We start from the raw sequence: 288,358 nt of genomic DNA, 5'->3' as shown, positions 1-288,358 counted from the left end.
TAGAGCTAGCCCAAGGTATGTAACCTGGGGTAGAGACAGCTGTACTTTGGCAGGGAATACTCTGTATCCCATGTCTGCCAGGAAATTAAGAAGGGATGTGGTGTCTAGGACCGAGGCCTCCTTTGAGGGGCTGCAAAGTAAAAGATCATCCACGTATTGGAGGAGAGTACTCTCACCCGTTGAGTGTTGTGAGAGATCCTCCACTAGAGCCTGTCCAAAAAGATGGGGGCTATCTCCAAGACCTTGAGGTAGAACTGTCCAGGTCAGTTGTCTAGACCGACGGGTGTCAGGGTCTTCCCACGTGAAGGCAAATAGCGGCTGCGAGTCTGAGTGGAGAGGTATAGTGAAAAAGGCATCTTTAAGGTCCAGTATAGTAAAATGAGAGGTACCGGAAGGGACTTGAGACAGAAGAGTATATGGGTTAGGCACCACTGGGTGTAAGGGAATAACAGCCTCATTAATTATTCGTAGGTCTTGACCGAGGCAATATGCTCCAGAAGGCTTTTATACCAGCAAGATGGGAGTATTGAAAGGAGAGTTAGCCAGCACTAAAAGCCCCTGCGAGAGCAGACAATTAACAATAGGCTGTAGTCCCCTTTGGTGAGCCTGTGAAATAGGAAATTGAGGCTGAGAAGGGAAGCAGGATGGGTCTTTAAGGCATATTAAAACCAGGGTGTGGTGGGTTGCTACCACAGGGGTGGAGATGTCCCACACGACCAGATTGACAGCAGTCTAGGAAGTCGGAAGACTCAGGTTACGGTCATCTAACTCTTCTTCACTGACCAAAGCAATGAGGGAGACTCAGGCGTCCTGTAAGCATTTAAAAGGTGGGAGGGAAATAGAGGCTCCTAACTTATAGAGCAAATCTCGTCCTAACAGAGGGGTAGGACAGGAAGGCATGACCAGAAAGGAATGGGTAAACAGGATGCTTTGAAAGGCGCAGGACACTGGACCCGTCTCTAAAGGCTTGGAGAGGGTTCCCATGACCCCAACTATGGAGAGCTTGGCAGGGTTTAAAGGCCTTTTAAAGGAGGGGAGAACAGAGTAGGTAGCCCCGTGTCCACCAAGAAGGAGATGGGCTTACCCGCTGCCCACAGCTTGGCCCTGGACTCAGCGAAGGTGATCGGGGTGTCCGAGTCCAGGCGTCTTCAATTTTTGAGGATTCCCAGCAGGTCTGAAAGGCAGTCCTTCGAGGGTTTCTGCCCCCCACAGAGCTCTGCCACTGGAGGAGGACCACCCCCTAGTGGACAATCTACTTTCCAATGACCTCGCTTACTGCAGTTGGGGCAGGGTCTGGTCGGTCTATGTGGTTGGTTGGGGCACTTCAGTGCCCAGTGCTCTTCTTTGCCACACTAAAAGCAAGGGCCCGGAGGTTCGAGTCGATCTTCAGGGACACCCCAACGATCTCCATGAGCCAGCCGCAGAGCAACTGTTATGGCGCGGGTCTGTTCTGTTATTCGGGCAGCTGACCTCCTCTCTCTCTCGTCCTTTTGGGAATGAAAAACTTTGAATGCCATATCTACTAGGTCTGGGGACCATCTTCAGCCTTTATAAGCTTGTGCCTGATGTCAGGAGCTGACTGAGTTATAAAATGCATGGCCAGAAGAGAGGGACCTAATGCTGAGGCCGGGTCAGTCTTAGTAAAAGCTCCTAGAGTTTCTTTTAGGTGCTTGAGGAATTCTGATGGGTTTTCGTCAGGCTTCTGGGTAATTTCTCTAAGCTTATCATAATTGATAGCCTTTTGGGCGGTTGAGTTCATACCTGCCAATAAGTAGCAAACCATGAGATCTCGGCATGCTTCACCCTCAGTAGAATTATAATCCCACAGGGGTTCTTGTAGAGGAATAGCTTCTCTGCCCATAGGTTCCCACTCATCTGTGGTGTGGACCTCATTGGCACAGTGCTGTGCCACTGCCATGACATGGTCATATTCTTCCATGGTTAGAGTGGATTGGAGGACTACATGTACATCGTGCCAGGTGAGCTTGTAAGCTCGAGTGAGATATTTAAACTGTTTAGCAAACATTATGGGGTTGGAGGAGAAGGACCCCCAATCGCTGTTCTACTTGGGACAACTCTGCCAGGGAAAAGGGAACATGAACCTGCACGAACCCTTCAGCTCCCGCTACCTCCTTCAGAGGAGCCATTGCCTGAGCTTGAGACCGCTGTGACTTAGAGTGGGTTATGGGAGGGCTAGACCATTTGGGCACTAGCTACGGTGAGGAAGATGGCGGTGGGTTTGAAGGAGGGGACAGAGGCGGTGACCTTGTTAGTGGCAGATACAACCTGGGAATTGATGCAGAACTTGAAGGCAGGGGACTAGGATATGGGGGAGTTTTATCTGTTTTATCCAAAGTGGAGTCAGCACCTGTGGAGCAAGATGGCGGTGTGACTGGAAGTGAAGGGGAACAAGATGGTGGAGAGACAGGAAGAGAAGGGGAACAAGATGGAGGAGAGACCGGAAGAGAAGGGGAACAAGATGGAGGACATGAACATTGAGGAAGGGAGCCAGCCCCCATGGTGGGCCTGGAGGAGTGGGAAGGGGGGTAGCCGAGATCCTCTGCTGAGTCCATCAGAAAATAGCCTCCCAGTAATAGAAGGGGTAGAGATAGGCAGTCCTAGGTGGAGGCCTGGGCTAACAAAACTTGGGAAGGAGTACAATTAACACAGAAATCTGGGCAGGTGCACAGAGTCCAAAAAGCCTGCACATATGGGATTTCACTCCACTTTCTACTCCGGAGGCAATAATTAGTTAAGTTGGTGAGGAGACCAAAATCAAAAGTTCCCTCAGGGGGCCAGTGAAATTGATTGTCCAAGGGATACTGAGGCCAGGCCTGAGAGCAAAGGAAGACTAGCTTCCATTTGCAAACTTCCCAGGACAAATATAGAGTAACAAGGGGTCTGGGCCTCTGCTTTTGAGGGCTGGTTCCCCATGTCTGCATCACTCCCCATCTAATCCCACTGAGAGGAGCGCCCAGCTTCCCAAGCGCACCAAGTCAGAGGAGACGGCCTGGGAACCTGGGTGAGGAACATCTCCTCCACCACAGAGCCAGGGGTGGACCGGATGGCCGCAGATGTCCTGGGGCCTGGGGTAGAGACATCTCCCACACCGCAGGGCCAGGGGCATGCTGGATGCCCACAGACATCCTATGGCCTGGGTTAGGGATGTCTCCCACACTGCAGTGCCAGGGGTGGGCTGGATGCCCACAGAGGGTGGGCCAGATGCCCAGGGGCCGGATGCCCCAATCTGGACATAGCTATGATTTCTAATGGACCAGGCGAAATGGAGTGAGGAAGGGAAACAGACCTGGGGAAACTGAGGGACTCACCAGAAAATAGTCCACGCAGCAGAGAGCAGGCTGAGGTCCCGGGTTGGGAAAGGAGGGGGCAGGGCCACTGGTGGCCAGTCGGGGCCCCATGCTCATGCTCCTTCTTGGGTTTCAGCACCAAATGTAAGATAAATTCCAACCGAAATAAGCAAGCAAAGAGAGGCAACAAAGGGCCAGGTAGTTAATTTGAACGCAATTCCCGGGCAAGGTTCACCAGTCTATGGAAATGGAGGCTTGGGAAGTCGCTCCCAGCAGGGCAGACAGCAAGTTTTTAAAGAAGGCAGGGGGAGGCAGAGCAAAGGTATACAGTGACGTGAGGATTGGCTTGCCTAGGGTATGTGGGGGTCTCTCATTGGCCTTTAGCCAGGTACTGGAAAGTTACCAGTACTCTTCTAGCTTGGGGGAGGGCTCTAGTTAGGAACTCCTGAAATGTTGTCCGATCAGACTCTGGAATATTTTTAGACCAGAACCTGATGGTCTCTTCACCTTGTTTGGTGAGGCCTGAGATTGTCCAGCAGGCTTACCCCTTCCCCTGGTGCCTCTAACATTACATTCATCATACAGAGAATTCTATATATATCATGAAGTCAGTTTGGTTTAATGTCACTTAAGGCAAATGTTTCTTTATTGGTTTTCTGTCTGAATGATTTATTCATTGACATAAGTGGGGTGCTAAAATCCCCTATTATTGTATTGTTGTCAGTTGTTCACTTTAGGTCTGTTAATATTTTCTGTATGTATTTAGGTGCTCCCATGTTGGGTGAATAAATATTTACAACTGTTATATACTTTTATTGGGATGACCTGTTTATCATTATGTAATGCTTGTCTTTGCCTTTTAATACAGTTTTTATTTTCAAGTTAATTTTTTCTGACATAAGGATAGCTACACCAGCTTTCTTTCACTTTGCATGGAATATCTTTTAGTACTTTGAATATATCGTAACACTCCCATCTGAATGAAAAATTTCTGCTGATAAAATCAGCAGATAGTCTTATGGGGCTATACTATATATAGCAAGTTTTTTGTCTTGCTGCATTTAAGATTCCCTATTTTAACTTCTGACATTTTAATTATTGTATGTATTGGTACACAATTTTTGGGTTAGTTTTATTTGGAACTACTGTGCGACCTAGACCTGCATGTCTATTTCTTTCAATAGTTGGGGAAGATTTCAGCCACTATTTCTTCAAATGATTTTTCTGCTACATACACTATCTTCTCTTTCTGGGACCTCTATAATGTGAATTTTATTCTTTTCAATGTGCTAAAGGACCCATATGTAATTTTCACTTTTTAAATTTTTTTTACTTTGGTATCATTAATATACAATTACATGAGTGACATTCTGGTTACTACATTCCCCCATTATCAATTCCCTACCACATATCCCATTACAGTCACTGACAACAAGTGTAGTAAGATGCTATAGAATCACTACTTGTCTTTGTGGTAAACTGCCTTCCCTGTGCCCCCACCCCCATGTTATGTGTGCTAATTGTAATGCCCCTTATTCCCCTTATTCCTACCTTCCCGCCCATCCTCCCCAGTCCCTTCCCCTTTGGTAACTGTTAGTCCATTCTTGGGTTCTGTGAGGCTGCTGCTGTTTTGTTCCTTCAGTTTTCCTTTGTTCTTATACTCCACAGATGAGTGAAATCATTTGGTGCCTCTCTTTCTCTGCCTGGCTTATTTCACTGAGCATAATACCCTCTAGCTCCATCCATGTTGTTACAAATGGTAGGATTTGTTTTCTTCTTGTAGCTGAAAAATATTCTATTGTGTATATGTACCACATCTTCTTTATCCATTCATCTACTGATGGACACTTAGGTTGCTTCCATATCTTGGCTATTGTAAATAGGGCGGTGATAAACATAGGGGTTGTATATGCCTTTATGAAACTGGGATCCTGCATTCTCAGGGTAAATTCGAAGGAGTGGAATTCCTGGGTCAAATGGTATTTCTATTTTTAGTTTTTTGAGAAACCTCCATACTGCTTTTCACGATGGTTAAACTAATTTACATTCCCACCAGCAGTGTAGGAGGGTGCCCCTTTCTGCACATCCTTGCCAACATTTGTTGTTGTTTGTCTTTTGGATGTTGGCCATCCTATCTGGTGTGAGGTGATATCTCATTGTCATTTTAGTTTGCATTTCTCTGATGACAAGTGATGTGGAGCATCTTTTCATATACCTGCTGGCCCTCTGAATTTATTTGGAAAAGTGTCTGTTCAAATCCTTTGCCCATTTTTCATTGGCTTATTTGCTTTTTGTTTGTTGAGGTGCATGAGAATTTTGTATATTTTGGATGTCAACCCCTTATTGGACATGTCATTTATAGATACATTCTCCCATACTGTAGGATGACTTTTTGATCTACTGATGGTGTTCTTTGCTGTATGGAAGCTTTTTAGTTTGATATAGCCCAACTTGTTCATTTTTGCTTTTGTTTTCCTTGCCTGGGGAGATATGTTCATGAAGAAGTTGCTCACGTTCCTATTCAAGAGCTTTGCCTATGTTTTCTTCTAAGTTTTATGGTTTCATGACTTCATTCAGGTCTTTGACCCATTTCAAGTTTACTTTTGTCTTTGGAGTTATACAGTAATCCAGTTTCATTCTCTTACATATAGCTGTTCAGTTTTGCCAACACCAGTTGTTGAAGAAGCTGTCATTTCTCCATTGTATATCCATGGCTCCTTTATCATATATTAATTGACCATATATGCTTGGGTTAATATCTGGACTCTCTATTCTGTTCCCCTGGTCTTTGGGTCTCTTCTTGTGCCAGTATCAAATTGTCTTGATTACTGTGGCTTTGTAGTAGAGTTTGAAGGTGGGGAGCAAGATACCCCCTATTTTATTCTTCCTTCTCAGGATTGTTTTGTCTATTCGGGGTCTTTGGTGGTTCCATATGAATTTTAGAACTATTTGTTCCAGTTCATTGAAGAATGCTGTTGGTAGTTTGATAGGGATTGCATTGAATCTGTAGATTGCTTTAGGCTTGATGGCCATTTTGACAATACTAATTCTTCCTACACAAGAGCATGTGATGAAGTTCCATTTATTAGTGTCCTCTTTAATTTTTCTTAAGAGTATCTTGTAATTTTCAGAGTATAGGTGTTCCACTTCCTTGCTTAGGTTTATTCCTAGGTATTTTATTCTTTTTGATGCAACTGTGAATGGAATTGTTTTCCTGATTTCTCTTTCAGATAGTTCATTGTTAGTGTATAGGAATGCCACAAATTTTTGTGTATTAATTTTGTATCTTGTAACGTTGCTGAATTCAGATATTAGATCTAATTGTTTAGAGTGGATTCTTTAGGGTTTTTTATATACATCATGTCATCTGCCAACAGGGTCAGTTTAACTTCTTCCTTGCCTATCTGGATGCCTTTATTTCTTTGTGTTGTCTGATTGCCTTAGGTAGGACCTCCAGTACTGCATTGAACAGAAGTGGGGAGAGTGGGCATCCTTGTCTTGTGTCCAATCTTAAAGGATTTCAGTTTCTCATTGTTAAGTATAACGTTCGCTATGGGTTTCTCATATATGGCCTTTATTATGTTGAGGTACTTTCCCTCTATACCCATTTTGTTGAGAGTTTTTATCATGAATGGATGTTGAATTTTGTCAAATGCTTTTTCATCTATGAAGATGATAATCCGGTTTTTGTCCTTCTTTTTATTGATGTGGTGGATGACGTAGGTGGGTTTTCGAATGTTGTACCATCCTTGCATCCCTGGAATAAATCCTACTTGATCATGATGGATGACCTTTTTCCTGTATTTTTGAATTCGGTTTGCTAATATTTTGTTGAGTATTTTTGCATTGATGTTCATCAGGGATTGTGGTCTGCAATTTTCTGTTTTTGTGTTGTGTTTGCCTGGTTTGGGTATTAGAGTGATGTTGGCCTCATAGAATGAGTTTGGAAGTATTACTTCTTCTTCTACTCTTTGGAAAACTTTAAGGAGGATGGGTATTACGTCTTCACTAAATGTTTGATAAAATTCAGTGGTGAAGCCATGTAATCCAGTGTTTTAGTTCTTAGGTAGTTTTTTGATTACCAGGTCAATTTCATTGCTGGTAGTTGGTCTATTCAAATTTTTTGTTTCTTTCTGAGTCAGCATTGGAAGGTTGTATCTTTCTAGAAAGTTGTCCATTTCTTCTAGGTTTTTCAGTTTGTTAGCATATAATTTTTCATTGTATTCTCTAACAATTCTTTGTATTTCTGTGGTGTCTGTAGTGGTTTTTCCTCTCATTTCTGATTCTGTTTATGTGAGTAGATTCTCTTTTATTCTTCATAAGTGCAACTAGGTGTTAATCTATTTTCTCAAAGAACCAGCTCTTGCTTTCATTAATTATTTCTATTGTTTTATTCTTCTTGATTTTATTTATTTCTGCTCTAATCTTCATTATTTCTGTCTTTCTATAGACTTTGGGACTCATTTGTTCTTCTTTTTCTTGTTTTATTAATTGTGAGCTTAGACTGTTCTTGTGGGATTGTTCTTCTTTCCTGAGGTAGCCCTGTATTGCAATACACTTTTCTCTTAGCATGGCCTTCGCTGTGTCCCACAGATTTTGCAGTGTTGAAATTGTTGTTGTCATTTGCCTCAATATACTGCTTGATCTCTGTTTTTATTTGGTCATTGATCCATTTGTTATTTAGGAGCATGTTTTGAAGCCTCCATGTGTTTGTGGGATTTTTCATTTTCTTTGCATAATTTATTTCTAGTTTCATACCTTTGTGGTCTGAGAAACCGGTTGGTACAATTCCAATCTTTTTGAATTTACAGTAGCTCTTTCTGTGGCCTAGTGTATGATCTGTTCTTGAAAATGTTCCATATGCACTTGAGAAGAATGTGCATTCTGCTGCTTTTGGGTGTAGAGTTCTGTAGATGTCTCTTATTTCCATCTGTTCTAATGTGCTGTTCAGTGCCTCTGTGTCCTTACTTATTTTCTGTCTGGTTGATCTGTCCTTCAGTGTGAGTGGAGTGTTTAATCTCCTAAAATGAATGCATTGCATTCTATTTCCCCTTTTAATTCTTTTAGGATTTGTTTTACACATGTAGGTGCTCCTGTGTTGAGTGCATAAATATTTATAATGGTTATATATTTTTGCTGAATTGACCCTTTTATCATTAGATAATGTCCTTCTTTGTCTCCTGTGACTTTATTTGTTTTGATGTGTAGTTTGTCTCATACAAGTACTGCAACTCCTGCTTTTCTCTCCCTATTAGTTGCATGAAATATATTTTTTCATCCCTTCACTTTTAGTCTGTGTATGTCTTTGGGTTTAAAATGAGTCTCTTGTAGGCAGCATATAGGTAGGTCTTGTTTTTTTATCTATTCAGTGACTCTTTGACTTTGGTGCCTTCAGTACATTTTCATTTAGGGTGATTATCGATAGGTACTTCCTTATTGCTATTGCAGGCTTTAGATTTGTGGTTACCAAAGGTTCTAGGTTAACTTTCTTACTATCTAAGTGTCTAATTTAACTCACTAAATATGCTATTACAAACACAATCTAGAGGTTCTTTTTTTTTCTCCTCCTTTTTCTTCTTCCTTCATTCTTTACATATTAGGTACCATATTCTGTACTCTTTGCCTATCCCTTGATTGACTTTGCAGATAGTTAATTTAATTTTGTGTTTGGTTAGTAATTAGCTGTTCTACTTTCTTCACTGTGGTTTTATTACCCTGGTGACAGCTATTAAACATCAGAAATACTTCCATCTATAGCAGTCCCTCTGAAATACAGTGTAGAGACAGTTTGTGGGAGGTAAATACTCTCAGCTTTTGTTTATCTGGAGATTGTACAATCCCTCCTTCAAATGTAAATGATAATCTTGCTAGATAAAGTAATCTTGGTTCAAGGCCCTTCTGCTTCATTGCATTAAATACCTCATGCCACTCCCTTCTGGCCTGTAAGGTTTCTGCAGAGAAGTTTAATGGTAGCCTGATGGGCTTTCTTTTGTATGTGATCTTATTTGTCTTTCTGGCTGCTTTTAATAGGCTGTCCTTATCCTTGATCTTTGCCATTTTAATTACTATATGTCTTGGTGTTGTCTTCTTTGGGTCCCTTGTGTTGTGAGATCAGTTCACTTCCATGGCCTGAGAGACTATCTCCTTCCCCAGATTGGGGAAGTTTTCAGCATTTACCTCCTTAAAGACACTTTTTATCTCTTTTATCTCTTCTTCTTCTTCTGGTACCCATATAATGTGAATATTGTTTCATTTGGATTGGCCACACAGTTCTCTCAATATTCTTTCATTCTTAGACATCCTTTTTTCTCTCTGTGCTTCAGATTCTTTGTATTCCTCTTCACTACTTTCTGTTTCATTTATCATCTCCTCCACCATATCTAATCTATGTTTAATACACTCCATTGTGCTCTTCAATGGTTGAATCTCTGACCAGAATTGATTCCTCTGTTCTTGCATATCTTTTGGTACCTTCATGAACATGTTAATGATTTCTATTTTGAACTCCCTTTCAGGAAGATTCATGAGGTCAATGCCATTTAAATCTTTCTCTGGAGTTGGAGTCATAATTTTACTTTGAACCAGATTCCTTTGGCATTTCATATTTGTATATGGCACCCTCTAGTGCCCAGCAGCTCTACTCTCTGGAGCTGCTCAGCCCCTAAAGCAATGTTGGGTATTGCAGGGGAGTGGTAATGGTGCCTGGGGGTAGGATGGAGCTGTTTCCTGCTTCGTGGCTACTATGCCTGTCTCCACTGACTGAACCAGTGGGCTGAGCACACAAGTATAAGCCTCTATGCTTTGCATTTGTAGTTGCTGTAGACAGTTGTTCCCTTTGGCTGGCCTAACACCTGGGAAGGGTTTGCCAGTTGCGAGCCAGGAGGGGCTGGCCTGGAGAAAGGTGCTGTAGGCTGCGTATCACAGAGGGTGTCCTTTGAGCTGTCTAGCTGGAGAGGGAGCTGGAGCACCTGAAGATTGTGAAAGCTCCCAACCTGCTGGGAAGAGTGTACCCAGACAATATTGTCTACCTGTCCTTTCACGTGGGCAGTAAGCTCTGTGCAGTCATTGCCCCTTTAGCATCCCTCTTGCTCTTAGGAAGTCTCTCAGACTGCCTGCCTTTCTTTTGTCCCAGAGCAGCCAGATATGGATCCCTGCTTTACACAAGTGGTTGAAATCTCAATCCTTCCAGTAATTCTGCCTGTCTTAGCTATGCAACCCCCTAATCACAACAGTACCATGCAAGCATCATGAAATGTAGGTTTGTGCTCTCAGAGCTGATCTCTTGAGCTTGGTATTCAGCAGTCCCAGGCCTCCACTCTCTCCCCACTCTATTTCTCTTCCTCTTGCCCTTGAGCTGGGGTGGGGGAAGGGCTTGGGTCCCACGAGGCCATGGCTTTGGTACATTACCCTGTTCCATGAAGTTTATTCTTTTCCCCAGGTGTATGCAGTTTGGGACCATCTTCCTTCCTGTTGCTCTTTCACAACTTCTTGTGTTTATTATATTTTTCTATTATATGCAGTTTTAGGAGGAAGCCTCTGACTCACCTCTCACACTGCCATCTTTAATTCTATATCTCAGGATACACATTCTTAAGTGCACATGGAATACTTTCAACAACAGATCATATACTAGGCCACAAAAAGAGCCAGAGTAATATCAGAAATATTGAAATTGTGCCAACCAGCTTTTCAGAACACAAAGGTATGAAACTAGAAATAAATTATGCAAAGAAAAGAAACCCCAGAAACACATGGAAGCTTAACAACATGACCCTAAATAGTCAATGGATCAATGACCAAATTAAAACATACATCGAGCAATACATGGAGACAAAGGAAAACAGCAATCCAACAACCCAAACCTTTGGGATGCAGTAAAGGCAGTGTTAAGAGAAGAACAATCCAAAATGTTAAACTCTAAAAGCCTAAACTCACAATTATTGAAACTTGGAAAAGAAAAACAAATGAGGCCCAAAGTCAGTAGAAGGAAGGACATAATAAAGTCAGAGCAGAAATAAATAAAATTGAGAAGATTAAAACAGCAGCAAGAATCAATGAAAACAGGAGATTGTCCTTCAAAAAAATAAACAGAATACATAAATCCCTAGTCAGACTTAACAAGAAAAAAAGAGAGTCTACACACATAAACAGAATCAAAGATGAGAAAGGAAAGATCACTATAGATACCATAAAAATACAAAGAATTATGAGAATACAATGAAAAATTATATGCTAACAAACTGGATAACCTAGAAGAAATGGAAAACTTTATAGAAAAATACAACCTTCCAAAGATGATCCACGAAGAAACAGAAAATCTGAACAGACCAGTTACCAGCAATGAAATGGAATTGGTAATAAAAAAACCAGCTAAGAGCAAAATCCCTGGACCACATGGTTATAAAGATATCAATAAATGGAAAAACATCCCGTGCTCATGAATAGGGAGAATATTGTCAAAATGGCATCCTGCCGAAAGCAATCTACAGAATCAATGAAATTCCCATCAAGATAACAACAGCATTCTTCAATGAACTAGAGAAAATCATTCTAAAATTCATATGGAACCTCCAAAGACCCTGAATAGCCAAAGCAATCTGAGAAGGAAGAATAAAGCTGGGGGATTTTGCTACCCAACTTCAAGCACTACTACAAAGCCACAGTAATCAAGACAGTTTGGTACTGGCACAAGAACAGAGCCACAGACCTGTGGAACAGAATAGAGAACCCAGGTATTAACCCAAACATTTATGGTCAATTAATATATGATAAAGGAGCCATGGACATACAATGGGGAAATGACAGCCTCTTCAACAGCTGGTGTTGGCAAAACTGGACAGCTACATGCAAGAGAATGAAACTGGATTATTGTTTAACCCCATACACAACTGTAAACTAGAAATGGATCAAAGGCCTGAATATAAGTCATGAAACCAAAAAGCTCTTAGAAGACAAGATAGGCAAAAATGTCCTGAATATAAGCATGAGCAACTTCTTCCTGAATGCATCTCCTCAAACAAGGGAAACAAAAGAAAAAATGAACTCATGGGAATACGTCAAACTAAAAAGTTACTTTACAGTAAAAGACACCATCAACAGAACAAGACACCCTACAATATGGGAGAATATATTTGCAAATGACATATCCGACATGGGGTTAACATCCAAAATATATAAAGAACTCACATGCTTCAACACCCAAAAAGCAAATAACCAGATTAAAAAATGGGCAGAGGAAATGAAGAGGCAACTGTCCAAAGAAGAAAATCAGATGGCCAACAGACACATGAAAAGATGCTCCTCAACACTAATCATCAGGGAAATGCAAATTAAAACCATAATGAAATATCACCTCACACCAGTAAGGATGGCCAGCATCGAAAAGACTAAGAACATCAAATACTGGCAAGCATGAGGAGAAAGGGGAACCCTCCTACACTGCTGGTGGGAATGTAAAATATTTCAACCACTGTGGAAAACAATATGGAGGTTCCTCAAAAACCTAAAAATAGAAATTGCATTTGATCCCATAATCCTACCCAAAATTTTACCCAAAGAATACAACTTCTAGGAGGGGAGCCAAGATGGCAGCATGAATAGAGCAGCAGAAATCTCCTCCCAAAACCACATATATCTATGAAAATATAACAAAGACAACTCTTCTTAGAATAAAGACCAGAGGACACAGGACAACATCCAGACCACATCCACACCAGTGAGAACCCAGTGCCTCGTAAAGGGGGAAAGATACAAGACCCGGCCCTGTGGGAACCAAGCACCCCTCCCGCCAGCTCCCGGCAGGAGAAGAGTAGGCAGAGCTGGAGGGAGAGGGAGCCCAGGACTGCTGAATACCCAGCCCCAGCCATCAGGACAAGAGCGCAGACACAGTGCGTGCACGGGACCCTGGATACTAGGGAAACAAGGCAGCAAGAACGGTGAGAGGGTACCGGAGGCCTGGCGCCAGAGGACATAAGAAAAGCCAGCGGACATTTTTTTTTTTCTGTTTTGTTTTGGCGAGCGCTTTTTTGAAGTCTTATAGGGATAGGCAACCCAATACTAGGGAAACAGGGCAGCAAGACCGGTGAGCAGATGCCTGAGGCTGGCGCCGGAGAATAAAGAAAAATGAGTGACCATCTTTTATTTATTTATTATTTTTTTTAATTAAAAAAATTTTTTTTTTTTGTGGTGTTTGTTTTGTTTTGGCGGGTGCTTTTTGGAAGTCTTAAAGGGGCAGGGTGGGACACGTAATCCAGAGGTAGGGAATCCGGGGATCACTGAGCACCCTAATCCCCTCGGCTGCAGGGAGCAGGGAGGCCCCTTACAGAGATAAATAGCCTCCCGGCCGCTCCCCCTCCAACGCGACTCCACCACTTTGGAGCAGCAGCCCAAGCCAGGCCACGCCCACAGCAACAGCGGAGATAAACTCCATAGCAACCAGGCAGGAAGCAGAAGCCCTGTCTGCACGCAGCTACCCAGCACAAGCCACTAGAGGTCGCTGTTCTCCCAGGAGACGAAGGCCACAAACCAACAAGAAGGGAAGTTCTTCCAGCCGTCACTCGTTCCAGCTCTGCAAACTATTCCTGTCACCAAGAAAAGGCAAAGCTACAGGCAGACAAAGATCACAGAGATAACACCAGAGAAGGAGACAGACTTAACCAGTCTTCCTGACAAAGAATTCAAAATAAAAATCATAAACATGCTGACAGAGATGCAGAGAAATATGCAAGAGATATGGGAAGAAGTCCAGAGGGAGATCAGAGATACCAGAAAGGAGATTACAGAAAAGAAACAAACTCTGGAAGGGTTTATAAGCAGAATGGAAAGGATGCAAAAGGCCATTGATGGAATTGAAACCAGAGAACAGGAACGCATAGAAGCTGACATAGAGAGAGATAAAAGGATCTCCAGGAATGAAACAATATTAAGAGAACTGTGTGACCAATCCAAAAGTAACAATATCCGTATTATAGGGGTACCAGAAGAAGAAGAGAGAGGAAAAGGGATGGAAAGTATCTTGGAAGAAATAATTGCTGAAAACATCCCCAAACTGGGGGAGGAAATAATCGAACAGACCATGGAAATACACAGAACCCCCAACAGAAAGGATACAACGAGGACAACACCAAGACACATAATAATTAAAATAGCAAAGATCAAGGACAAGGAAAGAGTTTTAAAGGCAGCTAGAGAGAAAAAGATCACCTATAAAGGAAAACCCATCAGGCTAACATCAGACTTCTCAACAGAAACCCTACAGGCCACAACAGAATGGCATGATATATTTAATGCAATGAAACAGAAGGGCCTTGAACCAAGGATACTGTATCCAGCACGACTATCATTTAAATATGATGGCAGGATTAAACAATTCCCAGACAAACAAAAGCAGAGGGAATTTGCTTCTCACAAACCACCTCTACAGGACATCTTACAGGGACTGCTCTAGATGGGAGCACTCCTAGAAAGAGCATAGAACAAAACACCCAACATATGAAGAATTGAGGAGGAGGAATAAGAAGGGAGAGAAGATAAGAATCTCCAGACAGTGTATATAACAGCACAATAAGCGAGCTAAGTTAGGAAGTAAGATACTAAAGAGGCTAAAATTGAACCTTTGGTAACCAAGAATTTAAAGCCTGCAATGGCAATAAGTACATATCTTTCAATAGTCACCCTAAATGTTAATGGACTGAATGCACCAATCAAAAGACAAAGAGTAATAGAATGGATAAAAAAGCAAGACCCATCTATATGCTGCTTACAAGAAACTCACCTCAAACCCAAAGACATGTACAGACTAAAAGTCAAGGGATGGAAAAACATATTTCAGGCAAACAACAGTGAGAAGAAAGCAGGGGTTGCAGTACTAATATCAGAGAAAATACACTTCAAAACAAAGAAAGTAACAAGAGATAAAGAAGGACACTAGATAATGATAAAGGGCTCAGTACAACAAGAGGATATAACCATTCTAAATATACATGCACTGAACACAGGAGCCCCAGTATATATGAAACAAATACCAACAGAACTAAAGGGGGAAATAGACTGCAATGCAATCATTCTAGGAGACTTCAACACACCACTCACCCCAAAGGATAGATCCACCGAGCAGAAAATAAGTAAGGACACGGAAGCACTGAACAACACAGTAGAGCAGATGGACCTAATAGACATCTACAGAACTCTACATCCAAAAGGAACAGGATACATATTCTCCTCAAGTGCACATGGAACATTCTCCAGAATAGACCAAATACTGGCCACAAAAAGAGCCTCAGTAAATTCCAAAAGATTGAAATCCTACCAACCAACTTTTCAGACCACAGAGGCATAAAACTAGAAATAAACTGTACAAAGAAAGGAAAAAGGCTCACAAAAACAGCGAGGCTTAACAACATGCTCCTAAATAATCAAAGGATCAATGACCAAATTAAAATGGAGATCCAGCAATATAGGGAAACAAATGACAACAACAACACTAAGCCCCAACTTCTGTGGGACACAGCAAAAGCAGTCTTAAGAGGAAAGTATATAGCAATCCAAGCATATTTAAAAAAGGAAGAACAATCCTAAATGAATGCTCTAATGTCACAATTATCGAAATTGTGAAAAGAAGAACAAATGAGGCCTAAAGTCAGCAGAAGGAGGGACATAATAAAGATCAGAGAAGAAATAAATAAAATTGAGAAGAATAAAACAACAGCAAAAATCAACGAAACCAAGAGCTGGTACTTCGAGAAAATAAACAAAATAGATAAGCCTCTAGCCAGACTTATTAAGAGGAAAAGAGAGTCAACACAAATCAACAGTATCAGAAACGAGAAAGGAAAAATCACAACGGACCCCACAGAAATACAAAGAATTATTAGGGAATACTATGAAAACCTATATGCTAACAAGCTGGGATACCTAGGAGAAATGGACAACTTCCTAGAAAAATACAACCTTCCAAGACTGACCCAGAAAGAAACAGAAAATCTAAACAGACCAATTACCAGCAACTAAATTGAAGCAATAATTAAAAAACTACCAAAGAACAAAACCCCTAGGCAAGATGGATTTACCTAAGAATTCTACCCGACATACAGGGAAAACAGAATACCCATTCTCCTTAAAGTTTTTCAAAAAATACAGGAGGAGGAGATACTCCCAAATTCATTCTATGAAGCTAACATCACCCTAATACCAAAACCAGGCAAAGACCCCACCAAAAAAGAAAACTACAGTCCAATATCCCTGATGAACGTAGACGCAAAAATACTCAACAAAATATTAGCAAACCGAATTCAAAAATACATCAAAAGGATCATACACCATGACCAAGAGGGATTCATCCTAGGGAAGCAAGGATGGTACAACATTCGAAAGTCTGTCAACGTCATCCACCATATCAACGAAAAGAAAGACAAAAACCACATGATCATCTCCATAGATACTGAAAAAGCATTTGACAAAGTTCAACATCCATTCATGATAAAAACTCTCAGCAAAATGGGAATAGAGGGCAAGTACCTCAACATAATAAAGGCCATCTATGATAAACCCACAGCCAACATTATATTGAACAGCAAGAAGCTGAAAGCATTTCCTCTGAGATCGTGAACTAGACAGGGATGCCCACTCTCCCCACTGTTATTTAACATAGTACAGGAGGTCCTAGCCACGGCAATCAGACAAAACAAAAAAATTCAAGGAAACCAGATTGGTAAAGAAGAAGTTAAACTGTCACTATTTGCAGATGACATGATACTGTACATAAAAAACCCTAAAGACGCCACCCCAAAACTACTAGAGCTGATATCGGAATACAGCAAAGTTGCAGGATACAAAATCAACACACAGAAATCTGTGGATTTCCTATACACTAACAATGAACCAATAGAAAGAGAAATCAGGAAAACAACTCCATTCACAATTGCATCAAAAAAAATAAAATATCTAGGAATAAACCTAACCAAAGAAGTGAAAGACTTATACTCTGAAAACTACAAGTCACTCTTAAGAGAAATTAAAGGGGACACTAACAGATGGAAACTCATCCTATGCTCGTGGCTAGGAAGAATTAATATCGTCAAAATGGCCATCCTGCCCAAAGCAATATACAGATTTGATGCAATCCCTATGAAACTAACAGCAACATTCTTCAATGAACTGGAACAAATAATTCAAAAATTCATGTGGAAACACCAAAGACCCCAAATAGGCAAAGCAATCCTGAGAAGGAAGAATAAAGTAGGGGGGATCTCACTCCCCAAATTCAAGCTCTACTATAAAGCCATAGTAATCAAGACAATTTGGTAATGGCACAAGAACAGAGCCACAGACTAGTGGAACAGAATAGAGACTCCAGATATTAACCCAAACACATATGGTCAATTAATATATGATAAAGGAGCCATGGACACACAATGGCGAAATGACAGTCTCTTCAACAGATGGTGCTGGCAAAACTGGACAGCTACATGTAGGACAATGAAACTGGACCATTGTCTAACCCCATATACAAAAGTAAACTCAAAATGGATCAAAGACCTGAATGTAAGTCACGATACCATTTAACTCTTGGAAAAAAACATAGGCAAAAACCTCTTACACATAAACATGAGTGACCTCTTCTTGAAAATATCTCCCCGGGCAAGGAAAACAACAGCAAAAATGAACAAGTGGGACTATATTAAGCTGAATAGCTTCTGTACAGCAAAAGACACCATCAATAGAATAAAAAGGAACCCTACAGTATCGGAGAATATATTAGAAAATGACAGATCCGATAAAGGCTTGACGTCCAGAATATATAAAGAGCTCACATGCCTCAACAAACAAAAAACAAATAACCCAATTAAAAAATGGGCAGAGGAACTGAACAGACGGTTCTCCAAAAAAGAAATACAGATGGCCAACAGACACATGAAAAGATGCTCCACATCGCTAATTATCAGAGAAATGCAAATTAAAACTACAATGAGGTATCACCTCACACCAGTAAGGATGGCTGCCATCCAAAAGTCAAACAACAACAAATGTTGGCGAGGCTGTGGAGAAAGGGGAGCTCTCCTACACTGCTGGTGGGAATGTAAATTAGTTCAACCATTGTGGAAAGCAGTATGGAGGTACATCAAAATGCTCAAAACAGACTTTCCATTTGACCCAGGAATTGCACTCCTAGGAATTTGCCCTAAGAATGCAGCAATCAAGTTTGAGAAAGACCAATGCACCCCTATGTTTATCGCAGCACTATTTACAATAGCCAAGAATTGGAAGCAACCTAAATGTCCATCTATAGATGAATGGATAAAGAAGATGTGGTACATATACACAATGAAATACTACTCAGCCATAAGGAAAGGGCAAATCCTACCATTTGCAGCAACATGGATGGAGTTGGAGGGTATTATGCTCAGTGAAACAAGCCAAGCAAAGAAAGAGAAATACCAAATGATTTCACTCATCTGTGGAATATAAGAACAAAGGAAAAACTGAAGGAACAAAACAGCAGCAGTATCACAGAACTCAAGAATGGACTAACAGTTACCAAAGGGAAAGGTACTGGGGAGGATGGTTGGGTAGGGAGGGATAAGTGGGGGGAGGAATAAGGGGTATGAAGATTAGCATGCATGGGGGGGTAGGAGAAAAGGGAGGGCTGTACAACACAGAATGCAAGTAGTGATTCTACAACATTTTGCTATGCTGATGGACAGTGACTGTAAAGGGGTTTACAGGGGGGGACCTGGTATAGGGGAGAGCCTAGTAAACATAATATTCGTCATGTAAGTGTAGATTAATGATACCAAAAAAAATAAAAGGCAGTTCCTGTGTGGTGACCTCCAATGAGTTCTACACAAGAGTATGAAGGGCATTTAAAAGTGTAGGCAAAGGGTCTGTTTGTGTTTATACAGAGGATCAAAGCCTAATTTGGCTACTCCGAAAATGAACTAGAATACAATATGAAAAAGAACTTCCAACATCAGCACTCTCGGGAAGTCTCATACCAGAACATGATCATCAAAAAACCCCAACAAAAATCCACGCACTGCTACAGGTGTAGATGCACTCATCCCACCAGTTCCTGGACTTGCCATGGGTATGAAGAAGGAGATATCTAAGCTGGCCTGTACATACAGTAAAGCAACAAATTTGACTGGATCTATACTGTTGGAACTCAACCAAGAATTAGGAGAAGTGTAAATTGTAGCGCTCCAAAATCATACAACTACACAGTATTTACTGTTAAAAGAACATATGGGATGAGAACAGTCCCCAAGAATGTGTTGTTTTAATTTGTCTGATTTCTCTCAGACTATTCAAGTTCAGTTGTACAATATCATCCATATCATAGATAAATTTTCACAAATGCCTATGGTGCCTAACTGGTTTTCTTGGTTTCACTGGAGATGGACAGTAATTACAGGTATGCTTTGGTTATGTAACTATACTCCTATTATGTTAATGTGTGTGCGCAATTTAATTAGTAGTTTAAAACCTATACATGCTGAAGTTACTCTACAAGAAGATATGTCAAAGAAATAATCAATCTTCCCATGTTTTCTTCCGCCTGCTACTTCTATAGCTTTTCTTCTTCCTTCCTAATTACAACCCTTAAGTAGAATTCGTGCCTCATATCCAATTTACCGAGTATCATAATTCTTCCAAGTGGTAAAGATACCTCAAGACAAATGCTGGCCATAGAAGCCACAGGGCATAAATCTGCAAAGAAGTAAAAAGCTTACCTTTTCGAACAATAAGTCTTCTCTCTCACTTACCAACTTTACGTTTCCCTGTATGGCTCCGGAAGATGACTAGTTAGCCAGAGATGGGTAAGATTCCTCAAGGGAAGAACAACCTAAGACAGGCACAGTCGCAGGGGGGTCATCAGGTGAGAAATTGGGGATCAACAGAGGTGAGGCTTAGAACCTCACCCCCCTGTTCTGTGAGAAATCTTCTGCATACGTGGATGTTTTATTGCCCTTGTCTAGCTTGGATTAACACATAGTCTACAGGCACACACCTGATCATCTACATTTGCTCTCTTACAACACTCAACTATGTTTTCTACCTCTATCTTGTATCTATCTACCACTTCAGCATTTTATTAAAAACAATAATTATAAAGAGAGAAATGTGGTATCCACATATAAATTCATGTATAAAAGTCAAATGAGTATTCATATTTGAACTGACTGTTTATAGTTCATAATGCATGAGCAAAACCGTAAGTTTCTGTGATGACTGCCCTTGTACTGTTCACCATGTAACTTATTCACTATGTAAGAATTTGTTCTCCATGTAAGAACTTGTTCGTTATGCTTTGGAAGATTGGAGACTGACGAAAATTAGGCTTGGGGTGGATTAATGATTGTGCATTGAGCATTGACTCCCCTATACAGAATTTTGTTGTTGTTAACAACCATTTGATCAATAAATATGAGAGATGCCCTCACAAAAAAAAAAAAAAAAAAGAATACTTCTCAGATTTTAAAAGACATATGTACCCCTATGTATTTACAATAGCCATGATATATAAGTAACCTAAGTGTCCATCAGTAGATAAATGGTTAAGGAAGAGGTGGTACATATAGACAATTGAATACTATTCATCCATAAGAAAGAAATAAATGCTACCATTTGCAACAGCTTGGATGGAGCTAGAGGATATTATGCTCAGTGAGATAAACCAGGCAGAGAAAGACAAGTGGCAAATGATTTCCCTCATTTGTGGAGTGTAACAATGAAGCAAAACTGAAGAAACAAAATAGCAGCAGACTCATAGACTCCAAGTCAGGACTGGTGCTTACCAAAGAGGAGGGGTTTGGAAGGGCGGGTAGGGAGGAAGGGAGCAGGGGATTGAGGGGTATTACGTTTAGTACACATGATGTGGGGGATCACAGGGAAAACAATGTTGCACAGGGAAGGCAAATAGTGAATGTGTGGCATCTTACTACACTGATGGACAGTGGCTACATTGGGGTATGGGTCGGGACTTGATAATATGGGTAAGTGTAGTAACCACAGTGTTTTTTCTTGTGAAACCTTCATAAGAATGCATATCAGTAATGCCTTAATAAAAAAAAAGAATGTGTATCCTGTTGCTTTTGGATGATGTTTTCTGCAGATGTCCCTTAGGTCCATCTGCTCTAATACATTGTTTAGTGCTCTGTCTTTTTATTTATTTTGTCTGGTTGATCTGTGTTTTGGAGTGAGTGGTATGTTGAAGTTTCCTAAAATGAATGCATTACATCCTATTTCCCTCCTTTAATTCTGTTAGCATTTGTTTCACATATGTAGGTGATCCTGTGTGGGTGCATAGATATTTATATTAGCTATATACTCTTGCTGAACTGACCCTTTTATCTTTATGTAATGTCCTTCTTTGTCTCTTGTTACTTTCTTTGTTTTGAAGACTATTTTGTCTGGTACAAGTAGTGCAACTCCTGCTTTTTTCTCCCTATTAGTTGCATGAAATATCTTTTTCCATCCCTTTACTTCAATCTTTGTATGTCTTTGGGTTTGAAATGAGTCTCTTGTAGGCAGTATATAGATGGGTCTTGTTTTTTTATCCATTCAGTGACTCTATGTCTTTTGATTGGTGTGTTCAGACCATTTACATTTTTGGTGATTATCGAGGTATGCACTTATTGCCAAGTAGGCTTGGGATTCATGGTTACCAAAGGTTCAAGGGTAATACCCTAACTATTTAACAGTGTAATTAACTCACTTCATATGCTATTACAAACACAACCTAAAGGTTCTTTTCTTTCCTCCTTTTTCATCCTCCTCCATTCTTTTTATGTTAGGTATCATATTCTGTATGCTTCATCTATCCCTTGATTGACTTTGGGGGTAGTTGATTTAATTTTGCACCTGCTTAGTAATTAATTATTCTACTTTGCTGTGGTTTTATTGCCTCTTGTGATATCTATTTAGCCTTAGGAATACTTCCATCTATAGTAGTCCCTCCAAAATTCAGAGGTGGTTTTTGGGAGGTAAATTCTCTCAGCTTTTGCTTATCTGAAAATTGTTTAATCCCACCTACATATTTAAATGATAATCTTGCTGGGTAGTGTATTGCTGGTTTGAGGCCTTTCTGCTTCATTGCATTAAGTATATCATGCCATTCCCTTCTGGCCTGTAAGGTTTCTGTTGAGAAATCTGATGGTAGCCTGATGTGTTTTTCTTTGTATATGATCTTTTTTCTCTCTCTAGCTGCTTTAAAAGTCTGTCTTTATCCATGTTCTTTGCCATTTTAATTGTCATATGTCTTGATGTTGTCTTCCTTGGGTCCCTTGTGTTGGGAGATTGCTGGGAGCCATGCTACTCAAACTGTGTAGCAAAGCTCAGGCTGGAGGAAGAACCCCACAAATCAGGGGCCTTCGCAGCTGGTTCCCTCTATTACCCACCTTGATTTTGTTATATTCCATTATACTATTGGCTTTTTTTTATTTGCATTGCTGCCAAAGACTAAACTAACCTTTGCTAAGCAGCACGGAAAAGATGAGAACATAAACTTCCCAGGAGCTTTTCAGGACAGTGCTCCTGAAGAATAGAACATGCAGGTGCCAAATGGCGATCTTAGCATAAAGTACTGAAACCTGCTATTAGTCAAATATTGACCACCCCATTTCCACTGAGAATGCCCCCCTTGTTTGCAATGCTAGTGAAACTAGTGATGGAACGTTTTATAGAAATAGAGTCATGAGAAAATATTGAATAGAATAACCCTGTTGACACTTAATTAATCATTTCATGTTTTCTTCCCTCTACTACTTCTATAGTTCTTCTTCTTTCCTAATCATAGCCCTTTACTAGAATTTGTTCCTCATACGTGAAATTACCAAGTACCATAATTTTCCAGGAAGTGAAGATACCTCAAAACAAGTGCTGGGCATAGAAGCCATGGAGCATAAATCTGCAAAGAAGTGAAAAACTAACCTTTTCAAAGAATATTACTTCTCTCTCACTTACCAGCTTTACATCTCCCTGTATGGCTCCATAAGATGGCTGGTTAGCCAGAGACGGGTAAGATTCCTCAAGGGAGGAACAACCTAAGACAGGCACAGTCACAGGGGGGCCATCAGGTGAGAAAAAGGGGGCCAACAGAGGTGAGGCTTAGAACCTCACCCCCCCAGTTTTGAGAGAAATCTTCTACACCTGTGGATGTTTTGTTGCCCTTGTTCATCTTGGATTAAGACCTGGTCTGTAGGTACATACCTGATCATCTACATCTGCCTTCTTAGAGTTCTAAATCATGCTTTCTATCTATATCTTGCATTTACCTCCTACATGAACATTTTTATTAGATTCACATATAAAGTATAAAAATCAAATGAATAATCATACATTATATTTGATGTGATTGTTTATAGTTTAAAGTTTGTAGTTAAAACAGAAACAGTTTCTATGATATGAATGCCCTTGCATTGTTCACCATGTAAGAACTTGTTTAGTCCCTGCAGTAGTGGAGTCTTGGAGACCTGTGTAGCATATGTCAAGGAGATTTTGGTATCCACATAGAAGAAAGAGAAATGTAGATAAAAAGGGGAAATTTAGTTTGCTGCCTACTGTGCCCTATAAAGGAGTATAAGATGAAGATATGAGTTTATGATTTTAGATTGATTATAAATTTATTAAAGCCTCTAAGAATATTTTTGTGGGAAAGAATCCTAGCTAACTGTGGCACTAGGTGACCTTATTTCACCCTGAGCTAATAGACTCCATAGTCACTGCTACATACTGCACGCTCCTACGGTCACATGCACTAGTAGAAACTGCGTTGCATAGAAACGTAAAACACAATAGAGTACATGTTAATAAGAAAAGTTTCAGTCAAAGAACAGAAAAACAATCACCTGTCTAATGCTTGACCAACCATGAATAGATTAGAAAGGAAAAGAAAGAAAAAAGCTTGCCTATACTTATTAACCAACTGCCTATACTAATGAATCATCAGAACAATAAAAAATAATCATATCCTTGTGCAAAATGGTATAAATAAAGCTGTCATCGACACTTTGTCGAGAGACCACCTCCATCTGACTCCGTGTCCTGTCTCTCCATACGCCGACAGCGTCCTGCACCTTCGGGCATCCCACCCCTAGGCTGGAGCTGGATTCCCGCAGGAGATCTGTGCATCTCCATTACTTGAGAGCCTATCTCCTTCCCCCAGATTGGGGAAGTTTTCAGCAATTACCTCCTCAATAACACTTTCTATCCCTTTTTATCTCTCTTCTCTTCTGGTACCCCTGTAATGTGAATATTGTTCCATTTGGATTGGTCACACAGTTCTCTCAATATTCTTTCATACTTAGAGATCATTTTTCTCTCTGTGCCTCAGCTTCTTCATATTCCTCTCTCTAATTTCTATTCTGTTTACTGTCTATTCTACTACATCTAATCTGCTTTTAAATCCGTCCATTGTATGTTTCATTTCAGATATGGAATTTCTTAATGATTGTATCTCCATCTTAAATTCGTCCCTGAGTTCTAGAATATTTTTCTGTACCTCCATGAGTATGTTTATGATTTTTATTTTAGTCTCTCAGGAAGATTGGTGAGTTCTGTTTCATTTGGCCTTTTTTCTGGGGTTTGTGAGATTTTGGTCTGAACCCAGCTCCTTAGTCATTTCATAATTCTATGTGGTGCCCCCTAGTGCCTAGAAGCTCCAGTCTCTGGAGCTGCTCAGCCCCTAGAGTGAGGTTAGGCATTGTAGGGGAGAACGGTGCTGGTGCCTGGGGGGAGGAAAGATCTGTTTCCTGATTCCCAGCTTCAGTGCCTGTGTCCAGAATCAGAGCCAGAGGTGTAAGCCTCTGTGATTGGCATCTCTAGCTTTTGTAGGTGGGGCTTCCCCCTGGATGGCCTGATGCCAGGGCAGGGACTACCGGTTTGCAAGCTGGTGCTGTCAGGCCCGGAGGAAGGCTCAGCAGGCTGTGTATCACAGTGGGCGATGCCTTGGAGCTGAGTAGGCAGCCAGGGGGATGGAGCGCCTGAAGCTCCTCAAAATTCCCAACCTGCTGGGCAGTGCATACCCTGACAACCTTGTCCAGCTCTCCCTTCTCTTGTGCAGCAATCTCCATACAAACCCCACCCCTTCAGCAGCCCTCTCGCTGCTAGGAAGCCTCTCAGACTGCCTGCCTTTCCGTTGTCCCAGAGCTGCCAGACATTGTTCTCCTTCCTTCACAAGTGGCCAGAATCTCAGTCTCTAAAGCACTCTGCCTGTCCCAGCTCACCAACCCCACCAATTTCCAGAGCACCACACAATGTAGGTTTGTGCTCCAAAGCAGACCACCAGGGCTGGGTGTTCAGCAGTTTAAGGCCTCTACCTCTTCCCTGCTCTGTTTCTCTTCCTCCCGCTGGTAAACTGAGGTGGGGGAAGGGCTTGGGTCCCTCCAGATGAAGGCTTTAGTACATTACCCTGTTTCATGAGGTCTGCTCTGTTCATGAAGTCTTCATGCAGTCTGGTGCAGCCTTCTTTCCTGTTGCTATTTTAGGGCTTGTATTAACTATATTTTCACACTATATGTGGTTTTCTGAGGAATTCTCTGTCTCACCTCTCACGCTGCCATCTTGAATCTGTCTCTCAGTAAAATCTTAATTCATCCCATTGTCCTAACTGGATCAACTTAGCCCACCAGGAACAAACCTGTTCACAGCCCACCTAGCAAAGTCAGATTGGTTGACACTTTGCAACACGGGAGACCAGAGGAAACATGGGGTGTCATCTTGATGTATTTTTAAATTCAGTTTGCTATTATTTTGTTTAGTATTTTTCCATCTATGTTCATTAGGGATATTTATCTGTAGTTTTCTTTTTTTGTGGTGTCTTTGCCTAGTTTTGATAGTAGAGTGATGCTGGTTTCATAGAATGAGTTTGGGAGTATTCCATCCTCTTCTATTTTTTGGAAAACTTTAAGGAGAATGGGTATTATGCCTTCTCTAAATGTCTGATGAAATTCAGGGGTGAATCCATCTGATACAGGAGTTTTGTTCTTGGGTAGTTTTTGATTACCATTTCAATATCATTGCTGGTGATTGGTCTGTTTCTTCCTTGGTCAGTCTTGGAAGATCATATTTTTCTAGAAAGTTGTCCATTTCTACTAGGTTGTCCAGTTTGTTAGCAAATAGTTTTCATGTATTCTCTAATAATTGTTTGTATTTCTGTGGTGTCTATAGTGATTTTTCCTTTCTCATTTATGATTCTGTTTATGTGTGTAGACCCTCTTCTTTTCTTGATAAGTCTGGCTAGGGGTTTATCTATTTTGTTTATTTTCTCAAAGAACCAGCTCTTGGTTTCATTGACTTTTTCTATTGTTTTATTCTTCTCAATTTTATTTATTTCTTCTCTGATCTTTATTATGTCCCTTCTTCTGCTGACTTTAGGCCTCATTTGTTCTTCTTTTTCCAATTTCAATAATTGTGAATTTAGACTATTCATTTGGGATTGTTCTTCCTTCTTGAAATAGGCCTGGATTGCTATATACTTTCCTCTTAGAACTGTCTTTGCTATGTCCCACAGAAGTTGGGGCACTGTGCTGTTTTTTTCATTTGTCTCCATATATTGCTTCATCTCTGTTTTAATTTGGTCATTGATCCATTGATTATTTAGGAACATTTTGTTAAGCCTCCATGTGTTTGTCATCATTTTTGTTTTCTTTGTACAATTTATTTCTAGTTTCATACCTTTGTGATCTGAGAAGTTGGTTGGCTCAATTTCAATCTTTTTGAAGTTACTGAGGCTCTTTTTGTGGCCTAGTATGTGGTCTATTCTGGAAAATGTTCCATGTGAACTTGAGAAGAATGTGTTGTCTGCTGCTTTTGTGTGGAATGTTCTATAGATGTCTGTTAGGTCCATCTGTTCTAATGTATTGTTCAGTGCCTCTGTCTCCTCACTTTTTTTCTGTCTGGGTGATCTGTCCTTTGGAGTGAGTGGTGTGTTGAAGTCTCCTAAAATGAATGCATTGCATTCTATTTCCTCCTTTAATTCCATTAGTATTTGTTTCACACATGTTGGTGCTCCTTTTTTGGGTGTATAGATATTTGTAATGGTTATATCTTCTTGTTAGACTGAAACTTTTATCATTATGTAGTGTTGTTCTTTTTCTCTTGTGACTTTATTTGTTTTGAAGTCTATTTTGTCTGATACAAGTACTGCTACACCTGCTTTTTTCTCCCTATTAATTGCCTGAATTATCTTTTTTCCATCCCTTTCTTTTTAGTCTGTGTATATCTTTGGGTTTGAAGTGAGTCTCTTGTAGACAGCAAATAATGTGTCTTGGTTTTTTACCCATTCTATGACTCTGTGTCTTTTGATGGGTGCATTCAGTCCATTTACATTTAGGGTCCATTTACATTTATTTTTCCTCCTTCTTTTTCTTCCTTGTACCATGTAGAGATGGTTTGTGGGAGGTCAATTCCCTCTACTTTTGCTTCTCTGGGAATTGTTTAATCCCTCCTTCAAATTTAAATCATAATCTTGCTGGATAGATTCTTGGTTCAAGGCCCTTCTGTTTCATTGCATTGAATATATCTTGCCATTCCCTTCTGGTCTGTAAGGTTTCTGCTGAGAAGTCTGATGATAGCCTGACAGTTTTCCTTTGTAGATAATCTTTTTTCGTTCGCTGGCTGATTTTAATTGTCTGTCCTTGTCCTTTTTCTTTGCGATTTTTATTATTATATGTCTTGGTGTTGTCCTCCTTGGGTCCCTTGTATTGGGAGATCTGGGACTTCCATGGCCTGAGAGACTATTTCCTCCCCCAGATTGGAGAGGTTTTCAGCAATTATTTCTTCAAAGACACTTTCTATCCCTTTTTCTCTCTCTTTTCCTTCTGGTACCCCTATAATGCAAATAGTGTTCTGTTTGGATTGGTCCAACAGTTCTCTTAATATTCTTTCATTCCTAGAGATCCTTTTATCTCTCTCTACGTCAGCTTCTCTGTATTCCTGTCTTCTGATTTTTATGCCATTAGCAGTCTCTTCCACCTCTTCCAGTCTGCTCTTAAATCTTCCCATTGTTTTTTTTCATTTCTTTTATCTCCCTCTGGAATTAAATCCCTTAACTCTTGACTATTTCTCTTAGCTCCATCAGCATGCTTATGGCTTTTATTTTGAATTCTTTTTTCAGGAAGATTGGTGATTTTAGTCTCACCAAGCCCTCTCTCTGGTGTTTGAGGGATTTGGGATTGAACAAGGTTCTCCTGCCTTTCATGGTGATGGGAGTGTTTGTGAGCAAATGGCATGTATGTCAGCTGGGTGGGCAAAGTCCCTTCCTGCTTGCCAGTCTCCTTGCCTGTTTCTGCTGTCTCTGCCAGTTAACTGCACACAGGGAGCAGCCTCTGGGTTAATCCCCCAGGCTGCCATGCATTCAGTGGTGCTCTGGATGGCCTAGGGCACTGGCAGGGGTTGCAGGCCATCACTGCTTATGTCTGCCACAAAGTCAAGACCCCTTCATGCCTCCTGGTCTCTGCACCCATCTTCTCTGTCTGTACCAGTCAAGTCAACCATGTGCTGGGAGCAACCTCTGGGTTAATCCCCTAAACTGCCATGGGCCGAGTGGCCTTCAAGATGGCTTAGGGTAATGGCCAGGGTTAAAGTCATGCCCCTCGTGTTCTGCCATGAAAGCAAAGCCCCTTTGTGCCTCCCAGTCTCTGTGCCCATCTTCACTGTCTGTGCCAGTCAACCACATACAGGGAGCATCCTCTGAGTTAATCCTCCAAGCTTCCATGGGCAGGGCAGCCCTCGGGTTCGTCTATGGCACTGGCAGGGGTTGCAGGCGAGCAATGCATATTCTGTCATGAGAACAAGGTCACTTTGTGCCTCCTGGTCTCTGTGCCTCTCTCTGCTGTCTGTGCCAGTCAACCACATGTAGGGAGTAGCCTCTGTATTAATCCCGTGAGTTGCTGTGGGCAGGACTGCCCTTGGGATGGCCTCGGGTAGTGGTGGGGGTCGCAGGTGAGCGGCATGTGTTCTGCCATCAGAACAAAGCCTCTTCATGACTCTCAGTCTCTGTGCCTGTGTCCACTCTCTACTCCAATCAACCGTATGCAGGGAGCAGCCTCTGGGTCTGGGCCAGTTAGTCACGTGCAGGGAGAAGCCTCTGTGTTAAGCTGTGCAGTTGCCGTAGGTGGGGCTGCTCTCTGGCTGGTCTGCAGCAATGGCAGGGGCAGCAGTTTGCTTGCAGTTGCTGGTGGGGTGGAAGGAATGGCAGGCTGCTTATCACCGTGTGGGGTCTCAGAGCTGCATTGCCAACCAGGGGGTTAGGGTTCCTGAATTTCCTTAAAGTTCCCAGCCTGCTGGGCTGAGTGTGCCAGGACAATTTTGTCCACCTGTTAATCCCTTGTCCCTTTAAGACTTTTAAAGCACCTGATTTTCTTTTGTCCTGGGGCAGCTGCTGTGGGGACCTGTTTGCAGTCTTAGTCTTCGATATTGCTTTTCTGCTCCTCTAATATCCAGAGCACTATGCAATGTGTGTCTGTGTTCCTGGGGCAGGTTACTAGGGTTGGTTATTTAGCAGTCCTGTGCTACCACTCCCTCCCCACTCTGATTCTTTTCCTCCTGCTGATGAGCTGGGGTGGGGGGAGTGCTCAGGTCCCTCCAAGTCATGGCTTTGTATCTTACCCTTTTCCAAGAGATGTTGGATTCTTGCAGATGTAGCCTGGCGTCTGTACTGTATCTTCTGGTCACTCTTTCAGGAATAGTTGCATTTACTCTATTTTCAAAATATATATGGTTTTGGGGGGAAATTTCTGCCATCCTACTCAAGCCGCCATCTTTTCCTCTCTCATGTTATTTTCACTTTAAAAAGTCTTTTTGCTTCTCTGTTTGGGTGATTTCTTCTACCCTGTTTAGATCACTGATTCATTCTCCTATTTTACTCAGTCTGAAGGTGAACTCTTTTTTCAGGTAGATAACTTATCTCCATTTCATTAAAGACTTTTTCTGAGCTTTTATATTGTTCTTTCACTTGGAACATATTTGTCTGTTTCTTCATTTTGCTTGAGTCCCTGTATTTGTTTCTACATTTTAGGAGAAAACTTGATCTTGTCTAGTCTTGAAGCAGTGGCTTCTTCATGTATAGGAGATGAATCTTCTCATTCATCTTTGCACAGTTTTTTATTTTCTCTTGAAATTTGTGATTATTTAAGCAGCCTGATTTATTACTGACAGATCTTAGTTGTCGAGAGTGTGCTATACCCTTTTAGTGTTACAAACAGAGGAATGTATGCACCAAGTTTTAGTCTCAGTGGAAGTCAGATGCTCAGGCAGCAGCTTTTAAGGTATGCTAATATATTGAGACATGTAATTGTAAACTCTGCTGGCATACAGATAGAATTTGTCCACTGGTAACAACTGAAAAAATCAGGGCTCAAAACAATTATATAAGTTCCTTTTGGTGTACCCATGAGTTGTAGGGAGGGCAAGGGAAGGTGCAAAGATGGTGTCTCCCTGACACCATCTCTACAGCATCTTTGGGAGACAGCAGACTTTGAGATCTGAGCTCGTGACTTTTTGTGTTCTGTGCTCTAAATTTTCTGGTGTCTAAGTTAATAAAACTGAGAATATGAAACGGCATACTCTGTGTGTTTGTCTATCATTAAGAAAAATCTTTAGCTCTTATGGTGTTGTGTGTGAAATATTTTCCTACTTCTAGATAATATTAATAGGTTAAAAAGTAGATTATAATACCTCTTATGCTAAAAAATCTGTTTGTTTAGTTTACAGAGATACATAAGCAGTTAAATAAATATAATATTATTTTTTATCTTCTAGAAAATTAAGAGATATAATTTTCCTATTTAAAAAATATAGTTTCTCAAAGAAATTGCTACCTTAGGAACAATTGTATACATTACTCCAAATTTATAGGATTAAGTTGAATCCTTGGACTAATCATAATGGCCTAATAATTTTAGTTTAAAAAGTAAAGCTTTAATGTTACCAGTATGGACAATTATGCCAGTTTGTCTTTTTAAATATATGTATGATATTTGGGCTTATTTCTTCATTAAGATAATAATTTGAACTTCTTAACATCTTATATTTTTACTGATTAGATAATCTAATTTTACTCTCAAGATGAAGCATAGCAAAATACAAAACTTTGCTCAAATTAATGGAAGTACTATTCCCCAATTTTCATATCAATGGTCATTACTTTTTTGAAGTCTATTAACTTAAACATAATTTCATAATCTTTATTAATTTAAAAAATTGGACTAATTCTAGAGTTAATCAACATAAATAATTCTGATGGAAGATATAACACCATAGCCTTGGTATAAGTGCAGAATGAAAAAATTATACCATGTGTGAAGGTATAAAATAGTGTTAATTTATCTGCTGTTATGCTTTAAGTATAATATAGGCTTCTCATCTTTCTACCTCTCTGTTCTCTTTGTGAAGGGAAGACATTTTGGTTAAAGTTATAATTAAAAAGCACAGTTACAATTATACTAGAATATGTCAGATTGTATATGGGAATAGAATGTATATTTGTTTTTGATAGATAAGGTATTTTTGTAAAGATTCAAAATATGAAGCCATAGTGAAGAAAAAAACTTGAATAGTTTTAGCAAGTTGTAAAATGTTTTGAACAAGTGACATTTATTTTTCTTTTAATTATAGTAGCAGTAAACGATGACTGAAAGATAAAATGAAATGTGTTATAATGCGGCTAAAATTGGCTCAAATTTAATGGCTTTATTATTTAAAAAAAATTCTTTAGTGCCAGATATTATATTAAAGTAAGACAAGAGTTTGGATTTTTCTCTCAGGCTATTTAAATGACTAATCTGTATATATTCATTCTTTGAAAAGTAGTAATAAAAGATCATTACTTACCATTTGAATTCTTTCTATGGGACATTCCATATTTTAACATTCTTGGAATAGTCTAAGCTATTCATTTTGAAGGGGATAAGTTTCCTTAAAATTATGCTATCTTCTTCTATGCTTATTTTAAAATATTATGTTGTCACTTTGATTATTAATCTGCTACCGTTAGATTCTCAGAATTTATACTCTTTTCTTCATAAAGTGACCAAATTTCACCAGATAACATTTGATTTTTGCTTCACCAAAATAATAGCCCATATTCACAAAAATGAAATTTCTAGGAAAAAAAAAATGTATCTTTCAGATTTCCTGAAGGACTCCAGGAAAAGTCATGGATTTTCATGTTATAAAATGAGAGATACTAAAGGAAATCAAGTTTTTTTCTTTATTAGCTTCATACATCTGTATGAGTTGCATGAACAGAGTTGTCAAATCTAAAAAGCTCAGCCTTTACTTGTTAATTTTATGTTGGTGAATATTAATATAAATGTTTCACAGATTATGTGCATGATGGATTGGAGATTGTCACAGTCATGATATCTTCATGCCCTCAGGTGAAACACTGACCATGTCTTTATGAAATAAGGAAGTGTTACACCTTAATGCAGAACTTTACTCTCCTTTTTTTTTGATATTCGTGGTTACTGTAATAAAGTAACTACATCCATTTGGTCTCATCTCTAGGTGATTTTGCTTTCCTCTAATACTTCCTTGAAGGTTCTGCTATAAGGTAGTGACCACATCAGTTACTTTGAAATATTGTTATTTCAAGGGTTTATCTTTTTGGTTCAGAAGCAGATGACTTTGTGAAAGCAAAGGACTGACTACAATCCAGGGGAACAAATATTAATTGTACAGACTTGAAAGAATTTATGAGCAAAATTCAATTGCGGAAATTGTTTAGAATAGCAAGGTTGTTTTAATGTTTTATTTTCTTATGGACATTTAATAGCCCTCTCTTTTTCTAATTCATCTCTTGTCCTCTTAACTGAAATACATCACTTAAACAGTATCCGATTTTCATTTTTCTCTGAGAATTCAGAGCAATATATTTTTACTTAGTTGCCTACTTTTTATGGTAACATATTATTTATATAGTTTCATAAAGAATCTATATGTTTCTCCTGGGATTTAATTGGACATCCAAGGTTATACATCTTTATTGGGGGTGAAAAATCCACTATCAACAAATAAGGGTTGCACTTGATCCAATGCCTACCAAGTCTTCCCAGGCAAAGGCTGATACCTATCTGCAGTTCTAGGCTCCCAAGTGATAAGGAAGTCATGTCTACAAGGCTAAAAGCATACTCGAGAAACGTGAGGAGGGAAGATTTCACCCACAAGTTTAATTATTTATTTTTACACCTACATAAATAATCAGGGCTAAACATAATAAGACCAATTTACTTTTTTTGGATCAAGAATAACACTGGAATATTTTAATGATCAAAGTAAAGTGGAGACCAGTACCAGGAATTAGTTACTAATTAGTGTTAACCAAAATAATTTTGTAATAGGCTTTTAAATAAAATTAATTTAAACATGATATAAAATATGTAGTTTGGTGTTATATCGAGGTATTATTTAACAGACCCAACAAAGGATTACTAAATTCTCTTTTGACTTGACTATGTGCTATTTGATTCCATCTTAGATACTATGAAATTCATGTCAACTTCAGATTTTATACTAGTAGAAAAAGAGAATTCCAGAGCTTATCACCCTGAGGGATATGAATCAGGTGTTTTTCCACAACTAATAGCAGCTTGTTGACATTCAGAAAAGTTGCTCTTTAATATATTTTACCATACATATCATTATAAAAGTTACTGCATTATACCAACTTTCCAATTCCTTTTTTTCTAAGAAAATTTTGCATTTATATTCAACCATCTCAAATATGACACAGTTGGGAAGGTTCCTTTTTTTCTTTTTTTAGTATGGTAAAATATACATGTGGTGTGTGGTATACATGTTATGTGGTACCATAAACCTTACAATTTTAACCATTTTCAAGTTTACTTCAGTGGTATTATGTACATTCACAATATTGTATAACAACTACCACTATTTCCAGAAATTCTTCATCTCAAATAGAAATTCTGTACCCATTAAACAATGACTTACTTATTTCCACAGTCTCTGGTAACCCCTCTTGTATTTTCTGTCTGTGATTTTGCTTATTCTAAGTATATTGTACATTATGTGTCCTTTTATGTCTGGGTTTTTCACTTAGCATAATGCTTTCAAGTTTTATCTATGTCATATCAGAATGTCATTTTAAGGCTGAATAATATTCCACTAAACTAATAAAATTTTAAAAAATCTATTCATCTGTTGATGGACATTTGAGTGCTTCTTCCTTTTAACTATTATAAATAATGCATATGATATAAAGTGAGTATACAGCTTCATTTTTTTTGGCAGATAGCCAGCTTTCTAAGTACATTTTTTGAAAGATCTTAAAGTTTTGACTCTAACCTAGCTCTTTCTAACATTCTTGTTTTTGAGAAAAAAATGTCTGTAGACTTTTTCTTTTTCACTTGTTCTTGGAATCAGATTTCCCACCTCATTGGTTCCCTCACGAATGGGTAAAATAAATTTTGAAACATCCATTTTATTTGTATGAAAGTTCCATTATAAAGCTTTTGGAAAATTACACTCTGTCTGTGTAAATATCCACACCCATTTAACTGCAGAACCAGATTTCTTCTCTTGCTGTAAAGAGGATTTATGGGATTTGAAATCCCACACAGGGCTGTTAGGATCAGATAACCATGGTCCATTGAATGGTAGGGGCAGTATACGTTTTAAGACAAAAAACAACAAAAACAATCCTGTTGACAGAGAATGTGTGCCTAGCTTCTTCTTCTCTCCTCTCCTAAGTTATAGAGTTATGCTCAATTTTTATTCTGAGACTTCTCTAAAGGGGTCTTCCCACCTAAAGGGTACATTCTATTTATACTGTGAGGGATAACTTGATCAATCTCAAGGCGGTTTAAAAACTAAAATAGTGCAATATGAAATACTACTTATTCTCTGTAAGCATTTCAGTAGGGTTTATTTATTATTCAGTAGGTGGTATTTGCAGAACAGTTTCATGCAATGATTTAAAGCGCTTTCAGATCATGGGACAAGCTTAAAACCAATCTTCGTAAACAGTGGATACAAATCAGTATTAACCAGAGGGATATTATATAATGTGTTGGCTTCTAAGACATATATGTGCTAGCACAAGACCTGCAAGCTCATTTCTACTCTCAGGGAAAAGGCTTAATGTGGACACCTATGAAATCCCCAGTTATCATAACTTGGAGTTATCCTCTGAAAAGGACATCACAGCCAGTAGAGCAACATTCAACTTCTTGGCACAGATCAGCAATTGAAAACAAAACAAAACAAAAAACCCACAGGTCCAGGCATGAATAAATGTCTCCCTTAAAAACATGTTTACCATTTAAATAAAAGTACAGTTTTTAAAGGAAGAGGTATGCAAAGAATAGAACCACTAATACAAGAAGGACAGTAACATAACACAAAGGCATGTAAAGAGATTAGACCAAGTATCAGATTTGTAGGTGGTTAGTTAGTTATCTATTTCATCTGGTAGAAAAGACAGATCCATGATAAAAGGAGCAACTTCTGTCTCTTTGGAAAAGTGATTTGATGATATGCTGACTGCCAATAACTTTGAAGATGGAATTTGTGCACTCTATATGTGTAAATATTGTAAGGCTCTTGTTCATAAAAATTTTTTTAATCTTATTGCTTGAAATGGGTTTCTTAAATAAGATAAGGGCCACCCCTTTGAAGATGTGTGTATATATGTGTGTGTGTGTATACATGTACATACATACGTATTTACATGTTCATAATATCAGTATTGATAAAAAACAAATTGCAAATTGATTTGCTCTCTTCCTCCAACCCAAACTCTAGCTCCAAATGCAAAAGTGACATTTGGAACTAGGAGTAAATTAACTTGGAAATAGAAATAATTATTAGTAACTAATGAAAAAAAGAGTATTAATTTATCCTCTTGTTTAAGGCAGAATATTATGTTTGTACCTAACATACAGAAAAACTATTCTTTAAATTGCCTTTAATTTTATTCTTTCACAAGATTCCATGTGGAATTACATGCAGAAATCCAAACTAAGAAGAACACCATTCTCTTACATAACTGAGGTCTTTAAAAATATATCGATAAAGGTATTTACCTCAAGCAAAATTAAGTGTCCAGACACCTACTAACTGCTCACGCTCCATAGGAAGTAAGCTAAATTCATATTTACCTCAAGCACTTTTCAAAACCCTAAATGTAAACCCATTTTACAACACAAGTAGTGGTTAACATTCTCTTTTGCATGTCTTCTTTGCCTTTTCTAGCTATATCCTTAGCCAGACGGGCCTGTATTCAACAAAGATCAAAGACTTACCAAACTAAAGAAAAACTGCGATATTTCATCCTAAGACTCAGCCAAGGCATGGTAAGACAGATAATTTAGAGCAAGCTTTGATATCAATGTTTTTCTGATCTGAAAGGAACATTGGCACACTCAGGCTGTTTCCTAATGATTAAAGAATAGTGCTATTTCAATTTAAAATTTGCTTTAAGGAATTGTTGCAAAGAAATTCTGGATTTTTAATATATCATTTTGCTCCTTTGTTGTTTTAATTTCACAGTATGCTGAGTCAACATGAGAACATGAAGCAAAAGTTTATAAATGTGATCATTTTGTCCTCAAACCAAGGAAAAGTTGATAATCTTGGGCTTAAAATTGTTCACTGTAATTTCCTCTGCTTTTAGTCACAGCAGTATCTAGGATTTTTTCCTCCCTTGATGTGCCATTTTAAATGTTACTCATAATCAGCATAAGTATTTCATGGTGGTTTCCATTGTTTTGTTTTGGAAAATGTGACTCTTCTAAATGAAATCAGTTTTCTTCCAGAAATTATAATCTACCAAGGCAAGAACATTTCTAGAGAAAAATACTTGAAAAAGAAAATTGATAGGTGAATTCACTGATTAATTTTATTCAAAATTAATTTAGCAAATTATATGTGTACAGTACTTTGTGAAACAGCAGGGAATATCAACATTGAAAAGAAATTACTCTTCTAAAACAGGATAGACAGAACAGAAGCCATTTAATAAATGAAAAATAAGGCTAAGTAAGGTAAGTACAAAATTAGTACATATACAAATGCTTGGGGAGTCACAGGAGATGTCAGTTTGTTTTTCAAAAAGCTTAAAGACATGATCATGGAAGACACACTAATAAATTTTCTGAGCTAAGTTTCATAGGGAGTTTTAGGAAATTCCAAATGCTCAGATGGTTTAAGTAAATGCATAGTAGTTAGAAGCACAAAACAATGAATTCTATATGACTGACATTGGGCACTGCTGTGAACATGGAAAGGAAGGCTGGGAGTGAAGGAGAGGTGCATGGAATGGTAATTTGTATCTACAGCATGCCAAACATTGTAATTTTATTTTCTAGGCCATAGAGAGACTTTAAAAGTTTTTGAGTAGACAAGTGACATAATCAGATACAAATTTACAAAAGTTAATTATAGCAAAATGTAAGAAATATTGCAAGAGAGAGGAAATACTCTATGGTAAACTTAGAAATATTATAAAAATAGAATAAAATAAGAGCTTAAACTAGGAAATTATCTTTCTAAGAGAAAGGATGGAACACATTTATAGAGGGGAATTTGTGAGAATCAGTGATCAATTAAAAGAGGTAAGGAAATAAAGTAATTTAATATAATTCTGAGGTTTTGAATATGGGTTATTGATGCCTTTTGCAGAGATGGGAAATGTTGATAATGAAGTAGAATTTGAGGACAAGTAATTTTATATTTGATTTTATTTTTAAAAATTTATTTTTTAGTACTTTTATTGAAGGTTTAATTTACAAGTAGTAAAATGTACACACCTTAAGTACATGGACTGATTAATTTTTATTTGCACTTGCATGTGTTACTTGTGGCTACATACCCATATTTCCAACCCTTCTCAGAAAATTCCTTACTGCACCTGATTTGTCAATAACACACCCTCTCAGGTAACCATTACTCCAATTTCTCTTTTCATATACTAGTTTGCTTATTTTTGAAATTCATGGAATTGCACAAAACATTTTACGGCTAGCGTTTTTCACTCAACATATTGTATTGAAATTAATCCATGTTGATCTGAATAATGATATATTCTTCCTTTTATGTTATTGTATAATACTGCATTGTATGAATATATCACAATAAGTTTATCATCTCCTGTTGATGGACATCCACATTTTTTCCAGTATTGCACTATTGTAAACAGCTGTTCTGAACCATTTACTTACAGATAATTTTATTCATTTATTTAGAGCATATGTACTAGTTCTCCTTAGGAATGGAACTTATAAGAATATGTTCCATTATAATATCATCTGTTAAGCAGTTTTGGAATGAAATTGTACCATTTTGCACTCCCACAACCAGTGTACAAAAGTTTAGGTTGCTTCGTATACTTCACAGCAGTTCTGTCCATCTTTGTGATTGTGGCCTTTCTAATGGACAGGCAGCAGTGGCTCACTGTGGTTCTCATTTACATTTCCCTTGTGTCGGACCAGTTTTCTCATGGTGTGCATGTGATTCTCCATCTTTTGACTTCCAGTCTGTGTTCTTATTTTTTAGGTGAATGTCTTTTAAATAGTATTAAATTAGGTCTCATTTTTTATAATTAAAAAAATCATAGTTGGAAAATTTAGTCCATATTTAATATAATTAGTGATTTGTCTGGAATTAAGTCTGCTATTTTATTACTTGTTTACCCATCCAGTCTTTGTTCATTTTATCTACCTTCTTTTATGCTATCATTATTACAGGTTATTTTAAGTTTTTATTATTCCATTTTATCTCTTGTTTGCTTTTTTTATTATAAATTTTATGGTATGTTTCTAGTGGTTAGTGATTTACAGATTCATGAATAATGTAATAATCTTAAAATATTATGATTTTGTGTACCCTCAATCCCTTTTGTTAACACTACATACATTATAAGCCCTTTAATATATTGCTATTACTAGTTGCTTTAAACAATCAATGATCTTTTGTTTTTTAAATTTGCATTTCTACTCTATGGAGAACCAATATGTGGAAAGGGAACTAACTCTGCACATAGGAAATTCTACAGATTCCAAGCCCATAAGTGATCTTTCTCAACACAAGTAAAAATTTTCCACCTATGAAAGGCTTGTTTCTTCTTCAGCAAGTGCTGTCTTGGCAACACTTCCAGCTGCCCCACATTACTCACATCGCTTATTTCTCCCTAGAATTTATTTTCTTTAGATTTTTTTTGCACTCAAAGGTCTTCCATCTGTTGAAAAATATATATGATGTTTTCAGTCTTTTTTTTAATTGAGGTGTTGATATACAATCTTATGTTGGTTTCAAATATACAACACAGTGGTTCAACAGTTACCCATATTATTAAATTCTCTCCCCCTCTAGTGCAGTTTTATTCTATTTTTAATTCTATTTTGTACAGTTTAAACAAAGTAACAAGATGTAGAAATTGCTAGTGTTTTATATAAAATATTTATATTCTTATGATTTTTATGCAAAATATTCAATAATATTGTTTTGTCAAAATATGATAGTTATTAGTTACTATGAGAATACTGGGTAACTTCATAAAAAATGCCCTAGGTTTAGTTATAGAGACAATATATACAAAATATAGTAATTTATCATAATGTTCATATTATTACCATAAAGAATAAATGTTATATGTCCACTAATTTCTCAAAATTCTTTAGGATAGAATATAACATATGTAAAACTCTTTGAAAATTATACAAACTATATGCAAATGATTATTATAGTGATCTATAATAAAATGCTAATTACTTTTGGAAGTGAAAACAAGTATGACATGAGTTCTTCATAGGACTGGATATTATACATACATACATAAATATATAGACAGAGAGAGAGACACAGACAGAGAGATGGAGATGGAGAGAGAAAACTTACTGTGTTTCAGGCTTAAATTATGCTTTTTACATAAAATAATTTATTAACCTTCACCACAATCTGATCTCAGAGAAGGGTACCATTATTTTCCCCATCTTACAAATGAAAAAAATGAACACTGATAATTTATGTAAGTTGTCTAATATCATATAACTAGAAAGGGAAAAAAAGGATTTAAGCTAACAATACAGCTATGAATCATTAGGGTATACTTTCTAAATTCTTTCTAGCTCTGAGATTCAATGATTTCATGGTAAAAAACAAAATAAACTAACATGAAATCCAAAACAATTTTAATTAAGTATAGAAGGTGAAAGATAAACAGAGAGGAAAAAATAGTAGTATTTCCCATTAACTTTTGACACTAAGTGTACACTTACACACACACATAAACACGGGAACTGACATCCCAAGACATTGTCAAAGTGAAATTTTCCTTTCAGCTGAATCCTTCCATTTATAGCTTAAAATATCACTGGAAACTACATCTGAGAACAACACTAACCAAAAGGTGGTGCATACACAAATATGCACTTTGTGCATATACAAGGTGTACTTTTTAAAAATTAAAATAGAGACATAAAATTAAAAGAACACAAAGTGGGGTCCTCTTGAGGATCTTGAGCTGATATGTAAGATTCAAGTCATGAACAGAGCTTTGAAAAATTAAAAATGAGCAATTAAAAAGCATAGAAGCATTAAACCTTCTAAAATAAACAATTTTAGAAATCAGAGTACGTTTGTTTTGGGTAGCATATAAAATATAGAATCTGTTGCTATAATCAAGACAATTACAGTTAGACAGTCTAGTTATTCTTCATCTCTTATGAAGAATATGGCATGATGAATGTTTAGTTCAGGTTTCAGGATGGTTTATTTAACTCTAGAGAATGTTACCAAGAAATTTGTGAATTTATATACAGCTGTCCTTCTTGATTCATAAATAAACATGAATGAATAATGGAAGTTCAGCTTTGAGTGAGTTATCAGAGACCATAGATGAGATAATTAGAGATGGATAAATATTGAAAATAGCATAAGTGCATGCTAAATTATTATCTTTGAATTATAAATCTAAAATCATCTTAACTCACATGACCTGATGATTACAAACATAGTAACTTAAATTATTAAAGATGATTATTTTTTCTGAGGTAGCAGCTCAGTGTTTTGCTTGAAAAATGAAAACACTCATTATTGCATAAAATTCTACTCCTTTGTAAAGTTACTACATTCACTCAGAATAGTGTCAATCAATCTTGGCCACTACTCACCCTAACTGCACCTGGCATCTCTCTGTTCCTGAGCAACTTGCGTTTCTTCGCCTCAGTTCTCTGACAGGTAAAGCCACCCACCTCCACTCCCATTATACCTAAGCACCATTAATTCAAGGCTGTTATGTGATGGTGGAAGAATTACATCAAACCAGGGTAGCAAAATACACATACACATATACATATATACATATTCTGACACCATTGTACTGAATTTCCTTGTTCATTTCTATCAGACGGGATTTCTGATCCTGGAAGACTGAAGAAAGTAAAGGCTACCTGACTGAGTTTAATTGTTTGTTTTGTTGGAGCTTTCCCTAAATATACAAGCACGATTATTTTAGGAAGAACATCCTTTCTCTCATGCCTGAACCCCTTACAAATATATTGATATTCTAAGATCGAATTCATGAGGAATATAGAATCTGTGCTACTGGTTGGCTTTGTAGAGAGCACTTCTGCTACCCACAGGAATGAAAACCTGTGCACTTCTCCCTCCCTGCATCGGGTGGTTATGTGTGTAGGAGGTATAATTTAATTCTTGAATAAAGGGAAAGCATAGGGATAAGAATAAGAAAATTATGGTTTTAATGGCCAGTTAAATTCAATTTTGTAAACACACATTTTGATAGGGTTACAATCTCATCTGTAGTATAAAGAATATCTTAAATTTGCTTAGAATTTATAAGACGACTTTATAGGCATATTCAATTTGACCATCACAATAACCCTGGCAGAGACATGGATTCACCAGAATAGGGACATTACCTCATTGTATGGATACAAAACAATATCTGGGAAGTTAAGAGATTTGACCTGATGTTATAGCTAATATGGAGTAGGGGCAGGAAGGCTTAGATTCTTCTCCCAGGTTTTCTGACTGAAAGTCCACTTTGGTTTATGCATTGCCCAATTATTCTGCACTCTAAAATTTACCTAGTGCTATCACATGGTACTTCTATCACAAGAAGTGCTTCTAGCAAGTTCTTTTAATTAAATAGGTAATTTCATTGAAGAGTTCTAACATTAATTGAAGGTTTTATATTTCCATTCACGTCATCATTCATTCCATAAAAATAATTATATTAAAAACATTCCAGGTTTTCATAGCATTATTTTAATCTACTTTTTGTTTCTTATCACCTGCCACTTACCTACCGTGACATGACTACCCTAAAAATCTATCTACATACTATTTTCTGTGGGTATTTCCTGCATGTACTGTGCTTTCCATCACAAAAAGTCTTCTCTAGTGTTCAGGTGAATTCTTATCCATCCAAAACCGACCTCAATTTCAAGCCCTCCAGAATCCTTTCTGACTTCAATGACTCCTGATAAAGTCAACTTTCCCTCCTCTAATTTATCTTCAATCAAATTCTATTCTTGACCTTAATACACGGTGCCTTATTGGTCTGTAGGTCTGGTTTTGTGAACAGGGACTGTAATGTATCCTCAAACCTAGAGCAGTGCATTAGGGAAGAACTCCTGCCGGTAGTTCTTTTGAATTGAATTGAAATGCTCCAGATTTTAGCATGAAACTTAAAACTCCCATATTCTTGCAATATTCAGATAATAACTTTTATTGAGTCAGCAACATTTAACATCACCAAGATAACAACAAAATGATGTTATGAGTTAAAACTGAATTACAAATTTACCTCCAATTTAGAAAGTATCTGTAAATTGTCCCCACATCTACAGATCAATCTGAAATTGGTCCTAGTTATATATGTATAAAATAAAATATATATTCATACAAAAAACATGACCTCATATATCTTAGTGAGGAAATTTTCATCTTTTCTGATTATGTGACAGAGTTATTTTACAAAATTCAGGGAGTCCACCCTAGTCCCAGTGAGTAGAATGTTTTGGATGAATGGTATGGAGTTTAGAACACTTTTACCTCTTCAACTTGCCATGTGGGTGTTTGTCAAACAGCGCTTAGTGCTGAAGATGACAAGTTTAAGCAGAGGACAGAGCAAAGCTGGGCTATGCTCTGGCTCTGTAGGTCCATGTACCCACCTCTCAACAATTCTCATGGGATGGAAGAAACAGTCCCAAAGCACTACTCTGTGTGGACTCCTTTAGCTCTCCAAACAGCACATTGAAGGAGCCCCTTCTCTTTTGTGTCCCTTCCTTATTTTATTCTTCAGCTCAAATTTTCTAATTACAATTATTCAGGGAAATTATAAGATTTTTGTAGACTAGGAGTAAAAGTCTTACAGGCATGAGAAAATACAGCTGAAACAACCTATATTCAAATAGATTATAATAGGAGGGTCTTATTGCAGTAAAAATGATGCTTATAGAGCCAAACATTGATTTTAAGGAACTCTTTCAACCCGGGACTAGGGAAAGATGTGGTGTTTGTGAGATTATTACCATGATTCTGTCCAGGCATCCCTAATGTGTTACACAGCCAAGATGGGAGCTTCAGTCCCATCCCATTCACAGAAACAACTCATTACTCAGTGGTATATATATAAATAAATAGACATACATGTGTACATTTCATTTGGTAGAGAGAATGCACACACACATATATCTTACATATGAAAATTAAAATATCCCTTTAAAAATAAAATTGGGAGATGCTTGTCAAGTAAATCATCTTAAATGTGACATCTATCCATCTCAAAACCAAAGGGTTAATGTTTTTTCCCATTTTGTTAAGAAATAATCGACATACATCACTGTATAAATTTAAGGCATAAAGCATGATGGCTTGATATACATATATGTTGAAATAATTACCACAATAGGTTCAGCTAACATCCATCTTCTCAAATAGATACAATAAAAAGAAAAGAAGAAGGAAAAAATTTTTATTTGTGATGAGAACTCTTAGGATTTACTCTCTTAATAACTTTCCTGTATATCATACAACAGTGGTAACTATAGTCACCATGCTGTACATTACATCCCTTCTACTTATTTATCTTATAAATGGAAGTTTGTACCTTTTGACCAACTTCCTCCAACTCCTCCACCTTCCCCCTCTGCCTCTGGTAACCACAAGTCTGACCTCTTTTCCTATGAGTATTTTTTTTTTTTAAGATTCTACATACAAATGAGATTACACAGTATTGGTCTTTCTCCACCTGAATTATTTCACATAGCGTAATACTCCCAAGGCCCATCCGTGTTGTCACAAATGGTAGGATTTCATCTTTTTTATGGCTGAATAATATCCCATTGTGTGTGTGTGTGTGTATGTATATATTTAACATCCTTTTTATCCATTCATCCATCACTAGACACTTAGGTAATTTCCGAGTCTTGGCTATTGTAAAAAATGCTGCTATGAACAGGGGGTACAGATATCTTTTGATTTAGTGTTTTTATTTCCTTTTGATATATCCCCACAAGTGGAATTGCTGGGTTATAAGGTTTTTATACTTTTTTGGGTTCCATCATACTCTTTTCCACGGTGGTTGTATCAATTTATAATTCCACCAACAAGGATTCCCTTTTCTCCAAATCCACACCAGCATTTATTATCTCTTGTCTTTTTGATGATGGTTGTTCTAACAGGGATGAAGTGATATCTCATTGTGATTTTAATTTGTATTTCTCTAATGACTTGTAATGTTGAACATCTTTTCAGGTACCTGTTGGCCTTTCATATATCTTATTCATAGAAATGTCTATTCAAGCCCTTTGCCCATATTAAATTGTGTTGCTTTTAGCTATGGATTTATAGGCTTTACAGTTTGCAAACAAATATTTTTTCCCAATCTGTAGGTTGTTTTTCACTTTGCTGATGATTTCTTTTTCTGTGCAGAAGCTTTATAGTTTGATGTAGTCCCATCATTCATTTTTTTATTTGGTTGCTTGTGCTTTAAGTGTCAACCAAAACTGTCTTTACCAAAACCAGTGTCAAGGAGCATTATTCTTATGTTTTCTTCTAGGAATTTCATGGTTTCCTGTCATACATTTAAGTCTTTAACCCATTTTGAGTTAATTTTTTTGAGTGTTATAAAGTATGGGTCTAGTTTCATTCATTTATATGTAAATATCATTATCTTAGCACCATTTATTGATGAGACTGTCTTTTCTTGATTGACTATTCTTGGCTCCCTTGTCAAATATTAGTTGACCATATATGCTTAGATTTATTTCTGGCCCTTGAATCTGTTCCATTGGTCTACTTGTCTGTTTTAGTTTCAGTACCATACTCCTTGATGACTATCGCTGTATAGTATAGCAAATTGGGAAGTGTCAAGTCTCCTGCTTTGTTGGTCTTTCTCAGTATTTCTTCAGCTATCCTGAGTTTTCTGTTGCTCCATATAAATTTTAGAGTGTTTTTCTACTTTTGTAAAAACTTTCATTGGGATTTTAGTAAGGATTGCATTGAACCTATACATGGCTTTTTGCAGTACTGACACTTTAACAGATTTAATTATTTCAATTCATGAACATGGTATACCTTTCTATTTATTTCTATTTTCTTCATTTCTTTAATCAGTGTCTTGTTGTTTTCAGAATAGCGATCTTTCACTCGATAGGTAAATTCATTCCTAAATATTTTATTGTTTTTTATGCTATTGTAAATGGGATCAATTTCATTTCTCTTTCAAAAAATTCATTGTTAATGTAAAGAAATGCTATGGATTTTTGTACATTAATTTTATATCCTGCAACGTTACTGAATTCATTGATTGGAATGAACAGATTTTTGGTTGTCTTTAGGATTTTCTATATTTAAAATTATCTGTAAATACAGACAACTGTGATAACTTCCTTTTCCTTGCCTTGTTGTTCTAGGTAGGACTTCCAGTACTATGTTGAGCAGGATTGGTAAGAGTGGACGCCCTTGTCTAGCTCCTGATCTTTAAGGAAAAGCCTTCAACTTTTCACCACTGAATATGATGTTAGCAGTGGGCTTCTATATTGCCTTTATTATGTTGAGATATATTCCTTCTGTGCCTAATTTGTTAAGAGTTTTTATCATGAATAAATGTTGAATTTTGTCAAAAGAACTTTCTGGGTCTGTTGAGATGATCAGATGATTGTTTTCTTTCATCAGTTGATATATTACATCAACCGATTTGCATATGTTGAACCATCCTTACATGCCAGGAATAAATCTCCCTGGACCATGGTGAATGACCCCTTAATTGTGCTGCTGAATTGGATTTGCTACTATTTTACTGAGAATTTCTGCATCTATATTCATCAGGGATATTGGTCTGCAGTTTCTTTCCTAGGAGTGTCCTTTTCTGGTTTTGGTATCAGGATAATACTGGTCAGGTAAAATGTATTTGGAAATGTTCATTCCTCTTGGAATTTTGAGAGTTTGAGAAGGATTAGTCTGAAGTATTCTTTAAATGTTTGGCAAATGTTAGCAGTGCCAAACATTTGGTCTGTCTGGACCAGGACTGTCTGGTCGTGGAATTTTCTTCTTTGAGTGATACTGACCCAATCTCCTTACTAGTAATTGATTTATTCATGTTTTCTTTCTGATTCAGCCTTGGTAAATTGTAGCATTCTAAGTTTTTTTTCTGTTTCATCTAGGTTGCCCAGGCTCTTAGTGTGCAGTTGTTCATAGTAGCCTCTTGTGATCCAAGTTGTAATGTCTCCTTTTTCATTTATAATTTTGTCAATTTGGGTCCTTTCCCTTTTTCCCTTGGCTCACCTAGCTATTGCCAATTTTGTTTATCTTTTCAGAGAAGCTTCTCTTCATTCGGTTAATCATTTCTATAGTATTTCTATTCTCTATTTTATTTTTTCCTCTTCTAATCTTTATTATTTCCTTTCATCTGCTGTCTTTGGGCTGTTTGTTCTTCTTTTTTTAGTTCATTAAGGCATAGAGCTAGGTTGTTTACCTGGGGGTCTTTCTTGCTTCTTAATATACGTGTTTATTACTATGAACTTCTCTCTTGGCAGGACAGCAGGAACAGACCAGAGTCTACATAGCTTGTTGTTTCCTGACCTGAATCAGTTTAAAGTGCACATTGAATTCTCTGGTCAGGAGAGTCTGCAAGCTTTTCTCTGCAGACAGGGGAAGCCAGGAATTGTGCTCTCTGTTCAAGGGTCACCTAAGCAGAGCTGCTGAATGGGCTATGCACCTTCTCGTGTGCTCTGTTAGTTTCCTTGGTCAGATAGGCTGAAGGTTCTATTTAGCAATGAGTGGAGCTTACAAATTATATTCTTTGACCAGGTGCAGCAGAAGAAACTGCTCTAAAGCCAGTAAAGTTCTTCCATGTTTTAACTTGGGCATCCCACGTTTCCTGACTGAACAGGGACACTGGTTTTGGTTTACAAACTATCAGCTCTGCCTTCATCTGAGCTCAAGTGCCACTGGGCTGCAAACCTTCCAGGAGTTGTGTCCAACATTTCTGTTTAGATGGGGCTGGATGACACTCTTCACAGCAGGTGGGGCTGTGATTTAGCTCCTTGCCTGGGCACGGGCAAATCAGGCTCTAGAGCTGAAAAACTCCTTGTTTGAGAGTCTGACTCAGGCAAATCTGCATCCTGGTGAGTTCCCTGGTCAGAATGTGCCCCTGATTTGGTTTTGCAGATGAGCAAAGCCTCTGGTTGGGATTACCACTTAGGCACTGCAGGTGTGAACTTGGGTTGCTAAGACCTGTGGGCTGCTTGTTGCAAGCCCCACCCCCTTCCCCATCACAATCCAGTTCCTAGTGGTTGTGCCCCACATATTCCTCTGCAATCCCCACGCAGTGAGATCAGAGTAGGGGCTCCTACAAAGTGACTCCAATGCTAGAGGGCAGTTGGTTGTCTTCACTGAGATCCCTTTTTCACTGAAGGAACTGGGCTCAGGGCAGACCTGTCTGTGTGGTGCTGAGCTGGCCTGGAAGAGGGACAAGGCAGTCAGGGTATTACTGCTTCTTTTTCCTTTAATGCTGTTTGTCTTGGTATCTGTGGTGCCTCAACCTCAACCTCACATCATATTTGAGGATCCTTTCAGTGGTGTCTTATTCTTGGATAGTTGTTAGTCCTTTTTGTGAGAGGAGAAAAGTCAGGAGCAACCTACGTTGCCATCTTGGTGATATCATTCCTAAAAGGGCTAAATTCAGAAATAACATAAGCAATTGTCAATAAGAAAAAATATATAGCTAGACCTAATGTCTGAATTCAGTGAAATTTCAGGATACAAAATAATACACAGAAATCTGTTGCATTCCTATACACTAATGATGAGAGAGAAATTTGGAAAACAATTCCATTCACAATTGAATCAAAAAGAATAAAATACCTAGGAATAAACCTAAGCAAGGAAGTGAAAGACCTATACTTGGAAAACTATAAGACACTCATGAGAGAAATGAAATAAGATACCAATAAATGGAAACACATCCCATGCTCATGGACAGGAAGAATTAATGCTGTCAAAATGGCCATCCTGCCTAAAGCAATCTACAGATTCAGTGCAATCCCTATCAAACTACCAACAGCATCCTTCAACAAACAAGAGCAAATAGTTCTAAAATTCACATGGAACCACAAAAGACCCCAAATAGCCAAAGCAATCCTGAGAAGGAAGAATAAAGCTGGGGTGATTATGCTCCCCGACTTCAAGCTCTACTACAAAGCCACAGTAATCAAGACAATTTGGTACTGGCACAAGAACAGAACAATAGACAAATGGAACAGACTAAAGAGCCCAGATGTAAACCCAAGCATATATGGTCAATTAATATATGATAAAGGAGCCATGGACAAACAATAGGGAAATGACAGCCTCTTCAACAACTGGTGTTGGCAAAACTGGACAGCTACATGCAATAGAATGAAACTGGATTATTGCCTAACCCCATACACAAAAATAAATTCAAAATGGATCAAAGACCTGAATGTAAGTCATGAAACCATAAAAGTCTTAGAAGAAAACATGGGCAAAAATCTCTTAAATATAAACATGAGCAAATTTTTCCTGAATGCATCTCCTCAGGCATGGGAAACAAAAAATGAACAAATGGGACTAACATCATGCTAAAAAGCTTCTGTACAGCAAAGGACACCATCAGCAGAACAGAAAGGCATCCTACAGTATGGAAGAATATATTTGAAAGTAACATATCCAACAAGCGGTTCACATCTAAAATATATAAAAACCTCACACACCTCAACATCCTAAAAGCAAATAGCCCTATTAAAATTGCATGGATGATATGAACAGCCACTTCTCCAAAGAAGAAATTCAGATGGCCAATAGGCACATGAAAAGAGGCTCCACATCACTAATTATCAGGGAAATGCAAATTAAAACCACAATGAGATATCACCTCATACCAGTTAGGATGGCCAACATCTGAAAGATTAGGAACAACAAATTCTGGCAAGGATATGCTAATAAAGGGGCACCCTCCTACACTGCTGGTGGGAATGTAGAATAGTTCAACCATTGTGGAAAGCAGTATGGAGGTTCCTCAAAAAACTAAAAATAGTAATACCATTTGATCCAGGAATTCCACTCCTAGGAATTTACCCTAAGAATGCAGGAGCCCAATTTGCTAAAGACATATGCACCCCTATGTTTATTGCAACACTATTTACAATAGCCAAGAAATGGAATCAACCTAAGTGTCCATCAGTAGATAAATGGATAAAGAAGATGTGGTACATATCCACAATGGAATATTATTCAGCCATAAGAAGAAAACAAATCATACCATTTGCAACAGCATGGACAGAGCTAGGGGGTATTATGCTCAGTGAAATAAGCCAGGTGGAGAAGGACAGGTACCAAAAATTTCACTCATCTGTGGAGCATAAAAACAAAGCAAAAACTGAAGGAACAAAACAGCAGCAGATTCAAAGAACCCAAGAATGGACTAACAATTACCAAAGGGAAAGGGACTGGGGAGGGTGGGTGGTAAGTGAGAGAAAAGGGGAATACAGGGCATTGCGACTAGCACATATAACTTGGGGTTCCACTGGGAAGGAAGTATAGCACAGAGAAGACAAGTAGTGACTCTATAGCATCTTACTACGCTGACAGACAGTGACTGTAATGGGGTATGTGGTGGGGACTTGATAATGGGGGGAGTCTAGTAACCAAAATGTTACTCATGTGATTGTATATTAATGATACCAAATAAAGAAAAGTTTAAAAAAAGATAGCAGTGTCTGTAAATCTAGTAGCATCTGAACATTAACTGAGGGAAAAAAGGGAAAATACGTTTTGAACATGTATTTACTGTTCTCTGGTACTCATGAGGTTGTTCAATTTCTGACGTGAAAGACTAGACCTAATTACAGATAGGCCACTAAAACTGTCCATTTTGGCCAAGAAACTGTATTGTATGTCATACATAATAAGAATTTGATGTTAGTTTTTATTATAATTTTGTTTATATAATTAATCTCATATTAGTCTACATGCCCCCCAAAGTAAATATATTAGCCTAATTCTATATATGACTCAGACATATATTTGTGTGTCACTGTGGCATAACTCATTAAAGTATAACTAAATGTAGCTCTTAATTATTCACACACACTGAATGTGCAATACTGTTAAACTTTCTGTTTTCTTGATCAGACATTGGTGAAACCTGGTATTATTATCAACAGACCAAAGGGCATTGTTTTGCCAATATTCATCAATTTAAAGAAAATTATGGATCAATAAATGTCTTTGATGCAAATATTCACACCTAATTAAGTACTCAGAGTTGCACAGAGTATATCAAAATCATATTTCTTTTGCTGTTTGTTTACCTGAGATCTTTTTTTCTTATCTCCATTTTAGCAAGGTTGAAAATTATAGTCCCACACTCTTCAGCTAAGGATTTCTCTGTATTATCTTGAATTTCCTTCAATGCTTCATGACATTGCCAATGAAAGCTTTTACGTAATTCTGATGACAAGAATTAAAGCAGGCAGCCAAGACATTTATTTTGAAGAAAGGAGAACAGAACTTAGTAAACCTGCTTCCTAGGAAGCAATTATTAAAGGCAACATTTTTTTTCCTTCCAATTCTCCAATTTGCTAAGAGCAGCTGTTGAAGATGTTTGTTTGTCCCAGAACATTACAGGAATAATTACATTAAACTTATTTAAACTAAAAATAACCAGTTCCATAATAGATTCAAATTTTGATCAGAGATATTACCATTCAGCTAACTTAATATATTTCTATGCCTTAGTTTGTATTTCTTCTGCTGCAAGTATTTCCTATGTGCCTGAGGAAGAGCATCTCTTTTGATTCATGCTCACTCCGAACATGTACGTAATTGGTAATTAGTTTTATACTTTGTATTTTATATTTGTCGCAAAAAAATGCCTTGATTATTCTACTAGAAGCCAGACATGGCTCAATTAACAGCAAAAGAAAATGACTATATAATTCTAAAATATTGGGAGTTTTAGGATTATACCAGTTAGGTTTCATTTATTTCCTCTGTAGATTTTCATTAGGAAACTAGTAATGACAATGTCAGAATTCAGGAGTTAAAGACATCAGATTAACACCCTGCTGATTACAATATGGAATTATAAAGTAATCTAATACCTGTAACCTAGCTACCTAGCTAAAAAAGTTCACATCAATTAAAATGGCATTCTATATAAAAGCAAAGGTCGGTTCTGCCAAATACATCTGGCCTATTGATTCACACTAGAAAACTGTGGTTGCCTAAGCAGTATTGCTCTGGACTTGCAAGGGCCTCCCAATCCAGTTAAGGTGACAGGAAAAAAGAAAAAAAGAGCAATCTTCAGCAGGGAGCATAGTCATCAGAAAGCTGAGACTGCATTTAGCCAATCGCAGGTTAAACCAATTTGATTTATTACAATGAAAGAACTTTTTGCTTATACTTGAGTTACAGCAATCCCTTTGTGGACATCCATACAATAGAAAGCCAGGCCAGGTGATATTTAATAGAACAAAGCATTAATGCAAAGCAAAGGAAATTCTGCACTTAGATGAAATTTTATCGGCTTATTTAATTAAAAGGTTGGTAGGTACGGGTAAGTAAGAAAACCATATCCAGGAGGTTGTATTTGGTGATATTTATCAGATATCTTTGGATAATTTTGATTTGGCTCTTTGTTTTTCAACTATAAGAGGCAGAGACTTTATTCACTGTTTAGAGCATTTCCTATAGTTTGGCTTGAGCAGGTAAAATGTGAAAACGTCGTGCTGGTTTGTTCTTTTTCACCCTGCAAAGTATTATAATGTGACTTTGGAAAATATTTCACCATTTTTCTTCAGTTTTAGGAATGATGTCTGAGAAAGTGCCTATGTAAATACAGGGGCATTTCATATTTCTTGTATATGTGTCTTTTCAGGAAGCTTTACACTCATGCCTGTAAACCACAATCTTTGGTGATGCATCGATAGCTGGCTATTTTATGAATGCTCTTAAAAGGAAATGTTGAGCCTTCACATGTCTCTTCTTAAGTAATTAAAAGTTAAAAGTGCCTTCTCTGCATATTATGGTGCTTTAATATGAAGGGAAGCAAGGTTGGCAAAGTAACCGGGCTCATCAGTTCAGTTCAGTTTTTAAACTCAGTGACATACTGAGGAAAAAAGAAAAAAAGAGCAATCTTCAGCAGGGAGCACAGTGATAATCACACACAAGCACACCTATGATAATCACACAAGGTGGATGAAGATTCATTTGAGAAGAATGCCCCTAAAAATGCTTTGAAAATTGTTAAACCTCATTCTAATAAAGAGCATATTTATCAAATTTGATTTGAAACAATACCTTTTTATTGGGGGTAAATTATATTGCATATAGAGCCCCTTGGAATAGGCAATACATATGTCATCTACATCATCAAAGAGGAAATGAACAAGTCACCTCAGTGATTATAGTAAGGAATTCATCCAGTTAAGGAATTAAAAATCAGACAGGCCAGTTCAGAAAGCTTCCAGCACATGTCTGATAGGAGTTCCAAAAGAGGGAAAACAGAAAGAATGAAGGAGAAGCTATATTTAAGGAGAATACACTTTATTCAACAAATATTTACTAAGGCATAACTTTGGTAAGTTTCTGTTCTAATCAAAGGGAATATTTAAGGAAGAAAAAATCAGAGATGTCTTCAGAAATTTTATACTTTACATTTTGCTTCAAAATTTCCAAAACTGAATATACTTGAAACTTCTGAAAGTACAAAATGACTGCTAAACAGAATAAAGAGGAACAAAATAAAAATTAAATAAAATGAGCCTAAACACATCGATTACACTAATTTTTATTGTTTATAAAAGTCCTTTATATTAGTTTAATTTGCATTAAGAAGCTTTATATCTTCCCTTTCATTGTTTTTCCTATATGTTTTCTTTCATTCCTCTTGATTATTCTAGTTTGAAATTTTTGAGACTTTTTAAAGCACTTAATCGATTTTTATTTTTCTAAACCAAAAATTTTCCTTTTCCTTTATTAATTTACACCTCTTAGATATGTTTTCTGATCTTTCATTCAGTTCTTGTGATGAACGATTTAACTATTCTGTTTTACTTAAAAATTATGAAAGCTTTGAAATTTTTATGTCGTAAGGCTTGGCACCACCGTGTGTGTGTGTGTGTGTGTGTGCGTGTGTGTGTGTGTGTTTCTCGTTATCACTTTTCTTAATCGTATAATATTTTAAAGATATAAAAAATTTTAAAAATGCTATATTATTTACAAGTTGGATATTAAATTATTAAATTCTAGTTTTATTTCCTTATAGTAAATTCTGCCCTGGAGGGCAAATTTCTAAAAATTGAAGTATAATAATATTTTGTTGACTTTTTAGAAGGAAGTGTATGTTAAATTTGGAAGGAACAGAATTAGAATTTTTATTCAAATAACATAATGACATTAGACCCTCTACAAAATCTGTTAAAAAACAGAAATATTTATTTTGGCCTGTTTCCAAATTTTTATTTCTTACTTCAATAGAGATTTTTAATTAAAAAACACCATTATTTATTTTTATTTAATTACAGGTTGCACATTTACTCAAAACTTTCTTGTTCTTATTTATTTATTTTTTGACATTTAGGTTGTTTTTATTTTTCACTATTATATATAACACAGCAGTGTGCAATTTTATACATAAATGGGGTTTTCTAATTTATTTATTTATTTATTTTTAATAATTATTTTTTATTGAAGGGTAGTTGACACACAGTATTACATTACATGAGTTTCAAGTGTACAACACAGTGGTAGAACATTTATATACATAATTCTAGGTTCCAGCTATCACCCTACCAGGCTGTTACAATATCTTGACTATATTCCTTATGCTATACATTACATCCCGGTTACTAATTTATTTTACCATTGGAAGTCTGTCCTTTTTTTTTTTTTTTTTTTTTTTTGTGAGGGCATCTCTCATATTTATTGATCAAATTGTTGTTAACGACAATAAAATTCTGTATAGGGGAGTCAATGCTCAATGCACAAGCATTAATCCACCCCAAGCCTAATTTTTGTCAGTCTCCAATCTTCTGAGGCATAACAAACAAGTTTTTACATGTAGAACAAATTCTTACATAATGAATAAGTTACATAGTGAACAGTACAAGGGCAGTCATCACAGAAACTTTCGGTTTTGCTCATGCATTATGAACTATAAACAGTCAGTTCAAATATGAATACTCATTTGGTTTTTATACTTGATTTATATGTGGATACCACATTTCTCTCTTTATTATTATTATGTTTAATAAAATGCTGAAGTGGTAGGTAGATACAAGATAAAGGTAGAAAACATAGTTTAGTGTTGTAAGAGAGCACATGTAGATGATCAGGTGTGTGCCTGTAGACTATGTGTTAATCCAAGCTAGACCAGGGCAATAAAACATCCACGTATGCAGAAGATTTCTCTCAGAACGGGGGGGTGAGGTTCTAAGCCTCACCTCTGTTGATCCCCAATTTCTCACCTGATGGCCCCCCTGCGACTGTGCCTGTCTTAGGTTGTTCCTCCCTTGAGGAATCTTACCCGTCTCTGGCTAACCAGTCATCTTCCGGGGCCATACAGGGAAATGTGAAGTTGGTAAGTGAGAGAGAAGCCTTATTGTTTGAAAAAGTTAGCTTTTTACTTCTTTGCATATTTATGCCCTGTGGCTTCTATGCCCAGCATTTGTCTTGAGGTATCTTTACCACTTGGAAGAATTATGATACTCGGTAAATTTGATATGAGGCACGAATTCTATTTAAGGGTTGTAATTAGGAAGGAAGAAGAAAAGCTATAGAAGTAGCAGGCGGAAGAAAACATGGGAAGATTGATTATTTCTTTGATATATCTTCTTGTAGAGTAACTTCAGCATGTATAGGTTTTAAGCTACTACTTAAATTGCACACACACATTAACATAATAGGAGTATAGTTACATAACCAAAGCATACCTGTAATTACCAGCCATCTCCAGTGAAACCAAGAAAACCAGTTAGGCACCTTAGGCATTTGTGAAAACTTATCTATGATATGGTGGATATTGTCCAACTGAACTTGAACAGTCTGAGAGAAATCAGACAAATTAAAACAACCCATTCCTGGGGACTGTTTACATGCCATATGTTCTTTTAACAGTAAATAGTTTGTAGTTGTAAGACTTTGGAGCGCTACAATTTGCACTTCTCCAAATTCTTGGTTGAGTTCCAACAGTACAGATCCAGTCAAATTTGTTGTTTTACTGTATGCACAGGCCAGCTTAGATGTCTCCTTCCTCATTCCCATGGCAAGTCCAGGAACTGGTGGGATGAGTGCATCTACAGCTGTAGCAGTGCGTGGATCTTTGTTGGGGTTTTTTGATGATCATCTTCTGGCATGAGTCTTCCAGAGAGTGCAGATGTTGGAAGTTCTTTTTCATATCGTATCTTAGTTCATTTTCGGGGTAGCCCAATTAGGCTTTGATCCTCTGTATAAACACAAACAGACCCTTTGCCTACACTTTTATATGCCCTTTATACCCTTGTGTAGAACTCGTTGGAGGTTACCACACAGGAACTGCCTTTTTTTTTTTTTTTTTTTTTGCTATCACTAATCTACACTTACATGATGAATATTATGTTTACTAGGCTCTCCCCTATACCAGGTCTCCCCTATAAACACCTTTACAGTTACTGTCCGTCAGCATAGCAAAATGTTGTAGAATCACTACTTGCCTTCTCTGTGTTGTACAGCCCTCCCTTTTCTCCTACCCCCCCATGCATGTTAATCTTAATACCCCCCTACTTCTCCCCCCCTTATCCCTCCCTACCCACCCATCCTCCCCAGTCCCTTTCCCTTTGGTACCTGTTAGTCCATTCTTGAGTTCTGTGATTCTGCTGCTGTTTTGTTCCTTCAGTTTTTCCTTTGTTCTTATATTCCACAGATAAGTGAAATCATTTGGTATTTGTCTTTCTCCGCTTGGCTTGTTTCACTGAGCATAATACCCTCCAGCTCCATCCATGTTGCTGCAAATGATTGGATTTGCCCTTTTCTTATGGCTGAGTAGCATTCCATTGTGTATATGTACCACATCTTCTTTATCCATTCATCTATTGATGGACATTTAGGTTGCTTCCAATTCTTGGCTATTGTAAATAGTGCTGCAATAAACATAGGGGTGCATCTGTCTTTCTCAAACTTGATTGCTGCGTTCTTAGGGTAAATTCCTAGGAGTGCAATTCCTGGGTCAAATGGTAAGTCTGTTTTGAGCATTTTGATGTACCTCCATACTGCTTTCCACAATGGTTGAACTAACTTACATTCCCACCAGCAGTGTAGGAGGGTTCCCCTTTCTCCACAGCCTCGCCAACATTTGTTGTTGTTTGTCTTTTGGATGGCAGCCATCCTTACTGGTGTGAGGTGATACCTCATTGTAGTTTTAATTTGCATTTCTCTGATAATTAGTGATGTGGAGCATCTTTTCATGTGTCTGTTGGCCATCTGTATTTCTTTTTTGGAGAACTGTCTGTTCAGTTCCTCTGTCCATTTTTTATTGGGTTATTTGTTTTTTGTTTGTTGAGGCGTGAGAGCTCCTTATATATTCTGGACGTCAAGCCTTTATCGGATGTGTCATTTTCAAATATATTCTCCCATACTGTAGGGATCCTTCTTGTTCTATTGATGGTGTCTTTTGCTGTACAGAAGCTTTTCAGCTTAATATAGTCCCACTTACTCATTTTTGCTGTTGTTTTCCTTGCCCCGGGGAGATATGTTCAAGAAGAGGTCACTCATGTTTATGTCTAAGAGGTTTTTGCCTATGTTTTCTTCCAAGAGTTTAATGGTTTCATGCCTTACATTCAGGTCTTTGATCCATTTTGAGTTTACTTTTGTATATGGGGTTAGACAATGGTCCAGTTTCATTCTCCTACATTTAGCTGTCCAGTTTTGCCAGCACCACCTGTTGAAGAGACTGTCATTTCGCCATTGTATGTCCATGGCTCCTTTATCAAATATTAATTGACCATATATGTCTGGGTTAATGTCTGGATTCTCTAGTCTGTTCCATTGGTCTGTGGCTCTGCTCTTGTGCCAGTACCAAATTGTCTTGATTACTATGGCTTTATAGTAGAGCTTGAAGTTGGGGAGTGAGATCCCCCCTACTTTATTCTTCTTTCTCAGGATTGCTTTGGCTATTCGGGGTCTTTTGTGTTTCCATATGAATTTTTGAATTATTTGTTCGAGTTCATTGAAGAATGTTGCTGGTAGTTTCATGGGGATTGCATCAAATCTGTATATTGCTTTGGGCAGGATGGCCATTTTGACGATATTAATTCTTCCTAGCCACGAGCATGGGATGAGTTTCCATCTGTTAGTGTCCCCTTTAATTTCTCTTAAGAGTGACTTGTAGTTTTCAGGGTATAAGTCTTTCACTTCTTTGGTTTGGTTTATTCCTAGGTATTTTATTTTTTTTGAGGCAATTGTGAATGGAGTTGTTTTCCTGATTTCTCTTTCTGTTGGTTCATTGTTAGTATATAGGAAAGCCACAGATTTCTGTGTGTTGATTTTGTATCCTGCAAATTTGCTGTATTCCGATATCAGTTCTAGTAATTTTGGGGTGGAGTCTTTAGGGTTTTTTATGTACAGTATCATGTCATCTGCAAATAGTGACAGTTTAACTTCTTCTTTACCAATCTGGATTCCTTGTATTTCTTTATTTTGTCTGATTGCCGTGGCTAGGACCTCCAGTACTATGTTAAATAACAGTGGAGAGAGTGGGCATCCCTGTCTAGTTCCCAATCTCAGAGGAAATGCTTTCAGCTTCTCACTGTTCAATATAATGTTGGCTGTGGGTTTATCACAGATGGCCTTTATTATGTTGAGGTTCTTGCCCTCTATTCCCATTTTGCTGAGAGTTTTTAACATGAATGGATGTTGAACTTTGTCAAATGCTTTTTCAGCATCTATGGAGATGATCATGTGGTTTTTGTCTTTCTTTTTGTTGATGTGGTGGATGATGTTGATGGACTTTCGAATGTTGTACCATCCTTGCATCCCTGGGATGAATCCCACTTGGTCATGGTGTATGATCCTTTTGATGTATTTTTGAATTCGGTTTGCTAATATTTTGTTGAGTATTTTTGCATCTACGTTCATCAGGGATATTGGTCTGTAGTTTTCTTTTTTGGTGGGGTCTTTGCCTGGTTTTGGTATTAGGGTGATGTTAGCTTCATAGAATGAGTTTGGGAGTATCCCCTCCTCCTCTATTTTTTGGAAAACTTTAAAGAGAATGGGTATTATGTCTTCCCTGTATGTCTGATAAAATTCCGAGGTAAATCCATCTTGCCCGGGGGTTTTGTTCTTTGGTAGTTTTTTGATTACCTCTTCAATTTCATTGCTGGTAATTGGTCTGTTTAGATTTTCTGTTTCTTCCTGGGTCAATCTTGGAAGGTTATATTTTTCTAGGAAGTTGTCCATTTCTCCTAGGTTTCCCAGCTTGTTAGCATATAGGTTTTCATAGTATTCTCCAATAATTCTTTGCATTTCCGTGGGGTCCGTCGTGATTTCTCCTTTCTCGTTTCTGATACTGTTGATTTGTGTTGACTCTCTTTTCTTCTTAATAAGTCTGGCTAGAGGCTTATCTATTTTGTTTATTTTCTCAAAGAACCAGCTCTTGGTTTCATTGATTTTTGCTATTGTTTTATTCTTCTTAATTTTATTTATTTCTTCTCTGATCTTTATTATGTCCCTCCTTCTGCTGACCTTAGGCCTCATCTGTTCTTCTTTTTCCAATTTCGATAATTGTGACATTAGACCATTCATTTGGGATTGCTCTTCCTTTTTTAAATATGCTTGGATTGCTATATACTTTCCTCTTAAGACCGCTTTTGCTGCGTCCCACAGAAGTTGGGGCTTAGTGTTGTTGTTGTCATTTGTTTCCATATATTGCTGGATCTCCATTTTGATTTGGTGATTGATCCATTGATTATTTAGGAGCGTGTTGTTAAGCCTCCATGTGTTTGTGAGCCTCTTTGCTTTCTTTGTACAGTTTATTTCTAGTTTTATGCCTTTGTGGTCTGAAAAGTTGGTTGGTAGGATTTCAATCTTTTGGAATTTTCTGAGGCTCTTTTTGTGGCCTAGTATGTGGTCTATTCTGGAGAATGTTCCATGTGCACTTGAGAAGAATGTATATCCTGTTGCTTTTGGATGTAGAGTTCTATAGATGTCTATTAGGTCCATCTGCTCTACTGTGTTGTTCAGTGCTTCCGTGTCCTTACTTATTTTCTGCCCAGTGGATCTATCCTTTGGGGTGAGTGGTGTGTTGAAGTCTCCTAGAATGAATGCATTGCAGTCTATATCCCTCTTTAGTTCTGTTAGTATTTGTTTCACATATGCTGGTGCTCCTGTGTTGGTTGCATATATATTTAGAATGATTATATCCTCTTGTGTGACTGAGCCCTTTATCATTATGTAGTGTCCTTCTTTATCTCTTGTTACTTTCTTTGTTTTGAAGTCTATTTTGTCTGATATTAGTACTGCAACCCCTGCTTTCTTCTCACTGTTGTTTGCTTGAAATATGTTTTTCCATCCCTTGACTTTTAGTCTGTACATGTCTTTGGGTTTGAGGTGAGTTTCTTGTAAGCAGCATATAGATGGGTCTTGCTTTTTTATCCATTCTGTTACTCTGTGTCTTTTGATTGGTGCATTCAACCCATTAACATTTAGGGTGACTATTGAAAGATATGTACTTATTGCCATTGCAGGCTTTAAATTCGTGGTTACCAAAGGTTCAAGTTTAGCCTCTTTAGTATCTTACTGCCTAACTTGGCTCGCTTATTGAGCTGTTATATACACTGTCTGGAGATTCTTTTCTTCTCTCCCTTCTTGTTCCTCCTCCTCGATTCTTCATATGTTGGGTGTTTTGTGCTGTGCTCCTTCTAGGAGTGCTCCCATCTAGAGCAGTCCATGTAAGATGTTCTGTAGAGGTGGTTTGTGGAAAGCAAATTCCCTCAGCTTTTGTTTGGGAATTGTTTAATCCCACCGTCATATTTGAATGATAGTCGTGCTGGATACAGTATCCTTGGTTCAAGGCCCTTCTGTTTCATTGTATTAAATATATCATGCCATTCTCTTCTGGCCTGTAGGGTTTCTGTTGAGAAATCTGACGTTAGCCTGATGGGTTTCCCTTTATAGGTGACCTTTTCCTCTCTAGCTGCCTTTAACACTCTTTCCTTGTCCTTGATCTTTGCCATTTTAATTATTATGTGTCTTGGTGTTGCCCTTCTTGGATCCTTTCTGTTGGGGGTTCTGTGTATTTCCGTGGTCTGTTTGATTACTTCCTCCCCCAGTGTGGGGAAGTTTTCAGCAATTATTTCTTCTAAGATACTTTCCATCTCTTTGCCTCTCTCTTCTTCTTCTGGGACCCCTATAATACGGATATTGTTCCTTTTAGATTGGTCACACAGTTCTCTTAATATTGTTTCATTCCTGGAGATCCTTTTGTCTCTCTCTATGTCAGCTTCTATGCGTTCCTGTTCTCTGATTTCAATTCCATCAATGGCCTCTTGCATTCTATCCATTCTGCTTATAAACCCTTCCAGAGTTTGTTTCATTTCTGCGATCTCCTTTCTGGCATCTGTGATCTCTTTCCGGACTTCATCCCATTTTTCTTGCGTATTTCTCTGCATCTCTGTCAGCATGTTTATGATTCTTATTTTGAATTCTTTGTCAGGAAGACTGGTTAGGTCTGTCTCCTTCTCTGGTGTTGTCTCTGTGATCTTTGTCTGCCTGTAGCTTTGCCTTTTCATGGTGATAGGAATAGTCTGCAGAACTGGGACGAGTGACGGCTGGAAGGACTTCCTTTCTTGTTGGTTTGTGGCCCTCCTCTCCTGGGAGAACAGCGGCGTCTAGTGGCTTGTGCTGCGCAGCTGCGCGCAGACAGGGTTTCTGCTTCCTGCCCGGCTGCTATGGAGTTAATCTCCGCTGTTGCTGTGGGCGTGGCCTGGCTCGGGCAGCTACTCCAAAATGGTGGAGTCGCGTTGGAGCAGGAGCGGCTGGGAGGCTATTTATCTCCGTAAGGGGCCTCCCTGCTCCCTGCAGCCCAGGGGTTAGGGTGCCCAGAGATCCCGGATTCCCTACCTCTGGATTAAGTGACCCGCCCTGCCCCTTTAAGACTTCCAAAAAGCACCCGCCAAAACAAAACAACGACCACAAAAAAAAAAGAAAAAAAATTTTTTTAATTAAAAAAAAAAAAAAATTTTTAATTAAAAAAAAAAAGGTGGTCGTTCGTTTTTCTTTATTCTCCGGTGCCAGTCTCAGGCCTCTGCTCACCGGTCTTTCTGCCCTGTTTCCCTAGTATTGGGGTCCCTGTCCCTTTAAGACTTCCAAAAAGCGCTCGCCAAAACAAAGCAGCAAAAAAGCAAAAAAAAAAAAAAAAATGGTCGCGCGCTTTTCTTATGTCCTCTGTCGCCCAGCCTCCAGTGCCTGCTCACTGTTCTTGCTGCCCTGTTTTCCCAGTATCGAGGGCCCTGCACTCTGGCCCGGATGGCTGGGGCTGGGTGTTCGGCAGCCCTGGGCTCCGTCTCCCTCCCGCTCTGCCTGCTCTTCTCCCGCCAGGAGCTGGGGGGAGGGGCGCTCGGCTCCCGCGGGGCCGGAGCTTGTATCTTACCCCCTTCGCGAGGCGCTGGGTTCTCTCAGGTGCGGATGTGGTCTGGATATTGTCCTGTGTCCTCTGGTCTTTATTCTAGGAAGGGTTGTCTTTGTTATATTTTCATAGATATATGTTGTTTTGGGAGGAGATTTCCGCTGCTCTACTCACGCCGCCATCTTCCGCCCCTCCATCCGTTTCTTTTTTAATATCCTTTATTCTCGGTTTTCTAATTTATTTAGAGTAATTTTCTTAACTTTGATTTCCCAGGAATGAAGTTTTTTTTTTTTCTTTGAGAGGGCATCTCTCATATTTATTGATCAAATGGTTGTTAACAACAATAAAATTCTGTATAGGGGAGTCAATGCTCAATGCACAATCATTAATCCACCCCAAGCCTAATTCTCTTCAGTCTCCAATCTTCTGAAGCATAACGAACAAGTTCTTACATGGTGAACAAATTCTTACATAGTGAATAAGTTCTTACATGGTGAACAGTACAAGGGCAGTCATCACAGAAGCTTTCGGTTTTGATCACGCATTATGAACTATAAACAATCAGGTCAAATATGAATATTCGTTTGATTTTTATACTTGATTTATATGTGGATACCACATTTCTCCCTTTATTATTATTGTTATTTTTAATAAAATGCTGAAGTGGTAGGTAGATGCAAGATAAAGGTAGAAAACATAGTTTAGTGTTGTAAGAGAGCAAATGTAGATGATCAGGTGTGTGCCTGTAGACTATGTGTTAATCCAAGCTAGACAAGGGTGATAAAACATCCACGGATGCAGAAGATTTCTCTCAAAACAGGGGGGTGAGGTTCTAAGCCTCACCTCTGTTGATCCCCAATTTCTCATCTGATGGCCCCCCTGCGACTGTGCCTGTCTTAGGTTGTTCCTCTCTTGAGGAATCTTACCCGTCTCTGGCTAACCAGTCATCTTCCAGGGCCATACAGGGAAATGTAAAGTTGGTAAGTGAGAGAGAAGCCATATTGGTTTTTTGTTGTTGTTGTTGTTGTTTTTTGAGAGGGCATCTCTCATATTTATTGATCGAATGGTTGTTAACAACAATAAAATTCTGTATAGGGGAGTCAATGCTCAATGTACAATCATTAATTCAACCCCAAGTCTAATTTTCATCAGTCTCCAATCTTCTGAAGCATAATGAACAAGTTCTTACATGGTGAACAAATTCTTTCATAGTGAATAAGTTCTTACATGGTGAACAGTACAAGGGCAGTCATCACAGAAGCTTTCGGTTTTGATCACGCATTATGAACTATAAACAATCAGGTGAAATATGAATATTTGTTTGATTTTTATACTTGATTTATATGTGGATACCACATTTCTCCCTTTATTATTATTATTATTATTATTATTTTAATAAAATGCTGAGGTGGTAGGTAGATGCAAGATAAAGGTAGAAAACATAGTTTAGTGTTGTAAGAGAGCAAATGTAGATGATCAGGTGTGTGCCTGTAGACTAAGTGTTAATCCAAGCTAGACAAGGGCAATAAAACATCCACGGATGTAGAAGATTTCTCTCATGACAGGGCGGGTGAGGTTCTAAGCCTCACCTCTGTTGATCCCCAATTTCTCACCTGATGGCCCCCCTGCGACTGTGCCTGTCTTAGGTTGTTCCTCCCTTGAGGAATCTTACCCGTCTCTGGCTAACCAGTCATCTTCCGGGGCCATACAGGGAAATGTAAATTTGGTAAGTCATAGAGAAGCCACATTGTTTGAAAAGGTTAGCTTTTTACTTATTTGCATATTTATGTCCTGTGTCTTCTATGCCCAGCATTTGTCTTGAGGTATCTTTACCACTTGGAGGAATTATGATACTCGGTAAATTCGATACGAGGCACGAATTCTATTTAAGGGTTGTAATTAGGACGGAAGAAGAAAAGCTATAGAAGTAGCAGGCGGAAGAAAACATGGGAAGATTGATTATTTCTTTGACATATCTTCTTGTAGAGTAACTTCAGCATGTATACGTTTTAAACTACTAATTAAATTGCGCACACACATTAACATAATAGGAATACAGTTACATAACCAAAGCAGATCTATAATTACCATCCATCTCCAGTGAAACCAAGAAAACCAGTTAGGCATCTCTTGTTCTTATTTTTTATTATCATTTACCTAGTTTATATACCTATAATCACAGCTGTTTATTATTCAAGTTAATCTTTTTGCATATGCTGAGGGTATCTCATTTACAATATAACATATAAAATATTTGAGCAACCTAAGAGTCATTGTTTTTAATAGAGAATACATTTTATTTTTTCCTATTTTGTTTAAGATGCTTTATTTTAGAATTTTTAATTTACTACACTTCCTCTTATTTTGCCTTTTTGTTGACTGATTTTAATGAAGACATTATTTATCATGTAAGTTAAATTTTATAAAATAAAAAGGGTAGATTTTCAATCAATGCCAAGAATAGAATGAAATACATAAGACCATAAAAGTTTACAAATTAAATAAACTTTTATTTTACCCTTTTTCCAACCTTTTATTTCCAACATCTGACTTGACTCTGAATTTACACTGTTTTTCATTCTTAAATTATAATATTTTTATTATATATATTTCCTCTTCTGATAATTATTCTGATAATTTTTGAATCCCCAGATTGGCAGGCATCACCCAGCACTGAGTAGGGTGATTTTGGTGGGAGGGGTTACAGGCCTCATCTTGGTAAGGCTCGGTTGTGCTTTTTCTTTTTTTCAGGAAACTATTTAAGCGTATTCTCAGTAGAATTACTTGATGTCAGGAAATTACTTCTGAATTTAAGAAGTTTACAACTGAACATTAGCAGAAACTTTTTTTATCTGCCAGACAGTGTGCCAAACACTGCCTGAAAATGATCATTTCAAAACTATACACTGATAAACAAATGCAAAAACAATATGAAATGCAAAAGAAGTAGTATTCCCTTTAAATATATATGATTTCCATTCATTCTACTATCTTTACCCCTGGCACACCTCCTTTAAATACAGGCATTTTACTAAATGTTCTGTACATTTATTTAATTTGGCTTAGAGTTTTTATTCATTAGTAGTACTTTTGTCTTTATGTAAATATTGTATAAAACACTGCTTTAATCTAATAAGATGTTTACCAGTTATTCTTTCTGCATTTAAAATTTTTAACATTTAAAGCCCTATAAAATGCCTCATGAAAGGAATATTATTTTTACTTTAAGAAGTATTAATGTAAAATAAAAATTTGAAACTCATAAAGCTATATTTCATTTTGACCCTGTTATTTTTCCTAAATTGGCATTTAACTATTTTAAGATTAATATTTTGAAAAGTTCACGAATTTTAATTTGAAGTTTAAAAAAACAAAAACCGAAATCCAATTCGAATTCCATTTACTTGAATATCCATAATTCTCACTGGGTACAATTTTATTTATAGGGGTGCAATGTTTATCTTCAACAAAGAAACACAACATCATTGCTATGTTGGGTTAAGACATACTTAAAAACCAATGAAAACTTATTCTACCTGCATATATATACATATATATATATATATGTGTGTGTGTGTGTGTGTGTACACCTACACAAACATGCCAACATATATGTATACATAGGCACATATGTATGGATACACACACACTGGGATACCATTGGAACCTGTCATTTCAATACACATTGCATAAAGACCAGACCAGAAAGGATACCTAAAAACAAGCTTAAAAGCCTTTAGATGAATTGTTTCTGACATTCTTACAGAATATGGAGAAATTTAAATCTTGCTTAATCATGTTTCTTTGTTATTAATAGGAGACCCTTATAAGCAAAACAAATGAGGATATTCTGTCACTGAAACTTTTTGTCAATAGTGAAGTTTATAATGTAAGGGTGATTCTAATGGCAAATTAAATGTTAAATATGAAGGGCTTTTACATCCCATTCTTATTTTTAATCAACCACAACCACCCCACACCTGCTAAAACAGCAGCTAAAGAGGCAGGTGAAGGGAAAGAATGTTCTAGACCAAAATGTAGATGTCAGGTCTGTTAAAGGGTTTGCCATACAGCCCATGCACGCAGAGATTTCAACAGAAAGTGACTTAATGCTTTAGGAAATTGGTTCTAACATCCAATTCCTTAGCTGTTTATTCTCTTCTTTTATACAAAATACAGCAAACATAATAACACAATATCCTCCTCTGTTTATTTTTAAGTTAAAAGAAGAGATTTGTATATTTTAATAAAATATCTGGAAAGTAAGCTGAAACTCTTACATTTGTTAATTTCTGAGTTTAAAACTTCTGTTACAAAAGCCAGGGGAGGGACTGAATAATTTTTGTGTTGTGCTGTGTTCAGTAGAAGCAAAGAGCCACATCTACATTCAGAGGACAAAAACCAAAGGGTTTACTAAAACAAAACAAACAAAAAAGCCCATGGTATTTAATTTCTCTAAATAGTTATTAAGTTCTGAATGCTAGGTGATAACTTACATATGAATTTTTTCAGTAAAGAAATTAAATATAATTCAATGTATTTTTAATTTTATGAAATTCTTCACATATTAATTTTGAAAAACCTATTCGCATTAGGTGTAATAAATTCAAATATGATGATGGAAATAAAGGGAAACTGGTTTTCTTTAAATTCTGTCAATTTTTTCCTCATAATAGTTAAAATCAATTATTTTACTAATGATGTACATTGATGTCGAATTCTCTCACTTTTACTGAGAGATAGCTCATGATTACATGTTCTATGTAATAGACCAATTAACACTCCTATATAATAGATGTCCAACTATTCTCAGAAAAGTTATAATCATGTACTTTACACAATGGCAATTTGTTTATACCTAATTGATATTAATCCTTTTATGATATCACTGTTTTACAGTTGTGTATTTACTGTTTTCCAGTTGTGTATAGTAAGTGCTACAATACAGGAAACTACATGGTAGTCTTGGAATTTAAAAAAGAGATAAAAATCATCTTGGCCTTTTAATGAGACACATAAGAAAGTATTTTAATTGGAACTTGAGGCATAAATAAAAATGGACAGAATTAGACAAGAACAGTCAAAGAAGATGGAGTAGAAAAGCAGTTGAAGAGTTATATGAAAGAGTGTATAACTTTGAAGAGGTGCAATGAGTTCTGTGTGTGACTAGTGTGGATAAAAATGGTGGAAACTGAGAAGAATGACCATGGATATAAATGAGTTAGTATTTTACCTTCAGATGATAGGAAATACATAAAAGATTTTTCTAAGAGTACTATGTGCTTGTGTGTTCTAGTTAGATGCCTTTGGGATCCAGTTAGAAAAAGGAGACAAAAGAGCCCATCCCAGACCATCCCAATAGTATAGGGATCTGCATTCTTCACCAGCACTCCAGCTTATTGTCACACAGATGACTTTGGGACCACACTTTGAGAAACACTAACAGAGACTAATCTGCAGGTTTATTCAAGGAAAAGGTTTAGGGGATGACTAGGAAATCATTGATTTCCCCAAAGAAGAATTAGGAAGTATAGTTTCCTAGGGCTGCTATGATGAAGTACTACAGTGGCTTAAAACAGAAATTTTTTCTCTCATTCAGTTTTGGAAGAAGTCCCAAATCAAGATGTCAACAGCATCATGCCTTCCCTGAAGGCTGTAGGGGAAGGAATCCTTTCTTGCTTCTTCTAGTGTCTGGTGACTGAGTGCAATCCTTGGCATTCTTTGATTTGCAGATACATTATTCTGATCTGTGCCTCCTTCCTCAAATGGCCTTCTCCCTCCATGTGTCTATGTGTCTTTTCTTCTGAGGATACAAGTGATATTGGATAATGGTCCATGCTAATCCAGTATGAGTTTATCTAAATTATATTTTAATTATATCTGCAAAGACCTCATTTCCAAATAAGTTGTATTTATGAGTACTAGAAGCTAAGACTTCAACATATCTTTTTTGAGGACTCAATTCAATCCACAACAGTATGGAACAAATTAAGACAGGATGATAAATAATTCTAGTAAGATAATATCCTTTAAAAAAGCAGTTCAATATGTACAAATGTCAGATGACTGATAAGATAAATGTCATCCATGAGATAAACAATTATTGTCTTCTTGTTGTTATTTACCTAAGACTGAACCTTACAGCAAAGCACATCCTTTTCAGTGGTTGTAGGCTTCAGTGGTTGCATTTACCCAGCACACAGATATAATAACCTCACCCATAGCTCTTCACCAATCTGCCTGATTTCTGATCATGTTCTGCCAAGTCTCCCACTATCCCACCAAATCCTCAGGCCTCACATGAGATTATTTTTATAGAAAATGATAAAAGAAAAGTGTCCATCAATGGATGAATGGATAAAGAAAAGCTGGTACATATATACAGTGTAATATTATTCAACCATAAAAAATGAAAGAAATCCTGCCATTTATGACAACACAGATGGACCTAGAGGGTATTATGTTAAGTGGAATAAGCCAGGCAGAGACAAATACCACATGATTTCACTTATACATGGAATCTGAAAAAAAATCAAAAGAACAAAACAGGAATAGACTTAAAGACACTGAGAAGACATGGTGATTACTGTGGGGGAGGGTAGGAGGTAGGTGGGTGAAATAGGTGAACAGGATAAATAGGCACAAAATCTATCACCTATATGTCAATACAAAAAGAAAATGGTAAAGGAAATCTACCTACTTGAAGGATTTCTCTTCTCATCTGTGCAGAGGTGTTACTCTTGAGTAGGGATGTATAGCATTGAGTAGCATTATAAAGATGCACTTCCAATGACTGTAATCCACACTTTTTTTCCTTTTCAATCATCCAGTCACAGACAACTGTCTGAGTCACTGGGGTGCACTGAAGGAAGGATGCCGTGTGTCAGGAGCAGCATGGTACAAATGAGAGGGACCTGCTTATTAAATCATGCCTTGGGAATGCTCAGGCACAGCACTGTGTGCACTATTTCCAGGTGGTAATGGGAGGCTACTTTGTAGCAATGGGATCATATAACGCTCAGGTTGTGATGGGTCACCTTGATCAGGCATTCTTTCTTCTCAGTGCCCATGTCAAACTGTTTCTCAAAAAGAAAGTAACTTTTGCAAAAGGGCATTCACTTCAAAATTGAGTGGCTTTCACTGTATTTCTCCTCTGAGGATTTGTCACAGATTCCATAGAGCAATTCTATGTACTGAAGATACCTGGAACATCAGTTCCTCTAAAACCAATGAAAGATCTGCTTTGTTGCAGTCTCTGTAGCTCAAAACTTGTCTCTTTCTCTGGGTCCCACTCATAGCTAACATCTTTCTAGGCACCTAAATGTGAATTGGGACACAAATCCAAATACATCACATGGTGCCTCTAACAAAGAGCCCACTAGTGGTGTTCCTCTTAGTGCCTGAATGCCCCAGACTGTTGGATTCTTAGACTTCATTAAGGTGGAAAACCTCATTTTTGGAGTGTATATTTTCAAAATATTTAAGGAAGCCTTTCGTTCTCTCCAGAGCTGTAGAGCTCATTAACCTATATACACCATGGGGTTGATGGCCCAGTTATTACACAGAGAAGGAGAGATATACCTTTAAAGCTGGATAGTGAAGATGTCTCCTTAATGAACATAATTTGCCAGATTAGAGTAAATAATTCCATATATTTTCCATCTCTGGAACTACAGAATAATAATTTGCCTAGCTGCATAGGAGTTACCAGGAGCAAAATGTATTTTCTACAACAAGGAGATTACATCTGGATTTAAAATCTCCATTTCATTACATTTATCACTTTCTAAAATCCAACCTGTGTGCACACCAGCCAAACTGGAGGCTTACATGGAATATGGGAGAAGTTGTCACATTTGTATTTTTCAAATAGTTGATGAAGATATTCTCTGTAAATTCCTCAGAGATGATAGTGATGATGATGAAGGTGACAAAAGACACTGAGCACTGACTATGTAACAGCCACCAATCTAAGCATTTTATATGCAATATCTCCAGTAGCATTGCCATTGACTAACATCTCAAGTGACCATTATTGAGCACTTTCTACAATTACATTATTTCCCACATGGATTGGAATCAGTGTGGGGGATTCTTCCAGTTCCTGAAGAAAGCTTGTCTGGTTGTATAGTCCAAAGATGGATAAAAAACCACTGATGGGGGGACATATTCACCAAAATCCATTGTGAGGCAAACTTTGGTTATCACTATTCAACTCTTAATCCTTGCTGTTGGTAATGTCTGGGTAATTACGTGTTTGGATTGCCAGAAACTCTACCACCTACCTAACAAATTTCCTTCATTAAAATCACCCTGTGACTAATGTTTCCAGTGATTTCTGTTTTCCTTCTTAGACTATGACTGATAAAGGACCAAATGATCAGTTATATCTTGCCAAGTCTTTCTGCAGATGAGACAATATTTATTTTGATGCTGGTCCTTAAACCATTATGTTAACCACACTTAATATGGTTCTATTGGTCTCTGCCATCTACTCACCCATAGCCATAAAGTGGATACACTCTTCATTAGCATCTTCAGAAAACAGCGACTGAGGCCCTTTACCAATCTATTTCTTAAGACCTTAATGAAGGAATTATATTCCAGAGCCACATTGTCAGTATAGACAGTGTGTGGATAAGATTACACATGATACATTCATTCCAATATCTCTGTCTCCCCAAGATTTTGGATGCCTTTTTCTACATTATACCAAGAAAATGTGAGCAACTCAATTTCATTCATAGCAAGTCACTAATGCACTCAAATTTTTATTAACTAACCATGCAAATAATGAGAATCACTCATATTTGCTTACGTAGAAAAATAACGAGATACATTATTCCTTACCTCCCATGCCATGGAGAGATTCATAACAGTTTTTATAATAAAGGGATTTATATTTTTTTCTAGTTGTTAACTATTCCACTTGGAGGCATATGCCAAATAGCTTGTTCTACTGAATTTAGAATCACTTGAAAGATGGACCATATCAACATATTTAGCCAAATCTAAAAGATAATCTCTCTGGCCTACCATCCATAGGATCCATCCCACAGTTTTCAGAAATTTGTCAATATAAATTGTCAAAACATTGCAGTTTGTGTGGAGAATCAATTTTCTATTCCAAAGTTTGCAAAGAGCTGGCAGTAGTTATAAATCTGGGAATAGGAAGAAATTTAAAAAATGATGCAGAAGGAAACTGGCTTCCTCTTGTAAAATAATTCCTTGAAGTAAGTTTACTGCATAGCCTTCAAGCTATACAGGGACATTAAATAATAGGGTGACTTACCTGCTTCAGATGGTGAGACAGCCTTAACAGGGTCAGGGTTTCATAGGACCCTGAGTCATCCAAATCCTCTACAACTTCCTCCTCCAAATTCTTCATGTTAAACATTTGCCTAATTGTGCCAAAACTTTCCACAGTTGATTTTGGAAGGTCTTAAATTTAATTAAATTGATATTTTTACAGTAAACATATACTGTATTTTCATTTGGCCCTTGGCAAGCCCATCCTAGTCAACAAGACAAAAAGCACAAAGACACAGTTCTGGAATGTCTCCGATATATTAATCCACATTTTGAACTGAGAATTAATGGAATTTAAGCTAGTCATTTTCATTTGTAGTGTTATAAAGAATTGCATTTCAGGCAGGACATCCTTAGAGAAATAGAAGGAATCTCAAATTAGTTTCTTGACCAACTCAGGGCTATTACTCAGAGATGAGATTTTGCCAGCCCATGGTTTGGAGTCATGAATGTTGGTCATGACATCATTAATAGACATCAGTCATGAAATGCCCACTGATGGAAGGATGAAGGGCCAAATGGCAAGAGGAAGTCATGGACAATAGAAGAAGAAAATGACCAGCTCAAATTCCATAAAGCACTTAGGGGTCCTGGGCAAGTAGAAACAGTGCACAATATTATAAAGACAAGTGCTCCATAGTGACATCATGAATCTTAGGAGAGAAAGTTATGTCAGAGATCAAGACCGATTCAGAAAGGGGAACTTTCCCAATATTGGTGATGCTTAAAGTTTCATAATTCAGTTAAAAGCTTCAAATGAATTAATACTGAATTTCTATTTGATCTTGGCAAGTGATATGTCTAAATCAGATATGAATAGAAATAGAAAAATAAATATGCTTTTCCTTATCCCCAGTGTAGTGGAGAAATTCATAACAGTTTTTTGTAACAGAGGAATTCATTTTTTCTTTTAGTTGTTAATTATTGGACACATGCCAGATAGATCATTCTACTTCTGAAATTTCGTTTTAGTTTTCTTCTAAAAAAAAAAGGATTTCAGACTAGCACAAAGTCAGGAGTACCTTATTTGACTGTAAATAAAATGTTTCAGGCTGCTTTTATATTTATAAACATGTTTTGGTTTTACCTGTATTACTCCGGGAGGGGAGGGGGCAATTTGTCTCCCAACCCAGAGAAAATACTTTTGAAATCAAAATCACTCAAAGGGAGAAACAAAGTGGGAGAAACCTATTTATTGCTTACAAGCAGTCATCCACTTCTGATCGCCCATGTCTCTTGAGACCTGGCTGCAAAAACGGGCCCCACCCAACCTCTCCAGTCCAGATATGCACTCATTCCCCCTTGTAATAACCTACTGATATGGAGACGGACTACTTCTCTCCACCTCTTGGAAACACTTATTGATACGGAGATGCACTAAAGCTAGGCAACAGATTCTGGAAATATTGCAATTTTACCCACAACCTGTCACAACTCCATCTTACTCCTGGTTTTGTAAAGCACATAAATAAGGAAGAAAGCAGTATTTTCTGAGTTCTATATCATAAGTCAGGAAAAGACATGTCCCATCTACACCAACTGAAGACCATCTCTGAAGGGAATGTGAAAACTGAAGCAGGACCAGTTATATTCTGTGTTCACCACATTGCTGTGCACAGATGAAATTGGATTAAATGAGCTGTTTATAGCAATGTTATTTATGAAACTAAGTAGTTGGAAATAATCTAAGTGCTTCACAATGAGCAAGCATTTAAGATTTAATATTATTCACACATTAAACTTATGTTTTAGGAAAATGGTTTATTGACACAGATATAAAAGGCTAGAAATATAACTAAACCATTCTAAAATGCACTTTAAAAGAAAATTTAAAATATACTATTGGTGCTGATTTTTGGATGATGCAATTATTGCTAAACTTTTATACATTCTCTTCTTAACATTTTGGTACTTTTCTAAATCTTTTATAACAAGATTTGTGTATTAAAAACATCAAGGCAAATCTGGCAATCAGATAAAGCCATACTATCAAAAGGGAACTGAATGGATGAATTTGGAGATCTCTGAGGTTTAGTTAAGGATCAGTAAGAAAACAACAAAACTGCCACAGCAACAAATATCCTATTCCTTTCTGATACAGCTTAGAGAAACTTTGAAGAACTTCCAAACTCAAAAGCTATAAATTTCAAGTCAGCCAAATCATATTTTTCAAGGAAAATAGTAGTTTTCATTTCCTTTGAAAGGCTTATTAAAGAAAAACAGCCTATGAACATTAAAAGAGGAATGTGGTGAGAGAAAGCATGGAATCATGAAGTGTTGTAGTCACAGAAAGGGGAAAAATGCCATTTCCTTGCTTCATGTTGGGTTAGTTTAAAATAAGAGTTTAGATTTTCTTAGCTGGTATGGTACAATTTTGCTCAAATAGAGTATTGATTTGGTACCTATAATTTATTCTGAGATAAATACAAAGATATTTATAGGAAGATTAAATGATTTTTCAAATGTGTAAATTGTGAAGATTATAAATCTTTCCATTAAATTAGTGGGAAAGGAACTCAAAACCCAGCTGGAAGGTATATTATTTTAATGACTTCCTGCTTTACTGCACAACCCCTGTCTTCATCTGGTGTTGACAGTTTGGGTCCCTGTTAAGGATTTAGGCTTACAATGAAGCTTCTATAAATTTCTGGATCTTTGTCATGCTGGCACACAGGTCATTCTCCTTTAGGAATGATGAGAAGGTCAGGAAGGTGTCCCCAGGGAAAGAGAAGTTTTTCAAACTTGAGCTGTTCAAACATCATTGGGAAAGAGAGTGGGTTGCTGACTCAGGGTCTGATGGAGGTAGAGCAGAACAGAAGCAAATCTACAAACCCTTCTGTCACTCCTGTCCCAGAAGGTGTCACTAAAAGGCAATCCTGTGTAGCTGTGCCAATGAGGGAATGAGGGCATGGAGGGGGAAGGAACAGTGACCTAGTGCTTCACTCAAAGAGACACTGGGCTTTTCTCTGCATATTTCCTCCCTCCCTTCCACTTCTAGATTTCCAGTAACATACTGATTTAGATTTATATTATCAAGCCAAAATGATCATAAACAGGCAGTTCTTCCCTTTCACACATGATACATTGGCTTTATATTTAGATTCCTAGCCCAACAATGTCTGAAGATATACTTGAATTGACAAAAATCACAGCTGATCATCATCTGACCACAAATCTGTTGCAAGAAAAACTTGGAGATAATTGAAAGAGGAGTCTTGGCAAATACAGAAAGGATCAAGGATTTGAGATGAACATACATGTTAATTAAGTGGTAACATGAGAAGCAGGGCAAGAAGAATCCTTCAATCAGAAATCTCACAAGAAAAATGAAGTTTCCTGGTCATTCAAAGAAAGACCTGTGGTCCACTGAATGCACAGTCTTGTACAACCTGGAAGCCTGTTTCCTTTCTCTGCTATGGAGATAACAGCAGCCACCTCACAAAGGTGATGCCGGGGTCCTTGTTTGCGGAGTCAAAGAATAAACTTAGCAAACAGTCAAGGTAGGAGAGCCAGGGAGACTTTTGTTGAGGACAGACAGAGCTCCTGGCGTGAGCCAGGAGGGGACAAGAGAGCCCTTGGTGATGCATTGTCTAGGGGTTTTAGAGGCAGTTGAGGATATTTGGGAAAGTGAAAAAAAAGCTTAGGGGTGTGGACTTGTTAAGTGGCCCCTGAATATTAAAAATTAACTTAACATAAGGAATTTCCTGCCTTGATTTCTCTTTGGGATAATGGCATCTAGGTCTGGAAGCATATCAAAAGGCTGCCTGCCCAGCCTCCAAGGTGGGCTGAGGTATTGTCTGTTTGCTAAAGAGTAAGTTAAGAATCTTACTTGTTAAACATCCTGGGTGTTAAAATGCAATCTTATCTTTAAGATGGGATTCTTTCTGCCTTTTACCATGCTGTCTACAGCTGGGTCTACATGCTAAGTTAGTTGCTCAGTTTGCAAAACCACCTTGTCAGATCTGAAGGAGGAAAGATAGCACATAGGCCTGGGCCTTTTAGTATGCTAAAGTGAATCTTACACATGGTCACAAACGATTAGCATAATAAAACTTGTGCTACTCTTCTTTATCTGTGGAACATTAACTGATCTCACTGAAGAATGATTCTAGAGCTCAATGTTTAACATAGAGAGTTTTAGCAGGGGGGGTTTCCTTGCATGTAGTTACATTGTTCTGACTGCAAATATTCCGCCCTGCCCCCTCCGGAGGCCCTCACCCTGCTCTGACTACATCCACGGTCCCTGTCTCATTTCCCCCTCTACAGATAGAGACCCTAGCTGCTGCTAGGGAAAGGGGGTGATGACCGCTCTGGCTGCTTCATGCTGAGAGGGGACGCAGTAAGGGGTGCAGCTAGGTCTCCATCAGTGGACGGTTGAGAGGGCTTCTGAAGATGGGCACTTCTATTCCAGGTTCCATTTCTATTACTATTTGCAGTTTTGTGGCTTCTAGGAAAGATAGAACAAATCATGTTATTAAGTTAAGTAGCAATATCTGGAGTTGGATTTTCCATTCTGGAAGGACAAACTTGATGAGATTAAGAATGCATGGTTGATACCACTTCAGCATTTTATTAAAAATAATAATAATAATAATAATAAGGGAGAAATGTGGGATTCACATATAAATCAAGTATATAAATCAAACGAATATTCATATTTGACCTGATTGTTTATAGTTCATAATGCATGATCAAAACTGAAAGTTTCTGTGATGACTGCCCTTGTATTGTTCACCATGTAAGAATTTATTTACTATGTAAGAACTTGTTCGTTATGCTTCAGAAGATTGGAGACTGATGAGAATTAGGCTTGGGGTGGATTAATGAATGTGCATTGAGTCCCCTATACAGAATTTTATTGTTGTTAATAACAACAAAAAAGAATGAATGGTTGAATATGAGAACTAGAAATAGTAAAACTTTAATTAAAATGATAGGAAAAAATGAAAACCTCTGGGAAATCATAGCCAGATATTTTAAAGAAGCTAGAATTCTGGATCTAGTTTATGTCTCAATGACTAGTACTAGGATTTAGTATGGACAAGGCTGCATTATTGAAACAATACTTTTCTCCAAAACCACCCTCATTTTTATTAGAAGTAACCAGATTAAGAAAATAATTAACACTTGTCTTTATTATTTGCATAAGTGCTGCAAGAAGAGCAATTGATTACATAGGCTCTTATAAATGTGCCTTGCTGGAACTTTTTGTAAGGAACTTCAGATTGAACTTTTAAAGGCCTCTCAAGGCCAGAAAGCCAAGTAAGACTTGCCATCAGGTTTTGTCTGCAGTACCTATAGATTTGGTGAATTCCTCTTCTCAAGGTCCCCAAGACGTCCTGAGCTTCCTGCACCTGCCAGGAAGTGACCTTCTTTACTCACCTGGTAAGGCTGCTGGGAACCCTGTAAACATGGTACCAAACCAGTTCTTCCAAGGGGATTTGTTGGCTATATAAAGTCAACTTTAGTTCCTTAAAGCTGTTCATATTTGAGCTTTATGCACATGTCTCTCAGGTATGACACTCCAGTCAAAGCCTTGGTAGTATAATCTGTGTTTTTAATTGGTCTTCTTACAAGGAAAGCAGGTTCTTATTGAACTTATGCAAATAAACATACTGCCATGAAATATAAAAATAGTCAATGAAAGTTTTTAAATTCTGGAGGGATCAGGTAGAAAGGTAAGTTTCAATTCTGCTTATAAAGATTAGTCATTTACTAAACTGATGTCAGCTTAAGAGAAACAGCTTAAAACACTTTATCAGCAACATTTGAAACAAAAAGCCACAAAATCATCTTTTAGTTTACTTAATATTATGTAACCAATACCTGTTCTGCTGAAATCTAGTTCTTTACTAGTTTAGGAATAAAAAAACAGTGAGTATAAATGACAAAAGACTTACAAATGACAATGGTTAAAGATTTGATGAGAGCTTACTGTAAGACAGTTGACATAAAGAAATTCTGATATTTCTGTAACACAAAACATTCAGTAACAAAGTTTAGCATCATTCCCTTTGACAGTGCTTTCCAGGTAATTAAGCAGGTAATTATATATCAGATAAATAAGACAAATTAGCCAAATACATTCTCCATTAAGAATAATTTCCTCTGACATGTTCCAGGGGCCCTCTGGAAAATATCAGAGTTAACTATTTAGAACTTAAAACTATTAGGTACCTTAATGTTTAGTAAACACTGAGAAGCAGGCTATTGTAAACTGTTACACTAGCATTCTTTAGATTATAAATTTCTGTAACCATGAGTTTTACAACACAATTTCTCACTAAACACAAAGTATATCTTCTTAACTTAGCAAAACTTTAAGGTTTTAGGTTACCACAAAGATTCTCAGGCTGCAGGTAGGTATACACACTGTAACACACAATTGTTATTAAGAAGTTCACTTGCTATGTTTAGTTTACTCATTCTTAACAACTATGCTAGACTACTTACAAAACCTTTACTGAACATTAGACAAAGTCAAGCCTGTAAGCATTTTATTCTTGAAAGATTTAATAGATAACATCAACTTAAATGACTTTAGGTAAACTTAGGCAGCTGATAACCATAAGGACATATCCATTTCAGTTCAACTTAAATTAGCATTAATGCTTAATATTTTCTATTAGAATTTTCTGGAAATTTTAGAATGCCCAATTTTCACAAGCGCTTGTCTTTAAATAAATTCCATTAATACCATCCAGAGATAGAAAAAATTTTCATCTACATGCTTAGACACACAAAAATACAGACTGAGACATAATGACTACAGTTAGCAACACTCTTCATAAAAAGAACATATACACAGACAAACTGACAGAGACTTGAGTTACTGATATCCAATTGCCTTTCCTTTTAGCTTATTTGACTAAAAAGTATCTCAGTTTTCAAGAATACACTCTACAGGCAAGCAGTTTATATAACTGGGTTAAGGTTTAGATGGCCCCAGACTAACAGGGCTGATGAAGGCTCTGAACTGATAGGGACTGTGTGTCTCCATGTGGCTGGAAATGAAATGCAAGCACAATTCTAGCTCCAGTCATTTAAAACCAAGCTATATTGCAGAAGATACATTTCTTCTGTTTCAGGGAGTCTAGTTTAAAAACCTCTCAAGTTTTGAAGATAATGAACCCAATAAGTAGAATAGATTTCCACCAAAATAACTTAGAAAACCAGTTCCATATTGTAGGCTATGGGACTTCTGACTATTTTCCTTCTTTGCATTAAAATAAATTTAGCTGCATAACCTTATTATATTGTATACTTCTCTCAGGGGCCAAGCCTCTCCATTAGAGAGTTTGTATTGAGGCCAAGCTTGTGTGCAGAAGATAAGACATTTCTTCTTTTTCAGGGTCTGGGGATCAAAATTGCTCCCAGTTCCTCAGAATGCATGCCAGAGGCGTTTCTGGCTTTAACCTTGAAGAGGATATTCCCATCTGAAAGAGAGAGAGAGAGATGGGTGTCCAGCACTTGATCAGCCTTTCTCTCTGTGAGGGTGTCCCCTCGCCTTGGAGCTTAGGTGATAGTGGTCAATCACCCCCTCTGCCAGACCTACTTGATTTAACCACTTCTTACCAGCGTGGCCTGCACCTTGCCTTGATTCCCCTCTTGCCTTCCCACTGAGCAAGAGTCACCTCGGAGCTCTGGATTTAGTGGGACCTTACCAGTGTGCTCCTACTCATATGCCTTTTGGGAGTTTCCCTAGTTTTCTCTCCACGAGCTTTCCTTGAGTGCTCCCTGCTTGTCTGATAAGTGCAGGAACTGTGTGACTTCTTGCTGCCAGAGCCCTGATCTAAGTCACAAGCCTGTCTTGCTTTCCTTGGGATGCAGAAAGGGAAATGCCTAGCCCCAGGAAGACTGCCTCTAAGGAAAGGAGATCAACAGAATAGAGCCATTTACATGTTGGTCTCAGGTTTCAGCTTGAATACTTTACAGACATCATTTACATTACACAGGAGAAAGTGCCACAGGCCTAAGAGGATTGCTTTGAATGGGGAGCAAGGGAGCTTTTTGCTAAGGCCAGAAATAAAATTCAGGGGCTGCCATGGACATTTATGTGGGGGGGGTCTATACTCTCAAACACCAGTTTCTGCCCCTGCCTGGAAATTATCCCACTAGTCACCCACTGTAAGAAATCTGGTCTAAGAGACAACAGGTCGGGGGTCATCTGCGACTCTCCCATAGGCAGGAGCCTTGCCTGAGGTTCACTCAGCGCCATCGGAACAATCAGCTGGAGCCAAGATCCAAGGAACACTGTCTACTAGTCTGGTCTGCCCTCAGAGTCCACAGATTAGGATAGGAAAGTAGGAAATCAGCTCAGCCACTCCCCGACATTCCCATCCATCTGGAGGCGGGGGATCAAGGAGCGGCAGACACCGGGAAACCTTTCACCCGAGACTTAAGACTGGTAGCCGACGCTAATCATTTTTTAAGTGGCTAATGGGTACCCAGACACATTTTTATGGGACAAAAAGTACAGCATTTAGTCAGGAATAAGAGCAAAGCGTAGGTCTCCTACCTTGCGGCGGCGAGCATCAGGTTTCACGAGATTGATGAAGTTAGGAGAGACTTAGGGATGCTCCCTGCCTCACTCAGAGCCAGGGTGGCCTGAAGAAGCAGGCTGGAAGTCAGAGGCAGAGATGTTGGATTCTCTCAGAGGAGGACGCCGCCTCAAATCACTCACGGAAGGTGTCTCTTGATGCAACAAGCAAGACGAATTTATTCAGAGGCTAGCTAGCTGGGGTCTATGTGTTAGCCCGACGCAGCGGGTCTCAACACGGACCCTGAACACACAAAGCCAGAAGTTTTTATAGCATTTTCAAAGGGGCAGTATTTTCTACAGTCACAATACAGTGTTTTTTTTTTCATAGACACATAAATTTTCAGCTGACGCCTCATCCTGGGGATCTGGTTAGATAAAATCACTTTCGGAATGTTTAGGGTGGTTCTAGCAAGATAAGCTTAACTGATTGAGGTTGGCTAACTAAAGGTTACTACAATTAACACTGGCTGACTAACTTGTTTTTCAAAGTTCTAGTAATTTTTCTCCTTCTAGGATAGAAAATGGTGTTTGAGCCTTTAAGATGGCTGTGCTTATGCTAACTTTTGATTCTTCAGGTTCTACATTTCCCCACTTCTCTTTAAGGGCATTCTAATCATGGAATGTTTGTATCTTCTTGTTGGGTGAGTGAATGATATTGTTGCTGCAACATTAGTACATGAACGGCACTCACTCTTTCTCTAACAAAAGTTATCAGCCGATTTAATATGCAGGGTCTTAAAGTGAGGAGCAACACAAAGATGAGTAAGGGCCCAGCCAGAGTGGATATCAAGGTCGTAAACTATGGGGACTTAGTGAACTAAGATTCAAATAGCTCTTGGCCGGCTTCTCGTTCTCTCTTTCTCTGGTCTAGCTTTTTTCTAAGCTTTGACATTGAATCTTTTACTACTCTGGAATGGTCTGCATAAAAGCAGCATTCTTCTTTTAAAGCTGCACACAATCTTTTTTCTTTTAGAAACAGCAGATCTAGCCCTCGTCTGTTCTGCAAGACTACTTTAGAGAGGGAAGTCAGAGATTTTTCAAGTTTAGTAATGGATTGCTCTATGGTTTTTAGGTCTTTATTAATAGCTGTCTTTAGTCTCTCATAATGTTGGTTCTCTTGGATAATAGCGGCTGTCCCTGTTCTTACTCCGGCTGCGACTCTTATTCTTAACAACACAGCTAAGGTCAGCGAGACTGGCTCCCTCCTATATCTATGCCTAGGTTCAATTTCAGCTATGAATGAGAGGTCATCATGATACATTAACCTGGGCACTAGCTGAACTATGATACAGAAATCACGGGAGGAGTTGAAGGCAGAAGTAGAGACACATGGGGTCACTCTAGTGTTACAAGCCCACTACTCTTCAGGAGGAGGGACTAGATACTCATTTTCACTTGAGGAGGTCACAGCTATGGTTTTATTACACAAAGCTTTATGGGTGGGGGGGACTGAACTTAAACATTTTCCTCTTCCAGTTACTTCAGTCAGAGTTAGCTTCTTGTGGCTTCTTCAGCTACAGATTTCATGACGGGTTGTCCTGTTAAAACTGCCTAACAATTTCAATCTTTCATAATAAGGCGGCCCAGAAGAGAAACACAACTAACAGGATTCAGTAGTGTTAGGGTTGGTGGTATTTAAGACCTGAAAATCCCCTTCAAGGAGGTTGAGAAGGCGTTGTCCGGTGCCAGGAAAGGAGGTGGCTCGGCCAAGAGTGGAGGCGGAGGGAGTGGTGGCAGAGTGTATAGGTGGGGCTAGGGCCTGTTTGGGGGCTGGGGCTGGGAGACGCGGTTGATCCCGCAAGACAGCGTTGGGTCTTACTGGGGCAGCTGGAAGGGTCTCAACTTTGAGCCTGATAGTAAATATGAGGCTTTTATCATATCCAGATTTATAGTATCTGAGCCCCCACTGTCGTCTAGTGACTCATCTTTAATACTGGCGCCACTTATCACTGAATGTGATATTTAAGGGGTTGCATAGCCCTGTCTGCTCACAGTTGGGGGATGTGTGGTTCAGGACTACTTTAAGGAGGTCTCAGCTGGACACGGGGTTCTAATAAACATTACCCGTAGTTTCACAGCCCCAAGAGCTACAATAAAAGGATTCTAAGCCCCCACACTGTCGGGCTTCTTGGTGGGTTCGTCCGTCATGGGGGCAGACATAGAAGGTAGTGGTTTTTATCTTATTGCGTGCTCGAGGATAACTACACCCGCTGTCTCTATAGGAAACCTGGCTCTGGGCTGCAGAATAATCGCGGTCTGGTGGTCGAATTAGGTGGGCCTGTCTCTAAGGTATATTAGGTATGTCTCAGGTATCTAATCCAGCAACTAGGGCACAAACATCAGGGTGCAGGGACGGCCACCAGGTCTTAAGGGGGGCAGTCTTAGAAACAGACTACACTGCCTCTCCGGTCTGAGAGAAAACCTGCCATGTCAGCAACCTGGACTCATGGGGGTTAGGGTTCTGGAAGGTGGGAAGTAACTGGGTCATTAGGATTAGAATTGTGAGTGACACAATTATTTTTACACAAGCGAAATTTAAGAGGGTTATCAGTTCGAATTACTCACCAGTTCGGGTCTGGTTGAGGCGCTTTCTTCAGATGTGAAGCATGTATCCAGGAAGAGATGCCATCTACTTTCACAGTTCTAGGTGTGGTCAAAAGGACGATGAAGGGTCTTTTCTACCGAGGCTCAAGATTTTCCGTTCAATGTCGCCTTACGTAGACAGAGTCTCCCACTTGGAACGGGTGAGGTACTGAAATGTCCTCTGGCCGATAGGCTTCTCGGATAGAGGCTCACACTTCTTTCTGCACAACTTCTAGAGCCCGTAACTTTTCAAGCAGAAACTTATTAGTCACAGATTCAGGGGATACGTGGAGGTGAGCTGCATTTAGTGGAGCCGGGGCTCCAAAGATTATTTCAAAGGGTTTTAGTCTAAAACGGCTGGGGGTGTTTTTAACTCGGAATAAGGCGAAGGGAAGGAGGACCAACTAATCATATAAACCAGTCTCTATGGATAATTTAGTCAGGGTCTCTTTTAGAGTTCTATTCATCCTTTCTACCTGTCCTGAGCTCTGGGGCCTGTATGCACAATGTAATTTTAAATCTGTCCTCAAAATCTTGGCCAATCCCTGACTTACTTGGGCAACAAAGGCAGGGCCGTTGTCGGAGCCGATTACCTTTGGGATTCCAAACCTGGGAAATATTTCTTCAAGGATCTTTTTAGACACCGTCTGAGCTGTCTCAGTTTTGGTGGGGAACGCCTCTCTCTATCCTGAAAATGTGTTTAGGAAAACTAGAAGGTACTTATATCTATACTTAGCAGGCTTGATCTCAGTGAAGTCAACTTCCCAGTAAGCTCCTGGGCGATCTCCTCGAAGTCTTTTCTCGGATGTTACTGGATTTTTACTCACATTTACTAATTGGCAGGGAACACAATTTCTTACAACCTCGTCAGCCAGTTTTCTTAATCTAATAACATGATAAGGGGTGTCTTGAACCAAGGTCTTTAGGTTTTTTGCTCTCAAATGTGTCAACTGATGCAATTGCCTTAAGTATTCTTCTGCCTCTCTCTGGGGCAGGACAACTCTCCCTTTTTCAGACTTGTATATCTCGTGGGGTGAGGAATTTTTAAACTCTAATTTGTTTATACAAGCGAGGTCTTCGGGTGTATACTGGAAGCTCTTAATACAAGTGGCCTCCGGGTACACTTGGAGGGGTAAGATATTCATTCTCTGGGCTGCTTGTTTTGCAGCTTGGTCCGCCTTTCTGTTTCTTTGAGCTATTAGAGAGTCGCTTTTTTGATGCCCAGGGCAATGTATTATTGTCACTTCTCTAGGTCTATGGATGGCTTCTAACAAATTTAAAATTTCTTGTTTGTTTTTAACATCTCTCCCGGCAGGAGTCAATAACCCTCTCTGTCTATAAATAGACCCGTGTATGTGAGCGGTGGCAAAAGCGTATCGGCTGTCGGTATAGACGTTAAGTCTCTTACTTTCTGCCATCTTTAGAGCCTGAGTCAGAGCAACGAGCTCTGCTCGCTGTGCAGAAGTGCCCGTTGGAAGTCCACTGGCTCACACGATTCGGTTATCATCCACTACTGCAGCTCCTGCCATTCTCTTACCATTTATAATGTAACTGCTCCCGTCTGTATACCAAGTCAGGAGTCCTGGTTTTACTAAAGGCTGATCTTCTAAGTCCTGGCGGGTCCCCGTCTCCTCAGCCAGGATTTCCTGGCAGGTATGAAGTACTTCTTTTCTTAAATCGGGGAGCAGAGTAGCTGGGTTTAGGATGGCGGGTGGGGCAAATTCTACATGATCACGATTCAGGATTAAGGTCTGGTAGTGATTCATTCTGGCATTTGACATCTATCTTTCGGGTGGTTGCCGGATTATTCTCTTTAACGCATGTGAAGCAACTACAGTGAGTTTTTGTCCCAGCGTTAGTTTGTCAGAATCTTTAACTAGGAGGGCCACAGCTGCTACTACTCTCAGGCAGGCAGGCCACCCACTACTCACGGGGTCTAATTTTTTTGACAGATAGGCGACAGGTCTCTTTCAAGGTCCCCATTGTTGGGTCAACACTCCTCGAGCTACTCCGCTCTGTTCGTCCACAAAAAGGACAAATGGGTTAGTTACGTCTGGCAATGCTAGAGTGGGTGCTGAGAGGAGGGCTTTCTTGATATCATCAAAGGCCTGTTGTTGCTCAGATCTCCAAACAAATGGGGCTGTTCCCTTGGTAAGGGGGTACAGAGGGGCGGCCAAGGAAGCATATCTGGTTATCTACAATTTACAAAACCGTGCTGTCCCCAGAAACTCGCGAACCTGGTGTGCTGTAGTGGGGACTGGAATCTGCGTCACAGTCTGCTTCCGGGCTTCAGTAAGCCACCTTTTCCCTTTTCTCAGGGAATATCCCAAATAAATCACTTGTTGTTGGCAGATCTGTGCCTTCTTAGCAGATGCTCTATACCCTAATTTGGCAAGTTCAGTCAAAAGGGCTTCAGTGGCCTCTTGGCAGGTCTCCCGGGTGGGAGCGGCTATCAATAAGTCATCAACATATTGCAGCAAAGTTACCTGTGGGTTTGAAGCTCGGTAGAAAGCCAAGTCCTGATGTAAAGCCTCATCAAAGAGGGTGGGCGAGTTCTTGAATCCTTGTGGCAAACAAGTCCAGGTCAATTGCCCAGTAGTTCCTGTGGTGGGATCTTTCTACTCAAAGGCAAACAGCGGTTGGCTGTTCTGGTGCAAGCGCAGACAAAAGAAAGCATCTTTTAGATCTAAAACTGAATACCAGTTGTTTTTTGGGGCCAGGGAGCTTAGTAAGTTATAGGGATTTGGCACGGTGGGGTGAAAGTCTTGTGTCTTTTTGTTAACTTCTCTTAAATCTTGTACTGGTCGGTAATCTCTCGTTCCTGCCTTTTTTACAGGCAGCAAGGGGGTGTTCCATGGGGATTGACATTTTACTAATATTCCCTGTTTGTAAGCTTCTGGATATGTTTCCTAATTCTATCTTTGGCTTCTTTACTCATTGGGTATTGCCTCACAGTCACTGGCAAGGCTGAAGCTTTTAGTTCTATGATTACAGGGGGCTGGTTCTTGGCGAGCCCCATGCCCGCCGTCTCCGCCCAGACTCCTGGGAATCGGTCGAGCCACTCCTGACTAATTCGGGAGGGCTCTGGCTCTATAAAAAGACAGTATTCGTCTTCTAATCTTATGGTCAGAATACCCAAGTCCAAAGGCTTATTTTCCTGATTAGTCACCAGAGGTTTCTCAGCTTGAAAAGATATTTGGGCTCTTACTTTGGTTAAGATGTCCCTTCCTAACAGGGGCGTAGGGCATTCCGGTATAATGAGGAACGAGTGACTTACTCGTCCTACTCCTAAGTCTACTGCTCTTCGGGTGGTCCATGCATATTGTTTCTGGCCTGTAGCTCTAATCACTCAAGACTTTTTGCCAGAGAGAGGGCCCTTGTCTTTAGTTAATACAGAATGTTGAGCACCAGTGTCTACTAGGAACTCAACGGGTTGCCCCTCTACTTTCAGAGTTACTCTGGGCTCGGGGAGGGGTTCCAAGCCCCGTCTTCCCTAATCTTCATCTTCCAGCAGAGACAACACCTTTTTTGGAGGCTTCTGCAGTGGCTTTTTAGGGCATTCTTTCACCCAATGTCCTTTCTCTTTGCAGTATGCACATTGATCTTTATCTAAAGGAGGCCGGTTGCCCAGGTACCCTGCCTTACTAGTTCTACTACTAGAGGGCGGGCGTCCCTTACCTTCTACTACTGCGGCCAAGATTTTTGTTAAATTTCTCTCATGCTTCTTATCCCTCCTTTCCTCTTTACTTTCTTTTTCTTTTTCTTTCTTTAATTCTTTCTCTTCTTCAATCTCTCTCTTATGATAAACTTTCTCAGCTTCTTTCATCAAATCTCTCAATGACAAATCCTGTAAGCCTTCTAGTCTCTGAAGCTTCTTTCTAATATCAGGCGCTGATTGCCTAATAAAGGCAAGAGCCACTGAAGCACTGTGTTCCTCAGAAATGGGGTCAAAAAGAGTATACCGCCTGAAGGCTTCTATCAGGCATTCTAAGAACACTGCGGGTGCTTCAGCGGCTCTCTGACTTACCTCTCTTACCTTGGCTAAATTGGTGGGGCGCCTTGCAGCCCTGCGAAGACCTGCCACCAGAGCCTGGCGATAGATGGTTAGTCGCTCTCTACCTTCTGGAGAATTAAAGTCCCAGTTGGGTCTGGTCAGTGGGAACCCCCTTTCTATATCATGAGGGAGTTGCGACGGTCGTCCATCAGCTCCAGGCACGTTCTTTCGCGCTTCCAGGAGGATCTTTTCTCTTTCTTCCGTTGTGAAGAGTACCTGTAAGAGCTGCTGACAATCATCTCAAGTGGGCTGGTGAGAGAACATCAGGGACTCTATCAGTCTCATTAGTCTCTGCGGTTCCTCTGAAAAAGGAGGGTGGTTAGCTTTCCAATTTTATAAATCAGCAGAGGAGAATGGCCAGTATTGCAGAGGTTGGAAAGGCGGGTCTCTTTCTTCCCCGAGAATGGGGGCCCCATAAGACCTGAGGGGAAAAATACCTGATGGGTCCAATGCGGCCCCTCGGCGCCACTGAGTTCCCTGGGCCGGTCCCGGAGCTTACCCCGATGCCTTGGCACCAGAGGCTAGAGGCATCGGAGGTGCCGGGGCCGGAGGCACTGGGGCCTCGGGCGCCGGGGCCTCGGGCGCCGGGGCAGAGGCAGGAGGGTAAGGAGGGGGATCATCAACTATGAGCAAGTCTTGAGTGTCAGGGTGTATTTTGGTGGTCTCTTTCCCTTTTCCATGAGGTTGAGCCTGAGCCAATAAGACTCGAGAGTTTGCTTTCTTTCGCACCCAGGGCTTTACCCAGGGCAGTGGATTTTCTACTAATTCTTGCCAGACCACAATGTAGGGCTGCTGATCCAGATGTCCCCGAGTTGAATTCTGGAAAACAACAGCTTTTACTGCAAACAGAGTGGAGAGGTCAAAAGTCCCCTCCGGGGGCCATCCAACGTTGAAAGTGGGACACTCGGAGGTACAGAAAGTCTGCCACAGCCCTTTTTTAACTTCTACTGACAAGTCATGCGCCCTTGCTCTCACTTCTGTCCAATGACCTAACGTCAGGCTAAGGGGGGTCATCACTGTCTGTCCCATTGCCAGTATAACAATTATTAGACACGTAAAGGACACATAAAACAGAGACACAAAGAGATTAGACACACAGCGGCCGCTTTTTGTCTTCCTCAGATTTATGACCAAGAACCGGAAGGAATCAGTGGGCTGATACTCTCGGCGCCCAAAAACCAACCTTATCTCATCCGGTTCACTTTTGCGGAAAAACAGGTGGGAGGCCACCAGGCGTCCATGGCCCTCCAAACTCCCCGGGGCATCCCCCAGGGTTGCAGCCTGCGGTGCTCCAAGTACGTCTACCGACCGCAGTCGCGACCCTTTATGGGACCGAGACGGCTGCCAGACAGAGGGTACCCTTTTCAGAACTCCGACCGTTCTCACTGAAAAACAGAACATAGAACACAGACAACTCAAGGCACCACTAATCTTACCTCTTCCTCCAAGAACGGCTTCAGGAGTGAAGCGGGGTGAGCGCACGATCCCGGACGAGCCCCCAAATGTTGGATTCTCCCAGAGGAGGACGCCGCCCCAAATCACTCACGGAAGGCGTCTCTTGATGCAACAAGCAAGAGGAATTTATTCGGAGGCCAGCTAGCTGGGGTCCATGTGTTAGCCCGACGCAGCGGGTCTCAACAAGGACCCCCAACACACAAAGCCAGAAGTTTTTATAGCATTTTCAAAGGGGCAGTATTTTCTACAGTCACAATACAGTGTTTTTTTTTCCATAGACACATAAATTTTCGGCTGAAGCCTCATCCTGGAGATCTGGTTAGATAAAATCACTTTCGGAATGTTTAAAGTTGTTCTAGCAAGATAAGCTTAACTGATTGAAGTTGGCTAACTAAAGGTCACTACAATTAACACTGGCTGACTAACTTGTTTTTCAAAGTTCTAGTAATTTTTCTCCTTCTAGGTTAGAAAATAGTGTTTGAGCCTTTAAGATGGCTGTGCTTATGCTAACTTTTGATTCTTCAGGTTCTACAGAGACAGAGAGGTGCTCCTCACGGTATCCAGTTGGGCTGTCGGTGTCTGATACCAGACACGCGGGCCTTTGAGAAGCCGCTGAAGTGTAGCCTCAACCTAGACTCTCGCAGTTGCCCACGGCTTTCCTCAGTCCATCGCATCCAAGGAGATGCCTCTGAAAGGGAATGCTGGCCTCCACTCAGGTGACTTTCCCTGGGACTTTCCCAGGTGACAGCTCCCAAGGGAGATGGGGGATCCACTGAGGGAGACGCAGGGGAACCTGGCACTCGAGACTTTGAGATCAGCAGCCGGGCTAGTCCCATTTAAGTGGCTGACGAGCGCCCAATGTTGTGTGCCATAGACAGCTTCCTTCTATAAGGACAGCAAAAGAAAAGACAGGCTTGGATGCTGATATTCACCTCTGAAGTTATCCCAGATGCGCCCCCAAAGGTGATGCCAGGGTTCTTGTTTGTGGAGCCGAAGAATGAGGTTCACAGTCAAGGTAGGAGGGCAAGGTAGGCTTTTATTTAGAGATAAAGTGAAAGGACAGAGCTCCCAGCTCATGCAAGGAGGGGACAAAAGAATCCGTAGTGGTGCGTTGTCTAGGGGGTTTTAAAGGCAGTTGAGGATTTTTTGAGAACATGAAAAAACTTAGGGGTGGGGACTTGTTAAGTGGTTCCTGAATATTAAAAATTAACTTAACTGTAAGGAATTTCTTGCCTTGATTTCTCTCTGGGACACTGGCACCTTGATCTGGGAGCATATCAAAAGGCTGCCTGCCCAGCCCCCAAGGTGGGCTAAGGTATTGTCTACTTGCTAAAGAATCCTGCCTCTTGAACTTCCTGGGTGTTAATATGCAATCTTATCTTTAAGATGGAATTCTTCCTGCCTTTTACCATGTCGTCTACAGCTGGGTCTACATGCCAAGTTAGTTGCTAAGTTTGCAAAATCACCTCATCAGATCTGAAGGAGGAAAGACAGCACATAGGCCTGGCCTTTTAGTATGCTAAAGCGAATCTTAAACATGGCTACAAATGATTAGCATAATAAAACATGTGCTACTCTTCTTTATCTGGGGAACATTAACTGATCTCACTGAAGAATGATTCTAGAGCTCAATGTTTAACATAGAGTTTTAGTAGAGGGTTTTCCCTGCATGTAGTTACATTGCTCTGACTGCAAATATCCCACCCTGCCCCCTCCGGAGGCCCTCACCCTACTCTGACTTCATCCATGGTCCCTGTCTCACATACATGATCTGTATTAATCAGCAGGCCTTATTTAACATTTAAAAAGTACCATGCTCCTCTATTCATTGACATTTCATTACCTGCCTAGACACTGAGAACATATGCATTTATTATAGCTGATTTAAATTATGTTGGGTAACCAAAATTAAATATTTACTTTGCCTCTGCTGTGACAGACAAGCAATAAGATACTAGTATATTTTCTTTCTTGCCCAGGTTTTGTTTTTCTTGACGTTTTCCTAATGTTTATTTTTATTTTGCATTTTGCTTCTTTAAAATTTACCTGTTTCTCTTTTTTTTTTTTTCCAAATTCTCCTTCCCTAAATTTTTCTCCTTGAACTTCATTCCTTCCCAGGATCTGTTGTTCAAATAAATTTTGCTTTCTTAATCTGTTCTACAGCTGTAATACTGGAACTTCCCTCTTCTTTCGTATTAAGTTCACTCTTCTCTTGGTTCCTCATCTTCCTTCTTGGTCAAATAACTCATTTTTCTGGATTATTTACACACAAAAAATTCCTAAGAAATGTTGCCAGGGAAACAAACTTTTGGGGTTCTTGTAATAAGTTAAAATGCTTTTATTTGTCCTTCACCATTGGTGATATTTGACCAAGTATATAATCTTAAGTGAAAAAAATGTACAGAATTTGGAAGCAATGCTTTATTGCATTCTAATATCTAGCACTGCTGATGCTTGGTGCCAATTTGATCTTTATGTCTGAATATGTATGAGATCTGCTTTTTATGTTTAGTGTTTTTGAATTTCATAGCTATGTTCTGAGTGTGGATATTTTCACTTCTTGATGGTCATTGCTTTGGTCTTTCAGTCTGAGAGACTGGAGTCCTTTGTGGAAAATTCGAACCTTTGTATTTCTTTTATGATTTCCTTGTCATCATCTTTTGTATTTTTTCTTTATGGAGTTTCCATTAGATGAATGATCGAATTTCTAGAGAAATTACCTATATAACTTACTTCTTCTCTAATGACTTTATGTATTTAGATTTTTTTTCTCTAATAAGAGATTCTTTAAATTTATCTTTCAACAATTTAGTGTATTTATTTTGACAGTCATAATCCCTTGACTTTGGCAAGCAAATTTCCTATTTGCTGTTTCTTCTTTAGCTCATTAGTCTTTTATTTTGTGCTTGTAGTATTTCTTCAAATATCTCTGGTAACAATTTCATTTATTTATTTTTAACTTCCCTGCATTATGTTAGTTATTTCTGGGGCCATTTTGCTATTCATTTATCTTTGTTTTTCTTTTTCATGGCATACATTCTCTTTTCAAATTTTCAGTAGCTGCTTGCTGTCCAATTCCATGTAAAACGCTAGCAGTACTGACTGTGAGCCCAGATGGGCCTGTCCACGCAGGCACTGCTTGACCATGGCAGTTGAGAAAGCTGTTTGTTTTGAGAAAACAAATTTGAGAACAGGTTTGGGTCTGGAGTACTTGCACCTACTCTGCTCTAGACCTCTCCAAAGTCACCATGACATCCTCTTGGACAAGAACCCTTGGTTGCTAGTTTGGGAAGTAGAGAGACAACTCTGGCCTTTGCATTTGCAACCAACTCTGTCCTGCTTCGGTAGTCACTTCTTTTCATCTGCTTTTGGTCTTCCAAAAATTTTTTGAAAGCTCTCTTCTCCAGTGACTGCCATCATTAGTATGACTTTCTACTTTTGTTATTTCTTCTTCCCATCTGAATGTATCTTAGAAAAGATCAAAGAAGAAGATATGTATTATTATAGTATAGTAATTAGAGTTGCTTTTGAATGTACAATATTGTATATAACCTCATTCTTGGACACTTATTTTGCTTTTTGGCTTTTTTTTTTTTTGGTATGATAAGAATTCCATAGATAAACATCTTTGTGTTTGTATATATTTTTTATTTAAATTGTATTTTCTTTAGGAATGCTTCACAAACTTGGAATATCTGTGTTTCAGGCCAGACAGATATTCCTAGAGTAACTTTTAAAAACATTTAAAAGATAACTTGTCTAGGAGTCAATTAAAATAATATTTACTTCAATATTGTTGGTATTTTAACATGAAAAACACACTTGGTTAAAATGGCATCTTATTTTTTTAGTAGCAGAACTTTTTAAATTCCATAAATCCATCATTTTCTCTTGTCCTTCACTTTCACAGGTAGGGAAATCTACTCAAAGTTACATCTTCACTCTTAATTTGAACTTTCTCACAGCTTATTTTTTAGAGCCATTGTTATGGGTTTTCATCAGGCTTTTACTTTTCAATTTATCTGTTGTATTTCCTTATCTTAGAAATCTCCATTTTTATCCCAGCCAGCATTTCGGGATTCTGGATTTGCATTTCAACTTCAAATCTCCCCCATTAACTCATGTTTGATATTTATTTTGATACTTTTATGTTATATACAGAATTATTCTGAGCATGGGACAAATTTTTAAAATATTTTCACTCTTCTTTCTCTGTAAATATCTCTATAGAAATGCTATTTTTATAGTAGTGGGTCCTGTTCTTCAGCTAAGAAAGAATATAAACTCATGGGACTTACCCTTTACTTATCAGTGAGTGCCAAGAATCCTCCTATCTCTCGGATTAGCTACACACAGCTTTTATGTCTTGTTTGTGCACTCTGGGTGGGTCTTGAACAAGTCCCATTACAATCATAAAGCTAGATGCTGTATAGAACTGATTTGCCCCTAACCCAGTTGCCCGTTCAGGAGGGATTCATCTAGTGCGCCTTTGGTGGATGGATCCTAAGTTTTCTACTGAGCTCATTTCTTGCTTCCTGATATTTGATGAGACAGATTTATTCTAAAAATTATAATTGCCCATAGGAACTGCTTTACAGGATCTTCCTTCCTGCAGCCTTTTATTTAGGCTTTTATCTATGAGCTTTCACCTTCCATGATGAAAGTCTTTTTCTATGTCTTCTGATTGGGTTAGGACTCAGCATGGAATAGAGGTATTAACAAAACTGGAAGTATAATGGGACTTCTGTTGTTTATTTTGTCTGGCACTGGCATTATCGATTTTGAAACCCAAGTTACCCTTCATAGTGGATATTATTACATCCTTGTGTTGCAGGTGACAAAACTTGAGCTTAGAGAGGTTAAGTGTCTAGTTTAAAGACACATTGCTACTAAGTGACAGAACAAGGAAAGAAACTCAGGTCTGTTTGACACTTCATTTCCCTATATCTCTAGAGGGCTGGCTGCCTAGTTTCTATCATTATATTTTATACCTCATAGCAGAAGTGTGGGGGTGAGCTCCAAGAATCTCCTCCTACTTTAGGGAGAGAAGTGGGCAAATCATGCAGCATCCATTCTAACAGTGTGTGTCAGTTCAGAGCTATAAGTCTTGGAGATAGTGAAAAATACTCCTAAGCTTTGACAATGCTTTGAAATTTATCCTTAGTTTTCAAAGTTGTTTGGGTTTTTATCTTTTTCAGTATCTGCTCTACTTGAGTAGAATGTTGCATTTGGGTCAAGGAGGGACTTCTAAATTAATGGCATTTTTAACGTGGAAATTAACTCAAGGCTGATGTACATTTTACAAAAAGAATGAAATGGCATTATCTGAGTCACTGGCAAGATAATTCTCCTTTGAGACCTGATTTTCTTTGAAACAAGTTTGATGAGATAGCCTGGTTTAGAAACTAAGCCTCTAGGATATCTGTGTAGAGAGGTGGTAGGGTGCAGAAAGAATGAGAAGGTTCTCTAAATAATAGAAGACAGAGTAAATGTAACATGTGCAGAGAATTCTGAATGTGAGTAAAGGAAAAGAAGAGAAAAGTGTTGGAGGGAAGAATTTATAGATGACCCTTCTCCACTGACTCAGAAGTCATCTAGTCTTTCCAGAAATTGTAAAATACTTGGCATAATTGTATTGAAGAAGAAAGCTGGTGAAGAGACTAAGTTTTACAACTAAGGGAAGATGAGGTAGAGCAGACAGTTTCCACTCAGAGGCTGCTGCATAGAGATGACCCTCTGGAGGCTACAGCAGCCCATGCAGATTATGTGCATCATTGTAGGTCTTTTTGTCAAAATATATGGCACTGATTTTCCTGAAAGTAGAGAAAATTGGACACTCTGGATGGCAGTACCACTTTTGCTTGGTTGTCAGTTTAGCACTAAGTCAGACACTGTCCCTGGATTTCTCTGGCTCTCCTCGAAAGGAGGGGCAGTGGCCAACTCATGCTTTGATCTCCAAGAGCCCGTGGAAGAGCTGAGTGCATCCTTCCTTACGAAACTCTCTTGAGGCTATATCATACATACTCTATTCACGGTCACACCTCACTGCACTTTTTACATTTATTGTTTCCATTTACTCAGCACTCACCAAACAACAAGCTTGCTACTAAATCATGAAGTGCTTTGTAAACATGGAGGAGAATTTAGTTACACTCCTTAAAAACACACTTTTTTTTTTACAATTTAAAAGTGTGCCAAAATATATAATGCATTTCTTTTTCTTTTTCATGGGCATCATTACTATACACTGGCCTTCTTTATCTCAACAAATTTATTTTAAGAAGAGGTTGGAGAAATTATACGTGAATTTTTGTGAGATTATAGGAACTTTTTCTATTGAAATATATAGGTGTGTGTACATGCATGTAAGTGGAATAATAATTGTATGTCTTGATCAATTCTCAGAAATGAATAACACCCATGTAATCAGCATCAAGATCAAGAAATAGAACATTACCAGACTTTGAAATCTGTCCATCCAGGTAATTTATTCTTCCTCCACAGTTTACTGTCCAGACTTCTAAAAGTTTAGATTAGTCATGTCTGTCTTTGAACTATATGTAAATAGAATCAAATGTAAAACACTGCTTTCTGTCTGGTGTTTTAATCAAAATTGCCTTTAAGAAGAATATCTGCTGTTGTATGCAGCAAAAGTTGTTGACTCTTACAGAATCCCATTGTATGAATATGCTTCAATATTCTAATCTTTATGAACATTGTGTGGTTTCCGGTTTGAGAGTGTTGCTGCTATGAACAGTTTTGTACATGTCTTCTGGAAAATATTTTTGGCAGATATATGCCTAATATTGGAATTACTGGGCTATAAGGTATTGAGATGTTCAGCTTTAGTGGGTTATGGTCAGAGTTTTTAAAAAACATTATGTTAGTAAACACTCTCACAAGTAATGTAGGAGAATTCTTGTTGTTCTGTGTCTTTGTAAAACACTTGGTATTGTGTGCTTTCTCATTTTAGCCATCATAAGGAATGTATAGTGATAGTATATTGTGATCTTCTTTTGCCTTTTACTGAGGGCTGTTAAATATGAACATTTTTCATATGTTTATTATATTCTTAATGTCATATTTTGTTAATACTTATTCAAGTCTTTTGGCTATTTTCAAAATTAAGTTGTCTTTCTTTATCTTATTAATATGTATATTATCAATATTCTGCATATAGGCTTTAAGCTGATACAAGACACTGTTGCCTGCTTTTGCACTATGCCAGTAGAATGTTTTGATAAACAAAAATCTTAGTGCTAATACAGTTTATCATTTTTTCGCCTTATGGTTAGTACCTTTGCAATCTTAAGAACTCATTTCCTACTCTAAATTCATGAATATGGTATTTAATGTTTTCTTTTCAGTCTTTATTGTTTTTTACTTTTACACTGAGATCTGAAATGCATTTGATACTGATTTTTTGTTTTAGCTGTTTTGCTTTAAAATTGAGGTACAGTTATGTATTTTTCCCCATGCAGATAACCTGACTAGAATCATTTACCAAAATGACCACTCTTTGTCCATTGTTGTAGAAGGTCACCTTTGACATGAAACATGTGCCATATATATGTGGTCTGTTTGGGGGTTATTATTTTACATTAGCCTATTTATTTTTCTTTCATCCCTTCATTGCTTGTTTCTTTTCATTTCTTGCCAGCATTACTCTATCACTTTACTTATTTGCTGTAGCTTGTCATGCATCTTGATGTCAAGAAGTGTAGCTCTTCCATTTTTGTTCTTTTTCTCAATATTATTTTGGTTATTCCTAATCTGTTTTAAATTTTAGAATTAGCTTCTCAACTTCCACTATTAAATCTCCTGTCCCATTATTTGGAATTGCACTGAGTTTATGTAGTACTTTCGAACAGTATGAAGTCTTTATAATATTTATTCTTGTGATACATGAACATGTTTTGTTTCATTTTCCTCAATTATGTTGTGCGCTTTTGGGTGTAGAGTATGTAGTACTCCGGGCTTTCTCCTGGGGGCCTGTTGAGTCATTTAACTGGAGCATCAAGATACTGTAAGAAATTTTACTCTCAGAGTTTGTCTTTTGTAATTTTTAACTTTGTACTTTTGCACCATAGAGTGCCAGAATTTGGCAAATGTCTTGACAGAAAATTCATCATTTGATTGAGGTCCTCTAGGTCTCCACTTTTGACTACTGGACACTCTGTGTTGCTGAAATTTCTGCTGCTTTGTCTTTTCCCAATAAGCCCCATCTTCTGAGGGTTAATCCCAGATTCCAAACCTCTAGTTATTTAAAATCCCAGATTTTGAGCCTCCAGTTACTTCCACCAAGTGGCCCCTGGAGGAAACAACTTCAGATCATGATACTGGATCATAGTCCTCTTCAGGCCTTTCAATTTTGTCTGTGCATCCTTAGCTGACCCTCCACTTAGTGAATCGTTGCTTCACACTGCTCATCTTTAGGCTTTGATAAATTACACTTTGATTTACAGAGGTTTTGTCTTAACTCTTTATCCTCTAGCCCCTCAAGCTTCAGACTTCAGTAAGTGTTGAGAGGGGAAAGTCAGCTAGATGCTGAGGACCTTGAATCTCCAGAGTTTTACTTACAACCCCCATAGCCACCAACAGCTCTGCTTGTTCTTCAGCAGCAGCCTCTGCTTGGACCAAGCCCAGAACAATGACCCAGAATTACAAGTGGACCCAAAGAAAAAAGCAACCCCTGCCCATCTTGATAGTTCTGTCATCCATTTTTTTTCCCTTCCAAATGGTTGGATTGATGAGTCTGTGATGAATTTCCTCCCTTTTGTAAGCAGCTCCCTATGACAATTATCATCTTCTTGCCCTATACCAGAAATTGGCAAATGCCTAAAGAATTTTAAAAATCACATATTGAATATCAACTCATTTTTCTTCAGTTCTCTTTTTCCCTGCTTTCAAATCCTGGCTGCCTCTGAAATAGATTTCAATAATGTCTGCAGTATCTGAACTTCATTGAAAGGATCAACTGTGTATCTATGAAGCCCTGAAAAATGAAAATGAGGAACCCCTTGTTCAAAAATTATGAACACCAGAAGAGATGGTGCAGAGGCCTTCTAAGTGCTGGGCGCTGTGCAGTGATGGCATAGGACAAACACCTTGCCCCTGATCTTGGTCACTGGATTTAGGAAGTACTGAGAAGCAGACCAAATAAACCTATTTCAGCTCTCCTTCTTCTCACTGTTTTTAAATTGAACACCTTGAAGAGGTACAAGATATCTGATATGTGTGCAAAGACATAATTATTTCTTTTTCTTTTTAATACCAGTGTATACCTGTAATTCAACTTTATCTTTTGTGAGCATGGAGCTACTGATTTAAGTGAGAAAGGATATATTTTTAATACAATGTTTCAAATGATTTATATGTGGTACTGCCATCTCTACCTGTTGACTGGGGAAATATTAAAAGCATTAGTCCCTGAAAGAATGGAATAAAATCTTCAAAATATCAGAATGTACAGCTATAAAATTATATGCATGTGAGGGAGCATCAGAGACACCTGTGTCTCATCAAATCTTTGCCTTACTCTGGCAGGATCTCCTTAGTAATTTCTATAATTTACGGTTACAGTTGTCCACATTTTCTAGGCTGCTAATGTCAGCATTCTGACTATAGATGCCTCATGCTTTTAACAACTCTGACAGAGATTTTCACTGCTCAAACACTGAATTACACTAATCTGTGAGATAATAAAATGTGCTAAATGGCACACAGCATGATATATTTACATAATTCTTTGAAATGCTTCATGTCTCTTAAAAATCTTAACAGAAAACTTCTCATGTGTCCTTATTAGGATTTTCATTTTATTTGCATTAAGGATGGGAACTGTAGCTCTCTAAAAAGATATTCAGGACCCATTTTCAACAATCATGTGCCATTTAAGAAAACACTATAACAAAGACCTTTGTGACATAAAAATAACAATAGTGACAAAGGACTTAAGACTAATCCTCCTCCTATGATTTCAACATTATAGTTTAGTAGTCCCTGAACTTATGACACTGAATTAAATATGAGTGAGACTGTTTATCTCTAATAAGACCACATGCCTAAAAGACCCTGTGTTTATTACCACAAGTAAAAATTGGTGCTTAACTGTTTTAAGTTAAATAGCACAATTACCTTTAAGCTACAAAACCCAGGCCTCTTGCAAAAACCAAAATAAAAAGAGAGTAAAAGAAGGCAATGACACCTCAACTGTGGACCTAGAATAATGGTTGTTTCTGTGTAGTGTGGATTGTCAAGAGCACAGCAGAGAATTTCCTTGGATTCATCTTCAAAGGCAAATTTCTATTATAAAAAATCATGGTAGGGGAGGGAAAGATGGCAGTGTGAGAAGTGAGGCAGAAACCTCTTCCCAAAACCACACATAACACAAAAATACGGCAAATACAACTAATTCTGAAAGAGCGGCCTAAAGACTGCAGAAAAGACTGCAACATCTGGGTAAAAGGGAAGACCTCACAGAAAGGGTAAAGTAGCAAAGCTGTGATCTGGTGGGAACCAAGCCCTTCTCCACCCCAGCTCACTGGTGGGAGGAAGAGAAATGGAGTAGGTTGGGAGTAGAAGTCCAGGACTGCTAAACACCCACCCCTGGAGATCTGATTTGGAAGCACAAACCTACATTACATGGTGCTCTGGAGATTAGTGGGGTTGGAAAGCAAAGAAAGGCAGAATACTCAGAGACTCTGAGTCCAGCTGCTTGTGGAGAACAGGTACCAACAACAGGACACTCTGGGATAAAAGAAAGGTGGGAACTTTGAAAGACTTCCCAACAATGAGAAGGGTATTAATGGGGCAAGGATTACACAGAGTTTGCTTCTCAGAGGAAAGGATAGGTGGAAAAAATCGTCCTGGTGTACTCAGCCCAGCAGGTTGGGAACTTTCAGGAGCTTCAGGCACTCCAGCACCCTGAATGGCAATGCAGCACCAAGGCCTCCAAATGTAATACACAACCTGAGGTTGGCACACTGGCTGCCCCCATCATCATGCCAGAGCAGCCTGAGGGCGGCCCCACCTATGGAAGCTAAAGGGGCATAACACAGAGGGTCCTCCCTGTATGCTCAGCCCACTGGACCTGGCAATGGAGGAAGGCACCACAGCTAGGAAGTAGGAAAGAGATCTTTCCTCCCTACAGGTGACAGTGCCATGTGCCTAATGACCTCCGCCATTGCTCCAGGTGCTGGGCAACTCCAGTTAGTATAGCTTCTGGGCACTAGAGGGCACCACCTACACAAGTTTATTATTCCATAGTAATCAATAGAGATATGAAATGGCAAAAAAAAAATTGTACAAACAAGAAACATCAGAAAGAGGACTAAGTGAAACTCAAATAAAAATTTTTATTGATAAAGATTTCAAAATAAAAATCATAAACATACCCACAGAGCTACAGAAAAATATTCACAATCTCAGAGAGAACTTCAAAAAAAAAAGATAGAAACTTTGAAAAACATTATTTGAAATGAAAAATACAATGAAGGGATCTAAAAGTAGATCAGATGAGGTAGAGGAGATGGTAAATGAAATATAAATTAAAGAACAGGAAAACAAAGAAGCTGAGGCACAGAGAGAATAAAGGATCTCTAGGAATGAAAGAATAATAAGAGAAATGTGTGACCAATACAAATGGAGCAATATTCTCACTATAGGGGTACCAGAAGAAGAGGGATAAAAAGTCTCTCTGAGAAATTATTGCTAAAAACTTCCCCAGTGTGGGGAAGGAAATAGTCTCTCAGGCCTTCAAAGTGCACATATGTCCCAACACAAGGGACTGATGCTAGACAACACCAAGACATATAATAATTAAAATGGCAAAGACCAATGACAAGAGCAGAGTATTAAAAACAACCAGAGAGAAAAAGGGTCATATATAAAGGAAAGCCCATCAGGCTATCAGATTTCTCAGCAGAAACCTTACAGGCCAAAAGGGAGTGGCATGATATATAGAAGAAATAAAACAGAAGGGCCTTGAACCAAGAATACTCTACCTGGAAAGATTATCATTTAAATTTGAAGTAGAGATTAAACAATTTCAAGATAAGCAAAAGTTGAGGAAATTTACTGCCCACAAACCACCTCTACAGTATATTTTAAAGGCACTGCTCTAGATGGAAGTGCTCCTAAGGCTAAAACAGCTGTCACAAGAGAAAATAAACCACAGTAAAGGAAGTAGACCAATTAATTACTAAGCAAATGCAAAATTAATGAACTACTCACAAAGTCAGTCAAGGAATATACAAAGAATACAGAATATGACACCTAACTTATAAAAAGTGGAGGAGGAAGAAAAAGGAGGAGAGAAAAAAAACCTTTAGGTTGTGTTTGAAATAGCATAAGGGAGTTGAGTTAGACCCTTAGAAAATAAAAAAGCTGCCCTTGAACATTTGCTAACCATCAAACTAAAGCCCGCAATGGCAATAAATATATATCTATTGATAATCACCCTAACTGTAAATGGACTGAATTTACCAATCAAAAGACATAGAGTTACAGAATGGATAAAAAACAAAACCCATCTATATGCTGCCTACAAGAGACTCACTTCAGACCCAAAGACATACACAGCCTGAAAGTAAAGGTATGGAAAAAGATATTTCATGCTATTAATAGGGAGAAAAAAGCAGGTGTTGCAGTACTTGGTCCACACAAAACAGATCTCAAAACAAAGAAAGGAACAAGAGACAAAGACAGACATTGCATTATGATAAAGGGGTCAGTCCAACAAGAGGATATAACCATTATCACAGGAGCACCAACATATGTGAAACAAGTACTAACAGAATTAATGGAGGAAATAGAATGCAATGCATTCATTTTAGGAGACTTTAACATACCACATCCTCCAAAGGAGAGATTAAGCAGACAGAAAATAAGTAAGGAGACAGAGGCACTGAACAACACATTAGAAAGGATGGACCTAATGGACATCTAAAGAACACTCCACTCAAAAGCAGCAGGATAAACACATTCTTATCAAGTGCACAAGGAACATTTTCCAGAAGAGATCTCATCCTAGGCCAGAAAAAGAGCTGCAGTAAATTCAGGAAGATTGAAATTGTGCCAACCAGCTTCTCAGGCCACAAAGGTATGAAACTAGAAATAAATTATGCAAAGAAAAGAAAGCCCAGAAACACATGGAAGCTTAACAACATGTTTCTAAACAATCAAGGGATCAATGACCAAATAAAAACAGAGTTCAAGTAATATATGGAGATAAATGAAAACAGCAATCCAACAACCCAAACCTGTGGGATTCAGTGAAGGCAGTGCTAAGAGGGAAGTATACTGCAACACATGCTTAGCTCAAGAAAGAAGAACAATCCCAAATGTTAAACTCTGAAAATCTAAACTCAGAATTAATGAAACTTGAAAAAGAAAAACAAATGAGACCCAAAGTCAGTAGAAGGAAGGACATAATAAAGTCAGAGCAGAAATAAATAAAATTGAGAAGAATAAAAACCACAGAAAGAATCAATGAAACCAGGAGCTGGCCCTTCAAGAAATTAAACAAAATACATAACCTCTAGTCAGACTTATCAAAAAAAATAGAGAGTCTACACACATAAACAGAATCAGAAGTGAGAAAGGAAAGATCACTATAGATACCATAAAAATACAAGGAATTATGAGAATACTATGAAAAAATATATGCTAACAAACTGGATAAGCTAGAAGAAATGGACAACTTTCTAGAAAAATACAATCCTCCAAGGCTTACCAAGGAAGAAATAGAAAATTTGAATAGACAAATTACCAGCAATGAAATGGAACTGGTAATCAAAACACTACTTAAGAATAAAACACCTGGACCAAATGGCTTCACCACTGAATTCTATCAAACATTTAGAGAAGACCCATCCTCCTTAAACTTTTCCAAAAAGTGGAAGAGGAAGGAATACTTACAATCTCATTCTATGAGGCCAGCATCACTCTAATACAAAAATGAGACAAAGACACCACAAAAAAAGAAAAGTACAGACCAATGTTCTTGACGAACATAGATGCAAAAATAGTCAACAAAATATTAGCAAACTGAATTAAAAATACATAAAAAATATCATCCATAATGATCAAGGGGATTTATTCCACAGATGCAAGGATTAGAAAATCCATCAACATCATACACCACATTAACAAAAAGGACAAAAATCACTTGATCATCTCAATAGATGCTGAAAAAGCATTTGACACAATAAAATATCCATTCATGATAAAAACTCAACAAATTGGGTACAGAAGGCAAGTAGCTCAACATAATAAAGGCCATACACCACAAAAAAACAGGAAGATTATACTTAACAGTGAAAAGCTGAAAGATTTTCCTCTAAGTTCCTCAGGGACAAGACAGGATGCCCACTCTCCCTACTTTTAATCAACATAGTACTGGAGCTACAGCCATCAAACAACACAAAGAAATAAAAGGCATCCATATTGGTAAGGGAAAAGTTACACTTTCACTGTTTGCCGATGACATGATACTGCACATAAAAAACCCTACAGAATCTGCTCCAAAACTACTAGAACTAGTACCTGAATTCAGAAAAGTTGCAGGATACAAAAATAATGCACAGAGATCTGTTGCATTCCTATATACTAATGATGAACTAACAGAAAGAGAAATCAGGAAAACAACTACATTTACAATTGCATCAAAAAGAATAAAATACTTAGGAATAAACCTAACCAAAGAGATGAGAGACCTATACCCTGAAAAGTTCAAGACACTACTGAGATAAATTAAGGAAGACACCAACAAATGCAAATACATCCCATGCTCATGGATAGGAGAATTAATATTGTCAAAATGGTCATCTTGCCTAAAGCAATTTACAGATTCAATCCAATCACGTTCAACATACCGACAGCATTCTTCAATGAACTAGAACAAATAGTTCTAAAATTCATATGGGAGGAGGAATTAAAGACAGTGTCATGAGAGTTGAGACAGAGGCCTCCTCCTAAAAGCACATATAATACAAAACTAGAATTAATACAACTAATCCTGAAAGAGCAACAGGAAAGAAGGCTGCATTAGGCTGCATATGACTAGAGAAAAGAACAGACTCATGGAACAGGGTAGCACACCAAAGCCATGATTTGGCAGCTTACCAGCAGAAAGAAGAGAAATGGAGCAGGGAGGGAGTGGCAGCCTGGGACTGCTGAACACTTAGTCCTGGAGATCTGCTCTGAGAGCACAAACCTACATAGCATGGTGCTCTGGAGATTAGTGGAGCTGGAAAGCTAAGATAGGTGGAATACTTGGAGAGACTGAGATTCCAGCCACTTATGGAAAACAGGGATCCACATCTGGCTGCTCTGGTACAAAAGAAAAAGGGGCAGTCTGAGAGACTTCCTAATAGCAAGAGGGCTACTAAAGGGGCAAGGATTACACAGGGCTTACTGCTAAGGAGAAAGGACAGGTAGGCAAAATTGTCTGGGTTCATTCTGCCCAGCAGGTTGGGAACTTTCAGGAGCTACAGGCACTCCATATCCCTGGCTGGATATGCAGCTCCAAGGATCCGCAACGTGATATGCAGCCTGTTGCACTTTCCTCCAATGCAGCCAAAACCTGGTTCATAAACCGGCAGCACCTGCCCTGCCATGAGGACAGCCAGAGGGAAGCATCACCTACAGCAGCTACAAACACAAAGCATAGATGCTTACACCTGTGTATTCAGCCCTCTGGTTCTTGCAGTGGAGACAGGCATAGCAGCAGGGAAGCAGGAAACAGCTTTTTGCTCCACCAAGGCACCAGCAACACCCCTCTGAGACCCCTGACATCACTCCAGGGGCCAAGCATGTCCAGAGAGTAGAGCTTCTGGGCACTAGAGGGGGCACCACATTCAAACATCAAAGGAACCTGGTTCAAACAAAAATCCCTCAAACACCTGCAAAAGAATCAAGTGAAACTGACTTTGTCAATCTTCCTGAAATAGATTTCAAAACAAAAATCATAAACATGTTCATGGAAGTACAGAAAATTTTTCAAGAACCCAGGAACTAATTCTGTCAGAATCTAATCATTATGAAATAAATTGGAAGCTTTAAAAACAGATCAGGTATGGTGAAGGAGACAATAAATGACACAGAAATTAGAGGAATACAAAGAAGCTGAGGCACAGTGAAAAAAAAAGGATCTCTAGGAATGAAAGAATATTGAGAGAACTGTATGACCAATCCAAATGGAACAATATTCACATTATAGGGGTACCAGTAAAAGAAGGGAGATAAAAAGGGATAGAAAGTGTCTTTGAGGAGGTAATTGCTGAAAACTTCCCCAATCTGGGGAAGGAGATAGTCTCTCAGGCCATGGAAGTGCACAGATTTCCTAACACAAGGGACCCAAGGAAGACAACAAGATATATAATAATTAAAATGGCAAAGATCAAGAATAAGGAAAGACTTTTAAAAGCAGCTAGAGAGAGAAAAAATATCACATACAAAGGAAAACCCATCAGGCTATTATCAAATTTCTCAAAAGAAACCTTACAGGCCAGAAGGGAGTGGCATGATATGTTTAATGCAATGATGCAGAAGGACCTTGAACCAAGAATAATTTATCTGCAAGGTTATATTTAAATTTGAAGAAGGGACTAAATAATTTTTAGATAAGCAAAAGCTGAGAGAATTTAATTCCCACAAACCATTTCTACAGTGTATTTTGGAGTTACTGCTATAGACGGAGGGTTCCTAAGGCTAAATAGCTGTCACCAGAGGTAATAAAACCACAGTAAAGAAAGTGGAACAGTTAATTACTAAGCAAATCCAAAATTAAATCAATTACCCCCAAAGTCAGTTAAGAGATCAACAAAGAGTAGAGAATATGAAACCTAATATACAAAGAAAGAGGAGGAAGTAAAAGGAGGAAAGAAAAAGAAAAGAGAACCTTTACATTGTGTTTGTAGTAGCATACTAAGAGAGTTAAGTTAGACTCTTAGATAGTAAGAAAGTTACCCTCCAACCTTTGGTAACAACGAATCTAAAGCCTGCAATGACAACAAGTACATACCTACCGATAATCACCCTAAATGTAAAGGGTCTGAAAGTACCAATCAAAAGACATAGAGTCACTGAATGGATTAAAAAAACAAGACTCATCAATATGCTGCCTACAAGAGACTCACTTCAAACCAAAAGACATACACAGCCTGAAAGTAAAGGGATGGAAAACGATATTTCATGCAACTAACAGGGAGAAAAAAGGAGGAGTTGCTGTACTTGTACCACACAAAATAGACTTCAAAACAAAGAAAGTAACAAGAGACAAAGAGGGACATTACATAATGATAAAGGAGTCAGTCCAACAAGAGGATATAACCATTATAAATACCTATGCACCCAACATAGGAGCACCTACATATGTGAAACAAATACTAACAGAATTAAAGGGAGAAATAGAATGCAATGCATTCATTTTAGGACACTTCAACACACCACTCACTGCAAAAGACAGATCAACTGGACAGAAAATTAGTAAGGACCCAGAGGCACTTAACAATACATTAGAACAGATGGACCTAACAGATACCTACAGAACACTCCATTCAAAAGCAACAGGATGCACATTCTTCTCAAGTACACATGGAACTTTTTCAAGAATAGATCATATTCTAAGACACAAAAACAGCCTCAGTAAATTCAGAAAGATTGAAATTGTACCAACCAGCTTCTCAGACCACAAAGGTATGAAACTAGAAATAAATTATGCAAAGAAAACAAAAAACCCCACAAACATGGTGGCTTAACAATATGCTGCTAAACAACCAATGGATCAATGACCAAATAAAAACACAGATCAAGCAATGTATGGAGATAAATGAAAACAATAATAAAACACCACAAAATTTGTGGGATACAGTGAAAACCATGCTAAGAGGAAAGTATATTGCAATACAGGCCTACCACAGGAAAGAAGAACAATCCCAAATGAACAGTCTAAACTCACAATTAACAAAACTAGTAAAAGAAGAACAAATGAGGCTCAAAGTCAGAAGAAGGAGGGACATAGTAAAGATTAGAGCAGAAATAAATAAAATTGAGAAGAATAAAGCAATGGAATCAATGAAAGCAGGAGCTGTTTCTTCAAGAAAATGAACAAAATAGATTAACCCCTAGATTAACAAAATAGATTAGTACCTCAACACACATAAACAGAATCAGAAATGAGAAAGGAAAAATCACTATGGACACCACAGAAATACAAAGAATTATGAGAGAATACTATGAAAAATTATATGGTAACAAGCTGGATAACCTAGAAGAAATGGACAAATTTCTAGAAAAATGCAACCTTCCAAGGCTGACCCAGAAAGAAACAAAATCTGAAAGCAATTCAGGAACAAGATTGAATTGGTAATCAAAAAACTATGTAAGAACAAAACCTCTGTACCAGATGGCTTCACCTCTGAATTTTATCAAATATTTAGTCAAGACCTAATACCCGTTCTCCTTAAAGTTTTCCAAAATGTATAAGAGGGAATACTTCCAAACTCATTCTACAACACCAGCATCACTCTAATACCAAAAGCAGGCAAAGACACCACAAAAAAAGAAAATTACAGACCAATATCCCTGATGAACATGGATGTAAAAATAGTCAAAAAATATTTGCAAACCAAATTCAAAAATACATAAAAAGATCATTCATCATGATCAAATAGTATTTATTCCAGGGATGCAATGATAGTAAATATTAGGAAATGCATCAACATCATCCACTACATCAACAAAAAGGACAAAAACCACATTTTCATCTCCATAGGTGCCAAAAAAGCATTCAACAACATTCAACATCCATTCATGATAAAAACTCTCAACAAAATGGGTTTAAGAGGGCACGTACCTCAACATAATAAAGGCCATATATGACAAACCCACAGCCAACATCATACTTAACACTGACAAGTTGAAAGCCTTTCCTTTAAGATTAGAAACAAGACAGGATTGCCTACTCTCCTCACTTTTATTCAACATAGATGTGGAGGTTCTTGCCATGGAAATCAGACAAAACAAATAAATAAAAGGCATCCAGATCGATAAAAAATAACTTAAACTCTCCCTCTTGGCAGATGACATGATATTGTACATAAAAGAAACCCTAAAGAATCTACTCCAAAACTACTAGATCTAATATCTGAATTCAGCAAAGTTGTAGGACACAAAATTAATACACAGAAATCTGTTGCATTCCTATACACTAATGATGAACTAGCAGAAAGAGAAATCAAGAAAACAATTCCATTCACAATTGCATCAAAAAGAATAAAATATATAGGAATAAACCTAACTAAAGAAGTGAAAGACCTATTCTCTGAAAACTAAAAGACACTCATGAGAGAAATTAAAGAAGATACCAATAAGTGAAAACATATCCCATGCTCGTGGATAGGAATAATTAATATTGTAAAAATGGCCATACTGCCTAAAACAATCTACAGATTCAATGCAATCCCTATGAGAATACCAACAGCATTCTTCAATGAACTGGAACAAATAGTTCTAAAATTCATATGGAAACACAGAAGACCCTGAATAGCCAAAGCTATCCTTAGAAGGAAGAATAAAACTGGGGTATTATGCTCCCCAACTTCAAGCTCTACTACAAAGCTGCAGTAATCAAGACAATTTGCTACTGGCTCAAGAAGAGACCCATAGACCAAAGAAACAGACTAGAGAGCCCAGGTATAAACCCAAGCATATATTGTCAATTAATATATGATAAAGAAGCCATGGACATACTATGGGGAAATGACAGCATGTTCAACAGCTGGTGTTGGGAAAACTGGACAGCTACATGCAAGAGAATGAAACTAGATTCTGGTCTAACCCCAAACACAAAAGTAAACTAGAAATGGATCAAATACCTGAATGTAAGTCATGAAACCATAAAACTTGTAGGAGACAACATAGGCAAATATCTCCTGAATACAAACATGAGCAACTTTTTCCTGAACACGTCTCCTTGGACAAGGGAAACAAAAGCAAAAATGAACACATGGGATTACATCAAACTAAGAAGCTTCTGTATAGCAAAGGACAACATCAACAGAATAAAAAGGCATCCTACAATATGGGAGAATACATTTGTAAATGACATATCCGACAAGGGGATAACTTCCAAAATATATAAAGAACTCAAACACCTTAACAACCAAAAAGCAAATAACCTGATTAAAAAATGGGTGGAGGATATGAACAGACACTTCTCCAAAGAAGAAATTCAGATGGCCAACAGGCACATGGAAAGATTGTTCACATCACTAATTATCAGGGAAATGCAAATAAAAACTCCAATGAGATAGCACCTCACACCAGTTAGGATGGACATTATCAAAAAGACCAAGAACAACAAATGGTGGTGAGGATGAGGAGAAAGGGGAACCCTCCTACACTGCTGGTGGGAAGGGAAGCTAGTTCAACCATTTTGGAAAGCTATATGGAGGTTCCTCAAAAAAATAAAAAAAGAAATACTATTAGGAATTTACCCAAAGAATATAATTTCTCAGATTCAGAAAGATATATGCACTCCTATGTTTATTGCAGCCCTATTTACAATAGCTAAGATATGGAAGCAACTTAAGTGTCCATCAATAGATGAATGAATAAAGAAGAGGTGGGACATATACACAGTGGAATACTATTCAGCCATAAGAAAGAAACAAATCCTACCATTTGCAACAACATGGATAGAGCTGGAAGATATTATGCTCAGTGAAATAAGCCATGTGGAGAAATGCAAGTACCAAATGCTCTCCCCCATTTGTGGAGTATAACAGTGAAGGAAAACTGGAAGACCAAACAGCAGCAGACTGACAGACTCCAAGAAGGGAGTAGCAGTTACCAAAGGGGAGGGGTGGGGGATGGCCGGTGGGGAGTGAGGGAGAAGGAGATTGAGGGATATTATGATTGTCACACATGGTGTGGGGGAGATCATGGGGAAGGCAGTGTAGCACAGAGAAGAGAAGTAGCGACTCTGTGGCATCTTACTACACTGATAGACAGTGACTTCAGTTTGGTGGGGGGGGACTTGATAATGTGGGTGAGTGTTGCAACCACAGTATTGGTCATGTGAAGTCTTCATAAGATTGTATATCAATGATACCTTAATAAAATATATAAATAAATGAAAATCATTATATCTTCTTACCATGAATATCTCCAACTGACCAAAACCCAATCATCTTAGCACGTGAGATCTAAAAATGTGAGAGAAATGTTTTCTGCTATGCACTGATATGTAAGTAAACAAAGATCAGGAATTTAACGTCTTTTTTTAGCTTCATTCAGTATTTAAAAATTCTTTGATGGGAAGAGAGGAGTAGTTAGCATATATCTGCAGACATTTGCACTAATACACACAGAAGTATATTTTATAAACTAAAGGAAAATGATGTTCTGAAACATATTCTCCCTATATTGATTTTAGTTCATGATAAGAGGTACACTGTGTAAACTTAGCCAATTTACAAATCATTTCTATCTTTGGGTAATAATTTCAATAGCAGCAGAATTAATCATAATAGCAGCTATTCTGCCTTATGGGAAATATCTTTTTTTTTGTTGCCTCAAACCTATCATCAGTTTTATAAGCAAAAAGGAGGAGATCATTTCTTAGCCATCCTTCAACCCCACAAACTGCTCTGGGCATTACTTGTTGACTTGGTTGGGATTAGATGACTAAAATACCATTTAGTATTCTGAGTGCTTAAATATGAAGAGCAGATAGTGCTACAGCAAAGATCAGTGTTCATCAAATAAACTGTAGATGGAGGAGTTGTTATTAGTGAACAGGGTGCTGTTTTAATAATAAAGGTTTAATTGCTGATGATGCAGTTTAAATGTTTTGATTATTTTTTTCCTAAAGGGTATTATTATACATTTACTTTATTATTGAAAGGGTTTTGTATTTAGTATCTTTCTATGTCTTTACTTTTGTATTACAGTTTGTTAAAAGCTTATTTGTCAAAACAGAGTATTGTGAAAACAATATAAAAACCACTTAAATTTCATAGTGTCCAATATAATTGATTTAATGATCAACTAGCATATTTTAAAGATTAAATTATCTATCCTTATAAATAGTTATACTTTACTAAAAAATTGATATATCTATTTAGATTTAAAAGGGTAAAATTTCATTAACATTTACACATTTACTGCAAGTATACTCACTTTAAAATTTTTATTTAAAATCATGATTCTAACATATCAGAGTCTCTTAAATTGTTTAACATCTTAAAAACAGACAAATCATAAAATGTAATTATAAAACAGATTGTATTATTGACCATAACATAGTCTAAAAATATTATTTATAAGTGCAATTTATAAATGCCACTTATTTAAATTTATATCTTCATCACCATTTTTATTCCTTTCCAAGTTATCTTCCTACAGTCTTAAAAATCCTACTGGAATAAAATGAAAAATAAATGTTGTTTAGACAAGTCAGTATCTCAAGATCTGGGTTATTAATCAATTATTTCTTTTCTAGGCACATGTCCTGGTAAGCATGTCAAAGTTGAAATACACATCACTGCTCATTATGCTGAACTTCGAATTTATTGTTAAACCTAAATTGTTCCAAATGAATATTTAACATCTTTCATTTTAGCTTTGGTTTTATGCAACCCATGGTTCACCGCTAAATTATATACTTTTATCATTACTGATTTTCTTATAATTGTATTGACATGTTCTCTTGCCACTGTTAAAGTTATATATATTTTTCTTTTCATTATAATTATTAGATCTGGCTTGAGGATTTTTTTTCTAGGAGATGAAGCCATCTCTGCATTTTAATTTGGCCATTGTTTTCTTAGAAATTATTAAATGCTCTTTCTACTTATTTATTATATGTGTGATTGCAGATGTTAACACTTGAATATTCTTTGTACCTAATTAGTACATGTGTCAAAACCATTGCTGATCAGTCATCCTTCAGTTAGGGTGAGGCTTAGCAAATAATTGCAGACTCACCAGCTGTTTTAATTATTAAAGTTTTATTGAAATATAGTCACACTCATTGATTTAGGGTATTGTTTATGGATGTTTTGCACTTCAACAGTAGAATAGTTGCAACAGAGACCATATGACCTATAAATATTAACTATATCATCCTTGACTGAAAAATTTTGCCAAATTCTGCTTTACAGAGCAGTACTTATGTTTCTGGAATAACTTAGGTTGCTCAGAAGTCCCTGTTCTGTTTTTGATTTTGTTTTTTTTGTCTCTGTTTTTCTTGCATACTGCAGTAGAAACACAGTACTTTGTTAGAGTAGAGCTTGACTAATCAGTCAAAGACAATTTCTATTCTCTTCTTGGGCACAAAGTTAAACTATAGTTCTCATCTTTCTCATAGTTATTTGTGGTCATGTGACTGAATTCCAGTTAATGGCTTGTGAGTAGAACTGAGATTTGAACTGTGAAATGAGAAAGAAAAACTTTATTAAAATGTTGAGTCCAGGAGTTGTTAATAGTGAGTAATGCCTTTATAAACATTTATGTAGTTTATAGAATAAATAAAATCCCTACATTAATGAATGACACAATTCACATTTCTATTAGATCTACTCTTCTTTTATATTACAACTCTGTGCAATATTTATGTTAACATTCTATTTCTTTTGAACATGATATGAGCACATAAAAATTAAACTTTTCTAATTGAATTTAATTATCATATCAATAAAACAGAATAGAACTATTATTGTTCATAATTTTATTTTCAGGCTGTTACAGATTGACTAGGAGGATAGTCTTTGACATATTTCCAAACTTCCCCTAAAATTTGCAAAGTACCTTTGATGTTTTGTAACAAAATGTTTCAGATTCATGGTGATTATTTTTCCATTTAAAACCATGGAATTAACTAGAGTCAAGAAATCTGGGTTCCTTGTATCAGAGTGTAATATTAGAATTGATATCAGAGTGTTAGTATTGCACACTGAATTTGAGTTCTGGGTGAGAACAGGATAATTACCTTTGTTTCTTAAATGTATCTGTTTAACTCTTAGACTGTGATCTGTACTCTGCTTTATTTTCCTTAATATATATTCTGGATATAATTTCAGAAGTGTTTACATTCTTAGAGTTTCAAAATATAAAATGAAATGTCTTTATTTGAATTGATATTGACATAATATAAAATTTATCCCTTTTATTTTCCTCTTTTCTGAAAATTTACTGCCTGAAAGGGTGTTTGAGAAACATTAAGCTTTAAAAGTGTTCATGGATCTTAATGAAAATAAAATTATATTAAAATTTCAAATATTTTATGTCCTCTCAATTTTCCCCCTTCTCTTCAATTTTTCTTTTTTTTTTCCCCCTAAATTTCTCCTTTGCATTCATTTCCATCTTCATGGAATACCTATAAGTTAACAGAAACTAAACAGGTGGTCAAAACAAATGTTAAGTTTTTTTGGAAGGTTTAAAAAATACAAAAGAGGAAGAAAATAGTTGTATTCCAAAGCATGTCTTATACTGAGATAAGCAGTAAGTTCTTGGATATGCCCTACTGTAATAAAGTATTTAAGAGAGTCTGAGGCATTATTGGTATAAAAAACTGAAATAATATTCTTAAAAACAGAAAAATTTTCAGAGGAAAGCAGTAAGGAAAAATTGTTTCCATGTCTTGTACTCACCTTTTTTTGAACACACACACACACACACACACACACACACACACACACACGACCATACTTTTATGACAGCACTACAAAGGAAAAGCAATGTATATGAAATATGGAAATAAGAATCTGGAAAATAATTGCATTTTTTTTTTGTCATAGATTTGGATGACTATATATTTATTTATTCAGGTGTTTCTCTTGTGAGTGCTAGATTTATGAGTCCAATATTTGGACTACGACGCTCAACCAGTTGGATTAACGTTCATTCTTTATGAAGAGCTAACTTCACAGATGCAGAGATGTACTTTGCACATTTCAGAGGTCACAGTAAAAAAAAAAATCAGAAGTAAGTCACAAGAGTTAGTATGACATTACAATCTCAACCAAAATAAAATTCCAAAGAGAGAGATTGGGAAATATTCCACTGGTCTTTCAAAATATAATGTGTAGGTATTTTTATCTTATATCCAACCACTTCACGGTAAAAAATCATTTTTCTATTGCATAGACAGAAATAATGCATCTTGAAATCTAAATACCAGCTTGAGGCCTCTAAAATACACTTTAAGATACTGCTTCTAGATGACAGTATTTTATTGAAATACTCATGTCTTTAAATCTTTCTCATAATAATTTTGTTAACATTCATTTTACATCAACAATGATTTTTTGTCAGCATTGATTTTTCCCTAATTTTAAAATTAGCTAAAATCTGTTTTTGCTTTAAAATATACATTTCAAATTTAATTCCATATAAAATACCAATTCTAGTTTTCATTTTTCCTTAGCAATCAAATACCCTAACCTCATAATTATCTGCCAAGCCTTGGCCTCAAAATGTCTTTAAAAAGCAAATAAAGAACACAAACTTGTTCAAACGCAGAATGTTTGAGCCTGCAACTCTGGGAAATCCTTTATCTAAAACCAAAGAACTTTTCAGGGCTGTTGAGAAATGACCAGAGGGGCCAATTAGCTGCTGCACAATTGGAATCTTCTTGACGTTTTGTCAATAATTCATAAAATGGAGAGGGCAGAGGGGTCACTGTCACTGAGGGGAAGTTAAAATTAAAATGTTTCTCTTACATACTGTGCTCTAGAAAGCAAGAGTGTACTTTCTTTTTCCAGAGGAAATCCATTTTATTGTAAAACAAAATAAATTGTGCTTTACTGAAGCTAACAGTTGTGCTGTAGCCTTAATCTGTTTTTACATACTGTCTTTCTTATGTGCTTTAGATTTCAAACCACTGGTAGATAATGCAAATACACTGGTTTAATTTTTTTTTCTCTATTGCTATTCCTACACATGTCTGGAATCCTAAGAATTCCCATTGCTTCATTTCCTGAAAGAGAAGTGTAATCAATCCTTCCTTTTCTTTCTTCACTCATTAATATGCAGAAGCTCAGTAGACAAAAATGTTTCTCATTTACCTTTGGGTATCTAGCTTCAAATTTTATATTAGTCACAAAGAAGTCAGTGTGGATACCTCATTCCATTCAGAGAGAATGGATATCCTAAAACTGAGATTACCATTATCACCAGTACAACATTCAATTCCATTTTCAAATTTTGTGTTGCTATGAGAATTATATGAGGCTTTCATTTAGTAAGTTCATTAAAAGGTGTGATAAAAGTGGTTGTTACTAAAGAATGTAAACTGAGCTGAGAGTAAATGCATGAAAACAAGACAAAGTTTTGCAAATGTTTGGGATTTAGGGAGTTTTAATAGATTACAGTTTAGAGTCAGGAGAAATTCTGAGTTAATTAAAAATAGACCTTAATAAAAAGGTAGGGTATGGCAAATGAAAACAGAGATAAAGCTAAACATTATTCAAGTCACACTGATAACTCCATTTGTTTAATCTTCAACAAGAATGCTTCACCATTCACAATGTATGCATACATCAATCATTATGTATGTATACTTGAAGTATCTTACAATTTTGTCAATTTTACCTCAATCAACATCAAAAAAGATAATAAAATTTAAAAAAGAAAAAATGCTTTAGCAAACAAAATGGCGTCAGAAAATCCAAATGAACATAAAATCCTTAGGTGAAAATAAATTTACTATATTAGCATCCAGAAGAAAAAAAGTATTTTCTCTAGTTTTTAAACAGAATTAACATTAATGGTTTCTTTCTATACTCTTTAAGTTTAGCTAAAGTCTTTTTCTCTTCCATGGGGATGAGGGGAGATAAGGAAAGGAAAGAAGTGGTAGCACATACTAAATAACAAAAGCTTATCAGATATAAGCCAAGGATACAGATCAATACATTTAGACATGTAGAAAATAACATAACTCATAAACTTTGTCAAGTAGATCATTTTCATGTCCTGCTGAGTTGTACCCAAGTTATCCCCACATACAGAAATTTTGGGCACTAAGGAGTATGCTCCTGTATCTTCATTTGGGGAAGGAAGTTGCTCCATTCATGCCATGCTCTTCTACATCTTTTTTTAACCTAGCTACCCATGAGTCTTCCTTGCTTTCTTTTCTCACTTTTACCCCCAAATTCTTTGGGCAGTCCCATCCTACTTCCTTGGCTTCAATTACCACTTGCCATAAGGACCCTGAAACTTCTACCAGTGACTCCAACCCATTAAGGTTGACTCACTTATTCAACTTTTTCTATATCAAATTATGCTTAAGTATGTCCTCCTCAATCATGAACTCTGAGAAATACCTGCAGAGATGGAGCTTCAGTGATGCCAATATTCCTCCCAGGTCAGTTCCTTACCCTCAGCACAGACTTCTCCTACCATACCTTCTAACTTCTTCCCTGAACTCTATTCAGAGTAACAAACTGTTGAACATCTGCCTGGCTTAGTTGACAATTCATGAAATTGTCATAGATAGATCTTGGCTTACCTTATGTCTGCCACCGTTAAGGGGTGCTATAGCAAATGAGTGGATTCTGGCTTTGGGGATAAAACTAACAGGAAAAGAGAAAGGACCCAAATTAACAAAATTATAAATGAAAAAGGAGACATTACAACTAATTCCACAGAAATTCAAGCTATCATAAAGGCTACTATAAACAACTACATGCCAACAAATGGCAATATAGATAAAATGGAAAATTTCTTAGAAACAGGAAGCAGAAAATCTGAGTATACCAATTAGTAGTAAAGTGATGAATCAATAATCAAAAATCTCTCAAAAATGGAAAGCTCAGGAAAAGATGGCTTCACTGGTGGATTTCACCCAACATTTAAAGAAGAATTAACATTAATCCTTCTCAAATTCTTCAAAAAATTTAAAGAGAATGGAACACTCCCAAACTAATGTTATAGGTCCAGCATTATCACAATAGAAAAACCAGAAAAGGATACTACTAGAAAAGAAAACTACAGCCAATATCCCTGATAAATATAGATGCAAAAATTCTCAATAAACAACTAGCACACCAAACTAGGAAGCTCATTAAAGGGATCATTCACCATGATCAATTGGGATTTATCCTTGGGCTGCAAAGATAGTGAAACATATGCAAATTAATCAATGTAATACTTCACATTAACAGAATAAAAGAAAGAATCATGTAATCATCTCAATAGACAGAAAAAACAACATTTGACAAAGTTCAACAATTTCTTTTTGTGCTGTGTTTGCCCTTGTCATTCTTTGCCTTGATAAAGATTGCATTGAATCTATAGATTTTGCCCTTACCATCATTGTAAGACACTCTTCAGCAGTGACCATGAGAAAACATTGAAAAAACTAATGTTTCATTACTTACAAGACCTAGAAATTACACAGCATACCTGGGGCCCACACATATCCGGGGCACACAGAGAGAGAGAACATGGACTGAGTTTCTGCTTTTAGTAGGGTTGAGGGTGGGGTTTTGTAAGCTTGCTCATTTTTGGTGAATTTAAAATATAAGAATGGGAATTTCAAGTACAAGAAAAGAAAAGGCAAGAGGCCGAAATGGCAATTATAAAAATCAACTAAAATCTTTAAAACAAAGGAGCCAGAGTAGAAGAAGGTAGCCTGGCTTTTTAGTTTTGTAGCTTGCAATGTGTGTATTCAAGATAGGTATCTTTGAAGTGGATGTGTTTGAAATGCATGCCTTGGCAATCAAAGCTTAAGTCAGGCACTTGCATTATGAAAAGAAAAAACCTGTCAGGTCTTACATTACAAACATCCACTGATGATAAAAACTCTTAAAAAATTGGATAAAGTAACAAATCTTAACATAATGTAGATGATGTATGACAAACCCACAATTAACATCATACTTTACGGTGAAAGGCTGAAAGTTTCCTCTAATATCAGGAACAAGACAAAGATGCCCACTCCTACCATTCCTATTCAACATAGTACTGGAAGTCTTAGCTAAAACAATCAGGAAAGAAAAATAAAAGTTGTCAGAACTGGAAAGGAAAGAGTAAAATTTTCTTTATTTGCAGATGGCATGATTTTATATATGGAAAACATAGACTCGACTTAAAAACTTGTATCTTAATCAATGAATTCCATAAAATTGTAGGATACAAAATTAAAACTCAGCAGCATATCCTTGCACAAAAACAAATTTTCTGAAAGAGAAAAAGAAATCAATCCCATTTATAACAGCATAAAAAACAATAAAATACTTAGGAATAAATGTAAGAAGGTGTCTACCTTGAAAACTATAAGACACTGATGAAAGAAATCAAAGAAGACACAAATAAATGGAAAGGCATCCTATGTTTATGGATTGGAAGAATTAATATCGTTTAAATGTCACTATTACAAAAAGCCATCTATAGATTCAATGCAATCTTTATCAAGATTCCAATTGCATTTTGGACAGAGAAGGTAAAAACCTTACTAAAATGTGTAGGGGACCACAAAAGACCCTGAATAGCCAAAGAAGTCCTAAGAAAGAAGAACAAAGAGGAGGTATCACATTTCCTGATTTTAAGCTGTGGTCATCAAAAAAGTATGGTAATGGCATAAAACAGACAAACATACCTACAGAACACAATTGAGATGCAAGAAAGAAACTCAAGCATATATGGTCAACTAATATTTGATAAGGGAACCAAGAATATTCAGTGGAGAAAAGACAGTCTCTTCCATCAATAGTGCTGGGATAATTGGGTATTTACATGAAAATGAATGAAACTGGATCCATATATTACACTATTCACAAAAGTTAACTCAAAATGTATTTCAGACTTAAATGTAATATTTAAAACATGAAAATCCTAGAAGAAAACATAGGAACAAGTCACCTTGATGTGAAACAATGATTTTTTGAATATGGCATCTAAAACCTTAGCAACAAAATCCAAGTGGGGCTATCTGAGACTAAAAGATTCTTAACAAAGCAAAATAAATCACCAACAATGTAAAAAGACAACCTACAGTATGGGAAAAAATATTTGCTAGCTGTATAACTGATTAGGAGTTAATATCTAAAATATATAAACAACTCCTACAATTCAATAGCAAAAAAACAAAAACAAATAACCCAATTTAAAAATGAGCAGAGTACATGAATAGACAATTCTCCAAAGAAGATATGTGAAAGACCAACAAATATATGAAAAGATGCTCAGCATCACTTGTCATATGGACATGCAAATTAAAAACACAATAATGAGATATCACCTCACACCTGATAGAATGGCTTGTTAGAATCATCAAAAAGACAACAGAGAACAAGTACTGGTTTGGGTGTGGAGAAAGGGAGCCAACCTTGCTGGTGGGATTGCAAATTGGTACAGTCACTATGGAAAACAGTATGGGTGATCTTCAAAAAATTAAAAACAGAACTATCATATAACCTAGAAAATCCACTTTGGGGAGTATATCCAAAGAAAATGGGAAAACCAATTCAAAAGATATCTGCACCTCATATCCATAGCAGCATTATTTACAATAGACAAGATATGAAAACAACCTGTCTGTTAATAGATAGATGGGTAAAGAAAGTGTGATAAACATAATTAATGGAATATTATTCAGCCATAAAAAATGAGGAAATTCTATCATTTGTACTAACATAGATGGAATTTCAAGATACTAAACTGAGGAAGTAAGTCAGACCAAGAAAGAAAAATACTGTATGGGGTCACAAACATGTAGAATATTTTTTTTGTTATCATTAATCTACAATTACATGAAGAACATTATGTTTAGTAGGCTCTCCCCTTCACCAAGTCCCCCACCCCCAAATCCCATTAAAGTCACAGTCCATCAGCATAGTAAGATGTTGGAGAATCACTACTTGTCTTCTCTGTGTTGCACAGCCCTCCCCTTTCCCCCACTCCCCACATTATACATGCTAATCATAATTCCCCCTTTTTTCTTCCCCACCCTTATGCCTCCCCACCCTCCCATTCTTCCAAGTCCCTTTCCCTTTGGTAACTGTTAGTCCCTTCTTGGGTTCTGTAATTCTGCTGCTGTTTTGTTCCTTCAGTTTTTCTTTGTTCTTATACTCCACAGATGAGTGAAATCATTTGGTACTTGTCTTTCTCCACCTGGGTTATTTTACTGAGCATAATACCCTCTAGCTCCATCCATGTTGTTGCAAATGGTAGGATTTGTTTTCTTCTTATGGCTGAATAATATTCCATTGTGTATATGTACCACATCTTCTTTATCCATTCATCTATTGATGGGCACTTAGGTTGCTTCCAATTCTTGGCTATTGTAAATAGTGCTGCAATAAACATAGAGGTGCATCTGTCTTTTTCAAACTGGAGTGCTGCATTGTTAGGGTAAATTCCAAGGAGTGGAAGTCCTGGGTCAAATGGTAAGTCTATTTTGAGCATTTTGAGGAACCTCCATACTGCTTTCCACAATGGTTGAACTAATTTACATTTCCACCAGCAGTGTAGGAGGGTTCCCCTTTCTCCACAACCTTGCCAATATTTCTTGTTGTTTGTCCTTTGGATAGTAGCCATCCTTACTGGTGTGAGGTGATAACTCATTGTGGTTTTTATTTGCATTTCTCTGATAACTAGTGATGTGGAGCATCTTTTCATGTGTCTGTTGGCCATCTGAATATCTTCTTTGGAGAACTGTCTGTTCAGCTCCTGTGGCCATTTTTTAATTGAATTATTCACTTTTTGATTGTTGAGGTGCATGAGCCCTTATATATGTTGGATGTCAACCCTTTATTGGATCTGTCATTTATGAATATATTCTCCCATACTGTAGGAGAACTTTTTGTTCTATTGATGGTGTCCTTTGCTGTACAGAAGCTTTTCAGCTTGATGTAGTCCACTTGTTCGTTTTTGCTTTTTTTTTTCCCTTGCCCGGGGAGATATGTTCATAAAGAAGTTGCTAATGTGTATGTCCAAGAGATTTTTGTCTATGTTTTTTTCTAAGAGTTTTATGGTTTCACAACTTACATTCAGGTCTTTGATCCTTTTTGAACTTACTTTTGTGTATGGGGTTAGACAGTGATCCAGTTTCATTCTCTTACAGGTAGCTGTCCAGTTCTGCCAGCACCATCTGTTGATGAGACTGTCATTTCCCCATTGTATGTCCATGGCTCCTTTATCATATATTAATTGACCATATGTGTTTGGGTTAATATCTGGAGTCTCTATTCTGTTCCACTAGTCTGTGGATCTGTTATTGTGCCAGTACCAAATTGTCTTGATTCCTGTGGCTTTGTAGTAGAGCTTGAAGTTGGGCAGTGAGATCCCCACCACTTTATTCTTCTTTCTCAGGATTGCTTTGGCTATTCGGGGTCTTTGCTGTTTCCATATGAATTTTTGAAATATTTGTTCCAGTTTGTTGAAGAATGTTGTTGGTAATTTGATAGGGATTGCATCAAATCTGTATATTGCTTTGGGCAGGATGGCCATTTTTTTTACTATATTAATTCTTCCTAGCCAAGAGCATGGGATGAGTTTCCATTTGTTAGTGACCTCTTTAATTTCTCTTAAGAGTGTCTTATAGTTTTCATGGTATAGGTCTTTCACTTCTTTGGTTAGGTTTATTCCTAGGTATTTTATTCTTTTTGATGCAATTGTGAAAGGAATTGTTTTCCTGATTTCTCTTTCTATTGGTTCATTGTTAGTGTATAGGAAAGCCACAGATTTCTGTGTGTTAATTTTGTATCCTGCAACTTTGTTGTATTCCGACATCAGTTCTAGTAGTTTTGGAGTGGAGTCTTTAGGGTTTTTTATGTACAATGTCATGTCATCTGCAAATTGTGAGAGTTTCACTTCTTCTTTACCGATCTGGATTCCTCGTATTTTTTTGTTTTGTCTAATTGCCATGGCCAGGACCTCAAGTATTATGTTAAATAACAGTGGGGAGAGTGGGCATCCCTGTCTTGTTCCTAATCTGAGAGGAAAAGCTTTCAGCTTCTCACTGTTCAGTATGATGTTAGCTCTGGGTTCATCATATATGGCCTTTATTATGTTGAGGTACTTGCCCTCTATACCCAATTTGCTGAGAGATTTATCATGAATGGATGTTGAATTTTTTCAAATGCTTTTTCAGCATCTATGGAGATGATCATGTGGTTTTTGTCCTTTTCGTTGATGTGGTGGATGATGTTGATGGATTTTCGAATGTTGTACCATCCTTGCACCCCTGGGATGAATCCCACTTGGTCATGGTGTATGATCCTTTTGATATATTTTTGAATTTGGTTTGCTAATATTTTATTGAATATTTTTGCATCTATGTTCATCAGGGATATTGTTCTGTAATTTTTTTTTTTGGTGGGGTCTTTGGTTTTGGTATTAGGGTGATGTTGGCTTTATAGAATGAGTTTGGGAGTATTCCCTCCTCTTCTATTTCTTGGAAAACTTTAGGGAGAATGGGTATTATGTCTTTGTATGTCTGATAAAATTATGAGGTAAATTCATCTGGCCTGGGGGTTTTGTTCTTGGGTAGTTTTTGATTACCGATTCAATTTCTTTGCTGGTAATTGGTTTGTTTAGATTTTCTGTTTCTTTCTAGGTCAGTCTTGGAAGGTTGTATTTTTCTAGGAAGTTGTCCATTTCTTCGAGGTTTTCCAGCTTGTTAGCATCTACAATTTCATAGTAGTCTTTAATAATTCTTTGTATTTCTGTGGAGTCTATCGTGATTTTTCCTTTCTCATTTCTGATTCTGTTGATATATGTTGATTCTCTTTTTCTCTTAATAAGTTTGGCTAGAGACTTATCTATTTTGTTTATTTTCTCAAAGAACCAGCTCTTGGTTTCATTGATTTTTTCTATTGTTTTATTCGTCTCAATTTTGTTTATTTCTTCTCTGGTCTTTATTATGTCCCTCCTTCTGGTGACTTTAGGCCTCATTTGTTCTTTTTTTTCCAGTTTCAATAATTGTGATGTTAGACTATTCATTTGGGATTGTTCTTGCTTCTTTAAGCATGCCTGGATTGCTATATACTTTCCTTTTAAGACTGCTTTTGCTGCATCCCACAGAAGTTGGGGCTTAGTGTCGTTGTTGTCATTTGTTTCCATATATTTCTTGATCTCTATTTTAATTTGTTCGTTGATCCATTGAGTATTTAGGAGCATGTTGTTAAGCCTCCATGTGTTTCTGGGCCTTTTTGTTTTCTTTGTACAGTTTATTTCTAGTTTTATACCTTTGTGGTCTGAAAAGTTGGTTGGTAGAATTTCAGTCTTTTGGAATTTACTGAGGCTCTTTTTGTGACCTAGTATTTGGTCTATTCTGGAGGATGTTCCATGTGCACTTGAGAAGAATGTGTATCCTGTTGTTTTTGGATGTAGAGTTCTATAGATCTCTATTAGGTCCATCTGTTCTAGTGTGTTGTTCAGTGCCTCGATGTCCTTACTTATTTTCTGTCCAGTGGATCTATCCTTTAGAGTGAGTGGCATGTTAAAGTCTCCTAAAATGAATGCATTGTATTTTATTTCCTCCTTTAGTTCTGTTAGTATTTGTTTCACATATGCTGGTGCTCCTGTGTTGGGTGCATATATATTTAGAATGGTTATATCCTCTTGTTGGACTTAGCCCTTTATCATTATGTAATGTCCTTCTTTATCTCTTGTTACTTTCTTTGTTTTGAAGTCTATTTTGTCTGATACTAGTACTGCAACACCTGCTTTCTTCTCCCTGTTTTTTGCATGAAATATCTTTTTACATCCCTTGACTTTTAGTCTGTGCATATCTTTGGGTTTGAGGTGAGTTTCTTGTAAGCAGTATGTAGATGGGTCTTGCTTTCTTATGCATTCTATTACTCTGTGTCTTTTGATTGGTGCATTCAGTCCATTTACAGTTAGGATGACTATTGAAAGATATGTACTTATTGCCATTGCCGGCTGTAGATTCGTGGTTACCAAAGGTTCAAGGTTAGCCTCTTTAGTATCTTACTGTCTAACTTAACTCGCTTTTTGAGCTTTTATAAACACTCTCTGGTGATACTTTATTTCTCTCCCTTCTTATTCCTCCTCCTCCATTCTTTATATGTTGTTTGTTTTATTCTGTGCTCTTTTGTGTTTCCTTTAACTGCTTTTGTGGGTAGTTGATTTTATATTTTGCCTTTAGTTAGCATTTGGTTGGTCTGCTTTCTTTGCTGTGATTTTATTTTCTCTGGTGACATCTATTTCGTCTTAGGAGTGCTCCTGTCTTGAACAGTCCCTCTAAAGTACCCTGTGGAGGTGGTTTGTGGGAAGCAAATTCCCTCAACTTTTTCTCGTCTGGGAATTGTTTAATCCCTCCTTCATATTTAAATGATAATTGTGCTGGATACAGTATTCTTGCTTCATGTTCCTTCTGTTTCATTGCATTAAATATGTCATGCCATTCTCTTCTGGCCTCTAAGGTTTCTGTTGAGAAGTCTGATGATAGCCTGATGGGTTTTCCTTTGTAGGTGACCTTTTTCCTCTTTCTAGCTGCCTTTAAAACCCTGTCCTCATCCTTGATCTTTGCCATTTTAATTATTATGTGTCTTGGTGTTTTCCTCCTTGGGTTCCTTCTGTTGGGAGTTCTGTGTACTTCCATTGTCTGATTGATTATTTCCTCCCCCAGTTTGGGGAAGTTTTCAGCAATTATTTCTTCAAAGACACTTTCTATCCATTTTTCTCTCTCTTCTTCTTCTAGTACCCCTATAATTCAGATATTGTATTTTTGGATTGGTCACACAGTTCTCTTAATATTGTTTCATTCCTGGAGATCCTTTTACCTCTCTCTTTGTGAGCTTCTATGTGTTCCTGTTCTCTGTTTTCTATTCCATCAATGGCCTCTTGCATTTTATCCATTCTGCTTTTAAATCCTTCCAGAGATTGTTTCATTTCTATAATCTCCCTCCGGACATCATCCCTTAGCTCTTGTATATTTCTCTGCAGCTCCATCAGCATGTTTATGACCTTTATTTTGAATTCTTTTTCAGAAAGACTGTTTAGGTCTATCTCCTTCTCAGGGGTTGACTCTGTGATTTTGGTCTGTATCAATTTCTTCTGCCTTTTCATGGCAATAGAGATAGTTTGCAGAGCTGGCGTGTGTGACGCCTGGGAGAACGGGATCCCTTCTTGCTTGTTTGTGGCCTTCTTCTCCTGGGAGAACAGCCACCTCTACCGCCTTGTGCTGGGAAGCTGCACGCAGATGGGGCTTCTGATTCTTGCCTGGCCGCTATGGAGTTTAGCTTCACAGTTGCTGTGGGTGTGGCCTGCCTCAGGCTGCTGCTCTGATATGGCATATCTGCATCTGATGGGAAATGGCCAGGAGGCTGTTTATCTCCGTTATGGGCCTCCGAGCGTGCTACTGCCCAGGTTAGGGTGCCCGAAGTTCCCCAGGATTTCCATCTGCTGGGCTCAGTGTCCCAGGATTGTTCTGTCCAGCTGTGGGGTCACTGTCCCTTTAAGGCTTTCAGAAAGCACTCGCTTTTCTTTGTCCCAGGGTTGCTGGCTGCAGGGACCTGCTCACAGGTCTTACTGTCCTGTTTCCCTAGTTTCCAGCACCCCATGCATGCACTGTGTATCTGCGCTCTGGTGCGGATGGCTAGGGCTGGCTATTTAGCAGTCCTGGGATCCCTCTTCCTCCCCACTCCAAGTCCTCTCCTCCCACCGGGAGCTGGGTTGAGGGACGCCCAGGTCCCACTGGGCTACGGCTTGTACCCCCTTCGTGAGGTGCTGGGTTCTCACAGGTGTGGAAATAGTATGGCTGTTGTCCTGTGTCTTCTGGTCTTTCTTTGGGGAAGAGTTGTATTTGTTGTATTTTCAAAAATATATATGGTTTTGGGAGATTTCCACTGCTCTACACATACCGCCATCTTGGCTCGACCTCCATGTAGAATATTTTTAGAAATCGTAGCAAAATATATCAGAGTTGTGGTTACTAGAAGCAGAGAATAGGGAAAGGGTGCATTGGAAGAAGGTGGTCAAAAGGTACAAACTTCCAGTTAAGAGATAAACAAGTGCTAGAGATGTAATATACAATATGGTGACTATAGCTTCTAGTGCTGTAGGTAAGATATATAGGAAAGTTAAAGAGTAAATCCTAAGAATTATCATCACAAGGAAAAACGATTTTCCTTTTTTGTTTCTTCTTTATTTTCTATTGTATCTGTATAAGACTATGAATATTAGTTGAACCCGTTGTGGTATCATTTCACAATGCATGTAAATCAATTCATCATGCTGTATGCCTTAAACTTATACAGTGACATCTCACTATTACTTTTCCATAAAACTGGAAAAAAATAGTGGTATACCCATACCATGGAATATTATTCACCCATAAAAGTGAATTAAGTATTGATATATGCTACAACATAGATGAAATTTGATTATGCTGACTGAAGATAATCACAAAAGACCATGTATCTTATGATTTACCTGAAATGTTCAGAATAAGAAATTTGTAGAGATAAAAAGTAAGTTAGTGTTTCCCAAAGGTTAGATTACCCCACATTTAGGGGTGCTGGCTAATGAATGCAGATTTTTGAGGGGTAGTGAAAATGTTCTAAAATTGTGGTCATAGATGCACACTGTTGTAAATGTACTGACAGACACTGAACTGTACAGTTTAAATGGGTGAATTGTATGGTATGTGAATTATACCTCAAAAAAGCTGTTAAAATTTTTTTAAAAGAATGTCTTATAAATGAATGGTGCATTATATAAACTTTTGTGCTTGGCATTTTTCAGACAGTGTATTCTCTGGGAATTAATTCAGGTTGTAGCATGTTTGAAGTTAGAAGTTTTATTGCTGAGTGGTGTCCTATTCCATGATATGGATCTACCACAGTTTGATTAACCATTTGCTCATTGAAGAACATCTGCATTGATTCCAGTTTTGGGCTATTATACATAAAGTTGGTGAATAATATTGGTGTATAGGTTTTTATGTGAGCATAAGTCTTATTTCTCTGGGATAATGCTCAGGAGTATAATTTCTGAGTCCCAGGTAAGTTGTATATTTACTTTCTTTCTTTTACAATTTTTTAAATCAATTACCAAATTATTTTCCAGAACAGTTTTAAAATTTTACATTCTACATCAGAAAAAGAAAAGTGATCCATGTTCTCCACATCCTTGTCAGTATATGGTATTATTACCATTTAAAAAGATTAGCCATTCTGACAGGTATTGTAGTTTCAATTTGTATTTCCCTTGTGGTAAATGAAGATTTCCTTGTGTGCTTGTTTGCTTTATCTCTGTCTTTGATGAAATGTCTCTTCATGTTGCCTATGTTCAACTTGTTTTTTCACAATTGATCTGTGAGGACTTTTTATTTATCTAAATACTAGTTCTGTGTCAGATATATGATTTCCAAATAATTTCTCCCATTCCATAGCTTGTCTTTTCATCCTCTTCACTGAGCAAAAGTTTAACTTTGTGAAGGTCAATTATTTTTTTTTCTTTTATGAAACATATTTTTGGTGTCAAGTCTAGGGACTCATTGCTTAGTGCAAGATCCTAAAGATTTTATTCTGTATGTTATTTTGTATAAGGCTTAGAATGAGGTTCATCTTTTGGCCTACTCCAACATCTCCTGTTGAAAAGACTTTCCTCTATTGAATTGCTTTTACAAACTGTCAAAAATCATTTGGACATATTCACAGAAGAGTCTATTTCTGAACTCTTTATTCTTTTCCATTGATCTATGTGTCTATTTTCCCACCAATTTCAGTGTCATGATTACTGTAGATATTCATAGAATAAGTCTTGAAATCATGTAAACTGGTTCCTAGCATTTTGGTCTTCTTTTCTAAAATTATATTTTTATTTTTATTCATATTTCCCTTGAGGCTTCTTATTTCACAAAGAGATTGTTAATGTGATTTTTAGTTTCCAGGTGTCAGAATTTTTTTCTGCTTTGATTTCAAGTTTGATTTCATTGTGATCACAGAGTACACTTTGCATTAATTTTAATTATTTTCAATTTGTTGGGGTTTGTTTTATGGCTCAGACATGGTTGTAGTATATATACCATGGGTACTGCTGTTGTAATTGATGTGTTCCATAAATATTGATTAGAACCTATTTGTTGATGATGCTGTTGAGTTTTGCTATATTCTTGCTTATTTTCTGTCTAGCTGTTTTAGCAATTGTTGCAAGAGGGATACTGAAGCCTCAAAATATAATTGTAGATTGGATTAAAGATGGCAGCATGAGAGGAGAGACAGAGGATTCCTCCTAAAACTGGATACAATTAGAAAATATAGTCGGCGCAACTAATCCTGAGAGAGCAAGAGGAAAGAGGACGGCATCAGACTGCACACACCTGGAGAAAAGAGCAGACCTCAGCAAACGGGGTAACTTACCAGAGCTGTGGCTACATGGGACCCGAGCCCTTCCCCCAACCCAGCTCACCAGTGGGAGGAAGAGAAATGGAGTAGGGAGGGACTGAAAGGCTTGGGACTGCTGAATACCTAGCTTCGGAGACCTGCTCTGGGAGCACAAACCTACATTTCATGGTGCTTTCATGAGACTCACATGACTATCGGGTTGGAAAGTTAATACAGGCAGAGTTCCTGGGGAGACTGGGATTCCGGCCGCTTGTGGAAAGCAGGGATCCATAGTCGGCTGCTCTGGGACAAAAACTTATACCTGTGTGCTCCGCCCACTGGTTCAGGCAGTGGAGACAGGCACAGCAGCCGGGAGGTGGGGAACAGCTCTTTCCTCCCCCAAAGCACCAGTACCGCACCACTGTGACCCCCGACATTGCTTCAGGGGCTGAGCAGCTCCAGAATAGGGCTTCTGGACACTAGACGGCGCCATATACAAACATGAAACGCCAAAGGAACCTTGTCCAGAGTAAAATTATTAATACAACTCCCAAGAAAGATTTAAATGATATGGATCTTGTGACTCTTCCTGAAAGGGAGCTCAAAATAAAAATCATCAATATTCTAATGGAGGTATGGAAAGACATCCAAGAACTCAGGAATGAATTCAGGTCGGAGATCCAATCGTTGAAGAACACGATGGAGGGTATTAAAAGCAGGTTGGATATGGTGGAGGAGACAATAAATGAAATAGAAACTAGAGAAGAGGAATACAAAGAAGCTGAGGCACAGAGAGAAAAAAGAACCTCTAAGAATGAAAGAATTTTGGGAGAACTGTGTGACCAAACCATGCAGAACAATATTTGCATTATAGGGATAGCAGAAGAAGAAGAGAGAAAGGGATAGAAAGTGTCTTTGAGGAGGTAGTTGCTGAAAACTTCCCCAATCTGGGGAAGGACATAGTCTCTCAGGCCATGGAGATCCACAGGTCTCCCAACCAAGGGACCCCAGGAGGACAACACCAAGACACATAGTAATTAAAATGGGAAAGATCAAGGATAAGGACAGACTGCTAAAAGCAGCCAGAGAGAGAAATAAGACCACATACAAAGGAAAGCTCATCAGGCTAACATCAGACTTCTCAGCAGAAGGGAGTGGCATGATGTATTTAATATCATGAAGCAGAAGGGCCTGGAACGGAGATTACTTTATCTGACAAGATTATCATTTAAATTTGAAGGAGGGATTAAACAATTTCTAGATAAGCAAAAGCTGAGAGAATTTACTTCCCACAAATTATCTCTACAGTCTATTTTGGAGGGACTGCTATAGATGGAAGTGTTCCTATGATTAAATAGCTGTAACCAGAGCTAATAAAACCAAAGTAAAGAAAGTAGAACAGAGAGGTGGAGCCAAGATGGTGGCGTGAGTAGAGCAGTGGAAATCTCCTCCCAAAACTACATATATCTATGAAAATATAACAAAGACAACTCTTCCTAGAATAAAGACCAGAGGACACAGGACAACATCCAGATCGCATCCACACCAGCGAGAACCCAGTGCCTCGTAAAGGGGGTAAGATACAAGCCCCGGCGCGGCGGGACCCAAGCGCCTCTCCCACCAGCTCTCGGAGGGAGAAGAGTAGGCAGAGCAGGAGGGAGAGGGAGCCCAGGACTGCTGAACACCCAGCCGCAGACATCCGGACCAGAGCGCAGACACGGTGCATGAGCGGGGCTGTGGATACTAGGGAAATAGGGCAGCAAAAATGGTAAGAGTGTACCGGAGGCCTGGCGCTAAAGACAAGAAAAGCAAGCGGCCATTTTTTTTTTTCCTGGGGTGGTTGTTTGTTTTGGTGGGTGCTTTTTGGAAGTCTTAAAGGGGGCAGGGCAGGACACTTAATCTAGAGGTAGGGAATCCGGGGATGTCTGGGCACCCTAAACCCTGGCTGCAGGGAGCAGGGAGGGCCCTTACAGAGACAAATACCCTTCCTGCCACTCCTACTAAAACACAACTCCACCACATTGGAGCAGCGGCCCGATCCAGGCCACGCCCACAGCAAGAGCAGAGATAAACTCCATAGCAGCCAGGCAGGAAGCAGAAGCCCTGTCTGCCCGCAGCTACCCAGCACAAGCCACTAGAGGTCACTGTTCTCCCAGGAGAGGAAGGAAACAAACCAACAAGAAGGGAAGTTCTTCCAGCCATCACTCGTTCCAGCTCTGCAAACTATTCCTGTCACCATGAAAAGGCAAAACTACAGGCAGACGAAGATCACAGAGACAACACCAGAGAAGGAGACAGACCTAACCAGTCTTCCTGACAAAGAATTCAAAATAAAAATCCTAAACATGCTGACAGAGATGCAGAGAAATACGCAAGAGATATGGGATGAAATCCGGAGGGAGACCACAGAAGCCAGAAAGGAGATTCCAGAAATGAAACAAACTCTGGAAGGGTTTATAAGCAGAATGGAAAGGATGCAAGAGGCCATTGATGGAATCGAAACCAGAGAACAGGAACACATAGAAGCTGACATAGAGAGAGATAAAAGGATCTCCAGGAATGAAACAATATTAAGAGAACTGTGTGACCAATCCGAAAGGAACAATACTTGTATTATAGGGGTACCAGAAGAAGAAGAGAGAGGAAAAGGGATGGAAAGTATCTTGGAAGAAATAATTGCTGAAAAGTTCCCCAAACTGGGGAAGGAAATAATTGAACAGACCACGGAAATACACAGAACCCCCAACAGAAAGGATACAAGGAGGACAACACCAAGACACGTAATAATTAAAATGCAAAGATCAAGGACAAGGAAAGAGTTTTAAAGGCAGCCAGAGAGAAAAAGGTCACCTATAAAGGAAAACCCATCAGGCTAACATCAGACTTCTCAACAGAAACCCTACAGGTCAGAAAAGAATGGCATGATATATTTAAAGCAATGAAACAGAAGGACCTTGAACCAAGGATACTGTATCCAGCACGACTATCATTTAAATATGATGGTGGGATTAAACAATTCCCAGACAAACAAAAGCTGAGGGAAATTTGCTTCCCACAAACCACCGCTACAGGACATCTTACAGGGACTGCTCTAGATAGGAGCACTCCTAGAAAGAGCACAGAACAAAACACCCAACATATGAAGAATGGAGGAGGAGGAATAAGAAGGGAGAGAAGAAAAGAATCTCCAGACAGTGTATATAACAGCTCAATAAGCGAGCTAAGATAGGCAGTAAGATACTAAAGAGGCTAACCTTGAACGTTTGGTAACCACGAATTTAAAGCCTGCAATGGCAATAAGTACATATCTTTCAATAGACACCCTAAATGTTAATGAACTGAACACACCAATCAAAAGACACAGAGTAATAGAATGGATAAAAAAGCAAGACCCATCTATATGCTGCTTACAAGAAACTCACCTCAAACCCAAAGACATGTACAGACTAAAAGACAAGGGATGGAAAAACATATTTCAGGCAAACAACAGCGAGAAGAAAGCAGGGGTTGCAGTACTAATATCAGACAAAAAGGACTTCAAAACAAAGAAAGTAACAAGAGATAAAGAAGGACACTACCTAATGATAAAGGAGTCAATCAAACAAGAGGATATAACCATTCTAAATATATATGCACCAAACACAATAGCACCAGCATATGTGAAACAAATACTAACAGAACTAAAGGGGGAAATAGACTGCAATGCATTCATTCTAGGAGACTTCAGCACACCACTCACCCCAAAGGATAGATCCACCGGGAAGAAAATAAGTAAGGACACGGAAGCACTGAACAACACAGTAGAGCAAATGGACCTAATAGACATCTACAGAACTCTACATCCAAAAGCAACAGGATACACATTCTTCTCAAGTGCACATGGAATATTCTCCAGAATAGACCACATACTAGGCCACAAAAAGAGCCTCAGTAAATTAAAAAACATTGAAATTCTACCAATCACCTTTTCAGACCACAAAGGTATAAAATAAGAAATAAATTGTAGAAAGAAAGCAAAAAGGCTCACAAACACATGGAGGCTTAACAACACGCTCCTAAATAGTCAATGGATCAATGACCAAATCAAAGTGGAGATCCAGCAATATATGGAAACAAATGACAACAGCAACACTAAGCCCCAACTTCTGAGGGACGCAGCAAAAGCAGTCTTAAGAGGAAAGTATATAGCAATCCAATCATATTTTAAAAAGGAAGAACAATCCCAAATGAATGGTCTAATGGCACAATTATCGAAATTGGAAAAAGAAGAACAAATGAGGCCTAAGGTCAGAAGAAGGAGGGTCATAATAAAGATCAGAGAAGAAATAAATAAAATTGAGAAGAATAAAACAATAGCAAAAATCAATGAAATCAAGAGCTGGTTCTTTGAGAAAATGAACAAAATAGATAAGCCTCTAGCCAGACTTATTAAGAGGAAAAGAGAGTCAACACAAATCAACAGTATCAGAAATGAGAAAGGAAAAATCACAACGGACCCCACAGAAATACAAAGAATTATTAGAGAATACTATGAAAACCTATATGCTAACAAGCTGTGATACCTAGGAGAAATGGACAACTTCCTAGAAAAATACAGCCTTACAAGACTGACCCAGAAAGAAACAGAAAGTCTAAACAGACCAATTACCAGCAACGAAATTGACGCAGTAATAAAAAAACTACCCAAGAACAAAACCCCGGGCCAGATGGATTTACCTAAGAATTTTATCAGACATACAGGGAAGACATAATACCCATTCTCCTTAAAGTTTTCCAAAAATAGAAGAGGAGGGGATACTCCCAAATTCATTCTAGGAAGCTAACATCACCCTAATACCAAAACCAGGCAAAGACACCACCAAAAAAGAAAACTACAGACCAATATCCCTGATGAAAGTAGATGCAAAAATACTCAACAAAATATTAGCAAACCGAATTCAAAAATACATCGAGAGGATCATACACCATGACCAAGTGGGATTCATCCCAGGGATGCAAGGATGGTACAATATTCGAAAGTCCATCAACATCATCCACCACATCAACAAAAAGAAAGACAAAAACTACATGATCATCTCTATAGATGCTGAAAAGTATTGGACAAAGTTCAACATCCATTCATGATAAAAACTCTCAGCAAAATGGGAATAGAGGGCAAGTACCTCAACATAATAAAGGCCATCTATGATAAACGCACAGCCAACATTATATTGAACAGCGAGAAGCTGAAAGCATTTCCTCTTAGATCGGGAACTAGACAGGGATGCCCACTCTCCCCACTGTTATTCAACATAATACTGGAGGTCCTAGCCACAGCAATCAGACAAAACAAAAAAATACAAGGAATCCAGATTGGTAAAGAAGAACTTAAACTGTCATTATTTGCAGATGACATGATACTGTACATAAAAAACCCTAAGGACTCCACCCCAAAACTACTAGAACTGATATCGGAATACAGCAAAGTTGCAGGATACAAAATCAACACACAGAAATCTGTGGCTTTCCTTTACATTAATATGAACCAAAAGAAAGAGAAATCAGGAAAACAACTCCATTCACAATTGCACCAAAAAAAATTAAATACCTAGGAATAAACCTAACCAAAGAAGTAAAAGACTTATACTCTGAAAACTACAAGTCACTCTTCAGAGAAATTAAAGGGGACACTAACAGATGGAAACTCATCCCATGCTCGTGGCTAGGAAGAATTAATATCGTCAAAATGGCCATACTGCCCAAAGCAATATACAGATTTGATGCAATCCCTATGAAACTACCAGCAACATTCTTCAATGAACTGGAACAAATAAATCAAAAATTCATATGGAAACACCAAAGAACTGGAATAGCCAAAGCAATCTTAAGAAAGAAGAATAAAGTAGGGGGGATCTCACTCCCCAACTTCAAGCTCTACTATAAAGACATAGTAATCAAGATAATTTGATACTGGCACAAGAACAGAGCCACAGACCAATGGAACAGACTAGAGAATCCAGACATTAACCCAGACATATATAGTCAATTAATATTTGATAAAGGAGCCAGGGACATAGAATGGCGAAATGACAGTCTCTTCAACAGATGGTGCTTGCAAAACTGGACAGCTACATGTAGAAGAATGAAACTGGACCATTGTCTAACCCCATATACAAAAGTAAACTCAAAATGGATCAAAGACCTGAATGTAAGTCATGAAACCATTAAAGTCTTGGAAGAAAACATAGGCAAAAACCTCTTAGACATAAACATGAGTGACCTCTTCTTGAACATATCTCCCCGGGCAAGGAAAACAACAGCAAGAATGAACAAGTGGGACTATATTAAGCTGAAAACCTTCTGTACAGCAAAAGACACCATCAATAGAACAAAAAGGTACCCTACAGTATGGGAGAATATATTTGAAAATGACAGATCCGATAAAGGCTTGACGTCCAGAATATATAAAGAGCTCACATGCCTCAACAAACAAAAAACAAATAACCCAATTAAAAAATGGGCAGAGGAACTGAACAGACGGTTCTCCAAAAAAGAAATACACATGGCCAACAGACACATGAAAACATGCTCCACATCGCTAATTATCAGAGAAATGCAAATTAAAACTACAATGAGGTATCACCTCACACCAGTAAGGATGGCTGCCATCCAAAAGACAAACAACAACAAATGTTGGCGAGGCTGTGGAGAAAGGGGAACCCTCCTACACTGCTGGTGGGAATGTAAATTAGTTCAACCATTGTGGAAAGCAGTATGGAGGTTCCTCAAAATGCTCAAAACAGACTTACCATTTGACCCAGGAATTGCACTCCTAGGAATTTGCCCTAAGAATGCAGCAATCAAGTTTGAGAAAGACCAATGTACCCCTATGTTTATTGCAGCACTATTTACAATAGCCAAGAATTGGAAGCATCCTAAATGTCCATTGATAGATTAATGGATACAGAAGATGTGGTACATATACACAATGGAATACTACTCAGCCATAAGAAAAGGGCAAATCCTACCATTTGCAGCAACATGGATGGAGCTGGAGCATATTATGCTCAGTGAAACAAGCCAAGCGGAGAAAGAGAAATACCAAATGATTTTACTAATCTGTGGAATATAAGAACAAAGGTAAAACTGAAGGAACAAAACAGCAGCAGAATCAAAGAACTCAAGAATGGACTAACAGGCACCAAAGGGAATGGGACTGGGGGGAATGGGTGGGTTGGGAGAGATAAGGGTGGGGAAGAAGAAGGGGGGTATTAAGATTAGCATGCATGGGGGTGTGGGAGAAAGGGGAGGGCTGTACAACACAGAGAAGGCAAGTAGTGATTCTACAACATTTTGCTATGCTGATGGACAGTGACTGTAAAGGGGTTTATAGCGGGGACCTGGTATAGGGGAGAGCCTAGTAAACATAATATTCATCATGTAAGTGTAGATTAATGATAGCAAAAAAAAAAAAAGGCAGTTCCCATGTGGTGACCTCCAATGAATTCTACACAAGTGTATAAAGGGCATATATAAGTGTAGGCCAAGGGCCTGTTTGTGTTTATACAGAGGATCAAAGCCTAATTTGGCTACCCTGAAAATCAACTAAGATACGATATGAAAAAGAACTTCCAACATCAGCACTCTCTGCAAGACTCATGCCAGAAGTTGATCATCAAAAAACCCCAGCAAAGTTCCACGCACTGCTACAGGTGTAGATGCACTCATCCCACCAGTTCCTGGACTTGCCATGGGAATGAAGAAGGAGATATCTAAGCTGGCCTGTGCATACAGTAAAACAACAAATTTGACTGGATCTGTACTGTTGGAACTCAACCAAGAATTAGGAGAAGTGCAAATGGTAGCGCTCCAAAATCGTACAACTACAGACTATTTACTGTTAAAAGAACATATGGGATGAGAACAGTCCCCAGGAATGTGTTGTTTTAATTTGTCTGATTTCTCTCAGACTGTTCAAGTTCAGTTGTACAATATCATCCATATCTTAGATAAGTTTTCTCAAATGCCTAAGGTGCCTAACTGGTTTTCTTGGTTTCACTGGAGGTGGATGGTAATTACAGCTATACTTTGGTTATGTAACTATACTCCTATTATGTTAATGTGTGTGCGCAATTTAATTAGTAGCTTAAAACCTATACATGCTAAAGTTACTCTACAGGAAGATATGTCAAAGAAATAATCAATCTTCCCATGTTTTCTTCTGCCTGCTACTTCTATAGCTTTTCTTCTTCCTTCCTAATTACAACCCTTAAATAGAATTCATGCCTCATATCAAATTTACCGAGTATCATAATTCTTCCAAGTGGTAAAGATACCTCAAGACAAATGCTGGGCATAGAAGCCACAGGGCATAAATATGCAAAGAAGTAAAAAGCTAACCTTTTCAAACAATAAGGCTTATCTCTCACTTACCAACTTTACATTTCCCTGTATGGCTCCGGAAGATGACTGGTTAGCCAGAGATGGGTAAGATTCCTCAAGGGAGGAAAAACCTAAGACAAGCACAGTCGCAGGGGGCCATCAGGTGAGAAACTGGGGATCAACAGAGGTGAGGCTTAGAATCTCACCCCCCCCTGTTCTGAGAGAAATCTTCTGCATACGTGGATGTTTTATTGCCCTTGTCTAGCGTGGATTATCACATAGTCTACAGGCACACACCTGATCATCTACATGTGCTCTCTTACAACACTAAACTATGTTTTCTACGTTTATCTTGTATCTACCTACCACTTCAGCATTTTATTAAAAATAATAGTAATAAAGAGAGAAATGTGGTATCGACATGTAAATCAAGTATAAAAATCAAATGAGTATTCATATTTGAACTGTTTATAGTTCATAATGCATGAGCAAAAACGAAAGTTTCTGTGATGACTGCCCTTGCACTGTTCACCACGTAACTTATTCACTATGTAAGAATTTGTTCTCCATGTAAGAACTTGTTCGTTATGCTTCAGAAGATTGGAGACTGACGAAAATTAGGCTTGGGGTCCATTGATGATTGTGCATTGAGCATTGACTCCCCTATATAGAATTTTATTGTTGTTAACAACCATTTGATCAATAAATATGAGAGATGCCCTCACAAAAAAGAAAAAATAGTACACACTTCCAATTGTAAAATAAATAAGGAACTGGGATTTAATATATAGCATAAGGAATATAGTCAAAATATTGTAACAACTTGGTATGGTGATAGCTGGTACCTAGATTTATCATGTATATAAATGTTGAATCACTGTGTTGTACACCTGAAACTAATGTAATACTGTTTGTCAACTACCGTTCAATAAAAAGTAATTATCTAAAAAAAAAAAAAAAAGAAAGTAGAACAGCAAGATTAAATTAACTATCCTCAAAGTCATTCAACAGATAGACAAAAAGTACAGAATTTGATATCTAATATATGAAGGTTGAAGGAGGAAGGAAAAGGAGGGGAAATAGAAAAGAACCTTCAGATTGTGTTTGTAACAGCATACTAAGTGAGTTAAGTTAGACTCTTAGATAGTAAGGAAAGTAACCTGGAACCTTTGGTAACCACAAATATAAAGCCTGAAATGGCAATAAGTACGTATCTATTGATAATCACCCTAAATGTAAATGGACTGAATGCACCAATCAAAAGACATAGAGTCATTGAATGGATAAAAAACAAGACCCATCTATATGCTGCTTACAAGAGACTCACCTTAAACCCAAAGACATGCACAGACTAAAAGTCAAGGGATGGAAAAAGATATTTCATGCAAACAATAGGGAGGAAAAAGCAGGTGTTGCAGTACTAGTATCGACAAAATAGACTTCAATACAAAGAAAGTAACAAGAGATAAAGAAGGATATTACATAATGATAAAGGGCTCAGTCCAAGAAGAGGATATAACCATTATAAATATATATGCAACCAACACAGGAGAACCAGCATATGTGAAACAAATACTAACGGAACTAAAGGGGGAAATAGAATGCAATGCATTCATTTTGGGAGACTTCAACACACCATTCTCTCCAAAGGACAGATGCACCAGACAGAAAATAAGTAAGGACAAAGAGGCACTGAACAACACAATGGAACATATGGACCTAATAGACATCTATAGAAGTCTACATGCAAAGCAACAGTATACACATTCTTCACAAGTGCACATGGAGCATTCTCCAGAATTGACCACATACTAGGCCACAAAAAGAGCCTCAGTAAATTAAAAAACATTGAAATTCTACCAATCACCTTTTCAGACCACAAAGGTATAAAATAAGAAATAAATTGTAGAAAGAAAGCAAAAAGACTCACAAACACATGGAGGCTTAACAACACGCTCCTAAATAGTCAATGGATCAATGACCAAATTAAAATGGAGATCCAGCAATATATGGAAATAAATGACAACAACAACACAAAGCCCCAACTTCTGTGGGATGCAGCAATTCAGTATTAAGAGGAAAGTATATAGCAATCCAGGCATATTTAAAGAAGGAAGAACAAACCTAAATCAATAGTCTAATGTCATAATTATCTGAATTGGAAAAAGAAGAACAAATGAGGCCTAAGGTCAGCAGAAGGAGGGACATAATAAAGATCAGAGAAGAAATAAACAAAATTGAGACGAATAAAACAATAGAAAAAATAAATGAAACCAAGAGCTGGTTCTTTGAGAAAATAAACAAAATAGATAAGCCTCTAGCCAGACTTTTTAAAAGAAAAAGAGTATCAACACACATCAACAAAATCAGAAACGAGAAAGAAAACGTCACAACGGACCCAACAGAAATACAAAGAATTATTAAAAACTACTATGAAAACCTATATGCTTAGAAGCTGGAAAACCTAGAAGAAACGGACAACTTCCTAGAAAAATACAACCTTCCAAGACTGACCAAGGAAGAAACACAATAGCTAAACAATCCAATTACCAGCAAAGAAATTGAAGCAGTAATCAAAAACTACCCAAGAACAAAACCCCCAGGCCAGATGGATTTATCTTGGAATTTTATCAGACATACAGAGAAGATATAATTCCCAGTCTCCTTAAAGTTTTCCAAAAAATAGTAGAGGAGGGAATACTCCCAAACTCATTCTATAAAGCCAACATCACCCTAATACCAAAACCAGGCAAAGACCCCACCAAAAAAGAAAATTACAGACCAATATCCCTGATGAACGTAGATGCAAAAATACTCAACAAAATATTAACAAACTGAATTCAAAAATATATCAAAAGGATCATACACATGACTAAGTGGGATTCATCCCAGGAGTGCAAGGATGGTACAACATCCGAAAATCCATCAACATCATCCACCACATCAACAAAAAGAAGAACAAAACCACATGATCATCTCCATAGATGCTGAAAAAGCATTTGAAAAAATTCAACATCCATTCATGATAAAAACTCTCAACAAAATGGGTATAGAGGGCAGGTACCTCAACCTAATATAGGCCATACATGATAAACCCACAGCCAACATCATACTGAACAGTGAAAAGCTGAAAGCTTTTCCTCTGAGATCGGGAACAAGACAGGGATGCCCACTCACCCCACTATTATTCAACATAGTACTGGAGGTCCTAGCCACAGCAATCAGACAAAACAAAGAAATACAAGGAATCCAGATTGTTGAAGAAGATGTCAATCTGTCCCTATTTGCTGATGACATGATATTGTACATAGAAAGCAATAAGGACTCCACTCCAAAACTACTAGAACTGATATTGGAGCACAGCAAAGTTGCAGGATACAAACTTACCCCAGAGAAAACTGTGACTTTCCTATACACTAACACCTAATGAACTATAAACTAATAGAAAGGGAAATCAGGAAAACAGTACCATTCACAATTGCATCAAAAAGAATAAAATACTTAGGAATAAACCTTACCAACGAAGTGAAAGACCTATACCTGGAAAACTGTAAGATCCTCTTAAGAGAAATTAAAGAGGACACTAACAAATGGAAACTCATCCCATGCTCTTGGCTTGGAAGAATTAATATCGTCAAAATGGCCATTCTGCCCAAAGCAATATACAGATTTGATGCAATCCCTATCAAATTACCAAGAATATTCTTCAACGAACTAGAATAAATATTTCAAAAATTTATGTGGAAACACCAAAGACCCCGAATAGCCAAAGCAATCCTGAGAAGGAAGAATAAAGTGTTGGGAATCTCGCTCCCCAACTTCAAGCTCTACTACAAAGCCACAGTAATCAAGACAATTTGGTACTGGCACAAGAACAGAGCCACAGACCAGTGGAACAGAATAGAGACCCCAAAAATTAATCCAAACATTTATGGTCAATTAATATATGATAAAGGAATCTTGGACATACAATGGGGAAATCGTCTCTTCAACAGATGGTGCTGGCAAAACTGGACAGCTACATGTAAGAGAATGAAACTGGATGACTGTCTAACCCCATACACAAAAGTAAATTCATAATGGATCAAAGACCTGAATGTAAGTCATGAAACCATAAAACTCTTAGAAAAAAAATAGGCAAAAATCTCTTGGACATAAACATTAGCGACTTCTTCATGAACATTTCTCCCCTGGCAAGAGTAACAAAAGCAAAATGAACAAGTGGGACTATATCAAGCTGAAAAGCTCTGTACAGCAAAGGACACCATCAATAGAACAAAAAGGTATCCTACAGTATGGGAGAATATATTCATAAATGACAGATCCGATAAAGGGTTGACATCCAAAATATATAAAGACCTTATGCACCCCAACAAACAAAAAGCAAATAATCCAATTAAAAAATTGGCAGAGGAGCTGAACAGACAGTTCTCCAAAGAAGATATTCAGATGGCCAACAGACACCTGAAAAGATGCTCCACATCGCTAGTCATCAGAGAAATGCCAATTAAAACCACAATGAGATATCACCTCACACCAGTAAGGATGGCCACCATCCAAAAGACAAACAACAACAAATGTTGGCGAGGTTGTGGAGAAAGGGGAACACCCTACACTGAAAGACTTACATTCAAGTCTTTGATCCATTATGATTTTACTTTTGTGTATGGGGTTAGACAGTCATCCAGTTTCATTCTCTTACATGTAGCTGTCCAGTTTTGCCAGCACCATCTGTTGAAGAGACGATTTCCCCATGTAAATTAGTTCAACCATTGTGGAAAGCAGTATGGAGGTTCCTCAAAAAGCTCAAAACAGAAATACCATTTGACCCAGGAATACCACTTCTAGAAATTTACCCTAAGAATGCAGTACTCCAGTTTCAAAAAGAGAGGTGCAGCCGTATGTTTATTGCAGCACTATTTACAATAGCCAAGAAATGGAAGCAACCTAAATGTCCATCAGTAGATGAATGTATAAAGAAGTTGTGGTATATATACACAATAGAATATTACTCAGCCATAAGAAAAAAACAGATCCTACCATTTGCAACAACTTGGATGGAGCTAGAGGGTATTATGCTCAGTGAAATAAGCCAGGTGGAGAAAAACAAGTACCAAATGATTTCACTCTTCTGTGGAGTATAAGAACAAAGGAAAACTGAAGGAACAAAACAGCAGCAAAATCACAGAACCCAAAAATGGACTAACGGTTACCAAAGGGAAAGGGACTCTGCAGGATGGGTGGTTAGGGAGGGATAAGGGCAGGGAAAAAGAAAGGGGGCCTTACGATTACCATGTATAATGTGTGGGGGTCACAGAGAGGGATGTGCAACAGAGAGAAGACAAGTAGTGAGTCTTCAGCATCTTACTACGCTGGTGAACAGTGAGTGTAATGGGGTTTGTGGGGGGACTTGGTGAAGTGGGGAATCTAGTAAACATAATGTTCTTCTTGTAATTGTAGATTAATGATAATAAAATGAATAAAAAATAGAAAAAAATATGTAATTGTGGATTTGTCTCTTTTTCCTTTCTGTCCTTTCAATTTTTGCTTCATATATTTTTATAGCTTTTATGTTTGATGCAAACATATTTAAAATTGCTATGTCTTCCTTGCAGATTGACTTTTATCTTTATTTAATATCTTTCTCGGTCTGTGGTGACTATTTTCTATAATCTTATCTGACATTAAATATGACTATTTTTCTTTCTTTGGATTAATTCTTTTGTAATATGTTCTTTTCCATCCTTTTACTTTTTATCTTCCTTTATCATTACATGTGAATTGAGTTTCTTTTAGGTGATAAAGCATTCAGTCATTTTTATCTTATGGTGACATCAGTTACGTTTTTAATGTACACTGACCCATTCTATCTTTCAGTTGCTATATTTAGACCATTTTCATTTAATGTGATTATTATTTTAGTGCTCAAGTTTTCCATTTTATTTTTTTGTTTTCTGTTTGTTCTGTTCTTGTTTTTTTGAATCTTTTTGCTGCCTTCCTCTGAATTATTTGTATGTTTTTTAGAATTCAGTTTTGATTTATCTATATTGATTTTGAATGTGTCTCTTTGTAGAGCTTTTTAAACTGGTAGCTTTGGGTACACTTATTTCACATATGCTGTCAGTATTTCCTTTTTTTTTGTTCCTTCGCATTAAAAGAAATTGTGCTTACTTTTTTACTTATTTTTATTTTTTTATTTTGGTATCATTAATATACAATCACATGAACAACATTGTGGTTACCCCCCTTTACCAAGTCCCCCCACAAACCCCATTACAGTCACTGTCCATCAGCATAGTAAGATGCTATAGAGTCACTACTTGTCTTCTCTATGCTATACTGTCAGTGTTTTCATTTTACCAGTTCAAGTAAAATATAGAAACCTTACATCTCTTTGCCTTTCCCTGTATATAATAGTCTTAAATATTTCCTCATATTCATTTAGAAACACATCAAACAATGTTAGAATTTTTGCTTCCACTAAAATAATTTAGAAAATTAGAGAAAGGAAAGACCGTCTATAATATTTGTCAGGAACTCAACTGAGCAGGAGAGAGCTAAGCTGTCAGGTGTCAGAGTAGCTGATCAAAGTAACAAGACAAAAATGAAAGTCACAGTGAAGTGTTTAGTTGCTTATGGTGGTGGTATAAGCAAGAGTCTAAAACAGAGAAAACACCAGTTCCTCCTGTTCTATGTGTCCCCATGCAGTGGTACACTGGTTGAGGGTCAGGTGGACCAGCATAGATATAATAGGATTGTCTCAAACACAAGGCTAATGCAATTTTATGGACCCTGGGACTGGGTGAGGTCAAGGAGAAGAGGAAGGCCTGGCTTGGGAAAGAACTGAGTACTGCGTCAGAATGGGGAACATTGTCTTCAAGGCTTCCCTCCTCCCTCTAATAAGAAGACCTCACAGAAGCACCTGACAAAGACTTCTGCCCCAGGTTCAGATGAAGAGAACTGGGAATGAGGATACCCAGGCTAGGAGAGCAACTGTGCATGATAGCATGGCCACTGTGGGGCCGAGTCCATGGTCTCAGCTCACTTTAGAGGCTGATGCGCATTGGTTGCTCACCTAGGCTGACTGGTTTGGTGGTGGGTAGCCTCTCCTTTGAGGCCTGTCTGGTAATTACCTGAAAAATATAGGACTGGAAGGACTATAAATAAGGACTGAAAAGTCACATATAGATTAACCCAGATCCAGAATCCTTAGTGTTTATGCATATTTTTGCTTACTGTGTTTTTACTTCCTCTCTGACTTTCCAAGGTTATTTATTTTCAATTTATTTTTATTTTTTTGAATTTTAGAGGGTTTCTTTTAGCCATACTTTTTGGGTAAAAATTCTAGTGAAAAATTGTCTTAGTGTTTCTTCATCTGAGAAAGCTCTCTGTTCTTCATTCATGAATAGTTTGTTCAATGCACATTGAATCCTGGATAACGTCTTTTTTTAGCACTTGGAAAAATTGGGCTACTTCCTTCTATCATCCATACAAAATCTGATGTTTTTTCTCCATAGGTAAGATGAAATTCTTCTTTTGCTGTTTTCTGTATCTTTAATGTTCAGTTTAATTATGATGTGTCTGGATATGGATTTTTGGGGGCTTTCTCTATTTGGTGTTCACTTAGCTTCTTTTACCTGTAAGTTTATATCTTTAGCCAAATTTGGGAAGTTTTTGCTATTATTACTTTAAGCACTTTCTTCAGCTTTACCCTCTCTTTCTCTTCTCTCTTTTGGAACTTCAATAGTATTAATTTTAGATCTTTCCTTATAGTCTCATAGATTCTTGAGACTGTGAAATTTTTAAAAATTGTGTTTTCTTCCCATTGTTCATGTTCGGTAACATATTTTTCTCTTTTCCAGGTCATTGATTCTTTCCTGTATTTCCTCTATTCTGACACAGACCCCACTCACTGAGCTTTTAAATTAAGTAATTGTATTTTTTAATTCTAAAATTTCCATTTGGTTCTTCTTTATATCTTCTATTTCTTTGCTGAGGCTTTCTAATTATCCATTTCTTTAGGTGCATTTGTAATTGCCCAGTGAAGTATTCTTATTACTGCTTCCAATCTGTCAGATAGTCCATTATGTCTGTAATACTGATGATGACATCAGTTGACTAACTTTTTTCATTCAGTTTGACACTTTTCTGATTCTTGGTATCATGAGTAATTTAATATTGAAGACTGGATTTGTCTTATAAGACTGTATTTTATTAAACCTCCTGTTTTAACTGGATTTTTTCAAAACCAGTCTAGTAGGAGAGGGAGCCATCACTTTGTAACTTCCAGGTGGAGGAAGAAGTCCAGGTTCACCTCAGACAGCATGACACCAGAGGTGGGGTCTTTGCTACATGACTTTACAGGTGGTATGAGAGTTCCAGCCACTCGTGTGGTCCCCACTGTCACTATGGGTTATCAGAGGAAGTGGCTTTGCTATCACTGTACAAGGGTGAACATCCTGATTCTCCAATGGTCCTTCCCATACAGTAATACCTAAAAAAGTGTAAGAATTGTGCAGTTACTGCTGGGCAAGAGTACAAGTCCATGCTCTCTATGTGGTCTCCATAAACACCATGAGCTGCAAGCGCTCATTACTAGCAGGTGGGGAAGCATGTCCTGACTCCCTAGTCGGTCTTCTCTGATGCCATAGACGCAGAGATGTGGGAGCGCTTCATCCCAGCCCAGTGAGGCTGAGGTCTAGGCTCTCCTCTTAGCTTTGTTTGTGTTGAGGGCAGAGGATGGGTGTTTTTTCAGCTGTGTTTGTGTGGAATAGAGGAGTATTGTCTCATAGTTTCTTGTCCTGCTATGCCATCCCTTTTGTGGTGCTCTGGCTGGGAGAACAGGCTTTTGTTGTCTGAACCCCTTGGCACTTCCAGATTGCTAACTAGCTTCTTCAAGTCCAAGGTCTGGCTATAATGCAAAAAAAGACCAAGCCCAGTAGCTCAACACCATGTTCCCTGTGTCCCGGCTTCACTACCTGATCGTCTCCTTCTTTTCACAGTATTCTTATATTAGTTTTATAAACAGTTTTCAGAGTTTTTAGATGTGTTTAGAAGGAGGAATAGGGGAAAATATGTCTCCTGCATATTCACAGAAACAGAAGTCCTGTGGTTTTGTTTTTTGGCTGTCTGGTTGGTTAGTTGTTTTGTTGTTTTTCTCTTAGGTGATACAGGAAGACTGGAGGGGGCCAGAATAGGAAGAATTCCCTTCCCCCAAATGGACTAAAGCTCTAGCAAAGTTCTTTCCGTTAGAGGGGATTACTCTTCCCCTCCCCATGCCAGAACCAACGGGATCTTTTCTTCCTCCTCAGGAGAATTTGATGAGGAGCGTGGAGTAAATGTAAAAGCCAGTTTAAAGCTGCAGCTCCACAGGTTTTTCTCTTTCCCAGTAGTCCACACAGCCTCCACTAGCTGTTCAAGTGGCCTTTCAAGTATTCTTACCAGTTTATGGCTTCAGTGGCTTCTGCTCCAGGTGAATGGATCTCAGGTTTGACTTTTGGGATGCTCCTGTTTTTTTGAATTGCAGGGTGGCTGCTTTTCTGATGGGTCCAAGAAAAGTGTTGATAATTCATCTCTTTTCTTGTTATATAAAAGGAATGGTGGCTTTCCATCTTGTTTAGATGTTAGAGCCAAAACATCTAAGGTCCCCTAGACCTTCCTTACCCTTCATCTCATGTCATCTCCCTTTGTATTCTTTGAAATGCAACAAAGGATATTTTGAGTTATTAATTGAAGCACTCCTCCCAATAGTTGCTTATCTCCCATGACTTTATACTCCAAGACTTTTCAACTGTCTGACCTACAGAAGGAAGAGAAAGAGAAGAAGAAATAAAAATATCTTAAATCTTAAATTATAATAGCTATGGAGCATACTTAAAAACAAAACCTTCAGATAAATATGGCAGTTTTTCCAACTTTCCAGTAATCTCTCTCTCATGCCCCATCTGCTCAGTCTTAGCTTGGTGTGGCAGCAAAAATGAGTGAGAAAAGAGGTAACTTAAATGCTGGTAGTTCCCTGAGCTTGAGTCGTATTGTGTTCTCTAGAGTTGAGTCACACTAAGTCTGTGTGTGTGTAGGCATGTGGGGAGGGTGTATGGAGAAATAACAGAAGCATCAGGCCCATCTTCCTGGCTGTGCAATGGCACAGGTTCCTGCTCTGAGGACAGCTCCACACTTGTTTTAAAGATTTGCTGTTGTTATCTTGAAATTTCTAATAATTTTAAACACGGAACTCTCAATGTTCATTTTGTTCTGGGCCTCTACAAATTATTGCTGGGTCTCATAATTATGCAGTTGGTTCTAGAAAATATAAGAGCTGAGGATCCTGATTACTGGGCTGGGCTCTGCGTGGAGGTCAGCTTCACAGAGTTCTAGCAACCTTATAACATCTGAGAGTCGTGGTGCAGAAGGGCCTACAGCCAGTGTCCAGGCAGAAAGGCCCAGGGGAGTGTCACAGCATTGATTGGGAGGGGTCAGATGTTGATGCATAGTAAAGAGGCATATAAAAGTTATTGAGCAGAATGGAGAGAGGGGTAGGAGAGAGACACAGAAGGAGAAAGAGAGAGAAAGAGGCAGAGAGACAGAGAAAGGAAGGAAGGCAACAAGACTAGAGAGAGTTTATGAGGAAAAGAATGAAGAATGAGGCACAGGGACTGCCCCCTGGGGCCATGATAAGAATAGGGAAATCCCAAAGATGTCTGGAGAGATGATCCTTACATGCTCCCTCTTTAATGCCTTGGTACTGTTAGTGCTTGGAATTTAGACCCAGCATAGAGCAAGAGGCAGTGTATCTAATGCGTTAGCAGAGATTACCCAAAATTGATTGGAATTAATATCCTACTGTTTTGTAGAATTGGGATATAAGATAAAGTCAAACTCAGTGTTATGAGTTGAATACTTGTGTCCCCCCAAATTTATACATTGAAATCCTACCCTGCAATGTTGTGGTATTTGGAGAGCGGCCCTTTGGGAGGTGAATCAGGTTAGATGACATCATGAACACTGGGCCTTGGGCTCAGGGAATTAGTTCCTTTATAAGACGATACACCACAGAACTTGTTCTCTCTCTCTCTCTTCCCAACCTGAGGACACAGTGAAAAGACCACTGCTTACAAGCCAGAAAGACAGTTCTTGTCAGAGCTTTCCAGCTTCTGAACTGTGAGAGATAAATTTCTGTTGTTAAAGCCACACAGTCTGTGGTGTCCTGTTATGGCAGCCCTAGGTGACAAAGACATCAGAGAAAAATAAAATCATACTTGATGTCCATTTTAACACCAGTTATCTATGCCCATTATAAACTCTACATTTCAGCCCAATGAAGGGTTTGACATTTTTCCAAACGTGGTATTTTTTATTTACTTCTGAGTCTCTGTATATAGTCTGTCACATTAGACTAGGTTTTGACTCTGTGTGTATGTGTATTTATCTATTTGGCCATACCAAGGAGAAGGTCTTTGCTGACACCAGCCTGAGCCACACATTTTTGCCTCTATTTATTGGTGGGAAGCCCTTCCTTAGAACCCCAATTTCACGGAGTAAAATTGACCTTGAAGCATATGTGAGGCATACTCAAAGTTATTCACTCCAGTGAAAAATGAATTCTAGGTTATTTTTTCCTGTTTCTAGATCCACAGTACAGTAAATCTGTCTCTTTAGACTGTACTTATTGCTATACTTTTCTATTCCATTTCTAGTCCACAGAGATGCTTATATAATTTTTGAGCAAAGCTATATACTTAAAATATAGTTTTGGTGTTTCTAAGTAAAGATAAGAAATACCAATGGTGAATAAAATACAGAAATAGAAAACCAACAGGACGTAGCCACACTCAATTATAAGGCAAATATCTCATTGCAAAGAAGTGGGTCCAAAGCATAAAAATTGGCCAAATAGTTGAAGTTTCTCCTTTGCTTGTCTGGAGCCAGAAACCGGCAGTAACAGTATAATTTTTAAAATTTCTCGAAGATTGCTGCTCAATGTATGTTATTACAATGCCTCAGTGAACTTTTTTACACCCGTGTACAGGTGCATATGGGCATGAATTTTTCTAGGGGATACAGCTAGCAGAGAAATTGCTCGGTCGTGGGGGCAAGGCCCTATTGAACTTTTCTAGGTTAAAGGTGTTTCCAAATTACAGCAATTTACCTTCCTACTTCCAGAGTTATGACAATTTCTATTTCTCCATGTCTTCCCAACATCAGTTATTATCAGACACTGCCACCTCTGCCTCCACAGTGAGGGGGCATGCCTAATGGAAGTAGTACAGTATTTCATTGTTTTCATTTGTGTATCCTTGGTTACTGAGGTTGTAACCATGTTTCATTTTTCAACAAGTATTTTGGGTTTCATTTTCTATATACTCTCCTATTTCTAACCATGCCCATTTTTCTATTGGTTTCTTTCATATTTTAGTTCCCTATGTATTCAACCTAGCTACAATCTAAGTTCCCTTCAGAGTACTGTACTAAACCTGCTTGTTAAGGTTACCTCTATATTTGCAAACCCCACATACATTTGATCCAACACAATGTCTCCACATCACTAATGGAGCCGACCACTCTTCTCCTTGCCCATTTCCTTTCTCTTGGCTTTTGCCTCTCACTTTCATGGTTTTCCTTGGAGATTATATGTTTTCATTTATGAATCACCAGTATCAGGAACATTGCCCAGCATATATCAGATATTTCATAATTAAATTTATGTGTATAGTTTCTGAGCCTGGCTCTCTGTCATCAACTAGCAGAGGCACTGTGCACATGTCTGGATTCACATCTAGTGTAAACCTTTTATTACTCTTTGTTCCTTCCTTTCCTCTAAAATATATTCATTAGATGTTGCAATAAGTAGTCTTTTTAAATGAACTTGATTCTGACACTTGTTCACATTTATTCGAACAAGCTGGGGTGCAGACACCAACAATTGTGTTAGATTATGAAGCAGGTGTGTGACGAGTTAAATAATTATCTAGAAGAGGTAATCACACTTGCTTTCTGCAGTGACTAATAGTGAATGTAAGCCAGATAGCCAGTGGCAAAAAGGGATTCTGCTACCTACTGAGCTATTTCATATTCTGGAACTAGAAAATAAAATAAAACAGAAAAAAAAAGTTAAGACTTCTACTATGCATAAAATATTTTAGAGGACTAAACTCTTTTTTAATCTAAAATATCAAAATATTAGAAAGTATGAGAAAATATATCCCAAATTTTATCAATTAAATGACTATGATTCAACAATAATAGAAATTTAAAAATTAATATTAAGGAAATTGAAAATCCTAGATTGATCTTTCATGACCATGAATTATTAAAAGGTATTATTCTTTTCTAAAATATGAATATGGCAAATAAATGTGGCTTAAAAGAAATTAAATGTACATATCTATTATGATGAAAAGAAAAATCAATACTGCTTCTTTATTTAGAATGCAACTTGATTTTAGTTACTTAAACTAATTATATTTTAAACATGAAGTCAAACATATCATACAGGAAAATAATAGACAGGGATATGAACCCTCTATTTCCAATCTTCCTTCTCCTATCTTCTACAACCCACTCAAAGAAACATTGAATACAGAGTTTTCTTCTTTAGTATATTGAAAATTATTACATGTATTAAGGGTTAAAATAAATTCTTTGGATGAACTCCATATTTGAAAAACAAAGACATTTTGACATTTAATGAAACATTAATTTCCATGAAAAAGTTAATTGTGGAAAGTATGGTGATGAAATAGCAGGAAAAGGGGCAGCTATATATATATATATAGTGAGAATGGTTGGAAACTCTAAACTCTGCTAGTTTATGTCCTATCAAAAAATATAAGGTTTTTAGAGGTGATGTTGACAGTGGAGGAATAAAACCAAATTCACATTTTATATTTTACTTTTAATGACAAATAAGAACGGAGAAAAATAATGAAGAACCAGTGGGACCCAGCCCTGCACACAGGGAGCACGTGGGCATTGACCTGAATGTCTGGAAGTCTCCCCACAATTCTCCCTGGTGAATGGGTGACATGTAAGCCACTTCTTCCTACCCACTGCCCTCCAACACCTGCAGCAGCACAAGCAAAGCCATGTCAACCCAGACGTGACCACATGCTTGTATGTGGGGTGCAAAAAGGGAGGAACTTTGGATTTTAGTTACTGAAGAGCCAGCACCTTGGTATCATTTGCTGCTTTGAAGAAACAGAAGGTCCAGAAGACACTCCAAGCAAGTGGGAAGAGCTGGAGAAGGCAAGTATATATGGAGTTAAATGAAAGTGAAGTCTTAGTGGCTTCTAGGAAAATCTCTGGCCCACTCACACTGTTTTATGTTTATCAGTTGTATGTATATCATTCTTTGAAAAAAGCTCTGGAATTTGCATCTATATCAGGGAACTCCCACACTGAAAATGAAGGGTGATAAACAGGAATGTACCTAGGTTTTCAACAAATGTAGTGGAATTAACACATTCAAGTGAAATTTTTCCCTTGAAATTAATCACCTAGAGAAGTTTTGCATTTATAGTAATACTACTACTACTTGAAATATTTCCAGAATTATTTTTTGCAGTTTCTCAAGAAAAAATTATCATACTTGAAATTTCTCATTCTTTTGGGATAATTTTATTTTTAAAACTGCAAAATCTGGCTCGGGGGCGGAAGATGGCGGCGTGAGAAGAGCAGCGGAAATCTCCTCCCAAAACAACATATATCTATGAAAATATAACAAAGACAACCCTTCCTAGAATAAAGACCAGAGGACACAGGACAATATCCAGACCACATCCACACCTGAGAGAACCCAGCGCCTCGCGAACGGGGTAAGATACAAGCCCCGGCCCCGCGGGAGCCGAGCGCCCCTCCCCCCAGCTCCCGGCGGGAGAAGAGCAGGCAGAGCGGGAGGGAGACGGAGCCCAGGGCTGCCGAACACCCAGCCCCAGCCATCCGGGCCAGAGTGCAGGGCCCTCGATACTGGGAAAACAGGGCAGCAAGAACGGTGAGCAGGCACTGGAGGCTGGGCGACAGAGGACATAAGAACAGCGCGCGACCATTTTTTTTTTTGCTTTTTTGCTGCTTTGTTTTGGCGAGCGCTTTTTGGAAGTCTTAAAGGGACAGGGACCCCAATATTAGGGAAACAGGGCAGAAAGACCGGTGAGCAGAGGCCTGAGGCTGGCACCGGAGAATAAAGAAAAACGAACGACCACCTTTTTTTTTTTTAATTAACAATTTTTTTTTTTTTAATTAAAAAAAATTTTTTTTCTTGTTTTTTTTTGTGGTCGTTGTTTTGTTTTGGCGGGTGCTTTTTGGAAGTCTTAAAGGGGCAGGGCGGGCCACTTAATCCAGAGGTAGGGAATCTGGGACCTCTGGGCACCCTAACCCCTGGGCTGCAGGGAGCAGGGAGGCCCCTTACGGAGATAAATAGCCTCCCAGCAGCTCCTGCTCCAACGCGACTCCACCATTTTGGAGTAGCTGCCCGAGCCAGGCCACGCCCACAGCAACAGCGGAGATTAACTCCATAGCAGCTGGGCAGGAAGCAGAAGCCCTGTCTGCGCGCAGCTGCGCAGCACAAGCCACTAGAGGCTGCTGTTCTCCCAGGAGAGGAGGGCCACAAACCAACAAGAAAGGAAGTCCTTCCAGCCGTCACTCGTCCCAGTTCTGCAGACTATTCCTATCACCATGAAAAGGCAAAGCTACAGGCAGACAAAGATCACAGAGACAACACCAGAGAAGGAGACAGACCTAACCAGTCTTCCTGACAAAGAATTCAAAATAAGAATCATAAACATGCTGACAGAGATGCAGAGAAATACGCAAGAAAAATGGGATGAAGTCCGGAAGGAGATCACAGATGCCAGAAAGGAGATCGCAGAAATGAAACAAACTCTGGAAGGGTTTATAAGCAGAATGGATAGAATGCAAGAGGCCATTGATGGAATTGAAATCAGAGAACAGGAATGCATGGAAGCTGACATCAGAGAGAGACAAAAGGATCTCCAGGAATGAAACAATATTAAGAGAACTGTGTGACCAATCTAAAAGGAGCAATATCCGTATTATAGGGGTCCCAGAAGAAGAAGAGAGAGGCAAAGAGATGGAAAGTATCTTAGAAGAAATAATTGCTGAAAACTTCCCCACACTGGGGGAGGAAGTAATCAAACAGACCACGGAAATACACAGAACCCCCAACAGAAAGGATCCAAGAAGGGCAACACCAAGACACATAATAATTAAAATGGCAAAGATCAAGGACAAGGAAAGAGTGTTAAAGGCAGCTAGAGAGGAAAAGGTCACCTATAAAGGGAAACCCATCAGGCTAACGTCAGATTTCTCAACAGAAACCCTACAGGCCAGAAGAGAATGGCATGATATATTTAATACAATGAAACAGAAGGGCCTTGAACCAAGGATACTGTATCCAGCACGACTATCATTCAAATATGACGGTGGGATTAAACAATTCCCAGACAAACAAAAGCTGAGGGAATTTGCTTTCCACAAACCACCTCTACAGAACATCTTACAGGGACTGCTCTAGATGGGAGCACTCCTAGAAAGAGCACAGCACAAAACACCCAACATATGAAGAATCGAGGAGGAGGAACAAGAAGGGAGAGAAGAAAAGAATCTCCAGACAGTGTATATAACAGCTCAAATAGCGAGCTAAGTTAGGCAGTAAGATACTAAAGAGGCTAACCTTGAACCTTTGGTAACCACGAATTTAAAGCCTGCAATGGCAATAAGTACATATCTTTCAATAGTCACCCTAAATGTTAATGGGTTGAATGCACCAATCAAAAGACACAGAGTAACAGAATGGATAAAAAAGCAAGACCCATCTATATGCTGCTTACAAGAAACTCACCTCAAACCCAAAGACATGTACAGACTAAAAGTCAAGGGATGGAAAAACATATTTCAAGCAAACAACAGTGAGAAGAAAGCAGGGGTTGCAGTACTAATATCAGACAAAATAGACTTCAAAACAAAGAAAGTAACAAGAGATAAAGAAGGACACTACATAATGATAAAGGGCTCAGTCAAACAAGAGGATATAACCATTCTAAATATATATGCACCCAACACAGGAGCACCAGCATATGTGAAACAAATACTAACAGAACTAAAGGGGGATATAGACTGCAATGCATTCATTCTAGGAGACTTCAACACACCACTCACCCCAAAGGATAGATCCACTGGGCAGAAAATAAGTAAGGACACGGAAGCACTGAACAACACAGTAGAGCAGATGGACCTAATAGACATCTATAGAACTCTACATCCAAAAGCAGCGGGATATACATTCTTCTCAAGTGCACATGGAACATTCTCCAGAATAGACCACATACTAGGCCACAAAAAGAGCCTCAGAAAATTCCAAAAGATTGAAATCCTACCAACCAACTTTTCAGACCACAAAGGCATAAAACTAGAAATAAACTGTACAAAGAAAGCAAAGAGGCTCACGAACACATGGAGGCTTAACAACACGCTCCTAAATAATCAATGGATCAATGACCAAATCAAAATGGAGATCCAGCAATATATGGAAACAAATGACAACAACAACACTAAGCCCCAACTTCTGTGGGACACAGCAAAAGCAGTCTTAAGAGGAAAGTATATAGCAATCCAAGCATATTTAAAAAAGGAAGAGCAATCCCAAATGAATGGTCTAATGTCACAATTATCGAAATTGGAAAAAGAAGAACAGATGAGGCCTAAGGTCAGCAGAAGGAGGGACATAATAAAGATCAGAGAAGAAATAAATAAAATTGAGAAGAATAAAACAATAGCAAAAATCAATGAAACCAAGAGCTGGTTCTTCGAGAAAATAAACAAAATAGATAAGCCTCTAGCCAGACTTATTAAGAAGAAAAGAGAGTCAACACAAATCAACAGTATCAGAAACGAGAAAGGAAAAATCACGACGGACCCCACGGAAATGCAAAGAATTATTGGAGAATACTATGAAAACCTATATGCTAACAAGCTGGGAAACCTAGGAGAAATGGACAATTTCCTAGAAAAATATAACCTTCCAAGATTGACCCAGGAAGAAACAGAAAATCTAAACAGACCAATTACCAGCAACGAAATTGAAGAGGTAATCAAAAAACTACCAAAGAACAAAACCCCCGGGCCAGATGGATTTACCTCGGAATTTTATCAGACATACAGGGAAGACATAATACCCATTCTCCTTAAAGTTTTCCAAAAAATAGAGGAGGAGGGGATACTCCCAAACTCATTCTATGAAGCTAACATCACCCTAATACCAAAACCAGGCAAAGACCCCACCAAAAAAGAAAACTACAGACCAATATCCCTGATGAACGTAGATGCAAAAATACTCAACAAAATATTAGCAAACCGAATTCAAAAATACATCAAAAGGATCATACACCATGACCAAGTGGGATTCATTCCAGGGATGCAAGGATGGTACAACATTCGAAAGTCCATCAACATCATCCACCACATCAACAAAAAGAAAGACAAAAACCACATGATCATCTCCATAGATGCTGAAAAAGCAATTGACAAAGTTCAACATCCATTCATGTTAAAAACTCTCAGCAAAATGGGAATAGAGGGCAAGTACCTCAACATAATAAAGGCCATCTATGATAAACCCACAGCCAACATTATATTGAACAGCGAGAAGCTGAAAGCATTTCCTCTGAGATCGGGAACTAGACAGGGATGCCCACTCTCTCCACTGTTATTTAACATAGTACTGGAGGTCCTAGCCACGGCAATCAGACAAAATAAAGAAATACAAGGAATCCAGATTGGTAAAGAAGAAGTTAAACTGTCACTATTTGCAGATGACATGATACTGTACATAAAAAACCCTAAAGACTCCACCCCAAAACTACTAGAACTGATATCGGAATACAGCAAAGTTGCAGGATACAAAATCAACACACAGAAATCTGTGGCTTTCCTATATACTAACAATGAACCAACAGAGAGAGAAATCAGGAAAACAACTCCATTCACAATTGCATCAAAAAAAATAAAATACCTAGGAATAAACCTAACCAAAGAAGTGAAAGACTTATACTCTGAAAACTACAAGTCACTCTTAAGAGAAATTAAAGGGGACACTAACAGATGGAAACTCATCCCATGCTCGTGGCTAGGAAGAATTAATATCATTAAAATGGCCATCCTGCCCAAAGCAATATACAGATTTGATGCAATCCCTATGAAACTACCAGCAACATTCTTCAATGAACTGGAACAAATAATTCAAAAATTCATATGGAAACACCAAAGACCCCGAATAGCCAAAGCAATCCTGAGAAAGAAGAATAAAGTAGGGGGGATCTCACTCCCCAACTTCAAGCTCTACTATAAAGCCATAGTAATCAAGACAATTTGGTACTGGCACAAGAGCAGAGCCACAGACCAATGGAACAGACTAGAGAATCCAGACATTAACCCAGACATATATGGTCAATTAATATTTGATAAAGGAGCCATGGACATACAATGGCGAAATGACAGTCTCTTCAACAGGTGGTGCTGGCAAAACTGGACAGCTACATGTAGGAGAATGAAACTGGACCATTGTCTAACCCCATATACAAAAGTAAACTCAAAATGGATCAAAGACCTGAATGTAAGCCATGAAACCATTAAACTCTTGGAAGAAAACGTAGGCAAAAACCTCTTAGACATAAACATGAGTGACCTCTTCTTGAACATATCTCCCCGGGCAAGGAAAACAACAGCAAAAATGAGTAAGTGGGACTATATTAAGCTGAAAAGCTTCTGTACAGCAAAAGACACCATCAATAGAACAAGAAGGATCCCTACAGTATGGGAGAATATATTTGAAAATGACACATCCGATAAAGGCTTGACGTCCAGAATATATAAGGAGCTCTCACGCCTCAACAAACAAAAAACAAATAACCCAATTAAAAAATGGGCAGAGGAACTGAACAGACAGTTCTCCAAAAAAGAAATACAGATGGCCAACAGACACATGAAAAGATGCTCCACATCGCTAATTATCAGAGAAATGCAAATTAAAACTACAATGAGGTATCACCTCACACCAGTAAGGATGGCTGCCATCCAAAAGACAAACAACAACAAATGTTGGCGAGGCTGTGGAGAAAGGGGAACCCTCCTACACTGCTGGTGGGAATGTAAGTTAGTTCAACCATTGTGGAAAGCAGTATGGAGGTACATCAAAATGCTCAAAACAGACTTACCATTTGACCCAGGAATTCCACTCCTAGGAATTTACCCTAAGAATGCAGCAATCAAGTTTGAGAAAGACAGATGCACCCCTATGTTTATTGCAGCACTATTTACAATAGCCAAGAATTGGAAGCAACCTAAATGTCCATCAATAGATGAATGGATAAAGAAGATGTGGTACATATACACAATGGAATACTACTCAGCTATAAGAAAAGGGCAAATCCAATCATTTGCAGCAACATGGATGGAGCTGGAGGGTATTATGCTCAGTGAAACAAGCCAAGCGGAGAAAGAGAAATACCAAATGATTTCACTTATCTGTGGAATATAAGAACAAAGGAAAAACTGAAGGAACAAAACAGCAGCAGAATCACAGAACTCAAGAATGGACTAACAGGTACCAAAGGGAAAGGGACTGGGGAGGATGGGTGGGTAGGGAGGGATAAGGGGGGGAGAAGTAGGGGGATATTAAGATTAACATGCATGGGGGGGTAGGAGAAAAGGGAGGGCTGTACAACACAGAGAAGGCAAGTAGTGATTCTACAACATTTTGCTATGCTGATGGACAGTGACTGTAAAGGGGTTTATAGGGGAGACCTGGTATAGGGGAGAGCCTAGTAAACATAATATTCATCATGTAAGTGTAGATTAGTGATAGCAAAAAAAAAAAGGGCAGTTCCTGTGTGGTAACCTCCAACGAGTTCTACACAAGGGTATAAAGGGCATATAAAAGTGTAGGCAAAGGGTCTGTTTGTGTTTATACAGAGGATCAAAGCCTAATTGGGCTACCCCGAAAATGAACTAAGATACGATATGAAAAAGAACTTCCAACATCTGCACCCTCTGGAAGACTCATGCCAGAAGATGATCATCAAAAAACCCCAACAAAGATCCACGCACTGCTACAGCTGTAGATGCACTCATCCCACCAGTTCCTGGACCTGCCATGGGAATGAGGAAGGAGATATCTAAGCTGGCCTGTGCATACAGTAAAACAACAAAATTGGACTGGATCTATACTGTTGGAACTCAACCAAGAATTTGGAGAAGTGCAAATTGTAGCGCTCCAAAGTCTTACAACTACAAACTATTTATTGTTAAAAGAACATATGGCATGTGAACAGTCCCCAGGAATGGGTTGTTTTAATTTGTCTGATTTCTCTCAGACTGTTCAAGTTCATTTGGACAATATCCACCATATCATAGATAAGTTTTCACAAATGCCTAAGGTGCCTAACTGGTTTTCTTGGTTTCACTGGAGATGGCTGGTAATTACAGATATGCTTTGGTTATGTAACTATACTCCTATTATGTTAATGTGTGTGTGCAATTTAAGTAGTAGCTTAAAACCTATACATGCTGAAGTTACTCTACAAGAAGATATATCAAAGAAATAATCAATCTTCCCATGTTTTCTTCCGCCTGCTACTTCTATAGCTTTTCTTCTTCCTTCCTAATTACAACCCTTAAATAGAATTCGTGCCTCATATCAAATTTACCGAGTATCATAATTCTTCCAAGTGGTAAAGATACCTCAAGACAAATGCTGGGCACAGAAGCCACAGGGCATAAATATGCAAAGAAGTAAAAAGCTAACTTTTTCAAACAATAAGGCTTCTCTCTCACTTACCAACTTCACATTTCCCTGTATGGCCCCGGAAGATGACTGGTTAGCCAGAGACGGGTAAGATTCCTCAAGGGAGGAACAACCTAAGACAGGCACAGTCGCAGGGGGGCCATCAGGTGAGAAATTGGGGATCAACAGAGGTGAGGCTTAGAACCTCACCCCCCCATTCCGAGAGAAATCTTCTGCATACGTGGATGTTTTATTGCCCTTGTCTAGCTTGGATTAACACACAGTCTACAGGCACACACCTGATCATCTACATGTGCTCTCTTACAACACTAAACTATGTTTTCTACCTTTATCTTGTATCTACCTACCACTTCAGCATTTTATTAAAAATAATAATAATAAAGAGAGAAATGTGGTATCCACATATAAATCAAGTATAAAAACCAAATCAGTATTCATATTTGAACTGACTGTTTATAGTTCATAATGCATGAGCAAAACCGAAAGTTTCTGTGATGACTGCCCTTGTACTGTTCACTATGTAACTTATTCATTATGTAAGAATTTGTTCTACATGTAAAAACTTGTTTGTTATGCCTCAGAAGATTGGAGACTGACAAAAATTAGGCTTGGGGTGGAATAATGATTGTGCATTGAGCATTGACTCCCCTATACAGAATTTTATTGTCGTTAACAACCATTTGATCAATAAATATGAGAGATGCCCTCACAAAAAAAAAAAAAAAAAAAAAAAGGACAGACTTCCAATGGTAAAATAAATTAGTAACCGGGATGTAATGTATAGCATAAGGAATATAGTCAAGATATTGTAACAGCCTGGTAGGGTGATAGCTGGAACCTAGAATTATGTATATAAATGTTCTACCACTGTGTTGTACACTTGAAACTCATGTAATGTAATACTGTGTGTCAACTACCCTTCAATAAAAAATAATTATTATAAAAAATAAAAAAATAAAAAAAAATAAAAAAAAAAAAACTGCAAAATCTAAATTTTAAGTAACACCTAATGTGTATTTTTAGGCAATGTGATTTAATATTAATTTAATATTATTTTTATTATTTAAAGCAATATATTTTAAAATATTTTTATCATTTTATGTTATTATCATTTCATAATTTAAGAATTACGTAGCTTATATAAAATGATAATAAAAATAATTACCACTACAATTTGATCAAGGTACAGTATTGAAATTAGCCAACAGCATCAGAAGGTGAATACACAGAGGTCCAATATTTACTTGAATGCACAGATACATATTTTAAAAATGGAGTCACTTCATTTTAGTATCACAATTCAAAACAAAGTTAATTCATTCATGTGATATTTCCTGAAAGTTCTGAAGATGGTGAAAAAAATGAAGACACAATATACTATCTGCAGTTCTCTTCCTTATAAGTTAAATTAAAAATGTGACACAAAAAACCCTCTGTTTTGTTTGAACTCTTAGCATGTTCCATTTCTTCTACATCTACAGCTGAAAAAACATTATCTTAGGAGCTTTCAAAACACCTCCCAATAAACACTTTGAGGCTAAGGTTACCACAAACTGGTTGTTTTACACACAAAATTGATGATGCTGACCCTCTTGTCAATAAGGTCTCATCTCTGAGTTGTTTTTCCAACACTGGTGATGGATTTATCCCAGTCCCTTCAAACTATCTGGCCTATCCTTTAGAACCTACAGCATATAGTTGCCAGACAGCTGCCTGGAGTTTGAAGAGTATGTGTTATAATTGAACTTATGCACAACAAGTTGAACTACATGGTATCATGAACAGTTTGGCATCAAATTTCTATAAGAACATCCATGATGCCTATTTGGAAACAAAGTGCAGCACTCCTCAGTAAGATCACATGTGGAGCTTGCCCTCCTCAGATACCACTCTGGAACCCAAATAAGAGAGCTGGAGAAGATGATTCTATTGTCTTTTAAATGAAGGATATCCAGGGTTATCTTGTAGATAATGAGTTCATTAATTAATGTAAATCATGTAATCATGAATTATTACCTTATCATTTATAAAAGGATAAGAAAATTCCTTGGTAGTGTCTATTCTTATAGTTAGCAATTTATAGATGAAATTCAAACACTATGAGAAATACAATGACAAAGAGATTAATATCTAATAAACATCTTAGCTATTATATCATGTGTCACTGGACATTTCCCCAATTTGTCCTTTGGGTAACCCCTGATGATAATTTTTGGTAGAAGCATTTGAGTGCTTTCCCATAAAATTTGAAATTTAATGTAAAATGTCATTTTACTTTTTCTTTAGATTTTTAAAAATCCTGTGGTGGCACAAAACTTCACCATTTGAGAAATAATCTCGATGACTGCTGCACCATGAAATGGCGATTGTATAGCTGTAACCACCCCATTTGGAGAGAAGAAAACAATATGCCAAATTGCCTTAACTATAGATCCTTCAGGCAAAATGCATTCTTCTTCTGGCACTCTCAAGAACTTGAATAAATCAGAGATAAGTGGATTAAAATGTCAGCGCCCACTGAGGCTGAGAGAAACCTACTACTTTTCTACAATTCAGTAAAATATTAACCATAGTGTTCCCAGTTCTTTGTGTGTTAATGTGGGGAAGAAAATACCTTCCAAATCACTGAATTTGTCAAATTGCTAGGAGAATAGCACTATTGTCATAGGAGATTAAACTGGGTGTTATGAATGATCTTGCTGAAAGGTTTTAAGTCTCTGTTTATTTATAGAAATGGTCCTTTACTCTCTGTTTCATCAATCACTGTTTCTAAAATCAACCATTTGGGTGTCAATTTAGGTTACTACTGCTTCTTAAAATAGTTTGATATTTTAAATCATCAAAATGTGATCTGGTGAATTTTGGCAAAAAATCATTTCCTAAGATCTGTAAGTAAACGTGTTATAACTAGGAAACTTGCTAAACCCAGTAAAATAGGCCAGGGCCAAAGACACTTGCTAATCAACAGTGACAGCAAATAGTGACCTCACACCAACAAAATGTAAACTTCCAAACTCATTGATAGCATTCCTGACTTGGGGTTAGAATTTATGTTCTCTCTCTATAAACTGTTTGACTTAGATGATGAATGGTTAAGGTAACAGAGCAGCATAGCTCTGGTGAAAATGCAATTGGGTTTAGGTTAGTTTAAGTTTGGCTTTCTTTGAAGATCAGTGTAAATGTCTTAATATACTATAAAAGAAAAGTTATTAGAATTGCCTTGCCTTTCTTATTTTAGGAAGGAAAATTCATTTTACCAATGCAATTTTTCCTTCTGAATCATTTAATGAAAATTATTTTTAGCTTCCACTTTTGCTTCCACTCTTTCATTTGATAAAGTTTAGATTTTAACCACCCACAGTTTTCCTATACATTCTAATTAATAAAACTGAGTTTAGCCACTATTCATGCAGAGGCTTAAGAAGATTAATTTATTAGAATACTTTTACTAGTTGTACTCTTTTTTTGGATATAGAATGGATCTTTCCAAATTGGAGGGTCTTCTAAAATTTTTCAAGTATATAGCCAATTAAAAAAAAATTCTATTGTGTCAAAAGTCTCTCTCTTATTTATTCATTTTTAATTTTCCTAAGAACACATGAGTTCTTGCATCCTATTATCTGCTTTGCCTATGTATCCTTTTACATGATGCATTATGGTAAAGATGGGAAAATAAGGCAAGATTCATAAAAATACTAAAAAGTAAAAATAATGGTATGTATATTTTCATAAAATTCTATTATTTATTGAGCAACTTGTAGCAATATACAATGCTTTTTACTAATGTTAGAACGTAACACCTCTGCAAGGCTGGATGTTCTATAGGTCCATGTCAGGTCTTCTGCTTCCTTAAAGATAAGGAAACTGAGGCTAGAGTTTAGCCTCTGAAAGGTTCAAGCACAGTAAGGTGCACATACATTCAAACAGAGGCCATGGGAAAGTCAGAAAGAAATAAACATAAGTTTACATACTAGATGATTTAGAGATCAGCAAAACAGACATTATGATTAAAGTGACCATCAAAATCTTAATGCAGCAGTGGAATTTAGACTTAGGCACCAAAGATTGGATGTGCCTGGCAAGATGGAGAGAAGGGAGAAGTGGATGTAACCACTGCATCTTTCAGATACAGATCTTTCAGAGATTAAAATGTTCCTAAAAGAATAGAATACTGTCTTTGAAGGTCCTGAAACACCTCTTAATTGAAAACATACTTTCATCCTATCTCACATGTTGACTTCCACCCCTGAGAGAATAGCTGTGTTTTATAATGAGAAGATGAAATAACTCTTCTGGCACCTAGGGCACAAGGCCTGGAAGTTGGCCTCCTGTGTGTTCCTGGAATAACAACAGAGTGGCTCCCAAAGATCCTGGTAGTGTACCAAAAATGGCCAGAAGTTAAGATAATTTTACGAGGGAGGTTTGTTTTTTATTTTTATGGCCAGTGCACCTACCTCCAGTAACACTTATACCTAGACCTCTTGCTAATTCCCACAGGAAGAGCGGTAAAGGTATGGTATACTGGACTCAGATGGGACCCTTCCTGCCATGACCCTATTATGGGACCACTCTATTGCATGCATCCTAACTGATGGACAAGATTCGCCTATGTTGTTGTCACTAAAACATGTGTCATATCATCCTTAAGTTTAATTTCCTCTAATGTCTTTGTGGATCAGGCACATACCCTAGCAAAAACTTCTGCCTGCTGGGTTTGTACTGAACTCCCTATGAGTTCCACTACTGGTCTCCCATGAAACGTGCAAGTCATGAACTCATCTGAGTAGAATGGGCTTGAATATAGCTGGAATAACCACTTGGTGGCAATTAATCTCTTTGGGTTTGAAGACGACTGTTATGTTGTTACCACCTCTGTTGCTGTTATGGAATCTGGTTACAATGTCCCAGTTTTTTTACACAGGGATTATTATGGAAGATTGAGTATGTTTAGATTGTGAGGCGAGAATCCTGGAAGGGTAAAGTGTAAAGAAAATGGAAGTTATCATAGGCAGGATCCTTACCTGACCCTAATCTACTTGCCTACTGTGCACGTTCAATGCTTACAGGTGCATGCTTTCACACATGTTGCTATTTTTTGCTATTATTGACTGTGTTGCTATATAAGGAGGTCCAACCCAGTGCTCTGTGTGGCTGGCAGAGGTAAAGGCAGCTGGTGGTGATGGATTGCAGACTTGCCAGATGTGGACATGATTCTAGCACTCAATCTACTGCTTCTAGAATAAAGCTTGGTATAAGACCTTTTACCCACAATGTTCTGTTGTAATTATTTGGTCTCAGCAAATCCAGAGTGAACTTCCCTGGAGCTGAGAAGCTCCAGTGAAACAGATAGATAGAAAGATGCACATATAATTCATACATGAAATACATGCAAACATATTTATATATAATAATTATACATATTATTATGTAAATAATTTCTTTGCCCAGTGCATCCCACCTCCATTATCAGAGTGTAAGCTTAACAAGAACAGATTTTGTGTTGTTCTCTTTTGGGTCACCTGGCTCCTGGAACAATGCCTAGCACAGAGTGAGTAAAGAAAAAAAAACTCTCTTCAATGAATTAATGGGTAAGTCAATAAATGAATTGGTTTATATGAACAAGTGAAAGCCACAAATGGGTCTAAGCATAGAAATTCAAAAATTATTTAAAATTTTCAGATGCTGTTGTAAGATTTAAAACAAAACTAAAGACATGTGGAAGGAAGTCTCAATTTAGATGCTGGATTAAGTTAGAAACAGTGGTGTGTTAGGTGTCATTGAATACGGTTTGAGATAGGCTTTAGCTTTTGTAAAGCTGCCCATTTTAATTCAAGGTAATTGCTTTTAAAAATGTTCCAAGAAAGCATATTATAAAATGGTTGATTTGACTTAAATACATTTAATCAAAATTCCAAAAGGGAAGGGACGTTTTCTTACAGATTGAGAGTTTTAATAAGGAGACTTCATTCCTTTGTTTCTAACCTCTATGATTGGTAGGGAGGCAAATGACTGAGTTATTTCCTTGAAAATATGGGAGTGTTTTGAATTATGTAATCAATCTGGAGGATGGTATTATAGATAGCTAAAGAGAAATCCAAAGAACTCAAGTGACTTGCCATATTCATATAGGGAGTGGGAAGTAGACAGAGCATGGTTGAGTCCACTGCCTTTCTGATCACAACACCACGTTTTCTCTTTGGTGGAACACAGGCTACTACTCACTGTTTTTACAAAATGTTCAATAAAAACTCTAGAAGCTGAGCCACAGACTTCAGCTGGTCCATCCCATCTGTGACACTTGGGGAAGTAAACAAAGATGGTATGCAACAAGTAGGAGACCCTTTTCCAAGGCCACCCTTCCCATCCCATATGTTTACCATTCTGACACTAACAGCCAGGAGAGTGCCAAGAGCTGTTTCACCTCACTATGGTTTATGTCTTGCTTTAACATTCATAAAAAAATCTAAATGGAATCTTTATTGTCTGTTTTACTTCCAGGCTATGCAGTAAAAACTACTGTTCTTGCACAGGTCAGCACAGATGCTTCATGAGCAATCTCTATCAATGGTATCATCTTTCAAACTGAAACAGAGCAACATATATCTGCCTGGGATTTTTCAAGAGCTGTCCTTTCCTTTTCTCACTTCTCTCTCTCTCTCCCACCCCCACCCCCACCCCCACCCCCACCCCCACACACCATTCTGTACTCAGTAGCACTTGGAAATAGAAAGGTTAAATTAACCCTCATTAGGCTTTATCATAAGAAGGGCATACTTGGCAGCAATAGATCTTCCTAATCTGTTTTAATTTCTCAGAAATCACATACTGGCCAACTATGAACGCTTTGCCCCCTGTAGCAGGAAGGAGCGCTTTTTGGCATTGTAATTAAAAGGCTATTTATATCACATGTGCAATTATGTGCTCTCTATTACTAGCTCTTAAAGGTGCCTAGGTGGACGCATCCCCTAAATTACTTGCACATGTGAATGATTTTGCTACAATATTACCTGCAGCTGCTGAAGATAGCCAAGTTTATCATTCTGTTAACTCCACAATTAACCCTCTTTACATGGCCTGCTGTGGATAAAATTAGTTCCTGTGGCCAAGATTCTCACCTGGCCCTGGTTGACTAGCTCACTGCACACCTGTGGGCAATACATGGCTGTTGACTCTATAAAAAGAGCTCTGCCCAGTGCTCTGGGTGCACGACACAGTGGCAGGAGAGCAGAGCAGAGGCTGGAGTGGTGACAATGTTGAGGACACAGGCCCAGAGGATGGCTGTGCAGCAGACGGGCCCAGAGGCAGAGACAGGCTTGCTGCATGCAGATTCACTCTAAGTGAATGGGATTCTAGTGACTGACCTGCCACTGTGAGAATAAAGTTGGGTATAACCCTTTCACCCCAAGAACATTTTGCTGTCAATTTATTTGGTCACATTGAATCCATAGTCAACTTGCCTGGGGCTGAAACCCATTGGCAAGACACCTGATCACTGCAGGTGCAACCGCGGAATCTGTTCAGTTTGTTAATGACCAATCCCTTTACACAAGCAGATATTACCATGGCTGTAGAGGACATGCCTATCACATATGCTTTCTGTTTAGAGAAAGGGTGGTTGCTTAATTCAGTAGAACATAATGTCTTCAGCAGTAGAAAATAAACAGAGGTGCTCTATATGCAATTGATGTGATTTCCAGCTTCCCTGCTTTCAACTGTAATGCACTGACTCTTACAGCTGCCACCACGTAACTGCTGTGCCCACAGAAGGCCAAGTCAGACTTCACCCCACCCCGAAATCACAGCACTAGACAGAAAGAACAGAGATGTCCTGCGTGAGTCAGGTTAGCAATGTAACTGGTTTTATAGTGACCTTTTAGCTCCTTTTGCTAAATGCCTTCAAATACTGTCTTCATTGTCCAATGTTAGCTCTCAAAATTATAAAATTATTGTCTTTTTATGAGAAATATTTTCTTTGTTTTGAAGATTAGATTTAGTGGTGGTGTTGGCATTATAAAAGCTGAGCACAGTGCTCCTCTTATTCCATTTGATTTTTTGCTGTTGTTGTTTGTTCTTGCAGAAACGTACATATGTTGATCTGACCCATTGTCTTGCCAATGGGTTTCAGCCCCGGGCAAGTTCACTATGGATTCAGAGTGACCAAAGAAATGACAGTAGAATGTTCTTGGGGTGAAAGGGTTATAACCAACTTTATTTTCATGGTGGCAGATCAGTCACTAAAATCCCATCCACTCAGAACCAGTGGGCATGCAGCAAGAACCGGTCTCTGCCTCTGGCCCTCTGTCCTTGGTGCTGCCATTACTCCAGCCTCTGCTCTGCTCTCCTGCAGCCTTGCAGCCCTGCCACCGTGCATTGGGTGGAGCTCTTTATGTAGAGTCAACAGCCACGCATTGCCCACAGGTGTGCAGTGAGCTAATCAACCAGGGCCAGGTGAGAATCCTGGACATAGGAACTCTCATTTAATCCACACCCATCTATGAAATTAGGACAAATAAAAGTTTCTTAACTTGATACCCAGTGTGTAAGTAAGATTAAGTGCATCCCACAGTCTGACATTTAAAAAAAAATTGATTTTGTTTTTTGTTTTTAGATGAGTTTTCCCTTCAGCCCCATTTTCCTGCTATATTGGATTTGCCTCTCTTGCATGTGGAGGGTGAGGCACATTCCCAGCTACACCGCATCCATGCCCATCACCCCAGAAGGCCAATTGAGACTGACAGGGTATGACACTGGATCTCCTGACTTGCTGAGAAATGGGCCCACTGAGCCTGAAAGAAGATATTCCCCACAAGAAGGAAGCAGATGTGGTGGCCAGTGAGTTATATTTTGACTTACCAGTATCCCTTTCACCTACACCAACTTTGTTGGAGTGTATTTGTGAGTGAGTGCAAAGTGTTCCTTCTTTGTTATTTTAGACTTACTGGCTTCAGTCAATGAAAAACAGCAATTTTCACACTGTTGGCTTTTATGTCGCCAGTGGACTTCATTGCCCAGTGTTCCTACAGAGCGGTGAGTTGAGCTATGTGGTTAAAGTTTACATCTCCCAAGTTATTTCCAATTAGCAAGGCTACGCCTTACATTGCTGAATCTATATATATGAAGTAGAGATGTAATGAAAAGCATACTGCATCAAGATGCAGAAAATCTGGTTCTGCTAACTCACAAAACTGTGGCCTTTATCAAGTCAACTAACCCTATGGGCTTCAGTTTTCTCATCTGACAAATGAGGGGAGTGGACTGGATCCATTCCATAGAAAAAATAGATAATTGTGGATAAAATGAAGGTTCCTGTGACCAGGATTCTCACCTGGACCTGGTTGGCTAGCTCACTACACACGTGTAGGCAATGATCTGGGTGACACAGTGGCAGGGCTGCAAGGCTACAGGAAAGCAGAGCAGAGGCTGGAGTGGTGGCAGCACTAAGGACAGAGACTGCACAGCTGTGCAGGCAGAGAGGCCCAGAGGATGGCTATGCAGGCAGAGAGGCCTGGAGGCAGAAACGGGCTTGCTGCATGCAGACTTGCTTCAAGTGAATGAGATTTTAGTGACTGACCTGCCAACATGGAAATGTAGTTGGGTATAACCCTTTCACCCCAAGAACATTCTACTGTCATTTTTTGGTCACATTGAATCCATAGTGAACTTGCCAGGGGCTGAAACCCATTGGCAAGAGAATAATAGATAGATGGAAAAATAGATAGATGATAAATAGGTGCTAGATACATAAATACGTTATATAGAGAGATAGATTAGATAGATGGTAGCTAAGTCGATCTATCATAACCTATGTGGCAATATACAATAGTGAACAAAACAGGAATGGACTATGTTACTAATACAAACAAGTTGAAAAAATCCATGCATGATAAGAGATGTTTTACATATTGTGATACCTTTAGGGGCTATGAGAAAAGATAACAGTCAGAGGGGAGCTCTCTCTAAGGAGGTGATGTGTAAGCAGAAATATGAAGAGGAAAATTTGTGCTCAGAGAGTAGTGAGAGAAGAGAGCAATGCAGAGACAAACAAACCAACCTAAATGCTAGAGAGGAGACCAGGGTGATTTCCTGCAAAGATTATGATATGGGTAAAAATGTTTGAAATAATCAGCACAGCACAGTGCAATGGAAGGGTTTGAAGTGGGGGAGTGTACTGATCTAAATACTTTTAAAAATAGAAGAGGAATCAGAGAAGGACTCCATGGAAGTCAGGCTGGAAAGGGAACAAAGGTAATTATTGGAAAGAAAATGAGTTACAGAAACACTCATACAAAAGAGCAATGAGAATTTACAGAGAGACAGACAAATCAGGGGGAAGATGTAGTAACTGTAGAGTGATGTTCATTCTTTCAACAGTGAGAATAAAGAAGCCAGTGAAATGACAGTGTCAGGAAAATTGTGAAAAAGCTTCTACCAGTTGTGCTGACAATGAGGTCCCACACTTTAATAATGATGGTAAAAATAAAAAAATAAGAGGAAGTAAAGCTCATGAAGGAAGAGCAATTAAGAATAGAGCTGCATATATTCTGGTTAGTTTCCCCTTAGGAAAAGTGTGTGCCTCAAAAGATGATTTTATGAGGGGAAGAACTCATATTTTAAATAAAAGGTTAAATTGAGTCTGCTGGTTCAAAGACTTCTGGTGGCACTGCAGACCTGCTGTTTCCTCACACTGGTTTATTCTTAACCAGTTTCAGTAAGTGCAGGGGTTGTAACCACCTCCCCCGCACCCCAGCCCCACTCCTAGCAAACTGCCATAATATATGTTTAAAATCACCCTGCTGTTGTACAGAGGTCTTCCTAGAGACGCGACAATGTAGATTCTAGGTCTGCAATGTCTGAAGTGAGGTCTGAGATTCTGCATTTCTTAACAGCTCCTGGGTGACATTGATTCTTGCCCAGAGACCAATGTCCAGTCTGAATGGCAGAGTGAGGGTGGGGGAGGAGAGAAATTGAGGAGAACATTAAATAGCTGCAAGAGGAGTTCAGACTGGGGATGCTCGTGTTGCCTTTGATGAAGGCACTGCCCGATGAAGATATATACAGATTGGAAAACATTCTGTAGTTCATATTAGCAAAATTCGTGATAGATAATGTGGAGGAGAGCAAAACAAGGGAAAGAGCTTTAAGTTTCTAACTTAAATAAGTGAGTGTGTAGTTACTGGAAGAGGTCATGTTAAATGAGTCTATGGTCACCCACTGCTGGCTCTAAAATCTGGAATTCTAGGCCACTGTGAGGACTCAGTATTTTCATAGACAGAGTGCTATGCACTGTGGGATGCCATGCACTCATTCCCAACCTGAATTCGAAGTCAACAGATTTGGGTTTTTATTTAGAATTCCCAAGTGATAGCCCCTCTGAGACTCACTTTCTTTGTCTTGGAGACATCATCATATCTATATATAAGGTCACTACAAGGACAGACTGAGAAAAGGTAGACACAGCTTTGTCTACTGGTCAGCATACAAACATTATCATCATTGTCATTATATAACAGTTATTTAATTTGCTTTCTCTAAGAACAAAAAAATCTAGTTTGAAAGTACACTTTTTTAGAAAATGCAAAGTAAATTTAAATATGTTAAATATGAAGAAATGACTCTAAGATACATTTTTTAAAAGGCAGGCACATAGCAGATTATCCTTAGCTTGATGTCTCCATTAAATGAATGAATTGAAATTACTCATCTTTTTCCCTTTTACTTCATTACCACCTGTAAAATAAATGGGATCAACAAAGATATTTTCTCCCCTGCATGTTATGGCAGGGCATTACATCTCTTTCTCTAAACTTCTCCCTCCCTCCTTTACTTCCTCCTTCCCCCATCTTTTATTACAAGGGTGTAATTAACCTCTGTGCAGTAAATATATTTCTGTTACCAGGCCTGTCATGACAACTGGCTCTTAAGAAGTTCTCAGTAAATGCTTTGAAATGAGTGAATCAATACATGACTATTAAACAGGACAAGATGAAACCCCTCATTTAGGCAAAAGACAGTTTTCAGCTCTTTAGTCTCAACTTTCTAGGTGGTAAGGACACGACTCCAGCAGACCTGGGGGTCAGTGGTACAGTCCTAGATGATGCCTGTGGTACCACCCAATGTAATTTAATGAACCCTGGCATCACAGAGGTTCTCCCAACTGCATATGTAAGAAACGTCTTCAATATGTTGTAAGCCTGTAACCTGGTAGGATGTAACTAAGCCAACATGCTAATTAGAGCTTTGCTTTTTAAGGATGTTATATATGCTGTTTCTATTGATATATTTGGGTAAAGATATTACTTTTATAGATCAGATCTACATTCAATTACATCTACAATAACCGCAATTCCATATTCAAAGGTGCTATGTAGTTCTGTGAATCATTCTCTTGACTATAAAAAACTTCTGATAGCAGCATTTACTATCAGTATGATTTACAAACTGAACTCTGGAAACTAGTAAATGTGACATACTGCAAATGAGTAAGATGAAATGATTTTGACAGGTCACTGTGTTTTCCATTCTGTCTCTATTGTTCATCCATTGAAATAACAGACATTTAAACAATCCTGTCTTGCAAGACAATGCTTGAGAAAGTATCTGCTGTGCAAAATGGACATCCACTGCCAAGGTCACTTCCTGTGGAAACACACAGAGGTCAAATGAGTTGGTTACTCATGTCCATCATGGTTGAAACTAATGTTTGCTAACTAAAAATGTTTCTTAATTCATTTTTGTGATGTTTCATTTTACAATCAAATTATAGCCTGACATAGTTTGGGTTGTGGCAGAATTTATCAGCTCAGAAGCCTCTACTATAAATCTTTTGGTGAAGTAACTGAGTATAAACAATGTGCAGCCTTCCAGAGAGTTTTCCTATCACATGGAACATTTTATATTTTTAGAGTAGTTATTTAACCAAAGGAAACACATGGAAAATGAGAGGAAATGGACATCAATCTGTGTTTTTGCTTAACTTCCCCCACAAAATCTTTTGGATTACATAGTTTAAAAATACAATTTAAAAAATCTTGTAGGGAATTCCAGTTAAATATAGTAAAAAATAGTTAAGATCCACCCTGGTTTTGTTTGGAAGTAAAATTCAATAAAATGGTGTCTTATTCTAGACAAAATGTATTTGAATTTTACTCTTTTGTGTGTCCAGAAAAGGAAAGGAGTTAGAACTCACTGTTTTGTTTTGTTAAGTTTTCAATACAGGAAGATCATCATACATGCATGCATTTTAACAAAGATTGCAGCTCATTTAGTTGTAAGGGCCTTGTGTTTCATGCTAGCAATACATTATATAAGACTGTCCATTTTCATGGCATAAGGGAGTTCTCTTACAGAAGCCAGAATGTGGTAGTACATTTATTTTTTTAAGATGGAAAAAATGATCTGGTTTTCTTTTCCCATGTCTGATGGAAAAGATGATCTGGTTTTCTTTTCCCATGTCTGGCTGCGCAGAGCTCCCTCTGAGTTTGCCTGTCCATCTTAGTCCTGGAAAGTCACCAGAACCAGAGCGAGAAGGCCGGGCTTTACCATGAGTTGCAGAGACTAGGCAAAGAAGTGGAGCCCATAAGAGAGGATCTATGCTGGAGAGACTGGGGGTTTCCTCCAGTAGTGACAGTCTGCATTCCCTGATTTCCCTCTGTAAACAAAATGCTGTTTTTCCCAGAGCCGACCAGAGGCATTAAATTCACTTTTGACAACATGAAGAGAGTCAGTTAAACAGAAATATATCAAGTTTAATTCCCTGAATTAATAATTTGGGAAAATTAACACCTTAAAAGGTTAACTGACTTTTCTGACTGTGCTCACCCTTTCTGAGGCTGACTTAGACTGGGCACTAGAGGTTGGAGTTCTAGCTCCAGCCTGTGAGAGGGAAGTGGCAAAGGAGAGGGTCAGCTTCAATGGGTCAGTAAGAAATCTGGTGGAAGACCAAGCCTCGAACCCCAACAAATTTCACTCTATTATGGTATTTCCCTCTGCTCCTCATTCTTTCCTACTCACATATGGGTAAGAATTAGAACAATTCCTGTAGCAAATATGAAAATGTCAGATAATAGGATATAGAGCCATTTTAGCAAGGATCGTGAATAGAGCCTAAAGAACATACCTACCTTGTATGAAAAGATATCAGTTTTTATTATTAAAAGGAAAACTAAAGGGCCAACAGTTTCAGTTGCAAAAAATCTCTAAACTACCTTGGTGGAAGCAGTAAATGTTAGGGAAAAAATTCAATTGAACAGTCTAACATCTCAATTCTAATTCATTATCAAATTGTGTTAGCTTAACCCTCAAAAAAATCAAGACTACTACCATTTATATCAGCCCACTACTCCCACTCTGGTTCCGCCCACCACCACCTCCTGCCTGGATTGGGTAATGCATCCCAGATTTGCCCTTGCACTCTATGAGCAGAGCAATGGAGTGATCTGTTAAAACCACAAGCAGATCATGTCATTCCTCTGTTAAAAAACTTGATGGGGTAAATAAACAGAGGTACATCCAGATAATGGAATATTATTCAGGGCTAAAAGGAAATGAGCTATCAAGCCATGAAAGGACATGGACAACACTTAGATGGGTACTACTGTGTGAGAGAAGACAATCTGAAAAGGCTACATATGTATTGTATTATTACAACTATGTGATATTCTGGAAAAGATGAAAATATGGAGTCAGTAAAAAAAAAAATCAGTGGTGACCAGGGCTTTGAGGGGAAGGTGGAATGAATAGGAATAGCACAGAGGATTTTCTTTTTTGATTATTCGTTTGATTTTTATACTTGATTTATATGTGAATCCCACATTTCTCCCTTATTATTATTATTATATTTTTAATAAAATGCTGAAGTGGTAGGTAGATGCAAGATAAAGGTGGAAAACATAATTTAGTGCTGTAAGAGGGCAAATGTAGATGATCAGGTCTGTGCCTACAGACTAAGTATTAATCCAAGCTAGATAAGGGCAACAAAACATCCACGGATGCAGAAGATTTCTCTCAAAACAGGGGGGGTGAGGTTCTAAGCCTCACCTCTGTTGATCCCCAATTTCTCACCTGATGGCCCCCCTGCGACTGTGCCTGTCTTAGGTTGTTCCTCCCTTGAGGAATCTTACCCGTCTCTGGCTAACCAGTCATCTTCCAGGGCCATACAGGGAAATGTAAAGTTGGTAAATGAGAGAGAAGCAATATTGTTTCAAAAGGTTAGCTTTTTACTTCTTTGCAGATTTATGCCCTGTGACTTCTATGCCCAGCATTTGTCTTGAGGTATCTTTACCACTTGGAAGAATTATGATTCTTGGTAATTTTCGATATGAGACACAAATTCTACTAACGGGTTGTAATTAGGAAGGAAGAAGAAAAGCTATAGAAGTAGCAGAAGGAAGAAAACATGGGAAGATTATTTCTTTGACATACCTTCTTGTAGAGTAACATAAGCATGTATAGGTTTTAAACTACTAATTAAATTGCATACACACATTAATATAATAGGAATACAGCTACATAACAAAAGCAGACCTACAATTACCAGTCATATCCAGTGAAACCAAGAAAACCAGTTAGGTACCCCAGTCTTTTGTGAAAACTTATCAATGATATGATGGATATTGTCTAACTGAATCTGACTAGTTTGAGAAAAATCAGATGAATTAAAACAACACATTCCTGGGAACTGTTCACATCCCATATGTTCTTTTAACAATAGATAGTCTATAATTTCACAACTTTGGAGCACTGCAACTTGCACTTCTCCTAATTCTTGGTTGAGTTCCGACAGTATAGATCCAGTCAAATTTGTTGTTTTACTGTATGCACAGGCCAGCTTAGATATCTCCTTCTTCATTCCAATGGCAAGTCCAGGAACCTGTGGGATGAATGCAGCTACAACTGCAACAGTGCCAGGATCTTTGTTGACGTCTTTTGATGATCATCTTCTGGAATGACTCTTCCAGAGGATGTTGATGTTGGAAGTTCTTCTTCATATCGTATCTTAATTCGTTCTCTGGGTAGCCAAATTAGGCTTTGATCCTCTGTATAAACACAAACAAACCCTTTGCCCACACTGTGATATGCCCTTTATACCATTGTGAAGAACCTGCTGGAGATCACCACACAGGAACTGTTTTTTTTTTTTTAAGAGAAAGGAATATTATCAGAAAAATGTACGTCCATAGCTGATCATCTGACACCCTTTAAAGATCAAAATTAAGGATATGTGAGGCATGCATTAATCATTGATTTGCAGTTAGTTTTATCCTATTAGAGAGTAATCTCCCTTTCCTTTTTCTTTTTTTTTTGTTATCATTAATCTACAATTACATGAAGTATATTATGTTTCCTAGGCTTTCCCCTATACCAAGTCCCCCCACAAACCCCATTACAGTCACTGTCCATCAGCATAGCAAAATATTGTAGAATCACTACTTGTCTTCTCTGTGTTGCATAGCCCTCCCCTTTCTCCCACCCCCACATTATGCATGCTAGTCATAATACCCCATTTCTTCTACCCCCCTTATCCCTCCCTATCTACCCATCTTTCCAGACCCTTTCCCTTTGGTACCTGTTAGTTCATTCTTGGGTTCTGTGATTCTGCTGCTGTTTTGTTTCTTCAGTTTTTCCTTTGTTCTTATACTCCACAGATGAGTGAAATCATTTGGTATTTCTCTTTCTCTGCTTGGCTTATTTCACTGAGCATAATACCCTCTAGCTCCATCCATGTTGTTGCAAATGGTAGGATTTTTTTTCTTCTTATGGCTGAATAATATTCCATTGTGTATATGTACTACTCTTCTTTATCCATTCATCTACTGATGGATGCTTAGGTTGCTTCCAATTCTTGGCTATTGTAAATAGTGCCGTGATAAACATAGGGGTGCATCTGTCTTTTTCAAACTGGAGTGCTGCATTCTTAGGGTAAATTCTTAGGAGTGGAATTCCTGCGTCAAATGGTAAGTCTGTTTTGAGCATTTTGAGGAACCTCCATACTGCTTTCCACAATGGTTGAACTAATTTACATTCCCACCAGCAGTGTAGGAGGGTTCCCCTTTCTCCACAACCTCGCCAACATTTCTTGTTGTTTGCCTTTTGGATGGTAGCCATCCTTACTGGTGTGAGGTGACATCTCATTGTGGTTTTAATTTGCGTTTCTCTGATAATTAGTGATGTGGAGCATCTTTTCATGTGTCTGTTGGCCATCTGAATTTCTTCTTTGGAGAACTGTCTGTTCAGTTCCTCTGCCAATTTTTTAATTGGATTATTTGTTTTTTGCTTGTTGAGGTGGGTGAACTCTTTATATATTTTGGATGTCAACCTTTATCAGATCTATCATTTACAAATATATCCGCCCATACTGCAGGGTACCTTTTTGTTCTACTGATGGTGTCTTTTGCTGTACAGAAGCTTTTCAGCTTAATATAGTCCCACTTGTTCATTTTTGCTTTTGTTTTCCTTGCCCAGGGAGATATGTTCAAGAAGAAGTCACTCAAGTTTATGTCTAAGAGGTTTTTGCCTATGTTTTTTTCTAAGAGTTTTATGGTTTCATGACTTACATTCAGGTCTTTGATCCATTTAGAATCTACTTCTGTGTATGGGGTTAGACAGTGACCCAATTTCATTCCCTTACATGTAGCTGTCCAGTTTTGCCAGCACCATCTGTTGAAGAGACTGTCATTTCGCCATTGTATGTCCATGGCTCCTTTATCAAATATTAATTGACCATATATGTTTGAGTTAATGTCTGGAGTCTCTAATCTGTTCCACTGGTCTGTGGCTCTGTTCTTGTGCCAGTACCAAATTGTCTTGATTATTATGGCTTTGTAGTAGAGCTTGAAGTTGAGGAGTGAGATCCCCCCCCCGCCACTTTATTCTTCTTTCTCAGGATTGCTCTGGCTATTCGGGATATTTGGTGTTTTCATACGAATTTTTGAAATATTTGTTCCAGTTTGTTGAAGAATGTTGCTGGTTATTCAATAGGGAATGAATCAAATCTGTATATTGCTTTGGGCAGGATGTCCATTTTTACTATATTAATTCTTCCTAGCCACGAGCATGGGATAAGTTTCCAGTTCTTAGTGTCCCCATTAATTTCTCTTAAGTGTGTCTTGTAGTTTTGAGGGTATAGCTCTTTCACTTTTTCGGTTAGGTTTATTCCTAGGTATTTTATTCTTTTTGATGCAATTGTGAATGGAGTTGTTTTCCTGATTTCTCTTTCTATTGGTTCATTGTTAGTGTATAGAAAAGCCATAGATTTCTGTGTGTTAATTTTGTATCCTGCCACTTTGCTGTATCTGATACCAGTTCTAGTAGTTTTGGAGTGGAGTCTTTAGGATTTTTTATGTACAATATCATGTCATCTGCAAATAGTGACAGTTTAACTTCTTCTTTACCATTCTGGATTCCTTGTATTTCTTTGCTTTGTCTAATTGCCATGGCTAGGACCTCCAGTACTATGTTGAATAACAGTGGGGAGAGTGGGCATCCCTGACTTGTTCATGATATCAGAGGAAAAGCTTTCAGCTTCTCACTGTTCAGTATGATGTTGGCTGTGGGTTTATCATATATGGCCTTTATTATGTTGAGGTACTTGTCCTCTGTTCCCATTTTGCTGAGAGTTTTTATCATGAATGGATGTTGAATTTTTCCAAATACTTTTTCAGCATCTATGGAGATGATCATGTGGTTTTTGTCCTTTTTGTTGATGTGGTGGATGATGTTGATGGATTTTCAAATGTTGTACCATCATTGCATCCCTGGGATGAATCCCACTTGGTCATGGTGTATGATCCTTTTGATATAATTTGAATTCAGTTTGCTAATATTTTGTTGAGTATTTTTGCATCTATGTTCATCAGAGATATTGGTCTGTAGTTTTCTTTTTTGGTGGGGTCTTCACCTGGTTTTGGTATTGGGGTGATGTTGGCTTCATAGAATGAGTTTGGGAGTACTCCCTCCTCTTCTATTTTTTAGAAAACTTTAAGGAGAATGGGTATTATGTCTTCTCTGTGTGTCTGATAAAATTCCTAGATAAATATGTCTGGCCCGGGTGTTTTGTTCTTGGGTAGTTTTTTGATTACCGTTTCAGTTTCTTTGCTCGTAATTCGTTTGTTTAACTTTTGTGTTTCTTCCTTGGTCAGTCTTGGAAGGTTGTATTTTTCTAGGAAGTTGTCCATTTCTTCTAGGTTTTCCAGCTTGTTAGCATATAAGTTTTCTTAGTAGTCTTTAATAAATCTTTGTATTTCTGTGGAGTCTGTCGTGATTTTTCCATTCTCATTTCTGATTCTGTTGATGTGTGTTAATTCTCTTTTTCTCTTAATAAGTTTGGCTAGAGTCTTGTCTATTTTGTTTATTTTCTCAAAGAACCAGCTCTTGGTTTCATTGATTTTTTCTATTGTTTTATCCTTCTCAATTTTGTTTATTTCTTCTCTGATCTTTATTATGTCCCTCCTTCTGCTGACTTTAGGCCTCATTTGTTCATCTTTTTCCAGTTTTGATAATTGTGATGTTAGACTGTTCATTTGGGATTGTTCTTCCTTCTTTAAGTGTGCCTGGATCACTATATATTTTCCTCTTAAGACTGCTTTCACTGCGTCCCACAGAAGTTGGGGCTTTGTGTTGTTGTTGTCATTTGTTTCCATATATTCCTTGATCTCTATTTTAATTTGTTCGTTGATCCATTGATTATTTAGGAGCATGTTGTTAAGCCTACATGTGTTTGTGAGTCTTTTTGTTTTCTTTGTACAATTTATTTCTATTTTTATACTTTTGTGGTCTGAAAAGTTATTTGGTAGAATTTCAATCTTTTGGAATTTACTGAGGCTCTTTTTGTGAGCTAGTATGTGGTCTATTGTGGAGAATGTTCCATGTGCACTTGAGAAGAATGTATATCCTGTTGCTTCTGGATGTAGAGTTCTATAGATATATATTAGGTCCATCTGTTCTAGTGTGTTTTTCATTTCCTCCATGTCCTTACCTATTTTCTGCCCAGTGGATCTATCCTTTTGGCTGAGTGGCATGTTGAAGTCTCTTAAAATGAATGCATTCCATTCTATTTCCCCTTTTTGTTCTGTTAGTATTTGTTTCACATATGCTCGTGCTCCTGTGTTGTGTGCATATATAATTAGACTGGTTATATCCTTTGTTGGACTGAGCCCTTTATCATTATGTAATGTCCTTCTTTATCTCTTGTTACTTTCTTTGTTTTGAAGTCTTTTTTGTCTGATACTAGTACTGCAACCCCTGCTTTCTTCTCTCTGTTGTTTGTATGAAATATGTTTTTCCATCCCTTGACTTTTAGTCTGTGAATGTCTTTGGGTTTGAGGTGAGTTTCTTGTAAGCAGCATATAGATGGGTCTTGCTTTTTTATCCATTCTGTTACTCTGTGTCTTTTGATTGGTGCATTCAGTCCATTTTCATTTAGGGTGACTATTGAAAGATATGTACTTATTGCCATTGCAGGCTGTAGATTCGTGGTTACCAAAGGTTCAAGGTTAGCTTCTTTAGTATCTTACTGCCTAACTTAGCTCTCTTATTGAGCTGTTATACACACTGCCTGGAGATTCTTTTCTTCTCTCCCTTCTTATTCCTCCTCCTCCATTCTTTATATATTGGTTGTTTTATTCTGTGCTCTTTCGTGTTTCCTTTAACTGCTTTTAGTGAGTAGTTCGTTTTATTTTTTGCCTTTATTTAGTATTTGGTTGGTCTGCTTTCTTTGCTGTGATTTTATTTTCTCTGGTGACATCTGTTTAGTCTTAGGAGTGCTCCCGTCTAGAGCAGTCCCTCTAAGATACCCTGTAGAGGTGGTTTGTGGGAGGCAAATTTCCTCAACTTTTCCTTGTCTGGGAATTATATAATCTCTCCTTCATATTTAAATGATAATTGTTCTGGATACAGTATCTTTGATCCAAGGCTCTTCTGTTTCATTGCATTAAATATATCATGCCATTCTCTTCTGGCCTGTAAGGTTTCTGTTGAGAAGTCTGATGATAGCCTGATGGGTTTTCCTTTTAGGTGACCTTTTCCTCTCTAGCTGCCTTTAAAACTCTTTCCTTGTCCTTGTTCTTTGCCATTTTAATTATTATGTGTCTTGTTGTTGTCCTCCTTGGGTCCTTTCTGTTGGGAGTTTTGTGTATTTCTGTGGTCCATTTATTTCCTCCCACAGTTTGGGGAAGTTTTCAGTAATTATTTCTTCAAAGACACTTCCTATCCCTTTTTCTCTCTCTCTTCTTCTTCTGGTACCCCTATAATATGGATATTGTTCCTTTTGGATTGGTCACACAGTTCTCTTAATATTGTCTCATTCCTGGAGATCATTTTATCTCTCTCTGTTTCAGCCTGTATGCATTCCTGTTCTCTGGTTTCTATTCCATCAATGGCCTTTTGCATCTTATCCATTCTCCTTATAAATCCTTCCAGAGTTTGTTTCACTTCTGTAATCTCCTTCTGCACGTCTGTAATCTCCCTCCGGACATCTGTAATCTCCCTCCGGACTTCATTCCTTAGCTCTTGTATATTTCTCTGCATCTCTGTCAGCATGTTTATGATTTTTATTTTGAATTCTTTTTCAGGAAGACTGGTTAGGGCTGTCTCCTTCTCAGGTATTGTCTCTGTTATCTTGGTCTGCCTGAAATTTTGCCTTTTCTTGGTTATAGGGATAGTTTGCAGAGCTGGCATGAGTGACGGCTGGAAGAACTTCCCTTCTTGTTGTTTTGTGGCCTTCCTCTCCTGGGAGAACAGCGACCTCTAGTGGCTTGTGCTGGGCAGCTGTGCGCAGACGGGGCTTCTGATTTTGTCTGGCCGCTATGGAGTTTATCACCGGTGTTGCTGTGGGCGTGGCCTGCCTCGGGCTACCGCTCCGATTGGCGGAGCAGCTTTGGAGGGGGAATGGCATGGAGGTTATTTATCTCCATGAGGGGCCTCCAGCATAGAGGATTTTTAAGTGAAACTGTTCTGATGATACTATTATGATGGATACATGTTATTGAACATTTGTCCAAGCCCATGGAATGTATACCTACAGTGAATCCTAATGTAAACTACAGATTTTTGGTGATAATGATGTGTCAGCGTAGGTTCAAAAATGGTAACAAATGATCCTTTCTGGTGGGGTATGTTAATAACAGGGAGGCTATACGTCTATGGGGTAGGGGGTATGTGGGATATCTCTGTAACTATCTATCAATTTTTCTGTGAACTTAAAACTACTCCAAAAGTAGTCTATTAAAAAATTTTGAATTGAGACAGGTTTGGTTGTGAAACATTGTAAATTCACTAAATGCCACTTAATTGTACACTTTGATATTGGTAAGGTATTTTACAATAAACAATCACTTGTGGAGAGAAAACTCTTCCAAAGGTGTTGAGTAGAAAAAGTCTACACTCCTTCTGTATATTTCTCTCCACTTTCAAACTACTACCAGACTTATTTTCTCCCCACTAAGCAATTCTCTGTAACCCCAGTTATGTGTCCTACAATTCAATTCAATTTAGTCCTGACACTAATGGCATTAGCACAGACCCCACAGATAAGGGCTCAGCCCTACATCAGATGCCAGTCACAAATAACAGGTCAACAATGTCCAACTTGGCTACATATCAGGGGTTCCCAATGACCTCTCCAACTTGGGATTCGATTTTCTGGAACAGGTCACAGAACCCAGGGAAACACTGATGTTTACCAGTTTGTTATATAATGAAGGATATGATAAAGGGTACAGATGAACAGCCAGATTAAGAGGTGCATAAGGTGAGGTCTGGGAGGGTCCCAAGTGCAGGAACTTCTGTCCAAGGAGCTGGGGGTGTGCCATCATCCTGGTACTTGGATATGTTTATCAACCTGGAAGCTCTCCAAATTCCACACTATTGTAATTTTTATGGAGGCTTTGTCACATAGGCATGACAAATTATCAACTTCATTTCTAGAGTCTCTGTCCTCTTTGGAGAATGGAAGGTGAGACTGAAAATTTCAAGCTTCTAATCATGTCTTGGTCTTCCTGGTGACCATCCCATCTAGGAGCCCACCCAGCATTGCCTCATGACAAAAACATGCATTCCTATCCCCCAGGAAATTCTGAGGGATTCAGGAGCCTCATGTCAGCAATCAGGATCAAAGGCCAATAGTAGAACAAAAGATGCTCCTTGTCTTCATATCACTTTAGAAAATTTAGTAAACAAGGGTTTTAGGAGCCCTGTGTCAGGAACTGGGGGGCAAAGATCAATATATTTATATTTATATAACATAAAAATATAAATAATATATAAATATTATATATACTATGATATATAAATATATTTTATATATTATAATTTTATATATTTATATAAAATATATAAACATATAAATCATATATGCATATTCATTAGTATTTCGCAGGTTTTTTCTCACACCTTCAGTAGAAGCTCTCATTCTTAGGAAAGCCTGCAGGGTTCTGTATGGCATACTGTCCTCCATGACTCTCTGACTTTTTATGCCAATATACTACTTTCGTGTGACATTGGTTTGCTTGCTGTCCTGTGACAATGCCAGGTAGTTCCCAGAGTCAACATCAGTGCTGTCCCCTCTTCCTACAGGTCTTTATTAAGATGCCACCTTCTCAATGGACCTTCCCTGAGTATTCTATCAAAATCCCAATATCTTCCTTTGCATGTGCTATGCCTGTACCCTGTCTTATTTCTTCCTAGCATTACTGTCTACCGCACCATGATTCTAGTCAGAGGGCAAACAGACATTCATGAGGGCAGGATTTTTGTTTACTTTCTTCATTGCTGTATCCCCAATCATGTCATAGGTTCTCAAAACTTGCTGAATCAAGAAATTCTCTAGTAAACAAGAGTATATACTCCTGACCCAAAAGAGAAGGCATCTCAAATCTCTGAGGAAGAATTTGGCCAGGAAGACAGGGATTAGTCAAAACATACATTCTTTGCTTGTTTCAGATTTTAGGTTAAGAAATATGTGTGATATAACAGAGAATGATGTCCCTTAAATGTCCCCTGGCTTACCACACAAGCTTTCTATGTCCTTTAACAGAGGAAAGCCTCAACACCAGGTTGCAGATGGAAATTTCCCATCACTTGAGAAATGCTACCCTCTAGCATGAATCTCACTGGGGACAGCAAGAGCCTTGGAAGTAAGAATAGCAAATGTAAACATAACCCATCCATTTAGAAGTACTGAAAACCTGTCTCATGCCTATCCAATTTCCAAAATAATGAAAGTGAAGCCTGGCACTGGATTGGCATCTTCACCCAACTAAAGGGCAGAGAAAGGATCAGATCACTTGTCTAACCTGATAATGGCAAGAGACTGGCTGGGGCTTCCTTGGACACTCAAAAGACCAACAGGTCATAGTCTCCCCCTTAAATTCTATCTAGAAACTTCTGGCCTACATTCCACAGGCCTCTCAGTAATAATACCTAATCTGAAGTTCCAGCCATTGCACTGGAGCCCTGATATTTGCCTATCTTGTAGCCTTCTTACTCCTTGGGGATCTAGACATGCACCCCCAGCCATTGGCTAGGGCCATGATTCAGACTAGACAGACCTCCTTGGAATGAATTGTATCCTAGCACCACTCTCTGTGTCATTCCTGATCACTGACTCTAGCTCTTCTTGGGCCTGAATTTTCTACATCCCCTTTTCCTGATTTGCATTTTATTGAAAGAGGTGTAAGGAGGAGACTCAGCTGAGTGGAACTAGCATGGGGGTGGACTTCCTGCTAATTGTGATGGATCATCTCCTACATGGAGATCCAGAGTGCTGAGCCAGGTAAAGAGATCTTAGGAAAAGATATGATGATATACAAGTACTAAAATTAAGCGTTGTGGGTATGGGCAAAATAGGTGAAGGGGATAAGTGGTACAAATTTCCAATTATAAAGTGTATAAGCCATGGGGATGAAAAGTAGAGCATAAGGAATAGTTAATAATATTATAATAGCTATATTTTGATAGATAGTAACAAATTTATTGTGGTGAGCATTTCCTAATGTATTGTTCCTAATAATTGTTGTATCACTATGTTATACTCTTGAAACTAATAAAATATTGTGTCAACTATACTTCACTTAAAAAAAGTTATTGTCAAGGTAACAGGAAGAACATAAAATAAGAAAAGTAAAATTAAGTCCTGCTGTGGAATGCATTGTGTGCCCCCAAAATTTATATGTTTGAGCCTTAATTCCCAGGTGGCTGTATTTAGGAACAGGGTCTTTGAGAAGTGAAGTTACAGAAATTAATTAATTAAGCTTACTTTAAGAGTAAGTAAGTAGTTGAAGGTACAAATTCCAGTTATAAAATACGTCATGAGAATGTAATGTACAGCATGGTGATTATTACTAATACTGTATTGCATCTTTGAAAATAGCTAAGAGTGTAGCTAAAGTAGCTAAGGATCTGGAAAGTTCTCATCACAAGAAAAAATTTATAACTATATATGGTAATGGATATTAACTGGATTTATTGTGGTGATCATTTTGCAATATATACAAGTATATTAAATCATTATGTGTACACCTGAAATTAATATAATGTTATATCAATTAGACCTTAATAAAAATAAAACAAAGTAATACTAAAAAATAGTCTAAAAGAACTAATGAAAGTTGAATGAGGTCATAAGGGTGGGGCCCTAATCTGATAGGACTGGTCGCCTTGTAAGGAAAGCAAGATTTTTCTCTCTTTTTCTCCCCATGTTCATGCAATGAGGAAAGGCCATGTGGAGATCCAATGAGCAGGCAGCCTTCTGCGAGCTAGGAAGAGAGCTCCCACCAGACACTGACCATTCTGGCACTTTGATCTCTGATTTCTAGCTTCCAGATCTGTGAGAAAATTAGTGTCTGTTGTTTCAGCTACTCAATTTGAGATATTTCATTATGGCAGCCTGAGCTAATACAAGCCCAAAGCATGTAGGTACAAAAGTTCAGAATCAGGTGAAGGGTCAGCGGAAATCAGGTCAGAGTAAACAAGGAGCCTGGGAAATGGCCTCATGCAACTCCGGGCTTTCTGTGACTCTTTTCTGTTGACTAGGGATTTTAGGAAATGTTGATGGGAAGCTGGCTTAAAGGGGCCAGAGGCAATCCAACAGTCTGCAGTGGTATGATTCAGATGCTACGCACAGTGCTTTTGTTATCACCATTATCACTTAGTTCTTATCAGAGTCCTTGTTGAGCACTACCTTCCCCTAAACTGACTGAATATGAGATTCCAGAGTATGTTAAATCAAAGTCTAAGGTGGCCCTGACAGACAGCAGGCCCTGGCAGGTGGAGCAAATCAGTGGGCTAGCCTGCGTTGGGGTTCTCTTCCCTAGGGACAGCCACATTACTGAGTGCCTGACATGGAATGAAACCCGTAAGACCCATCCACGAATGACTTCATGCTCTTTCTTCTTCCACACGTAGATATGTTTACCCAGGAAAACCTCACATACAGGTCCTCAAGATGGCAGAGCCTCCATTTGCCTAGGTGCTTATTATATGCCCACATGGGACATTTCTAGTCTTCCAGCAATATCTTGTAGCCTGTAAGACTGGAAGAAAAGTATCCAAGATGCCTCACCATTTCCATTTTCCCCTTTGGAGAAGGAGAATATTGTACTCTTGCCACCTCTTGTTTGCGTGCAGAACTCCGTGCTGTCCTAGGCCTGTTGACTGGGGAATTTCACACAGCTAGTTTTTCTCAATGCTTCTGATTTCACTTTTCACTTCAGGAATCAGGCTAGACTGGAGTCTTGGTGTCCAGAAAGAAATGTAGAAGCCCTTTTAATTCTTACCTGGGCTTTTATTATTACCTTGCACCAGTAGGTTGGACCTTGGAGAAGGAAGGGGAAGATGCAGCCCCCTTTCCAAGATTACACATCACTTTCCTTTTATTCTTAATTTGTTGAGAGATTTAACTTGAATGACTATTGATTCCTTTCAAATGCTTTTCTAAACTGATTGGTCTAATCATATGGTTTTCTTTTGTAGTCTGTCAATGTGGCAAATCATAGCGATCAGTTTTCAAATGTTGAAATTCTTTACATTCTTTGGATAAACCCTGCCTGGCTGCAATATATGGTGCTTTTTACATACTGCTAGATTTGAATTAATAATATTTTGTGAAGGATTTTTGCAATAGTGTTCATGAGGGCTATCAGTTTGCAGTTTGCTTATTTTTTTCCCTTTTAGTATGTTTGCCTGTTTCTGGTATAAAGAAAGGTGATGATTATTAACTCATAAAATGAGTTGGAAGTATTCCCTCTTCTTCTGCCTCCTCAAGAGATCATATATCACTGATATTATATTTTTCCATTTTAAATATCTACAAGAATTGACCATTGAAATCATCTGGGTCTGCAGATACCTTTGCTGGAATGTTTTTATCTACAAATTCATTGAATTTACTAGGTAAAGATCTGTTAAGGTTGTCTATTTCTTCTTGAATGAGTTCTGCTGGTTTGTAGTTTTTCAGGGAATTTGTGCATTTCATTTAAGTTGTTGAATTTATGGGGACAAAGTTATACATAGTATCCTCTTAATTTCTTTGTGGTATGTAATAATGTTCCTTCCTTCTTTTCTTTTCTAATATTGTTTGTGTCCTCTCTCATTTTATTTTTCCCCAGTTAGTTTGACTAGAGTTTTATCGGTTTCATTGATTTTTTTCTGAGAATCAAATGTTTTTCATTGAATTTTTCTTTTATCTTTTTCAGTTTAATTGATTGATGATCATATTTCTGTCCTCTGCTTGTTGTTTTAATTTGCTCTTCCTTTACTAGTTGCTTTAAATAACAACTTTCTTTACTCATTGAAGACTTTATATTGCATAATAAAAGACACAGTAATGATACATGTCTCCAATAAACACTACTTTTCCTGCATAACATAAATTTTCACTGTCACTCAGAACAAAGTAGAGTTTTAAAACAAATTTTTTGAGGCATCCTATTGCCATCATGGGTTATGTAGAAATATGTTGACTTCTAAATATTAAAGAATATGTATTTTTTGTTTTCTATTTCTAGGTTAATTCCATTATGATCAGAGAATATTCTTAGTATGATTAAGACATTCAATTATCTTTCAGAGTAACTAGAAATAAGAAATTTAAAAAAATTTCCCTGTATTTATTCTTTACTATAATTTTGTTTATATCTAAATTTCTGCCTAGTAAAATATTTCTTCTCCTGAACAAATTCCTGTTTTATTTTGTATACTATAGTTCTGTTGGCAATGAATTCTCTTAGATTTTATTTATATTGGAAAAATTAGTATTTATTTTCCATTTTTTTGTAATTACATTTAATTTTAATAGAATTGTAGAATCACATGCAGTTCTAGGAAATAATACAAAAGACCCCTTTACCCAGTCCCCCAATGGTAATTTCTTACTCAACTGTACTGTGGTATCACAACCAGGATATTGACACTGATATAGACAAAATAGAAAATATTTCCATCACCAGCAGAATTAGTAATGTTGCACTTCCACAGTAGCACCACACTCCTCATACCTCCATGACCTTCATAACCTGTGGCAACCACTGATTTGTTCTCCATTTCTATGGATTTTGAGAAATCTGGACTGCAGCATAAATGGAATCATGCTGCATGTAACCTTCTTGGATTGTCTTTTTTCACTCATCACAATATCTTGGAGATTCATCCAGGTTTATCAATATTTCATTCATTTTTATTGCTCAATAGATATGAACCATGATGTGGTTCTACTGTAGTTGATTTAACTATTCATTTACTGGATTGTTCCCAGGTTTGGGCTATTATGAATAAAACTGTTATAATTATCGTTGCACACATTTTTGTGTGAGCATAAATGCTGATTTCTTTGAGATAAGTGTCCAGGAGTGCAATTCTGGGTTATATGATATTTGCATCTTTTTCTTTTTTACAGACAGGCCATATTGTGTTCCCAAGTGGTTATGTAATTTTAGATTCCCACCAGAAATGTATGAGTTATCCAGGTTCTCTATAATCTCACCAGCATTTAATGTTGGCACTGTTTTTTGTCTTAATCATTCAGATAGGTATGCAATGATAGCTCATTGTAAGTTTAATTTGCATTTCCTCTATGACTAATGATGTTGAACACCTTTTCATGTGCTTATTGCTATTTGTATATCCTCATTAATGAAATATCTTTTTACACTTTTGCTTATGTTCTAATTGAATTTTTTTTTACTGTTGAGTATTGAGAATTCTTTATATTTTCTAAATAACAGCTGCTTGCCAAATATGTGATTGGTAGATATATTCTTTCTGAGCTTGCCTATCCATTCTTTTCATATGCTCTTTCTCAGAAAAAAAAATTTTAATTTTGATGAAATCCAGGTTATCAGTTTTTTTAAATGAATTTTGTTTTTGGTTTCAAGTGTAAAAACTCTTTGGCCATGTATATACCAAAGATTTCTCCTGTTTTTGTCTAAATGTTTTACAATTTTACTTTTATATTTTAAATTAATTTTTGTATAAGATGTGAAATTTAGGTCAAGTTCTTTTAAAAAAAAATTGCCTATGCATGTTTAAATGTTCCAGGACTGTTTGCTCAAAAGTCTATCCTTTTATTCTTTTCTTTTTATTCTGAACAGCTTCTGTACTTTGAAAATCAAAATAATTGGTCATTCAGGTGGTTCTATTTTATGATTCTCTTCTCTATTCTTGTACACTGATCTATAAGACAGTCACTCAGTCAATATCACAGTATGATTGAATAAGTCTTGAAATTGGGTAGACTGATCTTCATACCTTATTCTTCTTTATCAGAATTGTTTCAGCTATCCTAGATCTTTTGCCTTTCCATATAATATGGCTGACTATATCTAAAATAAAATCTTTCTAGGATTTTGATAGGAATTGTTTTAAATCTATGTATCAATTTTGAGAGAATTGATATCTTAACTATGTTGATTATAAAATCTATAAACACAGTATATCTCTTCATTTATTTGTACCATCTGTAATTCTCTACATCAGTGTTTTGTAGCTTTCAGTATATAAGTGCTATGAATGTTTTGTTAGATTTACTCTTAAGTCAACCTTTTTTTTGTAAAGTTGTGAGTTGTATTCTCAATTTCAGTGTCCACCACTAGTAAATAGAAATAAAATTTATTTATCTAAGTTTATCTTGTATACTGTGACCTTGTTGAATTCACTTCTTTAAGCTTTTCTGCAGTCTTTGAAGCTTTCTATGGAGACAATAATGTCTTCAGTAAATGGAGACACTGTCTGTAAATATGTATGGTGTTATCTCTCCCTTTCCTTCTGTATGTCTCTTATGTTCTTTTCATTCCCTATTGCATTTGCTAGAGCTTCCATCATTAATTTGAATATGAGTGGTAAAGGTACACATTGTTTTGTTCCTAATATTAGTGGAAAAGCATTTAGTTTTTCACCATTAAATGTTATGTAAGCTATAGTTTTTTTGCTGTAGACTTTGTCAAGTTAAATTTCCTTCTATTCCTATCTCAGAGTTTTATCATAAATGGATTTCAAATTATGTCAGACTCTATCTGCAATAATTGATGTGATCATGATTTTTCTTCTTCACCCTGTTGTTATGGTAAAGTGTATTGATTTTTCAAATATTAGACCAATCTTGCATTCCTGGAATAAACAATCTTTGATCATGGTATATAATTAGTTTTTTATATTGCTGTAATCTATTTGATAATATTTTGTTAAGGATTTTTACATCTTATTCACAAGTGATGTCCATATTTTTACTTTTATTGTGCTGTCTTTGATTTAGGTATCAGGGTAATGCTACTTTCATAAAATGCTTTAGGAAATGTTTCTTTCTTTTCTATTTTCAGTAAGACAGATTGTGTTTAATTGGTATTAATTCTTATTTAAAAGGCTGACAGAATTCTCCAGTGAAATTATTTATCCTAGAGGTTTACTTTTTGGGAGTTTTTAAATTAAAATCAATGTTCTTTATAGTTACAGGACTACCCAAAATATCTACTATAAATATCTATATACATAAGATGAGTTGTAGTTGTTTGTGTTTTTTAAGGAACTGACCTATTTCATCTAAGTTGTCAAAGGATATGTGTAGACTTGTTCGTAGGATCCCTTTACTATCCTTCTGATGTCTGCAATATCTCTAGTGATGTGCCCTTTTATTCCTGATATAAGGAATTTGTGTCTTCTCTCTTTTCTTCTTTGCCAGTCATACAGATTTAAAAAAATTTATTGATATACTTAAGGAGCCAACTCTTTGTTTCATTAATTTCCTGTATTGTTTTTGCTTTCTATTTACTGACTGTTTGCTCAAAAGTCAATGTATGCTCACATCTTTATTATTTCCTTTATTCTGCTTCCTTTGATTTTATTTTGTTTTCTTTTCAAGGTCCTTGGAGTGAGAGCTTAGATTATTGATTTGAGAATTTTTCTCTTTTCAATGTATGCATCTATTGTTTTATATTTAGGTCTCAGCACTGGTTTAGCTGTGTCCCACATGTTATGATACATTGTATTTTCCTTTTCATTTAGTTCAGTGGATTTTAAACTTTTCTTTGTGAGTTCTTTCCCAATGGATTATATAGAGGTGCCTAGTGTTTGGGTATTTTCTTGTTATCTTTCTGTTATTAATTTCTAGTTTGATGCAACTGTGGTCAAAGAACACACTCTGTATGATTTCAGTTCTTTTAAAATTTCAAAGGTTGGTTTTATGGCCCAGGATATGATCTGTCTTGGTTTATGTTTCTTGGTACTTGAGGACGTATTCTGCTATTGGTTAGAAATGTCCTATAACTATCTATCAGATCCTGTTGATGGATGACATTATTGAGTTCTTCTACATTCTTGATATTTTCCTCTAGTTGAGCCATCAGTTGTTGAGAGGAGTGTTGAAGTATCCAAAAATAATTGTGGATTTGTCTCTTCAGATTTTTGGCTAATATTCAGTTCAGTCAGCTCTGCGTCATGTAATTCTGCATCTCTATTGTTTAATGCATATGCATTTTTGACTGATATGTTTTCTTGGTGGATTGACATTTTTATCAGCAGGTAATATTCCTCTTTTTCACTGTTAGTTTTCTTTGCACTAGTCTACTTTAGCTGGTGTTAATATAGCTATTCCTGCTTTGTTTACATTAATGTTTCCATGATATATATTTTTTCCATTCATTTCCTTGCTGTTTGCCTGTTACATTTGAAGTATTTTTCGTATAGATAGTATATAGTTGGGTTATGTTTTAAAGTGAACTCTGCCAATTTCTGTCTGTTAATGTATTAAAACCATTTACTTTCAATGTTATTATTGTTATGTAAGGGCTTAAGCCTTCCAATTCACTTAATAATTTAACTTTTTATTTATTTTTCTTTCTTTTCTGATTTAAAGCTTTATTTTTTAGAGCAGTTTTGGGATCACAGCAAAATTGATGAGAAGGTACACATTTCTCATATACCCCCTGCATGAAGACATGCACAGCCTCCTTTATTATCTACATCTTCCTCCAGAGTGGTGCATTTGTTACAATTGATGCATCTACATTGACACACATCATAAGCATGCAAAGTGTATAGCTTACATTATGGCTCATTCTTGGTGCTGCCCATCCTATGAATTTGGAAAAGTGAATAATGACTTGTTTCCACCATTATCATATCATACAGAGTATTTTCACTGCCCTCAGTTTTCTCTGTGCAGCATCTATTCATGCCTTGTCCCCTTCTAGCAATCATGGATCTTCTTACCATCCTTATAGTTTTGTCTTTTCCAGAATGTCACATAGTTGGAGTCATTTGGTATTCAGCCTTCTTAGACAGCTTCTTTCATTTGGATATATGCATTTAAGTTTCCTCCATTTTTTTCATGGCTTGATAGCTCACTTCTTTTTATCCCTGAGTAGTATTGTATGTACCACAGTTAGTTTATTAATTCATCTAAGGGCATCTTGGTTGCTTCTAAGTTTTGACCACTATGAACAAAACTACTATAAACATCCATATACAGGTTTCTGTGTGGACATAAGTGTTCAACTTCTTTAGGTAAATACCAAGGGGCTTTATTTCAACATTCTGTGGTAAAAGTGTTTAGTTTTTAAGAAACCACCAAGCTATCTTCCAACGTGACTATACCATTCATTCCCACCAACAATGTATCAGAGTTCTTGCTACTCCATATCCTGACCATCACTGGTCTACATTTGGGTTATTCTAGTGGATGTGTAGTGGTATTGCACTGTTGTTTAATTCACATTTGCTGGATGACTTTGGTGATGTTTCTTTTAAGGTCTTTGGCCCACTTTTTAATTGGGTTGTTTATTTTTTTACTGTTGAGTTTTAAGAGTTCTTCATATAGTTTGGATAAGAGACCTTTATCAGATGCATCTTTTGCAAATATCTTGTCTCAGGTTTATTTTCTCATTCTCTCAACATATTTTTTGACAAAGCAGTTTTTGTTTTTAATGATGTCAGGATATTGACAATAGTGTTATTTTCTTTTTACTCCTCTGATTGGATAATATTGATTGATCTGTCTTCTGGATTACTAAATTTTTATTTGCTTGATTAGATCTATTATTGAAGCTCTGTTGAATTCTTCAGTTCAGTCAGTGTATCTTTTGCTCCAAAATTTCCATTTGGTTCTCTTTCATGTTTTCTATATGTTTGTTGAAATTTTATTTTGTTCTTATATTGTCTTCCTGATAGTCTATGTTCTCTTATAGTTCTCTGAGCATCTGGAAAACAACTATTTTGAATTGTCTGTTGGGCAATTCGTGTGTCTCCATTTCCTGGGGTCAGTCACTGGAATTTTACTGTGTTCCTTTTGTGGTGTCATGTGTCCTTGATTGTTCATGAACTCTGTAGCCCTTTGGAAGTCTGCATATTTGAGGTAGCAATCACTTCTTCTAGACTTTTATGGACAGACTTCAGTAAGGAAAGACGTTTATCCAGTTGTTGGGACAAGCTGGAGCATGCTTGACTCCAGGTCAAGTGGTTCAGGATGCCGAGTATAGGGGCATATGATAACTCCAGGTGCAAAGGCATGTGATTCCCACTCAGGTCTGGCATCTGCAGCATTGAAACTGCATGATCCTTTGCATCATTTGGGGGGTTTGCAAAGGCTGAAAAGGCTTCAGCATCCTCAGCAGTGCCTCTAGACCTAGAAGCTATGGGCCAGGGCACGCAGTGGTGGGTTCCAGAGCTAGTGGTGTGCACACACCGGGCTGCAGAGTCTAGCTGCATTTGTCTGTGTGATGTTAGGAGCTGGTTGCAGACACACACACAGGGCCAAAACAGGACCTACAACAGGCCCTGGTGGCCTTGGCTGTTGGTGTGCAGTCCTGTTGCAGCAGGGTTTCACTGTGAGTGTACAGAAATAGGATCCAGTGATGGAGCTGGCTGGGGGCCTACAGGTGCACAGTTGGAGGGGCCAGCTGTATGCACGTGAGCCCAGTGATTCATACTAGTGACGAGACAGAGCAGAATCTGAACCCACAAGCAGTTGTGGGGTTTGTGGCTGTTGGAATGTACTTATGTTCTGTCTTTATGTGTAAATATGCCTATTATAGACAACACATAGTTTGGTCTTGTTTATCTACTTTGACAGTCTTTTTAAATTAATGTCCTTAGGTAACTTACATTTAAAATGATTAACACTGTAGTATTTCACAGATAATGCAAGTACCTTTTAACAAAGTATTCCAAATTCCTTCTTCGTATCCCTTATAACATTGCTGTCATTTATTTTATTTATCTATAACTTCTAATTACCAGAGGCATTGTTACTATAATTATTTTAAACAAATTGTTATCTGTTAGGACAATTAAGAAAAATAAAATATTTTATTTTACCTTCTTTTTTCTTTTCTAATGCTCTTCTTTTCTTTATGTACATCCAAGTTTTTGACTTACTATATTTTCTTTCTGAGTAATTTCTATTAATATTTCTTGCAAGGCAGATCCACTGGTGATAAATTATCTTGAATTTTTTTTTGTCTGAAAAACTCTTATTTTTCCCTCACTTTTGATATATAGTTTCACTGGATGCAGAATAATTTTGGTAGATTTTTTCACTCAATATTTTCTATGTTTCACTTCATTACTTTTTGCTTGCATGGCTTCTGAAGAGAAGTCCAACATAATTATTACACATGCTTCTTCATAGGTAAAGTGCACTGGTTATTCTGTCTTTATTTGGTATTTTCTCTTTGTCTTTGATTTTACTGCTATATAAATATGATATGTGTGAATCTAGACTTTTCAGTATTAATCCTCCTTTGTATTCTCTTAGTTTCCTGGATTTTTGGTTTGATATCCATCATTAATCTTGAGAAGTCTTAGTCATTGTTGTTTCAAATATTTCTTGTTTTCTTCTCTCTTTCTTCTGCTACTGATATTCTTATTACATGTATGTGACACCTTTTGTAATTTTCCTACAGTTCTTTGAAATGATGTTCTGTCCTTTTCATCCTTTTTTCCCTTTGCATTTCAGTTTGGGAAATTTCTATTCCCATTTCTTTAAAGCCATCTGAGTGTCTCTTTGTACATACACTGAATCCATTGAAAAGCTCATCAAGGCATTTTTTATTTCTGTTTCTTGATTTCTAACATTTCTTTTTTTATTCTTGGGATTTCCATCTCCTTACATTACCTGTGTTCCTTCATGCTATCCACCTTTTCTATTAGAACTGTTAACTTATCACAGCTTTAAATTCCAAGTCTGATCATTTCAACATTACTGCCATATCTGACACTGAGTCTGATATTTACTCCATTTCTTCAAATTGTGCTTTTTTTGTCTTTTAATTTGCTTCATAATTTTTTATTGAGAGCTGTATGTGATGTACAGGGTAGAAGGATTTTGGTTAAATAGGCCTTTCATGTGAAGGTTTGTTTATCTGGCTAGTGTTGGGCTATGTTTACTTTTCCTTGTAACTGTAGGTATTAAAGGCTAAAATTCCCTGTGGAAAGCTCTTTTTTTCCTCTATTGTCTTTGGAGTTACCCAGAGGTTTCTTCAAAAAGGTCTGAGAAGTGTAATTCTTTCTGCTGCATTCCTGTTTTAACAAATGTCCTATTGATGTAGCAGTTAGGTTTGCAGGAGGAAGCATTCCACAGGCCTGTGATTAGATCTCAAAGATTTAGTGAGCCTGTGCCTCTGGGCTGTTACCTTCACAAGCTCTTCTCAGTGCCCTCCCAACCCCTACACCTTCAAGTGAGACAGAAGACTAGAGCAGGCTGAAGTTGTATACTTCCATTCCCCCAGGTCAGTTAGATTCTGGTAAAATTGTTTCTTTTGAGAATAAGCCTTGCTAGGAAGACCAGAATACTCTGGATGTATTTCAAAATAGCTACTTTCCCCCTTCCCCTGCAAGAAACACAATGGATTTTTCTCTAATCTCCACTTGTGAGACCCTAGTAGGACTCCTGAAAATAAAACTAAAGCCTGGGCTTCTTTGGCATTTTTATTTCTCAAAGTGGTCTGCACTGAGCTTCACACCTTGACTTTACTGGTTTTCTTACCATATAACTGACTCCTCTAGGGATTTCTACTGATGAATTTCTGTTCTCATTCATTGTGATGTTCTGTATTCACCCCTCTCTAATTTTGGGCACAGTGGTTTGCCCTGTAACTTCAGTCTTTTGATGAATCTAAGAAGAGTTATTGATTTTTAGTTTGTTCAGCTTTTTTTTACTTGTGTGGAGGAATGAAGGTGATGATTTCCAAACTCCTTCCATGCCAACTCAGAAACCAGAAGTTTCCACCAAATTTTTAATTTTGCTTACTGTATTTTTTACTTCTAAGATTTCTTTTTGTTTCTACTTTATATCTTTTATTTATGTTCTGAGACTTCCTGTCTTTCCAAAATTTAAGCATTTTGTAATGCTTGTTGAAGAATTTTTATCATGCTGCCTTAAAGTATTTGTCAGATCTAACATCTGTGTCATCTTGATGTTGGTATCTCTCTCTTTTTTTTCATTCCATTTGGATCATCCTGGTTCTTAATGTTACAAGTAATTTTCAGTTAAAACCTTGACATTTGGGACATTATTCTATAAGACTTTTGATTTTGTTTACACATGCTGTTTTAGCTGGTTTCCTTTGACACTGTTCTGGTGAAGAAGAGGGCACCACCATCACTTTACAACTAGGTAAGATAAAAGTCTAGATTTCCTGCTCAGCCTTGTTGACACTTGAGGAGGGCATTCTAAGTCACTGTCAGGCAAGGGTGGGCATTCTGGCTCCCCAGTGGGATCTGCATGATTCCTTCATTGCTGGGAGAGTTCAAAGTGCCTAATTACTGCTCTTCCTTGGGCTCTGCTGACCTCAAAGTGGGCAATGACTGGCTATACCAAGCAGTGGTGAAACCCTGACTGTCCATTAGTTTTCCTCTGTCATTACTGAGCAGGGATTGTTAGGGTATGCCACTCATGGCATCCACTGACACCATAAAAAAGGAGAGAACTTTTTATTGCCTCATGTGGATAGTCTTCCTACTCAGCTTTCATTGACACCCAGCCTGCAAGTGGGCATGGAGATGAGTGAAGTGTGCTAGGATGCCCCATTACACCTTAGAAAGAGCAGAAGTCTAGTTTCCCCACACAGTCTTTCCTTAGGTGGTTGGAGATAAGGCCACAGTTTATATTTTTGTGTTTGGCTGAAGTAGAGTGGTTGTTTAAAAATTTTGCATCTTGCTTAGATGCCTCTTTCCTGGTCTTTTGGATATAGAGAACCCTCTTTTTTAGGGACTTGTTTTGTTTGGAATCACAGGTTTTTTCATGTTGCTAGCTTCTTTAGTTTTAAGTCTGGCAAAAGGAAAATCTGGGGAACTCAACACCATGTTGTTCCTTGGATCCTGAGTTCCCTAAGCAGTCTGCCATCTTCTCTCTGCCTTTTAAAGTCTTATGTTTTATACATAATGTACAGGATTTTAGTATTTAATGGGAGAGATGGGGGAAGTCATATTTCCAGAAGAAGTGTATCTCACTCCCAGTTGTTAAAGTTATTTTCTCTAGGTGTCAAATTCTTTTCTTTCCTCTTTCTCATATCACTAAAGATGTTAATCCATTGATTTTTGACTTGCTTGTTTCTGACAAAAAGGTTTCTGAAGTTCTCTTTTTCTTTTGCTTTCTTTTTTTAAAACTTTCTACATATACCTCAATTTTAGTATGTCTTGGAGATTTATCTTTCATGTGCCTAGGTATATGTCTGTGTGTGTGTGTGTGTGTGTGTGTGTGTGTGTGTGTGTGTCTATATATTTACCTCACTTAGTGTTCTCTGCAATTCCTGGATGCATGGCTTAATATGTACCACCAATTTTTGAAATAATAACTATTACTTCTTCAATTTTTTTTCTGTTTATTCTCTCCATCTTCTTATTCTATAACACCAGAATACATGTTAGATTGTTTACTTTGTCCCACAGATCTTGAACTATCTATTCTTTATTGATTAATATAATTTGTGGATATAATTCATATTACTCAGTTTATTTAACAATGTATATAACTATAATTTATATAATTATGTATCTTCAAGTTTATTGATTCTTTTTTAGGCTCTTTTGATTCTACTTAAGCCCACCAAAGGCATTTCTATTGGTATGCTTTCAAATCTATTATTTCCATCAAAACTCTCTTATAATTTCCATCTCTTTTTATAATTACCACTTTCATCTTGTATGTTGTTTATATTTTTCTGAGTCTTCCCAATATTAATCAGAAGTAATTTAAATTCTTTGTCTGCTGTCAAAATCTGTGTCATATCTGATTCCCTGTTGATTGCTTTGTCTCTTGGCAAAATGTTTTTTCTTAATCGCTTCTTTCTATGATAGAGAATTTTAGTTAAGGCAAATTCATTTTGTAGGACAGCAGATACCAAGGTGAATGATATTTTACTTGGAAAAAAACTTACAAAAAACAGGAATGAATATAGGGGCATAACTCAATGAAATAGGCCAAAATAACAGTAGCAATAGCAAGGGAAGGGTAGGCATTCTAACTAATTAGATTATCAAACTAAAAGTTGTTTGCTTAAAACGTATACTAAATAAGACACACTTTTCACAGAAGTTTGCAAGTAAAAATAGAGAATAGAAATGAAAAAATTTAGAATACATAAGTTAATATAACAAAACAGAGAATAATGCATAATAAAAGATCATTATTAATAACTATGTGTTAAAGTTGACAGGCTTTATCAAACATTGGCAAATATTTTCTGCAAAGTGTCAGGTAGTAAATACTTTAGGCTTTATGAGCCACAATCTCTGTCTTTTTTTCATTTTTTACAACTTTACAAATATTACAAATTACAATTTAAAAAATATCAAACCCATTCATTACTTACAAACCATACAAAATAAATAGCAGTTTATAGTTGTTGACCCCTGGTCTAAATAAATGGGTAAATTGCCGAAACTATGCAGAAATGTCAAAATAATGAAATGAAAAATGTAGAACTTTAATATATTATTAAGTGTTAAAGAACCTAAATTAAAAATATTAAATAATTGCATACAGAAAAATGAACATTTATAATAACATATAAGCAAAGTATACTTTGTGTATATTCATTCAATAATTCATTAATTCAAAGTATATAATCATTAATTTGTTCAGCAAATATTCACTGAGGCATCACTACATTCCAGGCACTGTTTAAATTCTGAAGATGAACAGAATTCTGAAGATGGGCAGAAATATCTGTTATCTCCTTTTCTAGCTCTACTCCATGACATATAATTTATTGTGGATTACATTTTTCACATATTTTTAGTTACTAATTCTCTTTCTAACTGCATTTATGTGCAGAGCAGTTTAAATCATCCACTGCATTTTAAATTTCAGTTATTATTTTTCTTCAATTCTAGAGGCATTTCCTTGAACCTCTATTTGATAGAGTTCTTTCAAGACAGTGTTGCAGTTCTTTACCTCTTGAAATTATTTTTACCTGTTTTTACTTCTGATGCCTGTGAATACTAACTCTTATCCATAGTAATTAGTGGTATTTTCACTTGTCATACCTGCTTGAGACAGTTCCATGGTTACTACCACTCACCTGCTCATGATAAACAGGAACGTGTGTAATTCTACAATGGTCCTAGGAGAGAGGAATACAAAATAAGAAATAAAATGTAGTTAAAAACTGGTTACTTGAAGAATGAGAAGCTAAGAAAGATGTAGCTGTTTTGAAAGTCAATCTAGGAACTGGATTCAGTCAATATAGCTAAACAAACTAAATTTAATGAATTCAATGAAAAAATAATGCTGATGGCATGAATGAATTGAAAGACATCTACTGAAGCTTCCCACATTGGGTTTGGAAATTATTTCTTGGATATGATACTAAAGATATAGGTAACAAAAGAAAAACAGACATATTGGACTTCATCAAAGTTAATAGAAAATTGTGTATAGAAAGACACTATTAACAGAATACAAAGGAAACCCTCAGAATGGGAGAAAATACTTGCAAGTTATATATCTGATAAGGGATAAATACCAAGAATATAAACAGAACTCCAAAAACACAACAACAAAAACAAAAAGTATGATTCATAAATGGGCACAAGATAAATAGATGTCTTTCCAAAGAAGACATAGCCAATAAACACATGGAAAGATGTTCACTATCACTAGTCATCAGGGAAATGCAAATCAGAACTACAATGAGATACAATCTCACAACCATTAGGATGATTACTATAAGAAAATAAGAAAAAAAATAAAATAACAAATAGTAAGAATGTGGAGAAATTGGCATTCTTGTACACTGTTGGTGGGACTATAATATGGTACAACTACTATGGAAAACAGTACAGTAGTTCTCAAAGAATTAAGAATAGAATTACTGCATGATCCAGTATTTCTGGGTATATATAGAAAAGATTTGAAAATAGGGTCTCAAAGAGACGTGTATTTTATCCATGTTGATAGCAACACCATTTACAGTAGCTAAAATGTGGAAGCAGTTCAAGTGTTCATCAATGGGTGAATGGATAAGCAAAATGTAGTGTATACATACAATGGGATATTATTCAGCCTTAAAAAGGAAAGGGATTCTGATGTGTGTGCTACAATATTGATGAATCTTGAGCACTAAATATGCCAGTTACAAAAAGACAAATATTCTGATTCCCTTCATATGAGGGGCTTGGAGTCATCAGAGTTATGGAGACAGAGAGCAGAACGGTGGTTGCCAGGGACAGGGAGGAGGGAGAATGAGGAGTTATTGTTTCATGGGTCTAGAGTTACAGTTTTACAAATAAAAAAAGTTCTGGAGATTGGCTTCACAATAAGAATGCATTTACTACCACTGAACTGTGAGTTTAAAGATGGTTAAGGTAGTAAATTTTATGTTATGTGTATTTTACCACAATAAAAAAAGTCTGAAACCTCTAAAAGTGAAAAGCTACAACTTTGAATTTTATCATTCATTTAAAATTAGTAAATGGAATCCTAATCTGTGCAAAATAATTACTATTAATTGCTTTTAAGAATGGAAACATAAAACATCAAATAACATATAATTGAATGAACATTAATGTTTCTCAATTGAATTACCTTGGAAGGATATTTTTTTTCCATCAAATTGATGTTTCTTTTGCATTAAATTTTCTAGAAATAATTTCTTGAGAGATGCTTTCAGGACTCATGTGAAGAATCATTTGAGATAGCCTAATCTGCACATTTTTGAGACAGATTTTGAGTTTTGGAAAAAAGATGAAGTAATTCAGGGCTGATTATGTGAATGAGACAGTGATCCAATTGAAAAATCACTATTTGTGGTACAAAAATTTTAATTTAGAAGTATTTTTTTTAGTTAGATTCTAAATTGGGAGTCCAAAAAATGATTTTGTCAACTTCATAACCTTTGCAATAATGATATAGTTTTCAATTAAAGTTCTTTGTCAGTTTAGCTAGATGCATTTATCCTTTTTTAATATCCTAATTTAAATTTTGATTGTTTTAGAGTCAGATTTTATACCAGTAATGCTGTTTTATATTATAATTGGTACTATAAATCATGTAATTAAAATTATAAATTTGGCCTTTAAGTAATATTCGTTTGAATTGGCAAGTCAGTAGAGAACAAAGAGAAAAAATACTATTATTTTTCTTTTATTTCCTCATCTATTTTCTGTATCATCATCATCATCATTATCGATCCTTAAGGACTTCATTGCATACCAATATCAACTTTCTTTCATGCATACTTTTATAAGAATCTCATTTATTTGAGTTTTATATTTTTTAAATGTATTTTTCTGTATTTTATGCTTTCAATAACTCACCTGTAATTTATGAGAAAATATTCATTCTTTTAAAAATATATGAAAAGAATTTTGCCAATCCATTATATTTAAACTCCCCTTTGTAGTTGGTAGATATCTTAATATCACTTAAACACATATATATTTAAGGAATATATTCACTCTTTGCACTCAAAATAGTGTTAAATGCTGATATATCAAAAATACACAAGAAGAAAACAAATCAAAATATACTTTCTTTTTATGCTGAAAGAGAATGCAGACTGGAATGCCTAATCTTGACTAAAGGATTTGAAAGTAAAAATTAGTTTTAACATACAGATTAGAGTCTCAAAGAGGAATGAGAAGCTCAGGCTAGAAGAGATATATTCCCTTCAACCCCATCCCCTGCCAGTACCAGAAAGACTGGATGCAGAATATATCCTTATAGTACTGGTAGCCCTTGGCAAATCTATCTACCTGTCACATCTGATGAGAGAAAGTTGTCAAAATAACCAGTGCTGAAATTGTGTTGGTTTCTTAATTTTCAAGCACCATTTATTCTACCACCTACTCTAAATATTATTAATTTAGAGTTAATTTTATTTATATGTGTGTGTGTCATACATAGTACATATGTCTATGTATATGTGCAGTCCATTCTTGTTAGAAAAGAAAATTTCAATTTTAAACAAATATTATGTTTTATGGTCTTTCACTATTGTATTCCTTTGATTTACAAGGATATTTAATGTCACAAATAAAGTATGACAATCATTGTACAACAAAGCTGGTTTCTTCTTTTCCTTTACTTCAGTTCCTGCTGGGTTATACCATTATGCATTATTTTCGATGCTAAAGTTTCTGGATGTGTCTGTGCCACTTGTCAGTTATTCCTAGGCTAGTTCTGTGAAGTAATAATTAATCATGCCTTTGCATCATTCGACAAAGTTTCCATTTATGATCTATTCTATGATCGCTTTCTTTGTGCCAGGCTTTGCTGTTTACACTAGGGGCATTGATGGAGGCAGCTGCACTTCTAGGACAGGTTGCTGTGCACAATCCTTACTCTAGGGCAACTAAAAGCATACAGATTTTAGAGAATGCCCCTTCTCTTGGGAGCTTAGAATGTACTCAAGGGCCACTCTTCAACTTCATGTTATCTGTGAAGGCAAACTAACCACAAAATCCCACTAAAAACCTACCAGCAATAAAAAATGTTTTAAAATCAAATCGATTTGCTTTGTTTGTTTGAGAAAAATACTTTTTCTCTCCCATTCTTTTCTTTGCCTGTGCAGTCATAGAGGACATTCTTTCCATTTCTAAGCCTTGACCTCTACACATGTGAAGTGTGAAAATCTAACTAATCAACACAATCGTGGGTGGCTAATTATTGAGTCTAATAATGTGTACATGTTTTTGAAAGTCTCTTTTCTGCATGTGAAATGTGTTATCTGATATCAGAAAATGATAGGGGCAATAAAAAGTGGATAGAATTAAAAGATACATATATTTCAGACAAATCTTTGATTTGAACTTAATCCTTAAAGATAATCTTCCTGGCCAGACTAGGGCTGTATTTATTTGGTGTCACTTGATGTACATGGAATGTTTTATTAAATGCTTTGTCTTTAGAAACAAAAGAAAACAAAGCAAGAAATTCCTAGAATCAGAGAAATCAAAGCTGAAAGCAGCCAACTTTTCATTTTTCCATCCCTTGCTGATACAGATTTCAACTTTATTCAGAATTTCCACATGTTATAGAACAGTGTAAAATAGTATAAGTTAGAAAATTGCTCAATATTGGAAACATTTGCTTTTACTTCCTATTTCTTACTTATCTCTATATGGGTTTCCTCAGTGTTAAATATTCCTTTCCCACTTTTAGAACTTTACTTTAAGAAAAAGTATGTATGGTATAAAATTCCTCTTTCTAATTTGTAATGATAACATTTAAAAAATTAAATTGAGTGACAGCATCATTATGGATTATGGAGGCTGTGTAGGTTATTTGGGACTTTTTGTACAGGAGTTAAATTCTATTAAACAGCATGTCACTCAAAATAGATCTAATTTTACATAATAAAAACATCAGTATTCAAATCAATACATTAATTCAATTTTTAAACCCACCTTGGATGGTTTCTGTATTTTCTGCTAAGGGCTGAGCATATGAAATAAAAAGTAGACCCTTTCCTTAAGAAGATTTACTTCAGTAGAGAGAGAGGCATTAAAATAAATACATGTAATACTGTGTTATAAATCCTGGCAACTTCCAAATCCTCATCTTCAGCCTATATTTTCATCCTGAATTTCAAACTCACATGACAAATTAATTACATTAATTAATTTCAACCATGTGTTAAATGTTTCTACCTCAAAGTCCTGTAATTGCTCAAACCCAGCCAAGCAGTCACTGAAGCTAGAAACCGGAGTGTTGTTTTCCTTTTCTCTTTCTTTCTGTCCTTGCTCCAGCCTGGCTAAATAATCACGAGGTCCTCCTCATTACATCAACTAAAAAATATTTAATCTGTCCCCTCCTGTCTATCTTTGTGACTTTCTAAGTCGTCTCCTTATCACCTGTCCTACTCCACTGCAGGGCAGCTACTGTAGAGCTACCATTTTAAAAGGAATTCTGTTTCAGAAGTGCCAGTGGCTTTTATAAACTTTATCCTATAACTTACAGGATGGAGTCCTAACTCTATGAAAGGAAGATTTGCTCCCCATGTTCTGTTCCAAACTTCATCTCCAGCCTCTTTGGTGGACATTCCTGACACAAAATTTCAAAAGGACTAAAATGCATGTGGTTTTCTGAATACTTTATAAATTCTTGCCCTCTCAGTTATCTTACAGGATGTGTGTTTCCTTCTTTTCCATCTGATTAGTTCCTGTTCACTTCAGCCAGCACTTGCTTCGAGAAGCCTTCTGACCAGTAACACCTCCCCACCCTTGCTGATCTCTCCTACTGCACTCCTGTATTGTTGTATTATTTCCTAGGTTGCTGTAACAGGTGACCACAACCTTGGTGGTTTACAATAATCTACATTTATTTCATAGCTCTGGAGGCCAAAAGTTCCAAACTTTGTAGGGCCATGTTTCCTCCAGAGGCTGTGAGTAGAATCTATACCTTGCTGCTTCTAGCTTCTGGTGGCTACCAGCGTTCCTGGGCCTCCTCATGGTGTCTGGTCATATTGCTCCAATCTTTGCCTCTGTGTTTATATCATGTTCTCTGTGTGTCTTTTACTATTCAGTCTCTGGCTCTTTTTCTAAGAGTGCAGGAACCACTAGATAACCAAGGATAAGCTTCTTCTCTCAAGATCCTTAATTTAGGCATATCTTTCACCATCTAAGATAGTATTCACAGGGTCCAAGGATTAGGAAGCAAGTAATCTTTGGAGGGCTGTTTTTCCACCTGCCAAAATAGGTATCTGACAACCTCACCTATTTGACTGTGCCTCATTCTCTTTGTGTTCTTAGTGTCAAGCATAGACTGAATGAAAGTTTGTTTATGGAAGAAATAAATAATAATGATCATGCCCAGAAGCAGTCCACCTGAGGTATGGTGAGGGCAGAAAGGAGCAAAACTTTATGGGCAATGCAACACCAGAATCCAGATCTTGAATTCTGATTACAGTTAGGCAAGGTGGCTGGGGCAGAGTTGCCTGTGGGAGGACCTCCAAGCCAAGATGGTATGGGATGTGTGATAAAATGGGATGTGTGATAAAATTGGGTGAAAATAGAGCAGGCCAAATATGGTGTTAAACTGAGGGCAGTCATGACCAGTCTTCATATGGGTGGTTTACCTTGAGAAGGGGAATCTGACAAGAGGAAGCTACAGGAACAGTGAAAATAACTAACAGTGAGGGCTTACTCTGTTCAGGTGTCATCCCAAGTTTCATATTTGAAGTTACCCACTTATCTATATGACAACTCTGTGAATAATGACCCCCAAATATAGATAATAAGTCACTTGCATAATCCTTAGTAAAGAAAATATTAGTCTTAGAACAATGACAACTGCACAGGTATCATGTCCTAATCTCTGGAACCTGTAAGTCTTATTTGGAAAAATATTCTTTGGAGATGAGATTAATTTAACAATTTTAATATGGGGAGATTACCCTGGTGGACAAAATGCCATCACATATGTCCTTATAAGAGAGAAGCAGAGAACACAGTACTCAAGACAATTTGGTACTGGCACAAGAACAGAACCATAGACCAGTGGAACAGAATAGAGTCCAGATATAAACCCAAGCATATATAGTCAATTAATACATGATAAGGGAGCCATGGATATACAATGCAGAAATGACAGCCTCTTCAACAACTGGTGTTGGCAAAACTGGACAGCTACATGCAAGAGAATAAAACTGGATTATTGTTTAACCCCATACACAAAAGTAAACTCAAAGTGGGTCAAAGACCTGAATGTAAGTTATGAAACCATAAAACTCTTAGAAGAAAACATAGGCAAAAATCTCCTGAGTATAAACATGAGCAACTTTTTCCTGAACACATCTCCTCGGGCAAGTGAACCAAAATAAAAAATGAACAAATGGGACTACATCATTCTGAAAAGCCTCTGTACAGCATGGGAGAGTATATTCATAAATGACATATCTGACAAGGGCTTAACATCCAAAGTATATAAAGAACTTACACACCCCAACAAACAAAAAACAAATAACCCTATTAAAAAATGGGTGGAGGATATGAACAGACACTTCTCCAAGGAAGAAATTCAGGTGGCTAACAGACACATGAAAAGATGTTCCACATCACTAGTTATCAGAGAAATGCAAATTAAAACCACAATGAGATATCACCTCACACCAGTTAGGATGGTCAACACAGAAAAGACTAAGAACAACAAATGCAGGCGAGGATGCAAGAGAAAGGGGAACCCTCCTACACTGCTGGTGGGAATGTAATCTAGTTCAACCATTGTGGAAAGCAGTATGGAGGTTCTCAAAAAACTCAAAATAGAAATACCATTTGACCCAGGAATTCCACTTCTAGGAATTCACCCTAAGAATGCAGCACTCCAGTTTGAAAAAGACAGATGCACCCCTATGTTTATCGCAACACTATTTACAATAGCCAAGAATTGGAAGCAACCTAAGTGTCCATCAGAAGATGAATGGATAAAGAAGATGTGGTGCATATACACAATGGAATATTATTCAGCCATAAGAAGAAAACAAATCCTACCATTTGCAACAACATGGATGGAGCTAGAGGGTATTATGCTCAGTGAAATAAGCCAGGTGGAGAAACACAAGTGTGAAATGATTTCACTCATCTGTGGAGCATAAGAACAAAGAAAAAACTGAAGGAACAAAACAGCAGCAGACTCACAGAACCCAAGAATGGACTAAGAGTTACAAAAGGGAAAGGGGCTGGGGAAGGTGGGTGGGAAGGAAAGGTTAAGAGGAATAAGGGGCATTACTATTAGCACACATAATGTAGGGGGGGCACAGGGAAGGCAGTATAGCACAGAGAAGACAAGTAGTGACTCTATAGCATCTTACTAAGCTGATGGACAGTGACTGTAATGGGGTTTGTGGTGGGGACTTGATAATGGGGGGAATCTAGTAACCACAATGTTGCTCATGTGATTGTAGATTAATGATATTAATGATACCAACCAAAAAAAAAAAGAAATATGCTTAAAAAAATAAAAAAAGAGAGAGGGAGAAGATACTTGACCAACTGAAGAGGGAGGCAGGGTGGCCGTGGAGGCAGAGATTGGAGTGATGTGCTCACAGTCAGGGATGCCAGCAGCCACCAGAGGCTGAAAGAAGCAGTGAACAAATTTTCTCCTTAAGCCTCTGGAGAGGAGGAAGAAATGCTGATACTGACTTTGGACTTCTGGCCTCCAGATCTGTGGGAAAAAATTTAATTTCTGTTATTTCAAGCCACCAAATTTTGGCGATTTGTTGCATCAGCTACAAGAAACTAATATATGGTGAGCCCTCTTAACAAAAAGGGAAACATTGAAATTAAATCCACTGAACACCATTTACTTAGTCAGTAGCAGTGCTGGGGCTTTAACGTGGGCAGCTTTCTTCTAGAGCTCATTGCGCTATGTTGTCAGTGTGTTGCGTTATGTCTGAAGTATTTATGAGGCATCAAGTTGGAAAGATGGCTGGGTTTCCCATCGGTGGGGTCTGGAGATTGGTTGGCAGGTTGTGGGCATCTCAAGGCATTGATAATGATTAGAGTTATGCAAATGGATAAGATTACTTTAAAAAGTAAGATTTTTGTGACAAGGATCCAAGGATGCACTCTGAAGGTATACCTAGCTAGTAAGAATATTGAAAGGGAACAACAATAGAAGCTGAAGGGAAGGATAAAAGAGAAAGTTCTATAAAGGGGGGCCAAAGAAGAGAGAATTAAAAAGGACAGAGAAGAGAGGAGAGGGAGAGAGAGGAAGAAGGTAGGAACATGTAGCTTTCACTTGTAAAAACTCATTTATTATGTATTTGTGAATTGTGCAATTCTCTATATTTTACTAAATATTTACCTTGAAAATGTAACCTAAGGAAATCTAAGGAAGATAACTGAAATAATTCATTGGATTATCAATCCACACACATCCCAGTTGAAGGTCTGTAGAATCTTAAATGTCCTGGGATAAAGACAGAAGTAGGGGGAAGCCACAGGACAAGTGCAGATAATGTTTTCAGGGACATTTTCTATTGATTTCTCAGACACAGTCTGTGAAAAGGAAGAATATAAAATGTGTGGGCAAAGGGGTACTGGTGGGTCAATGTCCTTGTGAAGAAAAGGAATCATGCCAACTGCCAAGGTCGAGGGGCTTCCTTGACAAGAAGGGCTGAAGTCTTTCCTGAGATGTGAGGGAGAGCCTGGGATGAGCCTTAGCAGCTAACCACTACAAGACATCTTCCCTTTCATTCAGCTCTATTATTGGTGCTGCAATTACCGAAATGAAGATTCATCCTCATGGTTTTCATGCTCTTTTGAATATTTTTTAAGACTGGATTTGGGAGTAGCATGAAGGGTTCCATGCAAATTCAACCTTCTTTCAATGTGTATTATACTGATTAATATTAATGATTTCAGTGAAAAGGCTTGTGATTCACTAGAAATCAATGATCTTTTTTATTTTTAGTCCTAGTGAATTCTACCATGTCATCCATTAAAATTTCATATATATATATATATATATATATGAATTTTATTGTTCACTTAGCATTACAGGCATCTGAACAGAAGGCATAGGCAAAGAAATCATGATATTGACTTAGAATTTTTCATACAGCATACTCATTCATAAAAGGTGAATTGGAGCACAATATGCTAAACATGTAGGTAGAAGCTCAGGCAAAGGGAGATGAGGTCAGTGCTATTGTGGTGAGTCAGGATGGCTCTAGTGATTTAATGAAGGAGGCCCTTTGAATAGAAGGAACCTGAACATTCCCTGTGGCTCAAGAAATAAATATAAGTTGCTTAAATATAATGTAGGTATCAGATGTCCTAAATGTTTTCTATGAACAGAATTTAAAACAAAAGATATAAACAAACAGCAAAACTCACCCTCACAAATCTATGGTGACACAGAACATATTAAAGAGTATGCTTTGAACTCCTGGGGAAAAAGTGCTTTGTAAATATCTAAGGTTATATTTCATTTATATATTTATTTTTACCATTAAATGGATGCCTTCCCCTTCATGTAATAGCTTTTTTCTTTTTTTTTTTTTTTTGCAAGTTGAGTTTTTTTTATCACCATGTTGTATGCAGTTCAGGATTCTATTGTTCTCAAAATGTTCACAAATATCCTGTTAATACGTGTCCCATTATTTCAAAAAGTATTAATGTCTGATTTGTAAGACAGTAATTTGCAAGTTCACTGTTTATTCCTTTTTTTTAAAGCTTAATACAAGACTTTATTATTTTTCTATCTTCTTCTGCCTCTCCTAGGTCAATTTGCGTTTCAAAATAGTTGCAGGTGGTAGATTACATTTGTTGCTTTGTGTATGCTCAGTTCATTAGCATTTTAAATCTCCCTGTTGCCAGTAAATTTTCTTGTGCTGGTTTATTTTCTTTTATTTTCATCTTTAAATAATACTTCAAATATTATTTTATGGAATTAGTTCTCATACTTACCTGACTTTGAAACTGCAAGTTTTTCCATTATATTATCCTCAAACACTATTATCTGTTTTAAAATAAACATTTATTTTAATACTATTTCTTTCTCATTTTCAGGAATATGCATGATTCTTGATTAGAGCAAAGGTAGGAATGTAGGGAGGCTTTCAGTTGTGCAAATATATACACAAATGTTATATCTTTACTTCGACGGGAAATATAAAGGAGAAGAGAAGGATTAATGGGTAAATTTAATCTACGTGTATAGAAAATGCAAATTCTCAAAATATCATTTCTCTCTTTTCTTCTTCCTCCCTCTCACCCTCTCTCCTTCCCTCCCTCCCTCCCTCCTTCCCTCCCTGCCTTCCTCCCTCCATTCCTTCCTTCCTTCCTTCCTTCCTTCCTTCCTTCCTTCCTTCCTTCCTTCCTTCCTTCCTTCCTTCCTTCCTTCCTTCCTTCTTCTTTCGCCTAAGAGAAAAGGAAGACAACAGAATGACCTTTCTTACACAAAAGAGAATGAATTCTTGAGAAGTAGCTTTAGGGCAATGTGACTGCCCCCTAGGATACATCAAAGAACTCATGAACAATCAGTTACAGAAAAATAATCCAAGAGCAAATGGTCGAGGCTTATTTTGTTACTCATTTTGCTTCACCTAAAAATTGAATATTTTACTTATCTTTAGGTTAATTGAAGATATTTGAAGTATATTTTATTACATTTATCATAGAAAGGAGTTGCTCTTTATACTGATGCTTTAGCCAAGTTCTTTCTGTCCATTTGGTGTCAGTATGTGGTTTTATTTAGTAACTGATTATGAAAGACATCTAGTTAAGTATAATTTTTGGAAATATACATATAGTGAATTTTTTTTAATGCAAGCCTATTTCTGCACAGCCTCACCCTAGATAAAGGAGAAATCTATCATCTTTGGCCTTTGGCTGCTACTGGGTTGATTCTGATATTGCTGTAATGTTTCAGCTAATTTATCCTGGTACTGTTAGGTATATGACTTCCCTTGACTTTCTACTGATTTAGAAGTTTGAGAGAAGATAACTAGGCTGTTTCATTTTAATTCATTACAATTATGTCTTTTTCCATTCTTCAAACACTTTATCTTGTAATTAGTATATAAAATTTTATACTGAGAGTATATTGACGTACTTATGAGAATTACTGGGGGAATTAATAATGTACACCACATTTGAACCTGTTTTAAACAAAAGAACTGTGTCTGTGTGTGTATTTAAATCCAGCAGTTAATACTGAGTTGTTTAAAACACAGACAAAGATGGAGATAACCTTTTAAAGCCAGCCAGTGTCCTTTCTGTCCCAGCAGAGGTTCCTGTTTGCCCTGTGTGTCCTGGCAAGGAAGTGGGGTGCAGAGGAGGAAAGGCCATGGGCTGGGGAGCTGCAGAAAAGAAGAAGGATGGCTTGCCACAAACAATCACCACAAGATGTGACACCTTTTCTGTGCCAGCTGCTAAGTACTGATTGCTTGGGAACAAATCCAAAGCATATAGCATGTTTATTTTGAATTCTATTTCAGTGATAAACAGAATGTTAGCTGTAATTGAAAAAGCTGTTATAATTTGTAGAAAATAGAAAATGAGTTAAGAACAGGGACAAGTCAAAGAATATTATGTCTTTTCCCTTCTCACCCTCGAAACTACTTTTTAAAAGAATGTTTCATCTTCTCTGCATATTTGCTGAATTTTCATTTCTGTCCTATTATATGTCCTATTTATACACCCTAGCAAATCAGGTTCAATTTATTTATCAAGTTTTAAAAAAGTGCAAATTATGTTTAAAATAAACTAATGAGATGTTCTTTTTTTAAATTTCACGTTAACTTTTATTTATTTAGTTTTTAGTAATTTTGCTACCATTAATGTACAATTACATGAACAACATTATGGTTACTAGACTCTCCCTATTACCAAGTCCCCACCACATACTCCATTACAGTCACTATCCATCAGTGTAGTAAGATGCTATAGAATCACTACTTGTCTTCTCTGTGTTATACTCCTTCCACGTGAACCCCCACTTCATTATACATCCTAATTCTAATGACCCTTTTTCCCCCTTATCCTTCCCTTCCCACGCATCCTCCCCAGTCCGTTTCCCTTTGGTAACTGTTAGTCAATTCTTGGGTTCTGTGAGTCTGCTGCTGTTTTGTACCTTCATTTTTTTCTTTTTTCTTATGCTCTACAGATGAGTGAAATCATTTGATACTTGTCTTTCTCCACTTGGCTTATTTCACTGAACATAATACCCTCTGGTTCCATCCATACTGTTACAAATGGTAGGATTTGTTTTCTTCTTATGGCTGAATAATATTTCATTGTGCATATATACCACATTTTCTTTATCCATTCATCTACTGATGGAAACTTAGGTTGTTTCCATTTCTTGGCTATTGTAAATAGTGCTGCGATAAAAACATAGGGGGGCATATGTCTTTTTTAAATAGGGCTCCTGCATTCTTAGGGTAAATTCCTAGTAGTGGAATTCCTGGGTCAAATGGTATTTCTATTTTGAGTTTTTTGAGGAACCTCCATACTGCTTTCCACAATGGTTGAATTAATTTCCATTCCCACCGGCAGTGTAGGAGGGTTCCCCTTTCTCTTGCATCCTCGCCTGCACTTGTTGTTCCTAGTCTTTTCTGTGTTGGCCATCCTAACTGGTGTGAGGTGATATCTCATTGTGGTTTTAATTTGCATTTCTCTGATAATTAGCAATGTGGAACATCTTTGCATGTAACTGTTGGCCATCTGAATTTCTTCTTTGGAGAAGTGTTTGTTCAGCAACTTGGCCCATTTTTTAATTGGCTTATTTGCTTTTTGTTTGTTGAGATGAATGAGCTTTTTATATAATTTGGATGTCAACCCCTTATCAGATATGTCACTTATGAATATATTCTCCCATACTGTAGGATGTCTTTTTGTTCTACTGATGGTGTCCTTTGCTGTACAGAAGCTTTTTAGTTTGATATAGTCCCACTTGATCATTTTTGCTTTTGTTTCCCTTGCCTGGGGAGATATTTTCATGAAGAAGATGCTCATGTTTATGTCCAACAGATTTTTGCCAAACTTTTTCTAAGAGTTTTATGGTTTCATGACTTACACTCATGTCTTTGATCCATTTTGAATTTACTTTTATTTATGGGGTTAGACAAATAATCCATTCCATTACATGTAACTGTCCAGTTTTGCCAACACCAGCTTTTGAAGAGGCTGTCATTTCCCCATTGCATATCCATGGCTTGTATATCATATATTAATTGACCATATATGCTTGGGTTTACATCAGGGCTCTCTAGTCTGTTCCACTGGTCTATGGGTCTGTTCTTGTGTCAGTATCAAATTGTCTTGAATACTGTGGCTTTGTAGTAGAGCTTGAAGTTGGGGAGCGAGATTCCCCTCACTTTATTCTTTCTCCTCAGGATTGCTTTGGCTATTTGGGTTCTTTTGTGGTTCTATATGAATTTTAGAACTATTTGTTCTAGTTCATTAAATAATGTGTTGGTATTATGATAGGGATTGTATTGAATTTATAGATTGCTTTAGGCAGTATGGCCATTTTGACAATATTAATTCTTCCTATCCATGAGCTTGGGATGTGTTTCCATTTATTGGTATCTTCTTTAATTTCTCTCATGAGTGTCTGGTAGTTTTCCGAGTATAAGTCTTTCACTTCTTTGGTTAGGTTTATTCCTAGGTATTTTATTCTTTTTGATGCAATTGTTTTAATGAAATTGTTTTCCTGATTTCTCTTTCTGCTAGTTCATCATTAGTGTATAGGAATGTAACAGATTTCTGTTTGTTAATTTTGTATCCTGCAACTTTCCTGAATTCAGATAGTACATCTAGTAGTTTTGGAGTGGATTCTTTAGGGTTTTTATGTACAATATCATGTCATCTTCAAACAGAGACAGTTTGACTTCTTCCTTGCCAATCTGGATGCCTTGTATTTCTTTGGGTTGTCTGACTGCCATGGCTAGGACCTCCAGTACTGTGTTGAATAACAGTGGGGAGAGTGGGCATCCTTGTCTTGTTCCCAATCTCAGAAAAAAAGCTTTCAGCTTCTTGCTGTTAAGTATAATGTTGATTGTGGGTTTGTCATATATGGCCTTTATTATGTTGAGGTACTTGCCCTCCATACCTATTTTGTTGAGAGTTTTTATCATGAATGGATGTTGAATATTGTCGAATGTTTTTTCAGCATCTATGGAGATGATCATGGTTTTTTTGTCCTTCATTTTGTTGATGTAGTGGGTGATGTTGATGAATTTTGGAATGTTGTACCATTCTTGCATCCCTGGGATGAATCCCACTTGATCATAGTGTATGATCCGTTTGATGTATTTTTGAATTCTGTTTGCTAATATTGAGTATTTTTGCATCTATGTTCATCAGGTATATTGGTCTGTAATTTTCTTTTCTTGTGGTGTCTATGCCTGGTTTTGGTATTAAAGTGATATTGGCCTTGTACAATGAGTTTGGGGGTGTTCTCTCCTCTTCTCCTTTCTGGAAAACTTTAAGGAGGATGGGTATTAGTTCTTCACTAAATGTTTGATAAAGTTCTGCAGTGAAACCATCTGTTCCAGGGATTTTGTTCTTAGGTAGTTTTTTGATTATCAATTCAATTTCTTTGCTGGTAATTGGTCTATTTAGATTTTCTGTTTCTTTCTGGATTACCCTTGGAAGGTTGTATTTTTCTAGAAAGTTGTCCATTTCTTCTAGGTTATCCAGTTTGTTAGCATATAATTTTTCATAGTACTCTCTCATAATTCCTTGTATTTCTGTGGTGTCTGTAGTGATTTTTCCTTTCTCATTTCTGATGCTGTTTATGTGTGTAGATGGTTGTTTTTCTTGATAAATCTTGCTAGGGATTTATCTATTTTGTTAATTTTTTCGAAGAAACAGCTCCTGCTTTCATTGATTCTTTCTCCTGTTTTATTCTTCACAATTTTACTTATTGCTGTTTTAATCTTTATTTTGTCACTCTTTCTACTGACATTGGGCCTCATTTGTTCTTCCTTTTCTAGTTTCATTAATTGTGAGTTTAGACTGTTCATTTGGGATTGTTTTTCTTTCCTGAGGTAGGCCTGTATTGCAATATATTTCCCTCTTAGCACTGCCTTCGCTGCGTCCCACAATTTTGTGGTGTTGAATTATTGTTATCATTTGTCTCCATATTTTGCCTCCTCTCTGTTTTTATTTGGTCATTTATCCATTGATTATTTAGGAGCATGTTATTAAGCCTTCATGTGTTTGTGGGCTTTTCCATTTTATTTGTGTATTTTATTTCTAGTTTCATACCTTTGTGATCTGAGAAGTTGGTTGGTACAATTTCAATCTTTTTGAATTGACTGAGGTTCTTTTTGTGCCCTAGTAAATGATCTATATTGAAAATGTTCCATATGCACTTGAGAAGAATGTGTATCCTGTTGCTTTTGGATGAAGTATTCTGTAGATGTCTGCTAGGTCCATCTGTTCTAATATGTTGTTCATTGCCTCTGTCTCTTTTCTTATTTTCTGTCTGGTTGATCTGTCCCTTGGAGTGAGTGATGTGTTGAAGTCTTCTAAAATGAGTCCATTGCATTCTATTTCCCCTTTAAATCTGTTAGTCTTTGTTTCATATATGTAGGTGAACTTGTGTTTGGTGTATAGATATTTATAATAGTTATATCCTCTTGTTGGACTGAGTGTTTTATCATTATGTAATGTCCTTCTTTGTCTCTTGTTACTTTCTTTGTTTTGAAGTCTGTTTTGTCTGATTCAAGTACTGCAACTCCTGCTTTTTTCTCCCTATTAGTTGCATGAAATATCGTTTTTCATCCCTTTACTTTCAGTTTGTGTATGTCTTTGGGTTTGAAGTGGGTCTCTTCTAGGCAGCATATAAATGGTTCTTGTTTTTTTATCCATTCAGTGACTCTATGTCTTTTGATTGGTGGCTTCAGACTATTAACATTTAGGGTGATTATCAATAGGTATGTACTTATTGCCATTGCAGGCTTTAGATTCGTGGTTACCAAAAGTTCAGGGCTAATTTCCTTTCGATCTAACAGTCTAACTTAACTCACTTTGTGTGGTATTGCAAACACAACGTAAAGGTTCTTTTTTTTTTCTGCCTTTTTCTTTCTCCTCCATTCTTTGTACCTTATGAATCATAGTCTGTACTGTTTGACTATCCCTTGGGTGGCATCTATTTAGTCTTAGGAATACTTCCATCTATAGGAGTCCCTCCAATATTCACTGAAGAATTGGTTTGTGGGAGGTAAATTCTCTCAGCTTTTGCCTATCTGAAAATGTTTAATCCCTCCTTCAAATTTAAATGATTACCTTGCTGGGTTGAGTATTCTTGGCTTGGGGTCCTTCTGCTTCATTGCATTAAATATATCATGCCACTCCCTTCTGGTCTGTATGGTTTCTGTTGAGAAATCTGATGATAGCCTGGTTAGTTTTGCTTTGTAGTGATCTTCTTTCTCTCTCTAGCTGCTTTTAAAAGTCTGTATTTATCCCTGATCTTTGCCATTTTAATTATAATATGTCTCGATGTTGTCTTCCTTGGGTCCCTTGTGTTGGGAGATCTGTGTAACTCCATGGCCTAAGAGACTACCTCCTTCCCCAGATTGGGAAAGTTTTCAGCAATTTCTTCCTCAGTAACACTTTCTATCCCTTTTTCTCTCTCTTCTTCTTTGGGTATTCCTATAATGCAGGTACTGTTCCATTTGGATTGGTGACACAGTTCTCTCAATATTCTTTCATTCTTAGAGATTCTTTTTTCTCTCTGTGCCTCAGCTTTTTTGTATTCCTCTTTCTGTTCCACTTCCCGTCTCTTCTACTACATCTAATCTGCTTTTAAATCCTTCCATTGTATGTTTCATTTCAGACATGGAATTTCTTAATGATTGAATCTCCATCTTAAATTCATTCCTTAGTTCTTGAATATTTTTCTTTACCTCCATAAGTGTGTTCATGATTTTTATTTTGAACTCTCGTTCAGGAAGATTGAAATTACAAACCCATACTCTCAAATAAACAGTCTGCGAGCCCTCTCAGTATGTGGTCAGAGCAAAGAAAAATAGATAAACATTTATTAAAAGCTCTATCAAAATATAAAAACTCCTTAAATCTTTCTCAGGCATCAGAATCCTTAACGACTATTTTCCCCTTCTTTTTTCTTAGCAGTGTGGAAGCCAATTTAAGTCATCTATGTCAAATTTATTCAAAAAGTTTTTAGAGAGTTTCATCAATAGTCCAGAGACATCTAGTTTATATATTGCAATTACCTTTGCAATAATAAAATAAAATACCATATCCACCTTATTCTAAGTTTTCAAAATATTTTTATGTTTCATTTTTGCAAACTTGATAAATACAAAAATTGCAATATAAAGCAGAGTATGCTGGGAATGGCTGGGAAGAATGATTATTTCTCTACAAAGTATGCTAGAAATTATTTAGTAAGTTCCATGTGCATATTTGCCATGATTGATCAGTGTTGGCTGTCTCCACCAGGATCAAAAGTAGAGGGAAATGAAACATTTTAATGCAGTTAATTTGACACTATGAATTTTAGTATTTTTCTTTCTTTGACAGCCACCTGGTTTTCTTTAAAAAAGTAAAGAGATCATTTGTATTTTTTATATACAGATTTCTTCATATCTCAATTGGTACTTTACTGTAATTGAGACAAATGGTCTAGGAATTGCAAAGGTGCTATACATTTAGTTCCTGGACACACTGAGAGTATTACCCAAATAAAAAACATTGTTATTCTTGGCAATTTTAGCAGCACCTTCCTGTGTTATGTTATGACTAATTTTCTTGAGGAGTTCAGGATGTTAATGTCATCAGTCAGAGATGCTTAAGTATAATAGAAAAGTTCCTTTAGAAATGCTGCAAGAGTTGGTGGCATCATCAGGTCTCTTTCCATTTCCTAAATGTAGGTGAAGAATGACAGGATCCAAAATTTTGATAAGACGTTTATGACTGTTTCTTGCCTCAACATTTCAGACTATGAATGGTTGTTGCCTCAATACTATGACAGGAAGCCTGCATTAAGGGTAGAGGGAAACAATAAATTCAACTAGAATTTTCTTAATGGATCCTGGGTGCCCAGCACTGTGATAGTTACGATAGTGCTCACTAACCAATGCAAAACACTATCCTATTTATGCTGAACTTAAAAATATCAATAGGTAGACAAGATTTACATATGTGAAATGATTTGATAAAGCAAAGTAAAAACAAATGAAGTGCTAGGAGTGTATGATTTAAATAATAAATGTCAATGAAGTTTCATGAAGGAGAAAAGTCAATGTAGGCTAGAGAGTTTTAGGGGAAAGATTCAAGTAAACAAAAAATCTGGGAACTAGAGCTGTTCCTGTAAGACCTAACAGAATTTAGAAGTTGAAAAGACTTCCAGTTCCTGGAAAAGTGACCAGCTCCCTCTTGCTTCTGACTCTTTTACACGATACTCTCTATGTACACAAAAATATATTCTTGCATCTCCCACTACTCACTCCATCCCATACCTATTTAACTGTAAACTAGATTTTAGGTACAAAGTATAATTTATCCAGGAGAACCATATCTAATTTCCCAATGTGGATGTAGCATCATTATGTTATCATAATTATTCTGAATTTTATTATACAGTTATATTTTCGCATTTTTTAATATGTTGATCTCTCTTGCATGCATGCGTGCTCTATGAGGGCAGGGAATGCCTTATTCATTGCAATATACCCAGTGTCTGGTGCTTATGATTAATTAATATATAAAGGAGCAGCAGATCATAAGTGCCATTACCCTTTATTTAATGGATCAAATGAAGGCTAAATGATAGAAGTTGCACAAACAGGTGGAACAGAGCCAACACTATGAGCATGTCTGCATACTTCCATCCAATGTTCTTTCTACCCTGGCCTGATGTCTCACCATATTGCATAGGGGAAAGGGATGAGGCAAAGGAGAGTCTTCCAGAGGAGTAAATAAGAATGGCTGTGCCCCTGGGTCTGGTGCATCTTCACATGCTTTCATGTTACCAGTTGGCACCCTTTGTTTCAGATTGAAGAACTCTTTTCGGTATTTCTTGTAAGGAAGGTCTAGTGGTATGGCCCCCTCAGCTTTTGTTTTTTGATTCATTATCTCACCTTCGTTTCGGAAGGGCAACTTTGCTGAGTAAAGTATTCTTGGGTAACATTTTTTTCTCTTTCAACTCTTTGAATGTATCATCCACTCTCTCCTGGCCTGCAAGATCACTGTTAGGAAATTTTATGATAGCAATATGGGGTTCCCTTGCATGAAAAAGTTATTTTTATTTTTTTGCTTTAAAAATTCTCTCTTTGTCTTTGATTTTAGGGACTTCTATTATAATGTGTCTTAGAAAAGATTGTATTGTATTGCGATTTTAGGCTGACCTATTAGTTCATGGCCTTAAATGTCCAAATCTCTCCCCCGACTGGGGAATTACTCAGCCATTATTTATTTTAATAAGCTTTCTGTCCCTATCTTCCTGTTGTCTTCTAGGACTCCAACAACACATAGATTGTTTCTCTCAATACTGCCCTTTGAGTTCCGTAGACATCTTTATTACTTTTCATTAATTTTTTTTCTTTTTGCTCTTCTGACCAAATAATTTCTTTTTGCTCTTCTGAGCAAATAATTTCAAGTCTTTGAGCTCACTGACCTTTTTTCTGCTTGGTACGGCCTAATGAAGATGCTTTCTATTAACTTGTTCAGGTCAGTGTTTGTATCCCTCACACCTTGACAGTTTCTGTTTGGTTCTTTTTAATGTTTTTATATCTTTGTTGAACTTTTCATTTTGCTTTTCTGTTGCTTTCCTGATTTTGTTAAACTGTTCATCTATGTTTTCTGTAGCTCTCTGAGCACCTTTAGAACAACTGTTTTGAATTATTTGAGGGGCAGTTTGTGATCTCCATTTCTTTGGTGTCAGTCACTGGAAGCTTACTGTGTTCCTTCAGTGGTGTCATGATTCCTGATTCTTCATGATCCAGTAGCCTTGCAGTACATTTGCAGAAGCTGTCAATTCTGTCCAATTTTCTGTACTGACTTTGGTAAGGAAGCACCTGCCTTTGGGAGTGCACTGGTGCATGCTGTGCCCCTGGGTCTGGTGCTTCAGGGCTCTAAGTGTGGGGGCACGGGGGAAGCTCCAGGTCTGGGGAGCATAATGTGCTGTTGGCTCTGGTCACCACTGTCCACATCATTGATAATTGTGTGGTCCTTGGTGAGTCTGTGGATTTCCTCCATGGCTTCAGGGGTGTTTGTGTCCCCAGTTCCAGTAGCTATGGACCAGGACTGGCAGTGGTGTTGGACAGAGTGTGGTGTGCACATGCCTAGCTGTGGGTACCAGCTGCATAACTGTGTAGTGGCAGAGGTTGGTCACATGCATACATATGATGTGTGGGGCTAGTACAGTGGCCAGGACTGTGTCCATCACAGCACACTGCTGGCTGCAGAGGCCTTGCTGTAGTCATGCACTCCTGCTGCTTCAGGGTCTTCCTATGGTAGTGCTCACAGCAGTGGAGGCCAATGACAGGAGTTAGGCTGAGCAGGTACAGGGGCAGAGCTGGAGGGGCCGGTCCCAGGTATGCATATGGCACTGGGTCAGGCATAGGGGTCTCAGCTGGTGTGTTGCACTTGTGCAGTCACAGAGGCCTGGGTTGGCTGCCAGTGTAAATACCCAGTGCTGAGAGGCAGGTGTGGGAATGGAGCAGGAAGGGTCTCAGGAGGCTGACTTCTGTGAACATGAATATTATGGGGTGAAAATCAGTGAAATCTTCAGATCCATGGTGGCTGGCTAGCCACTGGCTTCTTCAGAGGAAAAGCTCCTGAGTTCCTCTACAGAGCAAGTCACTGGGAACCAGGTTGCTTCTGCGCTGTGGCTGATACTGGCAGCCTCTGATCATCCTTGTTCTTCACTGTCTCTATATGTCTCCATTTGCTGGTCTGTGGGTGGGGTGATGGGTGACACAAAAGCAGGTTCATATTCTCCAGAAGGCTGGGAAGCTGGTTGCTCACTCCACTTTCCCTTTCCTACCAAGGGGATCTCTTTCCATCTGAGGAGCTCCCTCTTGGCTCTGAGCATTGTGGGCCTAGAGGATGGCATGATGCAGGCACAATGAAGCCATACCTGATTCTTTTTTGTGTGACTTTTCTCAGCGTTTTTGTCCCACTGTGCTACTCAAATTTGTTAAGTGGGCTACTGAGCTCCCTTAGAGCTGTTTTTGTTCATGGATAGCTGTCTAATTGCTGATCTTTGTAGGGGCCTGGAGGCTAGGGTCTCTTACTCTGCCATTTTGGTGACATCACTTAGCTTTTTAAAAAAAAGAACAGAATTCATGCATATGAAAATTTAGATAATTTGAAACTTGGAGATAACTAGAAATTAATAATGAGAAAATATCTGTTAAAAAACTGCCAGCTGAAAGCAAACAAAAATGTTAGATTTTCTTTTAGGTGTTTCTGAAGCAGTCTTCCAAAACTATTCTGAGTTTGGAGAAATACTTAAAATAATTAAAAAAGAACTAACACAAATTAAAATACCAGTTAAAGTAGGAAGAAACAAGGAAAATTTTTCAAGAGCTTAAAGCAGTGTATTAAAAAAAAACCTAGTTTTTGTCTTAGTACAGAAACACTATGTGACTGTGTGAACATGCCCAGGGACTCTCCATGTATCCTACACATACTTTTTTTTCCTTTGTTGTTTCCAGCCTCAGAAACCTCACACTGATGCTTCACCCTTCAGGGAAAATGCTATGTCTTCATGAGTGGAATTGCAGGCAGGAAGAGAACTGGGATTTTGAGACCTTAACAAGTGACTAACTTAATAGGAGAAGGGAGAAAATGAAATCTAATACAAGTGACTTACTTTTTTAAACTGATAAAAGTATTCACACCTTTCTATTTCCTATTTTGATTTAGAAATAATAAAAGAAATTTAAAAATGCTACTCTACTCATGATGTTAATCTGATGGAAAGTAACATAGCTCTTTCCTGGATTCTTAAAGAAATTCTTTCTAGGTGATACTATTTTTCTCTTGGATGAGTAAAGAAACCATGTCCGTGTGTCATACATAACATATAACTGTATGTTCTTAGTCTGAGGTAGAATGGATGGGAGTCCTGGAAATGAATACAAGCTCTTGGTGAATTTTCCAGTGTGCAGGTGTGAAGTATGATGTTAGTCAGGGCAAAAGATGATGCAATCAATATCAGACATTGCATTCAAGCCCTCCCATACAGAAAATAGATAGGATGGGGTCCAGTTGTATACCATGAGAAGTACTATACACAATGAGCACAAGATGTAGATGAAGCATGGTTGTTGCTATTATATCCAACCTGGAGTGTATGATGACAGTACCAACTTTGTGGCTTCAAATGGAAGAATGGTTAGTAAACATGTCTTATGTGTTCATTCAGAAAGAATTTAAGGAAGCCTTACTATACTCAAAGACCGATAAAAATACTCTTAGGAAAAAAAAAATGACACCAAACAACTGCTTGATTGCAGACTTGTGATACATCTGGTGCTCCCTGGTCAACGTTATTCACCAGAAGAGGATTTCTTTCCCCAAAGCAGTTTTTGTTGGACACTGGAAATGACAGAGTCTGTTATACTTTCTGTTTCTTCTGTTGCTGCCTGAAAGGTCAGAATTAAATTAAAACATATGGTCAATAACCAACTTACTTCAGGTTCATGGAAATATCTCTCAGTTTTCTATAATGTTTCTTCCTTTTTAAAAATTATTATATGTTTACTGTTGTTTTCTATGCCTTAAAAAAATAAGACTTTTGAATCTTTTGGAAATAGGTGAAGAACAATAAATAAATAAGAAATCTAAAACATTGGTTTCATGGGCACACTTGCTAAGATGCAATGGGCCATTTAGCATACTTTCAAAAGTATGGGGAAAATTCCCCATTGCTAAAAACACATAAATAAAAAGAACTTTGTTGCTTGGGAAGATACATTTTAAAAATTATAACTGTTTCTGAATTGGAAATTTCAAGCATTTTACTATTTTTAATTATGGATCTTTTTTAAGTTTATTCTTTTACTATTATCCTTCCTGAAATCCTTTTATTCACTCCAAATGAATACTTACAATTTTTGAAGAAGAAGCTTAGTTATCATCTATCTAATTTTGATAGTGGGAAGAATTTACATATAACCTCCAATTCTCTTCCAGTACAAGAGCAGACACAATGCTCCCTACAGAAGATGCTGTGCCTGCTCACCGAAGAAACAACAGTGAGAGTGCGGAACAGCCGAACAAGGTAAAGCAGAAGGGACGCCTATTCCGGTGCCTGTTCCTCTCCACATTATGTGCTTAATTTTACTGGCTGACTTCTTACTGCAAATGACTTGGAGGATTTACTATTTCCTGCTTTACCATAATCATGATAAAATATTTCTTCAGATCTCAGTTGGCAGACTTGTACAGCAAAGTTAGTAGATTTTAAACCAGAGGCAAATATCTTCAGATGCAGAAAATTTCCTTACGGTTGCTGTGGCCCTTAGATTATGATGGTTTTCAGTGACTGTGAGTGACCATCAGTATTAAGAATATTTAAAATAAATTTATGGTAAGTGAGGTGCTGTGACCCAAAATGTCACTTAAAATATTAATCTGTATATATTCTTATTTCAAAATAAGGATGAATTTTAGAGTTTGATTTTGGTAAGCCAATGTAATAATTTTACAGGAAATCCTTTAAATAGGGTTTGATGGTGTCAATAATTTGTGGTTTTCTTTGTTGAGGTTCACAAACAGAATTGTGTAAAAGAAGTTAGAAACCCTCTTGCTTGTGATGAGCCACTCAGGTTTCTCATAATTTGCTAGACCTTAGGTTTTTGTTTCCACAAAAGTGTCACTGGATCCAAAGAGTGAAAGAAATATCTCTAACATGGATAAAATATTATTTGTGGTTGTAGCACAGCTATCCACACAAATTTTCATTAATTCCTGATGACTAGTTTTTCCAATACACTTTGCTAGGGTACACTGGCTATTCCCAGCAATTGGTAGAAGACTATATGGTGACAAAATAAGGATTCCTAACCTAACTTTGATGTAGCTGGAGGTTTCTTGGCCTCTTAAGACCTATTTTCAAGAGTTCCACAAAGTTACTTCTGCCCCATTATATTAGTTAAGCCAAATCACGAAGACAAATATAGATTTAAGAAATGACAAAATGATCACTACTTGATAAGAGGTACTGCAAACTTTGGTGGGCTATGTTCTCATCCTCTGTCCATAATTGGAAAGTTATGTTCACTTCCAACCCCACTTGGAAAATATGTTGATCCCCAATCCCCAAAGTCTCATCCTCTTATGATATTTGACTTGGTCTCACTGATAGAAATACATTCATTCAATGAGTCAACTGGAAAGTTGAATTTTATCCTTAGAATTGCTGTCTATTGAATTTTTTTTTAATTTAGGGAAATGATATGATCAGATTTGCATTTAAATGGTAAACAAGTAGGGTACTTCTAGTGGCTGTGGCAAAATATTGAAAAATTCATGAGTGTTTAGGTGTTAAAATCAGCAGCTCTTAATAGTCATTTAGATGTGTATAATGAGGCGTGGGGGCAGTGGGGAGAAAACTGGCATGGCTCCAGGATTCTGGTTTATAAATTGGATAGTGTTTTCTAAGTTGCAGGTCATGCTGTATTTGAGAAGACCTGGAAGTAGCCAATGTGTACTTCAGTTACCTTTTTTGACGGGGGGAATTATTATGGTATGGTATCACTGAGGGAGAATGTACAGACTGTGTATGGAAGGGGATCCAGCATAGAGTGCCAAGAGCAAACAACATGAAACAGCTACAAATAAAAAGCAAAGATGAGGAATAGTGGAACTTTGACAAAAGTAAGTATCAAACAGACAAGGAAAGTGTCAGGCACTTCACGTGAAGGATTAAGAAGAAAACCCTATCAAGTGAATCAGAGAGATCATGAACCATAAGACATGCAACATGTAAATGTAGTAATATTTTGGAATATTTAAAATCCAAAGCACTATTTTCCTTATACAATTTTATTGTAGTATAGCATAGTATATTAAAATTATGTTAGATCATAAATTTACATTAGCATACAATACTCTATAGCACTTCATGGAAAAGTAGATTAGTTATTATACCCTCAATATCCCCAGTTGACCTGATCCAGAGACTTATTGCAAAAAATAAATTATCTGTTTCAGGGTAATGTTGATACTAACAAAGGCTGAGAGACAGTAAACAGGAAGTAAGACAATACTGAGACCAGTTAAACAAAGAAAATGCAGAAATCTAAATCGTCCAGTTCCTGTTGTCTACTCTCTGGTGACTGAGAGTACACCCCCAACCATGCACACCCTACATGGCTAAGATCACTGATGGTATGTGGCTAGGGGCATGCATAGGGGCATAACTGAGGTGGGTAGATTAGTTAACCAAGAAATCACTATCCTGTAGTGAAGTGGGGTAGTGCAGTTAGTAGTAAAGGGCTTTCCATATTCCCATTCCTAATGGAGGTATGTTGGGTATGTTAGGTGGTATTAACTGGGTCATTCAGCTGCAAGTTACTAGACCTTGAGATGCCATATCCAGTCGACTCAGAAGATGTTTGTTATCCAATATCTTGGCTTACAAAGAATACCAGATGGGGACTGTTTTTCAGTTTGTTTTTGGTGAGAAAAAGATTGCATTTATTATTGCATACAAGATAATTTCTGGTATTAGGTACAAATGTTTTTGAAAAGGTATATATTGAAGTAAATGTACATGTCAAAGTGAAGTCGGGGTTCTTGTTCATAAAGCCGAAGAATGAGCTTCACAAACAGTCAAGGTAGGAGAGCAAGGTACAGGCTTTTATTTAGAGATAAAGTGAAAGGACAGAGCTCCCGGCTCATGCCAGGAGGGGACAAGAGAGTCCGTGGTGGTAAATTGTCTAGGGGGTTTATAGGCAGTTGAGGATATTTGGGAGTGTGAAAAAAAGCTTAGGGGTGTGGACTTCTTATGTGGTCCCTGAATATTAAAAATTAACTGTAAAGAATTTCCTGCCTTGATTTCTCTCTGGGACACTGGCACCTTGGTCTGGGAGCATATCGAAAGGCTGCCTGCCCAGCCCCCAAGGTGGGCTGAGGTATTGTCTACTTGCTAAATAATCCTGCATCTTGAACTTCCTGGGTGTTAAAATGCAATCTTATCTTTAAAATGGAGTTCTTCCTGCCTTTTACCATCTAGTCTACAGTTGGGTCTGCATGCTAAGTTAGTTGCCCAGTTTGCAAAATCACCTTGTCAGATCTGAAGGAGGAAAGATAGCACATAGGCCTGGGCCGTTTAGCATGCTAAAATGAATCTTACACATGGTTACAAATGATTAGCATAATAAAACATGTGCTTCTCATCTTTATCTGGGGAACATCAACTGATCTCACTGAAGAATGATTCTAGAGCTCAATGTTTAACATAGAGAGTTTTAGCAGGGGGTGGTTTCCTTGCATGTAGTTACATTGCTGTGACTGCAAATATCCCACCCTGCCCCCTCCGGAGGCCCTCACCCTACTCTGACTACATCCATGGTCCCTGACTCAAAAGCATCCTTCTTTGGGGAACCTAGCCATTACTTTTATAATAGTCCTGATTCTCCATAGGGCAAGGCACATAATCTGTGCTGGATCACTCAGAGAATCCTCCAACTCTACCAAAAACTGGTCCAGAGAGGATTATGTGATCTGAACAGAGATAAATTAATGGGTTTTTTTCTAGGACTGTATAATAAGATTAAGAAGGAGTAAAAGAGAGAGAGAGAGAAAAAAGGAGAGAAACAAGGTACATCTGTGTACTGAATTTGATGACTTATGAGTATGTGAGTCGGACTGCCAACAGCTATCTACTTGCATATAAAAAGTAAGCTATGGGGAAAAGCAGAGTTGAAAGGTTGAGAGAAAGAGACACAGACTTGGCAACACAGTTTTCAGTTCCTGGATTTCACTGGGCCTGAAGAATCTGCATAGACCTCTCAGTTTGGTAAACCAGTGCATTCTCAAACATGTCTGAGTTGATTTTCTGATACTTACATGTAGGAATTTTTAATATGGGCATGCAAATCAAATTAGATCCAAATAATAAGGACTAGAAAATACAGCATAGTCCTACAGAAAATGAAAGACTTTAAACTCGATATCAGGAAATGCTCGTAAATTACATCTGCCATAATATATCAGCAAAAACCTGCAATTATGCCTCAGGGTCATAGAATGTGTAGTAGAAGGAAATATATATTCATTTTAAAAATTAATCATTTACATTTCAAGCAGCTGAACAGTGCAACCCCATCTGCTATTAGTTGGCCCAGGAGTTATTCTTTGTGGTACTCCAATGTCATAACGACATAAAAAACATAAGATGACAAAATATACTCATTTAAAGATTAACCTTTAAACATCTATGTGTCCAAGAGCTAAATACACATATACAACAAACAGGAAAATAGAAAAAACATATACAATTTAAATATAAATCTTTGTACTTATGAGAAAAGCTTAATCAATAATTAAATGTAATCATTATAAATTGATATTAAAACTTCTGAGAGCTTTGTAAGCTATGACCTAGATGAAGGGTGTTCATTTTCTTCTGTGACACCACCAAGTAGGGGAGGCATAAAGAATTTCTTCATGCTTTGAATGACTTAAGGGTAAAGAAAGGCCCTGCAGGCAGAATGACCCATATATATGGTAGAAACTCACCTATCTGCCTTACTGCCTGCCAGTAAATATATACACACACTTTTTTCTGTTGTTCTCCCCAAGACTTCTTTAAAGGACCACTAAAGCCAACTTCCCTCCCCAAAATAAAAAATGATTTGCTCCCTGACTCATTATACCCCAAATCTCAGTTCTTTCACCCCAATTGAGGTTGTCATTCAGAGGCCTAGAACTCTAGAGAATCTAAAGTATTCTGTCTGCTGGAATATAAACTCTGAATCTATGATTTATGTGTAATGCAGTCAGTAAACACAAAGTTTTGTGTTTACTCCTCAGGGTGGCAAATACTGTTAGACAACTTCTGCAAAGGTAATGACTGTCTATCTTTATATTAATGTAATACTCTATGAGGAAGATTATTTACCTGGCCTCTGCCATTGAAAGAGGTATGCTTTTCTTTAAGAAATATGACATATCTATCTTGTTATCACTTAAAATTTCTTCTAACTAATCAAATGCTCATTATGCTTGAAATGCCAGGAAGTTGAAGGTCAGATTTATAGCACTTCACTCTTCAGCCCTGCATACCTTTCTGTACACTAGCTGTCTTGCCAGTGGGTTTCAGCCCCGGGCAAGTTTGTTATGGATTCAGTGTGACCAAAGAAAATGACAGCAAAACGTTCTTGGGGTGAAAGGGTTATACCCAACTTTATTTCCAGGTGGCAAGTCAGTCACTAGAATCCCATTCACTCATAGGGAGTCTGTATGCAGCAAGCCAGTCTCTATCTCTGGGCCCCTCTGTCCTCACAGCCATCCTCTGGGCTTCTCTGCCTGCACAGCCATCCCGCACAGCTGTCCTCTGGGCCTCTGTCCTCGGCGCTGCCACCACTCCAGCCTCTGCTCTGCTCTCCTGCAGCCTTGCAGCCCTGACACCGTGTGGCGCCCAGAGCACTGGGTGGAGCTCTTTTTGTAGAGTCAACAGCCATGTATTGCCCACAGATGTGCAGTGAGCTAGTCAACTATGACTAGGTGAGAATCCTGGCCACCAGGAACTCTCATTTTATTCACACTGTTATATGTTGAGGCATATTTACTCAAAATTTATACATTGAAGTCCTAACCCCTAGTACCTCAGAATGTGACTGAATTTGAAGTAAGGGCCTTTAAAGAAGTGACTAAGGTAAATGAATTCATGTGAGTGGGGCCTAATTCAGTACAACTGGTGTCCCTACAAGAAGACAAGATTAGGATACACACACACAGCGGGAAGACCTGTGATGGTACAGAGAGAAGAGGAACATCGGCAAGCCAAAGACAGAGGCCTCAGAAGAAATCAACCCTGTTAACATTTTCAACTCCTAGTCTCTAGAACTGTGAGAAAATTAATTTCTGATATTGAAGCCACTCAGCCTGTAGTACTTTTGTTACAGTAGCCATAGCAAATGGATAAACTAACCTTTCACCACAGCCTGACACTTTTCCTACTAAATTTTCTATTTCCAAAACTATTATCTGACTCTTAGTTACTGTATGTAGCCTCATAATGTACTTCATCTAGTTTTTGAGGCAAACAGTTTTTTAAAATATTGGTAGTGCCATTCCCTCAACCCAGTGTATTGACATTCGAGATAGTTTACCAGCAGCCTTGAATACTTGATTCAGTTTAACATCAAATATTTACTGTACTTCACACTTTCTCTGGCATCCTGGAAGCACCAAACACCACCTCACTGGTTTCTGTTGAAATGGAAAACTAATCTTAATGCTTTGTTTGTCCAACTCACAAGAAGGGCCATGCTTGCATAGCTAGAAACAGAGAAGTGAGGTGTTGATATTGCTAAGGAATGTGAGTCCTAAGAATTGAGTCTCCCCACATCTTTTGGGCAAAAATTTTGAAGCAAATAAATAAATAATCAGTCATCAAGGATAACCTGAAAACACTTAACTGAAATCATTTTTGCACTTACACAACTGGGAAATCTAACTTACTCATGGAGATCGACTCTTCCTTCTGCTTCAAGGTAACTGTTCAAAGTCCAAGTCATCAAATTACTCATTTTTAGGGTTATCTGAGCCAGTCATTCAGATGTCAAATGAAAGCCAAAGAATCACATGTTTTTTTCTGTTTTTCACCTCAAATTGCTGATTCATATGTCACCTGGATACCTAACAAAATGTATACATTTTTCTATCTTCATATTATATTGAAATGAAGAACTAGGAGAGGGAAAGGAGGAATAAGAAGAGGAAGAAAGGAAGAAAAATGGATGTAAGGAGGGATGAAAGGAAAGAATTTCCAAAACATGGTTTAAAATACAAATGTCATTAGGCCTTCAATATAGTAGAACATCTTCAACCTCAATTGCTGTCTTCATCTCAAATAAAATGACTAAATAGATATAATATGAATTTTCTAGTTAAGTTTATAATATGTCATCTTCAACAAATATTTTCAATAACTAATTTCTCCTTGATGATACTAATTTAATCACTCTCTGAAATGCAAACACCTGACAATTCCTCATTTCCCCTTAGCTATAGGATGCAGCTGTGAGGATTCCAGAGACAGTGACAAGGGGCATCTTGTCCCTGTGCAAGGGGTTTTATGGGTTTTGGAACAAAAATGCAAATATAAATATGTAGAATACTTAACACCTCCAAAGCCTTTAACTTGACATCTACCAGAAAAGGAAGTAACATAAATCAGTGTACAGAAGTTTGAGTTGAATCATGCTTTCAACCATCCAGCTTTCTGCAAGGAATGACTTACTGTGTCAGATCCTTGTTTGATACAGACACCATTCCAGTCTCACCCTGTTTTAATAACAGAACTTATAATACAAAGATGTTTTTCGGCATTGACCTGTCCTCTAGAGATCGAAAAAGTTATTTATAGCAATACATTTTTTAAAAAATTCCTGTGCTTCTAGTGTGTAAATATTCATAAATCTATTAGGGACAAGGCAATGAATAATCTCTGCCCTAATTTCAAGGACCTTGCCCTGTCAAGGAGGAGTGAGACAGGAAATATTTAGTGTGTACTAGAAACCAAACATGGTGCTAAGTGCTGAGTGGGATCTGGTATGATTTCTGAGTTCATAGAGATGAAATCCTGTAAAAAAAAGAAAGTCATTAATTAAATTTGCATAAAAGTCTGATAAATGTATGAATGAGAGGCATACTGTGTTATAAGATTCTACATCAAGGGTCATCAAACTATATTCCAGGGACCAAATCTGACTATCTGCCTATTTTTGTTCAGCCCACAAACTAAGACTGGATTTCAAATTTTAGGTAGTTTTGTTTCAAATGGTTATAAAGGTATCTATATAATGCCCTTGATTTTTGCCTATTGGCATACAAAGCCAAATTATGGCCTTTTTTGGTAATTTACAGGAAAAGTACAGACAATCTTTCTCAGTGTCATAGAGATTTGGCCTAGTTGGGGTGAAAATTACAGACCAACTAAAAATTACAAATGTCTATGAATTAAAAGAGTTAATAGATTTTGTACCAATCATTTCATAGAAATATATACACATATATACTCAAAATTAATGTGAAAAGATTATATTATGTTACATTACATATGCAACTGAGTTGACGATCATATGATATATTGGGTCATTGATTCTTGTGACATGGGGTTTTGGAGATTAGGCTTTTCTATATGTATCTATTGCAGGGACAATTTTTATGGAAAAAGAATTTTCAGTGTGTAGAAAGTATTTTTGGGAGAATATATATGTAAATGATTTATCTGATAAGCAGTTAACATCCAAAATGTATGAAGAACTGATATGACTCAACAGATAAAACAAATAACCCAATCAAAAAATGAGCAGAGTACCTGAACAGACATTTTGCCAAAGAAGAAATTCAGATGGCCACAGGTACATGAAAAGATGCGCCACATTGTTAATCATCAGGGAAATGTAAATCAAAATTACAATGAGATATCACCTCACACCAGTTAGGATGGCCAGCATCCAAAAGACAAGAAGGAACAAAAGCTGTCGAGGATCTGGAGAAAAAGGAGCCCTCTTACACTGCTGGTGAGAATGTGAATTTGGGCATCCATGTGGAAAGCAATATGGAGTTCCTCAAAAAACTAAAAATAGAAATATAATTTTACCCAATAATTCCACTTCTAGGAATTTACCTGAAGAAAACAAAACCCATAATTTGAAAAGATATATGCACCCGTAGGTTTATTGCAGCACTATTTACAATACCCAAGATACAGAAGGAACCTTAGTGCCCATCAACAGGTGAATGCATAAAGAAAATGTGACATATATACACACTGGAATATTATTCAGCCATAAAAAAGAAAGAAATCCTGTAATTTTCAATAATATGGGTGGACCTTGAGGGTATGATGTTAAGTGAAATAAGCCATGTATTGAAAGAAAAATACCATATGAATTCACTTATTTGTGAAATATGAATACAAAGCAAAACAGAATGAACTGAAACAGCAGTAGACTCATAGACACTGAAAAGCAACTGGTGGTTACCATAGGAGAGGGGTTGGGGTGGGTGGGTCGAATGAGTGAGGGGGATAAAGAGGCCCAATGATTCTCAATCAATATAAATTGGTCACAGGGATGGAAATGCAGAATGAAGACCATAGTCAGTGTTTCTGTAACATCTTTCTATGTTGGTAGATAGTAATAGCACTAGTTGAGGTGAGGATTTAATAATGTGTGTAACTATTGAATCACTGTGTTGTATACTTAAAACCAATATAATATTGCATATCAACTATACTTCAGTTAACAAAAAAAAATATTTCTGGGGTGGATACATACCTTAACCTTATCCTCCCCTCAAGGGTAGGTTACAGGGCAAAGTTAGAAAGTAACCAGGGACAAAATTCAATTTGAAAAAGGATTGAAATCATAGAAAAAAAATATTATTTACTTCCTTGTTAGAGAATTAAAAAGAATCACAATATACATGAAAGTTGGAAGGGGAGATGAGAAGATTTTTGGATAGTTCCCACCAAAATGTAATATGACAGCAAGAACAGAGGACTCTAGGTTGGCATGGAATATAGTTCTCTACTTTCTATATATTTCTTCTGATTTAAAATTAAAAAATGTAATACATTCTCCATGTGAACACTATCAGCTATCTGGACCAGAAATCAGTAAACAAGGAAAAGCAAAAAGAGCTATTACAGTATCATCAGAGACATTCAGAGCTAGCCTAACAGTTGCAAGTCAGCCCTAAGCAAGTAAAGACTGTTTTCTTTGAACCCCTGACCTGTTCTTTCAGATCAGCTTCAATTTCTTGCATCACTAGGCATAGGGGTTCTTTCTTAGTGTCTTCACTGCTCTAAAGATCTCATTCTACATGCTTACATTCTACTTGTAAGTCTACATTACTAAAGTCAAGGAGATAGTTGATACCAGAAGCCTAACTAAATATGTAAGATGTGTAATGTCTAAAAAGAAAAGCAAGTCTTCTTCAGAATGATGAAAGCAGAACAGAATGACAATAACAATAATACAAATGCATAATTCCTTTATTTCAAATAGGCTTTATTTCCCATAAGAAGTTAATGAACAAATTTTAGAGTCCTTGAATAACAATTATTAAATACAGTCTTGTTCTGTTTGCAATTACTCACTTCATCTTCCTTGTAGACCTTGCCAAGTTTTTGTATGCACAAAGTTTATATTGAAGTCTCTGCAATGTCAGGCCCTGTAATCTCTGTAAGTAAAGGCAAAGCAAAGACAACATTAGCCTCAGACTCTTAGCAATACAGTGAATAGATTGATAAATTAGTGGATTGAAGGATTTTTAAAAGAATTGTAGAGTTAACATAATTAAACATACTGTAGTGATGGGGAAAATTTAAAGCTATTGCACTAATAATAACTTCCAAAATAACTGTACATTGTGATGATTTTAAAGATAAAATCACAAGCAGTAGAATACCTAGGAAAAACCAAGGAAGTGAAAGACCTATACTCCTAAAACTACAAGACACTCATGAGATAAATTAAAGATACCAATAAAAGGAAACACACACCCTTTGCTCATGAATAGGAAGAATTAATATAGTCAAAATGGGTATCCTGCCTAAAGCAATCTACATATTCAATGCAATCCTTATCAAAATACCAACAGCATTCTTGAACAAAATAGAGCAAATAGTTCTGAAATTTACCAAACACCCCAAGTAATCAAAGCAATGTTGAGAAAGAAGAATAAAGCAGGGGGGATTATGCTCCCCAACTTCAACCTGTACTACAAAGTCACAGTAATCAAGACAATTTGGTACTGGCACAAGAACAGAACCATAGACCAATGGAACAGACTAGAAAGCCCAGATATAAACCAAAGCATATATAGTCAATTAACATGTGATAAAGGAGCCATGGATATTTAATGGGGAAATGACAGCCTCTTCAACAACTGGTATTGGCAAAACTGGACAGCTACACGCAAGAGAATGAAACTGGATTATTGTCTAACCCCATACACAAAAGTAAACTCAAAATGGATCAAAGACCTGAATGTAAGTCATGAAACCATAAAAGTCTTAGAAGAAAACATGGGCAAAAATCTCTTAAATATAAACATGAGCAAATTTTTCCTGAACGGATCTCCTCAGGCAAGGGAACCAAAATCGAAAATGAACAAATGAGACTACATCATGCTAAAAAGCTTCTGTACAGCAAAGGACACTGTAAGCAGAACAAAAAGGTATCCTACAATATGGGAGAATATATTTGTAAATGACATTTCTGACAAGGGCTTAACATCTAAAATATATAAAGAACTCACACACCCAACACCCAAAAAGCAAATAACCTTATTAAAAAATGGGTGGAGGATATGAACAGCCACTTCTCCAAAGAAGAAATTCAGATGGCCAACAGGCACATGAAAAGACGCTCCACATCACTAATTATCAGGGAAATGCAAATAAAAACTACAATGAGATATCACCTCACACCAGTTAGGATGGCCAACACAGAAAAGACTGAGAATGACAAATGCAGGTGAGGATGCTCAGAAAGGGGAACCCTCCTACACTGCTGGTGGGAATGTAAACTAGTTCAACCATTGTAGAAAACAGTATGGAGGTTCCTCAAAAAACTCAAAATAGCAATTCCATTTGACCCAGGATTTCCACTCCTGGGAATTTACCCTAAGAATGTAGGATCCCAGTTTCAAAAAGACCTATGCCTGCCTATGTTTATCGCAGCACTATTTACAATAGCCAAGAAATGGAAGCAACCTAAGTGTCCATCAGTAGATGAATGGATAAAGAAGATGTAGTACATATACACAATGGGATATTATTCAGCCATAAGAGGAAAACAAATCCTACCATTTACAACAACATGGATGGAGGTAGAGGCTATTACGCTCAGTGAAATAAGACAGGTGGTGGAAGACAAGTACCAGATGATTTCACTCATCTGTGGAGCATAAGAACAAAGGAAAAACTGAAGGAACAAAACAGCAGCAGACTCACAGAACCCAAGAATGGACTAACAGTTGCTAAAGTGAAAAGGACTGGGTGGGGAGGGTGGGTGGGAAGGGGACTAAGGGGCATTATGATTAGTACACATAACATAGCGGGGGGGCACAGGGAAGGCAGTATAGGAACAGAGAAGACAAGTAGTGTCTCTATATCATCTTACTACATTGATGGACAGTGACTGCAATGGGGTATGTGGTGGGGACTGGATAATGGGGGGAATCTAGTAAACACAGTGCTGCTCATGTGATTGTGTATTAGTGATACCAAAAGAAAAAAAGAAAAAAACAAACAAGCAGTACATTTACTTGTGTATCCTTATGGGAAATAGTTCAGTGAAACTTTTTTCTTAAAGGTATCATTGAGGATATTGTGTACTTCACTATAATGTTTTCTTTACCATGCCCCACAGGAGACTTTTTTTCTTGGATCTTAGTCCCAGTCAGTGTCTTAAGCAAATACTTTGCTTTTAAAAAGTTGATTCTATGAGCTACTGGGGTGACTGTATTTCCTCTTCTGTTTGGCAGCTCACAAGGATTCTGTTAGCATGCAGAGTGTTGCATGATGGCTGTATAAGTATTGAGTTCCTGCTAAAGTATAACCTCATGGAGGGCAAGAAATTTACCTTCATCTTCTGCCTCCCTTGTGCATAAAATAAAAATCCCTCAATAGATGTTAGCATATTTTAACAAAATGAGTGGATAGATGAATGAATGAAATATAGTCTCATTCCAGTCAGCACATATGAATTTGACCTAACTTTTCATTTTTATTAATAGGATTATCTTAATTTTTTCTATCCATATTATTTTGAAATAATTTCCTCTCTTTATTAAGCTATTTGTCACTCTTTTATAATCCTTGTTTAAAAAAGAGGGCTATAAATAAATATGCAGATAGATAGTCACATCTTCTTTAACACTCCTTTACTTAGCTTTTAGAATATGTGAGAGAAAGAAGGAAAAAGGATACTGAGCATGAATTTTTTTTCTCAAGTGATTTCTATGGTCATTTTGCTAGGTTAAAAAATGATGATAACTATTCTAATAGTGAAAAAGTCCAAGTTCAGTTTAGGAACCCTAAAACCAAGCACCTGTGAGTGTTATATCCATTTCTGGACTGATGCATCTGTCATTTTCTTCCTATTTCAGATATACTGTCCAATAAGATTAAGAAGGTAACCTGATGAATAAGATTCAAATGTTTGGTAGAATAAAATATCATTGTAGATAGATTATACATAACAATTGAAGTTGATGTAAGTGAGCAGGACAGGAGTTCAAGACTGACCACTTCAGTATTATATTTAGACAGTTTGGTATAATACAGGTAATAAGGGAAATAGTTTTTAAAATCCTTTCTAAATTCACTTGCTGTAAAATAGGATCTAAAAATAAGAAGCATAGCATTTACTATTTCTGAATACTTCCTACTCTTCACAGAAAACAACCTCAGCCTACTAGCTCATTGGATTTTTAGATTATCCTTCTTAACATTCCTTCTACAGATAAGGTGAAATACAGCATTTCATTTTGTAAATGCATACATACACACATAATAAAAAAATAACAAGTCCCATAAAGCATATGCCTAATCAGTAGGTTGACAAGATGAGGGAGTATGCATAAAATGATAGGTTTTGCATTGATATAATTGTAATAAAATTTTGTATGTTGTGTACAGGTTGACCAAATATAAAAATTTAATAAGAATTTTTTTTTAGTTTTTGTTGTTTGTTCACTGGACTGAATGTTTTGCTCAAGTGTGATAGTTGATTTTATGTATCAACTTGACTAGATAACAGGACACCCAGATATTTAGCTAAATATCACTTATGGGTATGTCTGTGAGGATGCTTCCAGATTAGATAGCATCTCAAACAGTATCCTGAGTAAAGCAGATTTCCCTTCCCAGTGTGGATGGACATCATCCAATTCACTGAGGGTTTGCATAGAATAAAAAAGCAGAGAAAGAGAGAATTTGCTCTCTTTGTTTGATTGCTTGAAGTGGTATATTGATCTTCTGCTCTCAGAAGACTGGGAATCACACCCTGAGCTCCCCTGGTTCTTGGCCTTCAGGCTCAGGCTGTACTGCACCATTGGCCTTTGTGGGTTTCCAGCTTCAGGTGACTGATCATAGGACTTCTCATGTTATGGAGATAACAGTGTGAGCCAATCTATTACAAAAAATCTCTCTCTCTTAAATAGATAGATAATTGATTCTGTTTCTCTGGAATGGGAAGTTGGAAAAGTAGAGGTTTTTGTTGAGTGTATGGATAGAAACCCTATAAATGGGAATATAAGTCATTCTCTGATAGGAGTACTACATGAGTTGAATATTGGAGAGCTCAAAGAACAAGGCTATTTCCATTCATGGAGGGCTGCTATTTATAAATTCAGTCCTTAAGGAGTATTTTTGTGCTATTGTTCATTATTTCAGAAAGAGAATACTGAAGGGCCAAACTGGGACACCCCAAGGCAAGAAATTCCTCGGTAAATTTTTAAAAATTTGCAGAAATATTAATCTAATTGTGCTGCTTGGGATTCTAGAAAACTTCATTGTTTTCTGTTTTTACCCTCAGTTCAGTAAAATATTAATTTTTTGAAAACTATGCTTCATTCAGAAGTTAGTAAGAACAAAGAGTTTCAGTGTATTCGATGATAGCATTTATAGATAGAATTTTTCTCTCTTCATTAATGCAGGATCATAGAATTACCACACACTGAAATTCCCAACTTTAAACAACAAATGATCGAAATACATGGGTCACTCACCCAAGGGGGTATTAGGAAAAAGAAAGAAGATGGCAGAAGTGGGGAGAGGCTAAACACCATGACATCAAAAGATCAGATTTTCCTGCAAACCAATTTTACACCCAGTTTTTCAATTCTTTTAAAATGTTGGTATTTTTTTGACCAATGATCACTTGAGAAGATTACACAGACAAAATAACACTTCTCATTTTCCAGGCATAATTAAATTCAACAAAAGAAATATTCAAAATGAGGAGATTAATACATAATAGATAATTATGTGTACTGAATTCTGTCTCACAGTATAGAGAACTAAATTAGACCTTAAGGGACAGTGCAGTCTCTGCTAATCATATGTACCAGTGACTGCCCATGTTCCCCGAACTTCTAGCACTCTGTAGGCTGCTGAATATTATTCATCTGTTTGTTTCCCCCAGTACAAATTTCCCATATTTAACTTTCTCTTTTGAATGTTTTCCCATATTAATGAGATAATAGTTTTTAAAATTTTTTTGTTTAATGTAAATGTTATTAATTATTCTTCTAGAAGAACATACAAACTTATGCAGAGAAACCTAATTGAAATTTAAAAATTTGAATTGTTTGCTATTATAGTGAAATAAAGGTTGTTTAAACATGAGTTATCAGTGGATTTTATTAGTTCATTATGAACATAAACTCAATTTACTGCAGGTAACGGTATTTGTTCAAGTTAAAGGATTTATTCTGTTCATAACTCAAGAGTCGTTGGTTCTATTTTTTTAGGTTATTTCAATTAATAAAATGAAAAATGTTCAACAATGTCAAACTATAAGTATTACTTCTGCAGTTGAAATTAGTCCTGCTTCATTCATAACTTCTTTTTTCCCTCATTAAAAAATTATAAAATTCAGTTAGCTTTTAACTATTTTAAAAATAAGCTTTCTTCAGGCAATGCCCTTGGTTTGAGGGGACTTAAATAAGTCTTTAAAGCTAGATTTGTAAAATATATTTAAGAAACACCATTATGATAATCAAATACTAGAACAGACTTGGTCCAGAATAAAGAATTAAAATGAATTCATCATTAGAATAAAAAATGCTATCTATACAGAGGGATGGAACTTTGGAAGTAGAAAATCTCCCCACACGCTTAAATGACTGCACATAAACTGAAGTCATTTAAGCTAATTAATTTAGCACAGTGTGTCTCAACCTCAGGGTATTCATCAAAATCACCTGTAAAGATTTTCTTTTCTTATTTGCAAAAACACACATGCCTGGGCCAACTCTTGAAGATTTTGACTCAAGTAGGTTTGCAAAGAGAATATTAGTCTTGAGGATTACAATCTTCACAGGTAATTCAGATTTATTTGGAACTAAGAATGTATAAACTTATTTTTAAAAGATTAAATTAATTAACTATACACCTAAATCCTCCTACCTAAGTTGCATATTCAAATCAATTATTACAGACATAGTTTTTAATAATGTCTCTTGACAAAGACTTACTCCTGGACCAAACTTTAGGCAGGCCTTCTATAAGCCCTCTTTTCATATAGACTTCTTCTAAAGCTCTTTCCTTGGCTTACTGAAGTCAGTCTTTTCAAAGATTTTGCTGAGTAATCTTTCCACTTTTGATCGATGATGAAATTCTACATCTTCAATCTTTGACATATAAGCTGTTAGCTTACCATTAGTAAGTGTCTTGTTATGTCTTTTTAGCAAGAATCATCCTACCTCTCATGTGTCTTAGTAATTTTCCATCCACTTACCCCCTTGGGCCAACCTGCTTGTTATCTATAAATCCCTATTGCTGTATTAAGAATTAAACTCAGTTCCGTGCAAATTTCTCTTTCTCTTATTGTGGAAGTTACTAAATAAAATCTGTCTTGATAGCCTTTAACTTGCATCTGCCTTTATTTCTCTTTAACACTCTCAAAGCAAACACATTAATAACAAAACTATAAAAATCTATACAGTGTTACTGATAACTTTCAGATCAAATAGTCTTTGAAATGGTTTCCAAAATGAAATATGGCAGGAAAATTGCTTGAACCTACGATGATCTTGGGGTCTTAAAAAAATAATTAAATATCTTGTATTTCCTACTTAAAGAGTCACACAATTCAGATTCCAAATGTAGTATGTAGAATTAATAAAATATATTTAATGTAATAGAACATTTTTGTTTTGACTAATATCAATATTAACTAAATCTATGGTTAAAATAATTTACTGTCAAATGCAATGTCTGTTAACTGTCTTTTTTCTAATGCCTGAAAAATGTATTTCTTAAGTGAGTAGCAGATTCAAATTTTTCCCAAACTTCTCATGCCACTATCTTCTTCCCCACAATCTCCGTTTCATAACTTTTTAATCTAGAGAAGGAAATAGTCTCTCAGGTCATGTAAGTGCACAGATCTTCCAACACATGGAACCCTAGAAGGACAACACCAAGACATATAATAATTAAAATGGCAAAGATCAAGGACAAGTAGAGAGCATTAAAAACCACCAGAGAGAGAAAAAAAGATCATGTATAAAGGAAAGCCCTTCAGGCTATCAGCAGACTTCTCAGCAGAAACCTTACAGGCCAGAAGGCAGTAGCATGATATATTTAATGCAATAAAACAGAAGGACCTCCAACCAAGAATACTCCACCCAGCAAGATAAGCATTTAAATTTGAGGCAGGGATTAAATAATTTCCAGATAAGCAAAACTTGAGGAAATTTACCTCCCACAAACCATCTCAACAGTGTATTTTAAAAGGACTGCTCTAGATGGAAGTGCTCCTAAGGCTAAATAGCAGTCACCAGGGAACATAAAACCACAGTAAAGGAAGTAGACCAATTAATTATTAAGCAAATGCAAAATTAAATCAACTACCCACAATGTAAGTCAAGGATACATGAAGACTACAGAATATGACACCTAATATATAAAGAGTAGAGGAGGAAGTGAAAGGAGGGGAAAAATAACCTTTAGGTTGTGTTTGAAATAGCATAGCAAGTATGTTGCTAGTCTGTTAGATATTAAAGAAGCTGCCCTTGAACCTTTGGTAATCAAAAATCTAAAGCCTGCAATGGCAAAAAGTATGTAACTATTGATAATCATCATAAATGTAAGTGGACTGAATGCACCAATCAAAAGGTAAAGAGTTTCAAAATGGATAAAAAGCAAGACCCATCTATACGCTGCTAACGAGAGACTCACTTCAAACTCAAAGACATACACAGATTAAAAGTGTATGGGTGGAAAAATATATTTCATCAAGTAATAGGGAAAAAAAACAGGAGTTGCTGTTCTGGTGTCAGACAAAATAGATTTCAAAGCAAAGAAAGCAATAAGAGACAAAGAAGGACATTATATAATGATAAAGGAGTAAGTCCAACAAGAGGATATAACCATTATAGATATCTATGAACCCAATATAGGATCACCTAAATATGTGAAAAAAATACTAAAAGAATTAAGGGGAAAGTAGAACGCAAGGCATTCATTTTGGGAGACTTCAACACACCACTCACTCCAAAGGACAGACCAACAAGAAAGAAAATAAGTAAGGAGACAGAGGCACTGAACAACACATTAGAGCAGATTAACCTAAAGGACATCCAAAGAACACTCCACTCCAAAGCCATAGGATAGACATTCTTCTCAAGTGCACAGGTAACATTTTTCAGAATAAATGACAGACTAGGCCACAAAAAGAGCCTCAGTAAATTGAGAAGGACAGAAATTGTGCCACAAGCTTCTCAGACCACAAATGTATGAAACTAGAAATAGGTTATGCAAAGAAATAAAAAAGGTCCACAACATGTAGGTTTAATAAAATGATCCTAATTAATCAATGGATCAATGACCAAATAAAAACAAACATCAAGCAATATATGGAGACAAATGAAAACAACAATTCAACATCCCAAAACCTGTGGGATGCATTGATGCCAGTCCTAAGAGCTATGTATATTGCAATACAGGCTTACCTCAGGAAAGAAAAAAACAATCCCAAATGAACAGTCTAAACTCACAATTAATGAAACTAGAAAAAGAAGAACAAATGAGGCCCAAAGTCAATAGAAGAGGGGACATAATAAACGTCAGAGCAGAAATAAATAAAATATTAGAAAGAATCAATGAAAGCAGGAGCTGGTTCTTCAACAACATAAAAAAGATTGATAAACCCCTTTTCAGAATATCAAGAAAAAAAGAGAGTGTACAAATGTAAACAGAATAAGAAATAAGAAAGGGAAAAATCACTATGGACACCACAGAAATACAAATAATATTTATAGAATACTATGAAAAATTATATGCTAACAAATTGGGTAACCTAGAAGAAATGGACAATTTTCTAGAAAAATACATCCAAGACTGACCTAGGAAGAAACAGAAAATCGGAACAGACCGATTACGAGCAATAAAGTTGAATTCACAATAAAAAAACTACCTAAGAATGAAAGTCCTAGACCAAATGGCTTCACTGCTGAATTTTATCAAACATTTAGAGAAGACCTAATACCCTTCCTTCTTAAAGTTATCCAAAATGTAGAAGCGGAGGGAATACTTCCAAACCTCATTCTATGAGACCAGCATTACTCTAATACAAAAACCTGGCAAAGACACCACAAAAAAAGAAAATTATAGACCAAAATACCTGATCAACATAAATGCAAAAATACACAACAAAATATTAGCAAACCAAATTAAAAAATACATCAAAAAGATCATCCATCATGATCAAGTGGGATTTATCCCAGGGATTCAAGGATGGTACAATATTCAAAAATCCATCAACATCATATACCACATCAACAAAAAGGACAAAAATCACATGATCATCTCAAAAGTTGCTGTAAAAGCATTTGACAAAATTCAACATCCACTCATGATAAAAATTCTCAACAAAATGAGTATAGAGGACAAGTACCTCAACATAATAAAGGCCATACACCACAAAACTACAGCCAACATCATATTTAACAGTGAAAAGCTGAAAGCTTTTCCTTTAAGATTGGAAACAAGACAAGGATGCCCACTCTCACCACTTTTATTCAAAATAGTTTTGGAGGCCCTAGCCATGGCAATCAGACAACACAAAGAGATAAAAGGCATCCAGACTGGTAAGGAAGAAGTTAAATTGTCACTGTTTGCAAATGACATGATGTTGTACATAAAAAACCCTAAAGAATCCACCCCAAAACTAGTAGAACTAGTAAATTAATTCAGCAAAGTTGTAGATTACAAAATTAATACATAAACATCTGTTGCATTCCTATATACTAATGATGAATTAGCAGAAAGAGTAATCAGGAAAACAATTCCATTCACAATTGCATCATAAATAATATAATGCCTAGGAATAAACTTAATGAAGGAGGTAAAGACCTACACCCCGAAAAGTACAAGACACTCATGGGAGAAATTAAGGAAGACACCAATAAGTAGAAATACATGTAATCCTCATGAATAGAAAGAATTAATATTGTGAAAATGGCCATTCTGCCTAAAGCAATCTATAGATTCAGTGCAATTCCTGTCAAAATAACAACAGCACTCTCCAACAAACTAGAATAAATAGTTCTAAAATTCATATGAAACTAAAAAAGACCCGGAATAGCCAAAACAATCCTGAGAAGGAAGAAAAAAACTGGTGGGATTATGCTCCCCAATTTCAAGCTCTCCCACAATGCCGTGGTAATCAAAACAATTTGGTACTGGCACAAGAACAGACCCACAGATCAGTGGAACAGAATAGAGAACCCGTATATAAACCCACACATACATGGTCAATCAACATAATATGATAAAGGAACCATGGACATACAATGGGGAAATGACAGCACTTTCAACAACTGGTGTTGGCAAAACTGGCCACCTACATGCAAGAGAATGAAACTGGATTGTTGTCTAACTCCATACACAAAAGTAAACTTGAAATGGATAAAATACCTGAATGTATGTCATGAAACCATAAAACTCTAAGAAGAAAACATAGGCAAAAATCTCTTAAATATAAACATGAGCAAATTTTTCCTGAATACCTTTCCTCGAGCAAGGGAAACAAAAGCAGAAATGAATAAATGGGACTACATCAAGCTAAAAAGCTTCTGTACAGCAAAGAACACAATCAGGAGAACAAAAAGCATCCTTCAGTATAGGAGAATATATTCATAAATGTCATGTTTGATAAGAGGTTAACATCCAAAATATATAAAGAGCTCACATGCCTCAACACCTAAAAAGTAAATAACCGATTGAAAAATTGGCAGAGTACCTGAACACTTTCCAAAGAAATTCAGATGGCCAACAGGCACATGAAAAGATGCTCCACATTGCTAATTATCAGGGAAATGCATATTAAAAACACAATAAGATATCACCTCACACTATTTAGAATGGCTAACATCCAAAAGACAAGGAACAACAAATGGCCATGAGGATGCAGAGAAAGGGGAACCCTCCTACATTTACAGTGGGAATGTAAATTAGTTCAGCCGTTGTGGAAAGCAATATGTAGGTTCCTCAAAGAACTTAAAATAGAAATACCATTTGACCCAGGAATTCCACTTCTAGGAATTTACCCAAAGAATACAAGATCTGATTCAAAAAGACATATGCATTCCTATATTTATTGCAACACTATTTACAATAGCCAAATATGAAAGCAACCTAAGTGTTCATCAATAGATGAATGGATAAAGAAGAGGTGGTACATAAATACAATGGAATAGTATTCTCATAAGAAGAAAATAAACACTACCATTTGCAACAACATGTATGGAGCTACAGGATATTATGCTCAAGAAATAAGCCAGGCTGAGAAAGACAAGTATCAAATGATTTCACTCATTTGTGGAGTATAACAACAAAGCAAAACTAAAGGAACAAAACAGCAGTAGATTCACAGACTCCAAGAAGAGACTAGTGGTTACAAAAGGGAAGGGGTGGGGAGGGTGGGGAAAGGTACTATGGGGAATTATGATTAGCACAAATAATTTCGGGAGAGTCATGGGGAAGGCAGTATAGCACAGAGAAGACAAGTAGTGCCTCTGTAGCACCTTACTACACTGATGGACAGTGACTTCAATGGGATGTGTGGGAGGAATTGATAACATGGGTGAATATTGTAACCACAATGTTGCTCATGTGAAATCTTCATAAGATTGTATATCAGTGATACCTTAATACAAAGAATTATGGAACTGTATAAAGTACATAGGCATTCAGATAAACAATAAATGTACGGCAACAGATTTAGAGTAGATAGTTTTCAAAAATGACTTTTTCTTATGATATGCTAGAGTTTCTAACCTGAACCATCCAGAGGACTAGAAGGAAATGGTATTTCCAGTTTTCCTCGTGTGGCAGTCTTTGTAGCCAGATGAGACCTCAGACATTGGTACATTAGATATGAGATACCTGTATAGAGACAGGATGATAAAATATTATAAGTTGAAAAAATATATAAATAATAAATAATGATAAATTATGAAATATTATAAATTAAAAGAGGAGATCTATATAATTGCATCCATTGACAAATAAGAAGATAAAACTTAACTGTCTAAGTCTGGGTTCTGGTTGAGAAGAAAAGAAGAGTCTTTTGCATCACTTAGTAATGCAACTAAAACATGACTATAAAGCTCTGAATCAAGTTTCAAAAGATATACTCAGAAAAATGCACAGAACATGAGCTTCTATATTTACAAACTTATGTATTGGGCACTAAAATTCTCAGAAATACAGTTTCAGATTAACATTATCAAAATGTTTAAAGTGAAAAGACTTGAGAAGGAATGGAAAATATTCAGAACTATAGAATAATAAAGAAAAAGATGTGAAAAGTAACCAGAGAGAAAAAAACAACTAAGAAATATGATACTTATTGTCAATTTCTCAACAGCAACAAAAGAAGCCAGGTGAAAAGGGAAAATATCACTGAAGAATTGAAAAAACAAACAAACATGCCAAGCTTGAATTTTAAATCCCACTAAACATTATGTAAGAATGAGGTAATATATACATTTTCAGAGCCAGAATGACACCATATAGACATCTTCAGACCTAAAGAGTGATTGAGACTTAACAATGAGTCTCTCATTAGGGAATTAAAAAAATATTTTGTATAGAAATCATAATGTGCAGAAGGAACGGCTGAGATATAAAGAGGAATGTCAGCAGAGAATTTAAAAATTTCTGCTGAAAAAGCATTAATTGTATAAAAAGCAATCATAATACTGAAAAATGCTGGGGGAGTTATAAAAACATAGTAGATATAAACTCTGGGAAAAATGGCATGTTAAGTTGTATTATAGTTCATTACAGTTAAAGTGTTAACATTCTACTATTATTAATGAAGAGGATAGACATTCTGACTATTTCTAAATAAAAACACCTATTAACAGAAGGGAGCCAAGATGGCTGAGTGAGCAGAGCAGCGGAATTCTCCTCCCAAAACCATATATATTTTTAAAAATACAACAAACACAACTATTCATAAAAGAGAGACAAGAAGACACAGGACAACAGCCAGACTACATCCACACCCGCGAGAACACAGCGCCTCGTGAAGGGGGTAAGATACAAGCCTTGGCCCGGTGGGAACCGAGCGCCCCACACCCCAGCTCCGGGCGGGAGGAGAGGAGTAGGAGTGGGGAGGAGGAGGGAGCCCAGGACTGCTAATCACCCAGCCCCAGCCATCCACACCAGAGCGCAGACACACAGTGCATGCGTGGGGTGCTGGAAACTAGGGAAACAGGACAGTGAGACCTGTGAGCAGGTCCTGCAGCTGGAGCCCCTGGGACAAAGAAAAGCGAGTGCTTTTTGAAAGTCTTAAAGGGACAGGGATTGCACAGCTGGACAGAAGCGTCCCGGGACACTTAGCCGAGCAGCTGGGAATCCCAGGGAACTCCAGGCGCCCTAACCCCCTTGGAAGCAGCGCTGCTCAGAGGACCCTCACGGAGATAAACAGCCTCATGGCCATCTCCCCTCTGACGCAGCTCTGCCATATCAAAGCAGCAGCCTGAGGCAGGCCATGCCCACAGCAACCACAGAGCTAAATTCCATAGCTGCCGGGAAACAATCAGAGGCCCCATCTGTGTGCAGCTGCCCAGCACAAGCTACTAGAGGTCGCTGATCTCCTAGGAGAGGAAGGCCACAAACCAGCAAGAAGGGACGTTCTCCCAGCCATCACAAGTGCCAGCTCTGTAAATTATCTCTATCAACATGAAAAGGCAGAAGAATTTGATACAGACCAAAATCAGAGTCAACCCCTGAGAAGGACATAGACCTAACCAATCTTTCTGAAAAAGAATTCAAAATAAAGGTCATAACCATGCTGATGGAGCTGCAGAGAAACATATAAGACCTAAGGGATGATGACCAGAGGGAGATTACAGAAATGAAACAATCTCTGGAAGGATTTATAAGCAGAATGGATAAGATGCAAGAGGCCATTGATGGAATAGAAACCAGAGAACAGGAACACATAGAAGCTGATGCAGAGAGATAAAAGGATCTCCAGGAATGAAACAATATTAAGAGAAATCTGTGACCAATCCAAAAGGAACAATATCCTCTTCATAGGGTTGCCAGAAGAAGAGAGAAAAAAAGCAATAGAAATGTCTTTGAAGAAATAATTGCTGAAAACTACCCCAAACTGGTGGAGGAAATAATTGATCAGACCATGGAAGTACACAGAACTCCCAACAGAAGGGATCCAAGGAGGACAACACCAAGACACATCATAATTAAAATGGCAAAGATCAAGGACAAGGACAGAGTTTTAAAGGCAGTTAGAGAAAGGAAAAAGGTCACCTACAAAGGAAAACGCATCAGGCTATCATCAAACTACTCAACAGAAACCTTACAGGCCAGAAGAGAATGGCATGATATATTTAATGCAATGAAACAGAACGGCCTTGAACCAAGAATACTGTATCCAGCATGATTATCATTTAAATATGAAGGAGAGATTATATAATTCCCAGACAAGCAAAAGTTGAGGGAATTTGCTTCCCACAAACCACCTCTACAGGGTATTTTAGAGGGACTGTTCTAGACGGGAGCACTCCTAAGACAAACAGATGTCACCAGAGAAAATAAAATCACAGCAAAGAAAGTAGACCAACCAAATACTAACTAAAGGCAAAAATAAAATCAACTACCCACTAAAAGCAGTTAAAGGAAACACCAAAGAGCACAGAATAAAACCAACATATAAAGAATGGAGGAGGAGGAATAAGAAGGGAGAGAAGAAAAGAAATTCCAGGCAGTGTATATAACAGCTCAATAAGCAAGCAAAATTAGGCAGTAAGATACTAAAGAGGCTAACCTTGAACCTTTGGTAACCACAAATCTAAAGCTTGCAATGGGAATAAGTACATATCTTTCAATAGTCACCCTAAATGTAAATGGACTTAATGCACCAATCAAAAGACATAGAGTAATAGAATGGATAAAAAAGCACTACCCAACTATATGCTGCTTACAAGAAACTCACCTCAACTCAAAGGCATGCACAGACTAAAAGTCAAGGGATGGAAAAAGATATTTCATGCAAACAACAGGGAGAAAAAAGGAGGTGTTGCAGTACTAGTATCAGACAAAATAGACTTCAAAACAAAGAAAGTAACAAGAGATAAAGAAGGACATTACATAATGATAAAGGGGTTAGTCCAACAAGATGATATAACCATTCTAAATATATATGCACCCAACACAGGAGCACCAATATATGTGAAACAAATACTAACAGAACTAAAGGAGGAAATAGAATGCAATGCATTCATTTTAGGATACTTCAACACACCATTCACTCCAAAGGAAAGATCCACCAGACAGAAAATAAGTAAGGACATAGAGGTACTGAACAACACACTAGAACAAATGGACCTAATAGATATCTATAGAACTCTACATCCAAAAGCAACAGGATACACATTCTTTTCAAGTGCACATGGAACATTCTCCAGAATAGACCACATACTAGGCCACAAAAAGAGCCTCAGTAAATTCCAAATGATTGAAATCCTACCAACCAACTTTTCAGACCACAAAGGCATAAAACAAGAAATAAATTGTACAAAGAAAACAAAAAGGCCCACAAACACATGGAGGCTTAACAACATGCTCCTAAATAATAAATGGATCAATGAACAAATTAAAATAGAGATCAAGGAATATATGGAAAAAAATGACAACAACACAAAGCCCCAATTCTGTGGGATGTCCTAGCCATGGCAATTAGACAAAACAAAGAAATATAAGGAATCCAGATTGCTAAGCAAGAAGTCAAACTGTCACTATTTGCAGATGACATGATATTGTACATAAAATACCCAAAAGACTCCATTCCAAAACTACTAGAACTGATATCGGAATACAGCAAAGTTGCAGGATACAAAATTAACACGCAAAAATCTGTGGCTTTCCTATACACTTACAATGAACCAATAGAAAGAGAAATCAGGAAAACAATTCCCTTCACAATTGCATCAAGAATAATAAAGTAGCAAGGAATAAACCTAACCAAAGAAGTGAAAGACCTATACCCTGAAAACTATAAGACACTCTAAAGAGAAATTAAAGAGGACACTAACAAATAGAAACTCATCCCATGTTCTTGGCTAGGAAGAATTAATATCAACAAAATGGCCATCCTGCCCAAAGCAATATACAGATTTGATGCAATCCCTATCAAATTACCAACAACATTCTTCAAGGAACTGGAACAAATAGTTCAAAAATTCATATGGAAACACCAAAGACCCTGGATAGCCAAAGCAATCCTGAGAAAGAGGAATAAAGTAGGGGGGATCTCACCCCCCAACTTTAAGCTCTACTATAAAGCCATAGTAATCAAGATAAATTGGTACTGGCACAATAACAGATCCACAGACTAGTGGAACAGAATAGAGACTCCAGATATTAACCCAAACACATATGGTCAATTAATATATGATAAAGGAGCCATGGACATACAATGGGGAAATGACAGTCTCTTCAACAGATGGTGCTGGCAGAACTGGACAACTACATGTAAGCGAATGAAGCTGGATCACTGTCTAACCCCATACACAAAAGTAAATTCAAACTAGATCAAAGATCTGAATGTAAGTCATGAAACCATAAAACTCTTAGAAAAAAAATAGGCAAAAATCTCTTGGACATAAACACTAGCAACTTCTTCATGAACATATCTCCCCAGGCAAGGAAAACAAAAGCAAAAATGAACAAGTGGGAGTACATCAAGCTGAAAAGCTTCTGTACAGCAAAGGACACCATCAACAGAACAAAAAGGTATCCTACAGTATGCGAGAATATATTCGTAAATGACAGATCCGATAAAGGCTTGACATCCGAAATATATAAAGAGTTCATGCACCTCAACAAACAAAAATCAAATAATCCAGTTAAAATTGGGCAGAGCAGCTGAACAGATAGTTCACCAAAGAAGAAATTCAGATGGCCAACAGACAGATGAAAAGATGCTCCATATTGCTAATTATCAGAGAAATGCAAATTAAAACCACAATGAGATATCACCTCATACCAGTTAGGATGGCTACCATCCAAAAGATAAACAACAAATGTTGGCAAGGGTGTGGAGAAAGGGGAACCCTCCTACACTGCTGGTGGGTATGTAAATTAGTTCAACCATTTTGGAAGGCAGTATGGAGGTTCCTCAAAATGCTCAAAACAGACTTACCATTTGACCCAGGAATTCCACCTCTAGGAATTTACCGTAAGAATACAGCATCCCAGTTTGAAAAAGACAGTTGCACCCCTATGTTTATCGCTGCACTATTTACAATAGCCAATAAATGGAAGCCACCTAAGTGTCCATCAGTAGGTGAATGGATAAAGAAGATGTGGTACATATACACAATGAGATATTATTCAGCCATAAGAAGAAAACAAATCCTACCATTTGCAACAACATTGATGGAACTAGAGGGTGTTATACTCAGTGAAATAATCCAAGCAGAGAAAGAGAAATACCAAATGATTTTACTCATCTGTGGAGCATAAGAACAAAAGAAAAACTGAAGGAACAAAACAGCAGCAGAATCACAGAACCCAAGAATGGACTAATAGTTACCAAAGGGAAAGGGACTGGGGAGAATGGGAGGGTAGGGAGGGATAAGGGCGGGGAAGAAGAAAGGGGGTATTATTATCAGTATGTATAATGTGCAGGGTGGGGGAAAGGGGAGGGCTGTGCCACACAGAGAAGACAAGTAGTAATTCTAAAACATCTTACTACACTGATGGACAGTGACTGTAATGGCGTTTGTGGGGGGGTCTTGGTGAAAGGGAGAGCCTAGTAAACATAATATTCTTCATGTAATTGTAGATTAATTTTTATACAAATTTAGAAAATTGACAGTAGATCAAAAAATAAATACCTATTGAAATGTTATTGTAAACTTGATCTTTTTTTAGAATGTTGATTGAGACTACCAGTTTCACCACTAGGATTCAGCATGGTAAGTTCAAAGGTCATTTTTTTCCTCCTACATCATAGTGGTGAAATTTTCAAAAATATGTAAATAAATTGAATTCCAGACGTTGACAAACCAGGCCAAGGAGGGAACAGTGATCAGGCTGCTTCCATCTCTGGAAGAGTAACAGAAGGATGAATCCTTCATGAACAGGAATAAAGGAAAAGCTTAACAGTTGTGTATGGACTTGTGTGACTTTCTTGTGTGAAATCCTGAAGAATTTTAGCCCCATAACAAGTTGATTCCAACTGACCAATATTCCTCATGGGCCTTCACTGCATACAAGGTAGTCACATGCCACACACAAGGGGCAAGGCAGGAGGCATGAGAGTGATTCCCTAGTCATGTGAGATCTGCATTAGTTGTAGTCAGTTGCCCACATAAGGTAAAGGGCAGAGTGGAGCTGAAAAAAAATACCCTTGAAGCACTCTGTGTCTTGACTAAATACACTGCCTTGGTTTTCTCAAGTCTTGCTTGCTTGGGGGCATGATAGCTAGGAAAAGGTCTGCAGAGGCACAGAAACTTAAAGCATTACTGAAGAGTACAGAGAATTCACAAAGGCTCCAAAACTCTGAACTGGATATAAATATAGATTCCCATGACTTAGAAAGGCAGGGAATAGGTGGAAAATATAAAGTATTCACTGGAGACTTTCAGGTGCTCAACTTTCACTCTAAAGAGAATGGCCTGGTTCTTTCCTAAAAACACTATGATATATTGAGTACATTAGACTAGAGAATAAAATATAAATCAAACAGCAACAAAACCAAGCCCCAGCTCAATGACAAATTAAATTTAAATCTCTCAGATTCAAGAGTGATTCAACATTTGTAAATCAATCAGTGTGATATTGATTTTAATTAATTACCATCACATTAATAGAGTGGAAGATTTTAAAAAATCATGTGACCATATCCTTAGATGCAGAAAATCATGACAAAATTCAACATGTCATCATTAAAAACTCAACAGTTTGTGTATAGAAGGAACATACATTGATGAAGGTTATATATGAAACTGACAGCTACCATTATATTCAATGGTAAAAGGATGAAATCCTTCCTTCTAAGAGCAGGAACAGGACAATGGTGTCCGTTCTCACCATTCTTATTCAGCATAACACTGGAAGCCCTAGCCAGAACAATTAAGCAGAAAAAAGAAAGGTATCCAAATCAGAAAGGATGAAGTAAAATTATCCCTCTTTGCAGACATGTATATATATATATATATATATATATATATATATATATATATATATATATATATATATATATATATAAACCCTAAAAACTTGACCAAAAACTGTTAAAACTAATAATATTCAGTTGTTTCAGGACACAAAAAAAACTACAAAAATGAGTTGCATGCCTGTACATTAACAAGAACTATCAGAAAGAGAAATAAACAATCCCATTTATAATAGCATGAAAAATAATAAATCACTTAGAAATAAACTTAACCAAAGAGGTGGAAGATCAATACATTGAAAATTATAAGAAGAAGACACAAATAAATGGAAAGATATACCATGTTCATGGATCATAAACATTAATACTGTTAAAATGTTCTTATTGTCTAAAGTCATCTATAGATTCAATGCAATCTCTATCAAAATTCCAGTGGCATTTTTCATAGAAGTAGAAAAACAATTCTAAAATGTCTGTGGAAATGCTAAATTTCCTCAAGTAGCCAAAGCGATCTTGAGAAAGAAGAACAAAGCTGGAAACATTACACTTCCTGATTTCAAACTTTATAACACAGCTTTGTTATAACACAGCATGGAACTGGCATAAAAACAGACACATAGACCAATTGGATAGAATTGAAAACCCACAAATAAATCCAGGCATATCTGACAAGGGAGGTAAGAACACTTAATGGGAAAGAAATCTCTTCAATAAAGGTTTTCGGGAAAACTGGATATTCACATGCAAAAGAATGATATCACCCTCCTATTTTACACAACTCAAAAAAATGAGCTTATAAGAACTTATTCATTATGTAAGACCTTGTTCACCATGTAAGAACTTGTTTGTTATGCTTCAGAAGATTGGAGACTGTTGAGACATAGGCTTGGGGTTGATTAATGACTGTGCATTGAGTCCCCTACACAGAATTTTATTGTTGTTAACAACCATTTGATCAATAAATATGAGAGATGCCCTCTCAAAAAAAAATGAGCTTAAATTTGATTAACAGCTTAAATGTTAAGACCCAAAGGTTTATAACTAATAGAAGAAAATGGGAAAAGCTCCTTGACATTGGTCTTGGTAGTGACATTTTTGAATAAGACACCAATGAATAAGTAACAAGAGCAAAAATAAACAAAATTGACAACATTAAATTAAAAAGCTTCTGCACAGGAAAAAATTTGACAAAATGAAAAGGTAACTTATAGAATAAGAGAAAATATTTCTAAACTATTTGATAAGGGGTTAACATCCAGCATATAAAGTAACTCACACACCTCAATAGCAAAACAAAAATAACAAAATATTTCCAGTCAAAAAATTAGCACAGGACTTGACTAGACATTTTTCCAAAGAAGACATACAAATGGCCAACACATACAATAAAAGATGTTCAACTTTTCTAATAGGGAAATGCAAATCAAAACCACAAAGAGACATTACCTCATACCTGTTCAAGTGGCTATTAGCAGAAGGACAAGAGACAATTTTGGGTGAGAATGTGGAGAAAAGGGAGCCCTTGCATACCATTGGTGGGAATGTAAACTGGGGAAGTAATTATGGAAAACAGTCTGGAGATTCCTCAAAAATTAAAAATATAAATTAACATATGATCCAACAATCTCACTTCTGGGTATATATCCAAAGGAAATGATATCATATAAGGACTGTGAAGAGATCTCTGCACTCCCATGTATACAGTGTGGCATTATTCACAATAGCCAAGATAAGGAAACAGCCTAAGTATCTGACTACTGATTAATGGGTAAAGAAGATGTGAAATTATATATTTGGACATTAAGAAAGAAGAAAATCCTTTTACAACAATATGTATAACATGAATGGACACTAAGGGCATTATGTTAAGTCAAGTAAGTTATACAGAAAAATAGAAATGTAGTCTATCCTCATTTATATGTAGAATCTAAAAAAGTTGAACTCATAGAAATGGAGAGTAGAATAGTGGTTATTGGGGCTAGGAGATGGGGGAAATGGGGAGATGCAGGGTACAAACTTGCAGTTATAATATGAATGAGGTCTGAGATCTAATGCAGAGCATGGTATTAAAATTCACAATTCTGTGTTATATACTTGAAGGTTGTTAAGAAAGTAGGTCTTAAAAGTTATCATCTTGAGGTATCACCTCACACCAGTAAGGATGGCTGCCATCCAAAAGACAAACAACTACAAATGTTGACGAGGCTGTGGAGAAAGGGGAACCCTCCTACACTGCTGGTGGGAATGCAAATTAGTTCAACCATTGTGGAAAGCAGTATGGAGGTTCCTCAAAATGCTCAAAATAGAAATACCATTTGACCCAGGAATTCCACTCTTAGGAATTACCCTAAGAATGCAGCACTCCAGTTTGAAAAAGACAGATGCACCCCTGTTTATAGCAGCACTATTTACAATAGCAAAGAATTGGAAGCAACCTAAGTGTCCATCAGTAGATGAATGGATAAAGAAGATGTGGTACATATACACAATGGAATATTATTCAGCCATAAGAAGAAAACAAATCTTACAATTTGCAACAACATGGATGGAGCTAGAGAGTATTATGCTCAGTGAAATAAGCCAAGTGGAGAAAGAGAAATACCAAATGATTTCACTCATCTGTGGAGCATAAGAACAAAGGAAAAACTGAAGGAACAAAACAGCAGCAGAATCACAGAACCCAAGAATGGACTAACAGGTACCAAAGGGAAAGGGACTGGGGAGGATGGGTGAGTAGGGAGGGATAAGGGTGGGGGAAGAAGAAAGGGGGTATTATGATTAGCATGCATAATGGGGGGGTGGGAAAAAGGGAGGGCTGTACAACACAGAGAAGACAAGTAGTGATTATACAACATTTTGCTATGCTGATGGACAGTGACTGTAAGGGGGTTTGTGGGGGGGGAGCTGGTATAGGGGAGAGCCTAGTAAACTTAATGTTCTTCATGTAATTGTAGATTAATTATAAAAGAAAGAAAGAAAAGGGGGATTACTCCCTGATAGGATAAAACTAACTGCAAATCACCAATTAATGCATGCTTTAAATATCTCTAATTTTGATCATTTAAAGGGTGTCAGATGATCAGCTATGGAAGTACATTTTTCTGATAATATTCCTTTCTCCTAAAAAAGAAAAAAGAAAAAAAGTCAGTTCCTGTGTGGTGATCTCCAATAGGTTCTTCACAATGGTATAAAGGGCATATAAAAGTGTGGGCAGGGGGTTTGTTTGTGTTTATACAGAGGATCAAAGCCTAACTTGGCTTCCCAGAAAGCGAATTAAGATACGATATGAAGAACTTCCAACATCAACATTCTCTGGAAGAGTCATTCCAGAAGATGATCATCAAAAAGCTTCAATAAAGATCCTGGTGCTGTTGCAGTTGTAGCTGCATTCATCCCACTGGTTCTTGGACTTGACATTGGAATGAAGAAGGAGATAACTACGCTGGACTGTGCATACAGTAAAACAACAAATTTGACTGGATCTATGCTGTCGGAACTCAACCAAGAATTAGGAGAAGTGCAAGTTGCAACAGTCCAAAATCTTGTGACTATAGACTATCTACTGTTAAAATAACATATGGGATGTGAACAGTTCCCAGGAATGTGTTGTTTTAATTTGTCTGATTTTTCTCAAAATATTCAAATTCAGTTAGAGAATATCCATCATATCATTGATAAGTTTTCACAAATGCCTAGGGTGCCTAACTGGTTTTCTTGGTTTCACTGGATATGGCTGGTAATTGTAGGTCTGCTTTGGTTATGTAGCTGTATTCCTATTATGTTAATGTGTGCACACAATTTAATTAGTAATTTAAAACCTATACACTCTTATGTTACACTACAAGAAGATATGTCAAAGAAATAATCAATCTTCCCATGTTTTCTTCTGTCTGCTACTTCTATAGCTTCTCTTCTTCCTTCATAATTACAACCCCTAAGTAGAATTCGTGCCTCATATCGAAATTACCGAGTATCATAATTCTTCCAAGTGGTAAAGATGCCTCAAGACAAATGCTGGGCATAGAAGCCACAGGGCATAAATCTGCAAAAATGTAAAAAGCTAACCTTTTGAAACAATATTGCTTCTCTCTCACTTGCCAACTTTACATTTCCCTGTATGGCCCTGGAAGATGACTGGTTAGCCAGAGACGGGTAAGATTCCTCAAGGGAGGAACAACCTAAGACAGGCACAGTCGCAGGGGAGCCATCAGGTGAGAAATTGGGGATCAACAGAGGTGAGGCTTAGAACCTCACCCCCCCTGTTTTCAGAGAAATCTTCTGCATTCGTGGATGTTTTGTTGCCCTTGTCTAGCTTGGATTAATACTTAGTCTATAGGCACACATCTGATCATCTGCATTTGCCCTCTTACAGCACTAAATTATGTTTTCTACCTTTATCTTGCATCTACCTACCACTTCAGCATTTTATTAAAAATAATAATAATAACAATAAGGGAGAAATGTGGGATTCACACATAAATCAAGTATAAAAATCAAACAAATATTCATATTTGACCTGATTGTTTATAGTTCATGATGCGTGATCAAAACCGAAAGTTTCTGTGCAGACTGCCCTTGTACTGTTCACCATGTAAGAACTTATTCACTATGTAAGAACTTGTTCACCATGTAAGAACTTGTTCGTTATGCTTCAGAAGATTGGAGACTATTGAGAATTAGGCTTGGGGTTGATTAATGATTGTGCATTGAGTCCCCTATACAGAATTGTATTGTTGTTAACAACCATATGATCAATAAATATGAGAGATGCCCTCTCAAAAAAAAAAAAAGTTATCATCACACATATAAAAAGGTAATTATTTGAGGGGTTGGTTGTGTTAACTAACATTTTTATGATATTCATTTTATGATATATACCTGTAGCATCTCATTGGGTTGTTCACCTTATACTTACAAATATTGTATGTCAATAATATTTCAAGAAAGCTGGAAAGAGAGGTTTCCCTTTTTTCTGACTGTAAATATTATTAGCTTCAGTCTTGATTTTTTTCCTTTACATGCAATGCTTAGCATACCAAATTCTTTTAAAAACTGAGATACTCATAAATTAAGAAAATGTGGTGTATATTTAAAAGAAAAATAGTCAGTAGAAACAGACCCATTTATTACTCATAGGTTGGGATTATGATAAATGTGTTAAGAATAAATTTTAAAAAGCTCACGTTAAAAGATGAGAAATTTTATTATTATTATTGTTTCTGTTTTTCTTTATTGAAGTATAACTGATATATAATCTCATATTGGTTTCCAGTATAGACAACAGTGGTTCAACAGTTACCCATATTATTAAATCCTCACCCCCAATGGTACAGTTACTATCTCTCAACATAGGAAGATATTACAGAATCATTGGCAATATTCCCCATGTTGTACTACCATCCCTGTGACCAACTTATATTATGATTGAGAATTTTTGTGCCTCTTTATCCCCTTCACCCTTCCCACTTACCCACCCACCCCAATCCCTCTCCCATAGTAACTACCAGTCACTTCTCAATGTCTATGAGTCTAATGCTATTTTGTTCATTTTTGTTTTGTTTTTAGATTTCACATATGAGTGAAATCACATGGTATTTTTCTTTCTCCACCTGGCTCATTTCACTTAGCATAATACACTCTAGGTTCATCCATGTTGTTGCAAATGGCAGGATTTTTTTCTCTTTTATGGTTGAAAAATACTCCATTGTGGATAGGTACCACATCTTCTTTAGCCATTCATCTACTCATAAACACTGTGGTTGCTTCCATATTTTAGCTATTGTAAATAATGCAGCAATAAATATAGGGGTGCATACATCTTTTTGAATCAGATATTTTGTTTTCTTTAAATTTCTAGAAGTTAAATTACTGGGTCATATGGTATTTCTATTTTTAACTTAACCTAGGAATAAACTTAAACAAGGAAGTGAAAGACCTGGACTCTGAAAATTATAAGACACTGATGAAAGAAATTAAAGAAGACACACATAAATGGAAATCTAGCCCATGTTCATGGATAGAAAGAATCAGTATTGTCAAAATGGCCATTCTACTCAAAGGAATTTAAAGGTTAAATGCAATCTCTATCAAAATACCAATGGTATTTTTCAGTGAACCAGTGCAAATAATCCTAAAATTCATAGTTACCACAAAAGACCCTGAGTATCCAAAGCAATCCTGGGAAAGAATAAGCTCCCTGACTTCAAGCTATACTAAAAAAGCTCTAGCAACCAAAACAGTATGATACTGGCACAAGAACAGACACATAGACTGATGGACCATAATAAACAGTCCAGATAACTCATATATGGTCAGTTAATGTATGATAAAGGAGCCATGGATATACAATGGAGAAAGATAACCTCTTCAATAATTGGCTTTGGGAAAACTGGACAGCTCCATTCAAGAGAATGAAATTGGATTAATGTCTAACTCCATACAAAAAAGTAAACTGGAAATGGATCAAAGACCTAAATGTAAGACATGAAACCTTAAAACTCTTAGAAGAAAACATAGGCAAACCCTCTTGAATATACACATGAGCAATTTTTCCTGGGCACATCTCCTTAGGCAAGGGCAAAAAAATAAACAATGAACAGATAGGACTACAGCAAATTAAAAAGCTTCTGTAGAGCAAAGGACACCAGCAACAGAACAGAAAGGCATCCTACAGTATGGGAGAGTATATTCATAAACAGTTTATCTGATAAGGGCTTAACATCCAAAGTACATAAACAGATGAGCAATTTTAGCAGAAAAATTAGTTAAAGAGATAATCCTTGAAAAAAATGCAATATCAAAACAGACACAAATGGAATAAAACATCTAAATAAACTATGTCTATATTAAAAGACGTACATTAGGTCTGCTTTATTAAACCATGAGTTTCCTGGAGGCTCACTTCTATTTTTTTTTTTTGTTTGTTTGTAGATAATTATTTTTTATTGAAGGGTAGTTGATACACAGTATTACATTAGTTTCAGGTGTTCAACACAGTGATTCAACATTTATATACATGATAATTCTAGCTACCAGCTATCACCATACAGTGTTGTTACAATATTTTGACTATATTCCTTATGCTATTACATCCCGGGTACTTATTTATTTTACAATTGGAAGTGTGTACTTTTTTTTTTTTTGAGAGGGCATCTCATATTTATTGATCAAATGGTTGTTAACAACAATAAAATCCTGTATAGGGGAGTCAATGCCCAATGCACAATCATTAATCCACCCCAAGCCTAATTATCATCAGTCTCCAATCTTCTGAAGCATAATGAACAAGTTCTTATATGGAGAACAAATTCTTACATAGTGAATAAGTTACCCATGGTGAACAGTACAAGGGCAGTCATCACAGAAACTTTCGTTTTTGCTCATGCATTATGAACTATAAACAATCAGTTCAAATATGAATATTCATTTGATTTTATACTTGATTTAGATGTGGATACCACATTTCTCTCTTTATTATTATTATTTCTAATAAAATGCTGAAGTGGTAGGTAGATACAAGATAAAGGTAGAAAACATAGTTTAGTGTTGTAAGAGAGCAAATGTAGATGATCAGGTGTGTGCCTGCAGCCTATGTGTTAATCCACGCTAGACACGGGCAATAAAATATCCAGGTATGCGGAAGATTTCTCTCAGAACGGGGGGCTGAGGTTCTAAGCCTCACCTCTGTTGATCCCCAATTTCTCACCTGATGGCCACCCTGCAACTGTGCCTGTCTTAGGTTGTTCCTCCCTTGAGGAATCTTACCCGTCTCTGGCTAAAGAGTCATCTTCTGGGGCCATACAGGAAAATGTAAAGTTGGTAAGTGAGAGAGAAGCCTTATTGCTTGAAAAGATTAGCTTTTTACTTCTTTGCAGATTTATGCCCTGTGGTTTCTATGCCCAGCATTTGTCTTGAGGTATCTTTACCACTTGGAAGAATTATGATACTCGGTTAATTCGATATGAGGCACGAATTCTATTTAAGGGTTGTAATTAGGAAGGAAGAAGAAAAGCTATAGAAGTAGCAGGCGGAAGAAAACATGGGAAGATTGATTATTTCTTTGACATATCTTCTTGTAGAGTAACTTCAGCATGGATAGGTTTTAAACTACTAATTAAATTGTGCACACACATTAACATAATAGGAGTACAGTTACATAACCAAAGCATACCTGTAATTACCAGCCATCTCCAGTGAAACCAAGAAAACCAGTTAGGCACCTTAGGCATTTGTGAAAACTTATCTATGATATGGATGATATTGTACAACTGAACTTGAACAGTCTGAGAGAAATCAGACAAATTAAAACAACCCATTCCTGGGGACTGTTCACATCCCATATGTTCTTTTAACAGTAGAGAGTCTGTAGTTGTAAGATTTTGGAGCGCTACAATTTGCACTTCTCCTAATTCTTGGTTGAGTTCCAACAGTATAGATCCAGTCAAATTTGTTGTTCTACTGTATGCACAGGCCGGCTTAGATATCTCCTTCTTCATTCCCATGGCAAGTCCAGGAACCGGTGGGATGAGTGCATCTACAGCTGTAGCAGTGCGTGGATCTTTGTTGGGGTTTTTTGATGATCATGTTCTGGTATGAGTCTTCCAGAGAGTGCTGATGTTGGAAGTTCTTTTTCATATCGTATCTTAGTTCATTTTTGGGGTAGCTAAATTAGGCTTTGATCCTCTGTATAAACACAAACAGACCCTTTGCCTACACTTTTATATGCCCTTTGACCATTGTGTAGAACTCATTGGAGGTCACCACACAGGAACTGCTTTTTTTTTTTTTGTTATCATTAATCTAAAATTACATGACAAATATTATGTTTACTAGGCTCTCCCCTATACCAGGTCCCCCCTATAAACCCCTTTACAGTCACTGTCCATCAGCATAGCAAAATGTTGTAGAATCACTACTTGTCTTCTCTGTGTTGTACAGCCCTCCCCTTTCTCCCACCCCCCCATGCATGCTAATCTTAATACACCCCTTCTTCTTCCCCCCCCTTATCCCTCCTTACCCACCCATCCTCCCCGTCCCTTTCCATTTGTCCATTCTTGGGTTCTGTGATTCCGCTGCTGTTTTGTTCCTTCAGTTTTTCCTTTGTTCTTATATTCCACAGATGAGTGAAATCATTTGGTATTTCTCTTTCTCTGCTTGGCTTATTTCACTGAGCAAAATACCCTCCAGCTCCATCCATGTTGCTGCAAATGGTAGGATTTGCCTTTTTCTTATGGCTGAGTAGTATTCCATTGTGTACATGTACCACATCTTCTTTATCCATTCATCTATCGATGGACATTTAGGTTGCTTCCAATTCTTGGCTATTGTAAATAGTGCTGCAATAAACATAGGGGTGCATTGGTCTTTCTCAAACTTGATTGCTGTGTCCTTAGGGTAAATTCCTAGGAGTGGAAGTCCTGGGTCAAATGGTAAGTCTGTTTTGAGCATTTTGATGTACCTCCATACTGCTTTCCACAGTGGTTGAACTAATTTACCTTCCCACCAGCAGTGTAGGAGGGTTCCCTTTCTACACAGCCTCGCCAACATTTGTTGTTATTTGTCTTTTGGATGGCAGCCATCCTTACTGGTGTGAGGTGATACCTCATTGTAGTTTTAATTTGCATTACTCTTATAATTAGCAATGTGGAGCATCTTTTCATGTGTCTGTTGGCCATCAGTATTTCTTTTATGGAGAACTGTCTCTTCAGTTTCTCTGACCATTTTTTAATTGGATTATTTGTGTTTTGTTTGTTGAGGTGTGTGTGCTCCTTATATATTCTGGATGTCAAGCCTTTATCGGATCTGTCATTTTCAAATATATTCTCCCACACTGTAGGGTTCCTTTTTGTTCTATTGATGGTGTCTTTTGCTGTACAGAAGCTTTTCAGCTTAATATAGTCCCACTTGTTCATTTTTGCTGTTGTTTTCCTTGCCCGGGGAGATATGTTCAAGAAGAGGTCACTCATGTTTATGTCTAAGAGGTTTTTGCCTATGTTTTTTTCCAGGAGTTTAATGGTTTCATGACTTACATTCAGGTCTTTGATCCATTTTGGGTTTACTTTTGTATATGGGGTTAGACAATGGTCCAGTTTCATTCTCCTACATGTAGCTGTCCAGTTTTGCCAGCACCATCTGTTGAAGAGACTGTCATTTCACCATTGTATGTCCATGGCTCCTTTATCAAATATTAATTGACCATATATGTCTGGGTTAATGTCTGGATTGTCTAGTCTTTTCCATTGGTCTGTGGCTCTGTTCTTATGCCAGTACCAAATTGTCTTGCTTACTATGGCTTTATAGTAGAGCTTGAAGTTGGGGAGTGAGAGCCCCCGTACTTTATTCTTCTTTCTCAGCATTGCTTTGGCTATTCGGGGTCTTTGGTGTTTCCATATGAATTTTTGAATTATTTGTTCCAGTTCATTGAAGAATGTTGCTGGTAGTTTCATTGGGATTGCATCAAATCTGTATATTGCTTTGGGCAGGATGGCCATTTTGACGATATTAATTCTTCCTAGCCACGAGCATGGGATGAGTTTTCATCTGTTAGTGTCCCCTTTAATTTCTCTTAAGAGTGACTTGTAGTTTTCAGAGTATAAGTCTTTCACTTCTTTGTTTAGGTTTATTCCTAGGTATTTTATTTTTTTTGATGCAATTGTGAATGGAGTTGTTTTCCTGATTTCTCTTTCTGTTGGTTCATTGTTAGTGTATAGGAAAGCTACGGATTTCTGTTTGTTGATTTGGAATCCTGCAACTTTGCTGTATTCCAATATCAGTTCTAGTAGTTTTTGGGTGGAGTCTTTATGGTTTTTTATGTACAGTATCATGTCATCTGCAAATAGTGACAGTTTAACTTCTTCTTTACCAATCTGGATTCCTTGTATTTTTTTGTTTTGTCTGATTGCCGTTTCTAGGATGGAGGCTCATTTCTGTGTGGAAGTTATTCTCTATTCTCTTATTATTCTGAACTGAGAATTACTAATGTATGAATATGAAATAACAGTGGTAAATGTCAACATGTAGGTCAACGTTGAATATCAAGAGCCACGCTGTCTACTAAAATGAAGCAAGATTCATGATTTGATGGGGAAGCATATTTTGGGGATTGCCATTCATCTTTGTATTTTCTTAGTCTTTATCAAGTTTATACTAGGAAATCACCATAGGTCATGAACAGGATAAATGTAGGTCATCCAAAATGGAAAAAAGATGTTTACAGATGATTCAAAAAATATCTGAAGTGTATGGAGACCAGGGTAAGGAATTACTGTTTTCTGTGATCTAGAACTGTAAGACAGGAAAATCATGAAAAACCTAGCCATTGTTTTTGGAATTTGAAGATTAATACTTGGCTTAATCTCTATACACCTCAATTACCCCATGAAAAACAAACTTAAATTGCTAAGTTATAATAAAACAAGGCCTTTTTTGGTTCTAAATTCTGTCACCACAGGGATTTAAATAAAAAACAATGTAGATCCTGAAAACAGACATTGAAATAGCATAGAGTAAGAATCACAGAATTTCAAAACTCTTGGTGCAGTCACTAGAAATATTAATGGGGATGATGGCAATTTGAAACTATCATGATATGGAAATAATTTACAAAATGGAAATATTTTTTCCTGGTAAACAATCTTTTGACTTAATTTGCTTCTTTAGGTAGAAAATGAAATAATAAAGAAATAGAAAGTTAAGTTATAGGCAAAAGAGCTGAAGTGTTTACGCTCAACATGAATTCTGGATCCATCACTAAGTTACTAGAAAATCTACTTAAACTAGATAAGCCTTAGCTTACCCAAACAGAATACAGGAGTATCAATAGTCACATCAAGATTTTATTGAAAAGATTAGTGATAATGTTCTTAGTGAAATGTTTATCATAGTAGATGCTTGTGAATAAATATTATGATAGCCAAAAAGTTAAATTCATTCAAAGTAGGCTATTGCGGAAAACATATTATATAGCAGAACAGATAGGTTGCCAATAAGTTCTTAATATAGATATATAAGTAATTCACTTTACTATGAAAGAAGGTTTAGAAGATTAAATTATAGGATGTAATTCAGTGGCTAAATTCAAGGTAGAAGAAAGCAAAGAGGGGCCAAGTACGTAGCTAAGGATTTGACCTTACATTCATATTTCAGGGAATCTAAAGTTTTGTTTATAACATTTAATGTGAATTAGTTGCCAAGAGATTCAACTATTTTTTCCTTACCTACCATGTTATATCAGACTGAGATATGTATTTGGAGTTACAGTCATAGTCAAAAAGTTTAAATTCTTAAGTTCTACTTGTTTTAAAAGTGCAACTCACGTACTGAACTTGAGACCTTGGCTTCCACAACCAGTTTTTGCTCCCACGTCCCTGTGAATCTACAGAAAGGAATTTCCTGTATTGTAATCATTTTTTTCCTTTTCCTCCTCCTCATAAATCCACCTGTGAATGCTTCCTTTTCTGCTTTGCCATACAGTTCCCCAACATGTGCTTGATTCTCTTTCTCTCACAGCAAGAATTCATATCATGAAATAATAACTAAATGAATAGCATTCATTCATTTAATTTAAGATATGTGAGTGGGAGTATTCCCAAATAGCTAAACCATTTGGTTAAATGGTTCATTAGATTAGATGTGACAATTTTCAGCCCACTCTTTCTGTTGAATAAATAAAATAATCAGAGCTACGGCCCAGCCATGGAAAATACACAGGAGCAAACAAAGTATACAGCACTATGAGCCAGTGTTCGCATGACTGTGCTCCTGGGGTCACATGGCTTACATTCTCTTGGCTTTACAAAGTGAATATTCAAGCTATGGGAGAACAACATAGCAGACACAAACAATTAGGGGGAAAAGGCAGGTCGTAAGCATTGATGTCCAAACAATCAGCACTGCGAGTTAGCTTTCTGGGTTAGAGTTTTCTAGGAAATTCTGCTTACAGAAGAGTACACATCCAATGCTTGAGTGCAATACACTGCCACATTGGGATAGATCCTTGTTCTGTTGAATAAATTGTTGTTCTATTTAATAAATCCTTGTTCTAGCATCTCCTTATTACAAAATACCACAAATGTAGTTAGTTTGTAGTTCCATCATGACTCTTTGAAAAAGAAGAGAAATAACCACCATCTCCACCCCCACACAATCTATAACTAATGATTAAATTTATAAAACATAGTGGGTTTTGTTTGTTTGTTTTGTAACATAGATAATGAAAATTGAATCAGAAGTGTGACATGGCTTCAAGACCATTTGGTTTGATGACCTTCCCTACCAGTAATTTGTCCCAATATGATAATACAATACTTTCTAAAAATGTAGCTATTCATTGCAGAAATCCAAGTTAGAAGAACATATGAGACAAAAGTAAGAGAGGCAAACCAAAAAAATATATGCCTTCATCATTCCAAAGTCCCAGAAAGGGGAGGTAGGTGTGTTCATTGGCAGAGGGAATACCACAGACAAAGTTGATTCTTCTTCACTTCCTATTAAGTATTCTGGGAGAAGATTGCCTGAAAACTTTCCTCTTGCCCCACAAACACCTCAGAGGCTCAATGGCATTAAAGTAAACTCAGCAATATATGTACAAAATGTGAGCAGATGGGGAATGTGAGTTTGGCTCTGCCAAGCCATTGTCATAATTCTGAAGCATAGATGGGTCTTAGAAGTTTGGCCACACATCCAAGGGGTGAATGTGAAAATTCTGAGTACCTTTGAGTCCCCATGACAGTGCTGTGGTGGCCCCACAGTGGGTGGCTACTGAAATGACTGCCTGGTAGAGAGATGAGGATAGTCACAGAAAGATCTCTAGGGGTCTGCCTTATCCACAGCGTCAAGATGGAAAGGATCATAGAGTCCCTTGGCCCTGACAGACTTGAGAGTGTACCAGCTTCATCACCCAGCACCTGCAGGGCAGTCTGGGGCGGCAGTTCACCAGCCCCACTTCCATAGCCAACCACCAATGTACACCCAGGGATGTGAATTATATAGGTGAACCTCTTTCCCCAAATGAAGGGAAATGTCTTTACACAGTGATACCATATTGAAGTAAGGGAACTCTGTACTTCCTGCTCAATTATGCTCTGATCCTAAAACTTCTCTAAAAAACCCAAATATTAATTTTCAAAAATGAACGAAAATAATTTGGTTGAATTGTTTGAACATGAGCAAAGATTTGAAAAACCTGAAGCTCTAGATTTGTTTTTGGAAAATTTCATAGCACTGGAAAAATCTCAAAACATGTATTTCTTAATGTCTTTTCTAAAAAGGGAAGTCATGTTTACATCTATGCAAAGAAAAATAAATGTAAGGAGAAACTGGCATTGAGTTCATGCTTTGCCACTGATTTATTGGGTGATGAGAGTCAATCTCCTCTCCCTTAGTTTCTAATTTATAAAAAAGGACTAATAATGTATCCCCTTATCTGATCATAGGTTTTTTTTTAATTGAAGAACCAAAAATTATATGGTATATGTGAAAGCCATGTATGGAACACACTTTTTTAATCAATGACAATATTTGTTATATCTTTCGTCAAGGGTTTCTCATTCTATTCTTTGTTTTTCACTCATAGATACACCACTCTCTCCTTTCTCTCACACACACAGTTACACACCATGAAAAGTGTTTACAGTGCAAAGACCTTGTTAAAGAACAGAGATTAGAGACTATAGATATACTGTAAAGGGTCCCACAGATCTTCTGTTATTTGATCAATAACATCTAGCAGTCATTTAAAGGCATGATAGACACTTCAACAAGGTAATCAAACTAGTGCTGAAGTGATGCTTTCTGAAACTGAAACTCTACCCTCCTGATCTGATTGTAGATAGTAAATAGGTGACTGGCTCCCCATTCAAATATTATAGAGCTACTGTGGGAAATGAAATTAAGTAGCATAAGGCATCCTGACACATAATTTTATATAACAAACCTTTTCCTTGAACAGAAACTCCACAAAAAGATTTTCTAATTACCAATTTAGGAGGAAAAATGAAACAGGATGTCTTCACTCTCAGGAATAATCCTAGGTAATTTTTTTTCCATTTTACTATATCTGTCATATATGATAATTCCATTCTAATTTATAACATAGGGTATGTGAGAACTCTTAGATGCTAAAGACTAAATGATCTCAGTTTAACTCAAACCTCATCTTTTTCCCTCAAGAGTAGCAAAAAAAGTGGGAAAAAGAATGACACACAATTCTGTTATAATTTGGGGATTTGATTTTATCTATGAGATAGGAACCTACTTGCAATCTTTACCAGACTTAAAGGATATGCAAAAAACAAGTGATTAAGAATCAGTCGTGTCAGGAAACTTTATGGCTGTATCAATAGTCAGTATGAATTTAATCTCTTATCAGAAAGAGCTTTGGATCGTAGACTGTTCTCTCTTGCAATTAGTCATTCCATGAAGAGACAGTGACATTGATGTGAAAAATAAAGAGACCAAATTGATATCTTTCTTTTGAATGGAAATTTTAAGGAGTATGTTTTGGGTAGGTTATTTGTAAATTCTTTGGTAGAGTTGGTAAATTACTTGGGAAACTTTCATGGTAGGAACAGATTATAACAGATGTTAAGAATAAGCATTTATTAATCAGGGCTATCTCTATTGAGCCCTGAAATACAGAGAAGCAGAGACCTCAGTCAATGCCTCAATAAACAATAACTGATCAGGGGATGTAATTATTACAATATTCATAATCCTTTTTTTTCTTTTTGGAGGATTATTATAAGTGAAAGCAGGTCTTTCACTTATAAACACCCTCTATCCATTTGAAAAATCTGCACAACAGAATGTCTTCTATGCCGTCTTTTGATACTAACTTCGATGACACCTTTGACTTATATATTAAGAGAAAATGGAAAATTGAAAGTATCCAAGTGAGGTGAAAATGAGTTCAGGAAATGAATATTACATAGCAAGCTCAAACTCTAGCCAAAATAGCACCCTCAAAATTAGACTTTGCTTATTCAAAGTTAACCAAATATAAAGTTTTTGAGGCACGGAATCTATCAAAAGAAAGACCATCATTTCAAAAGGTCACCAGAGAGCATCAGCACTTTGGAATAACTGTTAAAAAATACTTCAAATTTGTTCAGACCAGATAGCAGGACTCATAAATGCCATAGAGTGGGAAGAAGGTTTCATGCTAAATGTACTCTGATGCAGTGCTTATGAATATAGACAATCACCCTCTTCAAGTGAGAGTCAACTTCCTGAAAGGGGAAATTTTAATCTTTTTTTATAAGGGCAGAGTAGACCAAAGTTAATCAATAGATAGTGGCTAAATGTTTACTTGACTTGTGCTTATGGTCATGGATTGTATTTCCAAGTTGCGTCTAAGATGACCATATAGAATTCCCATTAAAACAAGTAAAATGTAACTAATGTCATCAAGATCTAAGAATATATAGATAACGGATTTTTTATACTATCAGACTTGTCTTACCTCTAGTGAACTGCATAGCAAAATAGCACTGATAAAATTACGCTATCACTCAACTTCAAAAATTTATTGGTTTACCTAGAATAATGATTTTCACACTTTTTCGTATCAGTAACTTGTCCTGTGGATTATTGAGGAGTTCAAGGAACTTCGATTTATGTGGGTCTATCTCCATTTATACTCTATTAGATATTAAAGCTGAAGACATACTTAGGATAAGAATATATGAATGCACACCGCATTTCCCATCAAAATAATGTCACTGCATGTTGTATGGACTCTGGAAAACTACATTATGTATTCATGAAAAAATAAGAGAAAAAAGTGAACATAATATCTTAGCATTATTATAAAAACAGTTTTGACCTCATGAATGTTCTGAGAAGGTACAAGGAGTCCCAGGGTACCACAAACAATACTCAGAGAACCACTGGCCTGGAAGACGTAAATTCTAATGCATTTTCACAACCTGTTTGGTCCTTCCCATTCAGACTTTCTTCTACCCACTATCCTTCCGTATCTGCTAACATACTCTGCATTCCTTAACAATATCTATTTATTCATACTTTCACACAAATGTTTGCTGCATGCCCATGTGCCCAACATTGGTCTAGGCAAGCTGTGTACCTACCAGCCTTGTCTCCAAGATCTGAGAATACACTGAGCAAAACAGAGACAAAACTCGATACTTACATGTATTTTATAGGTTTCATAAAAGAGATGTGTACACAGTGCTGCAGAGCAGAGGAGGAAGTCCTGGTGGGTGACCAGCCAGCCACGGCTGACTCACGCTCTTTTTTTTTTCACCTGGCTTGCTTTCATTTCTTTGTCAAATTGAAAACTATTATTTATCCTTCAAGTCCATGGTCAAATGTTTCTTCCTCTATGACTTATCCTGATGCTATGATCAACTTTAACTCTATGTCTTTTCATTACATTGCACACCACTTTATAAAGATGTTCCACTGCTATTTTTATTTGTTTTTCCTTCTATAGAGAAAATAAAAGAAAGCCACTGCATAATCTAAGAAAATAATGTATCCTTGAGGCACTGAGGAAGAGTTTACTGTTCATAAAAATGAGAGAGGTTCTGTTGTTCAGGTTGTGTAAGTTGGGTTCCTACGGATAACCAGGACATTGATGCTAACTGGTGTGGGTGAGTATTCTCATCTTCAAAGTCTTTCTGTTTAAAGGGTTGTAAGAAAAGCTTGTCTGGATCATCTAGGAGGAAAAGAGCCACAGGGGGTGGATGCCCAAACAAATCTTGACCCAGTGGCCCTGCTGGGGCTGGTGCCATGAAGGGAAGTGAGTAGTAAGATTACATCTACTCACTTGGCCTCCCTTGGCCTTTAGAGCAGAAGCTTGCTTCTCCTTGAAGATCCAGGATGTTGGACTACAGTCCCTTGATAACTGGGCTCAGATGAAAATTTTGAACTGGAAAAGTTTGCACAATTTTGACTTCTTTAGCAAGCAACTAAACATTATAATAGGATTATAATCATTAGCTCTAGAACTAGACTGTGTGAATTCAAATCAATCCCTTTCTAGCTATGGTAAACTGGGCAAATTATTTAACCTATTTGCATTTCACTTTACTTATTCATAGCATTGAAGTAATATTAATCTTTCTTCATTGGAAAGAATAATGGAACTAATATATATCAGTCTATATGTGTATGTATAGTGTCTGACCCATAATAAACAGTATTATTAATAAACAAATAAGTATTTTAATTATGTATAAACATTACAGTATTATGTTTATTAATAAACATAAACAAAATAATTATTATTGTCACTGGAATGTAAAGTTTATAAAAATTAACACCTTGTTTTCCTAGCTGTTGTATTTCCAGCATCTAGAACCATGCTTGGAACACAACCTCACTCAATAATGTGTGTTAAATGAATTAATGAAAGAATAGTCAAAATGGGTAAGACACATTGTTGATAGCAACATCATTTTACTGAAAAATAAACTGCAGTTACATACCCACTGATCTGTGTTTCTCTGTCTGTGGTTGTGAAGTGGAGATCAACTCCCACATTTGGACTTTGTAAATCTTTTTGGCCTTTGATCCATTTAGGAGATGGAGACAGCCTATAGAAATAGTGGGTTTGCTGGAGTTTTGAGATGTGGGCTCAAACCACATTAATTTCATTGGAATAAAGTGTAAGGTGACTATGTTTCATCTCTGTTGAGTGATACAGTTTTTACTGGTTATATCTCCATCACAATACTTATCACTTTGTATCATACTTACTACATGTCTGCATCATAAACTAGCAAGACAAATCTGATTGGTTTAGAGAAATCAAACCAAGATTTAAGGAAGAGATTTTACATAGGTTGTGCTTTCGGTAGTACAATGAGTTGCCAAGGACTAGGAAGGAGTTTTATTTTATGTAAGTCTTCCAAAATAAAATATGTTTCAACTTGAATACTAAAAACTGATGTAAGAGCTTTGAAAACATTCCCTTTTGCCTTCATTATCTCTTCTCCCCACAATACTGCAGAAAGATCATTCATTAAATGGGAAAGAAAAGGAGAGAGGTTTTTAATCTCTCTCTGACAGCACTGTAATTCATAAATATCCTCCTTGTAAAGTACAGTGGCCCTTTTTGTCATAGAATAACACTTAAAGATAAACAAGAGCCAAATCCATAATAGATTTGGAAAAGGAGAATTTGTGGGTAGAAAAAAAAATCTACAAAACCATTGCATGCATTTTATTGTCAATATATCAATCAAAAGGAAACTCAGCCTTTTATAAACACTGTAATGGTCTTGAAAACCTTCCTATGTAAATAAATGGAATGTCAGGCTTTTAGGGAGAAGAGTCATAGAGTTATTTACTCAGGGAAAAATATAGTGACTTAAAAGTGATACTGGACTGAACTGATTGAAAAAAACAAAGAAGAGAGTTGGATACAAAGGCTGAGTAAGTTAGCTAGAATAATTTGACACGTGGATAGATAGAGCACTCATTTAGAATGGTGACATTTGTGAATCATGTATCTCTTCTTTAATTCACTATTTTTCATGTTATTTTTTCTCAATACATATTTCCTATCAGTTATGTTCTTTTGTAAATTAGAAATTTCTAGGGATTTACCATCTGTCTGTTATTTCTGTTTATTGTCTCATTTGATTGTCACTGCAGTCCTGGGAGGCACTCACTGTCATCTCCAGCATGTATAAGGCAAGCACGGTTATGGAGGCTGTAATCCAGGGCAAAGTATAATTGAAAGGGGTAAAGTTTGAGACTGTGTCTCATAACCCTTTTTTCAATGTTAACTGAAATTTAAATCTATGTCATGTATTTCAAGACACTTGTATTTTTTATTGTCTTTATAGTAATATAATAATTTAGCAAACATACTCAGAAAGTTCATATTATTTATCTTGATATACAATTATTAGAGCATCTTATATTGAAACTCCATTTGGATGGGATTAGTCATATGTTCTATAAAAGAAGGGAGTTATAAAGATACAAATATAAATTACTAATACTATTATTTTGAGAGGAGTGTAAAGGAAAAAGTTATATGAGAGAAGGTAATAGAATCCTTCTAATATGTAAATGGACATTTATGATACCTATATCTATAAATAGATAAAAGCAAAAGAAATATATCAGTCTTGGAAAAGCAAACCAAGTATGGGAAGCAAGTTTGTCTAAACACTAGTAGAGTAGCCATTATATTTTCTAGACAATCAGGTTTGAATCATATTTCTTGCCCACCTACATTTAAGATTTCCCAGGGTAAAAGCTAGAAATTGTTCATGTTTGCCTGCAATCAGGGATTTCAATTTCCTAATTGGTTGACTATTTCTGAGCCTACCAGGGCTCACTGGAGTATAATGGTATTACACTCCTTTGCTCCAAGTGCAGAACCTATGCTGCACTGGTAATAATTTATAAAAATATAACAAATATGATTTAAGAAGATTTCCCCTGGACTTTGTTTAGAATCTGACTCTGCTCATTGTGTGTGTGCAATGAAATGAAGATGGGCAGAAGGCTAGGGGCCAGGTAGCATATTTCAGTTAAATGTTTCACTCCTGCACGCTCTGGGGATTCCTTTGTTGCCTTATACCTTTTCCCTGATCAAGGCAAAAACATCTGTGAATGTGCTGTTCAGGTCCATTTAATACCAATACTGCACATTAATTTTCAAGAAGAGTGCTGTGTCTTCTTTTGAGTATTATAATCCAATATGTTCTTCTGAATAACACATAATTTATAAAGTAACTAATGTCTTAGACAGATGTTAGGTACAGCTGGCTTGTTTCTCTTCAAAAAGTTACAGATATGGACATATTAAACAGACATGTAAGTTTTCAGAAGCTAATGAAACACAGATACTTTTTCAGCTTTCTAGGCACATACAATAGGAAATTTTTGCATACTGTCAAGTCAATTTGCTCCTTTAGAAAATAAGAAGGCATTGATACAATTAGGCACTAGAATATGTTGTTTTATATTTACATTAAAGATTGCATTGACAAAATGCATCCTTAGAGGAAATAAGAGGTAATACACTTCGAGATTTGAGCATCTGGTTTCTGTTTCTGTATCATTTTTATTTTTCTCTGAGTTATTTTTCTGTGATTTATTGGGCCTGAGAACAAATTAAATAGCTGTGTACAAAAATGAGTCCCAATGTGAAAGCAGTTGCCTTGAAACCTTCATGTCATTCAGCATCCATTCAGGGCTCCAGGTACACAATCTTCTCAGAAGGAGCCGGTCCATTGCCTCGACCAGAAATTAGGGGGCCAGAGTAAGACTGTGACAGCAAGTGAAGTGATTCACCATCATGGGAGGATATGGAAGAAAAGAGACAAACAATCCTCTGGTTACTTAGAGCCCTCAGATTCCCATTTTATAGTCTGGGTTATAATTTGGACAAAGGGATGAAAACACATGATAACTTCTGGTAAAAGCACACAGCTTTGCCTATTGTGCATTGTAGCGGTAATGTGCACACATCCAAGTTGGGACAGGGTGAGAGGAGCATGCTGAACTGTGTCTGGGAACATTGGAATTGAATATTATTTTTGGCATCTCCTAGACTCTCAGGAATACAGTGAGATACCATAATATGTAGTTAATATAAAATGAAATTTCATGTTGAAAATGTGGGCTTATTCTTCCTAAAGGTGTTATGTTTCTAGATTTGATTTCTTTTCCAAAACTACAAAAATGAAGTGTCTCCCTATTACGAGAATATTTACCAAAATAGTAGGAGAAAAGTGAAGCTAGGAAACACTCCCTGGAAAGTTAAATGTTCAAGTACCTTTCTACTGTAGTTGCTTCTATCAGATGCCAGAACCTCAAGAGCTACAGCTCACTTTCTTTGTGTAAAATAAAAACCACTGATAACCACAGCAAAGAAAACATACAGTGTTTAGAATCTGTAAGTAGGTAATACACATTAAAGGAGAAGCAGCATTGGACATATGGTTTTGTGTGCCTTGTGTTGTTTTCTAAAAATATTGTATAATTTCTGACTTCTTGCATGACTAAAATTGACTCTCATCTTTAAGGGAATAGCCCAAAGTCAGAGTCTTTTTCTGTGATTTCCATTATGGAAAATGGAAAAAATAAAACAGGCTTTGAATTAGTTAGACAATTATTCCCACTTTAAAATGCTTATGTCACTAACTTCATTAGAAATGAAAATTAGAATTAGAACGTACTTTGCAGAAGCATCTGTAGTATCCATCTGTCATGGAATGGTTCATAGCCAATGTCAAATAGTCCATTTAAAATAATTGAAGTTTTTGACAGAATGACATTCAATGATTATAAACAAAAATTATGAGAGATGTGTAGAAAAATTTTGAAGGTATATAGGATAGATTGACAAATTAAAATATTACATGGCATGAGTATACTACGAATGTAACAATTAAGAATGACTGCATGTGTAATAATATGGACAAATTTAAATGATAGAATTTTAACAATATTTAAATAAGTATAAAATTTATATTACACTTTGTTATTAAAAATTATGCTAATAGTTTATCATTTTTTAATCAATGCAATGATAAATGTTCACAGAATGTTAATACAGTTGGTTTACAAATTTCCATTTTATAGTATTTCAGATGTTTGGATGAAATAGTGCATAGAAAATAGGAATAATAAAATAGAAAATAATAATAAAGGTGGTGGAGCAGAAAGCCTCATACCATCTTTCTCCCAGTGAATGCACTGATTCAGCAACAATTCATGGACAAATTCCCTTTGCAAGAAATACAGAAGCTAATTGAAAGTACCCTTGGCAAACATGAAAACAGACTTATTGAAGGTGATAGGGATGTGCAAGACACCCTCTTGCCAGAATCCCTACTACAAGCACAGTACCATATGATCAGGAAAAAAACCTTCAGCTTCCAGCTTCTCCTAGGGAAGGGAAAGAGAGGCCAGTCTGTAAAAACCAGAAGAAATGCCTGCCTTGTCTAATGCACAGAAACCAACACAGAGAGTCACAGAAAATGAGGAAATGTGTAAATATGTTCCAAATAAAAGAACAAGATAAATCTCCAGAAATTGCTACTCACAAAATGGAATTATATAATTTACCTGGAAGAATTCAAAGTAACTATAATAGTAATGCTCACCAAGGTCAAAAGAATAGTGTATACAAAAACTAAAATTTTAATGGGTAGAGAAAGTATTAGAAAGTACTAAAGAGAAATCCAGATGCTGAAGAACACAACAACTGAAAAGAAAAATTTACTAGAGGTGTTCAAAATCAGACTTGATCAAGCAAAAGAAAGTCATTGGAAATAGTTTAATCAGGGGAACAAAAGGAAAAAAAGAATAAGAGAGTGGAGAAAGTTTAAGGGACTTACAGGACTTTATTAAAAAGTATGATATATTAATTATGGGAGTCCTAGCAGGAGAAAGTAAAATTTATTCAAGAAATGATGGCTAATAACTTCCCAAATCTGGGGAAGAAAATGTGCAACCAGATTGAGAATGCCCAAAGCACACTGAACAAGAGGAATACAAACAAATCCACACCAAGACACATTATAATTAAATTACCAGAATTCACAGACAAAGAGAGAATTTGAAAGTAACAAAAGTAAAGCAACTTTATAATTAAAGCAACTTGTCACATATGAGGGAACTCTCTTGAGACATACAGTGGATTTAAAGCAGAATCTTGTGGGCTAGGGAGTGGAATGATATATTCAAAGTTTGGAAAGGGAAGATTTACCAACCAGAAATACTATAACCAGCAAAACTGTTCTTTAAAAATGAAGGAGAGATAAAAACTCAGACAAACAAAAGCTGAAAGAGTTCATCACTACAAGACTGCCTTAAAAGAGGTGTTAAATGAAATGAAACTAAATAAAATGATGACATAATAGCATAATAAAGTATGAAACTTCTTGGTAAAGATAAATATATAGGCACACACAAAATATAGCAATATTTTTAGACACTTTTAACTCTAGTATAGAAGTTAAAAGTTAACATTAAAATATATTAAAAAATAAATGCATTGAAATTTCTAAGTTATAGTTATAACTAAAAATATGTTAATAAATACACAATATAAATAGATACAAATTATTGCAACAATAGCACAAAATCTGGATGGAGAGAAGTGAAAGGGTTGTTTTTGTATGTAATTGAACTTAAGTTATTAGCAGCTTAAAAGAGACTGTATGGCTAGAAGATAAAGGGAAATCCACAGTAACCACAAAGAAAACAAAAGTTATACAAAAAAAGAAAAAAGATTCAAAACTTATCAATAAAAAATTCAACAAAACACAAAGGAAGATATAAAGGTAAGAAAAAATGGATAAAAGAACTGTAAGACTAACAGAAAACAACAGATAGCGACATGAAGCCTTCCCTTATAATTAATTACTTTAAATATAAACGGACAAAACTCCCCAACCAAAAGACATATGGTCTAACTTATATGTAGAATCTGAAAATGTCAAATTCATAGAAGCAAAGAGGAGAACAGTGCCTACTAGGTGTGGTGAGATGAGGGAAATGAGATGTTGGTCAACAGGAACAAAGTTGCGGTTATGTAGTATGAGTAAAAGATCTAGTTAACAACATGATGATTATAGTTAATAATACTGTATTGAATTTTGGAAATTTACTAAGAGAGTAGATTTTAGGTGGTCTTAACACACACAGAAAATCATAACTATATTAGAAGATATGTTAACTAGCTTGTAATCAATTCACTATGTGTATCAAATCATGTTGCACACCTTGAATATACATAATTTATAATTTAAAATAATAGCAAAAAGAAGAAAAAACAATTATAAAAATCATATGGAACCACAGAAAAACCCTGAATAGCCAAACCAAGTTTGATCCAGAAGAACAAAGCCACAGGTATCACATGTCCTGGTATTAAAGTATATTATAAAGCTATATTAATTGAAACAATGTGGCATTGACATAGTGGTAGATATATAGACCAATAGAGCAGAGTGGAAAGCCTGGAAATAAATCCTTGGCTGTATAGTCATCTGTTCCTCAACAAGGGTGTTAGGATTGTGCAGTGGGGAAAGGATGGTCTCTTCAGCAAAAGGTGCTGGGAAAACTGGATATCCATATGCAGAAGAGTGAAATTAGACTCTGGTCTTAAGCCTTACAGAGATATCAATTCAGAATGGATTAATACTTGAACATAGGACCTGGAAATGTAGAAATCCAAGAAGGAAACTTGGGAGAGAGTCTTCCTGACATTAGTCCTAGCAATGAGACCATGGGCATGACATCAAAAGAATGAGCAGTTGTAGGAAAGACAGACAGTGAGACTATATAAAACTAAAAATCTCTGCATGGGAGAGTGAGGGAGCAACCTATAGAATGGAAGAAAACATATTTGTAAGCCATATATCTGATAACAGGTCGATTTCCAAAATTTTTAGGGAACATGTACAACCCAATAGCAGTAAACAAAAACAAATGATAACCTGATAAAAAATTGGGCTAAAGACTTGAATAGAGATTTTTCCAAAGAAGACATATAAATAGCCAACAAGCATAAAAAAAAACTGCTCAATGTCAACTAATCTTCAGGGAAATGCAAATCAAAACCACAATGAAATACAACCTCATATCTGTCAGGATGGCTATTATTAAAGAAAACAAATCAAAACAACAAGTGTTGGTGAGGACATGGAGAAATTGGAACCCTGGCACATTGTGGTGTGAATTCAAAATGGTGCAGCCACTATGGAAAACACTATGCAAGTTCTTGGGGAAATTAAAATTAGAACTGCCATATATTCCAGCAATCTCATTACTGGATAATTATCTAAAAGAATTGAAATCAAGATTTTGAAGAGATATCTGCACCCCCAGTTCATTACAGCATTTTTTGTAATAGCCATTCCATGGAAACAACCTAAATATTCAATATGGGTAAAGGTATGAAGAAAATATTGTACACATATTCAATAGAATATTGCTGTTTTTATAAAGAAGGAAATCCTTCAATATGTGACAAAACAAATGATCTTTGACAATAGACTAAGTGACATAAGCCAATCACATTAGGCAATACTGCCTGATTACCTAATATGAAGTATCTAAAATAGTCAAAAGCATGGGAACCAAGAGTGGAATACTGAATTCCAGAGGTAGGGAGTGGGGATTTGGAAGCAGCTAAAATATGAATGAAGTTTCAGTTAAACTAAATGAGTACGTTTCAGAGCCCTGCTGTATGACACTGTACCTATAATTAACTATATTGTATTGTACACTTAAAATTCATTAAGAAGGTAGATATCATGTTACTTGTTCTTATCAAAATAAAATAAAAATTTAAAAATGTTAAGAAGGAGAGGGGAAGATGGCAGCATGAGTAGGGCAGTGGAAATCTCCTCCCAAAACCATATATATTTTTGAAAATACAGCAAATAAAACTGTGCCTAACAGAGAGACGAGAGGATACAGTACAATAGCCAGGCTACATCGACACCTGCGAGAACTCAGCACCTCATGAAGGGGGTAAGATACAAGCAGCGGCCCAACAGGACCCAAGCACTCCCCCTACACCAGCTCCCTGGTGGGAGGAGAGGAGTCGGAGCAGGGCAGGAGTGGAAGCACAGGACTGCAAAATAACCAGCCATAGTAATCTGCACAGGGATTGAAGACACACATTGCATGGTGAACTGCATATTAGGGAAATGGAAAAGTAAAATCTGTGAGCCGGTCCTCGCAGCCGGCTCCCCCAGCACAAAAGAAAAGCGAGTGCATTTTGAAAGTCTTAAAGGAACAGGGGCCTCACAGCTGGATGGAGTTGTCCTGGCACACTCAGCCCAGCAGCTGGGAATCCCGAGGAACTTCAGGGGCCCTAAGCCTCTGGGTAGCAATGCAGCTCTGAAGCACCTCATGGTGATAAACAGCTTGCTGCTCATTAGCCCCACTGCGTGGCCCCAGCAGAGCAGCCTGGGAGCAGCCACGCCCACAGCAGCTGCCAAGAGCCCCCTCCCAGTGTGCAGCCACCAGGCCAGACCTGGGGCTGCCACTGGTGCATGGCTGCCCTGCGCAGGCAGAGGCAGAAAGGGGCACCATTCTTGCAGGAAAGAACACCTGGTGCGCCTGCCTCTCCCTGCAGGGCTCTGGGCTGCCCTGCCTGCCATGGCTCAGGAAATTAACCCGGAGCCTACTCCCCATGTGCAGTAACCAGCATAGGCAGCGGAGAAGGACAAGGAGACCAGCAAGCAGGAAGGGACTTTGTTCTCCTGGCTAACACATGTGCCAACTGCCTACGACTACTGCTATCACAATGAAAAGGCAGAAGAATTTGGTCCAGTCCAGAATCACCCAGAAAACCCTGAGAGAGGACCAGGGGAGATAGATTTAACAAATCTTCCTGAAAAAGAATTCAAAATAAAAGTCATAACCATGCTGATGCACCTGCAGAGAAATATGCAAGAGCTGAAGATCCAGTGGGGAAGGAGAGTGCAGAAATAAAACTATCCCTGGGAGGATTTAAGAGCAGACTCAATGAGGTGCAAGAGGCCATTAATGGAATAGAAATCAGAGAACAGGAATACAGAGAAGCTGAGGCAGAGAGAGATAAAAGGATCTTAAGGAATGAAAGATTATTAAGAGAAATGTGTGATCATACAAAAGCAACAATATTTGCATTATTGGGGTAACAGAAGAAGAAGAGAGAGAGAAAGGGATAGAAAGTATCTGTGAAGAAATAATTGCTGAAACTTCCAAAAACAGGGGGAGGAAATAGTCTCTCAGACCATGGAAGCCCACATAACTCCCAACACAAGGGAACCAAGGAGGACAACACCAAGGCATATAATAATTAAAATGGCAAAGATCAAAGACAAAGACAGAGTATTAAAGTCAGCCAGAGAGAAAAAAAAGGTCACCTACAAAGGAAAACCCATCAGGCTATCATCAGACTTCTCAACAGGAACTTTACAGATCAGAAGAGAATGGCATGATAATGTAATGAAACAGAAGGGCCTTGAACCAGAAATACTGTATCCAGCATGATTATCATTTAAATATGAAGGTGGGATTAAACAATTCCCAGACAAGCAAAAATTGAGGGAATTTGCCTCCCACAAACCACCTCTACAGGATATTTTAAAGGGATTGATCTAGATGGAAGCATTCCTAAGGCTAAGTAGATGTCACCAGAGAAAATAAAATCACAGCAAAGAAAGCAGACAAACCAAATACTAATTAAAGGCAAAAATTAAAATCAACTATGCACAAAAGCAGTGAAAGGAAACAAAAGAGTACAGAATAAAACACCTAACATATAAAGAATGGAGGACGAAGAATAACAAGGGAGAGAAATAAAGAATCATCAGACTGTGTTTATAATAGCTTAATAAGTGAGTTAAGTTAGAGTATTAGATAATAAAGAAGCTACCCTTGAACTTTTGGTAACCACAAATCTAAAGCCTGCAATGGCAATAAGTACATATCTTTCAATAATCACCCTAAATGTAAATAGACTGAAAGCACCAATCAAAAGACAGAGTAATAGAATGTATAAAAAAGCAAGAACCATTTATATGCTGCTTACAAGAAACTCACCTAAAACCCAAAGACACACACAGACTAAAAGTCAAGGGATGGAAAAAGATATTTCATGCAAACAATAGGGAGAAAATAGCAGGTGTTGCAGTACTAGTATCAGACAAAATAGACTTCAAAACAAAGAAAGTAACAAGAGATAAAGAAGGACATTACATAATGATAAAGGGGTCAGTCCAACAAGAGAATATAATCGTTATAAATATATATGCAACAATGCAGGAGCACCAGCATATGTGAAAGACATATTAACAGAATTAAAGGAGGAAATAGAATGCAATGCATTCGTTCTAGGAGACTTCAACTCACCACTCACTTCAAAGGATAGATCCACCAGACAGAAATAAGTAAGGACACAGAGGCACAGAACAACACACTAGAACATATGGACCTAATAGACATCTACAGAACTCTACACCCAAAAGCAGCAGGATGCACATTTTTCTTAAGTGCACATGAAACACTTTCCAGAATAGACCACATGCTAGGCCACAAAAAGAGCCTCAATAAATTCCAAAAGATTGAAATTCTACCAACCAACTTCTCAGACCACAAAGGTATAAAACTAGATATAAATTGTACAAAGAGAACAAAAAGGCTCACAAACAAATTGAGGCTTAACAACATGCTCCTAAATAATCAATGGATCAACGACCAAATTAAAATAGATATCAAGCAATATATGCCAAATGACAACAGCACAAAGCCCCCAGTTCTGTGGGATGCAGCAAAGGTAGTTCTAAGAGGAAGGTATATAGCAATCCAGGCCTATTTAAAGAAGGAAGATCAATCCCAAATGAATAGTCTAAAGTCACAATTATTGAGATTGGAAAAAGAAGAGCAAATGAGGCCCAAAGTCAGCAGAAGGAGGGACATAATAAAAATCAGAGAAGAAATAAATAAACTGAGAAGAATAAAACAATAGAAAACAATCAATTAAATCAAGAGCTGGTTCTTTGAGAATATAAATGAAATAGATAAGCCCCTAGCCAGACTTATTAAGAGAAAAAGAGAATCTACAAACATTAACAAAATCAGAAATGAGAAAGGAAAAATCATGATGAACCACACAGAAATACAAAGAATTATTAGAGAATACTATGAGAATCTATATGCTAACAAGCTGGAAAACCTAGAAGAAATGGACAACTTCCTAGAAAAATACAATCATCCATGACTGACCAAGGAAGAAACAGAGTATCTAAACAGACCAATTACCAGCAAAGAAATTGAATCAGTAATCATAAAACTACCCAAGAACAAAACCTCCGGGCCATATGGATTTACTGCTGAATTTTATTAGACATATAGAGAAGACATAATACCCATTCCCCTTAAAGTTTTCCAAAAAATAGAAGAGGAGGGAATACTTCCAGACTCATTCTATGAAGCAAGCATCACCCTAATATCAAAACCAGGCAAAGACCCCACCAAACAAGAAAATTACAGACCAATATCCCTGATAAACATAGATGCAAAAATACTCAACAAAATATTAGCAAACCTAATTAAAAAATACATCAAGATGATCATACACCATGATCAAGTGGGATTCATCTCAGGGATGCAAGGATGGTACAACATTCAAAAATCCATCAATATCATCCACCACATCAACAAAAAGAAGGACAAAAACTACATGATCATCTCCATAGATGCTGAAAAAACATTCAACAAAATTCAACATCCATTCATGATAAAAACTCTCAACGAAATGGATATGGAGGGCAAGTACCTCAACATAATAAAGGCCACATATGACAAACCCACAGCCAACATCATACTTAGCAGCAAGAAGCTGAAAGCCTTTCCTCTAAGATCAGGAACAAGACAGGGATGCCCACTCTCCCCACTGTTAATCAACATAGTTCTGGAGGTCCTAGCTGCAGCAATCAGACAAAACAAACAAATAAAAAGCATCCAGATTGGTAAAGAAGAAGTCAAACTGTCACTATTTGCAGATGACATGATGTTGTACTTAAAAAACCCTAAAGACTCCACTCCAAAACTAATAGAACAAATATCTGAATTCAGCAAAGTTGCAAGATACAAAATTAATACACATAAATCTGTTGCTTTCCTATACACTAATGATGAACTAGAAGAAAGACAAATCAGGAAAAAAAAATTCCATTCCCAATTGCATCAAAAAGAATAAAATTCCTAGGAATAAACCTAACCAAGGAAGTGAAAGACCTATACCCTGAAAACTACAAGACACTCTTAAGAGAAATTATAGAGGACACAAACAAATGGAAACTCATCCCATGCTCTTAGCTAGGAAGAATTAATATTGTCAAAATGGCCTCCTGCCTAAAGCAATCTACAGATTCAATGCAATCTGTACCAAATACCAAGAGTATTCTTCAATGAACTGGTACAAATAGTTTTAAAATACATATGGAAACACAAAGGACCCTGAATAGCCAAAGCAATCCTGAGAAGGAAAAATAAAGCAGGGGGATCTCGTTTCCCAATTTCAAGCTCTACTACAAAGCCACAATAATCAAGACAATTTGGTACTGGCACAAGAACAGACCATAGGATAGAGAGGTCCAGATATTAACCCAAACATATATGGTCAATTAATATATGATAAAGGAGCCATGGACATACAATGGGGAAATCACAGCCTCTTCAACAGCTGCTTTTGGCAAAACTGGACAGCTACATGTAAGAGAACAAAACTGGATCATTGTCTAACCCCATACACAAAAGCAAATTCAAAATGGATCAAAGACCTGAATGTAATTCATGAAACCATAAAACTATTAGAAAAAACCATAGGCAAGAATCTCTTGGACATAAACATGAACAACTTCTTCATGAACATATCTCCCCATGCAAGGGAAACAAAAGCAAAAAGGAACAAGTGGGACTATATCAAGCTGAAAAGCTTCTGTACAGCGAAGGACACCACCAATAAAACAAAAAGGCATCCTACAATATGGGAGATTGTATTCATTAATGACAGATCTGATAAAGGGTTGACATCCAAAATATATAAAGAGCTCATGCACCTCAACAAACAAAAAGCAAATAAGCCAATTAAACAATGGGCAGAGGATATGAACAGGCACTTCTCTGAAGAAGAAATTCAGATGGCCAACAGACACATGAAAAGATGCTCCACATTGCTAGTCATCAGAGAAATGCAAATTAAAACCACAATGAGATATCACCTCACACCAATATGGATCACCACCATCCAAAAGACAAACAAGAAATGTTGGCGAGGTTGTGGAGAAAGGGAAACCCTCCTACACTGCTGGTGAGAATGTAAATTAGTTCAACTATTGCTGAAAGCAGTATGGAGTTTCCTCAAAAAGCTCAAAATAGAAATACCATTTGACCCAGGAATTCCACTCCTAGGAATTTACCCTAAGAATGCAGCAGTCCAGTTTGAAAAAGATATATGCACCCCTATGTTTATTGCAGCACTATTAACAATAGCCAAGAATTGTAGGCAACCACTGTCCATTAGTAGATGAATGGATAAAGAAGATGTGGTACACATACACAATGGAATATTATTCAGCCATGAGAAGAAAACAAATCCTAACATTTGCAACAACATGGATTGAGCTAGAGAGTATTATGCTCAGTGAAATAAGCCAGGTGGAGAAAGACAAGCATCAAATGATTTCACTCATCTGTGGAGTATAAGAACAAAGAAAAATACTGAAGGGGCAAAATAGCAGCAGATTCACAGAACCCAAGAATGGACTAACAGTTACCAAATGGAAAGAGACTGGGGAGGATGGGTTGGGAGAGAGGGATGGGGGGGAAGAAAGGGGGCATTATGATTAGCGTGTGTAATGAGGGGGGGGCATGGGGAAAGGTGTACAACACAGAGAAGACAAGTAGTGTCTCTATAGCATCTTACTACACTGATGGACAGAGAGTGTAATAGGGTACGTGGCAGGGGAATTGGTGATGGGGGGTGTCTAGTAAACAAAATGTTCCTCATGTAATTGTAGATTAATGATACCCAAATAAAAAAATGAAAAAAGTAAGAAAATATGAATTTAAGTCATAAAGAAAAAAAATGTTAAGAAAGTAATTCCATGATTACTACTGAGACAGGGACTGTGGGCTTAGACAGAGTAGGGTAAGGGCCTCCGGAAAAAACAAAGCAAGATAATCAATTGTGGGATTTGCTTTGGCCTGCTGGAGGGCCCAGCTTATTTTTCTACTTTACCCAGGTGCTGCTTTTCTTTCTCCAGCCCTAAACAAATGATTTGCAGCTTGGGCAATGCAGCAAGCAAGCCCAAAACAATGCAGTAAAAACATGAAGGATTCCATCTTGAAAATAAGATTGCATCGTAAAACCCAATTAGTTAAAAAGTAAGTTTCCTAACAAACAGACAATAATTTAGCCCACTTTGGAAGCAAAGCAGGCAGTCTTGAGTGATATGCTCCCAGATCAGGAAGCTGCTATCCTGGGTGGAAATCAGAGCAATAAAGTTCTCGTTAATAAACAGGAAGACCAGTAAGAAACTTACTAATGTGTTTTCAAAGATAAACATTTTGGGACCTCTGAGCAGGTGTACATTCCTTGCCCTTTGTCTCTCAACTGCCTATAAAAACCCCTAGACAACGCACCACTCCAGGGCTCTCTTGTCCCCTCCTGGCCTGAGCCAGGAGCTCTGTCCTCTCGCTTTCTCTCTAAATAAAAGCCTCTGCCTTGCTCTCCTACCTTGAGTGTTTGTGAAGTTCATTCTTCGACTCAATGAACAAGAACCTTGGCATCACTATCTTGGTGTGACTTGCTACAGAATACTCCATATAAGCAAGTCTGAAGTGAAGTGCCTAACACCTTGAAAATGTGTGGTTTCTGAAACACTGAAGTGTTATTTAGCTTTCTGTATAAAAAAGGGATTATATTCTTCCATATAAAAGCATAATCTTGATTCTCTAATAGAAGCATCACATGATATATACATATATACATATTTACATACATGTATTTATATATTTATTATAAATTTAAGTGAACACACATATATTTTCACAAATTAATAAATCCAGTGATTCTTTATGTTGCTCTCTCCATTAATATGTTTCTAGCCAGTTTTAATATTTCCAATAAGAAAGATTAAAACATGCAGATATCATAGTAAATAATAACTATCATAATTTGTTATTTAGAAATAAGCCTAAAATGTGCAAAATAAAATGATACATTATTTAAAACATTAAAATATCAAAATAAATTGAGTAATATTCCATCTTAAGAGACAAGTAGAGTCAATTTCTTGATGATGCCAATTTTTCAAATGTATCTACAGACTGATAATTCTAATGAAAATACAATAGGTTTATTTATTGAACTTGATGAAGCTTAGTCTAAAATATATTTCTAGAGCAGATATATTCCAGAAATAGGGAAGTCCCTCTCAAAATAGGAAAGATAGGAAGATTTGTCTTACTAGGTTTCAAGACTTATAACAAAGCTATCATTAAACTGTAGAAATTACAATGATGTGGAGTAATGAGAGAGAGCCAGACACTGAGGAAAAGGATGCATAATCCAGAAAGAGACTCACAAAAACTGAACTTTGTTAGAGAGAAATCTGTCACTGAACATGAGAAAAAATGTGGACTATATGTAAGTGGCACTAGGATAATTGATTATTCATAATGATAAAAGTAAAGTGTTTCCTTACCTCTCACCAGTAAATTCCCAGGTGGACTAAAAATTTGGATGAGGAAGAAAAAATTTCAAAAAATGTAAAAAACATGGGTAAGTTTGAGTATTTACTAATTATTTAGATAAGAAATATGATTAATGAATTTGACTACTTTATAATTAAGCAATTCTGTTCATTGATAGAGTCCACATAGAACATCTTTGTTCAGATAAGAAAAAGACAAAAGCACTAATAGGAAACATTACAAAAACACGAACAGTCATTTTCCAGGAAGAAATCATGAATGTCATAACCATATATGAAGATACATAACCTTAATAGTAATCAGGAGCATATAACACTCAGAGGTTCCATTTCTTATTATAAGATAGAGAACCAGTGTGTCTAATACAAAAAAAAAAAGGAAAAACCTCCAAAGCACATTGATGGAAATGAATAAATGAATTGTATTATATTTATAAAATGAAGTATTATGCAGCAATAAAATTGAATGCACAGTGTAAAGGATCTTAAAAACTTTTTGCTTTACACAAAAAGGGATATTCACATTCCACAAAAATATGTAATTACAACTTTTAATATTTTAGAACATGCAAAGCTAAAGAGCATTTTGTTTGACATCCATACATCATTATAAATATAAAGAGAAGCAGAACTATAAAATATAATTAAGGATAGTATTTCTCTCTAAATTAGGAGTGACATAATTCACTTCAAAGATACTGATAATGTTCTTTTTCTGACATTGTATGTCTTTATCATCAGTCTTATTCCTTACATATATTTGCATTTGTAAACTATTTAAAAATAAAATATTTAAAATAAATAAGGAGAAAGTAATGATTGTTTCCAATTGCTTTCTAATGGTTAGAATTGATTTATATGGCCACACCTGCAAGAGACATAGAAATGCAGTTTAGTTTTACGCAGAAGAATAGGAAGTGGGTTTGCAGTTCCACCAATACTCTCTGCAAGTCTGTTCGTCTCCTAAAATATCAGTGTAACCATTTCCCACACATAGAACACTCTCATTCTTTCCCCACATGAGATATCACAAAGCTCCATGCTATCACTGCATCCAGTTCCAAAGCAGGTTCTTCAGGTGAGACACAATGCTCCCATCAGGAAATGGGGTTAAATGTCAACCAAAATAGAGAGAAACTGAAGGAAATCAAATCCCTCCACATCTAGAACTTCCCAAGGGCAGCCACGGAATGTTTCTTCTAGTTTAGGAGTCCACTTTCACATCTGAGTTTCAAGGAATAATGGTAAAGTTTGCAAAAGTCTGATTTTAGGATCTTATTTTGGGGTTGTCATTTCTTCTTAGAAGTCAATTAAGGGCTGCAAAATTATTTTTGAATCAGTTAAGTGAGGCACAGTAGCAAATCTTTAAAATGGAGAGAATAAAACAGCAAAGAAGATAATTGGCAAAAGTGCATTTGGATTCTGTTTAAAACAATAAAACGCTCTGAGACATGATGAAAGTAAAGCCTGTCTGTGCTCCTCATGGTTGCTGCCCGGGGAGAGAAAAAAATCTCTGCAGGTTGGCATATCAGTGCTCCTCAAGGAGATTTGAATCAAGACTTTTATATAAACCTTGCATCTTTCCATAAAGCTCTGCTAGCCACAATATTAAAATAAGCAACTAGGTCCATTTCCTCTGAACTTTGGGAATTTGTCAAATGGAAAGATGGAAGAGGCCCATTTCATTTTTATTTTCTCTTGGCAAGTATGTGTTCATTTTTTTCTTGGTTTTACTTTTTTTTTTTAAGGAATATGGAAAACCCGAATTTCAGGAATACAAAATCCAAAAGTGATCACTTTATCACTTATATTCTGAGATATCTAGGTAAGAGTCATTCAATACTTTTGGTCTGGGTTACATTTTTGGAAAACTTTTTCTCTGTTGGGGCTCAGTAAAACACCTCTTCTTTGAATTTCTAGATATTCCAGTGTTCTGATTTTCTTGGAATGGTCCAGAATTTTTTTGTCAAATATCTTAGAACTCTACTTCTTGGTTAATTTTATTTGTATCACACAGTTTTCTTTCATCAAATTATTTAATTATGCTTAGACATTTCATAAAGTTCATAATCCCTCACTCTTAAGGGTGCAATTTAGTCATATGATGTATGCATTTTTATTATTATAACAATAGTAAGAAACCATATGAAAAACAGTTTAAATATACCCAGGAAGAAACAGAAAATTTGAACAGACCAATTATCAGCAATGAAATTGAATTGGTAATCAAAAATCTACTTAAGAATAAAACCCCTGGACCAGATGGCTTCATCTCTGAATTTTATCAAACATTTAGTGAAGACCTATTACCCATCAGCCTTAAAGTTTTCCAAAAAGTAGAGGAGGACACTCATTCTATGAGGCCAGTATCACTCTAAAACCAAAATCAGGCAAAGACACCACAAAAACAGAAAATTACAGACCAATGTTCCTGATGAACAACAATACAAAAATAATCAACAAAATATTAGCAAACCAAATTCAAAAATACATCAAGAACATCACCCATCATGATCAAGTAGGATTTACTCCAGGGATGCAAGGATGGTACAACATTAAAAAATCCATCAACATCATACACCTCATCAACAAAAAGGACAAAAGTCACATGATCATCTCCATAGATGCTGAAAAAGCATTCGACAAAATTCAATATCCATTCATGATAAAAACTCTCAATAAAATGGGTATGGATGGCAAGTACCTCAACATAATAAAGGCCATATGTGACAAACCCACAGCCAACATCATGCTTAAAGCTGAAAGCTTTCCCTTTAAGATCTGGAACAAGACAAGGATGCCCACTCTCCTCACTTTTATTCAACATAGTTCTGAAAGTCCTAGACACATCAATTAGACAACACAAAGTAATAAAAGGCATCCAGATTGGTAAGGAAGAAGTTAAACTGTCATTATTTGCAGATGACATGATATTGTACATAAAAAACCCTAAAGAATCCACTCCAAAACTACTAGATCTAATATCTGAATTCAGCAAAGTTGCAGGATACAAAATTAATACACAGAAATCTGTTGCATTCCTATACACTAACAATGATCTAGCAGAAAGAGAAATCAGGAAAACAATTCCATTCACAATTGCATCAAAAAAGAATAAAATACCTAGGAATAAACCTAACCAAGGAAGTGAAAGACCTATACCCTGAAAACTACGAAACACTCATGAGATAAGTTAAAGAAGATACCAATAAATTGAAATACATCCTGTGCTCAAGGATAGGAAGAATTAATATTGTCAAAATGGCCATCCTGCCTAAAGCAATTTACAGAGTCAATGCAATCCCTACCAAAATACCAA

Source organism: Manis pentadactyla, chromosome 3 (assembly GCF_030020395.1).
Source record: "Manis pentadactyla isolate mManPen7 chromosome 3, mManPen7.hap1, whole genome shotgun sequence".
NCBI lineage: Eukaryota > Metazoa > Chordata > Mammalia > Pholidota > Manidae > Manis > Manis pentadactyla.
The sequence above is the reverse complement of the archived record's forward strand: the minus strand, read 5'-3'. Positions refer to the sequence as shown.